Genomic DNA, 288,358 nt, shown 5'->3' with positions numbered 1-288,358 from the left:
TAATTGATTTAAAGTGACACGTGCATTCATTCAAAGGGCCTCATTGAGATAGGATTATTATCAATATCAAACTTGATGCAGGGAAAACAAATAAAGGGAAATCATCAATAGCCAACATAAAACAGTAAAAACAGGAAATAACACAACCAAGAAATTATGTTTCACATAGCCAACATAAAACAGGAAATAGCAATAGACCAAAATTAGCTAATAAGAGTCATCTCAAAGTAGCTCGAGCTAAGTATATGACTCCTATAAAGGAGAAATTCAAGCCATAGAACTTGTGTATACTTGCCCATTGAAAGAAAGATCTCTGGTGTTTCCTATGATTGCTTATGGGGAGGAAATCCTATCATTGAACACCCTCTCATAAGTCTCATTCCGTTCAGTACTCAAGGTCCAGCATATGACTATAGGAATCAACTTTCAAAGAATCAGTCCTCTCTTACTAAAAGCCTTACACCTCCAAACTGCAGTGAGAGTTTCAAGATCTTTTAGAAGGTCCATGTTCACACCAAATGATTTAAGTGCACCCAGATAAAGGAAATTGGCAATGTAAGGAGCATAATAAAATAAAATGGGTTTCACAGTTCACAAAGAATAATTAATTCAGCAAATTATAAGAAGTGTGTGTATATATATATATATATATATATCTTTTCTTTGAAAAGAAAAAGAGGTTTCTATAGATGATCAAATGTATAACTGAAAACTGTTGGATATCCAAGAATAATTCATCCAATTATAAACCTGACAACTTCATCTCAATATAACCAAGAGAATTATAGTACACCTAGAAAAAAAATGTTATTTTACATTAAATTGAAGTGAACAAATTGGGAAAAATAGAAAAAACTGGTTGCAACTGTCAATTTGGATAGTCCAATATTGCCTAATTCGATCCAATATAAAGACCTATTGAAGTTTTATAGACAAATGTATTCAAAGTCCAATCTAACAAAACACAAAATTAGAAAATACACCAAACCTAGTAGAAGTAACTGAAACTTACCAAACAAATGTATTCTCTTCAAACCCTGATCTGCAAAACAACTAAGGCTTAGTTTGCAAGGAGTACAAATATATATATAAAATACAAGGTTTTGCATTCAACAAATTTGTATTTGAATTAAGCTACTTTTGATATATTATCAGTTGAAATTTTCAAATATTCATACATAACCAAAGTGTACATGATAAAACGCATTAAATGACAAGAAATACAGAAAAGCTGACAAAAATTCAAATATTCATACATAACCAGAGTGTACAGGATAAAACATGTGGTTTATAGTGGATATACTTCGCTGACATGATGTATTTCTATGTATACATCCATATATGGTGGATATATTATAATCAGGTAAGCAAGTAAAAGATATGTTCTTAGTGTTGTAGACAGTAGACCAAGGTTCTAAATATCAACACAGTGTATCGGCCTGTGACAGTACATTTTTTTTACGTTTTTTTTTGTTTGAAACTGGTTCAGAGGGGTCGGTTTAAGGCCCGCCTACCCTTTAAACCGGTGGCTGACCCGATAACCCTTAGAGGGGCGTATCAGTAAGTCATTGGCATGATACGTATCAACCAGTACAGGCCGATACGTATTGATACTTTGAACCTACTTGTAGACAATAAGGTCATCACCCACTCTTGGGGCCTCGGCTCTTTGGGGTCTCAACAATCTAGGGTCTTGAGATGGATAAATTGGACATTTAGGCACAAAGTGGCTGCTCTTAGACTCCAACCAACATTTACACTTACCAATCTGAGATTTTACTACAAGTAATGGCCCCTTGTATTGTAGAACAAATGCCCTACAATTCCCCAAACAGGGATAAATGACAATGAAGGTAAGCAACACCCAACATTTAACTCAATTCAGACATTGCATTTGAATATCTATGCAACAGAACACGTCCTAAACACTCACCGTAATTCTGTAAAGGCATACCGGAGGGTCACCGATACGACAGCTATCGGCGGTTGCAAAATTTTAATCCTTGATTAAAATTATGATTTCATAGAGAAGCAAATAAAAAATGAAAAGAACCAACAAATAAACGCCTCATCCATGTGCTCTGCTTTCTTTTACTTTCTTACAATCAATGTGTTGTCTGCTTTTCATCATCAGCATCACAGTCAAGGTTTGGCATGGTTTAAAGCTTGAACCATGGTTTTCAAAATCAAACCGGACTAGATGATCGGAGTCATCAGACTGGAAAATCCAAAAACCAGTCAGATAATCGTAAAATCTCTTTTTAGCCATAAACCGTTGATTTGATCAGCGACCCACTTAAGGGAATTTTTAATCCTTTATTTTTTTGCGAAATCAACAACATGAAAACATAAAACAAAGCAAAATGTACCATATTCTTTTTTTTTATTGGAGAATAGTAACGAAATTTCATCTAACAAGATAATATTAAACATGCAGATATTGGGGGTATACAGGGTGGATGGGTGAATGTATACTTGCCAAATAAAGCAGACAAGCTAAGCTGTGGTTTCGTAGATGAACAACCAAGGGGCTTTCACACATCAAAGGCATGAATGCATGAAGAATGTCTCCAATTTCCCGGGGACTACTTCCCTCCATATTCACATTTCTTTCTACACCGCTCTCGGCACTTGCCCGGGCCCCGGGGAAAAGTGGAAAACAATTCACATAGAAAAAAATAAATAAACAAAATGATAACCATCAAGATATCCTTCTATTTTTCCTGGATCCCCAAAAAAACAAAAAAAAAATTGAAAGAGAGACATCGCCTCCACCCTTCTTCGTTCACTTCCTCCACAAGAAAAGGTTGGGTAATGGTAATGGGACTCAATTTGGCTGGCTGGGAAAAACTCTGATGTGAGCTTGCTGCTTTCCAAGTTTATATCAATCCTGGCAGGGTAATGGTAATGGGACTCAATTTGGCTTGCCAAGAAAAGGTTGCATGATGCCCCAGAACAATGTTGAACTAAGCTGGACCAGAACTACCACTTGGTTTAGGCTCTGTTCGAACATATGTGAGATTCCGACCAGTTGGAGAAGGTACATTGGTGGAGGGTGTCACTCCATTCTGAACATTAACAGCACCCTCACCAGCTGTAGTCACTGGAGCATCTCGCTTCCACTGCAAGCTCCGAGCACCTGTTTTAATTGGGAGGCGGGCCCTGAATGCACCTGGCATGCCTCTGGGAAATGGAACCCTGGCAAGCCTAGCAGCAAATGGTAAGGCTCGTGCCATTCGGGGCCAAGTCGTGGGAGCAGCTTCTTGATGAGCAGAGGTCCTCATCACAACCTACAACAAAAAACATTGGGGTTTGTTTTTTCAGTAAGAAGAATGTTTTAAGTATATAAAACGGCTATAAACATATCTGCACAGAACATCCATTAATTAAGTGGATAGAATAAATCCATGCATGCACCCATGTAGAATTTCTGCACGTACCTAATCATCTTTTTTCAATCGTGTCTACATGCTACCAGCTAGTTTGAGAATGTTATTACGTCTTTGACTATCCACATTCAAGAACCTTTCACATTTTACTTTTTAAACCATTTTACTACCAAGGAAATGAGTGAAAAACAATTGTCGTTGCAAGAACTTAAATTGAAACTTAAGTAAATAACTTATATCATTTGATTCAACATGGATCAAAGTAGAAAGAAATGATTTAAGCACTTATAATTTAATAATGGATACGGCGTTAAACTGAACTGAATGGCAAAACAGGATTCATGTAACCGGCCCCATAGAGTTCAGATAAAGCTCGGATGATGATGATGATTCAACATCCGCAACAGAAAGGGCAACCACCAAAATTTCTTAGGAAATTCATCATGGACTAAAACTGCACATGCATGTCCCAAAAAAATTCAATAAATTAACATTTTCCAAGGAGCTCCAGTAAATCGACTCCTTGCAACAAATAAAAGTCCAAAACTTTCATTTATACCTTCAGAATGCGTGACATAAAAGAGGTTCCATTTAGAGACAGTGCAAGCTCCGCTGCCTCCTTCCACATGAACTCCACATAGGCCGACCTGTTTATCAAACATTTTCAGTGGCATTTACATACACTTACAGACAGACGGAAACAAAGAAGCAAATTTAAAATGATACTGTGACAACTAACCCTATTGGTTGCCCTGTTGCTGCATCAGTCACTATAATAACCTTAAGAACTTCACCACACTTGTTGAAATGTCGAGAAAGGGTATCCTTGGTGGCAGCAAAATGAACCTACGAAAACCGACAACGATAAGATTGAAACCAACCAAACACACACTGCATTGGCAATTTGAAATACTTACATTGCTGACAAAGATGGTCCTAGAATCAGCATCCTCCGAAGGACGACTGGTAGAATATGAACCTGCAAAGGGGCAAGAAAAAATTCAACCACCCAATACAATGGCAAAGAAAGATATAAGAATGAAATAGCATACAAAAAAAGGCACATATTTAAGGACTCATAATTTAACAATGGAAAGGCACTGAACAAAAAGAAATGGCGGAACAGAACTAATGTAGCCAACCCAATATGGTTGTGACAAGACTTTGGTTGTGGTAGTGATGATAATGACGTATAAACTGGAAGTAAGGACCAAAGCAAAATTGAGAAGGCCATGTTGCCAGGGATTTGGTATACAAAAGAACCAATAACCCTATAATAATCTCGAATAAATGAGAAAAGCAAATATACCAAAAAAAAATCACAAGTTTTACACCACTTTCTTCTGGCAGGGGAATAGTAACTTACAAGTGGCAGGGGGCAGAGTCTTTTGAGATTCCTGAGGAGCCTGCATAGTAGGTGATTCCTGAGTCATAACAGAGTCGAAGGTGCAGTTCAGCAAACCCGTACAAAGAATAAAAAGAACAAGAGCAATGCCCCATAGGACAATCAATTTTAATTACAAATCAAGGAGTCGCTACTTACATTCTCAATACTAGCTGCAACATTGTTCTTCTCTTTCATTAACCGAATACCAGGCTTAACTTCACCCACCCCGCTGTCATGTGCTGTTTTCCTATACTCTGTGTCTCTAACCTCCCCTGGCGCCTCATAGTGTGGTGGTTTCCATGTATTTACATTCACCGAGATCTTCACAATCTTACGAGAAGTGTTTGCTGCCAAAGATGGATCCTGATCTTTCATCCGTGTTTTCCTCGCAGCTTCATCTGTATTTTTAGCTACTCTGTACTGCACCATCAGTGAATCTCCATCCTTGTCTCCAACAGATGTATCAGTCTGAGAAGCATTTATAACCCTGTGATCCACAACATCATCATAACCATCATTATCAGATACAGAATCAGATGTCAAGACAGCTCCCCTGTCCAACATTGCCATATTCCCTGTCAGTTCACCATAATCATGTCTTGGCATATAATCTGAGTCGGCCACTCCTCCAACTTGGTCAAGATCTCTATATTCTCTGTTCTCCAAAGTAGGTATTTCATACCCTGATGCTTGAGCTGTTGCCCCTGACACATTCGTACCCCGTCCCAATCGGTTGAATACATTTCCTGAACATTTAACCTTTGTTACATCTTCAGCAGCTTCTGCTGCTGCTTTAATTGCACTTTTCATTGTACTTGGTACTCTTGCAACCGATCTTATCCTCTGTGATCTATCACCCAAGGACGAATCTCCTGTGGATGTTGAAACTACAGAAAGAAAACGTTTTGATGCTGACTCTGTTCTTGCATTTGATGGCCTTAAAGTCCCAACTGCATCTCGCACAGCAAATTGAAGCAACCGGCGAGGGGCATCAATGGTTGGATGGGAGTTTAGCTCTCTCTGCCAATAAATACAATGATCAGAAAGATCAATAATAAAAGATAGCAGTGAATGGTCACTTTTAACCAAAAAAAGAAAAGCAATTATCAAGCTGGCAATCATACCGTCCCCCAACCACATCACAAGATGCTTGAACATGGAAGTAAAATCAATTTCTAATGCATGATCAGAAAAGAAATTATTGCACTTCTACCAATTCAAAAGTCTGTAGACCACAAAGATAGTGGATATGTGACAAATATAAATTGTTAAATCAGAAGTCAGAATGAACAACTATGTCATTGAATACAAAAAACCACAAGTCAGATACTTCTTTGGTACTTCTAATAAAGTACATTATAGCTTTCAGAAATGAAATATTATAGGATTAGAAACAAACAGAACAATAAATACTAAGAACGCATTTGGTTTCACATAACAGAAATAAAAAAACATAAGAAGAGATATATCAAGGACCAAGGCACAATACAGCAAAAGACCAAGAAGAAAGGAAAAAAGAAACGAAGGAAGCCAATAAAACCTAATCACCAACAAATTAACCCCAGATGCCCAATCTCAATGCCTTAGCAGGGCTACCTGCAACTTGGTCGGCAGGATTTTTTACATACTGTGTCAGTAGGACTTAGGTGCAAGGATGTCCAAGAAAGCATCCCTGCTTCTTCTCGGCCAATTCCCTGCACAAAGTTTAAAGAAAGAAAAAAATATATCATACTTTGCTAATGTCTCCATGGTTCTTTTACCATTAGCCAACAACATTAAGGATGGAATTCTTGCTGCACGGGAAAAAAAAAATCGTGAATCTATTGAAAATAGTCCACATGCTTCTTTTCTGGTGTGCTGGTCTCATGTCATCCAAAACATATGAAATTCTAACAGGAACAGACAGGGCCTTCAGTTCTGAAGTATCAAATGTCTAGTGGTTTTCAGAATATATAGATATAGATAATAGATAGGCCCTGCTGTGTGGTGCAATGGTAAAACCTTGGGCTGACAACTGACAGGAATCTGAGAGAAACCACCTTGTGCAAAAAAAATGCCAAAGGCTTGGCCTGTATCCTGTGAAACCGTCCCAAGACCCAAGAATAGCTGGAACCAATATTGGGTCCTTTTTGCTATTGACTTCCACACTCAGAAACAAATTCCTTTCTATAATTACCTTCAGTTTTTCTGAGAACAGGTAACGTAGTGAACTATATGAATAATTTGCCTTCAATTCCTCCCAAAGATCATCCAGAAGCTATCTTCATACAAAAGGACAAGAACTTGCTATAGCTTCTGACAGTGGAACTGGTTTTTATTTAAGGAGAAGACACAGGACTATCACAAAACAAGCAAGCATGTATTTGTATTAGAAGACAGATGTGAGTAGCGTGTACATCCAAACAATATTGGTAATAGTTTGGCATAAAATTATCCAGAATGCCAGTTTTAAGACATATTCCTACTATTTAAACCTTTTGCACATATCTATGGATTCTAAGATACCAGCAGAACGAGCAAACAAGATTTTCAGCTTCATGAGACATCTGGTATGCATCACATTTTTCATGCAAATATGCAAAATAAAGCTACTAACCTTTGTTGGCTGCCGATCATCTTGTCGATTCCGTTTTCTTGGGTGTGAAGGTCTGGGAGAGTGTGATCGTTTATTACGACCAGATCCTCCATGAGTCTTCTCGCCTGAGTGAAAATCACCAATCTCTGAGCTTCGAAGAGGAGGGGGCTCAGCTACATCTCTCACTAGTCCTTTCCATTCCCTATTCCGTCGGCTTCTAGGTTCCTTGGTTAAGTTCTCCCTTTCAGATTCAGAATCTAGATCCTTAGGATCATATCTTTCTGTCTGTTCAACCAATACAGGCTTTGTCTTAGTCACTTCATCTTGACAAGTTTCTCCAGGTTGCACATATAGATGTAAGTTTGAAGAGAGATGATCCCAGAGCCTGCACAAATATTAAGTTACAGGTGATAACAACCACATTGAAGTAAATGATTTCTATGACCTCAAATTAGATTAAAGGTAAAGTTGACCTACCAGGATACAAAAGAATCGCTATCATCCCCCAAAAATACATTCAGCTCATTCCTCGCCTCTCCTTTATGCCTGCCATTTCTGAGTAAAACAATGACATATTCCTGCATATGCAAATATGGAAGTGAAGTCACATAAATTTCCATCACGAATGTCAAAGCATTTTTCTTAATAAACTCCCAACTACAAGTGCAACTTGGCAGGCCTGGGTTGAGCATTTTGTAGCGGTTAGGGGCTTAGCACAAGGTCCTGGGCCTAATGCAGTGAAAATTCTTCAAATTGGGTTACCAATTTGCATCCCTATTCTCAACTTAATCTTGCAACTCCAGACACATGGCAACACTTTTGCAAGCACTTTCCAAATTCTACAATATAATCATCCTAAGGCATAAACTCAACACTCTTTACTGAATGTAAAAGGGGCAATCTGATGCCCAACAAGTTAAACTGCTGAAATGATGAACAAGAATTAAGACTGTAATTTTTACACAAAAAAAATAAGGAATGAAGACTGTAATTCTATTTACATAGTTATTACTTATCTTACATATTAAGGACCGCCAAAATTACTGAGTTATCAGATTTTGGCAATCCAACTCTAACCCATTCAGGTTCAAATCAGAAATATAGGTGCCAGGTTAACAGTTTGCCAAAGACAACCTACGCCTCAAAGTTCAGATAGGGGCTTAACCTGGGGCAGGCTTCGGTGAAACCACCCCACCCTAACTCACATACAACTCAAGATCACTATATCAATTTGAGCTTTACAATCCGTCATGTCCCTCCATAATATGCATCTCAACCTCCTGGATAAATGCAAAAATCTTCTCTAGTATCCACTTCACATTTATTGGTCACAACAATCGAGTTAAAAATGTTAGCACACTATGATATACCACAGCCACTCTCCAAGAAGAAAAAATCGGTTTCCTTGATCTATGAATTTCAACATCCCTAATATTGGTTAGTTATAATGTGCTCCAGCCAATCTTTGTAAATTTCAAGTCATTTTACTTCTAATTCCCATAAACATTGCATTTGTCAAAATAGATTGAGTCATTTTTTGTACATAGAGTTGCAGTGAGCTTGCATTGTATTGTTCTAATTCCCAAGTTCCTTTCTGAGCATCATCTTTTCCCAAGAACTATCACTAGTTGGATTATTTTTTCCACCAGGAAATCTATATATACAAAGAAATAGATGGTGAGACCTGAGGAAAGCCAAAAAGAATACTTTGAAAAGTTTACACAACCTTGACATACAAAGGAAATCCAAGGTGAATTTGTAGAAAATTAACCATGACTAAATCAGAACAATTGTAAGATGAGAAGCCATGCTGTCATCTGGCCCAATTCCAACCACAAATACACAATACTTGCCAAAATTGATGTCCAAACTCAACACAGCTTTCAAATAATAGAGTGTGCTTTAAGCACCTTCAACTTTTCAATTGAAGGATCATTAAGGGCAAGAATGTTGACCACAAATTCAAGACCACCACCCAAAAAAGAAGGATCTACTCTAAAGCATTCAATAAGGTCAACTTCCTGCATTCTCCACAGCCATCAACAAACCAATTGGACAATACACTTTCCTTTTATTGACAAGTAATTAAAAGTATTTCATTACACAAGAAAAACAGGTAAAAGGCCATACGCCTACAATCTCAATGACTACTGAATATTTAGATTTTTTTGACAGGCAAAGTGTAATATCTGTATTAATAAAAGATAGGGAAAACTCCCAATAAATATATACAAAGCTAGCCCCTTCAAGGTGAAAGGGGAGTGAAGGAAGACCATATAGACATCCGAAACTAAAAGTGAAGGATTTACAATCAAGAAACGTGACCAGCAGACCCATTCACCCAAAACAATTTGATCCCACTGATCACAGAAATCTTGGAATGAGAAGCCGGAGAAGTCCTTGATGCAAGCCCATCTAACTAATAGCCTCTCTGCTCTGCCTATCACCAATTCCTGGGAGGAGGACTTGCCTTTGGAGATGCAGTGATTCCTCTCTCCTAACAAGACCAAACAGATTGCTAAGGGAGAAGAGCACCACAGAGAGGCATCTCTTTTGCTGAAACCAGTTTCCGGCCAAGAAGAGAAAAGACTTCGGACTAGGAGGCACTCATGGCTTCCTGAATAATCTGATGAAATGCACCCATAAAGACTATAAAATACTTAGATAAAGAGCAAAAAAAGATTGACCCCCTTTTAGCAACAAACAACAAGCCAGACTTTATGAAAATATTAACTCAAATTTAAACATCGAGATATAAACGTTATCTAACTTCTCCCTCTACCTTTACATTGAAATGATGATCTGCAAGTGACATGAAAGGTAGTCATTAGAAGAACAACCTTTTTTTTAATAAATGAAAGAAATTGATATTAATAGTGAAACAGTGAGTATACAAACAGCCTATGAAGAGGCACGAGATGCAACCTCTTCTTTAAAGATGAAAGCACAAAACTCACACTAGACAGAAATAGGAATTTAATATTCTGCACAAAAGAGTGTTATCATAGCAATGTTCTATAAAAATGTGTGTATAGCAGAGGAATCAAAATGAGAGCATGAAATTGAAATAAAGCAATAAAGCGTGTACGTCCTGTTAATTACTTTTTAGCAACAAAATACATTTCTATGTTATAAGAAGTTACAATAGCATATTCATGTAACTACTATTAATTATTGAGTAAAACAGGCCAGTCACGCCAGTGGTCTAGTAGAGGTTAAAATTAAATGGGTATGACTTATAGGTGCATGTGTGAATTGACTATATGCCTGAGAAACTGAACTGCTCTAGGCATAACCTTGGATAAGCATATCCTAACATGAAACATATACAAATTTTCCAGCAGAAGCTCTTTCAAATACAACTTTTTACCAGGAATGGTGGCACCATGCCTTTCGTTATTAGCTTGGATTTATACTAACCCAACCAGCATTTTATGCTAGTAGATGATGTTTCCAAGTCCAAACTCCATGATTACATTGAACGAGCTTGACTACCCTGTAGAGACGTTGACCATAAGTCGACAATATCAACACCTTTCTGACAGGTTCTATTTTCACAAATCCACAGTAGGAATGCTTTACACCAAGTTCAAGCAGTGTTCGTATTTGAGGGAATGGAAATATTGAATAAAGCCCGCAGGGAAAAGTGTCTGCTAAAAATGAGGAAATTGTAGCAAAAAGAGCTGGCTAGTTTCAGGATTCTACTCAGCCCTATTTTTATCCAGAAAACGAATCTGGAAAATAGCAGAAAGGAGAAATCCTTTTCTGCTCCACATTTCCATCTCTGCTTCAATCAAACAACAGGCTAAGAGTTTGGTTGTAATGAGGAAAGACAAATCCAAGGTAAACTAGACATAACAAAAAATCAAATAAAATCATTGCCAAAATGGATTTTTTTTTTAATAAGTTGTGTGCCTGAAGAAAATCATAAGTAATAACGTATTACTTGTGCATATTCCTGCACCATTTGTTCCAAGTTATATGTAGTGCATATCAATTGTCAAATAAAAGCATTTAAAATGCAGAAATCAATAAGAGTTTTGAAATGTGAACTTAAACTTCTCGAATATGACAGGTGTGAACTAAAGTGCATGAAGTTTCTAAAGGTGTGCACGACTAATACATAGTTTGATTGCACCATAAGATACGATAGCATCAATCCGCCCTCCCCCCCCCCCCAAAAAAAAAAACCACCACACAACACACACACAGATTGATTGATTGATTGATTGATTGTTCAGTTTGTGTTTCTCCAGCTTGGACAGAGAGTGAGACGAAATTTATTGGTTGAGGTTTAGACTAATAAAACAGAATACCCTTGTGTCTCTTCTGTCATGAACTAATACTACAGTAATTGGAAATCGACGATTCTACCAAGTACACAAATTTCCAATTTGCAAAGAGAGAATATATATTTGTGCAAATCAAGAGAGAGAGTGAAAGCGATAGAATCATACCACGAGAGTGTCATCGGTGTAGTCCCCCATGAACTCTTTCAGCTTTTCCTTCACTCTCTCTCGCAGCTTTACCACTCCACCCCCACTGAAATTAACCCTAAATGTCTGTTCATCAGCTCGATCCAAATCTTCCATCACCAAATCCGTTTCTTCACATCCATCAACTTCCTTTTATTGACAAGTAATCAAAAGTATTTCATTACACACAAGAAAAGGATGCAACAGGTAAAAGGCCACACACCTACAATCTCAATGACTATAGAATATTTAGATTTTTTTGACAGGCAAAGTGTAATATCTGTATTAATAAAAAGATAGGGAAAACTCCCAATAAACATATACAAATCTAGCCCCTTCAAGGTGAAAGGGGAGTGATGGAAGACTGTATAGACATCAGAGACTAAAAGCAAATGCTTTACAATCAAGAACATGACCAGCAGACCCATTCACCCAAACAATTTCATCCCATTGATCACAGAAATCACAGAAAAGAGTGTCAGCTTATACCCAGCTGTGCACGCAACATGTGAAATTTTAGGCCATGTTTAGTTAAACTCCCATTCTTTCTCATTCTTACCCAAGATGAAATTCTAAGATGGAAAAGAATGGATAAAAATGGGAAGAATGAGAAAATATTGCTACAAACCAAATGCTTTTTTCCTAAAAAATGAATTCTTTTTGTAGCAAGAATGAGAGTAAAGTTTAACCTGTTTGGTTACAAATTTCATTCTCATTCTTTTTTAATTAATCAAAATAATAATATAGGTATACATACAGCACTCAAGGCAAATAGATATCATGAAATCATGTGGGCCCTGCATCAATCAAAATAATAACATTGTTCATAGCACTTTCTACATGAACACCTTCTATATGGACTTGTTCATAGTTTATACTCAGGGACTTTTTCATAGTTATAATCCTTAAATCTATATGACTTCATTGTTTCTTATCAATCCAAACCATCTAACATGTTCAAAATTCAATCCAAGTGGATGTTAAATTGTACAATTCTTGTGGACACAAATAGAAGGCAATAATCAACAAAAGATATTCTGCAAAAAGGATTTCTGAACTATCTGAATGATTATTAGCCAACAAATCTCATATTTGAGTTTCAGTACTGCATAGCCTGCACCCATGAACCTGAATGAATTCATAATTGATGCAAAGAGTCAGGAGTCAATCAGACAGAAATGTATTTATATATGATTTAAATCTAATTGCAACAATTTCCATGATTTTTGGCACAAAGTTTGAATTTTTAGTAAACTCAACATTCTTTTCTCTGCACCATCAGAAATCCAACTAAGATGTGTGCAATATATATGAAGCTAGCTACAGATTTGGTCTCATTAGGTTGGTTTTTTGGAGTCAAGAGATTAGAAATGAGGTTGTGCCCAATTTACCAAGCACGGATGATGTAATGTTGCAATGTTATACTGAAATTAGATAACCATCCAAAACAACTGGCCTCAAGCTAGCCCAAGTGATCTCTTCTGACCATGTCAAGTTATCAACACTGAACTTCAACAATTAATCAAGCCAAACCATGGGATAAAAGAGTCTAATGTTTATTTTAGAGAAAACAAACCAATTCATTCCATGTTTTGCTAATTGTCTAGAGATTCTATCTACCCTTTTTTATTCATAGATTCTATCTACTTTAATGCAACCAAATTTTCCAAATGGGTTAGCTTCTAGCTAGTTGGTTTCCTCTTTACTTAATTAAGATGGATATCCATGAGTTTGTCCAATTGGAATCATTAAATGGGAGACATAATTTAGGCAGTGGTTTCTCAAGCCTTTTTGTCTCCAGTGTCCTACAGAAATGCTCCAAAACTACATACATTTCTTCCACCAATCCAATCATGATGTTTTAATAATTTGGTTTCTTCATAAAAAACAAGGCAGCTGCTAGCTTACAGTCTTCTAATATACAACCCATTGAAAAGAAGCAAGGTCTCTGGAATTACACAGATGCTGGCAGCAACTTTTGTCAATGAAACAAAGTGAATCAACACTGAAATTCTGCACCCTTCAAGAAATGGGGATTCACATGCTGATTATTGAAGGGGATTCAAAAATTGTTGTGAATTGGCTGAAGAAGGGGGAAGGAGTAATATGGAAGCTAAGGAATGTGTCCAGGCCATCAGGCACTTCAAGCAGATATCTAAAGACATGTTGATTCAAATAAGGCAGATTAGGAGATCAGCTAACAGCATGGCTGATAGTCTAGCTAAACAAGGAATTCAAAGACAATCTATGTTCTGGGCTGTTTTGTAATTAGTGGGATAATTTCTTTTGGGCTTCTTGTTTTCTGCTCACAACTTCTTGTTGTATATGCTTTTTTAATCTAATGAATCGATTTTGTGTTGCTGATAAAAAACAAAAATCCTGCACCCTTCTCTTTAACCTCTAAGGTTTCACTTCTATAATATACTTGAGTTACTTAAAAATAAGAACAAGTGCAGTAGAATTTTTTGGTGATGAAGATGGTTATGACACCATTGTGAAAGGATCTGGATGGTGGGTTACTGCTGCCTGCCGGATGTCAGTGGCAGGGATTAAGGTATTCTGGATGCTATAAAATAGGAGATGATAAGAAGCTGGAGATTTTCCAACTAATTGTTTCAAGCTCGTGTCAGCTGTGAGGATGGAAGACATGGATACTCGTGTCAGTTTTGGTCCCAAAGATGTTTTGCTTCAAGTACATATACTAATTCACTTTGTCATTTTAGTCTGCCAGTTTGTTAACATGCATAATAAACTGGTGAGTAGAGATTTGCTAAGACTGTAATATTTACACGAAATTAAAATAATATCCATTGCTTTCCTCTAAATATTAAATAATCTCAAGAATATGTAGATATATGAACAATATTTTTTTTGAAAGATGATATATGAACAAGATGATTCCTGCCTTGCTGCAGAAGGGGTTAACCTTGATAAGTTCGATCTTCCATGCACTACCATAGAATGGGATAGCATTTTGGAGCAGTTTTACACACCTGGTAGTACACTCACTCCATTGCCCCCTGTTTCAATGAAGTATAAATTGCACATGACACCAGATGTTTACCAGTCTTTACCTATGTGCAGTTACAGTGCATTCCTTTTCATGCAAATGGGTAAGATCTTGTGCTCCCATGTCCTACTGATCCACAGACAATTTGGTCTCCTTTTTCTCTTCTAAAAGGGAAACTGGATTATCACAATATGGCATATATAGAAGTAAGATACAACTGGAACCATGCTACTTAAAACTTCTTTCATCCACATCTGTCTCTACTTCCTAAAATATTTTGCTCAATATCCTCTTTCTTATCAACCGACTATCTCCATCTCTCTCCCAATGTTCCCACTTCAATTATTTTTTATCCCCTTCATAAAAGCATCACTCAGTACTAAGTATTCCTCTAATACACTATGTTAATCCAGTTTCCTCAAAAAGGAATCCGGACAACCTTCCTCTAATATACTATCAACTCAGTTTCCTCAATAAGTGAAACCGATTCCTTACCTTCCCCAAACTTCTCCAAAAACCCTTTGTTTCAGCTCAAATGGCATCCCTCTATTGTACTGCTGGTTCTTTAATTTGCCCACATTTTTTTCACATTAAAGACAACATCTGATTATATTGATCTTTTACAATTAATGTATTGATTTCATATTTTCTAGCATATTTGCTTTAAATGTGTTATTATTATTATAGTTTTGTTTTAGTTGTTTTAGGGGTTGGTGGTAGGGACCTCTGTGATTTTTGTTGTGACATTTCTTATTGGATATGGGTTTGTTTCTTAAGGTGTGCCGGTATGTCTGTCGGGTTAATTCTCTGTTTTTAGGGGCTTTTGTTAGGCCGGGCCTGTCATATTTGGGGTCTGTTCTTGCTGGGTGATTTCCTTATCACCCTGCTGTAATCTCCTTTTCCTTTTTCTCTAATAAAGTTTATTTTTTATTTATCTTCAAAAAAAATAAAGAAAGATATAATCCCAGGTGATAAGATATCATCGAGACAAGTGAAAGTAAAAGAAGCCCCCAGAGACGCATCCATACCAATAAAACATCTCCACATATCAAGACAGCAATAAGCACAGAACTCCATGACATCCCTTTGTCTGCTTCTTACTGTAAATGTAGAACATATGTAGTTGTGCCTGTCAGAAATTGTAGGAGCTATCCCTTCTCAAAAAAAAAAATGAAAAAAAAAATCCACTTAATTAGATGAACATAGCCATACATCTATTTCACTATGTATACCTTACCTTATTAAAAAAAAAAATCACTATATTAGATGGTTGGATAATTGGATGGTGGAACTGTCAGATAAATGTCTATAGGTCAAATGGTCATGCTTATTTAGTTGGGATAATTCCTTTTAGGGTATACTTTATCTGGGGTGACAAAATGACTAGGGGTGGTAATGACAATGTGTTGGATTCAAGTTTGATACAACTAAATCCGAATTCAAACTAATTATTAATCTGATCAAATTCAAATATGACTAGTTTGATCCCTGAACTTTGTTCATTACTCATTACTACAACTATCTAGAAGACTGGCATTACAACCTTCTAGTTAAGAAGTTATGTTACTAATAGATGTATGTAAAATATAACGCATAGTAAATTATTAGATTTGAATCTTGACACAATTGGACAGGTTGGTCTGAATTCAATCTGTTTATATAAATCAATCAAAATATTGAGAGTTGTAAACTGCTTTATCTGGTCAAGTTTGGATTGGATCAGGATCTTGATTTGATCCATTGACAAGTCTATCTACTCAGTGGTTTACGTGTTTTGTGGTAGAATTTTTTCTAAAAAAGAAAAGAAAATTAGCTTTCAAGATGCAAAGGCTTTCTTGTTTTCTTGTTTCCCCGTTGTGCCATGGTTCTGATTCTTTGTTTTGTAGCTTCTGTGTAACAGTTAATTACCATTTTGCTTGCAGATTGCCCATTGGAAGAAAGACTACAAATTTGGGTTTGCCTTGACAGTAGGAGAATAAATAAGAAGGCATGGTCATCCATTAATAATAGGGTTTATTGTTTGTCAGCCTGCTGCTCTTTAGCCTGCATGGCCTTGTTCATCAGTTTTATTCTAGCCTCATTGTTTCTGGTAGTTTAACCATTTTCTGGTAGGAGCATTGTTTCTGCCTTCTGTTCAACATAGAACTAAAGAAATTTCAGTTTTTGCATTTTGAACTGAGTCGTCTGAATTACATCACAAATACGGCAGCTCCTAGAGCCTTGGTTATAGATGATTTGGGCATTACTGACTGATCAGATCAACTAGAATTTGCCTAACCATTGAGATCAACTAGAATTACAGATAGAGAAGACAAACCAGAGACTGTTATTTGACTGTGTCAATGCAGCCCTGGTCGATATGATGGGATATTCATCAGAAGTGAGCCCACCAAGTATATAAATATTTACGTTTACAATACATATTTGGTTAGGTTGCTTCCTGCACCGATTGCAACAAAACAGTTCTAACTTAGTTTTAAACTTCAAATCAACATTCTTGCAACAAAACAGTTAATATTAGATTTCAAGAAAACAGGGCTTGTGACCAAGTCAAAGCTCCAAATGATTTTGAACGGAGCAAGTTTGCTTGACAATCAACAGGGCAAAACAAAACCCTAAACAGAGTTTAACGGAACAGAATAAAATCTAACAAACCAAATGAGGTCGGCTGTACCTCAACTGTGTTTGTCTCCCTGCACCGATTAATGCCCTAAAATGGCAAATAAACACAAATGAATTGACCTTTAAAAGTGAAGAAGAAAAAGATAACGATGAGGAGGAGGAGGAAGAGGAAGAAGAAGATAAAGAATGAGAGAATCAAAGAGAGAGAGAGAGAGAGAGAGGTGATCGATCTTACCTGCTGGTGCTGAAGAATGCTGATACGTAGAAAGAGGAAGGGGGGAGAGAGAGTCGAGGGCCTCGAGGCCTTGAGGGTCGAAAGAAATAAGAAAAGTGAGGCACAAATATTTTTCGTGTCAAAAGCCATATACGTTTTTGTGCCAGAGTTGTTACCGATTCTTATTTTACGCTAAGTTTGCGAGTGATAAAAAATAGGGCAAATTTCTTAAATTACCCTTGGTTTAGTTAATTGATTAATTTCATTTTTATTATTTATATAATATCTTAAAGTATCTCAAGTTTTCTAACAATTGTTTTGAAACCTTCCTTATTATTTAACTTTTCGTCACATATGATATGACATCACGTAATTGATAATATTTTCTAAAAATTTATAAATTATTCTTTTTAACATGAGGGATAAAGGGCTTTAAATGATTACCAATGATGAAGCTGAAATCTGATGTTTAATGTTATATCATCATTGAGAGAGATCGGCCTTGAAGTGAAAAAGCATTATGGTTGGCCTAACACAACACAGATGTTGCGTTTGGTTGGAATGCAAGCAAAATTATGAAGTGCAAATGATTTGAGTATAAATTCTGAACTATTTTTGTTTTAAAGTTAAGTTTAGTTTGTTTTGATTGCAATAAAAATGAAGTAAATTAAGACATGAAACAGTAAAAAAGTAAAACTCAAAATAAAATTAAACAAGAATTTACATTTTTTTTCATTTGTACTTTCATGCATTTGTATTAGTACAAATAAAATTGCACCGCAACCAAACATAGCTTAGAGACAGAGAAAAGGGAGAGAGCATTTCAGTAAATGTCTAAATGGGATTTGTGAATAAATCTATACTAATTTAAAAAGTACCAATGGCCTCAATAATATTTCTGGAATTTTTTAAGTACAATATTTACCCCTCTATATTTAAATTTAATGATAAAAAATTAGAGCAAATAGGGTAATTGGTTTTTGATATTAAATGAGTTGAAAATAGGTAATTTAAAGATATTCGATGCATTCAATCCTTTCTCATTAAATCCAACATTTAAGTTATTAACATGCATTCATGTTCATTGAATCATTTATTTAAGCCATTTTTATTTCTTCTCATCATTAAGTTCCATTAATTAAATCCAAACTTAATAAATTAATAATTCCAATAACATAAAAGCTTATACCTTTAAAATCTACCTAGAAAAAATAGCGTTTCCATCTAAGTGGTGGTAAGAAATTAAATCATTTTGGGTCAGATGGGTTAATCCATGCAGCCATGATTAAATAATAAAATTAAAAAATAGATAAAATGAAAAAATATATATAAATTAAAAAAATTGGAAGCATTCTTAACATACATATTAAACAATAATAAGTATGTTAAATAAGAAATATTTTTATTAATGATGAAAATGGAATGTAAAATTTAAAACCAATTGGAAATAAAAATATTTTCCTATTCTCTCTCATTAAATTTTATATTTAAAATATATTTTTCTCATCATTAAAATCTTGTAATTAAATCCACAATATTAATTCTAATAGTATAAAAATAAATATTTTAAAATTTAATTTGAAAATAATACCATTTTCTTCCCTCCCGATCGTGGGCGAGCAATTTGACCATTTGGGGTCAAATGGATTAATAAATAATACCATAATTAAATAATAAAAATTAAAATAAATAACTATGAAATGTAGGAAATATTTTTATTAATGATGAAAATGGAAAGTCAATTTCAAAATCTACCTAGAAATTAAATGATGTCATAATAAAACAATACAATTTTTAATAATAGAAAATACAAAGAATCACAAAAATAAAAAATAATAATAAAAAAGATAAGAGAAAATTTTGGGTACATATCTAATGTTATATATTTATAAAAAAAATAAAATATTGGGTACATCTCTAATATTGTACATTCATTATATTAAACAAAAATAAGTTTTATACATAAGAAATAATTTTATCAATGATGGAAATGTAATACAAAATTTAATGTCAACCTAAAAATCAAACAAATTTTATTTTTAAATGGTGGGTTAGTGATTTAAGTAAAATGATGTCATAGACAAACAAAAATTAAGTGTGATAAGTAAAAAAATATTTTATATAATGTAAATGAAATAATAATTTAAAGGGAAAATTATAGTTAAAATCGGTTGTACATTTAAAATTAGGTTGCAAGTTGGTATAGAAATCAACCAAACTCTGAAATTCGGCTCTACATTTCAAATTATAAAAACCCCCACCATGTCATCATAATCTTATGTGGTTGTTACCAACACGGGACTCTTATTCCATGCTGGACACAACAGAAAACCTATATCGAAAATAGGTTTTCAGTTTTTCTCCCACTCCCTCTGTTTCTCAATCTCTCTCCCTTCTCTCTCAGTCTCACAGTCATCTCTCGACCTCCCGCTTCCTCTGTCTCTCCCACTATCTCTGCTTCGGTCTGTAACCAAATCAAAACCTCTCTCTCTATTGTTCTCCCTCACTCTCCCTCTCGGTCAAAATCCCGTTCTCCCTCAATCTCTATCGTTCTCCAATTGGTGTAAATTTCATAGCCAAGAGTTTCTTGTGAAATTTATCAAATTGGTGTAATAACTTTTGAACTATACCAAGTTGGTCTCATGTTCTTTTATACAATATGATTAATACCATATAAGTGTGTAAGAAAATAAATAAAAAAATGAGAGAGGGAGAGGGAGAAAAACTAAGGGAGAACAATAGAAATGAAGGGAGTATGAGAAATCGACCGAGAAAGAGAATGAGAGAGATTGAGGGAGAATGATAGGTAGAGAGAGAGAATGAGATAAATTGATATAGATAATGTAAATACAAAAACCAAAATCAATTCTTATTTATTTTCAAATCACGTAGTCGTTGAGCAGATAAAGATGATTATGAGTGAAAGAGTGTGAGGGAGATTGAGAGACAGAGACTAAAAACCCTTTTTTTTTATTTTCCAATCACCCAACATTAAAGGTGAATTTCAGTATAAGCTTTTTATTATGTCCAATATGGATTAAGAGTTCCATATTGGCAATAGCCACATAACCCTTCGATGACATGGTGAGAGCTTTTAAAACTTGAAATGTAAAGCCGTTTGTTAGAGTTTTGTTGGTTTATTGACCAACTTGTAACCAATTTTTAAATGTACAACCGACTTCGACTATAATTTTCCCTAATTTAAAACTAATCCAAAATCAATGTTATTTCTTATCTAGATGGTGGGTCAATGATTAAACTTTTCAAAAAAATGCATGATTTCATAATTAAATAATAAATATTTAAGTTTATTTTTAATCATATTGTTACTTTTTTAATTTTCAAATTCCATCTTAACTATGATATATCTAAAATTCAAGTAATTAATATGAAGAAATTTTTCTCGCGTGCAACACATGTGCTTAATTACTAGTAAAACCAAAAAATAAAATATGGGATTACGAGAAGGAAGGCAATAAGGTAACCCTTTGATGAATACCGCAAATGAAAAATCAATAAACAAAAATAACTAAATGCATTAAAGGAGAAGCTCATTGTAAGTTGGAAAACTGGAAAATAGTTGTTTGTTAGCAAACAAGATTCCTCTCTGACTAAGGTACCCATATGCATCAAGAAATTAACCAATTTTTCTACTAAAATGATAAAAATTTAGAAAAAAAAACTGCAAATTTTGTTCTCAATTCTGAATTTTGTATATAAGACTAGTAACTTTAGGTGAGTAATTAATGGAATAACTCATCTATCAATTGATTGTTAAAATAATAGATAATCAATCCAACTCTTGAAATCGAAGTTAATAGTAATTAATTCTATTGAAAACAATGAGTGAAGCATTGGTCGTGAAAACCATTAAAGCAAAGTAAATATTTTTTAGATAAGAACCAAATAATCTCTTGCTTTTGAGGGAAAACTAAAGTTTTAGTTCTCTGTAAGAACTTCTAGACTTAGTTAAATGAAATAACTCTTCAAAATTCCATTTTAGGCGGAAAATGGAGATCCAAAACTCGAAAATTGAAGGACGATTCACAAGCTGCAGTGTTCCCATCAAACCTCCAAGAATCTCTAAGGGGGTGTTCTTTTTTTGGATTTTGATGGGGGAAAGTTGGTCAATGGGATTTTGGTTCCCATTGACCAAGAATCACATGTTCTTTTTTCAAATTTATGTGGGAATCAGGGAAAGTTTATTTTATTGGGTATCACTTACCTACCCGGGTAAGTGATACCCATCTCCTAGGTGGGTAAATAACTTTCCCACATAGGGGGAAAGTTGCCAATACTTGAATGAGACAAAAATGTCCCTTTTAATAATGAAATTTTATGGCCAAAATGGACATTGCCTTATTTGCATGAGAAACAAAAGAACATGGGTAAATGCATTTACCTAAGTAAATGTTTCCTAGGAAAAACTTACCTAGGTAACTACATTTACCTGGGTAAGTAACTTACCGAAAAGTGAACGGTGCCTAAATCTTTGTGAGAGAGAGATGCATAAGATTTGCAAGATTTGGAACAATGAACTATAGAAATATGGAATTTAGCTGAAGAACTTGCAAGATCTGTCAAAAGAATAGTGTTAACGGTTCTTGAAATTTTTCATTTTGGGTTTTGTTTTGAAATTTTGAAGAATAGTGGAGGGCAAATGTGGCATTTTATATTTTATCTGTTAATACTTAGTGATGATGTCAATTGTTCGAAAACTTAGGGGTACTTTAAGACAATATCCAAATAGTAAGGGTAGAGTTAGTCAATTAGCTAAACTATAAGGATAGTTTAAGAAACTTGCCATTTTTAAATACTTATGGGACTACACCATTAAGCACTTATTGAGGTTTGGGAAATAAGTTTGGAATGTGTGCTTATTTTAAAAATAAATGCTTACTGAATGAGTCAAAAATTCTAGTTTTTTTTTACTTTTGTTCATCTCTTTCCGCGTAACCAATCCTATATTGTACAAGTATTTTCTTTGTATTTTCATCAAATTTGTTGTTTGATTTGCTATCATGTAAACATCTAAAAAAATTACTTCCAACTTGGGATGTAAAACTATCTTTGAGTAGTTGATTATTGCAATTTTACTATTTTACTAAGCTTGGAACCTCCTTTGTGAGTAATTGTTCATCCAAATTTGATATGTAGGCTCGATTTAGAAAGAGCACAAATATAAATATGTATCTTAAATATAAGGTTTACAAAAACCACTTACAAGATTTTGCATTGAACATATTTATATTTGCATTCTTCCCAATTTAAGCCATGATGCATTCTCATGTGGTTTGTTTGGGGGGAATCCATCTTATCATTTCACGAGTTTCACCTCATTGCCCAAGCCATTTGATGGTTCATGTTGCAATCTAGCAAAATCATGACATTTCTATAGTCATTGTTAAAGGGTATGAAATCATTGTTAAACACTATGACATACCATCATGCAAGTCACATTGTTAAAATACTGTGCCACACCTCTCATGGAACATGTAGCATGCAGGAAGGTATGGTATATAGTGTTTAATAATGATTCATACCCTCTAACGATGACTATGGTGCAGTTTGGCAAATCTTGTTTGAAAGATCTTCTGGAAAATCTGGCAGCTAAACAACATAGTGGGTTTTTACATAAAGATTTTGATAGTCCACAATCCATTTGGTTGGAGGTGCATCTTTTTTCACAATGACAAGACAAAAAAAAAGGGGAGAAACTCAATTTATAGTTTCTCTAAATAAGCTCGAATCGAGTTTCTCGCATCTTTTTGGGGCGGAGTCTTTGGGTGGCTGTATCTTTCCCCAATCAAATGAGAAAAGATGAAAACGCAGATCGTTGGGCTTCCAAGATGACAACTCGCATAGAAAGACACACCAAACGAGGGCTTATAGAAATGTCTCGCTTTTGTTAGATTTCAACACGAACCATCAAATGGCTTAGGCAATGAGGTGAAACTCATGAAATGATAAGATGGACTCCCCCCAAAACAAACCACATTGAAATGTATAATGGCTCGATTTGGGAAGAATGCAAAGATAAATATGTTCAATGTAAAATCTTTTAAGTGGTATTTGTAACCTTGTATGTACATTGTACATGTTTATATTTGTATTCTTTCCAAATTGAGTTTATTGCTGCGTTTGGAAATGATGCAAATGGAGTGTAAAACCTGATTCAGGGTAAATTTGCACTCTGGTTCACTTTTGCTTGTGTTTGGTAACATTACATTTATGCACCGACAAATTACAGAAAACACATTGTCCAATGCATATTTACATTGATAATAAAATGTAAAAGTACATCAATAAAAAAGAAGTAAATTTTCATTCAAGTGGGCTTTCGATAAAAAAGGCATGCTTGAAATGGCAGATGCGTAAATAAAAGAGTTTGATGAGACAAAAAAAAGGGTATGTCAAGCAATGTGGCTTGTATTTTAGCTTCACTGACTCAATGAAAGCGTTCATTGGCGGATATAGTCTTAAATAGATGAGGGAGAGAGAAAGAGAAGGAGAATGATCAAATGGCACAAACGCATTGCCTTTGTATCTCTTTCATTCGTTCCCTTTGCTTTTAAACCTCTTGCTCGTCTGCTTTGGGGTTTTCAGATCACTTCTTTGCTAGGGTGGGGTTTCGCTTTGTCCCTTTTCCAATGTCATTCATTTTGTTTTTTCTTTTCCTTTTTGTTATGTTTCATCTCTTCTTGGTTTTATTTTGGATTGAGTTTTGTTGTTCATTAAATTGAATTTTGTGGAAACAATAATCATCAGGTGTGGTTGAGATTTGTCATCGTCTGAAGAAATTGTGTCGATAAGTCTTTATCCCTAATGAACACATGAGAGTTTTCTCTTCATATTTGAAGATTTTAGTTAGGGTCTCATTTTTTCCTTTTTCCCAATTATCCGGCAAGATATATTATTGTACTTGAAATGTTTTGTTAGGGTTAGGGTTGGGTTTATTTTCATCTTGTATTTTTATTTGGGTGTTTTGTGGAATATGAAATTTCACATGTTGCGTGGACAACTAGGTATGAGTTGCCACCATTTTTTAGTGATTTTTGTGATAAATGGGATCAAATTGTATGGGTGGGTGGGTTTACTGGTCACATTTTTTTTATTACAAATCCTCACTTTTAGTCTCTGATGTCTATATAATCTTCCATTATGCCCCTTTCACATTGAAGGGGTTAGCTTTGTATATATTTATTGAGAGTTTTCCCTATCTAATATAACTATATTCTTAAAGCAAAATGCGTATTGTGGGGAGCATCTGCTTGCTTGACATGTGCCGCTTATAGTTGGAACACGTGTCCTTGCATTCTCTCTCTCTTCCCCTCCCTTTCCTTCTCCTCCATCCTTTTTCTCTTTTACTTTTAATTTATTACACATGTCCACTTTAGACGTCATCTATACCCTCACCTGCCTTGCATTCAACACTTGTCCTATTATCAAGTCCTTCACCGTCTTTTCCCCTTATCCACTTCTCTTTTCTTGCACATGTACCCTTTCCTATATATTTTTTTCAATGCTAGTCTTGTTATCCAAGCTTTTCCTCCAGTAAGGATACGTCTCACCCCTCGAGAAACAGTTCTTCCCCTTCTTCGCTTTCTCTCATTCTCTCTCTCGCCTCCACAACCTCCCTGACCTCTCTCACTACTTCGCCCCTCACTCTGAGGCCCTTCCTCTCGTTCTCCCTCTCTCTCTCTCTCACTCACTCTCTCGCTTGGGAATGGCAATGGGACAAGGCACCCCCTCCCCTCCTTACCCCATAGCCAAAATACCCTATTTCGTCCCCACCCCATCCCTGGTGGTGGGGTGGGCCACCCACTCTCCATTAGGGGTAAGAAATCCTTGAGTTTTCCCGCCCTGATGTTACATGAAAATTTGGGATGTTTTAAGAAATGGATTATGACAGTTTGGGAATATTATAAAAATGAAATTATGAGATCTTAAGATTTTAAAAGTTTGGGAATAATTTAGAAGTATGTTAGAAATTAATACTAAACCAAGAAATATTTTACTAGTTTGCCATCAATAAAGGTGTTAATGGTATTCAAAAATCTGATTTCGAATTCAAGATTCAACATAATTGAATTTAGATATCCTCGTATCTTATTCATATCGAATAGCTAATCCAATTCGAATTTGGATATGACTTGATTCGATTCGATAAATATAAGAATTAAAATAATTATTTAATTCTTATATATAAAATATAAAATATGTGATGATTTCATATATAAAATATAAAATATTTATATAATTTATAATACACAAATTATATAAATATTTATATATTTTATATAAATAAAATATTTATTTTATATATTTATTAATTATTTAAAATAGTTAATTAATAGAACTTAAATCGAATCAAATATCAAATATTTAATTGAATTTGAATCTTATATATCTACTAAAAGCAAAATGGTATATAGACGAACCCTCCAAGCTTCGAAATGAAATCTTTCGATTCCTTGATAAATGGAATCTTCACGTGCGAGCCCGTGTGAACTCTAACCGGGGGCACGGGAATAGCCTGTTGGTTAGGTCCATGGCCTGATAGCCTGATGGACAAAGCCCGTTGGACAAAGGTTGATGGATATAGCCCGAACCGATGCTTTGCTGGTGGACAAAGCCGGCCCTTGATGGACATAGCCTCTTGGGTCTATGCTTTGCCTGTGAACAAAGTGGTCAGCCCGCTGGACAAAGCCTGATGAACATAGTCCGATCCAATGGCCAGTCCGCTGGAGTAGAGCCCGATGGACAAAGCATTGCTTTATCATATAAATAATTTATATATTTATTAATTATTTAAAATAATTAATTAATAGAATTTGAATCGAATCAAATATCAAATATTTAATCGAATTCGAATATTAAATATCCGTCGCACATCGAATTTTCTAATCGAATTCGATCCGTTCACACCCGTATTATGCAAACGCCGTCCTCGTCCCGTCCCTGGTCGCGGAATGAATATTTTTCCGTCCCCGCCCCGTCCCATTTAAGATCGGGAAAACCCGCCCCGTTTGGACATGCGCCGCTTTTACGGGGAAATTGCCATCCCGCTCTCTCTCTCTCTGTTCTTTCTCCTTCACACGCGTTTCTTTGCGAGTGCCTAGAGGTTCTCCAGTGGCCAGGGTTTTCTCTCTCGCCTTTGCTCTGCAATACGATTTTCTACAGTCTTGGAGTGCCTGGGTTACTGGTTTCTCCAGTTACTCTGATGGCGGAGAATCCATTGCCAGGGCTTTGACGGTAGAGATGATCGCATGGTACACTTCGCACTGTCTCGGTTGAGTGCTCTCAAGATTCAGAAAGGAGATATCACTCGGTGGTTCGTCGATAGTACTTCCGACTCCATATCCAACAGAATACTGGTTTCTCCAGTTCCTCTGATGGCGGAGAGTCCATTGCTAGGGCTTTGATAACGTCCAACGGTGAAGATGATCGCATGGTTCACTTCGCACTGTCTCGGTTGAATGCTCTCAAGAACCAGAAAGGAGATACCACTCAGTGATTCGTCGATGGTACTTCCGACGCATGTTGTATTTTCAATCCTACCAGTTTTTGTCTTTATCTTCTGTTTCTCAGAACTAGGATAGGTTTTGCTTGAGGTCAACAGTTTGTTTCCAACTTCTGTTCTAGGTTATGCGTTTCTTGAATCCGTAGGGAAAAAGTAAAATGTAAATTCTATGGGCTTCTGGTCCATTACTTTGGCTGTACTGCAGCGGAAATTTTCATTTTCCTCGACCCCTCCCTAACCTCTAAATAAATAATAAATTATTATATACTATTTGTCAGGGTCTGCATCTGTCTTAGTACTGTGGAGTTTTACGGGCCTCTTGAGGATGTCTATTCTAATCCTGGACCTGGTTGTTCACCATGCTCGAAATCTCGTATTTGTTTGATAATAGCTGATATTTGCAAAATTCACATTGATTTGCTGGTGTGAAAATCATGCAACAATTCTAATTATTGAGGCATAAGATCTCTATAGTTTTACAATTTCTCCTTCCTGAACAGAACAAGCTGTGGTTTTACAATAATCCTCTTTTTACTGGAAAATGCAGCCAATGAGCAGATGCTTAGGGGTGGTGAAGTAGATGATGGTAATTATTCATGTTTTCTTTTACTAAAATTTTTATCACATGAACCTGCCATCATGTTGAAAATTGTTTGGTTGGTGTTAATTTAATTCCTCTTGGCTTTTGCTATGTTTATTTGATTAAGTGAAGTAATTTCTGACTTTAAGTGTTAGTTTATTTTGTTAATAATATCTGATTTTTCCTTTTTAAATCTCTCTATCCGTAGAGTTTTTGTAATTGAAATCCTCTTGCTTTTGCTATGTTTATTTGATTCGATTAATTAAACTATTTATATGTAGAGTTTTTAAATCTCTGTTTATGTTCCCGATTGAATTAAAATGCATGTCATCTTAGAATATGTGACGGCAAGAATCGATTGAGTACTGAGCATTTAATCTATGGAATCCATTGTATTTCTAGCTTGATGGGGTTCTACTGTGTTTGGGCAGGTGGATTGTGTGTTGGTGGCACTTGACCAAAAGTTCCCAAGGATTGGGCTCCATCAATGAAGGCAAGGCTTTTAATGATCTGCTCATGTCAACTATCAATCTATCATAGTTCTACCCTGTCTATGGTGGATTGAAGTCTGCTGCTATTTCAAGTAAACAAACACATGTAAGAGAGACAAACTTGAGTGGAATTATGACAGCATGTTTTACAAATATTTAGTTTTTTTGGAAGATAATAACTAAATATTTTTCTTTTAATTTATGAGCTTGGTTTTTCAATCATAAATTTTTAAACTACTCTAAACCGTCCATCAAGTACAAAATGAGAGGCAGTAACTTGATTATGTGTTGAATCGCATAGTCACAACATGTCAGCACATCCCAACTCTATTTACTTGATTAATTATAACCATCTATGCTTTTAATTAATTTAGTTTTTTTAGTTTTTAACTCCTAAAAAATTGTTTTCACAGGTGACATTTGGCATGGTCTTGTTAATTGGATTGGTTGGGATTTATCTCAATGAACACTAATTAACAAGCATGAATAGTTAAAATTTTTGAAAATTCAAATTTATATAGTTAGAGAGATGATCTTACGAATTCTCAGTTTTTCCTTTTCCTTATGTCTTTTGGCTAGGGGGTAGATTCGAGCCGAATAGTACGAGGCTCAAGCTCGGCTCGATACTGTTCTACAAGGCTCAAGCTCGGTTCGAGCCAGAACCTTGATCTTGAGCTCGGCTCGAGTAAAAAATTCATAAGCTCGAGCTCGATTTTGAGAAAAAATATTTTATAAAAAAAATATATGTAAAAATATTTTTTATTTGATATTTAAAAAATAAGAATTATAATAATTTTATTATATATATTATTTTCTATATATATATATATATATATATTCGAGCCGGCTTGCGAGCCTCACGAGCCGAGCTCTAGTAGGCTTGAGTTCGGCTCGTTTCATAATCGAGCCAATGACTTGGGTTGGAGCTCGAGCTCGGATGAAACCGAGCTGAGTCGAGCTTTTCACGAGCTGAGCTTGAGCAACTCGTGCAAAGCTCGGCTCGTTGCCACCCCTACTTTTGGCCCCCTCTGCTAGTCTTTTAGTAATACAAATATTACATTTGCCTATAAAAAAATCTAAATATTCGATAATCATTGAGATTGTAGGCATATGACCTTTTACATGTTGCATCCTATTCTTGTGTGTAATGAAATACTTTTGATTACTTGTCAATAAAAGGAAGAAAGTGTATTGTCCATTTGGTTTGTTGATGGATGTGGAGAAATGGATTCAGTGATGGAAGATTTGGATCGGGCTGATGAACGGACATTTAGGGTTAATTTCAGTGGGGATGGAGTGGTAAAGCTGCGAGAGATAGTGAAGGAAAAGTTGAAAGAGTTCATGGGGGACTACACCGATGACACTCTCGTGGTATGATTCTATCGCTTTCATTCTCTTTCTCTTGATTTGCATGAATATATATTCTCTTTGCAAATAGGAAATTTGTGTACTTGGTAGAGTCATTGATTTCCACTTACTGTAGTATTAGTTCATGACAGAAGAAACATAAGGGCATTCTGTATTACTAGTCTGAACCTCAACCAATAAATTTCTTCTATCTCCAATCTGGAGTAACACAGACAGAACCAATCAATCTGTGTGTGTAGTCGTTTGGGGGGGGGTGGAGGGCGGTTTGATGCTATCGTATCTTATGGTGCCTAGACAGTTCCCGGTCCGAACAGTGACCGTCCGGGTCAATGGCGGTTCGAAACGCTGGTTGGGTTAGTATAAATCTAAGCTAATAACAAAAGGCATGGTGCCTCCATTCCTGGTAAAAGTTACATTTGAAAGAGCTTCTGCTGGAAAATTGTATATGTTTCATGTTAGGATATGCTTATCCAAGGGTATGCGTAGAGCAGTTAAGTTTCTCAGGCATATAGTCAATTCACACATGCACCTATAAGTCATACTCGTTTAACTTTAACCTTTACTAGACCACTGGTGTGACAGGCCTGTTTTACTCAATAATTAATAGTAGTTACATGAATATGCTATTGTAACTTCTTATAACATAGAAATGTATTTTGTTGCTAAAAGTAATTAACAGGAGGTACACGCTTTATTGCTTTATTTCAATTTATGCTCTCATTTTGATCCCTCTGCTGTACACTCACATTTTTATAGAACACTGCTATGATAACACTCTTTGTGCAGAATATTAAATTCCTATTCCTTTTCCTTGAAGGTTGTTCTTCTAATGACTACCTTTCATGTCACTTGCAGATCATCGTTTCAGTGTAAAGGTAGATGGAGAAGTTAGATAACGTTTATATCTCAATGTTTTAAATTTGAGTAAATATTTTCATAAAGTCTGGCTTGTTGTTTGTTGCTAAAAGGGGGTCAATCTTTTTTTGCTCTTTATCTAAATATTCGGTAGTCCTTTTGGATGCATTTCATCAGATTATTCTGGAAGTCATGAGTGCCTCCTAGTCCGAAGTCTTTTCTCTTCTAGGCCGGAAACTGGTTTCACCAAAAGAGATGCCTTTTTGCGGTGCTCTTCTCCTTTAGCAATCTGTTTGGTCTTGTTAGGAGAGAGGAATCACTGCATCTCCAAAGGCAAGTCCTCCTCCCAGGAATTGGTGATAGGCAGAGCAGAGAGGCTATTAGTTGGATGGGCTTGCATCAAGAAGGACTTCTCCGGCTTCTCATTCCAAGATTTCTGTGATCAGTGGGATCAAATTGTTTTGGGTGAATGGGTCTGCTGGTCACGTTTCTTGATTGTAAATCCTTCACTTTTAGTTTCGGATGTCTATATGGTCTTCCTTCACTCCCCTTTCACCTTGAAGGGGCTAGCTTTGTACATATTTATTGGGAGTTTTCCCTATCTTTTATTAATACAGATATTACACTTTGCCTGTCAAAAAAATCTAAATATTCAATAGTCATTGAGTTTGTAGGCGTATGGCCTTTTACCTGTTTTTCTTGTGTAATGAAATACTTTTAATTACTTGTTAATAAAAGGAAAGTGTATTGTCCAATTGGTTTGTTGATGGCTGCGGAGAATGCAGGAAGTTGACTTTATTGAATGCTTTAGAGTAGATTCTTCTTTTTTGGGTGGTGGTCTTGAATTTGTGGTCAACATTCTTGCCCTTAATGATCCTTCAATTGAAAAGTTGAAGGTGCTTAAAGCACACTCTATTATTTGAAAGCTGTGTTGAGTTTGGACATCAATTTTGGCAAGTATTGTGTATTTGTGATTGGAATTGGGCCAGATGACAGCATGGCTTCTCATCTTACAATTGTTCTGATTTAGTCATGGTTAATTTTCTACAAATTCACCTTGGGTTTCCTTTGTATGTCAAGGCTGTGTAAACTTTTCAAAGTATTCTTTTTGGCTTTCCTCAGGCCTCACCATCTATTTCTTTGTATATATAGATTTCCTGGTGGAAAAAATAAACCAACTTTGTGATAGTTCTTGGGAAGAGATGATGCTCAGAAAGGAACTTGGGAATTAGAACAATACAATGCAAGCTCACTGCAACTCTATGTACAAAAGATGACTCAATCTATTTTGACAAATGCAATGTTTATGGGAATTAGAAGTAAAATGACTTGAAATTTACAAAGATTGGCTGGAACACATTATAACTAACCAATATTAGGGATGTTGAAATTCAAAGATCAAGGAAACTGATTCTTTCTTCATAGTGTGCTAACATTTTTAACTTGATTGTTGTGACCAATAAATGTGAAGTGGATACTACAGAAGATTTTTGCATTTATCCAGGAGGTTGAGATGCATATTATGGAGGGATATGATGAATTGTAAAGCTCAAATTGATATAGTGACCTTGAGCTGTATGTGAGTTAGGGTGGGGTGGTTTCACCGAAGCCTGCCCCAGGTTAAGCCCCTATCTGAACTTTGAGATGTAGGTTGTCTTTGTCAAACTGTTAACCTGGCACCTATATTTCTGATTTGAACCTGAATGGGCTAGAGTTGGATTGCCCAAATCTGATAACTCAGTAATTTTGGTGGTCCTTAATATGTAAGTAATAACTGTGTAAATAGAATTACAGTCTTCATTCCTTATTTTTTTGTGTAAAAATTAGTCTTAATTCTTGTTCATCATTTCAGCAGTTTAACTTGTTGGGCATCAGATTGCCCCTTTTACATTCATTTAAGAATGTTGAGTTTATGCCTTAGGATGATTATATTGTAGAATTTGGAAAGTGCTTGCAAAAGTGTTGCTATGTGTCTGGAGTTGCAAGATTAAGTTGAGAACAGGGATGCAAATTGGTAACCCAATTTGAAGAATTTTCACTGCATTAGGCCCAGGACCTTGTGCTAAGCCTCTAACCTCTTACAAAATGCTCAACCCTGGCCTGCCAAGTTGCACTTGTAGTTGGGAGTTTATTAAGAAAAATGCTTTGACATTTGTGATGGAAATTTATGTGACTTCACTTCCATATTTGCATATGCAGGAATATGCCATTGTTTTACTCAGAAATGGCAGGCATAAAGGAGAGGCGAGGAGTGAGCTGAATGTTTTTTTGGGGGATGATAGTGATTCTTTTGTATCCTGGTAGGTCAACTTTACCTTTAATCTAATTTGAGGTCATAGAAATCACTTACTTCGATGTGGTTGCTATCATCTGCAACTTAATATTTGCGCAGGCTCTGGGATCATCTCTCTTCAAATTTACATCTATATGTGCAACCTGGAGAAACTTATCAAGATGAAGTGACTAAGACAAAGCCTGTATTGATTGAACAGACAGAAAGATATGATCCCAAGGATCTAGATTCTGAATCTGAAAGGGAAATCTTAACCAAGGAACCTAGAAGCCGACGGAATAGGGAATGGAAAGGACTAGTGAGAGATGTAGCTGAGCCCCCTCCTCTTCGAAGCTCAGAGATTGGTGATTTGCACTCAGGCGAGAAGACTCATGGAGGATCTGGTCGTAATAAACGATCACACTCTCCCCGACCTTCACACCAAAGAAAACGGAATCGACAAGATGATCGGCAGCCAACAAAGGTTAGTAGCTTTATTTTGCATATTCGCATGAAAAATGTGATGCATACCAGATGTCTCATGAAGCTGAAAATCTTGTTTGCTCGTTCTGCTGGTATCTTAGAATCCCTGGATATGTGCAAAAGGTTTAAATAGTAGGAATATGTCTTAAAACTGGCATTCTGGATAATTTTATGCCAAACTATTACCAATATTGTTTGGATGTACACGCTACTCACATCTCTGTCTTCTAATACAAATACATGCTTGCTTGTTTTGTGATAGTCCTGTGTCTTCTCCTTGAATAAAAACCAGTTCTACTGTCAGAAGCTATAGCAAGTTCTTGTCCTTTTGTATGAAGATAGCTTCTGGATGATCTTTGGGAGGAATTGAAGGCAAATTATTCACATAGTTCACTACGTTACCTGTTCTCAGAAAAACTGAAGGTAATTATAGAAAGGAATTTGTTTCTGAGTGTGGAAGTCAATAGCAAAAAGGACCCAATATTGGTCCCAGCTATTCTGGCGCCTTGGGAGGGTTTCACGGGATACAGGCCAAGCCTTTGGCATTTTTTTGCACAAGGTGGTTTCTCTCAGACTCTTGTCAGTTATCTATATCTATATATTCTGAATAACACTAGACATTTGATACTTCAGAACTGAAGGCCCTGTCTCTTCCTGTTAGAATTTCATATGTTTTGGATGACATGAGACCAACACACCAGAAAAGAAGCATGTGGACTATTTTCGATAGATTCACTATTATTTTTTTCCCGTGCTGCTAATATTCCATCCTTAATGTTGTTGGCTAATGGTAAAAGAACCAGGGAGACATTAGCAAAGTATGATATATTTTTTTCTTTCTTTAAACCTTGTGCAGGGACTTGGCTGAAAAAAAGCCGGGATGCTTTCTTGGACATCCTTGCACCTAAGTCCTACTGACACATTATGTAAAAAATCCTGCTGGCCAAGTTGCAGGTAGCCCTAGGGCATTGAGATTGGGCATCTGGGGTTAATTTGTTGGTGATTAGGTTTTATTGGCTTCATTCGTTTCTTTTTTCCCTTCTTCTTGGTCTTTTGCTGTATTGTGCCTTGGTCCTTGATATATCTCTTCTTATGTCTTTTATTTCTGTTATGTGAAACCAGATGCGTTCTTAGTATTTTTTATTCTGTTTGTTTCTGTAGAGAACACTGATGTGGGCCCCACAACAGTGGTCCCCTCTGTGTTCGTAGGACAGTATGTGTAATTATTTGTTTCAGTCCTAGTAGTGTCAGTTGGGGTCAGTTTGTTATTTCAATTGTTATTTATTTCAGTTTTTATTACTTTATTTGTCATGTAAGTACTAAGGGCAGATCTGTCTTTTTCTCTATGTACTGAACATAACCTATAAATACTAAGAGAGTGGCGGCGGCAGATGTGTTAGAATCTGTCCCTTCTTTCAAACCCTTGTGTTCTCCAGTTTCTCTTCTCTTCTTCCTCTCACTTTTCTTATACTTTTCTTAACCTAAAATCTATTTGGGTTCAAGGCTGATTGCAGTCTTGATATTCTATTTGGTATCAGAGCCTATCTAGGGCTTCTCATGTGTGTCTTCTCCAGCCGACCACATGAGAACCAGCTAGGGCTAGAAGCTTATGAAGCAGTATTCGTCGGCTGATTCTTGGAGATTACCAAGAGAGTTTCGCAGCTGTTGAGGACTGGCAGCGAAGGTTAGGGTTCAGGTAACCCTGGAAGGCGACGAACAACATTCTTTGAATAAGTTTTATTTAGTTTCCAGAGACTGCTATCAGTCGAGATAGGTTGGACCTATCTAGAAGGAGAGGCCAAACTGCTTTAAGGTTTTTCTCTCTAATCTAGGGTTTGACTGTTGGGCCGAACCCTCTTTATCTTCTTGGAAAGTGATTGTTTTAGGGTTTTCTCTCAAAGGTGATAAGTTTTAGGGTTTCACATTGACCCTACGACAGGTCCTAACTATACGAACTGCTTGGAAATTGTGGCTGAGCACTTATTTAAGACCTATAATTAAAACCCTAATTCTGCTCCAGCATCCCAAATTGCTCTCTATGCTGGTTTTAGACCTATTTTTGGTTTTGAGCTCTTATAGGGGATGAAAAAACTTGCTAGACTGCTTGGTACTGTGATTGCCGATTGATTTCAGATCAGATTTGTATTGGTTTTACGCATATACTGTGATTGCCGATTGGTTTCAGATCAGACCTGCACTAGTTCATGCATATACTGTGATTATAGATTTGTTTCAGATCAGACCTGCATTGGTTCCCTATTGTTTTCTGACTGTGATTGACTGTCCAAGTGTTGTTTTCTGGTGTAGTGACTCTAACAGTTTGTAGTTACTGATTCTTGACCAAAGATGGAGTTTAAAAATCAAGGAGAGTAGTTTTGGGAACAACAATTATGGTAGTGTATCTGAAACTGGGTTTCAAATTACAACTGTGAGATTTGATGGGTTAAATTACTTGGAATGAGCTCAATCAGCCATGATGGCTATTGGAGGAAGGGGAAAACTGGGTTACCTCTTGGGAGATGTGAAAGAACCTTCCAAGGAGGACCCAACGTACACCAAGTGGGTTCAAGAGAACTATTTGGTTATGATATGGCTGTGTAATTCTATGCAGCCACATATCAACCGAAATTACTTGTGGGGAAAGACAACCAAGGGGATATTGGATGTTGTGAAAGAAACCTATTCCCAACCCCTTAATGTTGGCAGAGCCTATGAACTAAAGTGTGAGGTGAACGTTCTTAAACAAGGAGAGAAGCATGTTTCTGTCTACTTCTCTACCTTGAAATCCTTGTGCATGAGATTGACCATCTAGAGACCCTTGAGTGGGAGAGCCCCAAAGATGCTCAGACTCACAGAAAGCAAGTCGAGACAAATAGGGTGTTTGAGTTTCTGGCTGACCTGAATTCAGAATATGACATTGTGCGGCAACAGATACTGACCAGAGATAGTATGACCCTCTCTCAAGCATACTCCCTGGTGCATAGTGAAGAGACTAGGAGGAAAATCATGATGCAATCTCAGCCCCTTTCCCCAGCCCTGACAGCTGTTAAACCTAAGTCAGGGGGTGATCTAGAAAGGGATAGGAAGAAGGAAGATAAACGGGACTTGGTATGTGAACATTGCAAGAAACCCAAGCACAAAAGATACTTGTTGGAAGCTACATCCTCATTTGGTCCCAACAAAACTAAGAAATAAGAAGGGTCTCATGCGGCTGTGAACATTGATTCAACATCCCTAGAGACCTTAGCTGCGGTTCGGGCTGCCCTCATACAGTTGGAAAAGAAAGTTCGGAGTTCAGCTCAGCCATCTCAGTCACCATCAACTCCTGCCACATTTGTATTTGCACATTCAAATACTCGAGCCTCAGCTTACCATGCTTCAGCTCCAGGTAATACTGACCACTCCTGGGTAATAGATTCAGGTGCATCCGACCATATGACTAGCTTGCCATCATTGTTCACTACTTATCACTTGTCCTCTAGTAGAGATAGAGTATCCATTGCTGATGACTCTCTTGTTCCCATTTTGGGCAAGGGTGACATCAAGTTATCGGATACTATTTCTTTATCTTCTGTCTTGCATGTTCCTAAGCTTGATACTAACCTGCTTTCAGTCAGTAGTATTACAAAAAATATGAATTGTTCCGTAACCTTTTTCCTTGACTGATGTGTTTTTCAGGATTTGGAGACGAGGAAGGTGATTGGGACTGGCCGTGAGACGAATGGGATCTATCTGCTTGGAGAAAGTTCTCATTGGGAAGAGCCAGTGGATAAGAAGTCCTTTGTTTCTCAGTTTGTGAGTTCGGTTATGCTTTGGCATAATCGATTAGGTCATTTGTCTTTTCGGTCCTTGAAGATTCTGTTTCCTGCTTTATTTGAGTCTGTTGAGTTGTCAAAGTTGAGGTGTGAGAGTTGTGAGTTTGCGAAACATTGTAGAACTTCTTATTCTTTGAGAAATAAAAGGAGTAATTCTTCTTTTGATATTGTGCATACTGATGGTTGGGGTTCATATCACATCTCTTCTATGGGTGGGTACAGATATTTTCTATTGTTTGTTGATGACCATACCCGATTTTCTTGGGTCAACCTTATGCGTTCTCGGGATGAGGTTCCTGCTATGACCCAAAACTTCAATCAGATGATTCTCACTCAGTTTGGGGCCAAAATCAAAGTCCTTAGATCTGATAATGCAAATGAATACTTTGCTAAGCCATTGACCTCCTACCTCCTTAGCCATGGAGTTATTCACCAGAGCACTTGCCCTCATACACTGCAGCAGAACGGAGTTGCCGAAAGGAAGAATAAGCACATCTTGGAGGTGGCTAGAAGCATTATGTTTACCTCCAATGTACCTATTCGTTTATGGGGTGATGCTATCCTCACGGCAATATATCTCATTAATTGAGTTCTTTCCCGGGTTTTGATATGAAAACCCCTTTTTCCCTTCTATACCCAGACGGGGTGTTGTTCATCGTTCCCCTTAAAACCTTTGGTTGTACCTGTTTCATTCAGCTTCTTGGGCCTCATCATTCCAAGTTTGAACCTAAGGCCTCCAAATGCATTTTCCTCGGTTATGCACAAACTCAAAAGGGTTATTGCTGCTATGATCCTGTTTCAGGGAAAATGTTTGTCTCAATGGATGTCACCTTCTTCGAGGAGACACCCTATTATCCTAGGGTTTTTCCTCGGGGGGAGAGCAGTGAGAGTGGGATTTTGAGTCTCTTTCCTCAGGGGGAGCGCAGTGGGAGTGGGGCTGTTCCTTTACCTATTCCACTGGGTGATGAAGGCTGTAGTGGTGAAGGTGGTCAGAGGGATCAGGAGTTGAGAGTCTATCACAGGCGATGCAGGTAGGTTGATCCTAGTCATTGGCAGTCCAGGTCAACTCCAGTTCCTTTTGCGGCTCTAGATCCAGGTATTACAGTCTCAGAGCCCACTGAGACACCTTTCAATGTTGCCACTTCCCCTCCTGTGGATGACCTTGATCTCCCTATTGCCATCTGCAAAGGGAAACGTCATTGCACCACATCTACAGCTCACTGCATCTCTCGGTTTTTATCCTATGATCGCCTATCTCCCTCTTACCGGTCCTATTTCACTTTCATTGCTAATGTCCCTATTCCAAGAACAGTGCAAGAAGCCTTATCAGTTCCAGAATGGAAAGATGCAATGCAAGTCGAAATGGATGCCCTGTTGAAGAATAATACTTGGGCACTGGTTGACCTACCCAAAGGAAAGAAACCGGTTGAATGTAGATGGGTATTCACTGTGAAACATAATGCTGATGGCTCCATTGAAAGGTACAAAGCCCGGTTGGTCGCAAAGGGGTTCACCCAGACTTATGGTATAGACTACTTGGAGACCTTTGCCCCAGTAGCCAAGACGACCACCATCCGAGTTATGTTATCCCTTGCAGCAAATCATTCTTGGCCCTTGTTCCAGATGGATGTTAAAAATGCTTTTCTGAATGGAGACTTACAAGAAGAGGTCTACATGCAGTTGCCTCATGGATTCTATGTTATAGAGACAGGTAAGAAGGTTTGCCGACTGAACAAGGCATTGTATGGTTTGAAACAGTCACTCAGAGCTTGGTTTGATATGTTCAGATTAGCCCTTGGAAAGTTCGGTTATGTACAGGCCCAGTCAGATCATACACTGTTCATTAAGAGGGTGGATTCCTCTCTGACCCTACTTGTTGTATATGTGGATGATATTGTAGTGACAGGAAATGACAGTGGTGAGATTGAGTCTCTCAAATAGCTCATTCATCAAAAGTTTGAGGTGAAAGACCTTGGTACATTACGGTATTTTTTGGGTATTGAGGTTGCTAGATCTAAACAGGGGATCTTTATTTCTCAGAGAAAATATGCTCTAGATCTGTTGGCGGAAACTGGAAAGTTGGGTGTTAAGTTTGCTGATACACCCATTGAACAGAATCACAAGATTAGTGCAAAGGGCGGGGAGCCTCTTGAAGACAAAGTTATGTTCCGACGGTTGGTTGGAAAGCTCCTATATCTCTGCCTCACTCGGTCAGATATAAGTTGTGCAGTTAGTATTGTCAACCAGTACATGCATTCCCCTAGAGCTTCTCATCTTCTTGCATCAGATAGAATATTAGCATACTTGAAGAGATGCTCGGGTAGAGGTATACTGCTCAAGAACAATAATCACATGAAGGTGGATGTTTATACAAATGTGGATTGGGCTGGGAGTGCTGATGACAGGAGGTCTACCTCTAGATATTGTGCCCTTGTGGGAGGTAACCTTGTCTCTTGGATGAGTAAGAAGCATAGTGTTGTTTCCCACTCTAGTGCTGAAGCGGAATACATGTCAATGGCTAACGGAGTGGTTGAAATCCTATGGCTAAGATCATTATTTGAAGAGTTGGGTATTTACTATGAAAAAGCCTTGATGCTGTATTGTGATAATCAGGCGGCTATTAATATAGCCCACAATCCAGTGCAACATGACAGAACTAAACATATTGAAGTTGATCGACATTTGGTGCGAGAGAGGGTCTCATCACAAGAAGTGTGTCTCCCGAATATCACATCGAATATGCAGCTCGTGGATATCCTCACCAAGGTTGTACCAAGGAAAAAGTTAGAGGCAGACCTATCTAAGTTGGGAATGATAAATATATACTCCCAACTTGAGGGGGGATTGTAGAGAACACCGATGTGGGCCCCACAGCAGTGGTCCTCACTGTGTTCATAGGACAGCATGTGTAATTATTTGTTTCAGTCATAGTAGTGTCAGTTGGGGTCAGTTTGTTATTTCAGTTTTTATTTACTTTATTTGTCGTGTAAGTACTAAGGGCAAATCTTTCTTTTTTTCTATGTACTGAACATAACCCATAAGTACTAAGAGAGTGGCGGCAGCAGATGCGTTAGAATCTGTTCCTTCTTTCAAACCCTTGTGTTCTCCAGTTTCTCTTCTCTTCTTCCTAGTTCTTCTCACTTTTCTTCTACTTTTCTTAACCTAAAATCTATTAGAGTTCAAGGCTGATTGTAGTCTTGATCTTCTACTGTTTCTAATCCTATAATATTTCATTCCTGAAAACTATAATGTACTTCTATTAGAAGTACCAAAGAAGTATTTGACTTGTGGTTTTTTGCATTCAATGACATAGTTGTTCATTCTGACTTATGATTTAACAATTTCTTTTCTGATCATGCATTAGAAATTGATTTTACTTCCATGTTCAAGCATCTTGTGATGTGGTTGGGGGATGGTATGATTGCCAGCTTGATATTTGCTTTTCTTTTTTTGGTTAAAAGTGACCATTCAGTGCTATCTTTTATTATTGATCTTTCTGATCATTGTATTTATGGCAGAGAGAGTTAAACTCCCATTCAACCATTGATGCCCCTCGCCGGTTGCTTCAATTTGCTGTGCGAGATGCAGTTGGGACTTTAAGGCCATCAAATGCAAGAACAGAGCCAGCATCAAAACGTCTTCTTTCTGTGGTTTCAACATCCACAGGGGATTCGTCCTTGGGTGATAGATCACAGAGGATAAGATCGGTTGCAAGAGTACCAAGTACACTGAAAAGTGCAATTAAAGCAGCAGCAGAAGCTGCTGAAGATGTAACAAAGGTTAAATGTTCAGGAAATGTATTCAACCGATTGGGACGGGGTACGAATGTGTCAGGGGCAACAGCCCAAGCATCAGGTTATGAAATACCTACTATGGAAAACAGAGAATATAGAGATCTTGACCAAGTTGGAAGAGTAGCTGACTCAGATTATATGCAAAGACATGATTATGGTGAACTGACAGGGAATATGGCAATGTTGGACAGGGGAGCTGTCTTGACATCTGATTCTGTATCTGATAATGATGGTTATGATGATGTTGTGGATCACAGGGCTATAAATGCTTCTCAGACTTGTACATCTGTTGGAGACAAGGATGGAGATTCACTGATGGTGCAGTACAGAGTAGCTAAAAATACAGATGAAACTGCGAGGAAAGCATGGATGAAAGATCAGGATCCATCTTTGGCAGCAAACACTTCTCGTAAGATTGTGAAGATCTCGGTGAATGTAAATACATGGAAACCACCACACTATGAGGCGCCAGGGGAGGTTAGAGACACAGAGTATAGGAAAACAGCACATGACAGCGGGGTGGGTGAAGTTAAGCCTGGTATTCGGTTAATGAAAGAGAACAACAATGCTGCAGCTAGTATTGAGAATGTAAGTAGCTAGTCCTTGATTTGTAATTAAAATTGATTATCCTATGGGGCATTGCTCTTGTTCTTTTTATTCTTTGTATGGGTTTGCTGAACTGCACCTTCGAATCTTTTATGACTCAGGAATCACCTACTATGCAGGCTCCTCGGGAATCTCAAAAGACTGTGCCCCCTGCCACTTGTAAGTTACTATTCCCCTGCCAGAAGAAAGTGGTGTAAAACTTATGATTTATTTTTGGTATATTTGCTTTTCTCTTATTTATTTGAGATTATTATAGGGTTATTGGTTCTTTTGTATACCAAATCCCTGGCAACATGGCCTTCTCAATTTTGCTTTGGTCCTTACTTCCAGTTTATACGTCATTATCATCACTACGACAACCAAAGTCTTGTCACAACCATATCGGGTTGGCTACATTAGTTCTGTTCCGCTATTTCTTTTTGTTCAGTGCCTTTCCATTGTTAAATTATGAGTCCTTAAATATGTGCCTTTTTTTGTATGCTATTTCATTCTTATATCTTTCTTTGCCATTGTATTGGGTGGTTGAGTTTTTTCTTGCCCTTTTGCAGGTTCATATTCTACCAGTCGTCCTTCGGAGGATGATGATTCTAGGACCATCTTTGTCAGCAATGTAAGTATTTCAAATTGCCACTGCGTGTTTGGTTGGTTTCAATCTTATCGTTGTTGGTTTCCGTAGGTTCATTTTGCTGCCACCAAGGATACCCTTTCTCGACATTTCAACAAGTGTGGTGAAGTTCTCAAGGTTATTATAGTGACTGATGCAGCAACAGGGCAACCAATAGGGTTAGTTGTCACAGTATCATTTTAAATTTGCTTCTTTGTTTTCGTCTGTCTGTCGGTGTATGTAACTGTCACTGCAAATGTTTGATGAACAGATCGGCCTATGTGGAGTTCATGCGGAAGGAGGCAGCGAAGCTTGCACTGTCTCTAAATGGAACCTCTTTTATGTCACGTATTCTGAAGGTATAAATGAAAAATTTGGTTGTTTATTTGTTGCAAGGAATTGATTTACTGGAGCTCCTTGGAAAATGTTAATTTATTGAATTTTTCTGGGACATGCATGTGCAGTTTTAGTCCATGATGAATTTCCTAAGAAATTTTTGTGGTAGTCCTTTCTGTTGCGGATGTTGAATCATCATCATCATCCGAGCTTTATCTGAACTCTTATGGGGCCGGCTACATGATTCCTGTTTTGCCATTCAGTTCAGTTTAACGCCATATCCATTATTAAATTATAAGTGCTTAAATAATTTCTTTCTACTTTGATTCATGTTGAATCAAATGATAGAAGTTATTTACTTGAGTTTCATTTAAGTTCTTGCAACGACAATTGTTTTTCACTCATTTCCTTGGTGATAAAATGGTTTAAAAAGTAAAATGTGAAAGGTTCTTGAATGTGGATAGTCAAAGACATAATGAAATTCTCAAACTAGCTGGTAGCATGTAGACACGATTGAAAAAAGATAATTAGGTATGTGCAGAAATTCTACATGGGTGCATGCATGGATTTATTCTATCCACTTAATTAATGGATGTTTTTAGCAGATATGTTTATAGCCGTTTTATATACTTAAAACATCCTTCTTACTGATAAAAAACAAACCCCAATGTTTTTTGTTGTAGGTTGTGATGAGGACCTCTGCTCATCAAGAAGCTGCTCCCACGACTTGGCCCCGAATGGCACGAGCCTTACCATTTGCTGCTAGGCTTGCCAGGATTCCATTTCCCAGAGGCATGCCAGGTGCATTCAGGGCCCGCCTCCCAATTAAAACAGGTGCTCGGAGCTTGCAATGGAAGCGAGATGCTCCAGTGACTACAGCTGGTGAAGGTGCTGTTAATGTTCAGAATGGAGTGACACCTTCCAGCAATGTACCTTCTCCAACTGGTCGGAATCTCACATATGTTCGAACAGAGCCTAAACCAAGTGGTAGTTCGGGTCCGGCTTAGTTCAACATTGTTCTGGGGCATCATGCAACCTTTTCTTGGCAAGCCAAAATGAGTCCCATTACCATTACCCCGCCAGGATTGATATAAACTTGGAAGGCGGCAAGCTCACATCAGAGTTTTCCAGCCAAAATGAGTCCCATTACCATACCCAACCTTTTGTTCTGGAGGAAGTGAATGAAGAAGGTTGGAGGCGATGTCTCTCTTTCAATTTTTTGTTTTTTTGGGGATTCAGGAAAAATAGAAGGATGTCTTGATGGTTACCATTTTGTTTATTTATTTTTTTCTATGTGAATTGTTTTCCACTTTTCCCCGAGGCCCGGGCAAGTGCTGAGAGCGGTGTAGAAAGAAATGTGAATATGGAGGGAAGTAGTCCCCGGGAAATTGGAGACATTCTTCATGCATTCATGCCTTTGATGTGTGAAAGCCCCTTGGTTCATCTGCGAAACCTCAGCTTAGCTTGTGTCTGCTTTATTTGGCAAGGATACATTCACCCATCCACCCTGTATACCCCCAATATCAGCATGTTTAATGTTATCTTGTTAGATGAAATTTCGTTACTATTCTCCAATAAAAAAAAGAATATGGTACATTTGGATTATTTTTATGTTTTCATGTTGTTGACCTCGCATAAAAATAAAGGAATAAAAATTCCTTTAAGTGGGTTGCTTACTTGACTGGTTTCTGGATTTTCTATTCTGATTATCCAGCCCGGTCTGGTTTTGAAAACCATGGTTCAGACCTTGCTGAACCATGACTCTGATGCTGATGATGGAAAGGAGACAACACATTGCTTGTAAGAAAGTAAAAGAAAACAGTGCACATTGATGAGGGGTTTATTCGTTGGGTCTTTTTTTATTTGCTTCTCTCTGAATTCATAGTGATCCAAGGATTAAAATTTTGCAACCTCTGATAGCTATCGTATCGGTGACCCTCCGGTATGGCATCACCGTATTATAGTGAGTGTTTAGGACGTGTCCTGTTTCATAGATGGTCAAATGCAATGTCTGAATTGAGCTAATTGTTGTGTTTTGATTACCTTCATTGTCATTTATCCCAGTCTAGGAATTGTAGAGCATTTGTTCTACAACACAAGGGGCCATTACTTGGTGGAGTGGTAAAATCTCAAAGGGCAAGTGTGAGAATGTTGGTTCGACTTTCAATAAATAGAATATATAGTTTAGAACTTAAATTATCTTTACTGATTATATTGAATAACTTAATATGTAGGTTATCATTATATGGTTCAAAACTAATAATTGAAATTGAAATTTTATAAATATTACATTTTACATTATTTATTGTACACATTCAAATTTTAAAATGTAAACAAATGATCAAGTGAGTCCATGACCAGTGTAACTATGAGTGCTTAGGTTCAAATCTTCACATTCTCAAAAGTCTTTTGTGGTTTATTTCAAGGCAAGTTTGGTTCCAAGGCAGGTTCCACCAAGGCGGCAAGGTCAACCAATGTTTGTTCGGCTCGGGTAAACTCATAGACCCTGGAACCGGCTGAGTAAGGGTCGGTTTCAAGAAAAGATTGAGTAGGGCCAGTTCAAACACCAGTTCAATGTCAGTTCCATTTGGTTCTCGGTAGAACCTACCCATTTGCTCACCCCTACTCAAAAGTCAAAACATAGCTCACTGTGTACCAAAAAAATGAAAGGCAAAATAACCCTAGTAACTCGCTACATAAATTCCTAAAATTGGGTAGGGTAAAATCATTGGTCCAACCTACCAGCATGCTGTTTATCTTTCCGGTCCACATTACTCCCTGGTTTATTCTTCCTTTCTAAAATATACTAGCAGATGGTTCTCTCTTTGGATCGACATGGTTAAGAATTGGAACATATTGTCAACAAAAACGCACACCTTTATAAATCTTTATATTTTAATGAAACATTACTCCCTGAACTACTATAATCAGTTTTTTTTTTTTGACTTAGGCGCTGTTTGATAACAGCTGAATATGCTGAGGCTTTTTAATGACTGAGTTGGGTGGACCATTAAATCTGTGAAAATTTTCTTATTTAAATATTTTAACAACCACAACAAAATATTATAAAACATTTTTTACTTTCCTGCCTATACAGAAATTTACAAATGTTTGATGCTTCTTGGAGGCCTTTATCAATTTCTTTCTCTAGCCACACAACCTATCCCTTCCTAGTATGATGCCAAGTAACAGTCAGATGGCTACAATGGCCAATTAAGGCTTTGTTTGCTTATTTGTAGTATAAATCCAAACCAGATGCAAAATTTGCATGTCTCTGTATCTATAATTTACATCTCCCAGTTGATTGAAAATAATTTACATTTTTTTTTTATGTTTTATATACTCACTGGTAATGCAAATTTTACATCTTTACAACTGACGCAAAATTTGCACCAATTCTCGTCTACCAACATTCTCTCTTACACAAAATGGGTATTATATTTTTCCTCCCATTTCAATTCGCCCACAAATAAATAATCCTCCTTCCACTTTCATTATCTCAGGTACCACGTTATTTATCTATAATTCTACTAGCTCCTTCCAAATAAATAAAACAAAGTAAAGTTTGAAATAAAAAACAAACCAAAATATGCACTCAACTCATTTCCACTCCCATACATTTACACCAATGCAAATTTCATGAAGTTTCAACTGCAAATAAATGGAGCCTAAGAAAATAATTGTAGTTATGTCATCAATCATCATGACACCAACGTAACTTCAGGGCAAAACTTAATGTCCCACTAAAATGTTTAGGATCACTCTTTAATGCTCTTTGAATTCCTAAAATTAAAAAAAAAGAAATGTTTTTTCCCTCCAAAACTTCAATTTCCCTCCGAACCTTACCTCATCTACTCCCTATCTCATTCTCTTGTTCACTTAGCCCCCAAAAGATAATTTCTAGCTCCACCACTGCTTGGGATTTGCAACAGCAAGGTATAGGTAGGGGTGGGTTCGAGCCGAGATGAGCCAAATACTTGGCTATTTGAGCTTAGTTCATTGAAATTGTGTTAGGCTTGAGCTCAATTCGAACTAGAGATTTGAGCTCGAGTTAAGGTTGGTTCAAAGCTCGCATGTTTGAGCTCGGCTGCAAGTCAAGTTTTTTTCTAAAAAATAAAAATTATACGTATAAAATGTTTTTTATTTTACATACAAAAAATTAAGAATTATAAATATTATTTATTATTATACATATAAAAAATAAAAAATATACATATACAAATGTTTTTATTTGACATACAAAAAAACTATAAAATTATTTACTATTATACGTAAAAATAAAAATATTATTATATATTATAAAAATTATTTATTATATATATGTATTTATAAATTTATATGTATATATACATATATGTATGTATGTATATATTATAAAAAAATATTTATTTATTATACTAGACTCGTGAGCCTTACAAGTCGAGCTTCATTGAGCTTGAGCTTGGTTCAATTAACAAACAAGCCTATAGATCAGACTCGAACTTGATTTAAACTGAGCCGAACCAAAATTTTCATGAACCAAACTCGAATAGCTCATGATAAGCTTGGTTTGTAGCCACCCTTAGTATAGGACTATAGGTAATTAAGAACCACTAATCTGGGTAGGAATAGGTCATCTATTAATATGGCATGATGTTAAGAGATTGGTCGATGAGCAATAGTTAGAAACATACCTTCCCTGGTGCTTATTGCGTCCAACGACATGTTAAGCAACGGGACTATTGAAAAGATGCCTCAAATATATGTAGCCTATGCCAAGGTTCTGAATATTGCAGTATTGGTTTTTCGATCTGTTGGAAACATCAAAGAAGAAAGGCCGTTTTTGGTCGTTAATTACTATCCGAGAACATCTAGGTCATGAACTTTGATCAATCAATCCATCATTGGCTGCTGAGAGTGAAGTCAAGATGGAACCAATGAATGAGGATAAACGGAGGAATATTGAACAAGCTAAGAGAGATGGAGTAAAAACCGAAGGAAGATAGATTGAATTTTGGATGGCTATTTTAAGAGCCTAGCTTGTCGTTCCATGACCGTGGTCACAAGTGGGTTGTTTGACCATTAATTATATAACATTCACAACCATCTAGAACCCGGTTCACTGGTTTGACCATTTGGGTCAATCGAGAACATTGGTATGGTGTTGACTGCTAAGTCTGATATTTTAATAACTTTAATACACTACGTCAGGCTGGATGCATGGCACGGGTGTATCAAATTCAAAGGTGATAAGTTAAAGCATGGGGTCATGACAAATGACCCGACATGAATCGACCCATTTATAGGGCCCAATGAGAATTGGAAGTTTGAATATTGGATTGGGTCAGGGTCAAGTGAAATACATGCTTTATTAGGGGCCAAATTGATAGAATTTCTACGAGTTGAAGGTCAATTAGAGCACGGAGAGTACGCCATCGGAAGAAGGGTCCTCTGATTGATGATCACTTGTTTGTCATATATTAGTCGTAAACTCGTAATCGGCCAAAATTATTGGGATTTGGGCCAATATCTTTTCACCATATCACCGAGACTCTATCTGACATTTCGTGATGGAAGGGGCAACTGCTTAGCCCAGCCCAGGCTCCTCTCCCCCACCCCTAAAATGGGTTGCGAACCATGGTTTTTAAAACCGGACCGGAAAAACCAGTAACTGGTCAGAGTTAAAAAATCGTTTGACCCGGATGGTCGAACTGCTAAACTATTCGACCCGAACAACGGTTCGTGGGTTATAATTTTTTATTTTCGATGATTTAATAATAATAAAAAAAACAAAATAGGGTTAGAACGACCCCGTTTTCGTTCTAACCCTTCCCTTCTCTCGGCCCTCATGCCCAACCGGCCACCTGCGGCAGCCACACCTACGGCGTTCGACGGCGATGCACAACTAGTGGCGATTCACGGCGACTAGCGACGGCGGTGAACATCTACGGCAGCAGCGTTGATTTTATAGCAGGTCCGACCGTCCAACAGTAACAGATGCGGCAGTAACAGGTCCGATGACCGGTGATTTTACAACGACAATTTTGCGAGGGTTTCTACTTTCTAGCAGCAATAACAGTTGCAGGCTTGCAGCAGCACTTGCAGCAGCAATCACCTACAACCAATCCTAAGCCCACTGTCACACCACCATTAGCGGTAGTGAACCGGTGAAGGACCTGAAGCCTATCTTTCTTGTAATTGATAGATAAAGATAATAGAAAATAAAGCCTATTTCTCTTCAACTTGAGATATATACATAAAATGTTTTATGAGAATCATATCAGGATCTCATCTCCTCATTCTAGAAATTCACCCTAGGTAAAAAGAAAAGGAAAATGACATTGCTCCTCTAGCCTTGTTAAGAATCATCAATTCCCCCAAAAAGTTTGAGCTTGTCAATCTCATTCTAGAAATTCACCCTAGGTATAAAATGAAAAGGAAAATAGCATTGCTCCTTAGGCCTTGTTAAGAATCATCAACTAAAGTTATCAATTCCCCAAAAAGTTTGAACTTGTCAATCTCCTCATTCTAGAAATTCACCCTAGGTAAAATGAAAAGAAAAACGGCAATGCTCCTCTGGTCTTGTTAAGAATCATCAGAAGTTATCAATTCCCCAAAAAGTTTGAACTTGTCAATTCCCTCATTCTAGAAATTCACCCTAGGTAAAATGAAAAGGAAAACGGCATTACTCCTCTGCCCTTGTTAAGAATCATCAACAAAGTCATCAATTCCCCAAAATCATTAATTCTGTATTTTTTTTTTTCTGTTTTTATTTAATTTTATGGTATTTTTATTATTTATAAATATATTTATTATTTTTAATTTATTTATAATGTCATGGGTCGAACCATTCAACCCGAATGGTTGAACCGCTTAACTGGAAACCGGTCCCTTGACCGGTTCATTTTTAAAAACCTTGATTTTAACTCAATTAAATTGGATTTAGGTTTTGATTTTGGTTTTGGTTTTATACATTCAAAATTTAACAAACTTTCATTTCAATCTAACCCAAAGTGCACCATGCTCCTTGATAATTAATGCTGTGTTAAGTTTGATGAAAAAAATAAGAAAGAGTTGAAAAAAAAACATAAAGTTGAGAAAAAGTTCTAAGGCCTTATTTGGAAACAATGCAAACACAAGGTTTAGAAATGTAGGGCCCGTTTGGCATATTTTTCTTTACAAGCCGTGAAGACCGATTTTCAGTCTATTTCTGTTTGGTGCACAGAAGATCTAGCCGTCAAAAGACGGAACGACAAAAAGATGGGAGAAACCCATTTTGGGCTGATTTCAGAAAGCTCCAAATGAAACTTCTCGTGTCTTTTGCGTTTTAATTTTACCCAAAAAGACACATATCTGCTAAACATGCTTTGGACTGCTCAAATCTTCATTCAAAAGTTCAATGAGTTTTTTGCATGTCAAAACTATCAGAAGATCTTCTCAAAAAGATGCATCAAACGGCCCGTAATATACAAGTTCTTTTTTTTTTGAGAAAAAAAGCAGCTTTATTACTTAGTGCCAAGAATATGTACATGAGAGTCCTTGACAGAATTATAACATACTGGTAGCCCAGTTTTACATGCAAAGTAAGCCAAAATATGAGCAGGTTGGTTTTGAGATCTGTTTACATGTAACCAGAAAAAAAACTTTGAGATCTGTTTTGTCTAGTGTAGAGTGTACTTTGTTAGAAAGTATGGCAGTTGTCATTTGATATACTGGTATTGATTGCAAGACCGATTTGATCCGTGTGGTTCTCCCTACTTTCGAGAGAGAAAGATCGAGCTCCATGCCTTGAGCGGAGAGGAGATTTTTTCACGAAATGTGAGAAAAATTTTCTGTGGGATCTCGGCACATTGGAACTGAAAATTATTGTAGATTTGGATGGATTCGACCTTAGACCTGAGATGGCTTCTAATTGATGGGGGATTTTATTTAGCTCCCTGATCTGACTAGTTGCTACTTGGCAGAATAAAATGCAGTAAATAATAGATGAGTGATAGGAGTGCTATCTCTTGCCAGGGAGATTCCCTTAATGAGCTGTGAAGAAGAAGCTTTTAGGAGCATTTTAGAGAATACCTCCATTCCTCTCTCTTCAATTGTAAAAACTCTTGAAAAAAATGTGTAATTTGTTGATCTTCATTATACAAGGTACACCTTATATATATACAATTTCCTATGCTTGAATTTAAGAGATTCATTTCAGTAGGAAATTGATAATTACAAGTTCTACTAATTGCAAGTTTTTCAAGAAATCTAGGAAATTATTATCCAAATACATCTAGGAAATGTGGGGATTTGGTTACGTGGATATTTGGTTTCCCAATACTCCCCTTCAAATTGGTGCATGCAGATTCTGAATGCCCAATTTGCCAAGGAAATATGCGAATTTCTCTTTTCCCAAAGCCTTCATCAAAATATCAGCCAACTGCTCTGTGGTTCGAACATGGCAAGTGACAATGTTCCCACGCCGTATCTCATCGCGAACAAAATGACAGTTGACCTCAATATGCTTTGTCCGCTCGTGGAACACTGGATTCGCGGCTATGTGCAAAGCTGCTTGATTGTCACAGTACAATCGCGCTGGTTCATCATGCGCCACCCCAAAAGACAGAAGAAGTTTCTTCATCCACTTCAGCTCACAGCATGTCGCAGCCATCGAACGATATTCGGTTTTTGCAGAGGAGCGCGACATGGTATGTTGTTTTTTTCGTTTTTCAAGAAATCGACGATTGCCCAGCATAACAAAGTAGCTAGTCAACGACCGTCGAGCTAGTGGGCAGCTTACTCAATCAGAGTCGCAATAAGCATATAGACACAGATCGCTATCAGAACGGAACAATATGCCTTGTCTTGGATATCCTTTCATATAACGTACTACGCGCAGAGCTGCCTCCCAATGTTCTTGTCATGGGCTTTGCATGAACTGAGCTAGGATATGAACACAATAACATAGCTCAGGACGTGTAATGGTCAAGTAGATCAACCGTCCCACTAATCGCCGATATTGATTCAGATTTTCCATAAGAGTGTCCTTTGCCAGTGCAAGATGATGATTTTGTTCAATGGGTACGGATGTTGGTTTGGCTCCCAAGAGTCCACATTCCGAGATGATGTCTAGGGCATACTTCCATTGAGACAAAAAGATTCCCTCAGGGTCACGAGTTATTTCAATCCTTAGGAAATATTTGAGTGGACCCAGATCTTTCATATGGAAGCATCGATGGAGATACTTTTTGAATTTTACAATGGCAACAGTATCATTTCCCTCAACAATCAGGTCATCAACATATATCAGCACGTGCAAACGAATATTGTGTTTGTAATAGGTGAGCAGAGAATAGTTAGGATACGACTGGACAAACCCAAATTGTATCAAGGCCATTGTTAACTTCGAGAACCAACACCTGGGAGCTTGATGTAGTCCATAGGGAGATTTCTTCAGTTTGCACACCTTTGTTCGATCCTTAGATGCAAATCCTGGCGGCAACTGCATGTATACTTATTCATTCAAATCCCCATGTAAGAAGGCATTATGTACATTCATCTGATGCAACTCCTGCTTCCTAGCGGCTGCCACGACTAAGAAAGTGCGGACTGTCATCATTTTGGCAACAGGAGCGAAAGTCTCATTATAATCTAACCCCTCAACCTGTCTATTCCTGAGAATAACTAGCCGAGCCTTATGTCGTTCAATCGTCCCATCTGAATTATATTTGATCTTATAAACCCATTTACTCCCTATTTCCTTTTTCCCGGGAGGTAGAGTTTCCAATGTCCAAGTACCATTATCCTTCAAAGTTTGGATTTCCTTCCTCATAGCTTCCCTCCATTTCTCACTTTTCATTGCCTCAGAAAAGCTGGTGGGCTCGGCTCTTGCAGTGACTGTAGCTAAGAAAGCTTGATGTCTAGCAGAGAAGTTAGTACATGACAAAACATACGGCGTGCAATGCCAATGTCCCCTACCAAGTTGCTCTTCTGGTGTTGTTTATGGTGCTGGATCCACATTAATTCTGTCATCACTGCCATTAATTCCTACTTCTTGCTCACTCTCTTCTTCTTCGTGCTCCTCCTCTCTTCCATCATCATTATTCTCAAGGCTCCCTCTATCACAGATGTTGGCTGCATCACTCCCCTTGTCTTTATTCCCTCTGTGGTTGTGTACAATATCATCATCAACTGCGGCATCAACTGGTGCAATGGCTGGGCCAGGTTTGTTTCCTAGATTGGCTTCTGAACCAACGACATATGAAAATATATTTTCATGGAAGACTACATCACGGGAGACAAAATATTCACCTCTTTTAACATCATATACGCACTAACCTTTCTTTCCGTAGGGATAACCCACAAAAACACACTTCCTACTCCTTTCTCTAAACTTATCATTGTCTCGAGGACTTCAATGAGCATAGCAGAGATAACCAAATACTCTTATGTTGTGGTGACGTCCCGAATAGTACCTCATACGGAGTCTTCCTGCTAAGTACAGAAGAAGGTGTCTTGTTTATCAAGTATCCAGCGGTTAAGGCACACTCCCCTCAAAACCGAATAGGTAAACCTGCTTGAAACCTCAATATTTTGGCAACATTCAAAATATGCCTATGTTTTCTTTCTACTCGATCATTCTGTTGGGGTGTTCCAACACAGGAGGTCTGATGCAGAATGCCATAAGTCTCGAAGTATGACTTCAGGCCTTTAAACTCTGTTCCATTATCACTTCGAACAACTCTGACTTGCTTGCCAAATTAGTGTTCTGCCATGGCACAAAAATTCTCAACAATATGTGCTACTTCACTTTTTTCAAGTAGCAGGTAAACCCACACAACACGAAAATAATCATCCACAATGGTTAGAAAGTAAACGATACCACAAGAGGTCGGTACTTTATAAGCACCCCATGTATCACAATGAATTAGAAGAAACAATCATCGGCTTTATGTTTATTTTCAGGAAAAACTTCCCTAGTTTGTTTTGCTCTGTAACAAACATCACATGGCTTATCTCTTTCAGGTCTACTGTTTAATTTACCTACTTTAGGAAGTGAAGATAATATCTGTTCAGACGGATGTCCTAATCTACGATTCCACAACTCCCATTCACTCATTCTACTTGTTCTATTTGCCCGAACCGGTGCTGCTCCTCTAAAATGAAAGACCCCATCACACTGTTCACCCTCTCCAATCAGAGTCCTTAAGGTTTGATCCTGTATCACGCATAGCTTGTCGGTAAAAGTAATAATACAATTTATCTCTTGCAATAATTTAACTACAAAAATAAGGATGCAGTTCATTGTTGATACAAAAAGCACATGATGTAAATAAATATTTTCACCCAATTAGTTTACTTCCCATTGAAAAGTTCCGCCGGGTTAATATTAAAAACAACAATCAATAAATTAATTTCTCCCGTCAATGCCCAAAATTTTTCTTATTGAAAAGTCTTTCATATTTACGTGAATTTAGAATATTGAGAAGTGTTGTACTTTCATCTTCACTCAACCCCGAAAATCCGCTAAGGTCATGATCATTTGTAATTCCAACATTCCGTCCTCCGTTCTCACTTCCCTTGGGCAGCGTTTGCTCTTGCGTTGTTTCCTCGTCCTCGTCCGTCGAACATGGTGAAAAGTCTGTCGATACGCCTTCTGGTTCGCTGGTCGACGAGCAACGGTCACCTTCACGTAGTGTGTTTGGTGTGCTCTACGGGCGGTAATCAGAGATTACGACAGTCGCGCAAATCCTCCCAACTTCTGGGTTCGTCGAACTCCGAATGAGGTTTGCGAAAGAAGTGCGGCCACGGTACCTTGCAGAAGAATCCAAGAAAACCCAAGGGCCTACGCAACAGGATCAGATTCCAGAGGATATATCGATCGACCGACAGAATACACAACAGGAACCATCAACCGACCCGAACTAGTTTTCAGTTCATGAAAACCAAATCAAACACTCCGCTTCATGCTTCGGCATAGGATCTGTCAATCTCGATCATACTCCGTCGCACTGTGGAAACCAACGGTCTGGAAGGCAGGGTCGAAGAAGTCCTCCCGAAAACAGAGGAGAGAGAACAATCCGTGTTGAAGATGACGAAACTCTCTTTGGATTTCGTAGAATGCGAAGCCAAACTCTAGTCACTGTCTCAGAGATGGGGACGATGAATCAGTCGGCTTCGAGGGATTGGAAGAGGAAGAATGTTGCTGCTCATTGGAAGAGGGATTGGACGATGAATCAGTAGCTTTGCCGCCGCTCTTTTCTGCTCAGAAGTTTCGCTGCCGCTGCTCTGGTTCAGACGGAAAAGAGTCTAGTCTTTGCCGCCGCTGGTTCCGCTCGAACAGGGAGAGAAGAGGAACAGTAGCTTTGCCGTCGCTCTTTTCCGCTCAGAAGTTTCGTTGCCGCTAAGAGGGATTGGACGATGAATCAGTAGCTTTGCCGCCGCTCTTTTCCGCTCAAAAGTTTCACTGCCGCTGCTCTGGTTCAGACGGAAAAGAGTCCAGTCTTCGCCGCCGCTGGTTCCGCTCGAACAAGGAGAGAAGAGGAACAGTAGCTTTGCCGCCACTCTTCTGGGTTGGGTTCGAATGGAGGGGATGAGCTACAGTGACGCTTCTTGGAAACTGGAGTGTGACAGACTCAGCCGGCGAATGCGGTGTTGCTCTCAGCAACTTCGTTACCGCTGCTGATCTACAGATCGTAGAACACAGACCTCTCGCTCCCGTTTAGGAAAATGCTAATTGCAAGTTCTACTAATCGCAAATTCCCCAATAAATTTGGAAACTACTATCCAAATACATCGGAAACGTGGAGATTTGGTTTTCCAATAACTCTAATGATTCACCCCCAACTTAGCACTGAAGATGCATTGACAAATGAGGTTAAACGATTTGGTTGGAAAGTTCATGATTCGAAGCACTTCTATGTGGAAATTCCATCCCATCTGATCAAAATCTTTGGATATATCTAACTTTTAAGGCTATATATCCCCTTTCTTTATTTTGAGTCTTCATGTGGTGGGGAATTTCTTTGGTCAGAAGAACGTTGTTCGTGATTTGTCTGTTTTTGAGAAAACCCGATTGGAAGTATCACTTTTTGAAGAATAGGTTGCATTCTTGTTATTATCCATTTAGATATGATTTTGTAACTGACATTACATAAAATAAACCTCAGATCTCATTTGACGAGAGTGAAAATACAAATATATTTAGTATGGTTCATATGTGCCATTTATGTTTACACTAAACATATTTGTATTTGCATTCTTCACTAATGGGAAAACCTTGTATTTTGTATCTATTTGTATTGTATATATGTGCCTTTGTAATCTTTTCAAATTAAGGCTGCGTAGAATGTAAAAAGGTCTATATAAATTGCAAAGTTGGGTGGGTTAGTTTTACACTAACAAACTTATCTTCTTATCAAACAGGCTTTTAACCGTAATGGATGCAAGCACGAATTCCAATAAAACATGTCTTTTTTTTTATCAAAAACCCACTTGAATGCAAATTTACTTCTTTTTTACTCATGTACTTTTACATCTCATTGTCGATGTAAATATGTATTGGAAAATGTGTTTTCCATCATTTGTCAACGCATAATTACAATGCTGCCAAAAGGCAAGAGTGAACCAAAGTGCAAATTTACCGTGAACTGGGATTTACACTTCATTTGTATCATTTTCAATTGCAACATAAGGCTCAATTTGAAAAGAGTACAAATATAAAATATGTAGAGTGCAAAACAGAGCTTTTAGTAAAATTTACAAGAGACAGGGCATGTGTATGATGCAGATGAAAAATCTTAAATAATGCAATCCTTGCCAATAACAGGAAAAAAAACTCAATTTGTCCCAATGTTAAATGGAATTGTTTCTTTGGTTGGTGGATTAATAACCGTTTGGGTGAACAGGTCAATTGGTGATATCCTAAATTAAATAGTAAAAAAATAAAAAATAGACAAAATTATAGAAAAATACAAGAAATTTATAGAAAAATTCGGTATGAAATTGAGATTGTCTCTACTAATATGTATTCTTCAGACTAAACAAAAACGTGTGATAAATGAGAATTAATAATGAAAATAACTAAAAAAATGAATTAGTCATTGATTCATCTTAAACTTTTAAGTTGAATGGTTCTTTGAGATGATATCAGAATCTATTTGATCAAGTAGTCTAGTATTCGATCCTCTTTGCCCCTATTATAATTTAATTAAATTTCAATGCAAGGTATGTGTGAGCCTATTCTTTTCAGCACTTAAATTCACTCTTCAAGTTTGATGGATTTTTGTGTGAGGGGTGTGAGAGAGTAAAAAACCTATTTAGAGACTTCACCTAACAAATTAGGCTCAACTTGGATGGAATACAAATACAAATATACATAGTACAAAACCTTATATTTTATATTATTTTGTATATATTTATATTATACATATTTATACTTGTACTCCTTCAAACCAAGCCTTAAGATATTTAGGTCGAACGGATCTTAACATAGTTAACATGAGTACATGACAATCTGAGCAAAGTATTTACCCACTCACTAGTTGAACAGTAGAGTTTGTCATAACTCACAAGAATAGAAAGACCTGTGATGTACTATATTCTCCATACCCTAAAAAAGGTATAACAACAAAAACAGAGGTTATCATCAGCATCCAGAGAAAAACTAAAGCCATTTGGAGAATGGATAGATAGTCCAGACTCCGACTGTTATACAACCTTTTTGCTTTGTCGCATGCACCATCACGCTTTGCCACATAGACTATGGGTTTGTCTACCACATGTACCCACATCGGCTATTGTCTATGGATCCATTTGGAGGTGTAAATCCGCCGTGCTGTCTATGGCCTAGCATGACCCAATACGGCCTGGCATGATCGTGTAGGCTATGCTAGGCCTAGGGTTTTAGGTCCATGGGCTGCGCCAGCATGGCCCAACATGACTTATATATATTATTTATATAAAAATTATAATTATATAATGATATATAGTATATAATTTATTAATAAAGTAATTATATACATCAGAATTTTAATTTTTTTGTCAATTTTTTAAATAAATAGCTTTGGCCCGATATACAACCCGACCTGACCAACTCAGCCCATAACATGACACAGCACAAGCATGGGCCGGGGCCATGCCGAGCCAACCCCCAAATTATCGCAGGGGAGGGCGGCACAACCTAGGGACATGGTTAGAGGTAAATGTTAGACAATTTGTATGCCCTTAGCTTCAATCAAGATGATGTACTTTATGAGTTTATTGTAAATGAATAAAAATGCATATTTGATTCATGTTCCCTTGGTATGTTTCTATGTAATACCCTTCAATCGTTGAGATTTGTTTTGCAAAATATATTTTATATGAGATATAAAAGTATATATACTATGATTTCGAAATGATTTGCAAAAGGTTTTAATTCCCGGGATCCATAATTGAGAGAGTGCAACACTGTTCCTTGCAGCCGAGGGGGAGGTCCTCTCTTGTCGGGCAGTGTGTGATCATTATGGGCTGAGAGGTTAAGTGTAAGACCATTGAGGATAATACCTGATGGGCTAATCTTGCATCTGCCCACAGTCCCTGGGTGTTACAAGCTGGCTTGGCCCAGGGACCACTTAGGGTAAGTGTTGGGCCCATAGAGCCCAAAAGATGGGTTTCAAGGGGTGCAGTGTCCATAATAGTGTATTCGGCCAGGCCTTGTAATAAAGGCTGGGTTGAAACCATGTGGCTGATGTGTAGATCAATGTTTGGGTCCCACGCCATACAAGGAACCCCAATTGGGCAGTAGTTTGAAAGGCTAAGTGAGTACATAAACTTAAATGGGCCTTAATCCCATTTCGAACTGGGCTGGTTTGACCAGTCAATTAAAAGGGGCGAATTCTGAGATGGATCAGCTGATAGGATTGGGCCCAGACCCTATCCACTTAGAGAGTCCAAGATCTAAATAAGATTTAGATCTGGAAGCCTTCTAATTTGATTAGGAGATGGCTGATCTGATCTGCAGATAAGATAAAGGTTATCCCTTATCACTTAAAGAGACTTCTAATCCAAATATGATTTGGATCACCAACTCCTAATGGGATTAGGAGCTGATCCCTTTAAGTCTATAAAAGGAGGAGGGGGCGGCAACCTTTTGACATGCAACCAACAAACTCTTGTCTTCAGAGCTGAAATCACAAGTAGAGAGAATTCTACACCCTACAAATACTCTCTTGTCGCCTTCTTCCTGCCGCCGCCACCTCCAGCAGTTCGATCTCCTACTCTCTATAGGAGTGATCAAGATTTGATCTTGATACCAATCTTTTTGGGAAAAGATTGATTGGAGCTGTATTCACAAGCCATCCTGTTGATTCTTGCGAAGGGTCAAGTTCTTTTGGAAGAACATTCCTGAACCTGCTCCATCTTACACTACGCCATCTTCCGTGGGTGCAGATTTTGGATCATTCCTTGGGCGTGAACTCTCCATTGGGAGATACTGTTTCTCTGTATCAGGTACATCCTCCCTCTTACTCCTTTTGGTTCAGATCTGGTTTGGTTAATGGTTCAAGATTGATCATTGAAAAATATGTTTTTCTAAATAGGGAATTCGATTCCCTGCAAAGATGGGAGAAATTTTTGAAATTCGCCATGTCCATTCCGCAAGATTTGGACGTCCATGTGATGGATATCTTATCCCTTCAATAAATGGGTCGACGATGTAATTTTGTCAAATAGAACCAGAGAATATTCGAAGTCGTCACCTAGTACCAATGATAGGCTATTGTGCTGAACCTTCTTTCATTGATAATGGCTGTAAGAGGTATATGTGAGGCCCATATTATACTGTCACGTGGAAACTTCCCTGGAGTAATAGACTTCCCTTTTATTGGCCCAACTACAACTATAGTTATGTTGTGGTTGATTTGAAAACTTCTGGCCAGGAGTGTGGTAGGCCTCTTAGGTTGTTTTTCTTTCGTTTTTTCTTTCTTTTCTTATGTGATGATGGTGAAAAATGAAAATGAAGCAACTTATGTGTAGGTCCGGGTCTAGAAGAAAAAAAATCTGCCTGGCCCAGGAAATTTCCAGGAAGGCCCGAGTGGGCAGTATAGGGCCCAGGCAGAAATGATCAACCTTGGTTGTAAGATGAGATGCTCTCATTACAAATGGTGGCAAGAGATACGACTCTTCCTGCCCGGCCTAACAAGCTTAGTTTAGAGTTAAATCTGGGCTTAGACTAGAGTTTTGTATCAAGGCCCGAATGAGCCTTCTGAAACTTCAGCTGTAGGACAACTGTTCATGTTCGAACAGGGAAAGACCCATTCTAAGGTAGAGGTTTTATATATAGTGCTTCAAGGATTAAAATTTCGTCACGTATTGGCCCGTATTGTTCCATACATATTGTATCAGAGTCTTTCCAATACACTCCTACATAGGATGTTTCGGATCGGCGAGTGGTTCAGGGGGTAGATCGGATTTAAACCAGCCCCTCAGAACCAATTTCGAAAAAAATAAAAAAACATAAAAAAGAATACCAATACAGGCCGATACGCCTTACCGGTGTAGTGCTCTGTATCAATATTTTGAACCTTGTAGTGCTCTATCTATTATATTAGTATGTCTATATGTGTTTTGCACGTGATGAATTTTGTGATGATGATGATTATACATAATATGTTTCCAAAATTTGTTACAATTATTTACATGTCTTTATTGTTCTTATTTGTCACACTTATAATGATTCATTAACATAGAGATATGCCCAAATGTTTTCTACAAAATTTATATATTATTTGTATATTTTTGTGTCTTTATCTTTTTTAAAATTTTATTATTTAATTATAACTTCACGAGTTAACACATTTAACTTAAAATGTTGAATTGATCTACCACCAAATTGGAAAACAATTTCATTTTTGGGTTAATTTTGAATTATGTATTTTATTTATATCATCAATAGAATCTTAAAAACAATAAAATATTAGAGATGTTTCCAAATGTTTTTACAAAAAAATTATATTTTTCCATATACTTTATATTTTTATATTTTGTTTTAATTTTTATTATTTAATTATAAATTAAATGGTTGACACATATATCCCAAAAGGTTGAACTATTGACCCACCACAGGAAAACAATTTCATTTTTGTGTTGGTTTTAGATTTTATAGTTTAGTCCTAGCATCAATAAAGTAATTATTATTTATCACACTTTTTTTCTTTAATATGACTGATATAAAATATTACATAGGTGTGCAAAATGTTATTTACAAAAGTTTGTATTATTACATGTGAGGCAAAATGCAGTAGTTCAAATTATACTTTTTGCCCTTGCAATTAGAGAGGGACTAAATTCAAAAAAGTAAGGGCATTCTAGTTTAGAAAAGGATTCAATGAATGTAAATGGGAGTTAATACTTTAAACATGAGATGTAATGAGATGGATTTGAATGAGTAGAAAAGTGATTTTTCAAATTACATTACCGTCTATAAAATTAGACAAAGATCAAATTCAAAAATTGGGGTGATTTAGTCAAATAAAAGTTCCACACCATTATTCATACTTTTAATAGTAGCATTAAATGAAAAAAATGTAAAATGACATTTTTGCTATGTCTTGTTTTACAATTATTGAACAAAAATGTAAAATAAAAATTTTGCCTTTGCTTATTTTTCAATTCAAACTTTAAAGATGGGGCATTTGTTGTCCAATGAAAATTTCAAAAGCAAAAACATATTCACACTTTTATAAATAGTATAGATATAGATATATATATAAATAGATATAAGGTTTTATCAATGTAAGCAAGCTTGATGCATGACTTTTAGACATGGTGGCCCAACCTTATGGTCGAGTTGGGCTTTTTATGTCAAGCTTGGTGGCTAGGCAGGGACTCTATGACTATCTCAGTCTTTAAACGCCATGCTCAGACCATTCAAGGAAAGTCTGGCCTAGAAAATTACTAGTTGCTACCTATCAGTTACCACTAAGGCCTCATTCGCTTTCTGGTAAATTACTTACTTGGGTAAATGCATATTCTTTTATTTTTCATGTAAATAAGGCAATGACAATCATTTTAGCAATAAAAATCCATTATTAAAAGGGGAATTATAATCCCGTTCAAGTGTTGACAACTTTCCCTCCTATGGAAACATTATTTACCCACCTAGGAGATAGATATCACTTAGGCCTTGTTTGCTTTTTGGTAAATTACTTATCCAGGTAAATGCATTTATTTGGGTAAGGAAAGACTTACCCAAATAAGTGCATTTACCCACGTTCTTATATTTTCCATGCAAACAAGACAATAACCATTTTAGCATAAAAATCGATTATTACAAGGGGCATTTTTGTCCCATTCCCCCAAGGTGGAAAAGTTATTTACCCACCTAGGGTAAGTGATACTAGGAAAATAAACTTTCTCTGATCCCCACATAAATCTAAAAAAAGAACATGGGATTCTTAATATGTGGAAATCAAAACCCCATTGACCAACTTCCCCCTCTCAAAATCCAGAAAAATAAAGCACCTTTAATCATGAAAATAAACTTTCCCTCTTCCCCACATAAATCTAATAATATAATATGGTTTTTTTTTATCTTTCTCTCTCTCTCAAAAAAAAATAAAACGTCCCTTGTAAACTTTAATGGTTGCATGGTTGGGATTCTACAATCCTATGTAAAGAAACTTTGGGCCTATTATTGAATAAGCCCAACTTAAAAGATTCCCCGCATGTAGGATTGCCAAGCTCCGACACATACCAGACCAGTGACACCAGTCAGACCAGGTTGAAAGTTAAAACTCTCGTGGCGAGTAAGAGTTAAGAGGTTGACAACATGAACACTTGAAAAAGCCATTGGCGAGAATGGATCTCTAATTCTACTCGCGAGAGTATGATTTTAACGGCTTCTAACCTCTAAAGTTCTAACCCTTAAGATCTGGGTCCGTAGATACCTTCAGAAAAAAATAAATTAATAAAATAAAAAAAAATCGACTTGTATCTCCCAGTTATTAGGCCTTCTCCGAGAAGGCGAAGTCGCGAAGGTGGGATTCGAGGAAAAAGCAAAGTAAAGAGTTGGGTTCAGTTGCTCAGTCCTCTCTCCATCTCCTCTTCTTCTCTCTGTAACGCAATCGTAGAGCCTTTGGTAGCTTGAAAAAATGTCTAATTTCTCTTCTCAGCTCAGGCTCTCTTCGTCCCTGATCAAACGATTCAAGCAGAAAATGACAACAATGACGATGATGATGATGGAGAGGAGATCGTTCACGACTACTGAAGGTTCTCGTCCCACTATCGTCCAAAAACGCAGCCTTGATATACTCCATGATCCCTGGTTCAATAAGGTAAGTCTCTAGTTGTTCTTTGGTTGTTTGAATTTTAATGTGTCCATTGCTTTGTCGAACTGAAGTCCTGGTTATGAAGATAGCTTTTGTTTAGAAGATTGTACTTTTGTAATTGCTGATTGGTTTTGTTCTCACATTCTAAGTGCGGATTGTTTTTGACGAGCTATGTTTGATCTTCAACTTTGGGAAAATGAAAAAATGAGAGATGAATGTGAACATAATGGACCAAACTGAAGAGATTACGTGTAGTTGATTAGATGCTTTTATGTGGTTCAGAACTTGAGTTTCGTTTTAGAATTTTTACATTTGGTGGTTCTGTCCTGAATTTCCTGGTGAATTGCGAATTTGCTAATTGGGTAACCCAATGCCTTCGGGAAATCTGTTACCATTATGTGTTCACTTATCATATCATCTTATGGGTGACCTTGGTGTACTAGTTGTTTGATCAGTATTCAGTAATGTTTCTTTTTTCTTTTCCTTATTAAATTGTAGAAATGAATTCTGAGCTTCTTATCCGAAAAAAAAACAGGGAACAGCATTCTCCATGACAGAACGAGACCGCCTTGATCTTCGTGGTCTTCTCCCTCCCGGTGTTATGACTTCTCAACAGCAAATTGAGCGTTTCAGTAAGTTTCAAATCATTGCATTCTTGGTTGACATATGGGTTATCACTGCTACATTGATATAGTTTTATTAATAACACTTCTACTTATTGATAAAAATAAATAAATAAATAAATAAATAAATAACACTTCCACTTTTACATGGCTTAGGAAAGGAAGTAAGTACTTCCAAGCATAATAACATCCACAATGTATGTGTAACCAGATTTTCTAAGTTCATAACCTTCATTTCTTTCTAGTTCATGAAAATTACCAAGGGGAATTGTGAAAAGTTAACTAATTGATGTTTTTGAAGTTTTTAGAAGCTAGAATTAGCTTTTAGAAATAGTTAACGATTGGGTATGCAACCATGAATACTACTATTCTGAACTTTTCTCTCTTATTTTCTGCCACCAAATCTTAGTTAATCTTATTATTTTTCAGACCTTTTTCACTACTGGGTATTAGAGCAGGTCCTTTCTTCTCTTTTCTCTCCTTGATTCCATACACCTTTTATCAGCAGCGTATGGAAAGGTTGCTGATCACACCTGTTAGTTGCCACTTAGTTGGAACGAGGTTCTGGAGATTGTAGACTAGACTTTGGAAGCTTAAGAAGCCCTGTGAAGTTTTCCTGCCCAAAACCTAGGCTAGCTAGAGAGTGAAGACCTTGATTAAGTGTCAAGTGGTTATTTCAAGCTAGTTTAAGAAGTCCTGTTTAAAGCCTCTTTGAGATTGACTTGCATTGGAAAGAGTTATGGAGAGCCTGGTAGGAGTGGCTGCAAGTTTTCCCTTTTCTCCCAAGTTGCAGGGTTGGTAAAACTCTAGTTTTCTATACTTTGTTGACTGAAGGTCATTTGTTTTGGGTTTGTTATACCCTATTTCTGTTTACAGTTACATCCTTATTGAAGGGTTGGATCGGCGGAGCATCAGGAGCTGACCTGAAGCAGTACAGAGTTTGGGGTATTTGACAAGATGGTACAAATTATCTTGAATGACCTCATTTTGTACGCATCTATGTCTATAGTAGAGGGAAGTTGGGGTATTTGACAAGCAGTACCAAGAAACCTAAAAAGACCAATCCTACCTATGAGAAGTGGATGCAAGAAAATTACACTGTGATTGGATGGCTTATGAATTTTATGCTACCACACATTAGTAAACTCTACTTATGGATGGATTATGCTAAAGAAGTGTGGGATAGTGTAGTAGAAGCATACTCTTGGAAAATGAATGTGGTTAGAGCTTGTAAGTTGAAGAATGAGGTCATAAATCTTCAATCAGGAGAGAAATCATTGGGTCCATACTACTTGTAGACATGTGAATATTCAAAGCCAAATAAATGGGCTTAATTTACATGATAGCCTCTAAATTATTATGGGCCTCCATGGGCCCAATGCCCTAGTCTACATAAATATGACTTAGTGGCTCAAGGATCCAAGTGTACTAAGTCCAATATGGTCCATGTCCTATTTTAATTGGGTGGTCCCATTGGCAAGACCACTAACTCCTACATAATAGTGCATGCATGGGAGTTAACCCTAACCCAACACCCCGCTCTCATGGGATTGGCTAGCTAAGTGGGATGAGGTGGCAGCCTTAATCCTTGGCTATAAATAGCCTTGCCCAGGAAGAAATGGCTCCCTTTTTCTTTCAACAATCACATTGCAAGAATCTCTCACACACCAACACTTGAGGATTGCAAGCAACCACAAGCTCTTGCAATCTCCTACAACTGTAAGATCAAGAGAGAAGAAAGAAGAAAGAAGAGAAAAACTTCTTCATTCTCAACAACACACTTGGATTCAAGCTCTCCCAAGAAGATCAAGCCACCACTAAAGGGCCCTTCTTAGAGAAGCATCATTCATAGCCGATCAAGCGCGAAGCCCAGAGTGAAGAAATCTGTATCAAATCTCCCAGAGCACCAAAATCAAGGAATCTACATCAACACTTCAAGAAGTATGAGAAACATGCCAACGGCCCTCGTCTTCACCGAATTTGATCGTTAATCAGAGGTTGCTCACATCATCGAGTAGAAATCAAAGAGAGCTAATTCCCTTGTTCGTATTTTTTTATTACAAATTCATTTTTGTAATTTGTCTCCATATTTTGTGTTAATCAAATACACGAATTTGTGTCGACACTACTCTATGTTGAAATCTCTAAGGGGGGATATTAATTTATTGGAGATAGTTGTTTGGGCGAGTAACAAAGATGCAGAGACATACAGGAAGCTTTTAGAGACAAAGTCTTTTGAGTTCTTAATTGGGTATAACCTAGAATATGATATTATTTGACAGAATATATTTGTTAATGATGAAGTTACCTTGTCTCAGGCATACTCCATGGTAATGAGGAGAGCAGAAGGAAGGTGCATCTTCAAAATGCAACTACAGGTCATTATGCTCATTTTGAAGTAAGGTTAAGAGGGAGTGAGGACAGGAAAGAAGTGATTTGTTATTTTTATAAGAACCTAAGTGCACTAGGGAAGCATGCTAGAAATTATACCCTCAATTCAAGCCTTTTTGATTTAAGAACAATAAGAAGAGTGGAAATGCAAATGCGGCTACAATTCTAAAGGATGATAAGGGGTCTACAGAAGATAAGTCTACTATGGAGCAGTTGGTGGCAATCAAGGTAGAGTTTGAGAAGTATGGTAGACTTCTCAATCACATAGAGACTATAGTTGCATCTAATTCAGCACCCATAGGAAATCTTGCATCTACTGCCTTTTCCCACTCAGGTTTTAGTGCTTTTGCTAACTATGCAACCATCTCAGATTGCATAGTAGTTCTATCACAAAACTAGCATTTTTAACCTCTTTGCTACCTATCAGATTCTCCCTGGTTGTGATAGAATATCACTTGTAGATGGTTCTCTTGCTCCCATTATAGGAAACAGGAAAGAGAGATATTAGAGCCACTAAGACCCTTACTTTTCTCTCTATCCCTCGTGTCCCTAAATTGAATACAAACCTCCTTTCTATTAGTAGTTTGGCCAAGTCATTAAATTGTTATGTAGCCTTTTACCCTACGTATTGTGTGTTTCTGGATTTGAAGTCTTATAAGCGAAGGGATGAGAGATCCATCATATGGTTAGCCGAACCCTGCAGGTAGGTAGGGCGAAATTTCAAAAAAATTCTCTCTCCCATGTGGGAATCACATTCCCTTTTTTAGAAAATCTGCATTTTCAAGGATCAATCTTGAACATAAACTGGACCAGATCTGAAACCAAAAGGTAGGAGAGGGATATATCTGATACGGAGTAACAGTAACTCTCAACGAAGGTGTTCACGCCCAAGGAAAATGCCAAAGACTGCTCCCACTAAAGATGACACAACGTAGGGTGGAGCAGAATCAGCAGTTGGTTCTTCAGCAAGAATTCGATGGAGGGTGAGTGAGCACGACTTCATATCAGTTATTCACCAAAAGCTGATATCAAGAACGCTTCTTGATTGCTCCTACAGGTGGAGAACGAACTGGCAATGGCGGCAGTAGGAAGAGAAGGCAAGAGCAGAAGATGACGTCAGTCTCACTTGGGCTGTAACTGCCAACGAAGGTGTTCACGCCCAAGGAAAACGCCAAAGACTGCTCCCACTGAAGATGACACAGCGTAGGGTGGAGCAGAATCAGCAGTTGGTTCTTCAGCAAGAACCAAACTCTTCAGCAAGAATTCGATGGAGGGTGAGTGAGCACGACTTCAGATCAGTTATTCACCAAAAACTGATATCAAGAACGCTTCTTGATTGCTCTTACAGGTAGAGAATGAACTGGCAATGGCGGCAGTAGGAAGAGAAGGCAAGAGCAGAAGATGGCGTTAGTCTCACTGGGGCTGTCTTCTCTCTTGTATCTCAAATCAGAATTGAGTGAACTGGGGTTCGCCCTCCTCCTCCTTTTATAGCCTTAAAGAGAGCTCCTTCTAATCCTATTAGGAGTTTCCTAATCCAAATCTTGTATTTGGATCTGGACTTTCTTTAAGAAATAAGGATAATCCCTTATCTTATCTGTCAATCAAGATCAACCCTCCTAATCTCATTAGGAGTTTCCTGATCCAAATCTCTATTTGGATCTGGACTCTCTGAGTGGATAGGGATAACTCCCTATCTTATCTGCTGATCTAAATCCCAGAACCGCCCCTCTTTAATTAGTCAAATTAAACCAGTTTGAATTGGGCTTTAGGCCCATTAAGTCCATGTGCTCATTCAGCCTCCAAACTGCTTCCCAGTTGGGTATCCTTGTATGGCATGGGACCCAAACATTGATCTACACATCAGCCACATGGGTTTAGTCTAGCCTCTGTTACAAGGCCTGGCCAAATTCAATGTAAGGGACAGTGAACCCCTGATCCCATCACCATGGGCTCTTAATGGGCCCAACACTTACACTAAGTGGTCCTTGGGTCAAACCACCTTATAAAAACCGAAGGACTGTGGGCAGATGCAAGATTAGTCCATCAGGTATTACCCTCAATGGTCTTACACTTAACCTCTCAGCCCATAATGATCAAACACTGCCCGACAAGAGAGGACCTCTCCCTCAACTGCAAGGAACAGTGCTGCACTCTCTACTCACATGGATCCCGGGAATTAAAGCCTTTTGCAAACATTTTGAAACCATAATATATATATATATATATATATATATATATATATATATATATATATATGTATGTATATCTCTATATAAATATATTTTGCAAAAACAAATTTCAACGGTTGAAATCGGTTGCCGGAAGCTTTGGTTTCCATCGGAGAGAGTGCATCCCTGATCATTACCTTTGTCCGACAAAGGGGTTGATCTTGTCACTATGATCACCCACTTAGATAAATTCTTGGACTTTCCCAACATACCCAGGTTTTGACCCCCTCTAAGGATCTCACTGATTGGCATATCAAAGACAACCCAATCCGACACCTAGTGCAGTATCATAATCGAGTCTAGGGGTTAGGTGTAACATTCCAGTTTTGCCCATCAATCTCCAAGGTCCAAGGCAATACTGGAATTCTGGTCCGGTTCAGGGTTTCAAGAAAACCCACACTACATTAGTGTCAGCCTTGGCAGGATAAATCTTCCCAGATCTATCTAACGGCTGTGAACATTCTAAACTAACACGAGTCTCATATGTGTCCAGTTTAAGGGTATTACACAAAAACACACCACAATAACATGAATCAAATATGTACTTTATTCATTTACATTAAATGTCATAAGGTACATCGTTCTAATTGGAGGTAAGGGCATACACTATCTTATGGTGATTGGAGTATCCGTGAAGTGAATGGGATCTACTTGTTAGACGTGCTTAAAAAGATCATGGTATCATCTCAAAGGATGTCTTTGGAATCCACAATGTTAGAGTCTCTTAGTCGTGTTATGTTATGCCATTTTCAGTTGTTTAAGAGTATCAATTTGTCAAGTCTTCATTGTGAGTCATGCAAACTTTCAAAGCATTATAGAAATTCTTATTCTTCAAGTATTAAAAGATCTAAGTTTTCTTTTGACATTATGCATTCTGATATATAGGGGCCATATCATTCTCTATCTATGGGTGGTTATAAATATTTTCTCTTTTTTGTTGATATATATATATATATATATATATATATTTTAATTTGACATGTTCACCTGATGAAGCACCCAAATTAATGCAACAAGTCCATGAATTTATTATTCTGATATGATAATGTAAAGGAATATTTTGAGAAAGGTTTCTTTATCTATCTTGAAAATTTAGGGTCATTCATCAAATCTCTTGTACCTATACACCATAATAAAATAGGGTTTCTGAGCAGAAAAATCATCATATTATTGAGGTTGTTAGAAGCATTTTATTTGCCTCTCATGTTCTAGTTAAGTATTGGGGGGATTTTGTTCTCATTGCAACCTGCTTGAGTAATTGTATGCCATCACGAGTTCTTGGTCTCAAATCCCCTTTCAATCTTCTTTTTCTAGATGTAGACTTGTTTTCTATTTCTCTGTGTTTTTGATTTCATGTTCCTAGTTTCCAACGACACAAGTTTGAGTCCAAGGCTTGAAAAGTGCATTTTCCTTGATTATGCCTCCACATAAAAGGATTATTGTTAGGAATGGAAATTGGGTGTGTTGGGGCGGGGACCATACTCTTAATGGTGTTTCCCATTCTAGATAAAGTTTCACCCTTAAAGTTTGAAAGGGCAAAAATTTTAGGAACTTGATCTTTTAATGGTGTTTCCCCTATTCAAAGGTCTTCCTAGAAGTGGATTCTGTCACCCCTTCCCACATCATAATGGATGGAGATAAGAAAAAAAGGGTATCCCTCGTGAATTGCTTCCTGTGGAGAAGTTGATGTTGAGTGAGGAGCAATTTTAGCATCCCAGCCATTACCCTCCAGACCATGAATGCTTTTTATTACCTTGTGCCCCAGCCTATCTCTTTTAAAAGGAAATCTCCATAACCATTTTCCTAGTAAAGCAATGCTCCTAAGAGCAATGTTTCCTAATCCTAGGTCACCTTTCTCTTTTGGTTTACTAACCTGCTCCCGTTTAACTAAATGATCCTTTCTTTTCTCTCTTGGAGAGGGATGGTATGAGGGCTAAGATGGAAGCATTACACAGGAACAATACATGTTTCCTAATCCCAGGTCACCTTGTGGTGTAACAAAGGGATATACTCAAATGTACATGTAGAGAGACTGGGCCGAATGGGCCCTAGTATTTATCCTTTTATTCTTTGTAATGTGTTATCTATTTGTTTGTTATTGGGCCTGTTACTTCTTTTTGTAAGCTTACTTCAAGTTCTTGCTTAGCTGGCCACCCACTTAAGGGCGTACTTGTAATTTACTTAGTGAATGGAGATTAACAAAAGGATTAGAGAGGGGAGAGAGGAGATTATCAAACTCTTCTTCTTCTTCCTCTTCTTTTCTCCATCTTCTTCCTTTGTACTGCTGTCTTCTACCTTTCCTTCTACCTTTCTTCTACTTTTCTCTCTAAGTTTAACCAAGTTTATATCAGTTTTAGAGGACTGATTTACTTCTTGGTATCAGAGCAGGTTTTTCCCTTCTCTTTTTTCTTTTTTTTTTTTTTCTCTTCTCATATACACCCTTCGATTGGGAAAGTATATGGAGAGATAAGTTCCCTATAGTTCAGAGGATCTTTTGCCTAGTTGGTAGAGGGTTGGAGAGTTGAAGTCTGGCTGAAAACTGCCAAGAAGTGATGTATTTTTTCTGCCCAAAACTCTAGCCGATTTGAGAGTTTCAAATTTATAGGTAAAGGAAAAGTTTTTGGTGTGGTACTCAGTGCTTGGGAGGTGTGTTTTGACTTCTAGAAGGGTACGGTTAAGTCTTGAAAGAAGTTGGGAAGCTCTGGTAGGTGCGACTGCATCTTCTCTCTTTCTCCCCGACAACCGAGTGTAGTGAAACCCTATCTACCAAGTATTTGGGTACTGTTTTGATTTCAAGTAAGTTTATAAAGCCTAAAAATCTAGTTTTTTGATTTTCGTTTGATTAATGGAACAATACGGAAGTGAGTTCTAGATGATGCTGGCATTCGGGCTTGGCTCGGTAGATTCCGTTTTGAATGGTATGACCACAATTAAGTTGGATGGAACCAATTACCTAGTTTGGGTACAATCTATACGGATTTGTGTCTGTAGTAGAGGTAAATTAGGGTATCTCATAGGTAGTAAGGTGAAACCCGAAGAGATAGACCTTGCATTTGAGAAATGGATGAAGGAGAACCATATAGTAATCAGATGGTTGGTCAACTCTATGCAGCCTCATATAAGTTACCATTACCTTTGGATGTCTTCAGCCAAGGAGATCTGGGACAGTGTTACAGAGACCTATTCATTGAAGTTGAATGTGGCAAGAGCCTGTAAGCCAAAAAGTGATGTGAAGAATCTGAGACAAAGGGGAGAGAAGTGTGGCAATTTACTATTTTATGCTGAAATATCTATTGTAGGAAATTAATGTTATGGAGACAGTTGTATGGGAGAGTGCAAAGGATGCAGAGATTTTTAGGAAATTGGTGGAAAGAAACAGGGTGTTTGAGTTTCTTACAGGACTCAACCCTAAGTTTGACATTATTAGGCAGAATATTCTGGCCAAGGATGAGGTCACTCCTGCCTAGGCATATGCCATGGTAAGCAGTGAAGAGAGTATGCGGCAGGTTCAGTTACAGAGTCCACTTACAGAACACTTTGCACATGCTGGAATAAAGCCGAAGGGTCCAACTGAGAAGAAAGAGATGATATGTGAATACTGCAACAAACCGAGGCATACTAAAGACACTTGCTGGAAGCTTCATCTAGATCTTCTACCAAACAGGTTTAAGAATAACAATAGTTTTAAGAAGGTTGGTCAGATAGGAAAGCCTAAGATTGCTAACGTTGCCATAGTGCCTGATAGAGAGAATAAGGAAAGTGAAGAAAAGTTAGCCATGGAACAATTAGCAGCAATGAAGGCAGAGTTTGAAAAATATGGAAGGTTGTTGAATCACTTGGAAACCACCGTCTCTACATCTCACTCTTCAGGCAACACATCATTATCATCCGCATTTGCTTACTCAAGTATTCGTGCTTTTGCAAATCATGCTTCTATTTCAAGTAATCATAAAATCCCTTGGATCAGTGATTCTGGTGCATCAGACCATATGACCAGCTTGTCTAACCTTTTTTGTTCATATCATCTTTTTTCTGGTAAAGAGAAAATATCTCTTGCTGATGGGTCTCTTGCTCCCATCTTTGGCAAGGGGGATATTAAGATCTCTGACACCCTTGTTTTATCCTCTGTCCTTCATGTCCCTAAACTTAAGACCAATCTTTTATCTATTAGCAACTTAACTAAATCCATTAACTGTAGCATAACCTTCTTTCCTACCCATTGTGTTTTTAAGAATTGAAATCTCAGAGGACAATTGGGAGTGGCCATGAGGCGAATGGAATATACTTGTTGGACAAACCCGATAGGAATTTTGGACCACCTCATGGAGTAGCCTTGGAGTCAGTTGTGTTAGAGTCTGTTGATAGAGTCATGTTATGTCATTTCCGGTTTGGTCATTTGCCTTTTTTTTCTGCTTTGAGTCATTTGCTTCCCAATATGTTTAAGGGAGTGTCTTTATTGAGTCTTCATTATGAGTCTTGTGAAGTGTGAGGAAAGGGTTTTTTCTTCTATTCCTTTGCCAATGGGAAACTCACAGGGCTTTGTGGAGGCTAAAGACTTTATGTTTGAACAAATAAGAATCAAAGGGTGTCATAGCTTGAAGATAAGGGAGCTGAAGAAAGCTACAGTTCTGGTGGAAGGCTTGGAGATAGTTGAATGGCTGAAGGAATTTTTGCAAGAAGCAGCAACAAAAGGAAAGCAGACATGCTGGAAGGAAAATAACACAAAGTTTGGAAGGAAATATGTGGTGGAAAGTAAACAGAATGCAAGAGTTTTATTCATATCTCTCTCAGAGTTTTTTGAATACAACTTTTTCCCTAACCCTTCACCCCCAAATTACTAAAATACCCCTCATTCCCCAAATTACCTCTCATTCCCCAAAATTAGAAAAATACCCATAATTCCCCAAATTCATTCCCTAAATTACCAATTACCTTTCATTCCCACAAATTACTAAAATACTCCTCATTCCCCAAATTACTGAAAATAACCTTCACTCCCTATTTGTTGAAGTACCTTTCACTTCCCCAAATCACCAAAAGACCTCTCATTCCCTAAAATTACCAAAATACCCCTCATTCCCTAAAATTACCAAATTACTTCTCAATTTCTAAATTACCAAAACATCCTTCACTTCCCAAATTTCCATATTGCCCCTTTAATCCCAAATTACCCTACGCCTAAATTACCCAAGCACCCCCTTTTCCCTCTAACTATTAATGAGTTATTTGTATTTGAACCCAAATTGGCATAACACCTTTCCCCCAAACCTTTGCCCAAAAGTTTTAACCCCCTCTTTGCTTTGGGCCCTCTCATTTTTAGAGTTTACAAAGAACCCTCTAGATCTTCCCCACCTCTTTTGAGTTATTTGTATTTGAACCCAAATTGGCATAACACCTTTCCCCCAAACCTTTGCCCAAAAGTTTTAACCCCCTCTTTGCTTTGGGCCCTCTCATTTTTAGAGTTTACAAAGAACCCTCTAGATCTTCCCCACCTCTTTTAAACCCTCTTAAAGCCCTCAAATCAATCCCTGTCGTTTCTAACCCCTTCTCTCAAACCTAGTTCTCTTGGATGAGAATTTTCAGGTTCTCATAGTCTCCTTCCTTCCCATTATAAATGGGAAGCACTGTTCCCAAAAAAGTCGCTCTCAATTTGAAAAAAGGGGAGGGAAACCTTTGAACTAAAAAAAGATAGTGAAGGAGACGAGAGAAGAAAAAAAAGGTCGTGATAGGGGCTCTCAAACCAGAGGAGAAAAGGAGAGGAAGGCATTTTCTAATTCCTCCCTAGTTTCCATTCACATCACCTATCTCAGCTACCACTGCTGCCAACACTTTATGACCATACGGATTCTGGTGCTGCTGCTAGTGCCCTTGGCCTGCCCCTCTGTCACCACTGAGCTAAAGTTTCCATAGCATCAATCTAAGAGATTGATATCATCAAGTTATTCAAATCGTGTATTTCGAGTTCGCTAGTTCTCTAGGTTCCAACAACAACATCATTAATTTTTCCTCAAATGAAGGCTACATAGAGGTAAATCTTTTACCTCACTAGTAGGATTGTAGTTTTGATTTCAAAAAATAATTCTTTTACCTAGTATCTGGTGTTGTGCTTGTTTCTTACTTTGTTCTGTAAGTCTAAGAGTATCCGGACTCTCCTATATTGAAAGGCAGCAATTCTCCATTTCTCTCAACTCTTCTGGTCATTCAACCAAGTAAGAATGTGGGAAGCCTGATAGAAAAGTGAAAGGGAGTGCAGATGCTTAACTTGGTTTCGTAGATTACTATTGATTAAAATTAAGAAAGGGAAGCTAGCATTCACATTGACCAGAGAGAGGGGTGCCTAACCCTTTCCTCTCTCTCTCTCTCTCTCTACATACCCAGATTGGCCTTGTCTAGGCCGAGGAGCATGGAGTCACTATCGCTCAATTGATTTTACAGAATGCAAATCTGGTAGACCTATCATTCCCTGATACATATTTGTCTTGATGGGTGGCGACTCCATTTGCTCGACCATGAAGTGAATAGCCGGTTTTTGACATTCACACTAGAGAAGTAAGAAATAATTAGTAGTTGCAAGGTCCCAAGCAGAAGCAGAATACAGGTTGATGGCCTATGGAGTGTTAGAATTATTGTGGCTTAGATCACTTCTTGGAGAGCTAGGCATTGTTCATGATAAGCCAGTGATGCTATATTGTGATAATCAGGTAGCTATTATTATAGCTCATAATCCAGTCTAGCATGACAAAAGAAAACATATTGAAGTGGATAGGAACTTTATAAAGGAGAGAGTAGCTATTGGAAAAGAGTACCTTATTTTTCTTTCTCTACTCACCAGAACTCTATTTTCTTCCTTCTTCTTGTTACTGTTCTGAACTTTTCTTTCTTCTTTTCTGCCTTTAAATCTTAGTTAATTTTATTATTTTTCAGACCCGGTTCACCACCAATGTTTTAAAACACGGAGGTGTAGTGCGAGGCATTCCACTACGTAGAGGCATGAGGCATAGTTCAGAACATAGGAGGTGTAAGCCTCCTGAACACAAGGAGGCATAAGCTTCCTTAAGAGGAGGGGGATGAGGAGGAAAGAGGAGGAAGGGGAGGAGGAAGAAGAGGAAGAAGAGGAAGGAGGATCTCATTTTTCTTTATTTTTAATAAAAGTCTTTTATATTAAGAAGAATGACATAGCACTAGTTGAAAGAGGGGGGGATGGCTTTGGAGGTGGCCGATGGAAAGGGATAGACTGTGGCATGAAGTAATAGCCAGCATAAATGGAAGGTTGGAAAATGGTTGGGATGCAGGTGTGTCTACAAGAGCTACTCTGTAAGGCTACATGGGCCAAATCTGGACCTGGTTAACTGCCAGCCTGGTCCCTTCCTCTTTTGAAAATTGAACATTGCATGCCATCTTGTTGTTCATTAAACCATTTTTCAGGACCTGCATAAAAGACCTGCTAGTAAATTCCAGAATACTTCTAACTATCCCACAATGGCCACAACTGACCAATTAGTGCATTGTCTAGGAATATGGTTTTTGTAACATCATTTTTCCTGAATTATCACCTTATTCTTCTTATGTTTCTTAGAGTCATACCTGAAATTTATTCTTTGACAGTGGTTGATCTGAAAAGGCTTGAGCAAAATGCAAGAGATGGACCATCTGATCCATATGCTTTGGCCAAGTGGCGGATACTCAACCGGTTGCATGACAGAAATGAGACAATGTATTACAAGGTAAATCAGTGATGTTACTTTCTTTAATTGCATATATGCTTTGATGAAAGTTGAATTTTTTCTTTGCTATAACTTGTTGAGGTTTACTGTTTTATGACCGAGAAGATATATGCTGTTGCTAATTGTAATAGATCATCTTCCTACATCCCTTGGTTTAATAGTGTTTCTCTATATCTTACAGGTTTTAATTGATAATATTGAAGAATATGCACCTATAGTTTATACACCAACCGTTGGACTTGTGTGCCAGAACTACAGTGGCTTGTTTAGAAGGCCAAGAGGAATGTATTTTAGTGCTGCAGACCGTGGAGAAATGATGTCCATGGTTTATAATTGGCCAGCTGATCAGGTTGTTACGCTCTGCATATGACAGAAAATTGTTACTTTTTTTTTTATTTTGTCTTAATCGGTGAGCTTGGCATTATTTTCCTGTGAAAGTTTTAATGCTAGAATATTGTTTATGACTTTTTCATGTATGAAACTATCTTTTACCTATATTCACTAGGTAGTGGATGACTGATTTTTATTTTGGTACTTAGTTCAACCTGAATAGTTGTATTTTACTGAAATGTAGCCTGGATTTAGATGTTCAGTTGGCTGTTAAATAACTCTTGGACGGAACTGAAACAATATTAGCTGGTGTAAACATACCAAGCTTGAAGGAACCTTCAATATGGTTTGTCTTAAAATCTTCATACCTAAGCAATGAATTTTATATTGTTTTATAGTTTTAAAACAAAGCAATGAATTTTATATTGTTTTATATCTTATCTACAGCAAGGTTTTGAAGTTTAACCCATATGGTTGTTAACATCCAGAAATTTATCCTACATGTGTCCATGTGCAACTACATGTCTTTTTGTCACCAACAAGGATAAGGCTACCCAAAGTGTCATTCTTTATGGATAGTTTTTTTTCTTTTGATGGTGGGTAACCCAAAATATCATCTTCATCAAAGCTTTGTCCCATCCATATGGAGCCAGCTACATGAATCCTGTTTACCCCATTCTGTTATATTGAATATGATGTCAATTGTTAATTTATGGGCCCTTGAATCATTTCCAACTACTTCCACATATGTCCTTTTTGATCTGCTAGCTCTTCTAGCTCCTCCCACTTGAAACAGATCACCTCTTCTTACTATTGCTGTAGATGGTCCTCCAAAAAGTTGAGAGTAAGATGTTCAAGGAATTGAAACATTAGAGGATGAGTTGTTTTCATCAAAGAAGTTATGGAGAAGTATATTTAAAACCATCAAAATGTTAGACAGTGTATGCCCTTAGCTCCAATCAGAATGATGTACATTATGACATTTAATGTAAATGAATAAAGTACATATTTGATTCATGTTATTATGGTGTGTTTCTGTGTAGTACCTTTAAACCGGACACATATGAGACTCGTGTTAGTTTAGAATCTTCACAGCCCTTGGATAGATATGGGGAGATTCAATTCTAGTCAAATTTCATGTTGTTACCCATGGAAGTGAAAATTGAAATATGTTGTTAATATTATCTCTTGTTCTCCATGTAGGTCTAATAGTATTCATTGGGGAAATGTCGATTCCAGTAAAATTTCATGTCACTACCCATGGAAATGGAAATATGTCATGGAAATATTAGGGAAATTAAGGACATTTTAAACCATTAAGAACAAGAAGTTTGGTGAATTACCCCATGGTGCTCTAAGTATTGCTGAAATGGTGTTGAGGTGTACTCTTTTGCATTATCCGAGTGAAGAATTTTAATATGAACTCCAAATTGGGTACGGATTTCAGCATAAAATTTTTGAAAAATAGAGAACAACTCACTTCTGTATTTCATAAGATAGAGACATGTCATCAACAAAAATTACAAAATACTTATAACCATTGTATGACACTACTTTGCTTGGACCCCAAACATCTAAATGGACTAAAGAGAAAGGACTCAAAACACAACTATCAACTCTAGGACTAAAAGAGACTCTATGGTGTTTCCCGAGCTGACTAGACTCACAATCCAACGATGGAAGATGACTTAAAGACGGGACCAATGACTTCAGAGCCTTAAATGACGGATGACCAAGTTTATAGTGCCACTGGAGAGGAGTAAGAGAGGACTGAAGAGCTACTTTTGGACCACCACCATCAAGATAATACAATCCACCTCCCTCATGCCCTCCACCAATCTTCATCCCTGTCTTGAGATCTTGAAACACACAAGAAGAGGGATAAAAGGTTATGGAATAATTAAGTGACTTGGTTAATCTATTAACGGACATAAGATTAAAAGGGAATTTAAGTACATATAAGACAAAGGATAAAGATAAGGAGGTAAGATCAACATCACCAATACCACAAATGGGAGAGGTAGAATCATTAACAAGGGTAACTGTTTGGGATGTAGAAGATTGAGAAAGTGAAGAATACACATACGGAGTCCCAATCATATGATTAGAGGCTTTAGAGTCAATGATCTAGTGTGAGGGTTTGGAAGCCAAGCAAGCCATACTTGAATGTGCAAGAGTAGTTGTGTTCTACTGAGAGGGTGTCCTACGAAACTTCTCATATATCTCACATGGGACACACCATTTCCTTCCCAGAAGCACCAGTAGATGTGGAGGGGGTCTAATCAACTTGTTGGTTCTCACTAATTGTACCACCACCACCACTAGTCACAACGTGATTAGCCCAAGTGTTGGGTGGACCATGTAAGTCATAACAGAAGTTAACAGCTTGTCCTTCTACTCCTCAGTATGTGCATTTTCTAGTACCGGTACTTCTTCTGCCACAACCTTTCCCTCACTCTCGACTTCCAATATGGCCACCACTACGATTAAACATAGGACCACCTCGGGTCCTTGGAAATCCATGACCACCTCCGCCACCTCTTGTGACCACAAAACCAGACCTGTCCAAGAGAGAGGAAGACTCCGTAGGGTCCCTAAAAATCCTCTGAAGTTGTGTAAACACTTCCTCAAGAGAGGGGAGAGCATATCCACCCAATATTTGTGTCAAACAGGTTCACATTTAGGTTTTAAACCCACTAAAAACCTTGTCACATCAAGTTGCTCTTGTTGTTGCTGCCGAATTTGAACATCTGAAGTCAGGGGGTGATACACATTAAGCTCATTACGGAGGTTTCTCATGCTTGCATAGTACTCTTCTAAGCTTTGATTACCCTGCTTCAGGTTAAAGTACTCTTGGTAAAGTTGGTACACTCTAGTGGTATTATCTTGGCCAAAATAGAGTTTCTTAGCATGGTCCCAAATTTCCTTGGTTGTATCCAGGAACATAAAATTCACACTAATTTTAGGTTCTGTGCTATTCCACAACCAGTCATAATCTGTGCATCCTCCTGTTCCCACTCACTAAACCCTAGAGAATCAAAAGAGGGTTTCTCGTCTTTCACATGTTTCACCTTTTTCTTGGCTCTCAAAAACATTTCAACAAATTTAACCCATGGCACATAGTTCTCACCATTTAATTTGATAGAGGTCATTTGAACATTTAGGTAATCAGGGGAAATCATTACACTTTCCTTATTATCACTACCCTCTCCAGTTGTTACCATCATAACAAAATCACCCCACACCACAAAGGAATTCAACTATGATAGAAAAAGTCACCCTTTACTATTCAGCATTACACCACACACCACACAATAAAGTACTGCTATGACCACACTGCTGCTGTCATGGGTTCAGCACCCGAAAACCCTACTATCACCGCACATATCCAGTTATAAACAGAGAAAAAAGAGGTTCATATGCATACCTACCAATCAACACTGCCACATGGATGAAATCCAGCCCAAAAGAAAGAGAACACACTCCACGATTAGTCGATTAGAGATTTCTGTTCACACTTGTCCACAACCAGCCCCCTTTGTGTCATCGAGTAGAGGGTTTCTAGCAAACCACTACAACAGCCACCACCATGTCAACTGTAGGCATATTTACCTCCAAGAAGGAAATACGATCACTCCTTTTTGGTCCCTTATCGATCCTCCAATTCGTTTAGAAGTTACTTCAAAGAGAGGTTCTGATATGGTGTTCTCAGGAGGACGAAGGGAGAGAAAAGAAAACTGAGTTCTGAACTGATTTCCTAGGGCTCTTATACCATGTGAATAATTCGATTAGCCCTAGTTCAGTTCTAGGTCTGAAGTCAATAAGAAGAGAAGAGGAAGAAGAGAGAGAGAGAGAGAGAGAGAGAGAGAGAGAGAGAGAGAGAGAAGAAGGAGAAAGGGTTCGGTATGAGAAGAAGAAAAGTCACCTCTCTCAGCCGTTCCACTTTGTATTTATACTCTTTGTATTAGATTACAAAAGACAGAGTTGTCCCTCATTAAGTATGGGGCACACAACTTAAACCCAGACAAAATAGACAACTTAACCTTAATTAGATTGACAAAAGACTTAACTACCCTTGTATTGTCGATTCTTACAGAACTAAAGTTCAAGGGGTTTAACTTTCAAAGAGATGCAGGTAATACAAGCCAAGATCATAATTTTTTTCCTGAATTCTTCTAGGACAGAGCTCTTGCCTTTTGTTTTAGATAATGTGATATTTGATAAAAACTGATACTTTCTCATTTCTTATTGTTAGAATGTTAGAGTGATGTTTGGCTGATAAGAGTTCTTATTAGCCCATTCTTATGTTTAACTTATCTTGTAACTGGGCTTGTGTTAATGGGCCTGGGCCTAATCCTGTTTAATGATTTAAGTCATCTGGGTGTCCCATCACTAATCAGGGGCATCCCAGTAATTTCTTGTACCTTGTACCATATTCATCTATAAATAAAGGACTGGTCGACTGGATAGAACAGTTCGACATTCTCTTCAGTTCTGTGGTTCTCTTCTCCTCCTTGCTACTTCGAGTATAGCTCTTCAGATTACATGGTATCAGAGCATTAGCTCCTTCCTGGTTTCAGCAGGCGCACTCTTTTCTCTTGCTGTCCTTTCATCTTCTCTCTTCCTTTTCTGGGTTGCTGCAGTGAAGACCTAGGAGTGTAAGAGAGTAAAGCAAGTTCGAACCTAGGGTTTCTCTTGGTTGTAGGACTCAAGGGAAGTAAGACCCAGAAGTAGATGTCCTACTAGATTACACCAGCAAGTAGTAGCTATTGGGCTACTAAGAGAGGTCTGTATAGGACAGACCTGGTTGAGGGCTGATTCAGCAGTCCTAGCACTAGCCGAGAGGGGGAGAACTTCCTCTACAGTTGCAGCTTCGTGCTCCAGCAAGACTTGTGCAGAACAAGTGGTAAAGACTTAGCTCCTTCAACTTCAGTTGCAGTCTTGGTGCATAAGAACAAGTGGTAAAGACGCAGTTTCGGTGCATCAGCTTCTACAGTTGCAGTCTTAGTGCATCAGCAAGACTCTTACAGAACTGCGGCAACTTCAGTTACAGTTTTTCTTCAGGTCGGTTATCAACCCTACTCTTGGACTGAACTGGTTCAGTTACAGACCTTTACCTTTTACCAGAACTGCGGCAACTTTTGCACCACACAGTTGCAGCCTTAAACTTTTACCAACACTGTGAACTGGTTCAGTTACAGACCTCTACTTGCTACTGTACCCGTACTGTGAACACAGTGACCAATTTGGCCAGTCCTTAACAGAATCACCTATAGTACTGTGAACAACTCTTGGACTGAAGTCAGGATGTCCTCACTATCCGGTGAAGTTTCCTCTAGAGATAACAGACCTGTTACAAGGTCCTCAAACCTGGAAAACCCTAATCTGCATAGCTTGCAGATTACAAGTGTGCTGCTAGATGAGTATAACTTCAAAGAGTGGTCTGTCTCAGCAATGCTGTTCATTACCTCTCGTGACCTCACAGGCTATTTGGATGGAGACAAGAAACAACCAGAAATTGGCAGTCCTGAATACACCGTGTGGCGCAAGGAAAATGCCACAGTCATGTCTTGGTTGCTGGCCTCTATGACTCCTAGGGTGGCCAGAACTGTTCATCACTTCCCCACAGCTGCTAAAATTTGGGAGAAAGTATCTAAGACATATGGCCAGAAAAAGAACAATGCTAGAATCTACAGGCTGAACCAAGACATTGCAGCCCTAAGGCAAGGAGACATGTCCGTGGCAACCTACTTTGCAACACTGGAAGGCCTCTGGGAAGAGCTTGACCACCATTTGATCTCGGATTGGGAAAATGCTAATGATAAGGGGAGGCATGATAAGCAGATTGAGGAGGGCAGAGCCTTCAAGTTTCTGGCGGGTCTTGACCCTGTATATGAAGGTATAAGGTCACAAATTCTAGGGAGAGATGAATTACCTGAGCTTCACCATGTCTACTACCTGGTGAGGAATGAAGAAGTAAGGAGAAAGGAGATGCAAGTTGACTTCCAGACACAGTCAACAGAACTACCTGGAGAACATTCGGCCTTAGTCTCCACTAAGGGGAATAGATTTTCAGACAAGAAGTCCCTCAAGTGTACACATTGTGGTGGTGAGAAACACACAAAGGAGAAATGTTGGGTCCTGTACCCTCATCTGAAGCCAGTTGCTCTGAGAAAGGACAAAAGGCAACATAAGGGCCACACAACAAGTGGGAATCTTGCCACCAACAACAGTAGTGACAACTCACAGAGTATTCAAATAGTGTCATCTTCCACCGCAAGGTAGGCTGCCGACTCCTCTGGACCAAGTACTTTGGGCTTCACAGCTAGTGAGGTAGAGGTTCTCAGCAGGGCATTAGCCCGTCTGAAGAACAATTCTTTAGCTTCCACCTTTCTTGCCAAATCAGGTACAACCTCTGCATTTAGTGCATCTAGTTCCATTAATTCTACCTCTTGGGTGATTGATTCAGGAGCCACTGACCATATGACACATATGTCCTCCTTATTCTCCACATATCATCTGTTGTCTGGCCAGGATAAGATGAGAGTAGCTGATGGGTCCCTCTCCACCATCTCTGGAAAGGGGGTGGTTGACCTAAGCAAGGATCTCTCTCTTAAATCAGTCCTACATGTTCCTAGTCTTACCTCAAATCTGTTGTCTGTTTCAAAGCTTACAAAAAACTTGAACTGTAGTATAACTTTCTTTCCTTCTCGTTGTGTCTTCCAGGACAGATTGACGAGGAGAACGATTGGGAGTGGTCATGAGTATGGGGGCCTCTACTATTTTGATGAAGATGTCAGCTCAGCCTTGCAAGCTTCTACTACTAGTCCGGAAAGTGTGGAGTCAATAGCTAGGCTGCACTTGTGGCATGCTAGGCTAGGTCATTTGTCTTTTTCTTCCTTAGCAATGTTGTTTCCCGAATTATGTAAGGGCATTCTGAGTCAGAGTTTAATTTGTGATGTGTGTCAAATGTCAAAACAATGTAGATCAATGTATCCAATTTCTAGTAATGAAATTCAAGCCCCTTTTGATTTGGTTCATTCTGATGTTTGGGGTCCTTCACCCATTGTTTCCATTGATGGCTTCCGTTACTTTATCAGTTTTATTGACCATTATTCTCAGTGCACTTGGATTTATCTGTGGAAAGGACGTGAAGAAGTTCCCCGGATAACTATGATGTTTTGCAAGATGGTTGAAACACAATTTGATAAAAAGATCAAGCAATTCCGTTCAGACAATGCAGCTGAATACTTTGAAAGATCCCTGAACTCATTCATGGAAGATGCAGGCATGTTACATCAATCATCATGTGCTTACACCCCTCAGCAAAATGGGGTCGCTGAGCGCAAGAACAGGCATCTATTGGAGACAGCTCGAGCCCTTCTTTTCCAGCACAATGTGCCCAAGCAATATTGGTCTCAAGCTGTTCTTACTGCATCTTACCTGATAAATCGGATGCCATCTAAGGTACTGGGTATGAAGACCCCTTTCTCTGTTTTGTGTCCCACTCTTCCAGAATTTCCTCTTCCCCCGCGGGTTTTTGGTTGTACATGCTTCATACATGTGAAAGATCCAAAGAAGACCAAGCTGGATCCTAAGGCTACAAAGGGAATATTTTTGGGGTACTCTCCTACGCAGAAGGGGTATAAGTGTTATGATCTTGTCTCCAAGAAAAAATATGTCACTAGGGATGTAGTCTTTTTTGAGTCTCAACCCTATTTCAAGTCTTCTCAGAATCCTCTTCAGGGGGAGAGTAGTGGGTTGGAAGAGGATTCTCATTCTCCCTTCTTTTTTGTTCCCATTTCATCACCTTCCACTACTACTAGCTGTAACATTCTGGGTCAACCTAGTGAGACTTCCACTGTGCCAGTTGCTTCTCCAGATTCGGCTGATGCTCCTGAAGGTTCTAGTAAACAAGAAAAAGAGATACTTACATACAGTAGAAGGAAGAAGGCCCCTCAACCTCATGACTGCAACCAGTTGAACTCAGATCAATCTGTCTCTGCAATCCAAGGTAATTCTGATTCACTCAATTCAGATTTGGATCTTCCTATTGCTCTCCATAAGCCTGTTCGTTCTTGTACCACTCGGCATCCCATAGCCGATTATGTTTCTTACTCACACTTATCCCCTGCCTATCATTCCTTTGTGTCTGCCCTTTCCTCTGTATGTGTCCCTTCCAGGTATTCAGAGGCGGCATCTGATCCGAGGTGGAAAGAAGCCATGAATGAGGAGATGAAAGCCCTAATGAAAGCAAGGACATGGGAATTGGTGGACCTGCCAAAAGGGAAAGGCACTGTTGGGTGCAAGTGGGTATTCACAGTAAAGCACAGGGAAGATGAGTCAATTGAGAGGTACAAGGCCAGACTTGTGGCAAAGGGATTTACACAAAAGGAAGGAATTGACTACAAGGAAACCTTTGCCCCAGTAGCAAAGCTCAACACAATCAGGGTTCTACTGTCACTAGCAGCAAAATTCTCTTGGGAACTTCATCAGCTGGATGTGAAGAATGCCTTCCTAAATGGTGATCTTCATGAAGAGGTATTCATGGAATCCCCACCTGGATATGATGTTGGAAAGAAGGTATGTAAACTAAGGAAAGCATTATATGGTTTGAAGCAATCTCCCCGGGCATGGTTTGAGAGACTTTGTTTGGCCATGAAGAAAGTAGGGTACACTCAGAGCAGTGCAGATCATACATTGTTTACAAGGAGACAGGATGACAAACTTACAGCACTCATTGTGTATGTGGATGATATGGTGATTACTGGAAATGATGTGAAAGAGATGAAGAGGCTGAAGGAGTTCTTAGCTTCAGAATTTGAGATCAAAGACCTGGGAAATCTGAGATACTTTCTTGGAATTGAAGTTGCTAGATCAAGAGAAGGAATCTACATATGTCAAAGAAAGTATGTGCTAGATCTCCTAGAAGAAACAGGCATGATGGGGTGCAGGCCAACAGACACTCCAATAGAACCAAGCCATGGATTACAAGAATCAATGGGTGAGGAATGCTGTGATAAGGAAAGGTACCAAAAGTTGGTAGGAAAACTGATATACTTATCCCTTACTCGGCCAGATATTGCCTATGCAGTGCATGTTGTCAGTCAATTCATGCACTCACCAAAGGCCCCTCATATGAGAGCAGTGGAAAGAATCCTCAGATACTTGAAAACTTGCCCAGGGAAAGGAATTCTATTCAGAAAAAACAGCAGACTTGAAATTGAAGCCTACACTGATGTTGATTGGGCTGGGTCCGTTGGAGACAGAAAATCAACCTCAGGTTATTGTACATTCTTGAGAGGAAACCTAGTCACATGGCATAGTAAGAAGCAGAATGTTGTGGCTAGATCAAGTGCAGAAGCAGAATACCAGGCTATGGCACACGGGGTTGTTGAACTCTTATGGCTCAAGACTCTCCTTAATGAGCTTGGTATCAAGACTGAGGGTCCTCTCAAGCTGTATTGGGATAATAAAGCTGCTATCAACATTGCCAACAATCCTGTGCAGCATGACAGGACAAAACATATTGAAATTGATCGACACTTTGTCAGAGAGGGAATTATTTCAGGAGAACTTTGTGTGCCTTATACTCCATCAAAGATGCAGATTGCAGATGTATTAACTAAATGGTTGGCATCAACGAAGTTCAGGGACATACTTGGCAAGCTAAACATGATTGATATTCATGCTTAGCTTGAGGGGGAGTGTTAGAATGTTAGAGTGATATTCGGCTGATAAGAGTTCTTATTAGCCCATTCTTATGTTTAACTTATCTTGTAACTGGGCTTGTGTTAATGGGCCTGGGCCTAATCCTGTTTAATGATTTAAGTCATCTGGGTGTCCCATCACTAATCAGGGGCATCCCAGTAATTTCTTGTACCTTGTACCATATTCATCTATAAATAAAGGACTGGTCGACTGGATAGAACAGTTCGACATTCTCTTCAGTTCTGTGGTTCTCTTCTCCTCCTTGCTACTTTGAGTATAGCTCTTCAGATTACACTTATGGCAACCAAAACATTTTATTAAAATCGTATGAATCGTGTTGTACAAGGAATGGGCAGAAAAGTCCCTCAGAATGTTTTGAGAAAGTTGGTCTCTTATATCTAGAGCATTTTAGTCTTTTTGTTTTATTTTCAAAGGTATTGTTGTCTTTGTGTCTATGTTAATATTATGATAATTTCCAAGGGGACAAAATCCCAATAGGGACTTGTTTGGTACCTATTTTCCCCCTCCTCCTCCTCCTCTTCTCTTCTTCTCCCTCCTTCAGTTGAACACTATCCTTCTATTATTTATTTTTTGTCTGTGTTGAACAACTGTTCAATGTACCACCCCTACACCCAATATAACTTGCTAGTTAGTATTTGTTTTTTAATTGTTGATATTTTGGATCACTCAGAAAACATTGTGCTTTTTGATGAGAAAAAAATGCAACTTTAGCAATTTATGAATTACTTTTTTTTTTTTTTTATATTGTAGGTTGATATGATAGTGGTAACAGATGGAAGCAGAATATTGGGTCTTGGAGATCTTGGTGTTCAGGGCATTGGAATTGCAATTGGGAAGCTGGATTTATATGTTGCTGCTGCTGGGATAAATCCACAAAGGGTAAACTATAGATTTTCCAGTTTATTACAAATATCCTATGTGTTTTACATTTTCTGTAAATGTTCCCTATTTTTGTTTTCTTGATTCTTTACACCTGTCCACCACACTAAATACCCATGAAAACATCTACTGGAATATTGAGATGAAAAAAGTGTCCCAAGTTTACTTTACCATGCCACCATGTTTTCTCTCAACCAAAATCTTGACATACTATTTTTGTCCAGACAGTTGTTTGCTTATTCTCCATCCTCAACCTTTTTTTCCAATTGTTAATCCCAGTTTCCCCACTTAAGTTACAAATAGGTTGGCAGATCATCATTCCTACCTAATATTTCTTCCACATCCCACCTATGGTGTTTGCTTTTGTTAGAGTTGACTAAACAGGGGCATTTGAGTCTTTTCCATTTCAGTAATGTATGAGTTGTATGCCTCCTGTCTAGATAGGGGCATTTATGTCCTTGTACACTTATTTACTAAGTCTAAATATATGGTCGACTGGATTAGACTCTTGGTCTTCTCAGTTTGACACTTTTTATCCTTTCTTCTTCTCCTCTCTCTCTTCTTTCTCTCTCTTCTCAGTCCGGCTGAACACTAACATGGTATCAGAGCGCCAATAATAGAAGTTGACTGCAGCTTTCTTCTCTCCTTTCTTTTCAATTTTTTCTGGTGTAAGAAATCTGGGTTAGAGGACTGCGAAGAAACCCTGGTTTCTGTAGCAACATCTAGGGTTTCGGTGGGTTAACTTCTGGTGACAGTAGATGACTGCAGCAGTTCGAGCGAACAAGAATTTTTTTTTTGTGTGTGTGAACTGCTGTCACTTTGCGTGACAGCTGTGGTGGTCGAGTAGGTACAGTAGTGGTGGTCTGAACCCTCTAATGAGCAGTTTCAAGAGGGATTCTCTATGTTTTCAAATCTGCCTGTTCGCAGATCAGTGGTGTTCAAAGTGGCTGAATGCATGCCAGGGCAAGCTCGTGGTGACTGTAGGTGTGCTGGTGTGGAATTTGAAGAACAGTAGTGTAGTGGCTGAAACTTCTCTTTTGTGTGTGTGACGGGCAGAACCAGTTTCATAGATTGAGATGGCGTCGGTGGGTGATTCGAGTGATTACCAGAAATCGAGTGTGATGATCTCCTCTGATTTTTTTAAGTGTCCAAATGACATCCGTCAAACTCAATGGTGAAAACTATGTTCCATGGGCCAAGTCGGTGGAAGTGTTTCTGAAGGTTAAGAAGAAAGTGAAACATGTATAGGAGGAGAAACTGCGTGCTGATTCCCTGGGTTTTAGTGATTGGGAGCAAGAGGATGCTCAGATCATGACGTGGTTGTGGAACAGTATGGAGCCTAAAATCAGTGTTAACTTCATGTTTTTAGATACAACAAGGGATATATGGGAACATGCCAAGAAACTTTATTATGGACAAGACAACACTACAAGGGTTTATCAGCTTTATCAAGAATACCTTAGTTTGCAATAAGGAAATCGGATTCTTGAAGAATATTATGCCAATATGAAAAATCTTTGGAATGAACTTAATGTCTAGCATCCCTTAACACCGGACGTTAAAATTCAGCAACAACAAAGGGAACAACTAGATGTTACATGGTTCTTGGTGGGACTGAAAGCAGAGTATGAATCTGTCAGAGCACAGATATTGGGGGGGTCTGCTCTCCCTACTCCAGAAGAAGTTTTTTGCCCGTCTCCGTAGGATACCTCTTAGCCCCGCAGAGAGTAACATAACTTCTGACAGATCAGCAGTGGTTAGTACTCGAGGTGGTTCTTATGGGCACAGAGGAGGTGGCCGTACAGTTAAGGGAGGCCATGGTAATCCTATGGCTGGTCGTACCAGTGGAGGAGGCCGTGGCAGAGGAAAGGGGAACACAACAAGGAAGTTCACACTATGGGAGATGACACACAATTAACTTTTGTTATGATTTACATGACCCACAATCCACATGGGCTAATCATGCAACTGTTGGTGGTAGTGAAGTCAGGGATACTCAACCAGTTGATCCAACATCTTTTACAGCCACAACCTCTTTTGGGAAGGAGATGATGAGTATTCCCAAAGAGGAACATGAGAGATTTCTTCAGACCACTTCACATCAGAACACCACCACCCTTGCTCATTCAGGTATAGCTTGCCTAGCATCCAAACCTTCACCCTAGATAATTGACTCTGGAGCCTTTGATGACATGACCAGCACTCCAGGTATGTTTTCCTTCCTTTCTCCGACCTCTACATCAAATAATGTTACGCTTGCCAATGGATCTACTTCCCCCATCTATGGTGTTGGTAATGTTACCACTGCATCTCTATCTTTGTCTTCTATCTTATACGTTCCCAAGTTTCCTTTAATCTTATCTATTAGTAAACTAACCAAATCCCTCAATTGTTCTATCATATTTTACCCTTCCTCTTTTGTTTTTCAGGATCTAACGACGGGGAAGAAGATTGGTGGAGGGCATGAAGCTAGCGGATTGTATTATCTTGACAGTGGAGGCTCTACAGTTGCGCTTCAAACCTCCTTGACTCCTCTTCAATGGCATTGTAGACTCGACCATATATCTCTTAAAGCTCTCAAGCTTCTTGTTCCATCATTGAGTCATTTGTCGTTTTTGTAGTGTGAGTCATGTTAGTATGGGAAACACCATCGGGTTTCCTTCAGTCCTAGAGTTGATAGTCATATGCTGAGTCTTTTTGATTTAGTTCATTCAGATGTTTGGGGTCCAATTAGAATTGAGTCGTACAATGGTTATAGATATTTTGTTACCTTTGTTGATAACTGTTCAAGAATGACATGGCTTTATTTAATGGAAGAAAGAAGTGAATTATTTTTCATTTTCCAAAAATTTCATGCTAAAGTGCACACTTAAGTTGGTGTTTCACTTAAAATTCTTCGTTCTGACAATGGTAGAGAGTATTTTCTTTCTTCCTTTCAGCAATACTTGGAACAACATGGTATAATTCATCAGACATCTTGTGCCCACACTCCTTAGCAAAATGGGGTGGCTGAGAGAAAAAACCGACATCTACTTGAAACAGCTTGCTCTCTTCTTCATCATATGAATGTTCTTAAATGATTCTGGAGTGATGCGGTCCTTATTTCTTGTTTTCTCATTAATCACATGCATACATTCATTCTTGATGGTCGTTCTCCGTTCTCTACCTTGTTTCCTACTTTGTCTCCATACCCCCTGACCCCTAAGATCTTTGGGTGTGTGTGTTTTGTTTAGAATCTTGGTCCTGGTTTAGACAAGTTGGATGCTCACTCCATTAAATGTATCCTCCTTGGCTACTCTAAGACCCAGAAAGGGTATAAATGCTACAACCCTATTACTCGGAAATCCTTTGTTTGTCTTGATGTTACATTTTTTGAATTGGTGCCTTACTTCTTTGGTTTTGATATCCATCATTTGCCTACAGAGGTTTCTCTTCCTCTTTCGGTTGATAATTCCATTCCGGTGGTTCCCCTTGTGCCTGAGTCTCCCCCATTGCCATTGCCAGAGCGTACTGAAAGACCACCAATTTGTCAAGTGTATACTCATCGACAAAGACTAGCACCTCCACCACCTTCTACTTCGGCGGCAGATCCAACCCCTTCCACAACTGAATTGGCTTCTAATCTTGACCTTCTTATTGCTTTGCGGAAAGGTAAACGTAGTTGTACGCTACATCCCATATCCAATTATGTTTATGTATCTCACCTTTTTGCTTCCCATCACCAGTTTATTACCCTGTTCTCCTCTGTATCCATACCTAAGGATGTTCAGGAGGCTCTTACATTGCCAGGGTGGCGAAAAGCTATGGAAGAGGAACTCTCTACTCTTCATCACAATTAGACATGGGAGCTCACCACTCTTCTCTTAGGTAAGCATGTTGTTGGTTGTAAATGGGTATATGTTGTTAATATCTACTAGATGGGAGAGTGGAGCACCTGAAAGCTTGTTTAGTTGCAAAAGGGTACTCTCAATTTTATGGTGTAGACTATGTCGAAACCTTTTCTCCAGTGGCAAAGATTGACTCTGTACTTGTGTTGATTTCCTTAGCTGTCATGCATGATTGGCCTCTATTTCAGCTTGCTATTAAAAATGCATTTCTCCATGAGGATCTTCTAGAGGAGGTGTACATGGAGCAACCACTAGGGTTTGTTGCTCAGGGGGAGGATGGTAAGGTACGTAAGCTCAAGAAAGGGATTTATGGGCTCAAACAGTCTCCCTGTGCTTGGTTTAGCAAATTTAGTGAGGTGGTGAAGGAGTTTGGAATGAGACAATGTCAAGTTGATCATTCAGTATTTAGCTATGACTATGGCCGTGAAGATCTTGCTGGTAGCTTATGTGGATGACATAGTCATAACTGGCAGTGATAGAGTTGGGATTGATAGATTGAAGACTTTCCTACAAGATCACTTTCAGACAAAAGATCTTGCGAAGTTGAAGTATTTCCTGGGTATAGAATTTGCTAGATCAAAGCAAGGCATAAACCTATGTCAGTGGAAATATGTACTTGACCTGTTGGAAGAAATAGGGTTGCTAGGTGCTAAACTGGCTGAAACTCCCATGGAACTGAATGTGAAGTTGGGAAGTGACACAGGTGAATTGTTTGATAACCCTAGAAGGTATAGAAGGCTAGTGGGAAAACTGAATTATCTGACTATCACTAAGCCTGATATCTCATTTGTTGTCAGCATGTTAGCCAGTTTATGTAGAGTCCTCAGGTACCTTGCTGGGATGCAACTCTTAGGATTGTGTGGTATTTGAAGGGGGCTCTAGGTCATGGGTTACTGTACAAGCTAGGAGGTGATCTTGAAATAGTTGGATACACCGACACAGACTGGGCTGGATCTGTATCAGACAGAAGATCCACTACAGGTTATTGCACCTTTCTTGGAGGAAATCTTGTGATTTGGAAGAGCAAGAAGTAGATTGTGGTAGCAAGGTGCAGTGCATAAGTAGAATACAGGGCCATGGCACACATTGCATGTGAACTAGTGTGGTTGAAGAATCTATTGCAGGAAATCGGGTTCTCAATAAGCAAACCTGTGAAGCTATACTGTGATAATCAGGCTGCAATTCACATATCATCCAACCCAGTTTTCCATGAGAGAACTAAACACATAGAGGTAGATTGTCACTTTGTAAGGGAATAGGTCATCAATGGTGTGATAAGGACAGAGCATGTGAGAATAGGTTATCAATGGGCAGATCTGTTCACAAAAGGGTTGAGTTCAGGAAGAGTGAGCTACATATGTAACGAGCTAGGATTATATGATATATATTCTCCAGGTTGAGGGGGAGCGTTAGAGTTGACTAAACAGGGGCATTTCAGTCTTTTCCATGTCAGTAATATATGAGTTATATGCCTTCTGTCTAGACATGGGCATTTCTATCCTTGTACACTTATTTACTAAGTCTAAATATATGGTCGACTGGGTTAGACTCTTGGTCTAGACTCTTCTTCTTCTTCTTCTTCTTCTTCTTCTTCTTCTTCTCTCTCTCTTCTTTCTCTCTGTTCTCAGTCCGGCTGAACGCTAACAGCTTTCTTGACAGTCCTGCGATGCAACATGGTTGTGGTTTTGTTTGATGAATCTTTAGAACTGCCTTCCATGCTAATGTTTTTTTTTGTAGTAAATAAAAAATAAAAAAAGAAAAGAAAGTAAATTGCATACGTGGAAAAAAGGCATGCTTGAAATGCTTGGCAGCAAACTTTTCTACGGGCGGGAATACATGTATTGGTTCACTTGGAAAATCATTCTCTACTCTATATCAGTTGTCTCATGTTATACTGTTTTTCTGGAAACCATAGATGGTTTTATATTTGATTGATTACAAATTTATTAAAAAACAAAGAGGCAAAACATGCCAAGATATGTGAGAAGAAAAAGAAGAAAAATAGAGACAAGAGCAAAAAAAAAAATAATGAAAAAACTAACCCCATGACCAACATACACTTCTTCCCAAGTTCCACTGAACCAGAAAAGAACTTAGTTGAATCACCTCAAGTCACTGCCCCAAAAAAAAAGGAAAGAAAAATAAGCATGTTAACTGTAGAGAACACAGATGTGGGCCCCACGGCTGTGGTCCCCACTGTGTTTGTATGACAGCACATGTAACCTTTGATTAGTTTGTCAGTGTTAGTTGGTAGTTATCTTAGACAGCTTGTTATCTCAGTTATTTATTTGTTTTATTTGCCATGTAAGCATTAAGGGCAACTCTGTCCTTTCCTACATTTAGTGAACACAAACTATAAATATTGAGAGAGTGGCGGCGGAAGATTCATTCGATCTGTCTCTCCTTTCAAAACCCTTGTGTACTTTTGCTTCTTCTCCTTTCTTCTCCCTCTTTCTTCTACTTTTCTCAATCCGAAATCTGTTGGAATTCAAGATTGACTGTAGTCTTGATCGACTACTTGGTATCAGAGCCTATCTAGGGTTTCTCATGTGAGTCTAGTCCAGCCGACCACATGAGAACTGTCTAGGACTGGAAGCTTACAAAGGACTGTTCGTTGGCTGATTCTTGGAGGTTACCAGAAAAGTTTAGCAGTTGTTCGAAGACTTGTCGAGGCTTGCAGAGTGTGTTGGTAATCAGGAAGAATCAGAGGAGGTTAGGGTTCAGGCCACGATTGAAGGTAGCTATCAGAGTTCTTTGGGTAAGTCTTTATTTTTCCCTTGAGATTGCGGTCAGTCAAGATAGGTTGGACCTATCTAGGAGGAGCGGCCGAACTCTCCTATTTTCTCTCAGAGGTGATCAGTTTTTTTAGGGTTTGTCATTAACCCTATGGCTAGACTTGAAGACTTGACTGTGAATTCTTTTGGAAAGTGCGGCTGAGCACTGTTTATGTTCTCACAAAGGTCTTCCTAACCCTACGATTAAAACCCTAATTCTGCCTCAGCATTACAGATTGCTTTCTAAGTGGGTTTCAGACCTGTTTTTGGCTTCCGAGCCTGTTTTGGGGGTGAGAACTGTTATCGGACTGCATATATTCTGATTGCCGATTGGTTTCAGATCAGATCTGAACTGATTTCATACAGATTTCTGATTGTGATCGATTGTTTAAGTGTTGTTTTTTATTGCAGTAACCCTAATAGTTCTTAACTACTGATTCTTGACCAAGAATGGAGTTAAAAAATCAGGGAGGTGTTTTTGGGAACAGCAGTTCTGGTAGTATGTCTGAGACTGCGTTTCAGATTACAACTGTGAGATTTGACGGATCCAACTACTTGGAATGGGCCCAATCAGCCATGATGGCCATTGGGGGAAGGGGAAAACTTAGCTACCTATTGGGAGATGTGAAAGAACCTCCCAAGGAGGACCCAATGTATACCAAGTGGGTTCAAGAGAACTACTTGGTTATGACATGGCTGTGCAACTCTATGCAGCCACATATCAGCCGAAATTACTAGTGGGCAAAGACAACCAAGGAGATGTGGGATGTCATGAAAGAGACCTACTCCCAACCCCTTAATGTTGCTAGAGCCTATGAACTGAAGTGTGAGGTGAATAACCTTAAACAAGGAGAGAAACCAATCTCTGTTTATTTCTCTACCTTGAAATCCCTGTGGCATGAAATTGACCACCTGGAGACTTTTGAGTGGGAAAGTCCAAAAGATGCACAGACCCATAGAAAGCAAATCGAGGCCAATAGGGTGCTTGAGTTTCTGGCTGGCCTGAATTCAGATTATGACATTGTGAGACAGCAGATACTGACAAGAGACAGTGTGACCCTATCTCAAGTATACTCCTTGGTGCATAGTGAAGAGACCAGGAGAAAGGTTATGATGCAACATCAGCCCTTTCCCCCAGCCCTGGCAGCAGTTAAACCTAAGTCTGGGGGTGATACAGAAAGGGACATGAAGAAGGAAGGTAAACGGGATCTAGCATGTGAACATTGTAGGAAACCCAAGCATATGAAAGATACATGTTGGAACTCCACCCTCATTTAGTCCCAGCAAAACTGAGGAATAAAAAGGGTAATGCTCATATGGCTGTGAATACTGATTTTGCATCCTCGTCAGGCACAAAAGGCATGCCCCTAGATACCTTAGCTGCTGTTCGGGCTGCCCTAATATAGTTGGAAAAGGAGGTTGGGAATTCAGCTCAGTCATCTCAGTCACCATTAGCCCCTGCCACATCTGCGTTTGCTCATTCAAGTACTTGGGCCTCAACCTACCATGCTTCAGCTCCAAGTTACACTGAAAACTGTTGGGTAATAGACTCAGGTGCATCTGACCATATGACTAGCTTGCCATCATTGTTCACTACTTGTCACTTATCTTTTGGTAGAGATAAAGTATCCATTGCTGATGGCTCTCTTGTTCCCATTTCTAGCAAGGGTGACATCAAGTTATTTGATACTATCTGTTTATCCTCAGTCTTGCATGTTCCTAAATTTGATACTATTTTGCTTTCAGTCAGTAGTATTACCAAACATCAGAACTGTTCAGTAACCTTTTTCCCTGACCGATGTGTTTTTCAGGACTTGGAGACGAGGAAGGTGATTGGGACTGGCCGTGAGACGAATGTGATCTATCTGCTTGGAGAGAGTTCTCATTGGAAAGAGCCAGTGGATAAGAAGTCTTTTGTTTCTCAGTTTGTGAGTCCGGTTATGCTTTGGCATAATCGATTAGGTCATTTATCTTTTCAGTTTTTGAAGAGTCTGTTTCTTACTTTATTTGAGTCTGTTGAGATGTCAAATTTGAGATGTGAGAGTTGTGAGCTTGCCAAACATTGTAGAACATCTTATTCCTTGAGTAATAAAAGAAGTAATAATTCTTTTGATATTGTGCACACTGATGTTTGGGGGCCATATCACATCCCTTCTATGGGTGGGTACAAATATTTTCTGTTGTTTGTTAATGATCATACCCGTTTTTCTTGGGTCTACCTTATGCGTTCTCGAGATGAGGTTCCCGCTCTGACCCAAAACTTTCATCAGATGATTTTAACCCAGTTTGGGGTCAAAATCAAAGTCCTCAGATCTGATAATGCAAAAGGATACTTTGCTAAGCCACTGACCTCTTATCTACTTGATCATGGGGTTATTCACCAGAGCACTTGTCCTCATACACCACAGCAGAATGGGGTTGCTGAGAGGAAAAATAGGCACACTTTGGAGGTGGCTAGAAGCATTATGTTTACCTCCAATGTGCCTATTCGTTTCTGGGGTGATGCTATTCTCACGGCAGTGTATCTCATTAATCGGGTTACTTCACGGGTTCTTGATATGAAGCCTCTGTTTACCCTTCTATACCTAGACGAGGAGTTGTTTACTGTTCCTCTTAAAACCTTTGGTTGTACCTGTTTTGTTCAGCTTCTTGGTCCTCATCATTCCAAATTTGACCCTAAGGCCTCCAAATGCATTTTTCTCAGTTATGCACAAACTCAAAAGGGTTATTGCTGTTATGATCCTATTTCAGGGAGGAGATTTGTCTCGATGGATGTCACCTTCTTTGAGGAGGCACCCTATTATCCTAGGGTTTCTCCTCAGGGGGAGAGTAGTGAGAATTTAGGTCTTTTTCCTTAGGGGGAGCGCAACAGTGAGAGTGGGGTTAACTCATCTGAGGTTGTTCCTTTACCCATTCCATTGAGTGATGAAGGCTGTAATGGTGAGGGTTGTCAAAGGGATTAGGAGTTGAAAGTCTATCACAGACGATGCAGGCAGGTTGATCTTGGTCATCAGCAGTCCAGGCCAGCTCTAGTTCCTTCTGCAGATCCAGATCCAGGTACTACAGTCCCAGGGCCCACTGAGATACCTTCCACTGTTGCTACTTCCCCTCCTTCTTCGGATGACCTTGACCTCCCTATTGCGGTCCGTAAAGGGAAACAACGTTGCACCACATCCACAACTCACTGCATTTCCCAGTTTCTATCCTATGATCGCCTGTCTCCCTCTTACAGGTCCTATCTCACTTCCATTGCTAATATCCCTATCCCTAGAATAGTGCAAGAAGCCTTATCAAATCCAGAGTGGAAAGGTGCAATGAAAGTTGAAATGGATGCCCTTTTGAAAAATAATACTTGTGAGCTAGTTAACCTACCCAAAGGAAAGAAACCGGTTGGATGTAGATGGGTATTTACTGTGAAACATAATGCTGATGGCTCCATTGAAAGGTACAAAGCCCGGTTGGTTGCAAAAGGGTTTACTCAAACTTATGGTATAGACTGCTTGGAGACTTTTGCTCCAGTAGCCAAGATGACCACTATTCGAGTTCTATTAGCCTTTGCAGCAAGTTACTCTTGGCTCTTGTTCCATATGAATGTTAAAAATGCCTTTGGCCTTACTTGCTGTATATGTGGATGATATTGTTGTGACAGGGAATAATAATAGTGAGATTGAGTCCCTCAAACAGTTCCTTCATCAAGAGTTTGAGGTGAAAGATCTTGGTGCACTGCGGTATTTTTTGGATATTGAGGTTGCTAGATCTAAACAGGGGATCTTTATTTCGAAAAGGAAGTATGTTCTAAATCTATTGGAGGAAACTGGAAAGTTAGGTGTCAAGCCTGCCGATACACCCATTGAACAGAATCACAAGATCAGTGCAGAGGGTGGAGAGCCTCTTGAAGACAAAGTTATGTTCCAACGGTTGGTTGGAAAGCTTCTATATCTCTGCCTCACACAGCTAGACATCGGTTATGCAGTCAGTGTTGTTAGTCAGTACATGCATTCACCTAGAACTACACATCTTCTTGCAGCTGAGAGAATATTAGCATATTTGAAGAGATGCCCAGGTAGAGGTATACTGTTCAAGAACAATAATCACATGAAGGTGGAGGTCTATACAGATGCTGATTGGGCTGGGAGTGCTGATGATAGGAGGTCTACCTTTGGATATTGTGCCCTTGTAGGAGGTAACCTTGTCTCTTGGAGGAGTAAGAAACAAGTTGTTGTTTCCCGCTCTAAGGCCGAAGCTGAATACAGGTCAATGGCTAACGGAATGGCTGAAATCCTATGGCTGAAGCCACTACTTGAAGAGTTGGGTATTGATTATGAGAAGCCCTTGATGCTGTATTGTGATAATCAGGCGGCTATTAATATAGCTCACAATCCGGTGCAGCATGACAGAACTAAACATATCAAAGTTGATCGACACTTTGTCAGAAAAAGGGTTTCATCATAAGAAGTGTGTCTCCCGTATATTATCTCCAACATGCAGCTCGTAGATCTTCTCGCCAAGGCCGTTCCAAGGAAGAAGTTAGAGGCAGACCTATTCAAGTTGGGAATGACAAATATCTATTCCCAACTCGAGGGGGAGTATAGAGAACACTGATGTGGGCCCCATGGCTGTGGTCCCCACTGTGTTTGTATGACAGCACATGTAACCTTTGATTAGTTTGTCAGTGTTAGTTGGTAGTTATCTTAGACAACTTGTTATCTCAGTTATTTATTTGTTTTATTTGCCATGTAAGCATTAAGGGCAATTCTGTCCTTTCCTACATTTAGTGAACATAAACTATAAATATTGAGAGAGTGGTGGCGGCAGATTCATTCGATCTGTCTCTCCTTTCAAAACCCTTGTGTACTTCTGCTTCTTCTCCTTTCTTCTCCCTCTTTCTTCTGCTTTTCTCAATCCGAAATCTATTGGAATTCAAGACTGACTGTAGTCTTGATCGACTACTTTAACTAACCTAAGAACACTCACCCCATGGCCAACAAACCCAGCAACCACCTGCCTCTGGGGGAACAAAGCAACCCTCAACCATTAAGCAACAAGAATACCCAATGGTAACCATCACTTTTATATATTCTTAAATGATTACTGTTTTAAAGTCCAGCTTGTAATTTCTCTGCATATTCTTAATGTAACCATCAGATCCTTTAAGGACCTGAATTCAAATTACTTTTCTGGTGCTTAAACTAAAAATTTTAACAGATATTCAATTCCCAAGTGATTCATTCCATGAAGTTCTTGGTGCTTATGCTTTACTGGTTTTGTTTTTCTTTATCTTGTACTCTCTCGTGTCCATAGATTACTGGCTTCTATTAAGGAACAAAATGTGGGTCATAGCTGATATTTTTCTATTAAGTATAGTCAAATTTCAGATTTGTAATTCCTTATGTCAGTAGGTCTCTATCCAGGGAAGTTATTAAGTGTTTCTTTTTTTCCTTATAGGTACTTCCAGTGATGATTGATGTTGGAACTAACAATGAAAAGCTTCTTGAAGATCCCCTATGTAAGAGTTCTATGTACCATGTCTATAAAACCATACAAATATCATGCGTAACTAGATATTGAATTGATTTTAAATAAGTAACTTCCACATTTGGCACTAATTATTCCCATATGGAGTACTCAAAGGGTAATGCTATTCGCATTTTCTATATTCACTGTCAGAGAAAATAAAGTGTCTTGATTATTGTGTTAAAGTTAAAAGCTTTTATATGGTACTGAAACTCTTAGATTTATATTTGATTCTTGGAGCAGATCCAGAAAGTACTGTAGAAGCTACTTCTTTAATGGCTTGAAAATGGTATATAAGAAGTTGTCCTTGCCTATGCAAATAATATTCCTCAATATATTTCCTATCCAATTCCTTAGTTTCCACTTCCCATATTAGATTTCCTCTGCAAGTTACTTAAATATACAATTAAAAGATTTGAGCATATTTCCTAGATTTCCTGTATAATTAGAATGCACCCAAGTTTGTGCATGAGAGTTCCTTATGTCTAATGTTTAACCACATAATGCATTTTTCAGCCATTTACATCAACATTTATTTCTAACAATCCGATATTTCCTTTCATTTTTAAATTTCTAATTTCTTTTTTCGTAAATAGACCTGGGATTGCAACAACACCGCCTTGATGGTGAGGAATACCTTTCAGTTATTGATGAGTTTATGGAGGCTGTTTTTACTCGTTGGCCACATGTGATTGTGCAGGTAAGTTGATTAACATGCATGGTGGTTTTCAATTAAATGGGACTTCAAATTACTAACAGAACTTGGATACATGCAGTTTGAAGATTTCCAAAGTAAGTGGGCCTTCAAATTACTGCAGCGCTATAGGCATACCTACCGAATGTTTAATGATGATGTTCAGGTAGTCCATTGTATATAATAGCACTGTATGATTTATGCACTGGAATTCAATATATCTGTTTCACTTTTTTATCCTCAACTTCCAAGAAAAAATTTAATCACCTTCCGGTTACTAGTTGAACTACTTGCAATGATAACAAGAGGTTCATAATTCATACTGATAGAAGACAAGGTATTCATGGCCATTGTTCAAATCATTTATGATTTTTCTATTATCATGTTGTATTAAACTTGTAAAGGTGGGAAAATCAGGGATAAACTGTATTCTACTCCCAGGGGTCTGTAATCTTTTCTAGATAGAGAGAGACGAGAGAGAGGAGAAGAGAGAGGAGAGGAGAAGTGAAGGGAGAGAGAGATATTCGATTGGGAAACAAAAACTATAGCTGGCGGCACCCAGCTTATCTTTTATATTAACTTAATATAAAGAATGAGAAAATTACAATTATGCCCCTGGCTACACTCTACTAACAAACAAGTAAGAAGACAATAAAAGACACTGGCTGACAGCATGCTACTAACAACTGTAAAATAACAAAAAATAAACAACCCTCACAACTCTCCCCCTCAAGTTGGGCTGAATATGTCTATCATGCCCAGCTTGCCACATAACTCATTGTGTCTTGAGTATGGAAGTCCTTTTGTAAGGACATTAGCAAGTTGTTCCTCGGAGTTGACATAAAGGGTGCAAATTTCACTTTTTTCCAATTTTTCCCTTATGAAGTGTTTGTCCACTTCAATGTGCTTGGTCCTCTCATGTAGGATAGGATTGCTGGCGATGTTTATGGCTGCCTTGTTGTCACAGTAAAGAGACATAGGGTTATGAACAACAACTCCAATCTCCCCTAGAAGGTTTTTTAGCCAAAGAACTTCAGCCACCCCATGTGCCATAGCTCTATATTCTGCTTCAGCACTTGACCTTGTTACCACACTTTGTTTCTTGCTTTTCTAGGTCACTAGATTTCCTCCCACAAAGGTGCAATATCCACTTGTGGACTTTTTGTCATCCACAGACCTGCCCAATCAGCGTCTGTAAAGACTTCCACTTTTAGGTGATTATGTTTACTGAATAGTAGACCTGTCCCCGGATACTTTTTTAAGTATCTTAGGACTCTCTCTACTACCTCCATGTGTAGTTTCTTAGGAGAGTGCATGAATTGGTTTAGGACCCCAACTGAATAGGCAATGTCCAGATGGGTCATGGACAAATAAATCAACTTTCCCACTAATCTTTGGATCTATTTCACATCTTTCAGAAGTTTACCATCATAGTCACCCAATTTTTGATTGACATCCATAGGAGTATCTATTGGCCTTGCGCCTAACTTGCCTATGTCTTGTAACAGATCAAGGTTGTACTTCCTTTGAGAAATGAAGATGCCCCTTTTTGAGCGGGCAACTTCAATTCCAAGAAAATGCTTTGGAGGACCTAGATCTTTCACTTCAAATTTAGATGCAAGGAGTTGTTTCAACTTTTGTATTTTTGAACTCTAATTTCCTGTAAGGTTGATATCATCCACATACACTATCAATACAGTAACCTGTTCCCGACATCTCTTCACAAAGAGTGTGTGATCCGACTGACATTGCTTGAACCCTACTTGCTGAACTGCCATATTAAACTTACTTAACCAAGCACTGGGAGATTGTTTTAAACCATAAAGAGACTTTCTCAGCTTGCACACCTTATTTTCACTTTCCTTGGCACATAATCTATGGGGTTGAACCATGTACACCTCCTCCTCTAGGTCATCATTTAAAAAGGCATTCTTTATGTCTAGTTGATGCAATTCCCAGTCAAGGTTAGCAACTAATGATAGAAGAACTCAAATTGAGTTCATTTTAGCTATTGGAGCAAATGTCTCATCATAGTCAACCCCGTACACTTGAGTGTACCCCTTGGCTACTAATCTTGCTTTGTACCTTTCAATTATCCCGTACACTTAAGTGGGTGTTTAACTATAAACACCCACTTACACCCCATAGTAAGTGCAGGGGTATCAATAGGTGCAATAGGGTTTGAACTTACCTCCTGGGAGTCTGACGGTGTCGGTTGCTCAATGTTTGGAAGCTCCACATTTCTGTCACATTGCTGATCTCTAGGCATGTATGTTGGAAGAAACAAAAGGGGGCAAGGTTCGGAATAGAAGGAAGAGAGACTTGGTGGACCTAAACCTGCTTTTCCTCTTCCACACTACTCTCCTCCTAAGGAGAAGCAGGGAAGAACGGTTCAGACTCAAGAAAGCACACATCCATAGAGACAAAAGACTTATTTTGAGAGGAGGGATACCCCAAAGAGATACAAGGAATGGACCGAGGGTCTAACTTCCCACGAGACGGAGACAAATCATGGACAAAGGCACGGTAACCAAATACTCTCAAGGGAATGGAAAATAAAGGAGACTGAGGGAACAACAACTGATGAGGGGCCATGTAGTTCATCACTTTGGAGGGCATGCGGTTGATGACATAAGCAGTTGCAAGTATAGCATCCAACCAAAACCTTTTTGGAACATTCATGTGTAACATCACCCACAAGCTACCTCAAGGAGGTGTCTGTTCTTTCTTTCTACAACACCATTTTGTTGTGGTGTTCTTGCACATGAGCTCCTGTGAATAGATCCTTGGGAGGCAAAGAACTCATTGAGCTCACCATGAAAGTATTCCTTTGCATTATCTGATTGAAAGATCTATATTTCAACATGGAACTGCATGAACACCATCCTCTGGAAGTCTTTCACAATCTTTGGAACTTCATCTCTGCTACACATGGGAAATACCCATGTATAGCGAGAGAAGTCATTGATCAATGTGATAAAGTACTTATATCCTCCCTCGGAGATTATAGTAGTAGGCCCCCATACATCAGGATGCACAATATGAAAAGGAAAGCCGGATCATTTATTACTTGAATGAAAAGTCGTTCTACATTGTTTGCTCAATTGACATGTTTGGAACTGGAAATTTGACATTGAACATGACTTAAATAAACTAGAAACAAAGACTTTACTATTTCAAATGAAACATGACCTACCAAACTATGCCACATAAAAATTTGACTCTTATTCAACCTAAAAGCTTAAGCTGTTAAGTGAGGTCCTTGAATAGGTTTTATTCTCTAACATGCCCCTTCACACGAAAGCCCATTGGGCTTGAAGCGTGAATAGCACAGGCCCACTCATACCTTGTGCTAAAACTTAATTAATTATAATGGGGGTAATGAGAATCGAACACTAGACCACTTGGTCAAAAGTGGCTTTGATACCATGTAGTCTTTTTTGGATAGAGAGACGAGAGAGAAGAGAAGAGAGAGGAGAGGAGAAGAGAAGAGAAGGGGGAGAGAGAGGTATATTTGATTGGGAAACAAAAAACTATAGCTAGCGGCACCCAACTTATATTTTATATTAACTTAATATAGAGAATTAGAAAATTACAATTATGCCCCTGGATACACTCTCTACTAACAAATAAGTAAGAAGAAAATAAAAGATATTGGCTGACAACATGCTACTAACAACTGTAAAATAACAAAAAATTAACAACCCTCACAACAGGATCGAAGTGGGAAAACCTATGAAGCTTAGAGATAATCTTAGTGGAAGGTGACTTGAGCATTGGTTAAATGCCTTCTTGAGGCTAACTTTGCACATGATGCCAGCATGGCCTTCTCTTAGCTTGGAGTCGGTGACTTCGTTGGCAATGGGGACTCCATTGAGCAACTGTCTTCCTAGGACAAAAACTCCTTGGGATTTGAGGGTGATGAAGATGGAGTTTAGACTCTATCAAGGGAGGTAGTATTATGAAAATCTTTTAGTCCCTTAATGATGTCATCTTTAATAAAGTTCCAACATTCTTGTAGAAAGAGATGAGCAAGGTTTAAAATGTCGATGTCGATGGAAATGTCGCTTACCAAAATATAGGACATATGTCGAAAATGTCGAGGGGAAATATTATAAAAATTAGAGACATTGTGGAAATATTATGAAATATGTGGAAGCATTAATACATATTTCTAGGCTATTATCTTTATTCCTAACCATTATATAAAGCTAAGAAACTATGATCAATAACAAATTAGTAAATGACGATTTACTGATTTATTATGCATTTTGATGTTTTTACAAGGTTATCTGATATTTTCTTTTCTTATTTTTAATTCTGATTTATAATAAATTCTAATATATTTATTTCACACTAGTCAATAGAGATACAATTTATTCTGATTTTTTAAATAATAAAGTTATAATACATTACGTTTTATTATAAATTTAATAAACTGATTCTCGTTTTGGTAGTATTAACTATTAAGATTATGATAAATTCTGATTTCTTATAAAACTTAATGAATTTATTATGATTTTTAATACTAAATTTATAATAAATTATGATTTAGTATAAAATTTAATAAATTTATTCTCATTTTTATATTAAATTTATAATATGATTTATTATTAAATTTATAACAAATTTTTTTTATTTTAATTATGATTTAATATAAAATTAATTTATTCTTTTGTTTTTATTTTTTATAAATATTTTATTTGAAATATTAAATAGAATTTATTAATGGAAAAATTTATATTAATGTATTGTATTATATTAAGATAACATACTAACATATTATATTATTAATGTACATTAGTTGACATCCTATTGACATAATAGGAAAAACTGTTTTTTTTTTGTAATTTGGACCGATTTGGTTGACATTTCTGAAATATAGGAAATGTCGACTGAAATAATGTAATTTTTATATTACCATCCATTTTCATGTCGGTGAGCCTCGACATCGACATATATCGGGCGACATTAGCGAAATTTCATGACATTTGAAACAATGGAGATGAGGAGTCCCTCTTCTTTTGTCCTGGGACTAAAAGATTTCTTGTATAATTTGATTGCTGCTGATTTAATTCATTCCTCTCCAACCACCAAGTTTACCTTTACGCTCATAGTATTAATGGAGTTGATGGCGTTCATCAGCAATTGGTGCTTTAAGTCATTCACAAATCACAAGTTTGAGTTGAATGTATTATACTTTATGTTTAGGGCTTATAATAGTATATCTTTATGCTTGGCTAAATTCATGATTCAGTGTATTTAACCACAGGGAACAGCAGGAGTTGCAATAGCCGGTCTTTTGGGAGCTGTGAGAGCACAAGGAAGACCAATGATAGACTTTCCAAAGCAAAAGATTGTTGTTGCTGGTGCTGGAAGGTTTGATACACAATTCATTTTTGAAATGAGATCTTCTAGTAGTGTTACTTGGCATGTCCTAGATTCCAAGTGTCTAGTAAACCTCTTGAAATCACAATATGGGGACATGACCATATAAAATGTCAAAGCCATCATCATCATCATCCATTTCTTATCCCAACTAGATGGGGTTGGCTACATGAATCCTGTTTTGCTAATCCATTCTATGTATAAAATGTAAAAGTAACTAATACAATTTAAAAGCAATATATAAGAACAATAAAACAACTTTCAAAATTAAGGTTTTTAAAAGCCTTTTCACCTCTCTTTCACACGAGAAATTGGATCTGAAGAAACCTTCTTATTCAAATTATACCATTCATAAAATTCATAGATATGGGTACAGGTGGAAGATCAACAATAATATAAGGATCCAATTCGTCATTTACCAAAATTTTGATATGGATAACATTGATATTATGCTTTAAGTTCCATTTTATTAATATTAAGCGTAGTTCCTGTGTTTGAATCTTATCTATTTTAATCTAACTTATCTACTGTTGCCAATGTCCCTCACAACATTTGAATGTTGGAACACAGAGTTTCAGACCTGTAGAATGAGTACAGTTTCCTAGTTCCTCAGTTGGCAGATCTCATCTTACATGCTTTCTTGTGTTGGCAATTTATATGGTTTGTGTATTTTTGTGATATGTAATATTATCTTGTCTAGAAATTTGTGAAAGAAAAACAAAAACAGAAAGAAAGAAAGTTTTAATTTAGCATAAAATTGGAATAAGACTTTTTTACCATTACACCAAGTAATGGCCCCTAAGATTGGAAATATTATTCCAACTTCATATTGTAAAAATCTGCAAAAATAGTCATATGTTATATAGGTAATGGACAAAAATTGTTACTTTAAAAGTCCTATGCAATCTCAGGTGTCAATACCAATATCAGTACTCTTAAGGGACCATTAAACCTAAAAGTTTAAGCTGTTAGGTGAGGTCCCTGAATAGGTTTTTATTTTCTAGCACACCCCTTCATGCAAAAGCTCATTGTTCTTGAAGCGTGGACAAGCACAGGCCCACCCTGAAAATTGATCATCCAATGATCATACTATGCGAAAAATCCCAACAATGAGAGAGGTAGAATTTCAAAAATGAACACTAATGCTGAAATAGCACATATGAGAAAACCGGTTTTTCTCATTGGACCGATTGGGTTATTGGACCATGAAAGATCAAATCTTTTGAGCCAAGATTGGGTGTATTACCTGAATTTGATGTCCACAAGTGTAGAAATCGAAGTGGTGTTCACACCCAAGCCTGAATCTTCCTGGTACACTACAATGAGTTGAAGATGGTGCAACTCTATCCTTGCAGTCTTGGAATTCTTTCTCCAGAATTTACATTGGCAAAGGCCCGACTTTTCTCACATTTTGGGTGAAGTTTTTGACCCAAAACAGATCTAGAATAGTCCCAGAAACAATGGACAATAGGTCTAGTCCAATGGGGTTCAAAAACCCTAGTCAAAAGGTCTCACAATGGTGGGATTGAATTCAACTAGTAAGGGAGAACTTGCATGGTTCGATCCCTTCTAATTCCTCCCTATTTATAGACTTGGGAGGGCTGCAAGATCCCTCTCCTAATTATTTTCAACTCCTAACTTATTTAGGATAAGATTAGAAAGAGTCTAGTTCTCTTAAATCAACCATTAGTTTGGAATCCATCTAACTCGTCAAACTAGTTAAATCCTAGTCTTACTAGATTTATCTAGCACATATTTTGAGTAGGACTCATATGTAAGACTCTTAATTATCCATTATCACTCTATTAATTCCGGAAAATATTTATCCAATTAGGAGATTACAGTTTGTATGGTGTGGGACCCACAACTTGATGGGAGAGTCAACATGCCATATGCTTTATACAAGCTAGTGGGGTCGGCCACTTAAGTTTTAATTAGTCTTATAGGTTAATTCGACCATAGATATTTTGGGTTTAAGAGGTCAGTCCCATTAAGTTTCTAAACACTTAAAACCACTTGGAACCTTACCTTCCTAAAGGTCCAAGTCTATTGGTTCAGAGCCCATTATGTAATAATCAAGTCAAAACAGCCTAATTAATCACTTGCAATCAATCTCTCTGCTAGAAACACTTGACACCACAATGAGGGAAGGACATTTTCCCTCTTTGTCTTTATGACATGGTGTCGAACTCCCAACACCATTGGATCCTTCATTGAGCATAAATAATCCTATTGCTAGATGATTCAAGACTCTAAGGAGGAAGTTGTACAAAATGTTATCTATATCTTAACACAGTAGTAGATCCTATCACATTGATCATCAATCGGCATACTATCCTTGAATGTCCCAACATACCTAGATATTTAACCCCAGAAGGATCTCATTGGTTGGTGTATCAAAAATAGACAAGTCTAATACTCAATCTGATATCAACATCAAGTCTAGGGATTAAAAGCAACACCCAGTTGTTTCACCTGTCAAAAAGTCCAAGAACATGTTGGGTTTGGTCCAATTCTATGTTTCTTGTAAACACTCATCCTTACATCTTAGGTCACAACCCATGTAGCTAAGACCCATTGCTCCAATTCTATGTCAGGATAGACTTCCCTGCGTGTATCTACTAGTTTTAAAGTTTTAAGTCCATATTATAACAACATGTAGTCTCATACATAATGCTTATATGAACTGAGGGTATTATGTAGAACAACCCGATGACACATGAAATATGCATTCTTTTATTCATAACAAAAGTATGTACAGTACATTAGTTGGAGTTGAGGGCATACACACTGTCTAATAGCTCCCACCTGCACTCAGGTCCAATATGGCATAATTGTAGTCCCATACCATCTACATGTTTTTCAAACACTTCTTGTGTAAGTGGCTTTGTCAATGGGTCCACCACATTTTCCATTGATGATACTTTCTGAATCCATATATCTCTACGTTCTATGATCTCCTGAAAAATGTGGTATTTGAACTTTATATGCTTTGATTTCGAGTGTGCTTTAGGCTCCTTGGCTTGAGCAATAGCCCCTGTGTTGTCACACAACTAGGGGATGTGGGGTGATATGGTGGTGACAATTCGAAGCACTTGGATGATCTTCATCCAAACAGCTTCCTTAGGAGCTAGTAAAAAACTTAAAATATTGGATTCTGAATTTCACAAACTGGAGGGAAAAGGAAGGATAGGAAGATGGAGAAGGCAGCACACGAAGGATCAGGGGATTTTGCAGAGATAGGAAGATGGAGAAGATCGATCAAGGTGGAGTCAAAAGAACTGCTGTTGGAAGAGGTCTTCCACCAAAAAGAGTTAACAGTGAAGTTCAGGGAAGGTAGATGAGGAAAAGTTTACCATGTTGGGGCAGCGATTGCTTGGTTTCAATGTTTTCTTGATGGAGCAGCTAATGTAAGTTGGTTAGCAGAATGGAAACAATATTTCAGACTATCAAATAAAACCTACATGGTGAACAGAAAAAGAAACTCAAAGGGTTGGTTCATAACATTGGAAGAGAGGTTTGACAAAGGGAGAAAATAAATAGTTATCATACCAGAAGGCAAAAACCTGGAAGGATGGACTGGGATAGCCAATGAACTGTATCAAATGGTGACCAAGATTTGGATGACAGAGAGACAGAAACAACAGGAGTTTCAGAAACAAATTGAGGAAAGAAATGAAAGATTCGGTGACCCCTGGTCTGGTGGTCGCATGCTCCTCTAATCACTGGAGGATTTTGGTGGGAGCAGGGACAGATGAATGGAGGAAAAGGATGGTGCTAGTGGCTGATAAGGGAGTAAAAGACTGGAAGGAAGTTTTGAAGGCAGTTGCAGGGGAGATAGGCATTGATAAGGAGGCAAGTCTATTTCCGTTTGAAGAGACAAAATCCATTCTTGATACAGGCGACTAGGACATAAGAGCTTCAAAGCAGTGGTCGTTGATGGAAGCCTCACACAGGTCCAGAACTGGAGCCCGGTTTGTAATGAAGTCGCAGTCCAAGATGGGTGCACTCGGCTGAAACTTGTAGGGCTTCCTTTCAACCTCTGAATGGACTCTCTTCTTGAACAAATTGTTCAGAGTCTAGGAGGCGTGCTGGTGGAAGCAAACAAGAGTAACCTGGGTGCTGTTGAGATTCAGATTGCTGGAATCCAACATGAAAACTTGCCTAGATTTTTTGAAATCTGGTCAGATGGCGTTTGGTATAGGGTGTGGGTGGCATCAGAAGTTGAACAGGCGTGGTGGGGAAGAACTCTCAAGGTTGAAGACGATGGTGAGCTGGCAGGGTGGTGGACATGTGGAGGTATGAGAATGGGTTATGAAAAGGAGCTGCAGGAGGAAACCATGAAAGCATTTATTCTCTTGGATGGGGAATACCAAGCGACAAAGTTCGCCTTTAAGTAAGCTAATTCAAATTGTTTTGAATTAAACAAAGATAAGGCCGGCCTGGTCTGAACCGATTGAGTCTCTGGGTGGATAGACCACTAAATCAGGCCGCAGTTTAAGTGACCCACATGATAACTTAAAATATCACGTGGGCCGGGGCAAAGGGAAAGGAAAAAAAAAGCACTAATGTAGACAGACCATATGGTCTATCTTCTTCCACAGTCGCGAGATTTCAAAGGAAAAAGCTGCAGCGGCAGAGAGAAAGAGTGCAAGGTGACCTACAATGGGTGCTATGCCGAAGTCATGAGGACCTTAGCTCATTGTGACGTTCCTTGGAGAAACTGAACCCAAGGTATTTAAGAGAGAGAAAGGAAGAAAGGGAGGTGTTGGACGAAGGATGGGTGGACTGTGCAGTAAACGATGAAGACTCAGACGACAGTTCGGGTGAGGGTACCAGCAATGGAAGTGTGAATGATGATGGTGAGTGTGATGTAGGTGATTTGGGGTTGCTGAACATTGCAAGTCTATTCCAGGGGGACATAGAGGAGAAACGGAGATTTAATCCCAACGGCCAGAGAAGTCTGATAGATGTTGGAAGAAGTCCTAGGTCTGTCGAAGTAAATGAGGTTGAAGATGATAGTCGGAATAACCCTTCCCCAAGACTTTGGGTTGTGCAAGGCGCAAAAGAAGGGGTAAACCGGGAGAACTTGAGGTTGAGCTGGAATACACCAATAAGGGATAAACAAAGGGTAGAGAGGACAGATTGCCATGTTGCCCAAAGGACAAAAATGCTTACCAACCAACTCAGGGTAGAGAGGACAGACTGCCATGTTGCCCAAAGGACAAAAATGCTTACCAACCAACTCAGGGAGACAGATATTTACCAACCTTCTGAACAAGAAAGAGAGGCTGGGAACAGTTTCCCATGTCCTCTTCCATCTTTCCAGTCAAACCCAAGTAACCAAGTGAATCCAGTTTGTGCTACTAATTTGTTTTCTGTGTCCTACTCTCCATGTTCCGTTCCCATTCCAAGTCTTGCATCCCTTGCATGTGCATCCAACCAAGGTGGTGGGTCTTCAATGTTTAGGGAGAGGGGATTGAAGGACTGTGGGGAGGTGCTGGAAGGAAGGTATAGGAATGAGAAGGTGTGGGAAATTATTGAGAATTTTTAGTGAAGTTAAACAAAATATGATGTGGAGGAAGGATATAGAGGAGAGAAGAGGGGAGGGGTTAGTTGGAAGGGGAGAAGAAGAGGGGAGAAATGGAGGGGAATACTTAGAGAGGATAGGGGTGGAGGGATCTAATAGAGAGGACTTGATAGCAGAATTTGTGGGGAAGCTGGGATATAGAATGGAAGATGAATGTTTTGAAATGTGGTTTATAGAAGAAGAAGAAGAAGGTAATTAAAATAATGAAAAGGAAACTGAGCAAAGTTGAGAGACTGAAAAGAGATGTGGAAGGTGACAAGAAATTCGGGGTAAAGGGAGATAGAAGGAAAAGGGGGAAGTAGTAGTTTTTAAAAAAAGGGGAGTTAAAAAAGAAGTGACCATGAAGATAATGAGTTGGAATATGAGGGGTATAGGAAGTGTGAGGAAACAAGCAACCATCAAGGAGGTAATAAAGAGGTATGACCTAGACATTATACTAATGCAGGAGTCCAAGAGAATGGATTTTAATAACAGATGGGCAAGGAGTATTTGGAAAGCCAGGCTGGGTGGCTGCTCCCTCTTAGGGTGTTTCAGAGGGGATAGTGACAATGTGGAAGAGGGATGTGGTGGAAGGTTTGGAGGAACTGATTGGAAAGTACTCAATCTCAATGAAGTTTAAGCAACAAGAGGATAATTTTGTGTGGGTGCTCACAAATGTTTATGGACCAAATGATTACAGAGAAAGAAAGGAGTTGTGGAAGGAACTGGCAGGTGTTAGAGGGCTATGGGATGGGCCTTGGTGCGTAGGTGGGGACTTCAATGTGATTAGATTCACGGAGGAGACCAACAATGCTAATCAAAGGGTGGCATTTAGTATGAGGAAGTTTAACTAGTTTGTGGATGCCTTTGAACTCAAAGAGTTACCTTTAGCCCATAAGACATTCACTTGGTCAAATCTCTAATCGAGTCCCATATGTTCCAAGCTGGATAGGTTTTTGTTCTCTTTGGATTGGGAAGAACACTGGGTAAATTTAGATTCTAGGGCTCTTCCTAGATTGACCTTTGACCATTGGCCTATAGTGATTTGCAAGGAGGAAAGGAGGAGTGGTGGACCTACCCCCTTTAGGTTTGAAAATATGTGGTTGTTCCACCCTGGGTTCACTGAAAGAGTAAGGGAGTGGTGGAATGAGTGTAACCTAGTGGTGGAATGGGAGGGAATGAGGTTTCATAAGAAGCTACAATTTATGAAAGCAAAGATCAAGGAGTGGAATCAATTGGGGTTTGGATGGTTAGAAGAAAGAAAAAGAGCATTAATGGACCAAATTAAGAGCCTTGGCTTGAAAGAAGAAAGGGGAGATTTTGGAGAGGCAAACAAGGAACAAAGAAGAGGTTTGAGAAGTCGGCTTGAGGATTGCCTACATAAGGAGGAAATTAGTTGGAGGCAAAAATCTCCATGTAAATGGCTACAAGAGGGAGATAGGAATACCAACTTCGTTCACTCCTTGGCAAATGGGAGGAGAAGGAGAAATTTTATCTCCTAATTGGATGTGGATGGAGTTGAGTTAACACAACGAGATGAGATTGCAAGAGCATTTGTGAGACACTTCAAATCCATTCTTAGAAGGCCAATAAGTAAGGGGGTGTGGTTATAAGGCTTGGACTGGCTAGAAATAGGGTTTGGTAATAGAAGAAGGTTGGAAAGAAGGTTTGAGTTGGAAGAGATTAAGGAGGCTGTGTTCTCTATGGATAGAACAAAAGCTCCAGGTTTGGATGGCTTTGCAATGGCTTTCTACCAAGATTGTTGACATGGTGAAAGGTGACCTTCTGTTGCTGTTTGAGGAATTTCATAGGAGAGGAGTGGTTAACTCGGGTGTAAACTCCACCTTTTTAGCTTTGGTCCCAAAAAAGAATGATGCACTGCATCCCAAGGACTTCAGGCCAATCAGTCCAGTAAATAGCTTGTATAAGATCCTTGCAAATGTGTTGTCTCTGAGATTGAAGGAAGTATTGCCAGCTATCATTACACCAAATCAAGGAGCCTTTGTGAGTGGAAGACAAATTACAGATCAAATTCTAGTTGCTAATGAGAGAGTGGAGAATTTCAGGAAGGATAGGAAGAAGGGAGTGGTATGTAAGTTGGATCTGAAAGTCCACCCAACACCGAATCATGATAGAGTTCTAATAGGGTCTTTTGATGCATTGAAGTAGGAGAGAGGACAAATCTTCCTTTAAAAAATAAGTTTGGTCCCTTCATGATGTACCCTGGAGTGGAGGAGGGGTCTTGCAAATAGCTTTGCCGCACTTTTTTGAGGCTGGGGTCATTTCTGCCCTCCTCTCGCAGAGCTTCAAATTGAGGGTAATGGGGCTGAGGGTGTACTAACAGTGACAAATTGGCCTTCCGAGATAATGCATCCACAGCTCTGTTGGTGATTCCAAGTTTGTATTCAATTAAGAAAGCAAAGCCCATTAACTTCATTATCCATTTTTGCTGATATGGAGTGAGAGCCTTTTGGTCCAATATATACTTCAAGCTTTTCCAATCAGTCCGGATTGTGAACCTTCGACCCAACAAGTATGGTCGCTATTTATGGACTTCCATAACTATTGCCATCAGCTCCTTTGTGTATGTTGACTGATTCTGGGCTCTAGTGGAGAGGGCCTTGCTGAAATAAGATATGAGCTTTCCATTTTGCATGAGCACCGCTCCAACTCCCACACTTGATGCATGACATTCAACCACGAAGGTCTCTTCGAAGTTTGATAAGTGTTGAAACTGAAGAGAGGAGAGGAGACTTGTGTGTTTCGGCAATGAGGGTTTTGAGAAGAGTTTTCGAACAGTCTCTATCTCAGCCCTCTAACACTGTTTTATTAGATATTTTGAGTAATTACAAGGAGGCCCTTAGTTGGGCAGAATTTACAAAGAACTTAAAAAAATAACTTAACATTGACAGGATGGACCCAAAATAACAAGAAGAATAAAACAACCTATGGGCCATTCAGCCCATCTTCTCTACACTCCCCCTCGAGCTGAGCATAGATGTCAATCATGCCAAGCTTGCTGGTATCATGCTGAAGTTTTGCCTTGGGAATGCCTTTGGTAAGAAAATCTGCCAACTGTCCTTCAGATGTGATGAAAGGAAGACACACTTCACCCGAAGAGACCCTTTCCCTAATGAAGTGTCGATCAACTTCAATATGCTTGGTTCTATCATGTTGCACTGGGTTGTGAGCAATGTTGATGGCAGCCTGATTATCATAGTATAACATCATTGGCTTGTCATATTCAACTCCAAGTTCTTCCATCAAAGATTTTAGCCATAATAATTCAGAAACCCCATGTGCCATGGCCCTGTATTCTGCTTCAGCAGAAGACCAAGCAACAACAGATTGTTTCTTGCTTCTCCAAGAAACAACATTACCAGCTACCAAGCTGCAATACCCAGATGTAGATCTTCTGTCATCAATGTTCCCGGCCCAGTCAGCATCAGTGTAAGCTTCAAGTTTCATATGACCATGCTTGGTAAACAGAATACCCTTTCCTGGGGAGCCCTTCAAATAACTTAGGATTCTCTCTGCAGCTGCCAAATGAGTGTCTCGAGGAGCATGCGTGAATTGGCTAATGCAACTGACTGCATATGCAATATCTGGTCGAGTCATGCATAGATACAAAAGTTTCCCAAGAAGTCTCTGAAAGATTCCTTTGTCTTCTAACAATGTCCCTTCTGAGGCTGAGAGTTTATGACTCATATCAATAGGAGTAGCAGCTGGTCTAGCACCCATCTTTCCAGTTTCAGAGAGCAAGTCAAGAACATACTTTCTTTGGGAGATAAGGATCCCATCCTTGGATCGGGCCACTTCTATGCCAAGAAAGTATCTCAATTCCCCCAAATCTTTAATCTCAAACTCTGTATGGAGAAAAGATTTTAGATCTTGAATTCCTGAGGCATCATTACCCGTCACTACAATATCATCTACATACACAATGAGGCATACTACCAGAGGTCCACTCCTCTTCACAAAAAGAGTATGATCGGACTGTGTCTGCACATAACCAAAGTTAACAAGTGCTGTTCTAAATCTCTCAAACCATGCTCTAGGGGACTGTTTTAGTCCATAAAGAGATTTCTTCAGTCTGCATACCTTCCCTTTTATATCAGTTCCATACATCCCTGGAGGAAGAGACATGTAAACCTCCTCATGTAATTCACCATTCAGAAATGCATTCTTCACATCCAATTGATAAAGGGGCCAGTCAAAGTGAGCAGCTAAAGATAGAAGAACCCTCACAGATGTCATCTTGGCAACAGGTGCAAAAGTCTCTAAATAATCAATCCCATATGTCTGTGTATAGCCTTTTGCAACCAGCCTGGCCTTGTACCTTTCAATGGTACCATCAGCTCTGTATTTGATAGTAAAGACCCACTTGCAACCAACAGGATCCTTCCCTTCAGGCAAATCCATCACTTCCCATGTGTCATTCTTGTGTAGGGCATCTATTTCAGATTTCATAGCATCCCTCCATTCTAGAATCTTAAGAGCTTCTAACACAGACCTGGGAATAGGATGAGAAGCAACAGAAGAGAGATAGGCAAAATATGGAGGTGAAAGCAAACTGTAAGAAAGGTGCTTGGAAATGCAGTGTGCAGTGCACTCCTGTTTTCCTTTTCTAACAGCAATGGGAATATCAAGGTCAGGGAATGATGAATCCAAAGGTGCTGAATCAGTACCTGTTGTCTCTTCTGTGATTGGAAGTGTAGGAGGCTCATGTGTTGTAGGATAAACAACCTGCACATTTCTGGATCTTTGCCTTTGATACACCTTGGGATTGAGGACAGGACGAGGAGGTGGGGTACCAGGACAAGGAGAATGGAACAACTGATCCAACCTTGATTCATTTGAGGGAGAGGAAGACACATCAAGGGACTCAACAGGGATAGGAAGAGGAAGAGCAAACACCTGTGTCAAATTCTCCCCCTGTGGACAATGTCCTTCTGGAGAGGAACCATAAAAAGGGGAAGACTCATCAAAGGTGACATCCATTGAGACATACCGATTGCCAGACTTTGGATCAAAACAGCAATAACCCTTCTGCTTGGGGGAATAACCAAGGAAGATACACTTTTGGGCTTTGGGTTCAAATTTATGCCTTTGGACACTTGGAACATGTACATAACAGGTGCAGCCAAAGACACGAATAGGAATAGGAAAAAGATCTTTATCCGGATGAAGAAGAGTGAAGGGAGACTTAAAACCCAAAACCCTGGATGGCATGCGGTTTATGAGATAGGTAGCAGTAAGTACAGCATCACCCCAAAACCTGGTAGGAACATGTGAGGCAAATAAGATACTTCTTGCAACCTCAACAATTTGCCTGTTTTTCCTCTCAGCAACCCCATTCTGTTCTGGGGTCCTAGCACATGAGCTTTGATGAATAACCCCCATGTCAGAAAGATAGCAGGATAGGTTTTTCTCAAAGTATTCTTTTGCATTGTCTGATCTGAAGATTTTAATCCTGGTATCAAATTGGGTTAGAACAAATTCATGGAATTGTTTTACAAGTCTCGGGACTTCATCACGGGATTTCATCAGGAATATCCAAGTGAATCGTGAAAAATTATCAATAAATAGGATAAAATATTTGTAGCCACCCATGGAGGGTAAGTGGTAAGGCCCCCACACATCAGAATGCACAATATTAAAAGGAACAGAAGATCTTTTATTTCACAAAGGATACTTGCTTCTACAATGCTTTGACAATTCACAAGACTCACAATGAAGATTGGACAGACTAATTCCCTTAAACAGTTCAGGGAATAGATGACTCAAAGCCAAAAAAGACAGATGACCAAAACGACAATGACACAATATAATCTGACTAACAGACTCTGAAGAGACAAATCCAAGAGCAACATTCCCAAGATGATCAGTGCATTGTCCCGGAGTATCAAGCAGGTATATTCCGTTCGCCTCATGGCCACTCCCAATCACCTTCTGAGACTCCAGATCCTGAAAAACACAGTAGGAAGGAAAAAAGGTTACACAACAGTTTAGTGACTTGGTTAAACTACTCACAGACAACAAATTTGTATTTAGTTTAGGTACATGAAGGGCAGAAGGGAGGTACAAGGAATCTGTAGCCTTGATGGTTCCCTTACCAGAGATAGGGGCAAGTGAACCATCAGTTAAAGTGATTTTATCACGTCCAGGAAGTAAGTCATATGAAACAAATAAGGTAGACAAATTGGTCATATGATCAGAAGCACCTGAGTCAATAATCCAAGGTATCTTGAGATTACCTGAAGAAGTAGCATGATTAGCAGAAGCCCTTATACCTGAATGAGCAAATGCTGAAGTAGTAGATTTTCCTGAAGGGTCGGTAGCAGAGGTCACATCACTCAGTTGATTGATCATCTTCCCAAACTTTTCATATTCTGCTCTCATGGCTGCCAACTGTGCAGAAGCAGACATCTCTTCACTATCTGGCCCGACAGCTACATTTGCACTTCCTGATCTTTTACTATCATATTTTTTCTGAAACCTGATGGGAACAAGGTTAGGATGTAACTTCCAGCACTTGTCTTTGTTGTGCTTCGGCCTCTTGCAGTACTCACATACAACTTCTTTCTTTCCTGTGCCACTAGAAGTTCCAACATTCCCTTTAGGTTTAATCTCCATATTGGCGAAGTGATCATTAATATCAGCCCCTTGAACCTGTACAGCCCTTCTGCTCTCTTCACTACTCACCAATGCATAAGCTTGTGACAAAGATACACACTCCTTGGAAAGAATATTTTGTTTTGTGATATCATATTCCAGGTTAAGTCCGGTTAAGAACTCAAATACCCTATTTCTTTCAACCAGTTTCCTGTAGGTCTCTGCATCATTGGTGGTGTCCCAAGTTACAGCTTCTATCAAGTCTATTTCTTGCCACAAAGACTTCAAAGTTGAGAAGTATACAGATAATGGTTTCTCCCCCTGTCTCAGATTCTTCACATCACTTCTCAACTTATAGGCTTTAGCCACATTTAGTTTTTGGGAATAGGTTTCAGCAACACTATCCCATATTTCCTTTGCTGAATTCATCCATAGATAGTGCTGGCTGATCTGTGGCTGCATTGAGTTCACAAGCCACCCAATGACAGTGTAATTTTCTTGCATCCACTTCTCGTAGGATGGATCATCTTCTGGGGGAGCCTTCTTACTCCCGGAAATGAACCCTCACTTTCCTCTACTACAAACATGAATCTTTATTGATTGTGACCATGCCAGATAATTAGTTCCATCTAGCTTAACTGTGGTCACAGTCAATAAGGAATCACTTGGAGTCCCCTGACCCAATCCATATTCAACACCACTTTTGTTTTCAAACTCTGAGGAGTACATCATGTAAACACTCCAAATATGGTTTCAGATGACTTCTACAAGTATGCTGGATAAGAGCAAGCAATAACTGGGTTCAGCCGACCACAAGGAGACAACACACTGAGTTCAGCCGACCACAAGGAGGCAACACACTGAGTTTAGGCTTCAAGAAGAAATCAGAAACTCTTAGGCACTGTGCACTTAGCCAAAGTACCTTTTCAAGGTTGTACACTCAGCCAAGAAGAGTAAGTACCAATCGGTATTGCTGAATAGGCCTTTTCACAAACACAGTGTAGGCAATAGAGACAACCCCACTGTCAAAGAAGAGAAAAGACCCCAAAACCTGTTCGTACAGCCCTCTAAAAACAGCTGAACAAGAGTAACAATACACAGCCTTGTTACAAGGATGTTTCAGCAGATTTTAACAGTCCAAGAAGAAGAGAAAAAACAGCCCAGAAATTTCTGGGTTAAACCAGATTTAATGGAGTTGAAGGTAGTACAGAACAGCAAGGATTTTTGAACACTTCAACAGTCCAAACACAGTCGAAGGTAATGTAAAACAGAACCAGAAAACTGAGCACAACTTACAGTTCGAGCTTCAGCAGTCCAAACACAGTCGAGCTTCAAAAAAACAGAACCGAGCTGTTCCCCTTCCCTTTTTTTTCTTCTTCTCTGATTCTTCCTGGTCTCCGAACCCCTTCTCCAAGAGATTCTAGTCTTGGGCTTGTTCAATGACCTCCAAGAATCAGGCAGTACGTGACTAAGCCTCCAGCCCTAGGACGTTCAAGTTCAGATATGCTCTGATACCATGTTGAAACTGAAGAGAGGAGAGGAGACTTGTGTGTTTCGGCAATGAGGGTTCTGAGAAGAGTTTTCGAACAGTCTCTATCTCAGCCCTCTAACACTGTTTTATTAGATATTTTGAGTAATTACAAGGAGGCCCTTAGTTGGGCAGAATTTACAAAGAACTTAAAAAAATAACTTAACATTGACAGGATGGACCCAAAATAACAAGAAGAATAAAACAACCTATGGGCCATTCGGCCCATCTTCTCTACAGTAAGGTTAGGACTGGTGGGCTGATCATGGCCCGCTTTAGAGTATCAAAAGCCTTCTAGGCCTTTTCCATCCAAACGAAGTAGTCTTTTTTGAGAAGCCCAGTTAATGGGGCTGCTAGTGACCCATAGTTGCATATGAATCTCCGATAGTAGCCAGTAAGGCCCAAAAACCCACGTTGGGCTTTGATTGTTTTGGGCATGGGTCAGTCTTGTATACAATTTATTTTTTCTGGGTCAGCCATGACCCGCCCCGCTGTAACCACATGGCCCAAGTAATGGACTTCAGTCTGCCCAAAAACACATTTTGAAAGCTTGGCAAACAGTTGATGCTGTTCGAGCAAATTCAATGTTTGTTCCAAGTGTTGGAGGTGGGAATTCCAATCCTTGCTGTATACCAAAATGTCATCAAAGAAGGGGTGTTGGACAGCCCAAATGGAATAACCAGGAAGTCATAGTGTCCATCATGGGTTCTGAAGGCTGTCTTGTATACATCTTCAGAGTGGACCCAGACTTTGTGATAGCTGGATCGGAGGTCCATTTTGGAAAAATTATTGGCTTGCCCCAGCTGGATTCCTCGTTGTTGCTTTCTCGGCCAGTGGCAGGAGGAGTTTTCTCCTTCTGAGATACCATTACTGACATGGCTTCCTTGATCTCCTTAAGCCCCATGACCACCTGGTGGAGATCGACTTTGATCTTGTCCCCCCTCTCGTCCAATGTCACCAATCTGGTATTGGTCACCTTTGATCGTTCAAGCTAGTCGACGCAGCTTTGATACCAATTGATGAGCAGCTCACCTCCGGAGTCTCTTCGAGGGAGACCCTTCCTCCTAAGCAGAGATGAAGAGAAAAGAGAGGGAGAGAGAGAGGGGGGGGGGGGGAGAAGAGAGGATTTAATCTTGCATGCTTCATTCATTCGGCCAACCCATTCTTATATGGTTTCGGTTACAAAATATCTCAACAAACTCAGAGCTTTAACAACAGACTCTGAGCTCTAATGAATTCATGCAGAGGGACCAGCTGACATGTTGCTTGCTGCAGTTGGGGGCTGAAACTGCTTCCGTGCCTTCTTCCTCAGGTAGGTGCGAGTAACTGGAGGTCTGGGCCTCGGGTTTGGATCTGGGTCTTGGTTCCCAACAAGGTATCTCAGGCTTAGCACCTGATCAAAAGATGCATTATAGAAATAGCAACATGCTTTAAAACCCTGAAACCAGCCCAAATCATAAGCTCTCCCTGTTGTTTTGCTTAAACCCTCCGTCACTAAGAGAAATAGCAAAGGTGATAGAGGGTCACCTTGCCTCCGTTCACTAGAACTTTTGGAATGACCTCTAGATCAAAACAAAGAACATTGGTGTGGTGATACATATTTTCATCCAACTCCTCCATCTGGACCCAAAGTGCATCCTTGTCATCGTGTAGTCCAAGAAATCCCAATTAAAATGATCATAGGCTTTCTCTAGATCTATTTTGCATACCAGCCCTACCTTTCCACGCTTTTTCCTTTAGTCAATGAGTTCGCTAGCTATGGGGGCTCCTTCTTGTATGTGTTTGTTATGAAAAATATCTCCTTGGTCTCAAGGATGTCACCAAACCAATTCGAGGGAGAGGAGAGAAAGAGTTTCAGGGATGTCTAAATAGCTTCCTCGACCCTCACCCCAAGGACCCATGTATATTAAATAATATTAAGAATTACAGAGGAGTCCTTGAGGACTAAAAGATAAAAAAAGGAAAATACAAAAGAGACTTTAGAGGGGATGAAATAGAAATGCAAACAATATGAAAAGAACAAGACTACGCACAATAGGGACTATAGTCCTCTCAAAATGATGTTGCTTCACACTCCCCTCAAACTGATGCTGAAACATAAGCATCAGTTTGACCACAAGAAACATATGTCTAGATCTTGTCATGGGCTTCATAAATATATTAATGATCTACAAGTCTAAAGCAACATGAGGAAGAGAGATGGAACCGGCAAGAAACAAGTCTCTAATGAAGTGACCACTTCAATATGTTTAGTCCTCTCGTGGAACATTGGATTGGATGCAATCTTTATGGCATTAGTGTTGTCAGCATAGAGAGGAATAGTAATGGGAAGATAGAGACCAAGATCAGCAAGGAGAGACTGGAGCCAAACTATCTCATTGTAGACAAAAGACATAGCCCTATATTCAGCCTCTGTAGATGACTTAGAAATTATCTATTGTTTCTTGCATTCCCAAGAAATGAGGCAGTCTCCCATAAAGACACACCACCTTGAGGTAGATCATCTGGTGTCAGGACAACTTGCCTAATCTGCGATAGCATAGGCCCTCAACTTAATGGGAGAATAGGAAGAACATAATAGTCCTTGAGATAAGGTACCACAAACATATTGAATAACAAAATGATGTTGCTGAAAGAAAGAACTGACACCTTCTTGAAGTGGCCCAGGGGTTACTAATTAATATGAATGTCATGAAATGTTTTTGGCTTGAGGCTGTCCTTTGTGCTACTTATCTCATTTATCATATGCTCTCTTGCTGGTTAGAGTGCAAATCCCCACATCAACTTCTTTTTCCTTAGGCTCCTCTTCTTTCTATTCTTTGTGTGTTTGGTTGTCATTGTTTTGTTCAAAACCTGTCACCCACCTGTGGAAAATTGGATCCTCATTGTTTTGTTCAAAACCTGTCACCTTCCTATCGGGCCTTCCTTTCTTCCATTTACAGTGTTCCCATTCTTAAGAATGTGGCAAAAGCACTGTTGATGCCTAAATGGATAGATGCTATGGAACCAATTGGATGTAAATGGGTTTTTACAGTAAAATATAGGGTTGATGGCACATTGGAGCGGTATAAAGCTCGTTTAGTGGCAAAAGGGTTTACACGAGTGTATGGAGTGGATTATGCAGAAACTTTTGCACTTGTTGCTAAGATGAACTCCATTAGAGTCCTTTTCTCTTTAGCTACTGTGAATAAACCCTAGTTGATTCTAGGTCAAAGTAGAGAAGAAGAAAGAAAAGAGAAAGAAGAAGGAGAGAAGAAGAGTGTTTGGCCAGACTAGAAGAGAGAATGTGAAAAATCACTCTCCTAGCCGACCCACTTGAATTTTATTCATAAAACTTAGAGTTACAAGAAAGATGGTTTTCTCCCTCATAGAAGATGAGACACATAACTTAAACTCAGATACAATAGACCTTTCACTTTCAAGAAGATCCACCAGAATGACCAAAATACCCCTGACTCGAGCTTTCTAACACTCCCCCTCAAGCTGGAGAGTATATATCATATAGTCCCAGCTTGTTACAAATGTAATCTATTCTTCCCTGAGACAATCCTTTTGTGAAGAGATCTGCCCACTGGTTTCCTGAGCTCACATGAGATGTAGTTATTACCCCACTTATCACTTTCTCTCTCACAAAGTGACAATCCACCTCAATATGTTTAGTTCTTTCATGGAAGACGGGATTGGATGAGATGTGAACAGCAGCTTGGTTATCACAGTATAGTTTCATGGGTTTGTCAATTGAGAAACTCATCTCCTGTAGTAAGTTCTTTAGCCATACTAGTTCACATGTGATATGGGCCATAGCCCTGTTCTCGGCTTCTGCACTACTTCTTGCCACCACTGTTTGCTTCTTACTCTTCTAAGTTACAAGATTGCCACCTAGGAAGGTACAATTCCCTGTGGTTGACCTCCTGTCTGATATAGAGCCAACCCAGTTAGCATCTGTGTACCCTACTATCTCAAGAGTTCATACTTTTTGGTATAACAAACCACGACCTGGAGCACCCTTTAGGTACCTAACAATTCTCATAACAGCTTCCCAGTGAGGAACCCGAGGATGTTGCATAAATTGACTCACCACTCACAACAAATGATATATCTGGTCGGGTAATGGTCGGGTAATTCAACTTTCCCACCAACCTTCTGTATCTTCCAGGATCATCAAACTCTTCGCCTGCATCCACACTTAACTTGGCATTGAGTTCCATAAGAGTCCCTGATGCTTTAGCACCTAACAACCCTATTTCTTCAAGTAGATCAAGAACATATTTTCTCTGACATAGGTTGATCCCCTGTTTTGACCTCACAACCTCTATTCCTAGGAAATACTTTAGCTTCCCCAGATCTTTCGTATTGAAGTGGTCTTGTAAGAAAATTTTCAGCCTGTCAATTCCATTGTTGTCACTTCCAATTATGACAATATCATCCACATACACGACTAGCAAGATTTTCCCATCCTTTGAGTTATAGCTGAACACAAAATGATCAACCTGACATTGTTTCATCCCAAAGGCCTTCACCACTCCACTGAACCTGCCAAACCATGCACGTGGAGATTGTTTTAGTCCATAGATTGCCTTTTTGAGCCTACTGTTAGACAGTTTTGTATGCCCTTAGCTTCAATCAAAATGATGTACTTTATGAGTTTATTGTAAATGAATAAAAGTGCATATTTGATTCATGTTCCCTTGGTATGTTTCTGTGTAATACCCTTAAACTGGACACTTAATGAGACTCGTGTTAGTTTAGAATGTTCACAGCCAGTGGGTCGGTCTGGGGAGACCTATCCTGACAAGGCTGACATTGTGGCGCCACCAAGTCGGTTGGGGTGGCTTGTCTCAGCTACCGGGGTGAGACCCTAGGCACATATAGTGTGGGATTAATTGAATCTTTGAACTGGACCAGATTTCCAGTATTGCCCTGGACCTTGGAGATTGATGGGCAAAATTGGAAAGTTACACCTGACCCCTAGACTCGATTATGATACTGCACTAGGTGTCGGATCGGGCTGTCTTTGATGTACCAATCAGTGAGATCCTTAACGGGGGTCAAAACCTAGGTATGTTGGGACAATCCGAGAATTCATCTGAGTGGGTGATCATAGTGACAAGATCAGCCCCTTTGTCGGACAAAGGTAATGATCGGGGATGCACTCTCACTGTTGGAAACCAAGACTGCCGGCAGCCGATTTCAACCGTTGAAATTTGTTTTGCAAAATATATTTTATATGAGATATAAAAGTATATATATTATGGTTTCTAAAATGTTTGCAAAAGGATTTTAATTCCTGGGATCCATATAAGTGGAGAGTGCAACACTGTTCCTTGCAGCCAAGGGAGAGGTCCTCTCTTGTCGGGCAGTGTATGATCATTATGGGCTGAGAGGTTAAGTGTAAGACCATTGAGGATAATACCTGATGGGCTAATCTTGCATCTGCCCACAGTCCCTGGGTGTTACAAGGTGGCTTGGCCCAGGGACCACTTAGGGTAAGTGTTGGGCCCATAGAACCCATTTGATGGGTTTCAGGGGGTGCATTGTCTTTAACAGTGTATTCGACCAGGCCTTGTAACAAAGGCTGGGCCGAACCCATGTTGCTGATGTGTAGATCAATGCTTGGGTCCCACGCCATACAAGGAAGCTCAACTGGGCAGCAGTTAGGAAGGTTAAGTGAGCACATAAGCTTAATGGGCCTAAAGCCCATTTCGAACTGGGCTATTAATTTAGTTAATTAGAGGGGCGAATTCTGAGATGGATTAGCAGTTAGGATAGGGTCTTAATCCTATCCACTCAGAGAGTCCAGATCTGAATGTGATTCAGATCTAGAAACCTCCTAATAAGATTAGGATAAAGCTAATCTAATCTGCAGATAAGATAAGGGTTTATCCTTATCATTAGAAGAGAAGGCTGATCCAAATATGATTTGGATAAGCACCTCTTAATGGGATTAGGTGCTGATCTTTTCAAGTTAACAAAAGGAAGGAGGGGGCGGCAGCCTTGATAGAGACAAAGAAACACATCAGATCCTCTTTAGTGCTGAAATCAAGAAGAGAGAATTCTGCACCCTACGAATACTCTCTTGCCGCCTCCCTGCTCTTGCCGCCCTGTTTGCCAGTTCGATCTCCAGCTGTGGGAGAAGTCAAGATTGGATCTTGACATCAGTTCTTTGAGAAAGGATTGAAAAGGGAAGCTGTGCTCACGTTCCATCCTGTTGTTTCTTGTGAAGGACAGAGTTCTTGGGGAAGAACACTGCTGATTCTACTCCATCTTGCACTGCGCCATCTTCAGTGGGAGCAGTCTTTGGATCCTTACTTGGGTGTGAACACCTTCGTTGGGAGATATTGCTTCTCCGTATCAGGTATCTTTCTCTCCCATTCCTTTTGGTTCAGATCTGGTTCAGTTTAAAGGTTCAAGATTTATCCTTGAAAATATGATTTTCTAAATAGGGAATGTGATTCCCAGTTGAAGGGAGAGAAAAATTTTTGAAATTCGCCCCTTATTCCGCAATCTTTGGGCGTCCATGTGATGGATCTCTCAACCCTTCAGTGGTATTAGAGCCAGGTTCAAATCTTGAACCATTCTGTTTCAGATCTGAACCTACGCAATTAGGGAGAAGGCGTTCTACCCAATTTGCGCAGATTTGGTTTTGGGAAATTTGTTCCCAAAGGGGATTGACTTCCAAGGATTGACATGGGCATTCGATTTATCAGAAAACAGGATGTAAGAACAGCATCACTCCAAAAATGCTTTGGGACATGCATATTGATCATCAAGGACCGAGCAGTTTCAAGAAGATATCTATTTTTCCGTTCAGCTACACCGTTTTGGGACATGCATATTGATCATCAGAAAACAGGATGTAAGAATAACATCACTCCAAAAATGCTTTGGGACATGCATATTGATCATCAAGGACCGAGCAGTTTTAAGAAGATGTCTATTTTTCCGTTCAACTACACCGTTTTGTTGCGAGGTGTAGGCACAAGAAGTTTGATGAATTATTCCATGATGTTCTAGGTATTGCTAAAATGGTGAGGAGATGTATTCTTTGGCATTATTGGAGCAAAGTATTTTCATATGAAAACCAAATTGAGTGCGTATTTCAGCATGAAATTTCTGAAAAATAGAGAACAATTCGCTACGGTCTTTCATAAGATAGATCCATGTCATCCTTGAAAAGTCATCAACAAAGATTACAAAATACTTAAACCCATTGTATGACCACTTTAACTGGACCCCATACATCAGAATGAACTAAAGCAAAAGGACTTGAGACACGACTATCAATTCTTGGACTGAATGAGACGCGATGATGTTTTCTCAATTGACATGACTCACAATCTAATGATGAAAGATGACTTAAGGAAGGAACTAGCAGCTTCAAAGCCTTGAGAGAGGGATGACCAAGTCTGCAGTGCCATTGGAGAGGAGTAAGAGACGACTGAAATGCCACTGGGGGGCCACCACCATCAAGGTAATACAAACCACCTGCTTCATGCCCTCCACCAATCTTCTTCCCCGTCTTGAGATCCTGAAACACACAAGAAGAAGGATAGAAGGTTACAGAACAATTAAGGGACTTGGTTAATCTGCTAACAGACATAAGGTTAAAAGGGAACTTAGGAACATATAAAACAGATGCTAAAGACAAGGAGGAGAGATCAACATCACCAACACCACAAATAGGAGATGTAGAACCATTAGCAAGTGTAACTGTCTAAGATGTGGAGTGAGAAAGGGAAGAAAATACATCGAGTCCCAGACATATGGTCCGAGGCTCTGGAATCAATGATCCAGGGTGAGGCTTTAGAAGCTAAACAAGTCGTACCTGAATGGGCAAGTGTAGCTGTGTTCTGCTGAGATGTTTGAAGGAACTGCTCATATATTGCCCATGGTACACTCACCATTTCCTGCCTGGAAGCACAAGTGGGTGTGGAGGGGGTTGGGGCAGTTTGTTGGCTTTCAGTAATTGTGCTACTACTCTTAGATGTAGCATGGTTAGCTCAAGTGTTGGGTGGACCACGCAAATCATAGCAGAAATTAACTGTGTGCCCCTCTAAGCCACAATGTGTACATTTTCTCTGAGCATTACTCCTTCCTTTTCCACGGCCTCCCCCTGACTCTCGGCCTCCAGTCCGACAACCAGCCCGGTTAAACATGTGTCCACCACGGTTGCTTGGAGGGCCACTACTGCCACCACCACTTCTACTTCCACGGCCACTTCCTTTAGTCACTACCAAACCAGATCTATCAGGGAAGGAAGAATGTTCCACTGGCTCAATGGATGTCCTCTTAAGACGGGCAAAAACTTCTTCAAGTGAGGGGAGAGCTGATCCCCCCAATATCTGTGCTTTGACAGGCTCATACTCAGCCTTCAAGCCTACAAGAAACCTAGTCACATCAAGCTGTTCACGTTGCTGTTGTTGGATCTGGACATCTGATGTTAGAGGGTGATACACATTTAGCTCATTGCGGATGTTCCTCAAACTTGCATAATACTCTTCTAAGCTTTGACTTCCTTGCTTCAAAATGAAGTACTCTTGGTATAACTGATATACCCTAGTTGTGTTGTCTTGTCCAGAGTACAACTTTTTAGCATGACCCTAGATCTCTTTGGATGTATCTAGGAACATGAAGTTCACACTAATCTTTGGTTCCATGCTGTTCCAAAGCCATGCCATTATTTGTGCATCATCTTGTTCCCAATCACTGAACCCAGGGGAATCAGAGGGAGGTTTCTCCTCCCTCACATGTTTTACTTTCCTCTTGGCCTTCAAGAACACCTCCACAGATTTTGCCCATGGTACATAGTGAAGGGAAAAGAGATCCATCGTATGGACGCCCAAATCTTGCGGAATAAGGTGGGCAAATTTCAAAAAAAAAAAACTTCTCTCCCTTCAACTGGGAATTGCATTCCCTATTTTAGAAAATCATATTTTCAAGGATCAATCTTGAACCATAAACTGAATGAGATCTGAATAAAAGCAGTAGGAGAGGATTATACCTGATACAGAGAAATATTATCTCTCAATGGAGGTGTTCACGCCCAAGGAAAGATCCAAAGACTACTCCCATTGAAGATGGCGTAGTGTAGGATGGAGCAGAATCAGTAGTGTTCTCTCCAAGAACATAATCCTTTGCAAGAAGTAGCAGGATGGCATGTGAACACAACTTCCTATCAGTCCCTTCACAAGGAACTGATGTCAAGATCGGATCTTGATTTCTCCCACTGAACTGGAGATCGAACCGGTAGGGTAGGCGGCAAGGAAGAATTTCGCAAGGTTGCTTAATTCTTCCTTCTGTGATTTCAGCTCTAAAGAGGATGTGAAAGTGTGTCTTCTAAAGGCTGCCGCCCCCTCCTTCTTTTGTAGCCTTAAAGGGATTAGCTCCTAATCCTATTAGGAGTTGCTGATCCAAATCATATTTGGATCAGACATCCCTTTAGGTGATAAGGACAAACCCTTATCTTATCTGCAGATTGGATCAACCTTCTCCTAATCTCATTAGGAGGTTTCCAGATCTGAATCACATTCAGATCTGGACTCTCTGAGTGGATAAGGTTTAGACCCTATCCTATCTGCTAATCCATTCCCAGAATTCGCCCCATATTTAACTAATTAAATTAGCCCAGTTCGAAATGGGCTTTAGGCCCATTAAGGTTATGTGCTCACTTAGCCTTCCTAACTGCTGCCCTATTGGGCTTCCTTGTATGGCATGGGACCCAAACATTGATCTACACATCAGCCACATGGGTTCATCTCAGCCTTTATTACAAGGCCCGGCTGAATACACTGTTATGGACAGTGCTCCCCCTGAAACCCATCACTGTGGGCAGATGCAAGATTAGCCCATCAGGTATTACCTTCTATAATCTTACACTTAACCTCTCAGCCCATAATGATCAAACACTACCCGACAAGAGAAGACCTCTCCCTCGGCTGCAAGGAACAGTATTGCACTCTCTGCTTATATGGATCTTGGGAATTAAAACCTTTTTGCAAACATTTTGGAAACCATAATAATATATATATGTACTTTTATATCTCATATAAAATATATTTTGCAAAACAAATCTCAACGATTGAAATCGGTTGACAGCAGTCTTGGTTTCCATTAGTGAGAGTGCATCCCCGATCATTACCTTTGTTCGACAAAGGGGCTGATCTTGTCACTATGATCACCCACTCAGATGAATTCTTAGATTGCCCCAACATACCCAGGTTTTGACCCCCGCTAAGGATCTCACTGATTGGTACATCAAAGACAGCCCAATCCGACACCTAGTGTAGTATCATAATCGAGTCTAGGGGTCTGGTGTAACTTTCCAGTTTTGCACATTAATCTCCAAGGTCCAGGGCAATACTGGAAATCTGGTCCGGTTCAAAGATTCAATTAATTCTACACTGCATGTGCCTAGGGTCTCACCCTGGCGGCTGAGACAGGCCACCCCAACCGATTTGGTGGCACATCAGTGTCAGCCTTATCAGGATAGGTCTCTCGAGACCGATCCACTGGCTGTGAACATTCTAAACTAACACGAGTCTCATTAAGTGTCCGGTTTAAGGGGATTGCACAGAAACACACCATAGGAACATGAATCAAATATCTACTTTATTCGTTTACAATAAACTCATAATGTACATCTCATAGGCAGTATTCATTCTCCTCGTGGATACTGCAAGTTTGCAATATGAGATACTATCGAACTAAGTATCCAAGAGACTATTTTCCCATTATCAAGCTTCCATTGTGAATAGGCCTTCGCATCTGTCTGATCCAGTATAGTAACCTTTCCATTCAAATATCCCTCCAGACCTTTTACCTCAACAAATAAACCGAAATGGAACTTCCATATGCTGTAGTTAGTTCCATCAAACTTTACGGGAATGATGTCCGCCTTCTCAGCCATTTCAGATTACAACCACAGTTCAAAACAGAATTCAACAGTACTAAAATTGAAGCTAAAGGGAAGAAAAACTGATGATAAATCACCCGACAAAAATCAGATGAAGTTCAAATCAGCTGCTGAAGTAATACTTCACAAAAATAAATGGTATTATACTGCAGAAATCTCAGAACAATAGGTTTATATCAATGTCAGGCCCAAAAAGGAAGGTTTCAGGACTGTTGGCTACAAGGTGAGATCAAAACCCTATCAAGACCGAACTAGTCTTCAAAACTGTTACAGAATAGGAAGTAAATACTAGGGAGATATGATTTACCTTGATTGTAGGACTGATTTGTAGGAATTTAATTAGTCTTCTTTTCTAACATAGAATTTGTAACTTGTATATATACATACAAGATTGATGAATACATATAACAAATGATACTACAGGGATTTCATCCCTTAAATCCTTTCTCCACACTCAGTTTCATACCAAAGATTTGGGAATGTTGAAATACTTCTTGGGTGTTGAGGTAACAAGAAGCAAGAAGGGAATATTCTTATCTCAAAGGAAATATGTACTTGACTTGTTGTATGAGACAGGAAAGTTGGGAGCTAAGCCATGTAGCACTCCAATGGTTCCTAACTTGCAACTCACAAAAGATGGTGATTTATTTGAAGATCTTGAGAGATATAGAAGATTGGTTGGAAAGTTGAATTATCTTACTGTAACTCGTCAAGATATTGCATATTCAGTTAGTGTGGTGAGTCAGTACATGTCCTCTCCAACAGTTAATCATTGGGCGAGGAATTTCGTATGGCAATCATGGTCATACTAGAATCGAATGTTTTTCAGATGCTGACTGGGCAGGATCCAAGGAAGACCGAAGGTCTACTTCAGGCTATTGTGTTTTTGTTGGAGGGAATCTAGTTTCATGGAAAAGCAAGAAGCAGAATGTTGTCTCACGTTCGAGTGCAGAATCGGAATATAGAGCTATGGCCAAGTCTGTGTGTGAAATAATGTGGATATATCAGCTTCTGACTGAAGTAGGTCTTACTGAAGTTATGGTGTGATAACCAAGTTGCTCTTCACATTGCATCTAATCCTGTTTTTCATGAACAAACTAAGCATATCGAGATTGATTGCCATTTCGTTCGTGAAAGATTCAGCAAGGTTTGATTTCCACAGGTTATGTGAAAACAGGAGAACAACTGGGAGATATCTTTACGAAGGCTCTTAATGGTGTCCGGTTTGATTATCTTTGTAACAAGCTGGGCATGATTAATATCTATGCTCCAGCTTGAGGGGGAGTGTTAAAGAATAGGAAATACTAGGGAGATATGATGTTACAGAATAGGAAGTAAATACTAGGGAGATATGATTTACCTTGATTTTAGGACTGATTTGTAGGAATTTAATTAGTCTTCTTTCCGAACATAGAATTTCTAACTTGTATATATACATACAAGATTGATGAATACATATAACAAATTCTTCTTCTTCTTCCTCTGTTTACTCTTGTTTTACAAAAACAAATGAATAACCAGTTAAAGGAGGCCTGAGCAACACCAACTATAGAGTCTTGTGATGATTGAATCAGCCAATTTAAAGAAAACAAGAAAAAACTAACCTGTTGGGTGTCCTTTTCAGAAAAGATCTATCAGCTTTGGCTGATTGAGACAGCCTTCAAATAATCTCCAAGCAGAGGTCAATGGTAATCAAAATACTTCTCAAATAACCCCCTAATCATCCAAGAAAGAAATCGAATCAGCATTTGGTAGACATGACCTGCTCCGATACCATGTCACTAAACCAGTTCGAGGGAGAGGAGAGAAAGTTCCAGGGGGTGTCTAAACAGCTTCCTCAACCCCCACCCCAAAGAGCCATATGTACTAAATAATATTAAGAATTACAGAGGAGTCCTTGGAGGGCTAAAAGATAAAAAAGAAAATGCAAAAGAGCCCTTAGAGGGGCTGAAATAGAAATACAAAGAATATGAAAAGAACAAGACTATTTACAGCAGGGACTATAGTAATACAATACAACAGGTTGCTTCACAAAGGAACCATTCATCCTAAAAGCTTAAGCTGTTAGGTAAGGTCCCTAAATATTTTTTTCATTCTCTAACACTTGGCATGCTAAGATAGAGAGTCCATCACATTTCTAAGCCTTGTGGACAAAATTTTAAACAGAATCTTGTAAACACTTCCTATCAGACTGGTAAGTCTGAAGTCCATCACATTTCTAAATCTTGTAAACATTAGGTACATAATAAGTAGAGCATCATCAGTAAAAAGATAGTTGTTATGCAAGTCATGGGTTTCCAAGTTAGAATATGAGAAAACTGTTATTTTTTTTTTTAATATGAGTTATGTCTGTTAAAGATTTAATCTGTTAAAGAATTAATGGTAATAGAATAGCTAATCAGTGTTTTTCTCCTTTTATGAACAAGTATAGTCAATAAGGAAAGAGAATATAATAAGGTTTTAGGACAGCAAACTGTATATAAAAGGTGATTCCACAATACATACTGTATTATCCACAATCCCCAGTATATCTCAAAAACCAATCCTGAAAGATACCTATCAAATCCTTCAAAACATTTTAAACCCAAAATGAAATCTAGGACAAAAACCCCAGTCTGAACACAAGCAATTTATACAATGCTTCTTACCAGTCCGCACCCCTAAATGTAATGTTTCATATATCTGCATGAACCCGTGTTTTTTCTTTGATTGATAACAAGATCAAACATTCATTGATTTTAACAAAACTAAAAAAATTACATAAGACTTTCTCTCATTATCCATGGGAGGGAGCAGCAGCTTCTGTCACATAGTGCTTGTAAGAACAGAGTACAAAAATTATCCCAGCATACCTCATGGTTGTGATGCAGAGTGTCCTCTTATTTTCATATCCTGACTGTATTGGGATTGTATTTGTGCTCAAATCATTTGGGTTCCATTTGGAAAGTCGTTTTAGAAAGATCTTCCAGCAGCTCAGACTGCCAAAAGATCTTCTGTTTGGCAAGTGGCTTGGTTTGCCGGCCTTCTAAAATGCGCTTAGAGGCTATTTATTACACGGAAAGACCAGAAAGCTTCATTTGAAGCTTCACAAAATTTGGCATTTTTGGTCTTTTTGGGTTTTTCTGTGCTTGAAAAAAGACCGATTTTCAGTATTCCCAGCTTTCCAAAGCCCAGAAAACTGCGCACAATGACTTGTCAAACGTCGCCTTGGTATTAGGACATATATTTGCACCCAGTCTTAACAGCATTTTTTGTTCTTCATTTTGAAGAAAAGGCATGATTGTCAATATTATTTCTATCTATAGGTGTTTAGCCATCATAATCATTCTGGTAGGAAGAGCATAGATCCTTGAAGGGTTTTCCATCTTGTCAAAATCAAATTGCATTAAAGTGACAACTTTCTTCTCCTAGTGTAAGGTTTTGAGATATGTTTTTCCTTCATGTTGCAGTGCAGGAATAGGTGTTGTAAATGCCGCAAGGAATACTATGGCAAGGATGCTAGGAAATAACACCTCTGCTTTCGAAAGTGCAAGGAGTCAATTCTGGGTGGTTGATGCTATGGTGAGTGTTCACTCTCAATGGTGTCTAGAAATCTCCAGAAATTTTACAGTTTAACAAGGGAGGACTTGTTATTCAGGCACACCACACTGTTAATCATGATCCAAAGAGACAGATCCAAATATCTTGTGAATAAATGCAGATAAAGACTACATTGGGGATATGAACATACTTGTATCTTTCTACTGTTTCATTGTTAGCAGTATCAAAAACACGAATACTTCCTGCTTAAAAATTCTGAAAAACCAAAAGTTAATTTTACCAACTAAAGTATGGTATTGATTAATTGATGTTATTGTTTTGTGGACCTAGGTTTGGAGAATGCATCTTCCCGTAGTGCAGTTGAAGTTATTTAGTTGATGCATCTAAAGCTATTTTTTAATTATTTTACTAAATGGGGGTGGGATGGTAGGCAATTTACAAATCCATATACATCAAACACCTAGAAAGGTAATTTTGAGTTCCTTGAATAGCTTAAAAGAGGTCCCATTTGGATAGGGACACAAAGTAGGTTTATTGATGTTGTGATTTGCCTCTCAACAATGTTTTCTTGGAATTTTAATGTGCCTTCTTATGAGGAATTTTAGTTAGTTTTTTGCAAGGAGTTCGTAGAATATATTTGGAATGCTATAATGTGAGAGTGGACAGGGTGATGACCCTTTTTACATGGCTTGAAGAAGTCCCTACAAGACTTGGAAGTAGATTAGAGAAGGTTTAGGTGGGGTTCTTGGAAGGTTTTTCTAGTGATGTTTTTTTTCTTCTCTAGACTTATAAGTTATCTTGGAGGTGTTAATCTGTGAAAAAGTGAAGAGACAAGAGGAAAGCCAATAGTCCAGATATGTTAGGGTTTGTTTCTACTGTTGCTACAGTAGTCCGAACCAGTGAGGAGAAGAAGAAAGAGAAGGAGAAGAAGAAGAAGAAGAGAAGAAGAAGATGAAAGAACTGTTGAACCTGATAGCTAAACCCTATCAGTCGACCTCTTAATAGTGAATAGGCTTCTAATTAAATGTACAAGGACTAAACTGCCCCTACTTAAGTATGGGACAGAGAACCTCTAATAAGACTGCCACATAAGCTCATAACTTAACCAAGGTGAGTTGACTAATCTACCCTTATTCGGCTAATTCTAATACTCCCCCTCAAGCTGGAGAATATATGTCATATAATCCCAGCTTGTTACATGTATAGTTCACTCTTCCTGAGCTTAAGGCTTTTGTAAACAAATCTGCCCACTGATCACCTGATCTTACATGTTCTATGCTTATCTCTCCAGTAAGAACCTTCTCCCTCACAAAGTGGCAATTAATCTCAATGTGCTTTGTTCTATCATGAAAAACAGGGTTGGATGAGATATGGAGCGCAGCTTGATTGTCATAGTACAGCTTCATAGGTTTATCCATGTGGAACCCGTTTTCTTGTAGGAGATTCCTCAACCACACTAGTTCACATGTAGTGTGTGCCATGGCTCTGTACTCGGCTTCAGCACTGCTTCTAGCCACAACCGTCTGCTTTTTACTCTTCCACGTCACAAGATTTCCTCCAAGAAATGTGCAGTAACCTGTAGTAGATCTTCTATCAGACATAGAGCCTGCCCAATCTGCATCCGTGTACCCAACTACTTCAAGTTTTCCTCCTGGTTTATACAATAGCCCACGGCCCGGAGCTCCCTTCAAATATCTTACAATTCTAAGAACTGCATCCCAGTGAGATATACGAGGGTTCTGCATAAATTGGCTCACCACACTGACTGCAAAGGAGATGTCTGGTCTCGTGATAGTCAAATAGTTCAGCTTCCCCACTAGTCGTCTATACCTTCTAGGATCATCAAATATTTCCCCTGTATCACTGCTCAACTTAACATTTGGTTCCATAGGAGTCTCAGCCGGTTTTGCACCTAACAGCCCTGTTTCGTCCAATAGATCGAGAACATATTTTCTTTGGCACAGGTTTACTCCTTGTCTTGATCTAGCAACTTCTATACCCAAGAAATACTTCAATGTCCCAAGGTCTTTTGTTTGAAAATGATTTTGCAGAAAGACCTTGAGTTTGTCGATCCCCAATTTGTCAATGCCAGTTATGACATTATCATCCACATAGACCACTAATAAAATCTTTCCAGCTTCTGAGTCATAGCTGAACACTGAGTGATCAACCTGGCATTGTTTCATTCCAAAATTCTTCACCACTTCACTAAACTTCCCGAACCAAGCACGAGGCGATTGTCTCAACCCATAAATTGCCTTTTTCAGTCTGCACACCTTACCAGCCTCCCCCTGAGCAACAAACCCAGGTGGTTGCTCCATATATACCTCCTCTATAAGGTCACCATGAAGGAAGGCATTTTTTATGTCAAGTTGAAATAAGGGCCAATCATACATAACTGCCAGGGAAATTAACACACGGACAGATCTAATCTTAGCCACTGGAGAGAAGGTCTCCATATAGTCCACTCCATACAACTGTGAATACCCTTTAGCAACAAGTCTAGCTTTCATATGCTCCACACTACCATCTGGCAAGTATTTAACATTATACACCCATTTACAACCCACAACATGCTTACCAGGTGTAAGAGTAGTGAGCTCCCACATGTGAGTATGCTGAAGAGCAGAGAGCTCCTCCTCCATTGTCTGCCGCCACCCAGGTGAACTAAGAGCCTCTTGGACATTGTTAGGTATGGAAATGGATGACAATAGTGAAACAAACTGGCGATGTGAGGCGGAAAGGCGAGATACTGAAACAAAATTGGAAATGGGATGGAGAGTAGAACTACGTTTACCTTTCCGTAAGGCAATGGGTAGGTCAAGTCCTGAGGGTTCAGCAACAGGAGCAACGACAGGATCCGCAGACAAGGTAGAAGCTGGAGGAGGGGCCGGTGTCGTTCGACGTGTATATACTTGCCGAATTGGTGGTCGTTCAGTAGGGATCTGCACTGGATGAGGTGACGAGTCAACTCCAACAGGAACACCTGGAACAGGATCATTGACCGGAAGAGGAAGAGGAAGTAAAGGTGGAGATGAAGATGTTTCAGTTCCTGAGAAGAAGGGAACAAACTCAAAAAAGGTGACATCAGGACAGACATAGCACTTCCGAGTAATGGGATTGTAACACTTGTACCCTTTTTGAGTCCGAGAGTAGCCAAGAAAGACACACTTAATGGATTGTGCATCCAACTTGTCTATTCCAAGACTCAGATTGTGAACAAAGCACACACAGCTGAAGACACGAGGTGTTAATGGAAAGGGAGACAAGGTGGGGAACAAGATAGAGAAGGGAGACCGACCATGAAGAATAAAGGAGGGAATCCGATTAATGAGGAAACACGCAGTAAGTACAACATCACTCCAAAACCGTTTAGGAACACTCATATGATGAAGAATAGACCGAGCTGTTTCAAGGAGATGACGGTTCTTCCGTTCAGCCACCCCATTTTGTTGAGGAGTGGATGCACAAGAAGTTTGATGAATGATGCCATGCTGTTCTAAATACTATTGAAAGGAAGTTAGAAAATATTCACGACCATTATTTGAATGAAGAACTTTGATTGGAACACCAAATTGTGTACGTATTTCAGCATGGAATTTTTGAAAAATGGAAAATAATTCACTCATTTCTTTCATTAAATAAATCCATGTCATTCTTGAACAATCATCAATAAAAGTGACAAAATACTTGTAACCATTATAAGACTCTATTTTGATCGGGCCCCAAACATCTGAATGAACCAAAGCAAAATGACTCAACATACGACTTTCAACTCTAGGACTGAAGGAAACACGACGATGTTTCCCAAACTGACACGACTCACACTGTAACACTGACAAATGACTCAAAGACGGAACTAGTATCTTGAGTGCCTTGAGAGAAGGATGTCCCAGTCGACAATGCCACTGTAGAGGAGTGAGTGAAGTCTGAAGTGCAACTGACGATCCACCACCGTCAAGATAATACAATCCACCGGCTTCATGCCCCCCACCAATCTTCTTCCCCGTCCTGAGATCCTGAGAAACACAAGAGGAAGGGAAAAAAGTAACAGAACAGTTAAGAGTCTTGGTTAATTTACTAACAAACATAAGATTGAATGGAAACTTAGGGACATATAGAACAGATGATAAAGAAAGAGAAGCCATGTCAACATTGCCAACACCACAGATGGGAGAGGAGGAACCATTGGCAAGGGTAACCGTTTGAGATGTGGAAGTTTCAGAGAGAGAAGAGAACACACCTGGAGTCCCGGTCATGTGTTCAGAGGCTCTAGAGTCAATAATCCAAGGAGAGGTTTTTAGATGACAGGCAAGCTATACCTGAGTGGGCAAGAGTAGCAGTAGTGTGTTGTGAAGTGGACTGAAGGAACCGCTCATACTCATCACGCGGTACACTCACCATCTCCCTTCCGGAAACAGATGTAGACGTGGAAGGAGTTAGGTCTGCCTGTTGATTATCACTGACATCAACCCCACCAGCAACAGCATGATTGACCCATTTAGAGGGAGGGCGGCCATGAAGATCATAACAGAAATTTACAGAATGTCCTTCCCTACCACAGTGGGTACACTTCCTTGTAGAACTGCCTTTTTCTTTGCCACGGCCTCCCCCTGAGTCACGACCACCACCACGGCCAAATATGGAACCACCACGACCTCCTCGGGAGGCATGTCCTCCCCCTTTCGTACCACGTCCACCTCCTCTGGCTGTCACAAAAGCTGATCTATCAGACTGTGTAGGATTCTCTGCCTGTCCCAAAGAAATCCTGCGAAGCCGAGCAAACACTTCCTCAAGTGTAGTAAGGGTAGAGCCCCCCAATATTTGGGCCCTAACTGGTTCATACTCTGATTTCAACCCCACTAAGAACATTGTGACATCTAGTTGCTCCCTCTGTTGTTGTTGAACCTTAACATCTGGAGTGAGAGGATGATAGACATTGAGTTCATTTCTGAGGTTCTTCATACTGGCATAGTACTCTTCTAGGGTTTTATTTCCTTGTTGCAGACCAAAGTACTCCTGATAGAGCTGATATTACCCTTGTAGTATTATCTTTCCTAGAATACAGCTTCTTGTCATGTTCCCATATGTCCTTAGCTGTATCTAAGAACATGAAGTTGGCACTTATTTTGGGTTCCATACTGTTCCATAGCCATGTCATGATTTGAGCATCCTCCTGTTCCCAATCATCAAACCCTGGAGAGTCAGCCGGTGGTTTATCTTCTTTCACATGCTTCACTTTTCTCTTTGCCTTGAGAAAAACTTCCACCGACTTGGCCCATGGAACATAGTTCTCACCATTCAGTTTAATTGAGGTCATCTGTACACCTAGATAGTCAGAGGAAACCACCACACTAGGTTTCTGATCACTACAGCCATCTCCAATTGCTGCATTGATACTCTTTCAATGCTGCCTCTAATCTGAATTCCCAATCACCAACTAAGTGCTGCTGTCAAGAGTTTGATGTTCCAGAACCTACAGCAGTCCCTAAACACAATGATAGATACACACGCCTTTGTTCTTATCCACACCACTACTGATTTCACAAAAAAACACAGACTACACCGACTTTAATTCAGCACTTACTAACCACATGCAAGCTCTCTTACAACTACTCAACAGAGTTTGTGCATCACAAGCACCACCACACAGCCATAGCTGTCACACACAATACAGACCTGCTTTAACTCTTTTAAGAGGGCACCACAAGACCAACAAAAACTCAACTAGTACCATTGCATTACACCTTGCACCATTCGGCCACCTACAGTAGCAGCCCTTACACCATTTGGTCACTGTAAACACAACCTGTTCTTGGAATTTTTCCAAGAACCAGGGCAACAACCAACCTAGTTCTCTAGGTTCTGATGAGTCCTCTCAAGTTCTTGAAGATTTTCAATCCTGAAATACCAACAACACACAGAGGAGAGATAACCAACCTTAGTTTGAGAGCTTCAGCCAACCATTCACTGCTGAAGTTGTTTTCTTAGGAAAGGAGGTTCTGTGCACCAGAGAAAAGAAGAGCTGTGATGTTTTAGGCCTGGGACGAACCACTTTTCTCCATTGACAGCCCAGAGAAGAAAAGGAGAGAACTGAAGCACGAACTGAAGTTGTCACGAACTGAAACAGGTCACGAAATGAAGTTGTCATGCTCTGATACCATGTTTCTACTGTTGCTACAGTAGTCCGAACCAGTAAGGAGAAGAAGAAAGAGAAGGAGAAGAAGAAGAAGATGAAATAACTGTCGAACCTGATAGCTAAACCCTATCAGTCGACCTCTTCATAGTGATTTGGCTTCTAATTAAATGTACAAGGACTAAACTGCCCCTACTTAAGTATGGGACAGAGAACCTCTAATAAGACTGCCACATAAGCTCATAACTTAACCGAGGTGAGTTGACTAATCTACCCTTATTCGGCTAACTCTAACAGGGTTGATCAATCTGATCGAACCAACCCAAAAAGAGAGTATTTATATTAATAAAAAATGAATGGACAAGATTGTCCTTACAAAAGAATTAAAATTGCTATACGCTAATGTATGCACCCACTAAAGTACAAGAAAGAAAGGTTGTAGAGAAGATGGGCCGAATGGCCCATAGGCTGTTGTTCTTTCTTATTGTTTATGTTCCTTTCTGTAATGGGCCTTATTTTGGGCCCATCTTCTATGTTATGTTCTTGTAATTTCTTGCCCAACCAAGGGCCCCCCCTTGTAATTATTCAAAACTAACTTAATGAAATAGTGTTAGGGTGTTAGAGGGAGAGTGAAGTTCGAACCTCTCATACTCTAACCCGCTTTTCTGCCATCTCCCTCTTCATCTTCTACTCAATAGAAGCAATCTTCTCTGCAGTTTTTGATTCCTTTTGATTTCTACATCTATCCTAAATAGTCCCACACTCTCAAGGACTGTTTTTCTTCTTGGTATCAGAGCAGGCTTGAACTTGACTTGGCTCACATGTGGGTGTAGTCCAACCGACTGCATGAGGGTGTTCTAGGGCTGGAGGCTTCAGCTTGTTCGCCTAATTCTTGGAGGTCATTGGAGGTTGCCCAAGACTCTAATCTCTTGGAGAGTGGTTCAGTGACCGGGAAGAATCAGAGAAAAGGACTGTTCGGTTCCTGATTTGGAGCTCAAATCAGAGATTGATGAGATTGGAAGTTGCACTCAGTTATTCCTGAGTTATATTTCTGTTTTGAGGACTATCGAAGTGTTTGAAGTTCCCCTGAAACTGTACAGCTGTTTGGCTATGGTTAATCTGGTTTAACCCAGAGATTTCTGGGTTGGTTTTCTCCCTTTTTTGGACTGTCAAGCTGCCGTAACCTCTTTGGATTCAGTGGTGCGAGTTCTTGCTTCCGTTTGGTTGTTTTTTGACCTGTACGGACTGCTCCTGAGGTGTTTCTCACTTGTTGACAGTGGGGTCTTCTTTGCTGCCCACATAGTGTTTGTAAAAAGGCCCCTTAATACAGACTGTTTTTTGCTCTTTTTAGGGAACTTGTTGGTGAGTACCTAGAATCCCTGATTAGAAAAGGTTCTTGAATTGGGTGCACAGTGCTTGGAGGTCTGTTGATTACATCTTGAAGGCTGAGCCAAGCCATTTAGTGTCTCGTGTAGACTGTTAGACAGTTTTGTATGCCCTTAGCTTCAATCAAAATGATGTACTTTATGAGTTTATTGTAAATGAATAAAAGTGCATATTTGATTCATGTTCCCTTGGTATGTTTCTGTGTAATACCCTTAAACTGGACACTTAACGAGACTCGTGTTAGTTTAGAATGTTCACAGCCAGTGGGTCGGTCTGGGGAGACCTATCCTGACAAGTCTGACATTGTGGTGCCACCAAGTCGGTTGGGGTGGCTTGTCTCAGCTACCGGGGTGAGACCCTAGGCACATATAATGTGGGATTAATTGAATCTTTGAACTGGACCAGATTTCCAGTATTTGCCCTGGACCTTGGAGATTGTTGGGCAAAACTGGAAAGTTACACCCGACCCCTAGACTCGATTATGATACTGCACTAGGTGTCGGATTGGGCTGTCTTTGATGTACCAATTAGTGAGATCCTTAGCGGGGGTCAAAACCTGGGTATGTTGGGACAGTCTGAGAATTCATTTGAGTGGGTGATCATAGTGACAGGATCAACCCCTTTGTCGGACAAAGGTAATGATCGGGGATGCACTCTCACTGATGGAAACCAAGACTGCCGGCAGCCGATTTCAATCGTTGAGATATGTTTTGCAAAATATATTTTATATGAGATATAAAAGTATATAAATTATGGTTTCACTAGAAGTTCAGGACTGTTATCAGTCTTGAACCCTAATGAATCTCAGGATCGAAGATAAGCAGAAAGAAAGAGGAGAGAAGAGAAAGAGGGAGAAGAAGCAGTAGAACACAAGGGTTGAAAGGAGGAGCAGAAGCTTCATGTTCTGCCGCCGTCACTTTAATTAATATTTATAGGTTATGCTCATTACATGGAAAGGACAGATATGCCCTTAGTCTTTACATAACAAATAGAGTAAAACAAAGACTGAAATAAATAACAACTGAAACAACTAAATGACCAATAGCTAACCCTAGGCAGACTAGAATATCTTCTACCCTACGAACACAGTGGGACTGTAGCTGTGGGGCCCACTTCAGTGTTCTCTACACTCCCCCTCAAGTTGGGAATAAATGTTTATCATTCCCAACTTGGATAGATCTGCCTCTACCTTCTTCCGTGATACAGCTTTAGTGAGGATATCTGCCAGTTGCATATTGGAGGTGATGTATGGGAGACATACTTCTTGTGATGAGACCCTCTCTCGTACAAAGTGTCGATCAACTTCAATATGTTTAGTCCTGTCATGCTGCACTGGGTTGTGTGCTATATTAATAGCCACTTGATTATCACAATACAGCATCAGGGGCTTGGGCTTCTCATACTCAACACCCAACTCCTCAAGTAGTGATCTCAGCTAAAGAATTTCAGCCACTCCATTAGCCATTGACCTATACTTAGCTTCAGCACTGGGTCGAGAGACAACACTTTGTTTCTTACTCCGCCAAGAAACCAGGTTACCTCCCACAAGAGCACAATATCCAGAGGTAGACCTTCTGTCATCAACACTCCCAGCCCAATCGGCATCTGTATAGACTTCCACCTTCATATGGTCATTGTTCTTGAACAGTATACCTCTACCCGGGCATCTCTTCAAATATGCTAGTATTCTTTCTGCTACTAGAAGGTGTGTGGTTCTAGGAGAATGCATGTACTGACTGATAACACTAACGGCATAACTGATGTCTAGTCGGGTAAGGCATAGATATAGGAGCTTTCCCACTAACCGCTGGAACATAACTTTGTCTTCAAGCAGCTCCCCACTCTCTGCATTAATCATGTGGTTCTGTTCAATAGGTGTATCTGCAGGTTTGACACCTAGCTTTCCAGTTTCAGCCAAGAGATCTAACACATATTTCCTCTGAGACAAAGATCCCCTGCTTAGATCTAGCAACCTCAATACCCAAAAAATACCGTAGTGTACCCAGATCTTTCACCTCAAACTCTTGATGAAGAAGCTGTTTGAGGGACTCAATCTCATGGTTGTCGTTTCCTGTGACCACAATATCATCAACATAAACTGCAAGTAGTGTCAGTGATGACTCCACCCTCTTGATGAATAATGTATGATCTGACTGGGCCTGTACATAACCGAACTTCCCAAGGGCTAGTCTGAATCTGTCGAACCAAGCTCTAGGTGACTGCTTCAAACCATACAAAGCCTTATTGAGCCGACAAACTTTCTTACCTGCCTCTGTATCATAGAATCCAGGAGGCAACTGCATGTAGACCTCTTCCTACAAGTCCCCGTTCAGGAAACATTCTTAACATCCATTTGGTACAAAGGCCAAGTGTAGCTTGCTGCAAGAGATAATAGAACCCGAATGGTGGTCATCTTGGCTACCGGGGCAAATGTCTCCAAGTAATCTATACCATAAGTTTGAGTGAACCCCTTTGCAACTAGCCGAGCTTTGTACCTCTCAATGGAACCATCCGCATTATGCTTCACAGTAAATACCCACCTGCATCCAACTGGTTTCTTTCCTTTGGGCAAGTCAACTAGCTCCCAGGTATTATTTTTCAACAGGGCATCCATTTCAACTTGCATTGCACCTCTCCACTCCGGGACTGATAGGGCTTCTTGCACTGTTCTCGGAATAGGGACATCAGCAGCAGAGGTGAGATAGGACCTGTAGGAGGGAGATAGGCGATCATAGGACAAAAACTGGGAGATGCAGTGGGCTGTAGATGTGGTGCAATGTCGTTTTCCTTTATGGAGGGCAATGGGAAGGTCAAGGTCATCTGCAGAGGGTGAGGTAGCAACAATGGAAGGAGTCTCTGTGGGCCCTGGGACTGTAATATTTGGACTTGGAGCCGCAGAAGAGATTGTAGCTGTCTGGGACTACTGATGACCAGGATCAATCTGCCTGCATCGCCTATGATAGACTCTCAACTCCCGATCCCTTTGACCACCCTCGCTACTACAACCCTCATCATCAACTGGAATAGGTAAGGGAACAGCCCCAAAGGTATTAACCCTGTCCTCACTGCACTCCTCCTCCCCCTGAAGAAAAAGACCCAAATCTCCACGCTCACTACTCTCCCCCTGAGGAGAGACCCGAGAATAGTAGGGTGTCTCCTCAAAGAAAGTGACATCCATGGATACAAACTTCTTCCCTGAGACAGGATCATAACAACAATAACCCTTTTGAGTTTGTGCATAACCAAGAAAGATGCATTTGGAGGCCTTGGGTTGAAACTTGGAGTAATTGGGACCAAGAAGCTGAACAAAACAGGTACAACCAAATGTTTTGAGGGGAATAGTGAACAACTCCTCATTGGGGTATAGAAGGGAAAAAGGAGGTTTCATATCAAGAACCCGAGAAGGAATCCGATTAATAAGATATAGCGTCGTAAGGATATCATCACCCCAGAAGCGAATAGGGACATTGGAGGTAAACATAATACTTCTAGCCACCTCCAAGATGTGCCTATTCTTCCTCTCTGCAACCCCATTCTGCTGAGGTGTATGAGGACACGTGCTCTGGTGGATAACCCCATGATTAAGGAGGTACGATGCCAATGGCTTAGCAAAGTATTCCTTTGCATTATCAGATCTAAGTACTTTTATCCTGGCATCAAATTGTGTTAGAATCATTTGGTGGAAGTTTTGGGTCAGGACAGGCACCTCATCTCGTGATCGCATAAGATAAACCCATGAAAAACGGGTGTGGTCATCAACAAATAGCAAAAAATACCTGTACCCCCCCATAGAAGGAATGTGATATGGCCCCCAAACATCAGTATGCACAATATCAAAAGAACTATTACTCCTTTTATTACTTAATGAATAAGAGTTTCTACAATGTTTAGCCAACTCACAACTTTCACACTTCAACTGAGATGACTCAACAGACTCAAACAAAGTAGGAAACAGACTCTTCAAGGACCGAAAAGATAAATGACCAAATCGGTTATGCCACAACATAACCGGACTCACAACTTGAGAAACAAGTAACTTCTTATCCACTGACTCTTCCCGATGAGAACTCTCCCCGAGCAGATAGATCCCATTCGTCTCACAGCCAGTCCCAATCACCTTCTTCGTCTCCATGTCCTGAAAAACACATCGGTCAGGAAAGAAAGTTACTGAGCAGTTCAAATGTTTGGTAATGCTACTGACGGAAAGGAGGTTAGTATCCAGTTTAGGAACATGCAAGACAGAGGACAAGGATATAGTATCTGACAGTTTGATGTCACCCTTGCCAGAAATAGGGACAAGAAAGCCATCAGCTATAGATACTTTATCCCTACCAGAAGATAAGTGATAAGTAGTAAACAGAGAGGGCAAGCTGGTCATATGGTCAGATGCACCTGAATCTATTACCCAACACGGTTCAGTAGTACCTGGAGCGGAGGCATGGTAGGATGAGGCTCGAGTACCTGAGTGTGCAAAGGCCGATGTAGCTGGAGTTGATGATGACTGCGGTAACTGAGCTGAACTGCCAACTTCCCTCTCCAATTGTATTAGAGCTGCCCGAACTGCAGCTAAGGTCTCTAATGGTGTGCCTCTCGTGCCAGATGAGGATGCTGAATCAGTAGTCGTAGCCACATGAGCATTACTCCTTTTATTTCTCAACTTTGCTGGGACCAAATGTGGATGTAGCTTCCAACATGTTTCTTTTGTGTGTTTAGGTTTCTTGCAATGCTCACACACCACATCCCTTTTATCTTCCTTCTTTCTGTCCCTCTTTGAATCACCCTCTGTTTTGGGTTTGACAGCTACCAAGGCAGGTGTAAGCGGCTGAGGTTGCATCATGACTTTCCTCCTGGTCTCTTCATTGTGCACTAAGGAGTATGCCTGAGAGAGGGTCACACTATCTCTGGTCAAGATCTGTTGCCTCACAATATCATATTCTGAATTCAGTCCTGCCAGAAACTCAAACACTCTGTTTGTCTCAATGTGCTTTCTATGTATCTGAGCATCTTTGGGACTCTCCCACTCAAGAGTCTCTAAGTGATCAATCTCATGCCACAGGGACTGCAAGTTAGAGAAATAGACCGGGACCGGTTTCTCTCCTTGTTTAAGGGCATTCACCTCACATTTCAACTCATATGCTCTAGCAACATTAAGGGGTTGGGAGTAAGTCTCTTTCATCACATTCCATATTTCCTTGGCTGTCTTTGCCCATAAGTAATTTCGGCTGATATGGGGCTGCATTGAATTACAGAGCCATGTCATAACCAAGTAGTTTTCTTGGACCCACTTGGTATACGTAGGGTCTCCCTTGGATGGTTCTGCTACATCTCCCAAGAGATACCCTACTTTGCCCCTTCCCCCAATAGCCATCATGGCTGATTGGGCCCATTCCAAGTAGTTTGATCCATCAAACTTTACGGTTGTAATCTGAAAACCTGTCTCAGAACCACCACCATAACTGCTGTTCCCAAAACTGCATTCTGCCTGATTCTTAAGCTCCATTTCAGTCAAGAACCAGAAGTATCAAAGATTATGGTTACTACAGTCAAAACCAGCACTAGAAGTCCCAACAACAGTCACAAAATCAGTAGAGAACCAATCTGTACTCACGATAGATGTGCATGAAATATATATAAGACTGATCTGAAATCAATAACCACACACAACAGCAACAGTCCAAACTGTTTTCACCCCTTCAAAAGTGTTTGAAACCCCAAAAGAAGACTGAAACACAGTTTGAAGGGCAATCTGATATGCTGAAGCCAATTCGAGGTTTTAATCAGTCCTAAGAGCCTTACGGATAAGGTTTGTATTAGGGTTAATATGAAACCCTAAAACTGATCAATGTTGAGGAGAATTCTAGGGTTTGCCGCAGGAATAAGATCACAAGTTTTGGCCTAATACTAGGGTTTGCCGTAGGGATAAGACAAAACCCTAGAGAAACCCTAGAGAATAGAGAGATAAAACCCTAGAGTAGTTCGGCCATCCTTACTGGATAGGTCCAACCTATCTTTTCTGATGTTACTTCTCTCAGAAAGTAAAAAACTTACAGTAGAATGCAGTTCGCTGCCTACCAAGGTTACCCGAACCCTAGCCTTCTCTGATTCTTCCTGATCACCAACTTGCTACAATTGTGATACTTCTTCAAACAGCTGCTAATCCTCTGGAGATCTCCAAGAACTAGTCAACGAACTCTGCTTTCTCAGTCTTCCAGCCTTAGATGGTTCTCATGTGGTCGGCTGGACTAGACTCACATGAGAGAACTTGGCTCTGATACCAACTAGAAGTTCAGGACTGTTATCAGTCTTGAACCCTAGTGAATCTTAGGATCGAAGATAAGCAGAAAGAAAGAGGAGAGAAAAGAAAGAGGGAGAAGAAGCAGTAGAACACAAGGGTTGAAAGGAGGAGCAGAAGCTTCATGTTCTGTCGCCGCCACTTTAATTAATATTTATAGGTTATGCTCATTACATGGAAAGGACAGATCTGCCCTTAGTCTTTACATAACAAATAGAGTAAAACAAAGACTGAAATAAATAACAACTGAAACAACTAAATGACCAATAGCTAACCCTAGGCAGACTAGAATATCTTCTACCCTACGAACACAGTGGGACCGTAGCTGTGGGGCCCACTTCAGTGTTCTCTACAGTTTCGAAATGATTTGCAAAAGGTTTTAATTCCCGGGATCCATATTTGAGAGAGTGCAACACTGTTCCTTGCAGCCGAGGGAGAGGTCCTCTCTTGTCGGGCAGTGTATGATCATTATGGGTTGAGAGGTTAAGTGTAAGACCATTGAGGATAATACCTGATGGGCTAATCTTGCATCTGCCCACAGTCCCTGGGTGTTACAAGGTGGCTTGGCCCAGGGACCACTTAGGGTAAGTGTTGGGCCCATAGAGCCCATCTGATGGGTTTCAGGGGGTGCACTGTCCATAACAGTGTATTCGGCCAGGCCTTGTAACAAAGGCTGGGCTGAACCCATGTGGCTGGTGTGTAGATCAATGTTTGGGTCCCACGCCATACAAGGAAGCCCAACTGGGCAGCAGTTTGGAAGGCTTAATGAATACATAACCCTAAATGGGCCTTATGCCCATTTCGAACTGGGCTAATTTGATTAGTCATTAAGGGGCGAATTCTGAGATAAGGTCAGCTGATAGGATTGGGCCCACACCCTATCCACTTAGAGAGTCCAAGATCTAAATGAGATTTAGATCTAGAAACTTCCTAATTAGATTAGGAGATGGCTGATCTAATTTGCAGATAAGATAAGAGTTATCCCTTATCTTAAAGGGACTTCTAATCCAGATATGATTTGGGTTAGGAACTCCTAATGGGATTAGGAGCTGATCCCTTTAAGTCTATAAAAGGAAGAGGGGGCGGTAGCCTTTAGACACAACACAATCATCAGCAACAGATAGTCTTGTCTTCAGAGCTGAAATCACAGAAGAGAGAATTCTGCTTCCTGCAAATACTCTCTAGCTGCCTCCTTCCTGCAGCCGCCGCCTATAGCAGTTCGATCTCCATTCCTTGGGGAGAAATCAGGATTGGATCTTGATTCCAATCTTTTGGAGAAAAGATTGGTGGGGGTTGTATTCACAAGCCATCCAGGTGATCCTTGAGAAGGATCAAGTTCTTTTGGAAGAACACTACTGATTCTGCTCCACCCTGCACTGCCATCTTCAGTGGGAGCAGATTTTGGATCCTACCTTGGGCGTGAACACCTCCATTGAGAGATATTGTTTCTCTGTATCAGGTATTATCTCTCCCTACTCCTTTTTGGTTCAGATCTGGTTCAGTTTATGGTTCAAGAATGATCATTGAAAATATGATTTTCTAAATAGGGAATTCGATTCCAGTTGAAGGGAGAGAAAAAATTTTGAAATTCACCCCCTTTATTCCGCAATCTTGGGCGTCCATGTGATGGATTTCCTATCCCTTCAGTGCTTGGAGGTCTGTTGATTACTTCTTGAAGGTTGAACCAAGCCATTTAGTGTCTCGTGTAGATAACGAGGTGCCGCTGCCAGGCTTGGCTCTCACAGCTTCCTAGTGTGGTTTGGCCTTGTGTATTGCTGTGTTTGAAGCTGATTTAACATAGTCCTAGCTCATCCTCATTCAGTACACTAGTAGAAGTTGACTGGATCCCCATTTGAAGTGTTTACATGGTGGATTCCTTAGAGATTGAGAGTAAGAATGTTGCTGAATTTGGACAAGTTCAGGGAACTCCAGTTGATTCTTTATTGACTGTGACCACAGTTAAGATGGATGGAACCAACTATCTGGCATGGTCACAATCGGTAAAGATTTATATATGTAGTAGAGGAAAGTGGGGGTTTATCTCCGGGAGCAAGAAGGCTCCCCTAGAGGATGATTCATCCTATGAGAAGTGGATGCAAGAGAATTACACTGTTATTGGGTGGCTTGTGAACTCAATGCAGCCATAGATTAGCCAGCACTATCTATGTATGAATTCAGCAAAGGAAATCTGGGACAGTGTTGCAGAAACCTATTCCCAGAAACTAAATGTGGCTAGAGCCTATAAATTGAGAAGTGATGTGAAAAATTTAAGGCAGGGGGAAAAATCCCTTGCTGTATACTTCTCAACCCTGAAGTCTCTGTGGCAAGAAATTGATCTAATAGAAGCTGTAACTTGGGACACCACCAATGATGCAGAGACCTACATGAAACTAGTTGAAAGAAACATGGTGTTTGAGTTCTTAGCCAGACTAAACCCAGAATATGACATCACAAAACATAATATTTTATCCAAGGAAAGTGTCTCATTGTCACAAGCATATGCTTTGGTGGGCAGTGAAGAAAGCAGAATGATGGTTTAGGTTCAAGGGGTTGGTATTAGTGATCACTTTGCGAATATGGGGGTTAAACCCAAAGGAGTTGTTGGGGCTCCTAGTGGCTCTAGAAAGAAAGAGGTTGAATGTGAATACTGCAAGAAGCCAAAGCACACCAAAGACAAGTGTTGGAAATTACATCCCGATCTTGTTCCTATTTGGTTTCAGAAGTTGAGTCTGCAATGTGGCTGTTGGTCCAGATACTGAAGTTGAGTCTGCTTGTGCACAGTTGCCAGCCATGAAAGCAGAGTATGAAAAGTTTGGGAAGATGATCAGTCATCTCGAGGGTGTAACTTTTTCCAACCCTTCAGGAAATTCAGCTCCTTCTGCATTTGCTCATTCAGGTATAAGGGCTTCTGCTAATCATGCAACCACTTCAGGTAATCTTAAGATCCCTTGGATTATCGACTCAGGTGCTTCTGATCATATGACCAACCTTTCTACTTTGTTCGTTTCATATGATTTGCTTCCTGGACGTGATAAAATCACCTTAGCCGATGGTTCTCTTGCCTCAATTTCTGGCAAGGGAACCATTAAGGCTACAGATTCCTTCCTCCTATTTTTTTCCCTTCATGTACCTAGACTAAATACAAATTTGTTATCCGTAAGTAGTTTAACCAAGTCATTAAATTGTTGTGTAACATTCTTTCCTTCCTACTGTGTTTTTTAGGATCTGGAGTCTCAGAAGGTGATTGGGAGTGGCCATGAGGAGAACAAAATATACTTGCTTGATAATCTGCTACTATTTAATGAAGCCATGAGTGAGGAACTGTCCTGCCTACCTGGAATCTAAGAAGACCACCAAATCTAAGAAACAAAAGAAAGACAAGGCATCCGATGCCTATCACTTCTGCAAGCAGGTCGGCCACTGGAAGAGGAACTGTCCTGCCTACCTGGAATTTAAGATAGGTACTTTCGAAACTTGTGTCATGGAAACTAATTTATTAGTAACTTCTGTGTCCTAGTGTGTTGACTTCGGGGCTTCAACTCATGCGTGTAACTCACTGCAGGGGTTCAAAGTAAGCAGAAAGTTGAGTGAAGGAGAGGTGACACTTTACTTGGGGACTTCTGCAAGTGTTGCAGCTACGGCGATAGGAACCGTAGAATTAAATTTTAGAGAAGGGACTCTTGTACTGAAAGACTGTCTTTATGTACAAAATCTAAGAAGAAATTTGATTTCTGTTTCTAAACTGTGTGTGGATGGATATACTCTCTTTTAGTAATGTGATTACTATCAAAAGGAACAACAAATTCATCGCATGCGGGGAACTGGAGAACGGTCTCTATGTTCTACATCATTCTCTAGAAACTAACCTAACCGAAACTACGACGGTCGAAATCCCCAAGAAAAGGACTCGTGACATGGTTAGTCTCACGTGCCTGTGGCATTAACGATTTGGCCACATCGGTATTGACCGAACCACAAGATTGGTAAATGATGGTCCTTTGGGTTTTCTAACCGTAGAAAACCTTCCCACTTGTGAGCCTTGCCTTAGAGGCAAGATGACAAAGCGACCATTTAATGGTAAGCCTGAATGGTAAGCCTGAAAGATGTACAGGCACACTTGACCTTATACATAGTGATGTATGTGGTCCCCTGAGTGTTAGGACCCGCAACCAACACGTGTATTTCATCACCTTTACCGATGATTTCTCACGATATGGTTACGTGTACCTAATGAGACATAAATCTGAATCCTTTGAAAAGTTCAAGGAGTTCAAACAAGAAGTTGAGAAATAGTTAGGGAGAGAAATTAAGGCCCTTCGATCAGATCGAGGTGGCGAGTATCTCTCTGACGAATTCAGGGACTACTTGAAGGCCAATGGGATTATCTCACAGTTAACTCCTCCTGCAACACCCCTGCTTAATGGTGTTTCAGAGAGGAGGAATAGGACATTGTTAGACATGGTCCGGTCACTTCTCACACGCTTAGAATTACCCACATCCTTTCGGGGATATGTGTTAGAGACCGCAATTTACGTGCTGAATTGGGTTCCAACCAAATCGGTTCTGAAAACCCCATACAAACTATGGACCGGAAAGAAACCAAATGTCAGACACTTGAAGATTTGGGGTTGTCCTGCGCACGTTAAAAGAACGAATGCAGACAAGTTGGAATCCAAGACCAGTCGTTGCCTATTTATAGGATACCCAAAGGATTCAGTGGGTTATCTTTTCTATGACCCAAGTGAGCAGAAAGTGTTCTGCAGTCGAAATGCCATGTTCTTAGAGACGGATTATATCTTGGACACTCATCGTCAGGAAATAGTTCTTGATGAGGAGAGCTCAGGAGTAGTGGGAGATGTCCCGCAGGTTCCAGGTAGTGACCAACCTAGAAGATCCACCCAGGTATCCAGGCCATCGGTCCGTTATGGTTAGGACTGGGATAGTTACCTGGTGGAAGCCTTGACTAGTGAGGAAGATCCCGTGACTTACGTGGAAGCTATGTTGGACATAGATTCCCAGAAGTGGGTGGAGGCCATGAGAGCTGAGATGGACTCGATGGAGACCAATGGAGTCTGGACTCTAGTAGATCCGCCCTCCGGGGTAAAAGCAATTGGTTGCAAATGGATCTATAAGAGGAAGAAGGGCCCTGATGGCAGGACTGAGACCTACAAAGCTCGTTTGGTGGCGAAAGGGTATACTCAGAAAGAAGGTATCGACTATGAGGAAACCTTGTCGCCCGTGGCCATGCTTAAATCCATTAGGATCTTGCTAGCAGTAGCAACATACCATGACTACAAGATTTGGCAAATGGATGTCAAAATCGCGTTCCTGAATGGAGATCTTAGTGAAAATATCTACATGTAGCAGCCGCAAGGCTTCATTGCTGTTGGTTAGGAACACATGATATGTAAACTTAATAGATCCATATATGGACTTAAGCAGGCTTCTAGGAGTTGGAACATCCGTTTTGACTCTGCCGTCAAATCGTTTGACTTTGAGCAGAATCCAGATGAGCCCTGTGTTTACAGGAAGTCCAGTGGGGATAAGTCACCTTTTTGGTGTTGTATGTGGACGATATCCTACTCACTGGGAATGATGTAGGAATGTTGACTTCGGTCAAAGTGTGGCTTTCGCAGCAGTTCTCCATAAAAGATCTTGGAGATGCTTCCTATATACTGGGACTTCGACTCTATAGAGATAGATCAAAGCGGATAATTGGATTATCCCAAGCTGCTTACATTGACAAAATTGTCAAAAGGTATAACATGGAGAACTCCAAGAAAGGAAACGTTCCTTTCAGGCACAGAGTCACTCTCTCCAAGAAGATGTCTCCCAAGACTTCTAAGGAGATTGAGGGCATGAAAGACGTTCCCTATGCCTCAGCCGTAGGGAGCATCATGTATGCCATGCTGTGCACTCGCCCTGACATTGCTTAAGCGGTGAGTGTCGTAAGCAGGTTCCAGGCCAACCTAGGGCAAGAGCATTAGACAGCTGTAAAGAACATACTGAAATACCTTCGAAGGACAAAAGAGTTTTGTCTGGTATTCGAAGGTAGTTCAATGCAAATTCTCGGGTATACTGATGCCGATTTCCAGTCGGATCCAGATGATAGAAAGTCTACATCTGGGTATGTTTTCACGATAGGATCGTGTGCTGTTTGCTGGAAAAGCAGCAAACAGGGGTCCACGACAGACTCCACAACCGCAAGTGAAGCTGCCAAGGAAGCTGTGTGGATGAAGAAGTTCGTTCACGAATTAGGAGTGGTTCCGTCCAGCACATCACCCATCCTGTTGTTGTGTGACAACAATGGAGCGATCGCCCAGGCTAAGGAGCCTTGGGCCCATTCGAAGTCAAAGCACATCGAGAGGAAGTATCATGTACTGTGGGAGATCGTTGGTAGAGGGGACGTCCTGATTCAGAAGGTAACATCAGCGGATAATGTGGCAGACCCATTAACTAAGCCACTCACACAGAAGGTGTTTGAGAAACACGTGGAAAGTATGGGACTCCGGCTTGTACCAGATTGGACCTAAGTGCAAGTGGGAGCTGTTGGACAGTTTTTGTATGCCCTTAGCTTCAATCACTTCTGATGTACTTTTGATATTTAATGTAAAGAAATGAAGTACATGTTTGATTCATGTTGTGTGGTATACTTCTGTGTAAGACCCTAAAACTGGACACTTAATGAGACTTGTGTTGGTTTTAAATGTTCACAGCCGTTGAATAAGTCTGGGGAGATTTATCTTGCCAAGGCTGACATTGACGTGTTGCCAATTGTTGGGGTGGCTTGTCTCAACCACCAGGGTGAGACCCAAGGCACATGCAGTGTAGGATTACTTGAACCCTTGAACCGGACCAGATTTCTAGTATTGCCTTGGACCTTGGAGATTGATGGGCAAAACTGGAAAGTTACACCTAACCCCTAGACCTGATTATGGTACTGCACTAGGTGTCGGATTGGGCTATCTTTGATATGCCAATTAGTGAGATCCTTAGCGGGGATCAAAACCTAAGTATGTTGGGACAATCTGGGAATTCATCTAAGTGGGTGATCATAGTGATGGGATCAGCCCCTTTGTAGGACAAAGGTAATGATCGGGGATGCACTCTCTCTGATGGAAACCAAACTGCCGGCAGTTGATTTCAATCGTTGGATTTTTGGTTTTGCAAAATTTATATATATGACATATACCTAAGTATGGTTTCAAAAATATTTGCAAATGGTTTTAATTCTCGGGATCCATGTAAGTAGAGAGAGCAGCATTGTACCTTGCAGTTGAGGGAGTGGTCCTCTCTTGTCGGGCAGTGTTTGATCATTATGGGCTGAGAGGTTAAGTGTAAGGCCATTTGGGATAATGCATGATGGGCTAATCTTGCACCTGCCCACAGTCCCTGGGTTTTTATAAGATGGCTTGACCCAAGCTCCACCTAGTGTAAGTGTTGGGCCCATAGGGTCCATATGATGGGCTCAAGGGGTTCACTGGGCTCTCCAGTGAATTCGGCCAGGCCTTGTAATAGAGGCTGGGCCGAGCCCATGGCTGGTGTGTAGATCAATGCTTGGGTCCCACGCCATACAAAGAAGCCCAACTGGGCAGCAGTTTGGAAGACTTTTGAGCACTTGATTCTTATTGGGCCTAAAGCCCATTTCGAATTGGGCTGATTTGATCAGTCATTAACAAGGGGCGGATCTGAGATTAGGATGAGCCCAAAAGCTTATCTAATCTGCAGATAGGATTAAGAAGAGTCCTAATCCAAATACATATTTGGATAAGGGCAACTCCTGATATGATCGGGAGATTTTTTTTCTTAATCATTAAGTACCTGGAGGAAACCCTATTCGAACTACCAGAATTCAAACCCTAGGAAACACACAACACACCCTGCAGTTTTGAGATAGGATCTCAGAAACCCTAGAGAAGAAAAGCAGTTCGCCATCTTCTTCTCAAGCTTCCTCCCTTTGCAGCCGCCACCATCTACAACAGTTCGACTTCTCTGTCAGAGAAAGATCAAGAAAGAGTTCTTGATATCAGTCTTTACTGAAAGGCTGATTCAGTTTGGTGCTCATTGTCTCCCAAAGGATTCTTGTGAAGGATTCAGTGTGTGGTACGCATTCTGCTGGTTCTGTTCCATAGTTGCTGTGTCATCTTTAGTAGGAGCAGATCTTGGTGTCTTCTTTGGGCATGAACACCAACTTTGGGAGATATTATTTCTCTGGATCAGGTATAATCTCTCCCTTTTTCTTTTCGTTTAGATCTGGTTCAGTTCTGGTTCAAGAAGGATCCTTGAATCTTGATTCTAAAATAGGAAATGCGATTCCCAATTGGAAGGTAGGTAGAAAACTTTTGAAATTCGCCCACCCATTCCGCAACCTTTTGGCGTCCATACGATGGATTCTACCAACCCTTTCAGAGACAAGCCACCTCAACCAACTTGGCGGCACATCAGTGTCAGCCTTGCTAGGATAAATTTCTCTAGATCTATCCAATGGCTATGAAGATTCTAAACTAACACGAGTCTCATATGTGTCCAGTTTAAGGGTATTACATAGAAACACACCATAATAACATGAATCAAATATGTACTTTATTCACTTACATTAAATGTCATAATGCACATCATTCTGATTGGAGCTAAGGGCATACACTGTCTAACAAGGAAGAGAAAGAGAAGGGAAAGAGAAGAAAAGGGGAAGACTAGCAAGGAGAAATCTAATATTCTCTCCTTACTGTTGACCCAGGTTGTATTAGCATTCTACTAAAGTTGAAATGACTACAATACCCTTAGGTATGTTACAACAAACATAAGAGAGGAAAAAACATGAAAAAGACAATAATGCCCATGTTAACTAATTCTAACAATTCTAACAAGGAGAAAAAGAATAATTACAAAAACAGGCCCTTGGAGGGTTGAAGGATAAAAAGAAGACAAAGACTATAATTCAACAGGGGCTGAACCCATGTGGCTGATGTGTAGATTAATGCTACGGTCCCACGCCATACAAAGAGAACCAAACTAGCCAGCACTTAATGGGTTAAATAAGCAATATGACTTAATGGGCCTAAAGCCCATTTCGAACTGGGCTTAAATGGTTTAACTAAATTGGGCCATTCTGGGTTTATAACTTGACCGGGATTAGCAGTTGGATATGATAAGTCTTATCAACTTGAGAGTCTAGATCTAAATACAAGATTTATATTAGGAAATCTCATTCCTAATCAGATTAGGAAGCTGATCCTGAAGGGATTATAAATAAGGGGGGTGAATTCCACAAAAGGAACACAATTCTCTTTGTAGTAGTCTTTTCGCTCCCTCAGTTCTTGGCGCCATCCCAGTTTGATCTGCACTTGCTGGAGCAATCAAGAAGTGTTCTTGATATTGTTTCTTGGTGAAGAAACAATTAAAAGTCATGCTCACACCACCCTACTCGATTCTTGGTGAAGAATCCCAGGTTCTTGCTAAAGAACCATTCTTGCTGATCTTCCCTCAACATACACTGTGTTATCTTCAGTGGATGCGGATATTGTATCTTCTTTGGGCGTGAACACCTACATTGGGAGTTCCTTTTAATTCTGTATCAGGTATTTTCCTCTCCCTTCTTTTGGTTTCAGATCTGATCCAGTTTTGTTTTAAGAACGAGCCTTGAAAATGCAGTTTTCTAAATTGGGGAATACGATTCCCGAATGGGAGAGAGAAATTTTTGAAATTTCGCCCCACCTTCCTGCAGGGCTCGGCCATCCATATGATGAATCTCTCATCCCTTCAGGTAGAGTTACTTCTTCTCAGTGGTTCTTCTGCTACCTCACTCTCAACCTTCAAGAGGAACGATTGAAGATTGCCAGCAAAGGAGGCCCACCCTTGTTCCCTCAGTTCTTCAGGCACGCAGACATCTGCTTTTTGTTAAGGCCAAAGTGCTCTGAAACTGTGAAAAACCAGCCTCTCTTGTTCCTCTTCAGAATCTCTTCAAATCTTTTTCCAGTGCAACCAGAAGAATTCCTCCAACCTTCTGCCTTGATAGAATTAACTGTTCCATCTACGAAGCCTTTCAACCAGAAACAGGCTTCCTTTGGTAAAAGGATCGTAGCCCTACTACCTTCCATGACTTTCAGGTAATCTTTACCCATTGTTCATCCTTGCTCGAAAATGAAGCTCTTGGTTTCAATGCTCAGCTCCATTCTCCACTTCCCTGCCAGCCTAAATCTTTTCTCCACCGCCTTAACTTCCATCTTTTCTCCTCACATGCAGTAAATTGTTGCAATAAGCAAGTGTTTTTGCCCCTCAAGTTTTAGGTGAATGTAAACATGGCTTATGCTACAATTGCAACGAGCAATTTGGGCCCTCTTTTATCTAATAGATACCTGTTATTCATAAATTTCTATTTAAATATGGATTATTTTAGTCTAGCAATGGTTTAGAATGAATTCTACTGCTGTCCTGAAAACCCACTTTTCTGAAAACATATGTTTGAATATTAATACTTAATCATCATCACCCATGCCTTATCCCAACTATATGTGGTCAGCTACATGAATCCTGTTTTTCCATTCCGTTTTGTTTGCATATTGATACTTATTTTTCTTTTATGGAAATCCAGGGGCTAATTACAGAGGAGCGAGCAAATATCGATCCAAATGCTCTGCCATTTGCAAGAAAGATGAAAGAAGTTGGTCACCAAGGATTAAGGGAAGGGGCAAGCTTGGTTGAAGTGGTACTACATAGGCTATCCTTTATTAACTTATAAATGAAACATGATAGAATTGCACAGATTTTTCATTGGAAACTGTATTGTATTAACTATAGAGATTAAATATGTACAATGATACAGAAATCCCAGTTTTTCTGGAGGTGGCCTCAGCTACCTCTCCCATCTACATCCTTTTTAGCCAATCTGAAAACAATGTAGCATTTGTATCAAAAGTTACACCTTGAAACAGCCAGTGTTTAAAATGTCAGTGTCAATGGAAATATTGGTCACGCAAATAAATGGAACTTGTTGGAAATGTCAAAATTATCATATGGAAATATTGTAAAATTTTTGACAAGATGGAAACATTGTAAAGCATGCAAAAATGTAGGGTGATATTTTATGAAATGAAAAAGGAAGCATAGATTCACCTTTTTAAAATACTATTTGTTTCAAATCATCAAACAAAGCTAAAAAACTAAGGTTATAGTATGTTGTGAAGTTGTCCTTTAAACCTTAGGATTCAAAGCTACACAACAGAATTAGTTTTAACAAAATTTTAAACTTATAGAAAATGCAAATGATTCTTTTAGATCAACCAAATAATCTATGACACAAATAAAAACTAATATCTAACATTATGTTTGAAATGAATATCAAGTTGGCTCAAGTGGTAATCGTGTACATTAGGCAAGTAATAACATTGAGTAGAAAAGAAAATAACAATAATCTGATTTGATAACAGTGAGAAAGAAGAGAGAAAGAGAGAGATCTTAGTGAGAAGAGAAGAAGAGGAAGAGAAGAAGAGATGGGGAGAATCCAATAATGATCTGGCGACCCCACTCATTATCTTATATACTCATAAAATTGATTGATTACAAAGACTAAAATGCCCTTAATGGGGCGGCTATTGTTCATAACATAAAAACAGCTCAAAAAAAACAACATAAACTAATGGGCCTTGGGCCCAATAACACTAACTAATGACCCAATAATACTAACTAATGATTATAAACAATAAAATCATAAGAAACTACTGAATCTCAACACTCCCCCTCAAGTTGAGAGTAGATGTCACACATTCCCAACTTGCGTAGATCGCGTTCAAGCTTATTTCTTGCAACTCCTTTCTTGAGAACATCAACTAGCTGTAAACTAGATGCAACATATGGTAGGAACACTTTTTTCTCTAATGAAATGTTTGTTCACCTCTATATACTTTGTTTTGTCATGTTGAATTGGGTTATGAGCAATGCTAATTGCTGCTTGATTATCATAGTACAACATCATAGATTCTTCTACATCAACTCCAATCTCTCCTAGTAAGGAACAAACACAAAGAAGCTCTAAAACATCATATACCATAGCTCTACATTCAACTTCTACACTTGACATGGCTGCAATTGGTTGCTTCTTACTCTTCCATGAAATCAAATTACCTCCAACAAGAGTGCATACTCATAATGTAGATCTCTTGTCATCTAGGCACCTTGTTCAATCAGCATTTGTGTAAGCTTCCAGCTTCAAATGCCCATGGTTAGCAAACAATATCCCTTTGCCTAGATGTCCTTTCAAATAGGCAATAATCCTATCAATGGCTTCCTAGTGTTGAACTCGTGGGGCATGCGTGTACTGATTTACCACACTAACTATGTAGGAGATATCTAGTCTTGTCATGCACAAGTATAATAACTGGTCCACCAATCTTTGATACTTCCCAGCATCCTTTACTAGCTCACCATCTGAAGCATTAATTCATTGATTTTGGTTAATGAGTGTATCAACTAGTTTAACCCCAAGTTTTCTTGTCTTTTATAGTAGGTCCAACACATACTTCCTCTGGGAAATGAAGATCCAATGTTTAGACCTTGCCACCTCAATGCCTAGAAAATATTTCAACTTCCCAAGATCCCTAATCTCAAACTCCTGGTGTAAGTTTTCATTCAATGCATCAATCTCACTCAAGTCATTTCTATGACTACAATTCCATCCACATACACTATCAACACTGACACCAATGATCCCCCTCTCTTCACAAAGTATGACCAAACTAAGTTTGAGTATAACCAAACACAATCAATGCACTCCTAAACCTATCAAACCAAGCTTTGGGTGATTGTTTCAAACCATATAAGGACTTCTTCAATCTACATGCCTTTCCTTTGGTCACATCACTATAAAAGCCAGCTGGAAGGTTCATGCACACCTACTCCTGCAAATCTCCAAGAGTAAGCAACTACTAGAGATAAGAGGATCCGAACTGAACTCGTCTTGGCTATCGGTACAAAAGTCTCCAAGTAGCTTTCCCATAAGTCTAAGTGTACCCTTTTGCAACTAGCTTTGCTTTATACCTTTATATGCTTCCATTTAACCCAATACTTCATAGTATAAACTCATTTGCAGCCAACTATCTTCTTCCCATCAAGTAAATCCATAATTTCTCATGTTTGATTTTAGTCAAGGCTTCTATTTCTTCCTACATAGTTGTCATCCACTCAGGTTTGGAGAGAGAGCCTCACTAATAGTCTTGGGTATAGACATAGAGTCAAGAGAAGAAAGGAAGGCTCTGTAGGAGGGAGATAACCCATTGTAAGAAAGACGATGTGAGATACAATGGGCTATGCACTTTCTCTTCCCCTTCTAGAGTGCAATAGGAAGGTCTAGGTCATTTGCAATGGTTTTAGGAATAGGGGTGGTAGTATCAATAGGAATTGAAACATCAAATGGAGCAAAAGGCATACCTGGGTTTGTGTCATCTGAACCTAGAATCTCAGATGAGCTGATGGGAAGTGGCATGGGTTCCTCTATTGTGGAATCAACCTCCTTGTGTTGTTGTAGGTGCTGTCGTGTATAAAACTGAGAAGTAGGATGTAATGGAGCAAGCAAATTAGGTGGAACAGGTGGGTCAAACACTAGATCAGGCAAAGGAGCTAGAACAGGAAGTGGTGTGAGTTGCTCATTTCCTCCCCCAAAACATTACCCCTGAGAAAGACTTCCTGAAAAGAAAGGTGTGGACTCAAAGAAAGTGACATCCATTGTGACATATTGACTCCTTAACGTTGGATCATAACAACGATACCCCTTTTGATTTTCTACATACCTGAGGAAAACACACTTCTTTGCTTTAGGGTCCAGCTTTGAGCGGTGAGGACCAAGGATATGGACAAGGCATACACACCCAAACACCCACAATGGAACATGAAACATCTCCTCCTTAGATAAAAGAAGGCTGAATAAAACAGTATATCCATGAACACGGGAAGATACCCATTTAGTAAAGAAGACTGTTGTGAGAATTGCATCATCTCAAAAACCAAATTGGAACTGTGGAGCTCACCATCATACTTCTTGCTACTTCCACAATATATCCATTCTTCCTTTTTGCTACACTATTCTATTGTGGAGTATATGTGTAACTGCTCTAATGGACTACTTCATTCTCTAATAAATATGATTATGATGCCAGGTTTTTCTCAAAGTGTTATCTAGAATTATTTAATCTGAACACCTTCACTCATACTCCATTTGATGGTACTGTTGTACCAAAGAAGGTATCTCATCACGAGATCTCATCAAGTATACACAAGAATATCATGAATAGTTATCCACAAACAAGAAAATAATGGTAGTCGAAAGATCATGTGAATGCATTCACAGTATTCTTGTCTATTCAGTATGCCAGGTATTATTATTGTTGCTCCTGTATCTGAGGATTAAGGAATATTATTTTTGGTCATGAGGGTTAAGGAAGTTGACTTACTGAAATAAAAAAGGTCATTATCCAATGACTTACTGAATTGCATGCATTAAATAGTTACCACTAGCTTCCCCTTGGTAAAATCTGATGGGCTAATTTGCACTGAGCATATCCATCCATAATCTGTTCATTGTCACCTAAAGGCCTAAATAGCTATGTCACAATGAAGCAAGAAATTATGTGAGTCCATTCAAATGTGTCTCTTGTTTGGTCAATGTAGTTGCATTTTTAATATCATTAATCCGGTGTTTCTAAGGCCTAGATATTGATTTTGAATTTTTTGGATAAGGAAGCTGCAGCGAACCCAAAATGGTAGGGATAGTATCATTGAGTTAAGCACTTGAGATTTATGTTTTGGTATAAGTGTAGCTGTTAATTCTAATTTTATCAGGTGCTTTATTAACAGATTTTATTGCAAATTATATCATTCCAAAAAGCCACATATTACTTTTGTGATTTAAAAATTATAAACATTCTAGAATGCAGACAGAGAACTATTAGCTGAGATGAATGCCATATCTTTTGTCACATTGCAGACAGAGAACTATTAGCTGAGATGAATGCCATATCTTTTGTCACATTTACTAAATAACTCACATTTGTTGTTATTCTAACTCTATACTGACCAGGTTCGACAAGTAAAGCCTGATGTTCTTCTTGGCTTATCTGCAGTTGGGGGATTGTTTTCCAAAGAGGTACAATATGATTCACATAAAGTGATAAATTAAATGTTGTATTGAATTTTTATTTATTCTTATTACCATTTTTATGGTCCAGTTAGACCTTGTAGAGTAGGTTGATGGCCAAAGAATTTGTCATACTTATGACTTTTTAAACCCCAAAATTTACTCCTGTTGGTTAATGTTGACTAACATGCTGTTTAAACAATTAATAAATTGATTATAGATTTTCAATTGCTATAAGGCCTCTAGACAATTCTCTTCTTATACTAAATGTTAATTTGTGCAAAAGTTCTTAATGGTAACTCTCAAATGGTTTGAGGTAGTTTCAGGGCTTCATGTAAATTTATATGAAAGTGAGTTATTGGCGGTTGGAGAGGTCCAGGAGTTAATTCAGTGGGCAGAGGAATGGGGATGTAAAGTGGGAAAGTTGCCATCAAAGTATTTGGGAATGCCCTTGGATGCGAAGTGTACTTCTAAGGAAATCTGGGACCCTATTGTGGAAAATTGAAAAGAAACTAGCTTCTTGGAAAGCAAAATATCTGTCAAATGGTGGAAGGATAACCTTGTTAAGGAGTGAATTGGCATCAATGCCTATGTATTTGTTGTCTCTTTACCCTATACCAGATGGAATGGTGGCGAGCATTAGCAAGAAAATGAGACCTTTTGTAGAGGGTGTGGAGGGATGAGAAGTATCATATGGTTAATTGGAACGAGGTGGTATAGACCTAAGATTTGATTAAAAGATGTAAACTTTGCCCTACTAGGGAAATGGTTTGGGAGGTTGGGGAAGCAACAAGGAAGTCTATGGTGGAGAGTTATTCAAGCAAAATATGGGACAAGGAACTTTAGATGGTATCCAGGAGCATCTAATCAGTCCTATGACTGTTCAGTTTGGAAGGGAGTCAAGAAAGCTTGCAATCAATGTAGTAGAGGAATTTAAATAACTGGGAAGTTGGCACTATGACAGAAATGTTGCAAAGATTTTATGGCAGTCAGGTAAAGCCATCCATGTCAGAGAGCAGCTTATGGGTGTTGGAGACATCCGAGAAATTTTCAGTTAAATTGTTTTCTGATCAGTTGGTGACAGTAGAGGAAGTTGTGGTCCCCGTGAACACAATATGGTGCAAAAACATCCCATCTGTTAGAGTCGACTAAAGAGGGTTATGTTGGTCTTTTCCCCCAAGTGTTAGCTGTATGTCTCCTCATATGCAGGGGCATTTCCATCCTTGTAATTTTATTTTTTGTAATGTTTAGCTGTATGTCTCCTCAGTTCAACACTGTTCATCATCATCTTCTTCTCTTCTTTCTTCCTCTTTTCTCGGTTCGGCTGAACAACACAAACATGGTATCAGAGCGCCATTGACAACAGTCGATTACAGCTTCCTCAACTAATATTTCTCAGTTTTTCTTTTTTTCGTTTTTTTCTCTGGTGTGAGAAATCTGGGGGTAGAAGACTGCGGCACAACCCAGATTCCTGCGGCAACCTCTAGGGTTTCAGAGGTTTGACTTCTGGTGGCAGGGAAAGAGAGCAACAGTCAAGTGACAAGAAAAAAAGGGTTTTTTTTTTCGTGTAGACTGATGTCACCATGGGTGTGACAGCTGTGGTGGTCGAGTGGGTTCAGTCATGGTAGTCTGAACCCTCTAATGAGCAGTTTCAAGAGGGATTCTTTGTGGTTTTAAATCTGCATGTTAGCAGTACAGTGGTGGTTGAAGTGGTCAAATGTATGCTAAGGCCAGTACTTGGTGATTGCAACTGTGCTTGTGTGGTAGATAACGAACTGTAGTGCAGTGGTTGGAACTGTCTTTTTGTGTGATGGGCAGAACCAAGTTTGTAGATTGAAATGGCTTCGATGGGAGATGCAAGTGGTGACCAGAAATCGAGTGTCATGATTTCCTCTGATTTTTTAAATGTCCAGATGACCTCATCAAACTTAAGGGTGAAAACTATGTTCCATGGGCCAAATCGGTGGAGGTGTTTCTGAAGGCTAGAAGAAAGTGAAACATGTACGGGAGGAGAAGCCTAGTGCTGAATCCCCGGGTTTTAGTGATTGGGAGCAAGATGATGCTCAAATTATGACGTGGTTATAGAACAGCATGGAGCCTAGAATCTATGTTAATTTCATGTTTTTAGATACAGCAAAGGATATATGGGAACATGCCAAGAAACTTTACTATGGACAAGACAATACCACAAGGGTTTATCAGCTTTATTAGGAATACTTCATGTTGAAATAATTTAGTTGTTGATGTTAGGGTCTGTTTGGCTAGTTAAAGTGTCTTTTATTTATATTTTTTCCACTTCTGTTATGTCTGTTATTGTACTCACTTATAGCAGGGGCACAAGGGTCTTTTCCCTTTTTATTTCTGCCGCCCTATATATATTATAATAAAATTTGGCGCTGCCAGCACTATTACATTGCAAATCCCTTCTCTTCTCTTCTCTTCTCTCTTATTTCTTGGCAGTATGGAAGAAGAGAGAAATAAGAGAGAAGGGATTTGCAATGTATCAGTGCTGGCGGCGCCAGTTTTTATTATAATATATATATGGCGGCAGAAATAAAAAGGGAAAAGACCCTTGTGCCCCTGCTATAAGTGAGTACAATAACAAACATAACAAAGCTGGAAAAAATAGAAATAAGAAACACTTTAACTATCCAAACAGACCCTAACATCAACAACTAAATTATTTCAACACTCCCCCTCAAGTTGGAGCATAGATGTCAATCATGCCTAACTTGTCACACAAATCTTTGTGCCGCACATGATGAAGACCTTTGGTGAAGATATCTGCAAGTTGTTCTTCTGAGCTGATACATGGAGTACATAGTTCTCCATTTTCAAGTTTCTCTCTATCAAAATGCTTGTCCACTTCAGTGTGTTTCATCCTATCATGCAGGACTGAATTAGCAGCAATATTGATGGCAGCTTTATTGTCACAGTTGTTAGACAGTTTTGTATGCCCTTAGCTTCAATCAAGATGTACTTTATGAGTTTATTGTAAATGAATAAAAGTGCATATTTGATTCATGTTCCCTTTGTTAGACAGTTTTGTATGCCCTTAGCTTCAATCAAAATGGTGTACTTTATGAATTTATTGTAAATGAATAAAAGTGCATATTTGATTCATGTTCCCTTGGTATGTTTCTGTGTAATACCCTTAAACTGGACACTTAATGAGACTCGTGTTAGTTTAGAATGTTCACAGCCAGTGGGTCGGTCTGGGGAGGCATATCCTGACAAGGCTGACACTATGGTGCCACCAAGTCGGTTGGAGTGGCTTGTCTCAGCTACCGGGGTGAGACCCTAGGCACATACAGTGTGGGATTAATTGAATCTTTGAACTTAACCAGATTTCCAGTATTGCCCTGGACCTTGGAGATTGATGGGCAAAACTGGAAAGTTACACCCGACCCCTGGACTCGATTATGATACTGCACTAGGTGTCGGATTGGGCTGTCTTTGATGTACCAATCAGTGAGATCCTTAGCGAGGGTCAAAACCTGGGTATGTTGGGACAGTCTGAGAATTCATCTGAGTGGGTGATCATAGTGACAGGATCAGCCCCTTTGTCGGACAAAGGTAATGATCGGGGATGCACTCTCACTGATGGAAACCAAGACTGCCGGCAGCCGATTTCAATCGTTGAAATTTGTTTTGCAAAATATATTTTATATGAGATAAAAGTATATATATTATGGTTTCGAAATGTTTGCAAATAGGTTTTAATTCCCGGGATCCATAATTGAGAGAGTGCAACACTGTTCCTTGCAGCCGAGGGAGAGGTGTGGTAAGCAAATTCATGCAGAATCCACGGGTGCCTCATTGGGATGCAGTTCTTAGAATTGTGTGGTATTTGAAGGGGGCCCTAGGTCGTGGGTTACTAACAAGCCAAGAGGTGACCTTGAAGTAGTTGGAGACACAGACACAGACTGGGCTGTCTCTGTATCAGACAGGAGATCCACTACAAGTTACTGCACCTTTTTGGGAGGAAATCTAGTGACTTGGAAGAGCAGGAAGCAGGCTGTTGTAGCAAGGAGCAGTGCAAAAGCTGAATGCAGGGCCATGGCACATAGTACAAGTGAGCTAGTATAGTTGAAGAATCTGTTAGACGGTTGTATGCCCTTAGCTCCAATCAGAATGATACACATTATGAATTTATTGTAAATGAATAAAGTACATATTTGATTCATGTTCTTGTGGTGTGTTTCTGTGTAATACCCTTAAATTGGACACTTATGAGACTCGTGTTAGTTTAGAATATTTACAGCCGTTGGATAAGTCTGGGGAGATTTATCTTGCCAAGGCTGACACTGGTGTGCTACCAAATGTTGGGGTGGCCTGTCTCAGCCACCAGGGTGAGACCCAAGGCACATGTAGTGTAGGATTAATTGAATCTTTGAACCGGACCAGATTTCCAGTATTGCCCTGGACCTTGGAGATTGATGGGCAAAACTGGAAAGTTACACCTAACCCCTAGACTCGATTATGATACTACACTAGGTGTCAGATTGGGCCGTCTTTGATATGCCAATCAGTGAGATCCTTAGTGGGGGTCAAAACTTGGGTATGTTGGGACAGTTTGAGAATTCATTTGAGTGGGTGATCATAGTGATAGGATCAGCCACTTTGTCGGACAAAGGTAATGATCAGGGATGCACTCTCTCTGATGGAAACCAAGACTGCCGGCAGTCGATTTCAATCGTTGAGATTTGTTTTGCAAAATATATTTTATGTGAGATATAAAAGTATATATATTACGGTTTCTAATTGTTTGCAAAAGGTTTTAATTCCCAGGATCCATGTGAGTAGAGAGTGCAGCACTGTTCCTTGCAGCCGAGGGAGAGGTCCTCTCTTGTCGAGCAGTGTTTGATCATTATGGGCTGAGAGGTTAAGTGTAAGACCATTTTCAGTGGAAGCAATTTTTGGTTCCTTCCTTGGGCGTGAACACCTCCATTGGGAGATACTGTTTCTCCGTATTAGGTATATCCCTTTCCTACTGCTTTTGTTCAGATTTGGTTTGGTTCATGGTTCAAGATTGATCTTTGAAAAATATGATTTTTCTAAAATAGGGAATACGATTCCCAATAGGATGGAGAGAAATTTTTGAAATTGGCCCATTCTATTCCGCAAGATTCGGGCGTCCATACGATGGATATCTCATCCCTTCAGAATCTATTGTAGGAAATCGGGTTTTCAATAAGCAAACCCATGAAGCTATACTATGACAACCCGGCTGCAATTCACATCTCATCCAACCCAGTTTTTCATGAGAGAACTAAACACATAGAGGTAGATTGCCACTTTGTAAGGGAAAAGGTCATCAATTGTGAGATAAGTATGGAGCATGTGAGAACAAGTGATCAATGGGCAGATTTGTTCACAAAAGGGTTGAGTTCAGGAAGGGTGAGCTATATATGTAACAAGTTGGGATTATATGATATATACTCTCCAGCCTGAGGGGGAGTGTTAAAGTCGACTAAAGAGGGGTATTTTGGTCTTTTCCCCTAAGTAAAGTGTTATCTGTATGTCTCCTCATATGTAGGGGCATTTCCGTCCTTGTAATTTTATTTTTTGTAATGTTTAAGCTTGTTCGACTGGGTTAGACGATTGGTTTTCTCAGTTCAACAATGTCCATCTTCTTCTCCCTCTTCTCTTCTTCTTCTCTTCTTTCTTCCTCTTTTCTCAGTTCGGCTGAACAGCACAAACTCAAATGTGGCATTTTTTGTGGACTGCCTATCTGAATAGAATCCTCGCTAAAGACAATTTAGTAAGAAAGGATATGGCTGTTTCATCCATTGAATGTGTGATATGTAGGAAGACGGTGGAATCTGTGAACCACTTACCATTGCATTGCAGCTTTGGGTGAAAGATTTTGGACATGTTTGCTGTTTAGGGTGCCATCCATAATCAGTGATATAATTCTTAAAAGGATGGAGGCTAGAGATTTTGAGCAAGAGGGGAAAAAATTATTTGGCATGTGGTTCCAATAGTTGTATTTTGGGGTCTGTGGTAGGAAAGAAACTCTAGAGTCTTCAAGGACAAGGCATCTTCAGCAGATAAAGTTTTTCAAGTGACTGGGGGACAGACTACCCTCATGGTTGGCCATTCGCAAGTTGTTCAAAGAAAACAATCACAGTTCATTTTTTTTGTATATGAGAATCGTTTGGTAAATTGTAAGGGTATATCAGGCTAATACTGCTGGGGGCAGTTTTTGTAAGATCCCTTTCTACAATAGCTTGTTGTACAGGGATTTTTTGAGAATTAATGAAAGCTTTACTTTACCTTTTCTCAAAAAGAAAAATGAAGCCTGTAAAACAAGTTTTCAACACATTTCACTTACTATTCTCCAATTAAACACACAATCTATGACTATTGAGGGAATCTCTTCCTTCTTCTAAGTAATGAAATCACTTATTTATCAAAAAAAAAAAAAAAGAAGAAGAAAACACATAATCTATGACTTACACTTCTTGTAGCACAGAGCATCAAGTATGTGTGATAGAAAAGGATAATTTTATATTCCTAAGATGTTCTTTTCTTTCATTCCTTCTCTACTTTTCTTTTAATTTGTTTTATCCTGAAATTTTTTCAAAGAATTTTAAAATTTTCCCTTGTTTCTTTAGTTTTATTTGATTATTGAAGAACACTTGCAACTAACATCCCATTATTTTAAGCCCATTCAAAACTATAGCTACTGAGCTTCAACATTAAACTAGGTGGGCAATGCATTTCCTTCCTTTGATGTCAAAATCTTTCAATATTCAAAATTCAACAAGTGGAAAGCTCTCAACATCCATTGTTGTGTGTAAAACAAGAGTAAACAGAGGAAGAAGAAGAATTTGTTGTGTGTATTCATCAATCTCGTATGTATATATACAAGTTACAAATTCTATGTTAGGAAAGAAGACTAATTAAATTCCTACAAATTAGTCCTACAATCAAGGTAAATCATATCTCCCTAGTATTTACTTCCTATTTTGTAACATCATATCTCCCTAGTATTTACTTCCTATTCTGTAACACTCCCCCTCAAGCTGGAGCATAGATATTAATCATGCCCAGCTTGTTACAACGATAATCAACCCGGACCCCATTAAGAGCCTTCGTGAAGATATCTCCCAGTTGTTCTCCTATTTTCACATAACCTGTGGAAATCAAACCTTGCTGAATCTTTTCACGAACGAAATGGCAATCAATCTCGATATGCTTAGTTCGTTCATGAAAAACAGGATTAGATGCAATGTGAAGAGCAGCTTGGTTATCACACCATAACTTGGTTGGTACTGAAGTTTTAAGACCTACTTCAGTCAGAAGCCGATATATCCACATTATTTCACACATAGACTTGGCCATAGCTCTATATTCCGATTCTGCACTCGAACGTGAGACAACATTCTGTTTCTTGCTTTTCCATGAAAGTAGATTCCCTCCAACAAATACAAAATAGCCTGAAGTAGACCTTCAATCTTCCTTGGATCCTGCCCAGTCAGCATCTGAAAAACATTCAATTCTAGTATGACCATGATTGCCATACGAAATTCCTCGCCTAGGTGCTCCTTTTAAGTAGCACAAAATTTGTTCTACAGCTGTCTAGTGATTAACTGTTGGAGAGGACATGTACTGACTCACCACACTAACTGAATATGCAATATCTGGACGAGTTACAGTAAGATAATTCAACTTTCCAACCAATCTTCTATATCTCTCAGGATCTTCAAATAATTCACCATCTTTTGTGAGCTGCAAGTTAGGAACCATTGGAGTGCTACATGGCTTAGCTCCCAACTTTCCTGTCTCAGACAACAAGTCAAGTACATATTTCCTTTGAGATAAGAATATTCCCTTCTTGCTTCTTGTTACCTCAACACCCAAGAAGTATTTCAACATTCCCAAATCTTTGGTATGAAACTGAGTGTGGAGAAAGGATTTAAGGGATGAAATCACTGTAGTATCATTCCCAGTAATGACATTATCATCCACATACACAACTAACAAAATGATGCCGGCAGCAGAGTGCTTGAAGAAAACAGAATGATCAGACTTACTTTTCTTCATACCAAAATTCTCGACTGCCTGACTGAACTTTCCAAACCAGACGCGAGGACTCGGCTTCAACCTGTACAGAGACTTATTACCCTTAATGATCTTACACTTAACCTCTCAGCCCATAATGATCAAACATTGCCTGACTGTACAATTTCTTGGTTACTCTAGGCTGTCTTATCGTATATACACACACACACACAATATGCCCCAGATCAAGCATATCATATCGTATCAACAAGGTTCTGATACACCTATTTAAAGTATTTTCAGGAACCTATTTATTTTATCTATTAAATAATATAAAACTATTTATAAAAATAAAGTTTTGAAAAATCTAAAAAAAAAAAGCGCATTGTATAAAGCATTGATACACCTCTGCTGATGCATAGGTGCATCGATACTTTGAACCATGAGTGGTGGTAGTCTGGTAGATGTAAGGTGGTTTTGATGACAGAATTTGCTCTATAGCTATAAGGTTCAATATCTTGCTTATTGGGTTAAAAGAATAACTTTGGGAAAGACTGAAGGAAGGTGAAATCTATCATATGGATGGCCTAATCAGGCTTGATGGTTGGGCGAAATATCAAAAATTTCTTTCAGCCTTCCGGAAATTGTATTCCCTAATTTCGAAAAATTCCATTTTTCAATGATCTTTTTTGCATCGAAAATGGACCAAATCTGAAACCAAACTAGAGGGGGAAGTATACCTGATACGGATTCCACAAATGCATCTCCCAAAGTGGTAGTTCACGCCCAAACTGAATCCCAAAACCAGCCTCCACTGAAGATGGTGCAGCTTGGAATGAAGCCGGTTCAGCAATGCAGTTTTTAGCAAAACTGCAATCCAACTCTTTGGATCGTACAAGCGAGGTGAGCATGAAAATTTTCTAATATTTTCTTGCAAAAATCAGAAGCTAAAACCGATCAAGACCAGTCACCAAAGGGGAGAACGAATTAGGGTTTCTAGGGCAGCAAGAGCAGAGAGGAAGAGCTGATAGCATAGTGGACAAGACTTAAGGAGCACCACTCCTAATCGAATTAGGAGGTTCCTAATCCAAATATTTATTTGAATTTGGACTCTATTAGTGGACAAGACTTATCCTCTTATGAGAATGGGTGCTCCAGACCCATATCCAAACCCATATTCGCCCAAGTCAAGCAGACATGTGACCACTTGGTTAATCCAATTAATTTGTTAGACAGTTATGCCCTTAGCTCCAATCAGATTGATGTATCTTTTTGACATTTATTGCAAATGAATAAAGTACATAATTGATTCATGTCATTGTGGTGTGTTCTTGTATAATACCCTTAAACTGGACACTTATGAGACTCGTGTTAGTTTAGAATCTTCACTGCTGTTGGATAGATCTAGGGAGATTTATCCTGCCAAGGCTGACACTAATGTGTCGCTAAGTTGGTTGGGGTGGCTTGTCTCAGCTGCTAGGGTGAGACTTGAGGTACATGCAGTGTAGGTTTTCTTGAAACCCTGAACCGGACCAATATTCCAGTATTGCCCTAGACCTTGGAAGATAGATGGGAAAAACTGGAATGTTACACTGACCCCTAGACTCGATTATGATATTGCACTAGGTGTCGGATTGGGTTGTCTTTAATATGTCAATCAGTGAGATCCTTAGAGGGGGTCAAAACTTGGGTATGTTGGGACAGTCCGAGAATTCATCTAAGTGGGTGATCATAGTGACAGGATCAGCCCCTTTGTCGGACAAAGTGAATGATCGGGGATGCACTCTCACTGATGGAAACCTAAACTGTCGGTAGTTGATTTCAAACGTTGAAATTTGTTTTTGCAAAATATAATTGTATAAAGATATACATATATATATTATGTTTTCAAAATGTTTGCAAAAGGTTTTAATTCCCGGGATCCATGTGAGTAGAGAGTGCAGCACTGTTCCTTGCAACCGAGGGAGAGGTCTTCTCTTGTCCGGCAGTGTTTGATCATTATGGGCTGAGAGGTTAAGTGTAAGACCATTAAGGGTTGCATCTGCCCACAGTCCTTAGGTTTTCATAAGGTGGCTGGACCCAAGGACCATTTAGTGTAAATGTTGGGCCCATTAAGAACCCATGGTGATGGACTCAGGGGTTCACTGTTTCCTACAGTGAATTCGACCAGGCCTTATAACAAAGGCTGGGCTGAACCCATGTGGCTGATGTGTAGATCAATGTTTGGGTTCCACGCCATACAAAGATAGCCAACTGGGCAGCAAATTAAGAGGTTAAGTGAGCGCATAGATTTAATGGGCCTAAAGCCCAATTCAAACTGGCTTAATAAGATTAATTAAATAGGGGGCGGATCTAGGATTTGGATCAGAAGATAGGATAAGGGATTATCCCTATCCACTTAAAGCGTCTAGATCCAAATAAAGATTTGGATCAGGAAACTCCTAATTTGATTAGGAAGGCTGATCTTTATCTCCAAATAAGATAAGGGTTTATCCTTATCTCTTAAAGAGAGTCTAGATCCAAATAAAAGATTTTGGATTAGGAAACTCCTAATGGGATTAGGAGATCGCTCTTTAAGGCTATAAATAGGAGAGCAGGGTGGACCTCCAAACACACTCACAGTTTGTTGAATTAAGAGAGAAGACAACTCACAGTTTGACTGCCCCTGTCTTCTGCTCTTTTCTTCCTGTTCTTGTAGCCCCTACCCAGTTCGATCTCCACTTGTGGGAGTGATCAAGAATCGTTCTTGATATTGCTTCTTGGTACAAGAGGCAATCTGAAGTCGTGCTCACTAGCCCTCTACTACATTCTTGTTGAAGAATTCGGTTCTTGCTGAAGAGTCGTTCTGCTGATTCTACTTCACCTCACACTGTGTCATCTTCAATGGAAGCAGTTTTTGGTCTTCTCCTTGGGAGTGAACACCTTCATTAGGAGTTATTGTTACTCCGTATCAGATATATTCCTCTCCTCCCCTTTTTGATTTCAGATCTGGTATGGTTTGTTTTAAGATTGATCATTGAGAATGCAGTTTTCTAAAATAGGGAATGCGATTCCCAGATGGGAGAGAGAGAAATTTTTGAAATTTCGCCCAACCTTCCTGCAAGGTTCGGCCATCCATATGATGGATCTCTTATCCCTTCATAATCATGGGCTTTAGGCCCATTAAGTAAGTGGCTCACGTCCCTTGGTAGTTGCCCATTTAGGTTCACATTGCATGGTGCGGGACCCCAACAATGACCTTACATAAGCCCACATGGGTTCAGCCTAGCCTCTGTGAAAAGGCCTGGCTGAATTCACTGTCAAGTACAGTGAACCCCTAACTCCATCTATATGGGCTCTTAATGGGCCCAACATCTAGCCTCTGTGAAAAGGCCTGGCTGAATTCACTGTCAAGTACAGTGAACCCCTAACTCCATCTATATGGGCTCTTAATGGGCCCAACATTTACAGTTAAATGATCCTTGAGTCCAGTGATCCTATGGCAGCCCAAGGATAATGGACTTAAGTAAGATATAGCTGAAGGGATGGGAGATCCATCATATGGATGCCCGAACCCTATAGGAAGGTTGGGCGAAATTTCAAAAATTTCTTTACTCCCATCCGGAAATCCTATTCCTAATTTAGAAAACTGCATTTTCAAGGTTCGTTCTTATAACCAAACCGAACCAAATCTGAAAACAAGATTAGGGAGGGATATACCTGATATGGAATCCACGCAAAAAGCTCATTCCAACTAGGTGTTCATGCCCAAAGAGTGTACCAAATCCTCCCTCCACTGAAGACGACACAGCTTAGGATGAGGCAGGATCAACATGTATTCTTCACCAAGAACTTGTGATTCTTCAGCAAGAATCGAATGGGGTAGTGAGCACAGCTTCAGAATTGTTTCTTCTAGCAAGAAACAATATCAAGATCAAATATTGATCAGTTCCAAGAATTGGAGATCGAAAAGGATAGGGCGACAAGAGCAGGGAATAAAAGAATTGAAGGCAAAAATCAGTCAGACTGAGTTGTCTTTTGTAATGTCTGTGTGTCTTTTTCAGATCCGCCTTGCTTTCTATGTATAGTCTTAAAGAGACAACCTCCTAATCTGATTAGGAGTCTCTTGATCCAAATCTTTTTTGGATCTGAACTCTTTAAGTGATAAGGATATCCCTTATCTTATCTGCAGTTCAAGATCAACTTATTCCTAATCAAATTAGGAGTTCCCTGATCCAAATCTTTATTTGGATCTGGACTCTTTAAGTGGATAAGAGTTATCCTCTTATCCTTATTTGCTAATCCAAACCCAAATCTGCCCCTATTTAATTAACCCAGTTCGAAATGGGCTTTAGGCCCATTGAGCTTTCAGGCTCACTTCCTTTTAATCCCGGCTAGCTTTGCTCTCTTTGTATGGCGTGTGACCCTAGCATTGATCTACACATCAGCCACATGGGTTCAGCCTAGCCTCTGTTACAAGGCCTGGCCAAATTCACTCCTGAATTCAGTGAACCCCTGAGTCCATCACTATGGGCTCTTAATGGACCCAACACTTACACTAAATGGTCCTTGGGTCCAGCCATCTTATGAATGCCCAAGTACTGTGGGCAGATGCAAGATTATCCCATCAGGTATTACCCTCAATGGTCTTACACTTAACCTCTCAGCCCTTAATGATCAAACACTGCCCGACCAGAGAGGACCTCTCCCTCAACTGTAAGGTACAGTGTTGCACTCTCTACTCACATGGATCCCGGGAATTAAAACCTTTTGCAAACAATTTGTGAAACCATAATATATATGTATAACTCTATATAAATATATTTTGCAAAACCAAATTTCAAACACATTTGAAATCCACTGCCGATAGTTTAGGTTTCCATCAGAGAGAGTGCATTTTCCCGATCATTCACTTTGTCCGACAAAGGGGCTGATCCTATCACTATGATCATCCACTCAGATGAATTCTCGGATTGTCCCAACATACCTAGGTTTTGACCCCCTCTAAGGATCTGACTGATTGGGCACATCAAAGATAGTCCAATCCGACACCTAGTGTAGTGTCATAATTTAGTATAGGGTCCAGGTGTAACATTCCAGTTTTGCCATCTATCTCCAAGGTCCAGGGCAATACTAGAATTTTGGTCTGGTTCAGGGTTTCAAGATAAACCCACATTGCATGTACCTTAGGTCTCACCCTTGCAGTTGAGACAAACCACCCCAACCAACTTGGCGGTACATTAGTGTCAACCTTGGCAGGATAAATCTCCCCAGATCCATCCAATGGCTGTGAAGATTTTAAACTAACACGAGTCTCATATGTGTCCAGTTTAAGGGTATTACACAGAAACATACCATAATAACATGAATCAAATATGTACTTTATTCATTTACAATAAATGTCATAACGTACATCATGCTGATTGGAGCTAAGGGTATACACAGTCTAACAATAGCCCATTAGGTAAACAACCCTTAATGGTCTCTTACACTCAACTTCTCAACCCATAATGATCAATCACTGCCTGACAGGGAAGGACCTCTCCCTTGGCTGCAAGGTGCAATGTTGCACTCTCTGCTCGGATGGGTCCCGGGAATTAAAACCTTTTGCAAACCTTTTTTTAAAACATAATATATATTATTATATATGTTAGAGCTAGCCGAATAAGGGTAGATTATTCATTTTATTTCTGTTAAGTTATGTGCTTATGTGGCAGTCTTAATAGAGACTTCTTGTCCCATACTTAAGTGGGGGCAGTTTAGTCTTTGTACCACTAATTAGAGGCTAATCCATATTAAGGGTCGACTGATAGGGTTTAATCTATCAGGTTCGACTATTCTCTTCATCTTCTTCTTCTTCTTCTCTTCTCCTGGTTCGAACTACTGTAGCTACAGAACAAACATGGTATCAGAGCAGGACATTGCTCTCTAAATCTCCTCACAGATTTGTGACCTACTGTTCGTGACCTCATTGTTTTTGTTTGTGACCTCATTGTTTTTCTTCTTTCTGGGTTGTAGAATGGAGAACATAGATTCGACCTAGATCTGAGAACACCTTAGTTCTTCTTTGTCTGCACAGAACCTGACTGTGTTTTTTAAGAGAACAGCTTCAGAAGTGGATGGTCGACTGAAGTTCTCCATTGAAGGTTGGTTACCTTTTTTTTTTGGTGTTGTTGGTATTTCTGGGTTGAAAGCCTTCAAAATCTACGGGGACTGATCAGAACCTAGAGAACTAGGTTGTTTGTAGCCTTGGTTCTTGGAAAAAGGTCCAAGAACAGGCCGTGTTTACAGTGGCCGAATGGTGTAAGGGTATGTTTTACCCTTTTGTTTTGTTGGTCTATAGTTGTTTTGAAGTCCTTGTTGGTCACAAGTGACCTGAATCGAACGACAAGTTACTACAGTGGCAGTAGTGCTGTTTTTCTTTGGACTTGTAGTGTCCTCTGAAAAGGTCAGACAGATCTGTACCATGTGTGACAACTATGGTTGTGTGGTGGTGCTTGTGATGCTCAATCTCTATTGAGCAACTTCAAGAGGGCTTGTATGCAGTCAGTGAGTTGCTGAATTAATGTCAGTGTGATTCATGATTTTGTGAAATCAGTAGTGGTGTGAACAAGAACAAAAGTTTGTGTACCTATCAACTGTGATTGGGGACTACTGTAGTGTCTGAAACATCAAACTCCTGACAGCAGTACTTAGTTGGCTACTGGGAATTCAGATTAGAAGTAGCATTGGAAGAGCATCATGGCAGCAACTGGAGATGGTCGTAGTGATCAGAAACCTAGCGTGGTGATTCCCTCTGACTATCTGGGTGTGCAGATGACTTCAATTAAACTTAATGGTGAGAACTATGTACCATGGGCCAAGTCAGTGGAAGTTTTTCTCAAGGCAAAGAGGAAAGCGAAGCATGTAAAGGAAGATAAACCACCTGCTGACTCTTCAGGGTTTGATGACTGGGAACAAGAAGATGCCCAAATCATGACATGGTTATGGAATAGTATGGAACCCAAAATAAGTGCCAACTTTATGTTCTTAGATACAGCTAAGGACATATGGGAACATGCCAAGTAGCTTTATTCTAGGCAGGATAATACTACAAGGGTATATCAGCTCTATCAGGAGTATTTTGGTCTGCAGCAAGGGAATAAAACCCTAGAAGAGTACTATGCCAGTATGAAGAACCTCAGAAATGAACTCAATGTCTATCATCCCTTCACTCCAATGTTACGGTTCAGCAACAACAGAGGGAACAGCTAGATGTCACTAGGTTCTTAGTGGGGTTGAAATCAGAATACGAACCAGTTAGGGCCCAAATATTAGGGGGCTCTACTCTTCCTACACTTGAGGAAGTGTTTGCACGGCTTCGTAGGATTTCTTTGGGACCTACAGAGAATCCCACACAGTCTGACAAATCAGCATTTGTGATAGCCAGAGGAGGTGGACGTGGTACTAAAGGGGGAGGACATGCCTCCTGAGGTGGTCGTGGTGGTTCTGTATTTGGCCGTGGCTGTGGTTGTGACTCAGGGGGAGGCCGTGGTAAAGGAAAAAGTAACTCTACAAGGAAGTGTACCCATTGTGGTAGGGGCGGACATTCAGTGGATTTCTATTATGATCTCCATGACACTCCTACATGGGCCAATCATGCGGTAGCTGGTGGGGTTGATGTTAGTGATAACCAACAGGCAGATCTTACTCCTTCCACATCTACATCTGTTTCCAGGAAGGAGATGGTGAGTGTACCGTGTGATGAGTATGAGCGGTTCCTCCAGACTACTTCACAGCATACTACTGCCACCCTTGCCCACTCAGGTATAGCTTGTCTGTCATCCAAACCCTCTCCCTGGATTATTGACTCTGGAGCCTTTGATCACATGATCAGGACTCCAGGTGTATTCTCTTCCCTCTCTGAAACTTCCACATTTCAAACTGTTACCCTTGCCAACGGTTCCTCTTCTCCCATCTATCGTGTTGGTAATGTTGACACGGCTTCTCTTTCTTTATCATCTATTCTATATGTCCCTAAGTTTCCATTCAATCTTATGTTTGTTAGTAAATTAACCAAGACTCTTAATTGTTCTATTACTTTTTTCCCTTTCTTTTGTGTTTTTTAGGATCTGAAGACGGGGAAGAAGATTGGTGGGGGGCATGAGGCTGGTGGATTGTATTACCTTCACGGTGGTGGATCGTCAGTTGCACTTCAGACTTCACTCACTCCTCTACAATGGCATTCTCGACTAGGACATCCATCTCTCAAGGCACTCAAGATACTGGTTCCGTCTTTGAGTCATTTGTTGTCTTTAATAGTGTGAGCCATGTCAGTATGGGAAACATCATCGTGTTCCCTTCAGTCCTAGAGTTGAAAGTCGTATGTTGAGTCCTTTGGCTTTGGTTCATTCAGATGTTTGGGGCCCAATTAAATTAGAGTCTTATAATGGTTACAAGTATTTTGTCACTTTTATTGATGATTGCTCAAGGATGACATGGATTTATTTAATGAAAGAAAGGAGTGAATTATTTTCCATTTTTCAAAAATTTCATGCTGAAATACGTACACAATTTGGTGTTCCAATCAAAGTTCTTTGTTCAGATAACAGTCGTGAATACTTTCTTACTTCCTTTCAACAGTATTTAGAACAGCCTGGCATCATTCATCAAACTTCATGTGCATCCACTCCTCAACAAAATGGTGTGGCTGAACGAAAGAACCGTCATCTCCTTGAAACTGCTTGGTCTATTCTTCATCATATGAGTGTTCCTAAACGATTTTGGAGTGATGTTGTACTTACTGCGTGTTTCCTTATTAATCGGATGCCCTTTTTCATTCTTCATGGTCGGTCTTCCTTCTCTATCTTGTTCCCCACCTTGGCTGTGTGTGCTTTGTTCATAATCTGAGTCCTGGAATAGACAAGCTGGATGCACGCTCTATTAAGTGTGTCTTTCTTGGCTACTCTCGGACTCATAAAGGGTACAAGTGTTACAATCCCATTACTCGGAAGTGCTATGTCTGTCCTGATGTCACCTTTTTTGAGTCTGTCCCCTTCTTCAGGGGTCTTGGGAGACATACCCTTGGAGAGAGTGACTCTGTGTCTGAAATGAACAAATCCCTTCTTGGATTTCTCCATGTTGTACCTGTTGACAATCTTGTCAATATTAAGTAGATTAGGACAATCCTATTATCCGTTTCAATCTATTTCTATAGAGTCAAAGTCCCAAGATGTAGGAGGCTTCTCCAAGATCTTTCATGGAGAATTGCTATGAAAGCCATACCTTCACCGTAGTCAACATTCCTGCATCATTCCCAATGAGTAGAATGTCGTCTACATACAGAATTAGGAATGTAACTTTATCTCCCACTGTTTTCCTGTAAACACAAGGTTCATCCAAATTTTGCTCAAAGTCAAACTGTTTGACCATAGAGTTAAATCAGATGTTTCAACTTCTGGAAGCTTGCTTTAATCCATAGATGGATCTATTCAGTTTGTGCACCATGTGTTCCTAACCAAATGCAATAAAGCATTGCGGCTGTTGCATATAGATATCTTCAGTAAGATCTCTATTCAGGAACGCGGTTTTGACATCCATATGCCAAATCTCATAATCGTAGTGTGCTGCTATGGCTAACAAAATCCGAGTGGATTTAAGCATGGCCACAGGCGAAAAGGTTTCCTCATAATCAACTCCTTTCTGAGTGTACCCTTTCGCTACAAGACGAGCTTTATAGGTCTCAACCTTTCCATCAGGGCCCTTCTTCCCCTTGTAGATCCATTTGCAACCAATTGCTTTCACCCCAAGGGGTGGGTCTACGAGAATCCAGACTATTGGTTTTCATTGAATTCATCTTGACTTTCATGGAATCTACCCACTTCAAGGAATCTATGTCCAACATAGCTTCCATACAAGTCGTAGGATCTTCCTCACTATTCGTGGCTTCCATCAAGTAACTTTCTTGATCATAGCCATAACGAATTAGAGGCCTAGACACCCGAGTAGATCTTCTAAGTTAGGTGTTATCTGGAATCTGTGGGACATCTCCCACTACTCCTAAGCTCCCTTTATCAAGAACAATTTCTTGACAATGATCGTTCAAGATGTAATCCTCTTCCGAGGGCATTTTCACTAACAAACACCTTTTGTTCTCTTGTGTCATAGAAAAGGTACCCTACTGAGCCCTTGGGGTAGCCTATAAATAGGCAATAGCTGGTCTTAGATTCCAATTTATCTGCACTTGTTCTTTTAACATGTGCTGGACAACCCCAAATCTTCAAGTGTCTCACACTTGGTTTCTTACCGGTCCATTGCTCATAAGGAGTCTTAGGAACGGATTTGGTTGGAACCCGGTTCAACACGTATGTTGCAATCCCCAATACATGTCTCCAAAGGTGTGATTTGATCCTCATCTTCAGACCAATCTGGATCCAAGACCTGTTTGTAATTACTATTTGAAGTTTGATGGAAATTGTAGAGGTATAGATGATCACAGGGGTCCACATGGATTGGAGGCTCCATCAATGATATTAGAAGCAACCTGTTATGGGATTTCAGTGGGCCTATTGGCAAACTGATGCCTCCGAAGCAGAAACTAGATCCCTTCTAACCAGTCTGAGGCTGGAAAATTCCTTTCATGTGTGGCCTTTACTTGTTGAAAGTGAATTCAAGAAATGTGATTAGTCAGGCTTCTAGCAGTGGCTGCAGTCCTTGGAGACTTTCTCACTTCTTGAATGAGACCCCAGAGCTTTCTGGAGATCTTTTTTGCACCTATAGATGGATACCAAGGGAAATGAATTCTATAGCTGATTCCTTATCAAAATCTGGGGTGTGCAGATCTTTTCTGTAAAGTGATAATTCATTGATGATGTAATTTGTTTGAGGGTGCATTTGGTTTTCTTTTTTTTTCGTTGTACATCCTTCATGTACATTCTCCCCTCTCCCCTTGTGATCCATTTGGTTGAATGAAAGTTACCATTTAAAAAATATATATGGAAGAATAAACAAAGTCTTCCTAGTCAGATTGTGATGGTATAAATCACAGATGTAGAAGAAAACCCTACAACTTGGAGATGCCAATGTAGATTGTTCACTTATAGGTTCTTCCATCAATTACAACAATTTGGGGTAGCCTTGTAGCCCACGTGGTGAAAGAAATTTTGTTTGGAAGGTCGTCATATTTCACTAAGGATACTTCCAAAGAGGGTTTAAAATCACTAAATTTTCCAAGATTTGCTCTGAGCAATCAATATTGTCATTGAACTTAATTTCTGTAACAAAATATTTAGGGTTCATGGAACGTGTAATAAAATCTGGGTAGGTCCCCAAAATGAAGCAAAATAAGGTTTTAGAGGCATTCCTAGTTTATTGGCTGCACTAAAATGTAGATGCTGATAAACTATTTTGTTTCTATCATTGACAATATTCTATGCTTGGATATCTGAATGAGTTTCCACTTAAGCTTGCATGGAATTTGAGAAAAAAAAAGGGAAGTCTTAATTAACTTACTAAATTATATCAATGAGGGATTTCCTTTAGAGAGGTTGGAAAGAAGAGAAGTTTCATCTAGTTAACTGGAACAAAGTCTGCAGACCAAAAACCCAGGGTGGTTTAGGGGTGAGAAGAGTAAAGGATTTTAACACTGCCCTTCCAGGTAAATGGTTCTGGCATTTTGGGGAAAATCAAGGGGGTTTGTGGAGGAGAGTGATCCTTGTCAAGTATGGCAACAGAAATCTTGGGTGGGACCCAGGAGCTGCCTGCCAATCCTACAGATGCTCAGTCTGAAAAGGAATTGAGAAGGCTCATGGTGCTTTTGCAGAAGGGGTGAAGTTCAAGATTGGGTATGGGTTGAGGGTGAAGTTTTGGAAGGATGTTTTGTGTGGAGAAAGGCCACTGGGAGAAACTTTTCCTGATCTCTTTGAGATGGCGGTAGGTAAATAATCCAAAGTAGCAGACTGTATGCAGCTGCAAGATGGAAGTGTGGTGTTGCTTCCTCAATTTAGAAGAAATTTAAATTACTGGGAGATGGATGCAATGATGGAAATGATGCATTTGCTTTATAACACAGACGTAGAATTGGGAGGGATTACTGCAGAGTTTCGCAATGGACAAGGAAGGAAAGTTCACAGTCAAATCTTTTCACAGTGCTTTAACCAATAGAGAGAAGAACAGTTAGTTCCTACCAACATCATTTGGTGCAAGAATGTACCCCCAGAAATTGCCTTTTTGTCTGGACTGCTTATTTAAACAAAATCCAAACCACGGATAATCTCCTGCGGAAGAGAATGCTTTTGGACTCAACAGATTGTGTTCTTTGTGAAGCCACTAGAATCTGTGGACCATCTTCTGTTGCATTGTCATTTTTCTTTTGAGATATGGTCCAGAATAGCTCAACTTTTTAAGGTGCAAAGCTGTCCAGGATCAGTAGCGGAGTTTATAAAAGGTTGGAGGGTGGAAGGTCTAAGAAAAAGAGGAAAACTGATCTGGAACATAGTCCCAGCGGTGGTGTTTTGGTGCTTATGTATGGCAGGAGAGAAACAAAGGGTCTTCAAAAATAAGATTAGCTCTCCAAGTGCTGTTTTTCATAAAATTTTGGGAAAAATGTATTTAGGGCTTATGGGTCATTTGCACTTTAAGAATATAGGTTTCAGTTCCTTTTTTGTATATGAAAATCTTTTTGTAAAGCACAGTGGGGGTATAGTACTGCCAGGGAAGTTTTTTTTATCAGTCCCTGTCTATTTCATCTTGTTGTACATGTTTTGTTTTTCTTGATATATTCTCACTTTATCTTGTCTCAAAAAAACTTACTAAATTAGTTCATAAAAAAAAATTAACTGGCTAAATTAATATCTTGTGATTTCCCTTTTAGGTTTTAGAGGCTCTCAAGGATTCAACATCAACTAGACCAGCTATTTTTGCAATGTCAAACCCTACCAAAAATGGTAAGCAAATTCTGAGAAGTCTTGCGTATGAATTGAACATTGTCAATTGCTATAATTTCTAAATCCTTTCTTTTGCAGCTGAATGCACCCCTGAAGAGGCATTTTCCTATGTGGGTGACCATATCATATTTGCTAGTGGAAGCCCATTCAAAAATGTTGATCTTGGTACGTGACTTAATATGTACATTGTTCAGCCACTAATTCATTCATTCATAATTTCATTTCTAGAGTGTTTTAATGATTCACAACTAACTGTGGCAGAGAAGAAAAGCACAAGATGCTTGGCAAAACATTAGGAACACTGTACTCTATACTAGTATGCAACATTAGGGATATAAACAGATCGGATTGGATTCAAATCAGGGTATATTCGAATCTGATTCGATACTATTCATGTCGGATCTGATCCGATCTGATAGGACTCTATTGAATTTGAATCCTATCGGTAAATCAGATCTTTGGATCTGATCCAATCCTACATGTTTTCCTAAAAAATAATAAATTGTTAAAAGAAAAATAAAATGTACTAATTTAAATAAAGTAAAAACAGAAAATATAAGTATTTTTTAATTATTTTCATCATTTATATGCATGTTTTTTATAAAAAAAATAAATAATATAATAAATTTATAAAAATATAATGTAAAAAATATTTATAAATAAATAAATAACATATATATGTGTATTATATATTTATATTTATAAATATATAATATACATCGGATTGGATCTTCTCAGATCGGATAGGGGTGATCCGAATTTGAACAATAGGACCAGATCTCGGATTGAATAAGATCATGATCCGATCCATTTGCACCCCTATGCAACATTAGCAAAGTTGTGCAATGGAGCCTAAATATTTCAGAACCTGATATTGTAATGCATCGGCATAGAATTGACAGAGGATCATTGGAACATTGCATAAACTCAATGTGAGACTGTATTTTGATATGCATGTTGACTGAGTGGAACATGGGAAGAGCAGACATAGGGAATTGATAACCAAACTGTTGTTATAAATGCACAAGTAGATAGTGGGTGGGAAATTATGAAGCTTAAGAACTATCAATTGAGGAAACAATCTGTGAATTGGAGATAGACCTAAGAGAAAATTTTCTTGTACCATTTCAATCTGAATAACCTTATTTGTGGTACAAAATGGCCAATAAGCCTACCTAACAATCAAGAATATAATTCCATGAAAATTAACCATCTCTTTTTTGCTCAGGCAAGATGGTAAAGGTAGCCTATTAATCCCCTTTTTTCTATTCATTGTTATTTCTTCCTTCTTGGGAGGAAGGGGGTTATAAACCATACTAGAAGTGGCTCAATTATTGGAAAATCCTGATCAATAAGCACGCCTTATGCAAGGAGAGGAGCTTAGACTATTTATGAGTGTAGGAGAGTGAAACATATTATCGGAAGTGTAATATTGTAATTGTACCATCAGTTAGTATTTGAATAAAAGAAAAGATAATTGGTTGAATAGATCAATCCCACAATTGAACCTCAAATGCTCCCTCTTTCTTTCTTCTTTATGGATTTCTTCTTCTTTCTTCATCCCTCTCTTCCTCTATTAGATCCAAGGTTATAAGACAACTTGGTAATAGAGCATCTACAGAGAAAAACAAGGGGTGCTTGGATGCTTGCACAGTTCCTTGCTGATGTCATCATGGCCTCGGGAATCACTCAATAGTACCAGTCAATGGTAGATCTTTTGTGGATTCTGAAAACAATCTTTTGAGGAAATTTTGGAAAAAAAAAGCATGAATTTTTCTGATCAGGGGGCATCACTCAATAGTACCAGTCTATGGTATATCTTTTGTGGATTCAATAAAACAATTTTTAGGATTTTTGGAGGTACCTATATGATTCTTTTGAGGAAAACTCAAAAAACAAGCATGAATTTTTCTGATCAAACAATCCGATCAAATGTTTTTGGGGTTCAAGGAGATAAAAAACAATGTAAACAATGCATGTGTATGTTAAGTCAAAGAATAGAAGAAAATAAACATATGAAGGGATAGATCCCTTTCCATTTTGAATGTGATAGAGACTTAGAGGAGTGATGTGTGAGTGTGTTAACCATAGAGAGAATAGAAGAAAACAAACATATGAAGGGACAGAGTCCTTGTTATTTTGGATGTGATAGAGATGGGACGAGAGAATATGTAAATGTATTGATTGTAGAGAAAAGGGAAGAAAATGAGGGGTAGACCCTTAACCATTTTATAGTATTTGATGAGTCACCTGCAATGATTAAGTTCTGGATTCCCAATTTATGACTCAGTGACCCATATTTTGCTTACAATTAGAAAGATAGGAGTAATCGTAATAGATTTTTAGAAAAAACAAAACAAAGCAAAACAAAAGAGGTGGCAAAGCCCTCCCTAGGTTGAAAATTAGTGTTTATGAAATCCTTCTGCATTTATGTTATCAACCCATGATTGAGGTGGCCAATCGGACTTGTCAACCTGTCACTAGACCAAAGGTCCATTTCACCACTGGACCACTTATCACCATTGACTCAGTCAAAAACCCAATGACCTGTCTGGTTGAACTGCTGAACTGTTTGACCCAGTCATTGAGTCACAGGTTAGATATTAGTTCACTTTTTTACTGTTTTGTATTTTTATCCATTTTCATCATTTATAAAATAATTTTTATTTATCATATTTTTTTAATATGATGAATATATAATATTAGAGATATGCCCAATTTTTCTACATATTTTCTGTATTTTTCATTATTTAATTATAGGGAAAATTCCTGATCAGTACCCTGTACTTTAGGGGTTGTCTTGTCTCAAGTCAGTCCCCAAACTTCAAAACGTGTCTCTGCAGTACCTGAACTTTCAAAATGTGTCTAATAGGTCCCTGCCGTTAACAGTCTGTCAGTTAATTTTGGAAATGTCAAAATTGTCTTCTACCTTGAGACTGAAGACGGAAATGTTATAGATCGTTACCAATCTAACAAGTTCTATGGATTCTTTGTTTTCAGTTCTTAAAATAAAATGGCAAGAGGTAGCAGAACATCTTTCCCTGAGAATAACTTCAGAAACAGAGAATAACTCGTGATAGTTATAGCAAAAGGCTCTCCCTTGTGCCAAGGGTTTTAATAAAGCCAATAACATTACATATCATGTAAACTTACCGTGCATCTTTCCATATGAGAACAAAGCGAGAAAGACGCGAAAAACACTATTTGGAGCTTCCTGAAACCAGAACAAAATGAGCTTCTCGTGTCTTTTTGGCGCACCGACTTTTGATGGCTATATCTGTTACAAACCAAACAGAAAAAGACTGCGGCACAGTCTGCCCGGTCTGTAAACAACCAAAAGACCACGCAGAAAGACGCACCCAACAGTCTTTTCTTTCCAGAAGAGAGAGAAAAGAGAGAAGAGAGGAGAGAAGAGAGATACGAAGAGAAGAGGAGAAAAATTGTTTGAGAGTTAAAAACTGAAGCTGGCTCCCAGCTTCCTATTTGTATTAACATGATGTAAAATAAAAGAAACAGAAATTACAAGCATGCCCCTGGTGGCCCACCCTAATAATAAGAACTTACAAAGAAAAGAACATGCTGACAGCACCCTAACAGCAAAATAAAAAGACTAATTCTAACAACACTCCCCCTCAAGTTGGGCTGAATATATCTATCATGCCCAACTTGTCACACAACTCATTATGCCGCAAGTATGGAAGCCCTTTTGTGAGAACATCAGCTAGTTGCTCCTTGGAGTTGCATAAGGAGTACAAATTTCTCCCTTCTCCAGTTTTTCTCTTATGAAGTGCTTGTCCACTTCAATATGCTTGGTCCTATCATGTAGGATAGGATTGCTAGCAATATTTGTAGCTGCCTTGTTGTCATAGTAAAGAGACATAGGGTTGTGAATAGTTATCCCAAGTTCCCCTAGAAGGTTCTTTAGCCAAAGTACTTCAGCGACCCCATGTGCCATAGCCCTATACTTCGCTTCAGCACTTAACCTTGCAACTACACTTTGTTTTTTGCTTCTCCATGTCACTAGATTTTCTCCCACAAATGTGCAGTATCCACTTGTTAGCTTTCTATCATCCACAGCACCTGCCCAATTAGCATCTATATAGACTTCCACCTTCAGATAATTATGTTTATTGAATAGCAACCCTGTTCCTGGATACTTCTTCAAATACCTAAGAATCCTCTCTGTTGTCTCCATGTGTGGTCTCTTAGGGGAATGCATGAATTGGCTTAGGACCCTAACTGAATAAGCAATGTCTGGACATGTCAGGGACAAATAGAGCAACATTCCCACAGACCTTTGAAACTGTTTCACATCTTTTAGAGGTTCACCATCACAATCACCCAGTTTATGATCTACATCCATAGGAGTATCTGCTAGCTTTGCTCCTAACTTGCCTGTTTCTTGTAACAAATCAAGGGCATACTTCCTTTGAGAAATAAAAATGCCCCTTTTTGAGCGGGCAACTTCAATTCCAAGAAAGTACTTTAGTGGACCCAGATCTTTCACTTCAAATTTGGAGGCTAGTAATGTCTTCAACCTTTGTATTTCTAAGCTCCAGTTTCCTGTAATGATGACATCATCCACATACACTATTAGTACAACAACTTGTTCCTGACATCTCTTCATAAAGAGAGTGTGATCAAACTGACATTGTTTGAATCCTACTTGCTGGACCACCTTATGAAATTTACTGAACCATGCCCTGGGAGATTGTTTTAAACCATAGAAAGACTTTCTTAGCTTGCACACCTTATTTTCACTCCCTTTGGCACAGAACCCTGGGGGTTGAACCATGTACACCTCCTCCTCCAAGTCACCATTTAAGAAGGCATTCTTTATATCCAACTAATGAAATTCCCAATCAAGGTTTGCATCCAGTGATAGAAGAACCTGAATTGAGTTCATCTTAGCTACTAGAGCAAACGTCTCATCATAGTCAACATCATAGACTTGACTGTACCCTTTTGCTACCAACCTTGCTTTGTACCTTTCAACTGTCCCGTCCGCCTTGTGTTTCACTGTATACACCCACTTGCACCCTACTAGGTCTTTCCCCCTTGGAAGATCCACCAACTCCCAAGTCTGATTCTTATGGAGAGCATTAATCTCCTCCTCCATGGCATATGTCCATTTAGGGTATTTTAAAGCCTCTGCAACATTTCTAGGTATAGGTATGTTATCAACTACATATAAGAACGCATGATAAGAGGGGGAAATGTGGTCATAGGAGACATACCGGGTAGTGAGGTGTTTGGTAGTGCATGGCCTGACTCCCTTTCTTTGAGCAATAGGAATGTCAAGGTCATCCACAACTGAAGAGAGAGTTGGGGTATCAACAGGTGGGATAGTACCTAGTTCATTTGGACTTACCTCATGGGAGTCTGAAGGTGTCGGTTGCTCAGTATTTGGTGGCTCCACATCTTTGTCACATTGCTGATCTCTACAGCGTGTACGTTGGAAGACATGAAAAGGAGTAGGATCCGGAATAGAAGGAAGAGAGACTTGATGGACCTGGATTTGCTTCTCCTCTTCCACGCTACTCGCCCCCTGAGGGGAAGCAGGGAAGAATGGTTCAAACTCAAAAAAGGAGACATCCATAGAGACAAAGAACTTATGATCAATGGGATTAAAGCACCGATAACCCTTTTGAGTAGAGGGATACCCCAGAAAGATACATGGAATAGACCGAGGGTCTAACTTGCCACGAGACGGAGATAAATCATGGACAAAAGCATGACAACCAAAAACTCTCATGGGAACGGAAAACAAAGGAGATTGGGTAAACAACAACTGATGAGGGGCCTTGTAGTTCAACACTCTGGAAGGCATGCGATTGATGACATAAGCAGCAGTTAACACAACATCTATCCAAAAATGTTTTGGTGCATTCATGTGTAACATCATCCCTCGTGCAACCTCAAGGAGGTGTCTGTTCTTTCTCTTTGCAACACCATTTTGTTGCGGTGTTCTTGCACATGAGCTCCTATGAATGGATCCATGGGAAGAAAAGAACTCATTGAGCTCACCATGGAAATACTCCTTTGCATTATCTGATTGAAAATTTTGAATTTCAACATGAAATTGTGTAAACACCATCCTCTGGAAGTCCCGCACAACCTTTGGAACTTCGTCTCTACTACGCATGGGAAACACCCATGTATAACGGGAGAAATCATCAATCATTGTGATAAAGTACTTATACCCGCCCTTCGAAGTTATAGTAGTAGGTCCCCATACATCAGAATACACAATATGGAAAGGGAAATTTGATCTTTGTAAAATCCCTATTCGATTCTAGGTTAAAGTAGAGAAGAAGAAGAGAAGAAGAAGAAGAAGGAGGAGAAGAAGAAGGGTTCGGCCAGATTAGGAAAATCAGTCCACCTCTAGCCGACCCACTTGTATTTATCTCAAATAATATAGTTACAAGAAAGACCATATTGTCCCTCATAAGTGATGGGACACATAACTTAAACTTAAATAAAATAGACCTTTCACTCTCAAATAGATAAACCCAAATGACCAAAATACCCCTGATTTGTGTATTCTAACACTCCCCCTCAAGCTGGAGAGTATATGTCATATAGTCCCAGTTTGTCACAAATATAATCTTCTCTGCCCCGAGACAATCCCTTTGTAAAGAGATGTGAACAGCAGCTTGGTTATTGTTACGAGATTATAGGTTATAATTATAGGCTGTAATTATGGAGTATTAGCCCAATTAGGAATAGCTTGATTATGGGAATTATTCTTGGAGGAGGTAGTTGATTTTCTTCCTATTTTAGTATCTACAAGGCTGTATATATATGTATTATTTTCTCAGTTGAAAGAGACATCAATTTCTTCCAATTCTTGTTCTATCACAATTATCACAGTATAGTCTCATGGGTTTGTCAACCAAGAACCCCATCTCTTGTAGCAAGTTCTTCAACCATACTAGTTCACATGTGGTATGAGCCATAGCTCTGTACTCAGCTTCTGCACTACTCCTTGCCACCACTATTTGTTTCTTGTTCTTCCAAGTTACAAGATTGCCACCAAGGAAGGTACAATACCTTGTAGTTGATCTCTTATCTGATACAGAACCAGCCCAATCAGCATCTGTATACCCTACTATTTCAAGAGTCCCTCCACTTTGGTATAGCAAACCATGACCTGGAGCACCCTTTAGGTACCTAACAATCCTTAGAACTGCTTCCTAATGAGGAATCTGAGGATGTTGCATAAACTGACTCACCATACTCACAGCAAATGATATATCTAGTCGGGTAATAGTCAGATAATTCAACTTTCCCACCAACCTCCTGTATCTTCTAGGATCATCAAACTCTTCACATGCATCAACACTCAACTTGACATTAAGTTTCATAGGAGTCTCTGTTGGTTTAGCACCTAACAGTCATGTTTCTTCAAGTAGGTCAAGAACATATTTTCTTTGACATAAGTTAATTCCATGCCTTGACCTTGCAACTTCTATTCCTAGGAAGTACTTCAGCTTACTCAAATCTTTCATATTGAAGTGGTCCTGTAGGAATTTCTTCAACCTGTCAATCCCGTTACTGTCACTCCCAGTTATGACAATATCATCCACATACACCACTAGCAAGATTTTCCCACCTTTTGAGTCATGGCTGAACACAGAATGGTCTACCTGACACTGTTTCATTCCAAAGTCTTTCACTACTTCACTGAACCTACCAAACCATGCACGTAGAGATTGTTTCAGTCCATAAATTGCCTTTTTGAGTCTACAAACCTTACCATCCTCCCCCTGAGCAACAAACCCTGTCAGTTGCTCCATATACACTTCCTCAATGAGATCACCATGTAGGAAAGCATTTTTTATGTCAAGTTGCACAAGAGGCCAATCATGCATAGCAGCTAATGAAATCAACACACGAACTAAACCAGTTTTAGCCATAGGAGAAAATGTCTCCATATAGTCCACACCATACAGCTGAGAATAGCCCTTGGTCACTAACCTGGCCTTTAATCGCTCCACACTGCCATCTGGAAGATACTTCACTGTGTAGACCCACTTACACCCAACAGCATGCTTACCAGGAGGAAGAGTAGTGAATTCCCACGTGTGATTGTGTTGTAGAGCAGAGAGTTCCTCTTCCATGGCTTGCCGCCACCCTAGGGAGGTAAGGGCTTCCTGGACAGTCTTGGGAATGGAAATAGATGATAGCAATGATATAAAGTTGCGATGAGAAGCAGAAAGGTGAGCAGCTGAAACATAGTGTGAAATAGGATGAGAAATACAAGTGCGTTTACCTTTCCTCCAGGCAATAGGAAGATCAAGATCTAAGGGAGAAGAAGCAATGATAGGATCTATCGAGGAGGGCTGAATTGGAGGAGGGGCCGGTGCTCTTCTGTGAGTATACACTTGTTTGATTGGTGGCCTCTCAGTAGTAACTGGCATGGGAGGTGAATCTGCAACTGGAATGGGAGCCACGGGAAGGGGATCCGCAACAGGGACGGGAAGAGGAACTACGGAGGAAGGAGAAGAAACCACAGTATCTGAGAAAAAATGAACTGATTCAAAGAATGTGACATTGGAGCACACAAATGACTTATGGAATTTAGGGTTATAGCACTTATACCCTTTTTGAGTCCTTGAGTAGCCAAGGAAGATACACTTAGTAGCTCGTGCATCCAACTTGTCTAAACTAGGCCCCAAGTTTTGAACAAAACAAACACATCCAAAGACTCCTGGGGTGAGAGGGAACGGAGACAAGGTGGGAAACAACACCGAGAAGGGGGATTGACTTCCAATGATGGACATGGGCATCCAATTGATGAGAAAACAGGATGTGAGGACGGCATCACTCCAAAAATGCTTTGGGACATTCATATTAAGCATCAAGGACCGAGCAGTTTCAAGGAGATGTCGATTTTTCCGTTCAGCTACACCGTTCTGTTGTGGGGTGTAGGCACAAGAAGTTTGATGAATTATCCCATGGTGCTCTAAGTATTGCTGAAATGGTATTGAGATGTATTCTTTGGCATTATCGGAGCGAAGAATTTTAATATGAACACCAAATTGGGTACGTATTTCAGCATAAAATTTTTTTGAAAAATAGAAAGCAATTCACTACGATCTTTCATAAGATAAATCCATGTCATCCTTGAAAAGTCATCAACAAAAATTACAAAATACTTATAGCCATTGTATGACATCACTTTAATCGGACCCCAGACATCAGAATGAACTAAAGAAAAAGGACTCGAGACACGACTATCAACTCTTGGACTAAAAGAGACTCTATGATGTTTCCTAAGCTGACATGAATCACAATCCAAAATGAAAGATGACTCAAGGAAGGAACCAGCAACTTCAGAGCCTTGAGAGAAGGATGACCAAGTCTGTAGTGCCATTGAAGAGGAGTAAGAGACGACTGAAAAGCTGCTGGAGGGTCACCACCATCAAGGTAATACAATCCACCTGCCTCATGCCCTCCACCAATCTTCATCCCCGCCTTGAGATCCTGAAACACACAAGAAGAGGGATAAGAAGTTATGGAACAATTAAGTGACTTGGTTAATCTACTAACAGACATAAGGTTAAAGGGGAACTTGGGAACATATAAAACAGATGATAAAGGCAAGGAGGAGAGATCAACATCACCAACACCACAGATGGGAGATGTAGAACCATTAGCAAGAGTAACTGTTTGAGATGTGGAGGACCGAGAAAGAGAAGAAAATACATTAGGAGTCCCAGACATATGGTCCAAGGCTCCGGAGTCAATGATCCAGTGTGAAGGCTTGGAAGCCAAGCAAGCCATACCTGAATGGGCAACGGTAGTTGTGTTCTGCTTAGATGTCTGAAGGAATTGCTCATATACTGCACGGGGTACACTCACCATCTCCTTCCCAGAAGCATCAGTAGATGTGGAGGGGATCAGGTCAATTTGCTGACTTTCAGTAATTGTACCACTACCCTTAGTCACAACATGGTTAGCCCAAGTGTTGGGTGGACCATGTAAATCATAGCAGAAATTAACCGTGTGCCTCTCTAATCCACAGTGTGTACACTTCCTAGGGGCATTACTTCTTCCTTTACCATGATCTCTCCCTGAGTCCCGACCTCCACTTCAGCCACCAGCACGGTTAAACATGGGACCACCACGGTTACCTGGAAGTCCACGACCACCACCACCACCTCTATTTCCACGGCCTCCCCCTCTAGTCACCACAAAACCAGATCTGTCTGAGAGAGAAGAATGCTCTATAGACTCAATAGATGTCCTCCTAAGACGGGCAAAAACTTCTACAAGTGAGGGAAGAGTAGACCCCCCCAGTATTTGTGCTCGGACAGGCTCATATTCAGCCTTCAAACCCACCAGAAACCTTGTCACATCAAGTTGCTCACGTTGTTGTTGCTGAATCTGAACATCCTGTGTTAGAGGATGATACACATTGAGCTCATTTCGGATATTCCTCAAACTTGCATAGTATTCCTCCAAGCTTTGACTGCCTTGCTTCAGATTAAAGTACTCTTGGTACAACTGATACACCCTAGTTGTATTGTCTTGTCCGGAGTACAGTTTCTTATCATGATCCCAGATTTCTTTAGTTGTATCTAGGAACGTAAAGTTCACACTAATTTTTGGTTCCATGCTATTCCACAGCCATGTCATTATTTGTGCATCTTTCTATTCCCAGTCACTAAACCCTGAAGAATCAGAGGAGGGTTTCTCCTCTCTCACATGTTTTACCTTTTTCTTGGCCTTTAAAAACACCTCCACAGATTTTGCCCATGGCACATAGTTCTCACCATTCAACTTAATAGATGTCATTTGAACATTTAGGTAATCTGGAGAAATCATAACGCCTGTTTATTGTCATTCCCATCTCCAATCGATGCCATCTTAACTAATTCACCTTCGAAAATTCAGCACAACCTCATGCACTTCCACAAAACTTATCTCACTTTCAGCACTACCAACTTCTTCAAATACACATTGCACATCAAATACAAAAGCTGAAATCACTCAGTCATTAAATCAAACACCTGTACTGCACACTGCAGAACCATTCATACACCAAATACAAGGGCTGAAGTCACTCAGTCATTAAACTAAACACAGAAATCAGTATAGACACCACCACACGACACAAGGTTTCACTTTCAACCATTCAGAACCATCCACCACCATTCAACACAGTACAACTACCACTACACCACTGCTGTCATGAACTTCAGCAGTCGAAAAACCCTACTTTCAGCACACATATGAGATAAAAACAGAGAACAAGGCTGATATGCATACTAGTCACTCCAAACCTCCACAAAAAAATATTTTGAACCAAAACACAGCATTTACAGTCCACTATTTGGGCAAAAAACAGAACTGTTCATACCTGTCCACAAACAACCCTCTTCATATCACAGAATAGAGGGCATCTAGTACACAACCTCAACGACCACCACCACAGTAACTGGAGGCATACTCACCTCCAAAACCACAAAACGACCACTCCTTTTTGGCCTCTTGTCAAGCTTCCACTCAGGCTAGCAGAAAATCGAAGAAAGCTGAAATGGTTGGCAGCAAACCCAGGAAGAAGACAAACAGTAAGGAAAGAAAAAAAAAAGTGAAAAGAGAACTAGGTTTTATTGCTCTGATACCATGTAAAATCCCTATTCGATTATAGGTTAAAGTAGAGAAGAAGAAGAGAAAGAAGAAAAAGAGAAGAAGAAGGAGGAGGAGAAGAAGGGTTCGGCCAGATTAGGAAAATCAGTCCACCTCTAGCCAACCCACTTGTATTTATCTCAAATAATATAGTTACAAGAAAGACCATATTGTCCCTCATAAGTGATGGGACACGTAACTTAAACTTAAATAAAATAGACCTTTCACTCTCAAATAGATAAACCCAAATGGCCAAAATACCCCTGATTTGTGTATTCTAACAATCTTTTATTACTTGAATGAAATGTTGTTCTACATTGATCGCTCAACTGACATGTTTGACACTGGAAATCTAATATTGAACATGACTTAAATAAATGAGGAAGCTAAGACTTCATTATTTCAAAAGACACATGACCTAACCGATTATGCCACAAAAAAAAATTGACTCTTATTTAACTGACTAAGCAACTTTGAAGATGACACCAAGAAACCAACCTTGTTGTTGAGAGTGTAGAAACCATCCACTAAACTTCCTCTACCAATCGTCCTCCCAGAAGTTAGATCCTAAAAAACACATGAACCAGGAAAAAAGGTCACACTGCAGTTTAAAGAGTTTCTTATACTACTAATGGAAAGTAGATTGATGGGAAATTGAGGAACATGCAAAACATTAAAGTTAAGTCCATGAGGAAGGGATACATGGAAGGCAGAGGTTGCAATGGAGGAGAATGATCCATTTGCAAGTCTCACCTTATCCCTTCCTGACAAAAGGTTATAAGACTAGAAAAGGTTTGGCTTACCGTTCATGTGGTTGGAGGCCCCTGAGTCGATGATCTAGGGGGAATCAGGGGTAGTGGATACATGGAAGGCAGAGGTTGCATTACCTGATGTAGATGCAAATGAAGTAGAAGGGGTACCAATGACTAAACTATCCATTTGGTGCAAGCCCTACCATATGATTCCAAGTGATTACGGAAGGAATTCATGATATCTTCCTTGGGGTTAGAACCAGTGAAGTACTCCCGAGCAATACCAGTCAACACTCCACCATACTGAGTATCTTAGGTTGCCATATTGTGTGCTGTATTAGACTTCTTCTGGCCCTGCACCTTACCCTGTTCTTGGTTCTTTACAGCCCACTTTGGCCTCCCATGGAGCTCCCAACATGTGTCCCGTGTATGTCTTGAACGTCGGCAGTAGCTATAGAACAACTTGTCCTTATCATCAGTTTTCTTGGATTCATTTTTCTTTCCCATATTGTTACCACCCATTGCAACTAATGCCACCTGTTTCTCCCCCTCAGTTGTAACCATCACACTCCTACTTTCCTCAGAGAGCCTTCACAGAATCGGCCCCCTCCTACTAGGGTTACCTTGGTGCTATGACCAAGGAAGAACCCAGAAAAAAACAGCAACGGTTGATGGTTCTGATCAGTTCGATTAGGGTTTCTGCCTTCACTGTCCAAGAGTCAGAAAACTGGGTGGAAGGAATGTGATTCAGAGGAGAAAATAGATTCCTATCGTCTAGAGTTATGCTCTGATACCATCTTTTCTTTCCAGAAGAGAGAGAGGAGAGGAGAGATACGATGAAAAGAGAAGAGAAAAAATGTTTGAGTCAAAAACTGAAGCTGGTGGCTCCCAGCTTCCTATTTGTATTAACATGATGTAAAATAAAAGAAATTGAAATTACAAGCATGCCCCTAGTGGCCCACCCTAAAAATAAGAACTTAAACAAAGAAAAGAACATGCTGACAGCATCCTAGACTGACAGCACCCTAACAGCAGAAATAAAAAAACTAATTCTAACAACAATAGTTATAGCAAAAAGGTCTCCCTTGTGCCAAGGGTTTTAATAAAGCCAATAACATTGCATATCATGTAAACTTACCGTGTGTCTTTCCATGTCTTTCCGTGTGAGAATAAAGCGAGAAAGACATGAAAAACTCTATTTGGAGCTTCCTGAAATCAGAACAAAATGGGCTTCTCATGTCTTTTTGGCGCACCAACTTTTGACGGCTAGATCTGTTACAAACCAAACAGAAAAAGACCGCGGTGCGGTCTGCCCGGCTTGTAAACAACCGAAAGATCACACAGAGAGACGCACCAAACAGGGCCCTAGTTGGTCATGTTCCTGCATCCTAGTCAAGTTTTGGGTTTCTGAAGAAAAGAAGAAATACCCATCTTAGCATTTTGAAAGATCTGCACACAGTGAAGTTCTATGGTTTCTTTCATGTTTGTGGTTTTGGTCGGGTGGGTTATGAAACTGGGTTTAGTTTTGGGAATTTCCAATTGAATTAGCTCTTCTTCCCGATTCTCGTTCTTAGTTTTTTCTTGGTTAGTTTTGTTTGCAAAAAGAGTGATTAGAATTTCTAAGAAATTGGCAAAAGAAAGAAAAATCTGTAAAAAGTGTTTTCTTTTCCTTTTGCTTCTCTCAGTTACATTTTTACCCATACCAGTTACCAGATTCATTTTGTGCTCTTGATCTGGTGTTCCTGAACTGGGTTTTTACTCGTGGTAATCTGAGTTTTATTTTTAGATTTTGCTGCTGATTCCTGAAACTGGGATTGCTCTAGATTTGGGGGAGGTAAAGAAGAAACCCAACCTTAGGGAAAGCTTTTTGATTCTTAGTTTTCACCAAACAAATTTTTGTTAGCAGTTCTCTCTGAAACTATGTGAGGTTTCTTTTTTTTTTTTTCTTTTTTTCTGAAATAGTTCTCTGATTGCAGTTCCTAAAGATTTTTGTTGACAATGTTTCTGCAACTCGGACAAATTGAGATTTTGAAGGCTGAAGAAGCGAATACTTCCTGGAAGTTCCTGTATCTGTTTTATATATTTTACCTTCTTTTCTGTTTTGGATCCTGAAACTTCTGCAATTCAAATGCAATAAGCTGTTTTTTGACGGAGTTGTGAGGACAAACAAACATGGAAGATGGTGTTTTCCCACAGGCTACAACTCTGGGGACTCTTCCGGAAACCACTGGGGATTTTGATCTTATGGACTAACTCTTGTTAGAAGGGTGCTGGTTGGAGGCAATTGATGGATCTGATTTCCTGCAGCCTGGATCCTCTATTTCAACTGATTATTTTTTACTCTTCTTGTTTTTCTCCTACACCCAAGATTAACAGATCTTCATTGTCAACAGATCTCTTGCATACATACCAACCAAAACATCTTCTTTTCACTTATAGAATCTCTCTCTCTCTCTCTCTCTCTCTCTCTCTCTCTCTCTCTCTCTTGATTGCAGCCGAAAAATCTGTTTCTGCACGCTTGGGTTTCCTCATATTGGAAGAGTGATTGAGAAATCTGACAAGTTCTATGGGTTCTGGCGTCTTTCAAATCCAAATCAAATCTTGCATTTTCCTAATCTGATCTGGAGTACCCACTGAGTTTTCATGGCATGAAAACAATCTGTTTTGGTCCAGTCTCAATGTACAAGACAATGAACAGTGTCTTCTTTCAAAGGGTAGTTTTGACATTTAAAAGAGTCTTAAGTGGCACATATCATCACATGATACAGATAACTGATGGACTTCAACGATAGGGACCTATTAGACACATTTTGAAAGTTTTTTTTTCTTTTTGATAGATAAGCCACATTTTGAAAGTACAAGTACTGCAGAGACACATTTGGAGGTTTGGGGACTGACTTGAGACAACCCCAAAAGTACAGGGTACTGATCAGGAATTTTCCCTTAATTATAAAGTCATGGATTGACCCATTTCACCTAAACGGTTGAACTGCTGACCTGCCACCTGGACAGCAAAATGGTTCAATCTCATCAGTTTTAAAAATACTGATTTTCACTAGGAAATATATCAATTCCAGCAATATTTTGTATTGGTGCCGAGGGAAATGGAAATATGCTGTGGAGTATTAGGAAATATGTCAACTTTTTAAGCCATGATATTGCCACTAAATTCTACAAGAGAACAAACATTTTGGATATTCATTTCACAAGAGAAGATGATCAATGGTTCAAATCTTGTCCTAGTATGTAGTCCATACAAAGAAATACACCTTTGATGAGATATTAGGGGCCGAATACACCTGTTATCATGATCTAATCTTATGGGTATTCTCTGAATGCATGATAGTTCCATCAATAAATACACTTCAAAGTCATTCACATCATCAAAACTGAGGTGCTCACACCGCTTCGTTAGTTCATTTGCAACTATCTCAAACATTCTTTAATAGTAGCTCTGTTTATTGAAAAGAGAGGGGTGAGCTCTTTCCTTGAAACAAACCCTTCTCACCACCCATCCCTCCCAAAATTATACCCGATTACCTTTGCTAAAAAGCAATATATATTTCTTGCTAACTCCTTTAAATGGTTGAGAATATGTCAAAAACCACATCCATATGATTCCAACAGCTCAAAAGTTTGCCATCAAGTGGTTCACAACCATACTTGCTAGAAATAGCTATCTTCCAAGAACATTCAGTTCCCATACAGACCTTCAGTTCCACTAGAGTAGCAATGATCCCATCCAGACCTTATACATTGATCAAATAAGCTGCGAACTAAGATCCCATTTTCCTTGGCTTTACATACTTCTCCCTCTCCACCAAGTGGTATATTTTCTGGTCATCCAGACCATCCTATGGAAAATCTCTTTCGTTCTTATCCTGGTATAAAAATAAACTGGAATATTGAATAAAGTATTTTTTACCAATGTTAACTTGCCTCCTTTGGATAAATATCTTTTTTTTTTCTCAACTATTCATCTATATGCAAAACCAGTCATCTATTTGCAAATCTATTCCACCAACATTCTCACATTTCTTGTTAATTACTTTCCATGATTCCATATGTTTGAAAAGCATGGAATACTTCAATTAATTTTGAGATAGATAATGTCATTTCTTCTGAAATTTGAAATATGCATATATTTTATATGCTTTTGGAATTTGAAGTAGCCGCTTACAATTAACTATCAAGTTAGTAATGCATGTAAAATCCTTGTTTTATTCATTTGTCATGGTCTAGAACCTATTAATTATGTCAGGAAATGGTAAAGTTTTTTTTTTTATATAATAAACAGGAAGTGGTAAAGTTGGGCACTGCAATCAGGGAAACAACATGTACCTCTTCCCAGGGTGAGTTTTATCATTTGTACATAATAGGTATATAGTAAACTGCGCTTTTAACTTCTTAGGCATCATCTATTTGGTCGTGCAGGATAGGGCTTGGTACTCTTTTATCGGGCTCTCGTGTGATCTCAGATGGCATGCTGCAAGCTGCTGCAGAATGGTATGTTGTAAACTTGTAATTCATTTCCGAATTTTTTATTGAAGTAGACAGCATATTGATAATTTAATTTTTTGCTGCTTTCATTTTGTAAATCATAGTCTGGCTGCATATATGAACGAAGAGGAGGTTCTCAATGGAATAATATATCCATCAATATCAAGGTAAGTGTCATGCAACATGCTTCTACTTAGGCTAAGGGGCCATTGATAACAGTTTAAGTGTGATGAGTTGAACTGAAAAACTTAGTGCTTTGTCTTTTAGTGAATAAGTTTTTAAGGAGGCTGTGAGCTCCTTAATGGTTGAAGCTGAAATTTGGTAGATTACTATACCCTTGAATATTTCATTATTTAATCATTTTATCCAGGAGAAGACAAAACAATGAGTTGTTCAGTTAAGCAACTTTAACCATTATCAAATGGCCCCTAAGACTATTCTTCATGTTAGCTTATGCTTTAATCTATTTAATCCATGCAGCATTCGTGATATAACGAAAGAGGTAGCTGCAGCAGTGGTTAAAGAAGCTATAAAAGAGGATCTGGCAGAGGGATACCGTGATATGGACTCCCGAGAGCTTCGAAAACTAAATCAGGTGTGTATGCTATTAATAAGATACTGTAACTATTTGACATTTGTTAAAGACCTTCTGGTATAATTATCTATTATCTAATTCATATTACTTTACACAATCTATAAAGAACATGTTCATACACTTGAGAGGGCCATACTCAAAATTAGTGGTCCTAAATGCTATCTTGGTAGACAAGTGTACCATATTGGATGTTTATTTCTACCTGGACCTGTGGAATTGCAACTTTTCAGAAAGGGTAACTATATTGATTGTATTAAATAAGTGTAGGCAAAGAGGCTATCTAGCAGTTTATTGCCAGTGCATTTTGCTCTGGAGGTATCCATCTGACCTCAACAGACACTAGCTTATACTACCAGATTGCATTGCTTAATCTCCTTAGCTAGAAAGTGAGAAGAGAGTAGGGCTTGTTAGGCAAATCTGAGGCTCCATATGTGTAGCCATCAGTTCTTTGATAGAATCAGTATCCCCTGTGGTCATATTATGACCGTCTAATCAGGAAGAATTTTATCATGAGAGATATATCCATAAATGGATCCATTGGATGAATATTCCCCCTTGTGCATTACATTTATGGTTGAAGTTCTTAGCATGCACCAAAATTGGGTGAATGGCAAATTGAAGTTTGAACTGCATTAACATCTTCTATAGTTGGTACCCTGGACTGCATATTGAACTGATATTCATCTTCACTTATTATGTCAAAAACTGCACTTTTGACAATTAATAACCATTATTATTTTCACCTTCTCATGAATGCAGGAGGAAATCGTAACTTTTGTGAAGAACAACATGTGGAACCCAGAATACCCAACCTTGGTATACAACAGGGACTAAACTAACCCCAGCCATCCGTTAGGCTAAGCATTTCCATCAAGAAGCAGGAGGCAGGAAAAGTTTAGTTACATATATTGCCCTCAAGTTCTTGTAGAGAAGTACAATATTTATTCAGTGTCAAATTTTTAATTTGGCACTGAATAAATTGTAGTTGCTATGCCTATCATGGATTTTGTAGGAGGTTGTAATTGAGAAGAAGGTTCTTAAGTTTTCTTTTCTTATTTATATATAATAAATTATCAAACCACCTGTTTTCAGATAAAATGAAATCGTGGATAAAAGAGATCTACGAGGCCAACTTCTCACAGTCATCCATGTTGTAATGGTTATTATTGATTACAGAACAGCATATTTAATGATATTAATATATATAAAGCAATGAAGGAAAGAAGAACAATGTAACCAAGCCTCTGCTCATTATTGCTGATGGGTAAGGATCCACCCATTCCCCCCACCCCCTTACCCAAATTATTTTTCCATTCAAGACCTTAAGGTTCGGACATGCAATGTTTTTATCTTTTTTTCAGTTTTAGCTCGATGTCAGTTTCAACTTGTTTGGCATCATCACATGGTTTAAATGTCAGGTAAAAATGCCTGAATATATGGAATGTTGAAATTAATAAGCTCCAACGTTGTATTATATTCAGGGTTGTAGGTAGGGCAGAAAAGTTGTTCTAACCCCTAAGCTGTCAATGGACCGAATTCTGATTTGGTTCCATCCAATTCGATAAAGACCAATATGGATCAGACTCAACCCAAAATCAGAATATGGAAATACAATCCATACGTTATTAATAAAAACAATTTTAGTCCAATCCAATTGATCTGGTCCAACCCGAATTAATAAGATTATATTTGTCAAAAGTAATGTACCCAGTCCACCCCTTTTTATATATGTCCAAAGTAGTTTATCTTCCTGTACGTACAAATTGCTTTTTAGTAAGACCCATTTTAACAAAGAGAATTCATGCACAGAAGAAGGAAATTATACTGGTAGAATCCACTGTATTTGTCAAGTTTGTACAAACTGCAGAGAGAACACTTTTAATTGAAAATGGAGACTAACATGGAATGTGATCAAAAGATTCCTTGACTCATTTAAAATCCCCAGATAAAAGATGAAGGGTCAAAATGAGAAAGCACATCCTCAAGTTCTATCTATTTAGAACTATTCCAACTATAAGAAACAAGAAAATAAATATATATCCTCTTAGAAATAATAAAATAAAATGAGCTAGAAAGAATCCCAAATTGAATCAACTTACAAAGGACGTCCAGGTTTCGGGTTAGGATGCAGTTTATGCATTGCTGGACTCACGCATCCGAATATTGCTGATGGCTTAGGTTTTTTTGGCTTACTACCAAAAATGAAAGTGCGCAAAGGAACTTTAGGGCGATTGCTGCTTGAAGAATGCTTCATTTGTAGGGGATTGCTTTTTGATCCTGATTGGCCAAATTCCTCATTCTTTTTCTTGGGTAGATTGCCAAATTCCTCATTCATACTCGATAAAGTCTTCTCAATTTCAGACTGTAAGTGCCTCACATGAAGTAGAGCTCTTTGTAATTCATGTGCAACTTTGTTATTCTCTTGTTTCATGTTCAGAACCTCTCCTTGGAACTTGGCAGCCTGGTACTTGCTCAACTGGTCTTCACTTCCAGAACATGCTTGTGACATTCTTGATATTTCTTCTTGTATTTTGCACAGAGATGAGAATCTGTCCATTAATTCATCTTTTAACAATGTATTCTGTTCTAACCAGAGTGTCAGTTCAGCTAGTATTTCCCTTAGGTGTTTGTATATTGGTCGGGCATCTGATCTTACAGACTTCTCTGCATTCCCCTCTTTATTCTTGTTTTCCTTCAATTTTGAGAGCTCGTCTTGTAGATCCTGGATTTCGGTCTGGAATTTCTGTACCTGATGGAATGATGTGCAGAATCTAAACCAGAAATCTAGGTTTTCCTCCAATAGATCATCAATGGCCCTTCGGAACTTCTCTTCAATGGATGAAACAGTTTGAGGTTTATCAACTAATACAACCTTGATATCTTCATCAACATCATAACCTTCTTCTTTAGGCTGAGTTTCTGAGGTTGTGGTTGCAATGGATTTGTTGGTCATTTCTGCAGCTCCAACATTTAGATCTTCTAACAAATCTGATGCTGGCTGGTTGTCTGAAGGCATTGTCGGAAAATTAGTTGACTCAAAGTCGGCTCCTGCTTGCATACCATCATGGGGTTTTTCTTGCTGTGAATTATTAAAATCTTTAGAACCAACAATGGAAAATTGAGCAGAACTTCTCTGAAGAGAGCTAATTTTCTGACGTAAAGATTTAATCTCCTCGTCCTTCATGGCATTAGCACTTTTTAGTTCCCTCAGTTGCACCATTGTCTCATAGTGACTATCTCGGTTTTTTCTCGCTAATTCAGATAGTTTCCTCTTTAATTCCTTATAATTTTGAACAACAGAAGTGTACTCCTTCAATAGAACGTGTTCTCTATCTTCCGATCTAATTAAGAGCAATTCCTTCAAGTCTAGTAGATCATCCTGCTCAGTGGCCTCTTCCTCTGATTCAACATTTATAAGGTTATCTTCTGCTTGGGACGATTCCTGCTTCTCAACTGTGCTCTGCTCTTTTTTTACATGACTTTTTTCAGAAATATCATCAACACTATTGTTTCTCTTGGGTTGAATTACTTCTTCATCTTGATGACTGTAATTCTGAACCTCATCTGCCTTCTCTTTCATGTCTATCCTTCTATCCTGTACTTCCAACTCAGCATCCAATTCCCTGACTCCCAAATTGTTTGAACCATCGATCAGAGTGGTCTGATCTTCTTCGAAACTTTTGGGTGATTGGAAATCAGGACTCTCTACTTCTTGGAGTGAACTAGTTGTTTCAACCTCTTCATCAGGTTTCACATTATGCAGATTTTCAGAAAGATGATTGAGGTTGCGATGTGCTTCAGTAAATTTCATTTGGAGGTTGTTGTTTTGATCTTTCAGATTCCTCTCAAGATCCTGTATTTCTTTCAACTCAGCATCTAGTTTTCTGAGTCTGTCTCCCAACTTGTTTGATCCATCAATCAGAGTGGCCTTATCCTCTTCCAAGCTCCTAAGGTGTTCATGAAGTTCATCAGTTTCGAACTTTAATCTCTTCATTAAAGCAGTCTGACGTGAAACTGCAATTTCCAGGTTCATGACTTCATTAACTAATTCATCAATCTTCTCCACCATTTCTGACACTGTGAGAGATGTATCAGAGTTTATCACAGAGTGTTCCCTGACCTTATCACGTGTAGACTCCATTTCAAGTTCCTCTTTCTTCAGATTGCTATCTACTTGCTCTAAATTCTGGATTCGACTTGAACCCAATAATTCCTTTTCATAAGGAGGTGCTGACTGGTCAATCTGATCGCGGAGAAGTTCACATCTTAGGGTCTTCAATTTCGTACGGGCATCCTTAATTCGTTGATATTCTACCTTTGCCTCCTTAGCAGATAGCTTGTGTTTCTTTTTCAATTGAATCAAGGTTTCTTCGCATGATTTTAGAGCTGTGACAGCCATGAGATGTCGAGCTTCATCATCCTCAATAACAGTTTCAACACCGAAGTCATCTTGCAAGCTGCAAACTTTGTCTTGCATTTCAATCATACAGTCCTCAATTTCCCAATACTTAGCAAGACTGCTCTCATATGAACTCTTGAAGAACTCCTTCTCAGTTTGTAGAGCCAAGATTCCTTTTTGGAGTCTATCGATCTCTTCACGTGCCTCAACTTTGCTCGTCCGAGCACTACTAGAATGTGATTTCTCTTCAGTTGTCTTCTTGGATTGGGATTTCTTTCCATGTAATGTAGGTAGGGTCTTTGCTCCTTTCTTTGGAATCTTTGGAGTATTTGGTTTTGGGACTTTAGGAACATCTGTAATGGGGTTGACGGATTGGGTGGACATTTTCAGAGGAACAACCTCATCGTCTTCATCCATTGTAAACTGAAATTGCTCTGGACAAATAGTTGCAAGGGTTTTGTTAGCACTTTGCAGCTCTCCAGATATATGATCATACCTCTCAGCCAAGCCTCTATATGCCCGGTAAGTTTCTTCCACAAAGTTTACGAGTTCGGGTCTCTTTCTGTAATACATCTCTGCCCTCTTGGCAAAGGAGTCTCCATCCTCTTCAATGAGTTTAAGCGTGTACTTCACCTTCTCCTCCATATCTGCAAAAATTTTTGTAGTCAAAGAGTAGTGGTATAAACCGGTGCCACTTACAGTTACCATTGATGGTAACAAGTCATTTTTGTGCATTAATTTGTAAAATACAAAACCATTAGTCAAGTCATTTTCTGGGGTTCTTAGAGGTGAGTGAATAATAAAATCTAAATAGTTTTATGCAGGTGCCCAATAAAATATCTTTGTTTTTTCAGTTGAGCCGGAATTAAACAAGAAAAACTCAAGTAAATTCAATTACTACGATCTCCAAACTTGACATTCTATGACAAAACATATAGGAAGGTTTGTTGCTTTTGATGTCTCAGGCCGTTGTGCATTGGAAATTTGGAGAATAACAGAAACAGAGAAAACATCAAAATCGAAAACTGAAACCATACGTATTTCCTCTGGCGAGCAGAAGGAAAAGTTCAATTGACATTCGTCTAATGAGCTACATTTACAATGAAGGAAAAAAGAAAAAACAATAAAATTGACAAAGTGTGCAATACTGGGGAACTTTATAATACATAAAAACCTTGTTTGTAATTCTGAATATGATGTAAGCTGAATAACAGAAGGTTGTTCGACGAAATCAATATTGACAGAGCAGGATAATACCTTGAAGGCTTTGCTGGAGCCATTTCGACTGTTTTGTCCTGATGTGGCTTGCATACCACCAGGAACACGCATTGTTTGCGGCTCTCTGCAGCATCCCTCTCTCTCTCTCTCTCTCTCTCTCTCTCTCTCTCTGAGCCAAAACTGAAAGAGTGAAAAGCTCAATTACATGAGTCGTGATGAACACGAAGAAAAAAGAAAAGAGTCCCTGTCAAACCATCTTCATAGTTTTCTTCTGATATCTCTCCATCAACAAATCATTTGAGCTGTACATTTTTTTTTTTTTCTTTTGGGTATCATTTGGACTGTAGATTGAATGTCTGGAGAGACACTCGCGGCATATGGAGGGGAGGAGAAATCGCCCGAAATTCGTGGCGAACCCTCAGTTACATAGAGTTTCCTCCCTCTCTCTCTCTCTCTCTCTCTCTTCTTAAAGGTGATTTGGGCACATTCCCTTTTTATAGGGCACGCCAACTAAGAAAATTAATTGACAATAATGCCGTGGATTATTTCTTTAAATTTTAAAACAATCACTTGATTTTCTTGAACGGGGTGTTCGAAGAGATCTTTTACCAACAACAACGTTCCAACCCTCTAGTAGCTTGATCTAACACGCATATCTCATCATCATGTGCGGTATAAGATCATGTTGGTAAAAGGGTTGGAACGTGTTTTGTTGGTAGGTGATCTAGACTCCTATTCAAAAGTATGGTCATCTCGTGGATGGAGCATTTTGGTCCACAACACAGCATGAAATATATGTTTATTGTGGCATGGACAGGGCCGGTTTATGATACTAGTCCACAATATATTATGGATTGGCCTCGTCAATGAGCCAATTTCTCTTCAACAATTTTTTTTCATGGACACATTTGGTCCATGCCCATTTATGCTTTTTGTAAGTGCATGTTGTTCACCATGATTGTGACGGCAATGAAGATACCAAATTTGAACTACAGAAACACCTATGGTGACACACAAGCCAACAAAGACCCGCAACGAGTTAATAACTCGCCACGAATATGAGATCAACTTAAAATTACCACAAACCTACAATGAGCTCAAAGCCACCATGGATCTATAATGAGCTCAAAGCCACCACAAACCAACGATAAGCTCGAAGCCACCACGGATTGGCAATGGACGAAAATACCATCAACTAAAGTCACTTGTAGCAGGGCATCCAGTAGGAATAAGCAGGATACGTTAGACAAGTCCTAACGCCACCTACGTCATATTAATACAAGAGAACCGTGAAAGGAAGTAGCACATGTGTACTATGAGAATCCTCAGACAAAAGGAAATTTCATCTTGGAGAGATCTCATGAGACACGTGGCGAACCCCTACTAGTGTCTCCCTGACAACTAACACCGAATCAAAGACCCATTTTCTAAATAGGAGTCAAATCCTTTTTTGGCTCATTCCCTTCAGAGCCTCAGGATCTTCCCTTATAAAAGGGGGTGTGAATCATAACTAACACACGACTTTGTTGATAGAAGTTTATAACCTACCCTTGCTCCTAGCCTTCCTTCGTCCTTCAAGGAGACCACCACACTTAGCTTGACCACACTACTAACATTAGAATCTCTGGTTTATCCCTTGATCACAAAGGATGGCCACCCATAGAATCAACCTTTCCCCTATCCCAAAAGAACAACCCAACAACCACAAGAATGCCAACCAAGAAATCGGGGATTAGATTGGTCAGGAATTCACTGAACAGGCCGATATTGAAATCGTGGCCAATAAGGTGTACAATTTCGAAACTCATTTTGACTTATTGGAATAGATGCAGGCCAAGATGAGGAACACCCTACAACTACTATGACAGAAGACAACAACAGTTGAATACTTTCCGTTCACACCTGCTAGCCCTTCCACGTCCGCCCCTGCTAACCACCTTGGAAGCTTGAACTCTAGAATGGTTGATCATTCCTACAGAGCCAACCCTGCACCTGCACTAGACGCGACACAGAAAACACGCCTCTCCTCACATGGTCCCATGGGATAATATGACGACGGAGGCACCCATCAGTTGAACCGAGATAAAGGAATATGTCTAGGGCTTAATGAAAGAAAACCATAACAAAACCCAGTCCACACTTGTGCTCCAGAAGCCCTATTCCAATCGCATCTTGTACAAACTATATCCCTCCGACTACATCCCGAGATAGCAATGGCCATAGTATGATAGGTAGAAGGGAAGCCCGCAAGAGCACATCAATAAGTTCAAAGATGCACTGGGAATTGAATGGAGACTTGAAGGTTTGGGAGTTCTCCAAGTCCTTGATCAGATCAACATATTCATGGTTCGTCAACCTAGCGACAGGAAGCGTCGACTCATGGGTAAAATTAGCGAAGAAATTCTTGTCCAAATGGTTCACTCTTGAGCGAAGACTAACAATGGTGGATCTACGCAACACAGAACAACATACTGGAGAAGACCTTCTAGCCTATGTCATGCGAATTGAGAAATTGACACATTCCTTTTTCGACGAGCACACAACAAAAAAGAGTTTTGTGGAGTAGTGCATACAGGGGATGCACCCAACATACTGAATTAGAATTGAGAATGTCGAAGTCAAAAACTTTAGCCAACTTTGGAAGTGCGCAGAGAGAATGGCACGTATTGTCACCAATACAGCATCACAGCCAATCTCAATAAGGTTGTAGTATGTCATTGATCGTAGACCTTGAAACACTAGAGGGTCTAACCAAGGACCCTACTGATGTTGTCTGCTCCAAGGTGTTTTGAACCAAGATCGCAATCAGATAGTCCTACCAACTAGTGAAGCCAAGGTGGAAGGACGAAACTGTGCACCAAGATTCTAAAATCAAGAAAAAGATCATAGGCCCGAGGAGTTGGTCCCCGGGTAGGCACTCTGACACTCAAGTCAATGATATGAAAGGTAAGTGGTCGAGCCGAGCAGATGAGAATAATGTTGGTCCGAGCAAAGGAGGCAAAATGATAGTCTGAGGAGCCAAAAGTCCCTTACCCTGAGCACATGTTACCTATTTATAGCCAAAGATCCATGTCCAATCCGGATGAGGCTTCCAGGGTTGTAGGGATGAGGTTACCCACTGAGGTCTTTGGATAAGTCCTCTTCCCTGATGGAGTTGCCTTCTTGCGTGGTGCCAAAGTGGTTGGGGAGATAAGACGGCCACGGAGGCTGCCATGTGGCACCCAGGGCCAACTCAACCATAACCCAAACACCTAATGTCATGGCAGCAACCAAAACCAAAGAAACGGCCTATTGCCACCACTTCTCCCCCCCCCCCCCCCTTCGCCTATAGTAAAAGTGAGGTCATTATGATAATGAATAAACTTGTGGAAGATCGTGTGATCAACCTGCCACCACCACCGCTCATGGTTGACCCCAAGAAGGAAAGGCATGGGGGGAGGTGGTGTAACTATCATTAATCACCAAACCATGATCTAATGGATTGTTTCACTCTCTGATGGCTCTTTGTGCAGAAAGTAAAGCTAGATGATTTCATCAAGAGAAAGCCAACGCGGGTAGAGACTGATCCCCTCTCCACACTCGAAATGAGGCAATGTAAACACGGTCGGGTCGTCGGGAGGTGATCACGCGGATATGTTGATTCAATGGTTTGAGTAGAGTCTCGACTTACAACAGTTCTTCAGTAAACAGGGGCTAGTGCCATGACGTGATGACTTGCCATTAGAGCACTAGCGAAAGCTTTCAGAAGGCCGCTCGAACCTCATCGCATGTGATGCATCTTAGTGACACTAGCAAGTGCACTAACCACTCAAGTAATAGAGTAGTGAGTAGAGTATCGTTCCCACAAGGACTTATGTAGCAACTACTAGTAATAAATCAATTTACTATTATCTAATTAACCAAATTCTAAATCTAATTCAAATCTGAAAATCTAACTAACAAATTATCTACTAGGAGTTGGCTCAAACACCTTGTATTCAAGTTGAGAGGCTAAGCTAAAAATACTCAGAAATGATTCAGTAATTAACCCTCTAGATCATTCGAATAGAATTTGATTCAGCCTTGGTTTGGTGAAAATCCAAGGCAATGAGCAACCTCTTTCAAGTGTCTGTTCATCCTATGCACGAATGATGATTCTTATATCTTTATCAAGAATATAATCATTCATGCATGCATTAGATCAAACAATTTCAGGGCATCAATTCAGATTAAATGATCGCCAACTGAATTGTGCAAGTTATCTCTAATCTTGCATTCAATTCAAATCTTGAGTAGCAGATCTGAAATTCTAGTCTTTCTCAAGCACTCTAGAATTTCCAAGAGTCTAGAACAGATCAGCCAATACTGGATGATGAATGTCTGAATTCTCTCTCAAGCAATTTAGACATTACAAATTACAGATATGAAATTTTAGATCTGAATTTGCAAGATAGAAGTTCAGCTGATTAGTTCTATAATTAAAATTCAAAACAAAAAACTCAAAGTTGGATCTGATCTATTCAAATGATTCAAGAAAACTAATTACAGAATTGAATTTACAACAATCAAACTCCCATTACAACAAGAAAGAAAGATAGATGGAGAAATTACATAATCTCTACCTGAATTCGAACACAAAGTATGAAAAAATTAAGTAAAAATGTAACCTAAATCTCTCAAGAGTTTTTCCTCCTTTGAATTCACCTTCTTCTCTTCTTGGAATGCTTGAATCTCCTCAGCCCCTTCTCTCTTGCACCTAGCTATCTCTCTTCTCTTCTCCTTGAGTTTCAAACCCAAGAAACCAATGAGTCTTGAACTTAGGCAATTGAACACCATTCCTCTCCAAGAGACCTCCTTAAATAGGCTTTCAAGGAGTCTAGAAGCTGCCACCTCTAGCCTCTCTTGAAGCTTCAAGAATTTGCTGCCATTTTCTCCTCTTGAACCTTCTAGAAAATGCTGCCCTTTCTCTTGAACTCTCTAGAGGTTGCCGCCCCTAGCTCTTTTTGGGCTGCACTTTGGGCTGCACCTTGGCTGAAATTTGGGTTGTTTATGGCTGCAATTTTAGGCTGCTTTTGAGTTGAAATGGGCCTCCTCTTTGTTGGGCCGAATTGGCTTTCTTGCTAGGCTCTTTCTTTGGGTTCTCCCAAAGAGTGTAGCATGGGCTGCATGGGCCGAGTGAACCTCTCTTGCTCTCTCAGTTGGGCCATGGTTCTATCTGGGCTAAATTACATCAAATCTGGCTCTTTTCTTTTTGTTTTATGCCTTCTTTCTCCTGAGTTGGTTTCCCCTGAATTATTTCCTGAAATTAAGCTGAAATTGATGAAACTTAAACAAATCGTCATAAAAATCATGCATAAATCCTTATAAATTGTATGTAAATTATGTACTCATCAGCATGAACAGATCCTATGTGGAATTCACCCCCGGATGATATGTTGACCACGGACCCCCTCACAAGCGACCCCTGTACATTACAACCAAAATAGGGGGATACGAAATGCGACGTTCGTTAATTGACCAATGAAGCTCTGTGAATTTGATCTCCCTCCACACCCTAAAGCTTATGAATATACAAAAGGAGACTATTAGAGGGCTACCCATGGAGGTCACAGACTTTAATGGGAACGTGTTTTCTATAGAAGGGTCGATTGAGTTGCCAGTAGTTATCATACCATTCTTCATCAATCAAGAGTTTCAAGTGATTCTTGGGAGAATAGCATGCCATGGCTTACTGGGGCGGCCCCTTATAAATGGCTTGACGTTAGTCCTGTCCACCTACCATCGGTGCATAAAAGCTAAGCACAAGGGTCTCACCATTAGGATCCCAGCCACTCGCATCCAATTTGACAGAACAAAGGCCCACCTATAGGATGCCATATAATACATGGAGCTTGCTGAGGAAGGGAAAACCAAAGTGGCAAAAGTAGAAAGTGTTCAACTATCAAACCCAATGAGTGAGCCTCTAATGACCCCAAAGAGAAAGAAATAGTCCAAGTGCTTGCGAATGACTAACGAGAATGGAAAAAAACTACTATACCATCGTAGAAGAGTATAAGGATGCTAGTACCCCGGCCATGTAGAAAGTTGTTCTAGAGGTATGATTAGTATTGTTGCTTTATAATTTAGGTTTCAAAAGAAATTCATTAATCATTGTAACCGGCATGCTTTCACAATAAGAAAGGATAAGCACATGTATACATTCTAAATCTTGTCCCAATCAAAACTACTACACAACTATGAATTCACCATGCAAAGACATCGTGATGGTCTCATCGCAAGCATAACCTAAACAAGCACAACAAAACACAACAACTCTAAAGGTACATGAAATAATATCCTTAAATATCCATTAGCAATAAGAAAATACTGAGACTACGCCAGTAACAAGACCATCCTAAGGACATAATGGAATACTATGATGAGATCTACGTTGTCACAGAACTAGTCCCCTCTAGCATCTCATGTGGCACTTGGGCAGCAGTCTATCACTTTGCAAATTAGCCTTCCCTACTTAGAGCACTCTCCTGGGTCCTAAGACTAAGTAGCTTACCAACTCCTCTCTCACACTGAGGCACACACTTAGGCAATAAATGCACAAAGCACACAAGGAAAGAGAGATGGAGAACTCAAAGAAAGTCTTTGTATTGCTCAAGAGAGGGATACAACACTTGATTGCTTGGTTGCTTCCTCCTTGATGCAAATGAGGGAGGGGGTCCCCTTTTTATAGACACCTCCACCTCCTTAAGAGACTTCTCTAGAACATGAATGTTCTAAACTTACTTCTATACCTCTCCTTCTTCTAGACCTATCTTAGTTCCCTTAGATAGTGAATGCTCTAGAAAAGCTCTAGAAGTATGCATAAGTATGTACAAAGTTCAAGGGTGTTCATGAAGCTTCTGGAATCACCTTGAACTCTCTTAAAGTGTCTTGGGGCATCTGAAACCTTCTAGATCGTTCCTAAAACCCCTTCCATCATCCCCCCTCCTCAGTAGGGTTGAATCAATCTTGTCGCCTTGTGACATCCTCCCCCACCTAGTCTAGTGACGTCCTCATTGCTTCTTCCTCATGGTAGTGACGAATCGAGTCTTCGAATTGCCAAAGATCTTCTACGCATTTCCAACTTGTTTCACTATCTAAAAAGTTCTTCCACTTAATGATGTACTCCTTGTAGGGTGGCACACCATGCCTTCTCTTTGTCTAATCTGTTAGGATGCATTCAACTTCTTTGTCAAATGATGTGACTATGGCTGTGGATGCCCTCCTTGAGGTACTTCGGTTAGGGTCTTCCATGTCTTCATGGTATGGCTTGAGGTAGCTCACAAGGAAGACAGGATGTATCTTCAGCTTGGGGGTAGTTGGACTTGGTAGGACACCTTGCCCACCTTCTTAGCAATGGGGAATGGTCCTTCATATCTCCTGACCAACCCCTTGTGCACCTTTCTTAGGGACTTGAACTGTTGAGGGAGTAGCTTGACAAGCATCTCCATGTGCCGCCTTTTTTTTCAGCCCACTTCTTCACCTTTCTGGTGGCTTTGGCTAAGTAGGCCCGAGCCAAGTTTGCATGTTCCTCCCAACTTTGGGTAGCATGGTAGGCTGTTAGACTCTTCCCTATATAGCCAGCTACATGCTCCTATGGTGTCATCAATTGTTGTCTTGTGGGAAGCTCAAAGGGGCTTTGGTTGGTCGACTCATGTTTTTGTAAGTTATACAAGAACAGGGCCATGTTGAGCCTCTTAGCCTAATCCTTTTGGTTGGCACTCACATAGTGCCTCAAGTATAGATCCAGTAAGGCATTAACCCGCTCAGTCTGACCATATGTCTAAGAGCTAGTGGAGAAGCACAACTCCATGCCTAAGAGATTGAACAACTCCGTTCAAAACTTGCCTGTGAAACTGGGGTCCTGATCACTAATGATGCTCTTAGGAAAACCCCAATACTTCACTATATTCTAAATGAATAAGTAGGCAGCCTCTTTTGCTGTGCAATCAATCAAGACGGGTATGAATGTGGCATACTTGGAAAACCTGTCCACCACGACCATGATAGACCTACACCCTTCTGGCTTCTACGAGGATGAGATAAAGTCCATAGAGATACTCTCCCATGGGAACTCAGGTGTGGGTAAAGGCTCCAACAACCTGCCTAGTGCCTGTTGCTCTACCTTGTCCTATTGGCACACAAGGCATGCCCGAACATAGGCCTCCACATCATCTACCATGTGAGGCCAATAGTAGGCTGCTTCGACCAAGGCTAAGGTGCGGCATTGGCTTGGATGCCCATCCCATGGAGTTTCGTGACACTCTCACAATATCTCCTTCCGTACATTACCCCACTTTGGCACATAGGGCCTACTCCCCTTAGTATACAACAATCCGTCTTGCACCCAAAACTACCTTGTCTTGTCTTCTTGGGCTGCCTTGAGCAGCTCCTTAGCTAGCACATCTTGCTCCAACCCTTCTCGTATGCGTTCTAGGAGGGAACTCTTTGGACCACTTAGGGTCGTTATTCTTTGTAATGGGGCCAACTCAACCTTCTTGCTCAATGCATCAGCTACCTAGTTGGCTCGCCCAGGCTTATGGGCAAACTTCATGCCAAACTCGACCAAGAAGTCTTGCCAACAAGCTTGCTTGGGACTTAGATTCTTTTGTGTTTGGAAGTAGCTAGTGGCAACATTGTCTGTCCACACTATGAACTTAGCCCCAAGCAAGTAGTGTCACCATGTCCTGAGGCAATGGGCCACAACAGCCATCTCCTCTTGGACTGTGTACTGCCACTCGGCCTCATTCAGCTTTCGGCTCTTATATGTTATGGGATGCCCATCTTGGATGAGTACTCCACCTATGGCATAGTCAGAGGCATCCATATGTACTTCAAAACTCTTAGTAGGGTCGGGCAAGTGCAATACTAGTCCCTCCGTTACAACCTTCTTCAATTGGTCGAAAGCAATTTGGCACCGCTCTATCCAGTGCCACTTAGTATTCCTCTTCAACAAATTAGTTAGAGGGGTGACTACCCTCAAGTAACCTTGGATAAACTGCTTGTAGTAGTTCACTAAGCCAAGGAAAGACTGCAACTTTGTCACCATAGTTGGTGGATCCTAATCTAAGATGGCCTTGACCTTGGCTTGGTCCATACTTAGTTGCCCTTAGCTAATCTTGTGGCCAAGGAAAGTTGCTTCTGTTTGAGCAAAGGAGCATTGTTCTCTTTTCATATATAGTTGGTTTTCCCTCAACAACTAAAAAGCCTTTCTCAAGTGGCCCACATGCTCTTCCATGGTCCTACAATAGATTACAATGTCATCTAGATAGACCACCACAAACTGATCTAAGTAGGGGTGGAATATCCTATTCATTAGTCTACAAAATGTGGCAGGAGCATTTGTTAGGACGAATGGCATTACTAAGAATTCAAAGGAGCCATACCTAGTCACACAAGTGGTCTTTGGCTTGTCCCCTTTAGCTATGCAGACTTGTTGTACCCTAAACGAAGATCTAGCTTGGAGAAGTACTTGGCTCCACCAAGTTGATCGAATAGGTCAACAATTAGGGGAATAGGGTACTTGTTTTTTATTGTTACCTTGTCTAGTGCCTGATAATCTATGCATAGTCTGAGGGAACCATCGTACTTCTTCTAGAATAGCACAGGGGCTCCACAAGGGGCTTTAGAGGGTCGGATTTAACTTGCATCCAACAACTCCTTCAATTGTATCCTCAGTTCTTCTAGTTTTGGTGGTTTCATCCGGTATGGGGCCTTAGCTAGTGGGGTGGCCCCAGGCTCTAACTCAATCTTATGGTCCACCTCCCGCCTAGGTGGTAGCTTCTTAGGCAGCTTAGCTGGCATGACATCTTTGAATTCCTTCAGCACACTCTTAATTTCTTTAGGCAATTCCTCTCATGTTGCTTGGGCCTCTTCGTCTACCATGGCTGCTAGGTAAGTCTCCTCACCTTTCTTTAAGCCTTTTGCCAATTGTAATGATGACAACATTCTTGGACTGGTGTTTGTGCCACGTGTAGCAAGGACCATACATGGGGTGCTCTCTTCCATGATGCACACCAAATTGGCGTGTGGGGGAACAACCTTCACCTTATCAAGGAAGTCCAAGCCAAAGACAAGGTTGAAGTCATCCATAGGTACTACTGACATGTCGACCTTGCCTTTCCATGACCCCACTTGTAGGTCAACTCCTCGATCCACTATAGCTATGGCCTTGGCCTAGGAGTTAATGACCTTAAGCCAACCGTTCTCCTTAGTAACCTTTAGGCCAAGTCATTTTGCCTCCTCTACTGAGACAAAGTTGTGTGAGGCACCAATGTCCACCATCGCATGAGTGATTTTTCCATTGATAGCAGCTTCCACATACATGAGGCCAGCCTTACTAGGCTATGGGGCTGTCTCAAACTTCTTCACTGCGTTGAGGAGTTACATTGACCCCATTGATGCCTCCTCCCCTTGCTCATTCACCTTTGTTGTCAGGGAGTTGAACCTGTTTCTTGGGGCAACCCCTGATAATGTGTGCTCCATCACACAGGAAGCACTTGAGTGGCTTCTTCTCTATGCCCTTGACTTTGTCTCTCTAGCCACCACTCTTTCCATCCTTTTGGGCTTGAGAGAACTAGGGCTTAGACGACCCTTCTTTGGTATGGGCCTTATCTCCTCCACCTTTACCCTGACTCTGTTTGGTGGGTTGGCCTTTGGTCTCCTTCTTATACTCCATCAATTGCTCAATAGTGGCTATGGCACTGACCAAGTCTTGGACGCCACGACGCCTTAACTCTTTCTCTTCCCATGGCTAAAGGCCTTCCATGAAGTGAAATAAGAAGTCATTGTCTGTCATGTCGGGTACCTCCAACATGAACGTGGAGAATGCCTTCACATAGTCCCTTAGAGTACCTGTATGTTTGAGGTGCCTAAGGTTCTTCCTAACAAGATACTCAACATTCTTTGGGTAGAACTACTTATTGATTTCTCTCTTAAAATCCTCCCAAGTGTTCATGGTGCATGTTCCACATTCAACATCCATGCACTGCTAATGCCACCACAACATGGAAGTGTCTAATAAGTACATAGCTCTAGTACGTACCTTGGACCTCTCGTCCTCAAGGCCAATTGCTTCGAAGTACTACTGCATCTTCCATAGGAAGTTATCTAGCTCACGTGCATCTCGCATTCCCTTGAATGGTTTGGGCTTAGGGGTCTTCACCTTCACCATCTCACGAGTTGGGGCGGATAGTCCTCTATTGGCCATCGCCCTCTTCCACAAGGCATGATCTGTCTGCATCTCCTCCATCTTGGCTTGATGCTCGGCAATAGTCCGCTACAGGGCCTCTATTTGGCCTTGATGCTCTTTGTGCAAGGCCTAAATGATCCTAGTAATAGTACTATTCATGACCTCCTCGAACCTACCTAACTCATTCTTAAAGAAGTCTAGGCCGCCATTAAAATTCTCAATTTCCTCTTGGGCTTCACCAAGAGTCATTTCTACCTTGGTTAGTCGTTGGTCCAAGCTAGCAACCTTGTCCAAGGATGCCTCCCGGTTCTTGCTACCATGCTTACTCTTCTTGTTGGGCTCCATCTTGGTCGCATCAATCCTTGTGGTGTCCTCCACTTCAAAGGCAATGTCCTTATCTTCCCTAGCCATGTGCTTAGTGTTAAACTTGGCTCTGATACCACTTGTCATGGACCTAGTATCCTCTAGTGTCTCGTGCGGCACTTGGGCAGTAGTTCATCACTCCGCAAGTCAGCCTTCCCTACTTAGAGCAATCTCCTGGCTCTTAAGACTAAATAGCTTACCAACTTGTCCCTCACATTGAGGCACACACTTAGGAATCAAAGGCACAAAGCACACAAGGAAAGAGAGATGAAGAACTCAAAGGAACTTTTTATATTGCTCAAGAGAGGGATACAACACTTGATTGCTTGATTGCTTCTTGCTTGATGCAAATGAGGGAGGGGGTCCCCTTTTTATAGGCACCTCCACCTCCTTAAGGGATTTCTCTAGAACATGAATGTTCTAGACTTGCTTCTACACCTCTCATTCTTCTAAACCTATTTTAGTTCCCTTAGATACATGAATACTCTAGAAAAGCTCTAGAAGTATGTACAAGTATGTACATAGTTTAAGGGTGTTCATGAGGCTTCTAGAATGCTTATGGAATCTTCTTGAACTCTCTTAAAGTGTCTTGGGGCTTCTAAAAGCTTCTAGAGTGTTCTTGAAACATCTTTCATCAGCCCCCTCTTCAGTAGGGTCGAGTCAATCTTGTCACTAGGGAGCAAAAAAAATCGAAAAACCGAACCGACCAAACAAATGACCAAAACCGAACTGAAAAATCGGTTAATTGAACCAGTCCATTCGGTTTCGGTTAACCATTTAAAAAATCGATGGTTAACCGAATCGACCGATATATATAATAATATATATTTATATAGTATTATATATACTATATTAATATTATATATTATATTTGGTTTTATTTTTGAAAATCTAATAAATGCGAACTAAGACTTTTCAGGTTGCATTTAATGCTATTTATTTGATTTTCAGTTTGCCAATCTGGCAGTGGCAGACTGGTAGCCAGACTAGTGAAGCCGAACAACCATTTTCTTTCTTAATCTTTCTCTCTCTCTCTCTCTCTCTCTGAGCTCTCGTGACTCTCACTCTCTGTCTCTCTCAGACTCCCACTCTCTGGTCTCTCCTACTCCCAGTTCTTCCCCAACGGACTGATGGACGACGGCCTTCGGAATCAAGTCATCAACGGCCTCCGGTGATCCCTCCTTTGGCAACACTGGCGAATGGTGATCCTTCCTACTTCCACAATAGCCAGCTCTCTCTCTTTTGGATTCTCACTCTCTCAGACTCCCACTCTCCCAGTTCTCTTCGTTCTTCCCCAACAGACCGATGCTGACGGCCTTTGACGCTCCACCCTCTGACGTCGGAGGCAATCCCTCTTGCTTCAGTGACATTCTCTTAGACTTCCACTTTCCTTGTCTCGTAGTTTTTTTTTTTTTTTTGAGAGCATAAAAAAATCGAAAAACTGAACCGCGGTTAACCAGTCCACCGGTTAACCAATTGCATCGGTTCAGTTTTGGTTTCGATTAAATGTAAAAACCAAATAAATCGGTTCAGTCCAAAAAATACCCTACAGTTCGGTTAACCGAACCATGAGCACCCCTACTTGTCACCTTGTGACAATGCGCCCCCTAAACACATGTAAGACTCCAATGGCGTCTTAGAATAACCCTTAGAAGAAGTTGACATGGCTGTCGAAGGAATAAAATAAAAGTTGTTGAATGTGTCGGCCAAGTTAGACCTTAAAGAAAAGAGGAAGTTTGATCTTTTAAGAGGTATAAAACATTCCCCCAATCGCAAGACTAGAACACCCGTCGAACATAGCTATATCATTTTTTCCTCATATCAACAAAATTCTAGGATGTTTTTTCCTAGTCGTATGACCAGATGCCCAAACTAGACTTAGCATTAGTTAAGCATTTGCTCTACATCAATCCCAAGTTCAGACCTATGAAAAAACTATAGCGAGTCTTCAAACCAGAAATAGCTTTGAAGATCAAAGAGGAAGTTGAGCGACTCCTGAAAGTGGGCTTCATAAAGCCAATTGCTCACCCACAATGGTTAGCTTCCAGTTAAGAAGAAAAACGACCAGCTAAGGTTAGTATCCAGATCCTAACATACTAGCTCATGACCATTAATAAAAGATTAGTGCACTAACTTCCTCCCACTCTTACCCTAGGTGCCGCATAGACTTCAAGGACCTAAACAAGGCTTGCCCAAAGGATGAATTCTCGCTGCCGAACATGGAAATCCTCATTGATGCTATAGTTAGGAACCAACTATTCTCCTTCCTGGATGCATATAGTGGCTACAATCAAATCTATATGGATCTCATGGATGCACCTTATACAACGTTTAAAATGCCAAATGATTCCCTTTGGTTTAAAGAATGTTAGGGCCACGTACTAGAGGACAATGATAAGTGTCTTTCATGACATGATGCATAAAGAGATAGAATGTTATGTGGACAACATCGTAGTCAAGGCAAAGAAAAAGGAGGATCACTCTAAAGTGTTGAGGAAAGTGTTCACGTGATGTTAGGCCTTCAACCTAAGGCTCAACCCACTTAAGTGTGCATTTGGAGTACGATTAGGGAAATTCTTGGGATATTGAGTCAACCATACTAGAATTCACCTAGACGAGAATAAAGTAAAGGCAGTCCTGGACTTGCCACCCCAAGCACTAAGTCGTAGTTGAAAACTTTCTTGGAAAAAGTCTCCTACCTTAGAAGGTTCATCCCTGATTTAGCACATGTAGCAATACCTCTCCTTCAGCTGACAAAGAAGTCCACAAAGTATAAGTGGTCAACACAGCATCAACATGCTTTCGACCAATTGAAGCAGATGCTAGCTAAAGCCCCAATCATGTCCCCTCTGAAGAATGACCAAGAATTCAGGTTGTACATAGCGTCTAACTCGGAAGCTATAGGTTGTTTGCTAGCCCTGGAGAATGATAAGGGAGTCGAGTGCCCTATCTATTATGCTAGTAGGACTTTGAAACTAGTAGATAAGAACTACTCGCATATGGAATAAAAGTGTTTGGCGCTAGATTTTGGTGCACAAAAGACATTACATCCTAGGCCAGAAGGTAAAACTAATTGTAATAAGTGATCCAATCAAGTACTCCATCGATAAACCCCCATTCTTTGGAAGATTGGTCAAGTATGATGTAATTGAGTGAGTATATAGCATTGAGTACACCCAATTCAAGGCAAGTAGATGCCAAGCGGTCATAGATCTCCTAGCTGCCTTCCCCACTATTGACGACTTCCCCACCTCCGAAGAGATACCCAAAGACCACCCCCTCGTTACGATAGTAGAAGACACAAAGTGAGTCTTAACGTTTGATGGTGATAGTACCAACTCCTTCGTAGGAGCCGGAGTCACAAAAGACATTACATCCTAGGCCAAAAAGTGAAACTAATAGCAATAAGTGATCCAATCAAGTACTCATCGATAGACCCCCATTCTTTGGGAGATTGGTTAAGTAGATGATGCAATTGAGTGAGTATAGCATTGAGTACACCCAACTCAAGGCAATTAGATGCCAAGCGGTCGCAGATCTCCTTGTTGCCTTCCCCACTATTGTCGACTTCCCCATCTCCATAGAGATACCCGGAGAACTCCCCCTCATCACGATAGTAGAAGATGCAAAGTGGGTCTTAATGTTTGATGGCAGTAGTACCAACTCCTTCGTAGGATCTGGAGTCACATTGACTTTGCCTGCAAGACAAATTTTAGCTTATTCAAATTGCAATTCCCTTGCTTACACAACATCACAGAATATGAGGCACTTGTGCTAGGTCTGGCAGTAGCAAGAGATTCCGGGGCAAAGAAAGTAAAAATCATAGGGGACTCTAAATTAGTGATTGGACATATGAGAGGTAGCATGATGGTGAAGGAATTAACAATCTTGTTGGTGTGTCAGGAAGCGTGTCACTAACCGATTCGGAACACTGGTTTCAATATTTATAAATTTTTTGATTCTCAAAATAGCTACAAAATGCAATTAGTGGTGAGAAAAGGTCATATCCATAGGGAAGCAAGGGAAAAATTGTTACATACTTCAATCCAGACAAAATAGCAAGATTTGAAATTGCTAAAACACAAAATTTAATTAACAGAACTGGAATCCATTAAAATAAAATTCTAACAATGCAAAAAGTAAAAATTGCAGAAAAATAAATAAATAAATAACATAAATAAAAAAACTAAATAAAAAATCTACAACTTGGTCAAAGGTAGCAGTCTCCGGATTTATCCTTTGACCCCTGATCTCCTTGAGCTGGGCCTTCTGTCTTACCTGGCAGAATTTCAGATCTACAGAAAGGAAGACAAAAATTAAATTTGATAAAAATAAATTGCATAAATAAAATAAAATTTGGAAATTAAAGAATGAAAAATAAAAAATATGCGTAAAAAGTAAATCTAAAACTATGGGAAACTGGTTGGAATCCGGATCCAAAGCTGGCAGTAGTGGCTAGGTGAACTACAAGCAGGAACCCCTCCTCTTGCTTAGGCATTCTTCTCTTCCTCTACCCTTGAACTTCTCAAAAATAGCCTTCCATCTTATATGGGGCAGAATCCAACCTAAAAGAAAATAAAGATAACAAAAGAGATGGTTGATCAAATCCAGTGGCGGTAGTTGCAGATTGACTGGACTACTTGCAAAAACCCCTCCTAACAAGATCTGGGCATCCTTCCCTTCTACAGCCCTTGAATTCCTCAATAAACCTTAGCCTTATGAACTGGGTGAATTGACCAACCCCTTCTCCAGGGCCCTTGTGGTCATTTTTATAGAGAATGGTGGATTAAATTGGGATTAGAAAGAATGAGGGGGGTAGCAGTTGGGTTTTAGCTTAAATATGGGCGCCCTAGGGTTGAAAGGTGGAAATTAAAAGGAGTGGGTGGAACCTTAGGGTGAATGGCTGAGATAGAGAGTGAAATTGAGGGCTGAGATCTAGTGGCAAAAGGCTGAATGGTGAGGATTAGAAGTTAGGTGGCGCCCTAGGGTTAGAATGCACTCAAAAGAGGGTGCCCTAGAATGGAAGGTGGAGATTAGATGTTAGGAAGGGATGGAAGGTGAGGATTTAGCAGTTATGGGTGGCTAGGGTTTGTTAGAGATGAAAAGAATGAGTGGAGAGGTGCCCTAGGGTTTGCTATGGAGGGGGGAGTATGCTAATACAGTAGGAGGGGCACCATTCAAGGTTTAGCAGATAGGAGGCGCCCTCCTGTGTTCAGTTTTTTACACAAACACCCCCTTCTCTGCTGGACTTCACACCAACTTTCCAATAACTATAGGAAGGGATGGAAGGTGAGGATTTAGCAGTTATGGGTGACTAGGGTTTGTTAGAGATGAAAAGAATGAGTGGAGAGGTGCCTTAGGGTTTACTATGGAGGGGGGAGTATGCTAATATAGTAGGAGGGGCACCATTCAGGGTTTAGCAGATAGGAGGCGCCCTCCTGTGCTCAGTTTTTTACACAAACACCCCCTTCTCTGCTGGACTTCACACCAACTTCCCAATAACTATATTTCAACCTTGAAACTTCCCCAATTTTCCCAAGAATTTGCACAGAGGCCCTCAGAGGTCACAATATTGAATTTAACTGGGAAAATGAGACATTTTGACTATTCTAGGGCCTAAAATACCCCTGAAATGATGCCCTTAAGGCATCAAACTACAGAGTTGTCACACCCCCCAACTTAACCATTACTAGTTCCTTAGCAACGCAGCCTTAAAATTACACTGAGTAAAGAAAGCATTCCTATTGCAAGATCATCCTTGACAAAATTAGCCAAGTATCCTGATTTCAGAATTCTCAAACTTTGTATAGATCGGTATTGAGCTTAAGGGGTAAAACTTACTTGCTTTGCACATTACAGAAACTTGGCTTAAAAATCTTATATACCCTTCCATTTGCAAACTGTCTCAATAAGCGGAGATTGATTTTTAAAATCAGGCAGGTATTCTTTTTATCATTTTTGATAGTGGATTTCTACCCCTGAACTTGATATGCACACTTATTTTTATTACTACCCTCCACGTTTGACGCGATTCTTGACATTTAACCTAGGTGAAGAGACCCAGTTACTAAGTCTAGGGTGTCCATTGACCTTTTATTCTCTTCTTTTTCTTTTTTTCTTTTTAACACTGTTCAGGGTAATCCACTGTCTCTAACAATTTGAAGAAATGTTTGTCTAATTTTTCAATCTTTCTCTTCTTATCTTTATAGGGGCAAACTTGGAAGTATTTTCCAATTTCTAAACGGTTTCGACAACGCTTAAATAAGACCAATTTTGACGCCTATCACTTGTTACCAATTTCTACAAAATTCAGTATTCTTCTATCAGTTTCCTCAACTTTTTCTGTTTGGGAATATCTTTTGATGGAAAGAATTTTTTAAATTTTCAGTGAAATTTTTAGTTCTTCATTTCTAAAGGCTTAGCTTCAATTTTTTTTTTTTGATTTCTCTCTCTCTTTCCTCACCCCCCAACTTAAGTACCATTGTCCCCAATGGCATGACTAGATTGATGCAAAGGGACTTGGGCCAAAGGGAACAATCAAAAGGATTTTCCCAAGGGGTTCAAGGTCTGCCAACTAGTCTCGAATCAAGAAACCAAAACTCTAATCCTATAGACAACTACGTCGGGTTGCCTCCCAACTAGCGCTAAGTTTAACGTCTTCAACCATGCACATTCACACACTTCTCTCATATATACTCTCAAATTTGCCTTCTTCTTCCCATAAACAAGTTCAGATTGGGCTAACCAAGGGGTAGACAGGGCATCTAAAAGATTGTCCACTACATCTACCTTGAACTCATCTTCCCCTAGGTTTGGATACTTAGTGGCACTAAATACATTTAACTAGACTTTCTGCTCTCCAAATGAAATGTCTGTTTCTCCCGATTTACAATTGATGTTTGCATTGGTCGTTGCTAGAAAAGGACATCCTAAGATTATCGGGTTATGGTTCAGTTCCCCGGTTGGGGTCATTTCTAGGACGACAAAATCTACTGGGAAGTAACAATCCTCTATCCTGACAATGACGTCCTCAATAACACCTAGAGAAGTCTTGACTGACCAATCAGCGAATTGCAGAATTACTGGGGTAGGTTTTAACTTGCCGATCCTGAACCTTTCATAAATAATTGAGGGAAGCAGATTTACACTAGCCCTAAGATCCAATAGGGCCCGATCGAAAGTGATTTCAAAGATGACACAGCTTATGAGAGGAGCACCAGGGTCTTTCATTTTCTGGGGAAGTTACTTTAAGAGAACCGCACTAACATCTGCCGAGAGCATCACTTTTTGTGGGGCCAATCGTGGCTCCCTTTTTTGAGTGCATAGCTCTTTCAAGAACTTGGCGTATGTCGGGACATGTTGGATTGCATCGAAGAGAGAAATATTAATATGGACTTGCTTGAATAACTCCCTGATCTCCTCGTTGCGACTCTCTTACTTCTTTCACAATGGCCCGGCTATGAGTGCGGTTGGAAAGGGAACTATAGGTCGGTTCACTATAGGCTCTTTGACGGAAGCCTGAAAATGTATATCTAAAGTGTACTCAATAATTGACATTTATAAAATAAAGAGTTTAAAAGTAATATTTTTTCATAATAATTTTATTATTTGTACAATTTTTATGCTGAAATAATTAATAATTGAATGGAGGAAAGCCCAAGTGAATCTCGAAGCCTTGTTCATCACAAACTACTTTTCATCCTTTAATTATCATTTTTTTATTCAGATATTTTTGCTCTTCTTTTTATTTTTAGAAAATCATTTTTTCTAGGTTATTCACTCTTAGCGATAACTCCTTTTATTGGTTTAACCAGCTTCTTTGTGGATTCGACACCTAAAGCTACACTTCAACAACCGCTTAGCCAAGGGTAATAAATTTGGGTGAGACAAAATTTGGCACCGTTGCCGAGGAAGCCAAGCCAACAATTGAGTTTAAACATTCTTTACTTATCTTTTATTTCCTTTGTTTGTTTCATTTTCTTTAGTTGTATTTTATTTTCTTAATCTTATTTTCCTTTTCTTCTTTTTGTAATCCAAAAAAAAACAAAAAAAAAAGGAGTTGAGGGTGTATAAATAGACCAAGGGACAAAAGAAGGAGATTTGCTAGATAGATACAAATAGACCCACCACCACTCCCTTAATAAGAAGTAGCATCTACTTCATCTAGTTCATCCTCTGATTCTGAAACCATGAGTCAACACGAGGACAACCCTGTTAGGTCTTTGAAAGACTACCTGCACCCCACCCGAATAGCCACACTATCATGCATCATGTTCCCTACGAATACACCACAATTTGAGTTAAAACCTGGAATGATCCAACTCTTGCTTAATTTCCATGGTTTAGATAGAGAATCCATATGTGCACATTAGGGAATTTGAAGAGGTAGTGGCCACTTTTCATAACCGAGCTAATATTGCAGACATTGTTAGGCTGAAATTTTTCCCTTTTTCCCTGAAAGAGAGAGCTATGAGTTGGCTATACTCTTTGAGACTGAGATCCATAGGTACATGGACGGAGATGACCCAAACTTTCTTTAACAAGTACTTCCCGCACCATAAGACCAACAACCTTAAGAGACAGATCTCAACCTTTTCTCAAAAGGATAGTGAAACCTTATACCAAGCCTAGGAAAAATTCAAAGAGCTATAGAACCTGTTTCCACACCATGGGTATGAAAGTTGGAGGCTATTTAGTTACTTTTATGAGGGATTAACCAGCAAGGAGGGCCAATTCATAGAGATGATGTGTAATGGGGAGTTTTTGCAAAATGATCCTGAAGAAGCCATAGATTACCTGAATGAGTTAGCCGAGAAAAGCCCACACGTGGACTGGACCTAGTGCTACTGATAGTACTAATAGGTCATGTCCAACTGGGATTTACCATCTTAAGGAGGAAGACAACCTCAAAGCCCAATTAGAAGCTGTAACTAGGGAACTTAAGGCCTTAAAGATGAGAAATAATAAAGTCACCCACACGGTTGCTAGGGTAGAAACTCAAACTTCATGTTTTGTCTGTGGGGAATTGGATCACTTAGCTCAGGATTGCCCAACCTATGGTGAAATGAGAGAGGTTTATGAAGAACAATGTAATGCCTTAAGAATGTATAGGAAAACTTTCTCACCCTATTCAGAGACCTATAACCCTTGTTGGAGGAACCAACCCAATTTTAGTTGGAAGGATCAGAACCAACCCACATCATCCAACCACAATTGGGTGTAGAGGTGCAACCACCCAGATTTTATCCTGCACCTCAATACAATGCTCGACCGAATAGGAATCCTTTAGAGGAAACACTTCAAGCATTTATAGCAGTACAGAATAAGACTAACCAAAAGTTTGAATCTATTTTTGCGCAGGTGATTGAAGAGAACAAGGATATCAAGAGTCAGATAACTAAGCTTACCAATGCTCTTATTATACAAGAGAGAGGCAAAATTCCATCTCAGCCTCAAACCAATCTGAAAGGGTCACATATGGTACAGGGATTCACCTCTGATCTAGAAAACATTAAAGGGGTTCACACCATCACTACTCACAGTGGTAAGGTTTTAGATGGACCTTTGCCAAGCCCACCTCTCACAAATGTTACCACTTTAAGTAGAACTAAAGATGCCCTCTCAAAAGAGCTAGAAAAGGAGTCTACAATCCAAGTGCCCTTTCCCCAAGCTCTTAGATATGGAGGAAAAATTCCATACAACCAATGTGAGATTTTGGAACATTTGAAAGAAGTTAAGATTAATCTGCCTTTGTTGCATGTGATTAAGTAGGTACCAACTTATGCCAAGGTGATCAAGGATCTATGTACCATGAAAAAAAACACCATGTCAAGTTGCATTTCTAATAGAACAGGTAAGTGTGGTGATTGAGCAAAGAACGCCACAAAGTACAAAGATCCAGGGTGCCCCACAATTTCTTACCATATTGGGACACAAGAATTCGATCAAGCTCTCTTAGACCTAGGAGCAAGTGTAAATTTAATGCCTTATTCAGTTTACTTGCAGTTAGGTCTAGGAGAGATAAAACCCACGTCCGTGGTGTTACAGTTGGCTGACCATTCTATTCAGAAACCAAGGGGGATAGTGGAAGATGTTTTGCTTCAGATTGATAAATTTTATTATCCTGCTGATTTTTTGGCTTTAGATACCCAATCTGTAGTTGATAGAGAGTCGAAGATTCCACTTATTTTAGGAAAACCATTCCTTACTATAGCCAATACTCTTATTAATTGTAGGAATGGTTTGATGAAACTTTCATTTGGGAGAATATGACTCTTGAGGTGAACATTTTTCATGTTGGAAAGTAGCCCCGAGACGAGGATGAGTGCTATCATACCTACATAACAGACTCTCTCATTACAGAGGAAGTAGATGAAAGGGAAAATTCTAAATCTTTAGAATCTCCTTTGTAATTTTGATTTGAATTTTGAATTTTTGTTTTATCCTATTAATGATGTTTCTAATGTTTCCTCTATTTTTAATGATATGCAAGATAAGCAAAAGAAGTTTTGGCAACCACGCTTTGAGGAGTTGCCATGTGAGAGAGACCAGCCGAAGCCATCTTCTTTGGAGACACCCAAAGTGGAGTTATCCCCACTACCTGAAGGATTGAAACATGCATTTTTTGGACCAGGTGATATCTTTCATGTTATAATATCTTCTGAACTTAGTGCTGAGCAAGATGAGAAATTGATAAATTTGTTAAGAGAACATAAGGCTGCACTAGGTTGGACCATAGCTGACATTAAAGGTATAAACCCACTGATATGTTCCCATATGATTCATTTAGAAGAAGGAACTATCCTACATCGAGACCCCCAAAGAAGATTGAACCCAATAATGAAAGGAGTTGTTAAAAAGGAGGTCTTAAAACTGTTAGACGCAGGAATCATATATCCTATATCTGATAGTAAATGGGTTAGTCCTACACAGGTTGTGCCAAAGAAATCAGGGGTCATAGTAGTTGAAAACGATGAAGGAGTTCTTGTTCCCACTAAGGTAGTAACTGGGTGGCGCATGTGTATTGATTATAGGAAATTAAATGCAGGTACCCGAAAAGACCATTTTCCATTGCCATTTATTGACCAAATCTTAGAACATGTGGTTGGCCATCCTTTCTATTGCTTTCTTGATGGTTATTCAGGCTATTATTAAATTGAGATAGCTTTAGAAGATCAGGATAAGACTACTTTTACATGTCCTTTTGGTAATAATGCTTTTTGTAGGATGCCATTTGGTTTATGTAATGCTCCAGCTACTTTTCAATGTTGCATGCTTATTGTGTTTTCTGATAATGGTTGAAAAATGCATGAAAGTCTTTATGGATGATTTGACTATTTTTTGTGATTCTTTTTGTTCATGCTTACTTAATTTGAAATTGGTACTAGGTGTAAAGAAAAAGGACTTGTGCTTAACTAGGAAAAATGTCATTTCATGGTGTCTTCAGGTATAGTTTTGGGACACATCATGTCTGAAAGAGGAATAGAGGTTGACAAGGCCAAAATGGAGTTGATTTCTAAATTATCCACTCTCAAAACGGTAAGAGAAGTCCGGTCTTTTCTCAGACATGTTGGTTTTTACAGGAGGTTCATACAAAATTTTTCTGCTATAAAACGATCATTATGCAACCTCCTAGTCAAAGATGTTGAGTTCGATTGGACCCCAGAGTGTGAAACTTTTAGAACTCTCATCACTAAGCTAATCATTGCACCAACCATGCAATCACCAGATTGGAACCTTCCGTTTGAGATTATGTGTGATGCTAGTAACTATGCAGTGGGAGTTGTTTTAGGCCAATGAAGGGAGGGGAAGCCCTTTGTTATTTATTATGCTAGTAGAAGTCTTAATAGTGCTCAAAGGAATTATTCTACAACTGAAAATGAGCTACTAGATGTTGTTTTTGCTTTAGATAAATTCTGTGCTTATCTCATTGGTCCACCTATTACTATGTTTACTGACCATGCATCTCTTAAGCACCTTCTTTCTAAGAAGGATGCTAAGGCTCGCTTGATTAGGTGGATTTTGCTTTTGTAGGAATTTGATCTAATGATCAAGGATAAGAAGGGTGTTGAAAATGTGGTGGCTGATCATTTGTCCCAATTAGAGTTCAACAATTCTGCTGATGATGACCCACCCATTCAAGATGACTTCCCCGACGAGCATTTGTTCATCGTTAGCCAAGTGCCATGGTATGCCCACATCGCTAACTACTTGGTTTTAGGTGAAGTTTCATCGAACTGGAGTGCAAAAGATAAGCGTAAGTTCTTGGTTGTGGTAAGAATTTTTTTTTTGGATGATCCCTACTTGTTTAAGTATTGCCCTGACCAAATCATGAGGCATTGTATTCCAGAAAGTGAGATTAATAGTGTCCTTAATTTCTGTCATTCTGAAGCTTGTGGTGGTCATTTTTCTATGAAGAAGACAGCTGCAAAGGTTTTGCAAAGTGGTCTTTACTGGCCTACTTTGTTTAAGGATACTAATGCCTTTTGTCATTCTTGTGATAGGTGCCAAAGGTTAGGTACATTAATTCAGTGCCACATGATGCCCCATTAACCCCATCTTGGTTATTGAGATTTTTCACTGTTGGGTATTGATTTCATGGGGCCATTTTCGCCTTCTTTTGGTTATCTTTATATTCTGCTTGTTATTGACTATGTGTCTAAATGGGTTGAAGTTGTGTCGTATCGTACTAATGATAACAAAGTTGTTGTTAAGTTCTTAAAAGAAAATGTGTTATCTAGGTATGGTATGCCATGTGCGATCATTAGTGATTAAGGGGCACATTTTTGTAATCGTTCTTCTGAAGCTTTGATGCGTAGGTACGGCGTTATTCACAAGGTGTCAACTGTTTACCATCCACAGACCAATGGGCAAGTTGAGTTATCTAATAGGGAGGTCAAGGAAATTTTGGAAAAGACGGTCAACCCGAACTATAAAGATTGGCCTTTAAGCCTTTCTAATGCACTTTGGGCGTACCGTACTCTGTTTACAAAATTATCCTTGGGATGTCACCATACTGACTCATTTATGGGAAAGCATGTCATTTACTTGTAGAGCTTGAGCCTAAAGCTTATTAGGCTGTTAAAGCACTTAATTTTGATTTAAATGTTGCAGGTATTCAAAGGAAGTTACGGTTGTCAGAGATAGAAGAACTAAGGAATGATGCATATGATAATTCTATGATCTACAAGGCTAACACTACAAGAAAATAGGCCTATAGCTACGAATAAATCCATAGCTATAAAAGCAAAAAACTATAGCTATAGGCCTATAGCTATGGACGGGCTACGGTCAAGAAACAGTAGCTACAGTCGCGGTGGCTATAGCCAATAGCTACGGCTGAACGTATTCGTAGCTACAACTAACCTATAGCTACGGTTTGTGCCCGTGGCTAAAGCCGAATTTAGCTACGGATCCAAGTTGCCCGTAACAAAAGAACATCAATCTATAGCTACGGATATTAATTGGCCGTAGCTAGAGAAATAACTTATAACTACGGTTTATAATGACTATAGCGAAGAACTTATACTACGATTTATAATGACTGTTACTACGGTTTATAATGACTGTAGCTAAAAACTTATACTACGATTTACACTGGCTGTAGTTAAAACATAAACCTAATTCTGAAATTATTTTTTTTTTCATTATTTTTTGAAGCCTCCTTTCCTGTATTGAATACAAGCACAACTAGTTCATAATATAAGATGGAACTTAAATTTAAAATTCCATTAAAAGATTATATAATAAAAAAAATCAATTATATCTCAAGGTTCTTTAACATCCATGTGTTTGCTACAAATTCAAGGTTCTTGAATACATGAAACTCAATCCCTAAAGAAAAAAAAAACTTGGCGTGTAATATTTGATCAAATGTCTTCATCCACACGTGTGAAGTATCCTCCTTTACCATGTTTAACCTATAAGAAAATAATAGAAAATAAGTTAGTAATCACATTTTTGGAAATATAAAATCATGTATGAAAATTTAGTCAAGTATGCAATATAAACTTGCCTTCCGTATTGTGAAACCTAACCAAGCTTTAATGCTTGTTTACCAATAAAAGTGTTTGTACTTATTTTCCAACAATATTTCAGATTTAATACCTGTAATTTGTAATAAGTAAAGTGATATGGACTTGAATATAAGGCTGGAAACTCAGGATTTTGGTTCCTTCAATAAAAGGTTTTGTTGGTGATCTCTTTTCTCCTCTCTCCTCCAATCTTTCTTCTCTATTCCCAATTTTTTTTTCATTCCTCTCTCTCTCCTCATCATCTCTTCTCTCTTTCTCTCTCTTCCTAAGATAATTCCCTCTAAAATTCTTTAAATTGAGTCCCATTTTGTATATCAGGTTGAATTAACCTGATAATAGGAAGATGTCGGTAGTGTACTCAAGTATGTTAAACATAGTTACTTTTTATTCTGCAAATGGGACATTGCAACTCAAAGTGGAAGGAGGACTTGCAAACAATTATCAACTGGTTTAGAAATGGAGCTCTAGGTCCATGACATTTAAGACATCACATCAAGGGGGCTAGTGCAGCGACGACTGCTAGCTTAAAATCAAGCATCAAATGGGTCCCTAGATTAGCACTTAATGATGCTATTGCCAGAACGAGTCAATAGGAAGTTTTTGTATTGAGGGTATGTGCTACCTAGGTTAATTTGTTCATCTTTCTTGAGAAGATTGTATGTTTGGGGAGGGTAGAAGTGGACTAGCTCTCTTTGTGTACTACACTTTCTGTTTTTAACTAATTTGTATTTTTTATATTATTTCTGACTTAGTTAATTAAATATTGATTGTTTACCCAAAAAGGAGGTTCAATAGCAGTCATAATGAACTATAGGATACTTTCTAGAAGAGATTTTGTAGAGTACATAATCAGCATGGATGATTTTATTTTAGAAGTCAAGGCTACAAGCTAACTTTTTTTTTTTTTTTGGTGGGGGGACTTTATCCCAAGTCTCTTAATGTACAAGGAGAAAGGAAACATGCATCAATATCCTGAATTTACAAAAGCCATGTCAATCTCATTTACTCAAATAGCTTTGCATGATATTCGATTGGGAATGAAAGAAGGTGAGGGCTTCCTATGGGGTGAGTGTGTGGAAAGGGATCATGACCTTTAACAAGGAATTCAGGGACCTAACCAGATTTGTAGTAGGGGATGGATCTAAAATCAGGTTTTGGGAGGATGAGTGGTGTGGGGTGGGAACACTTTGTGACTTATGTCCAAGACTGTATAGATTAACAGAGGCCGAGGTCACTATCAGTGGCTGCTATGAAAGGAGGCGAGAGCAGCTGATCTGGAGTCCGAAATTCAAGAGGCCTTTATTGAACAGAGAGGTTGAAGAATGCATCTCTCTCTTAGAGAACCTGGAGGGTGTAAAGCCTACAATTCAGCTCAAAGCAAAGCATAACAGAATCTTTCAAATGTAGCTACAAGAAAGAATAAAACAAGGAAAGTCATGGCTATGACTGGGCAGCAGCTGAAAAGAACAATCTGTTTAAACTTAGTTATTCCAGGCAATATCCTTTGAGAAAAGATGTTATGGGTTCAAGGACCAATTTTTGTAAGTTGTTCTTGGTCTGTGACCAAACTTAAGTAGGACTGACCCAATGATCATGGCTGTAGATCCTAATCCTTACAAAAAGCTGGCCTCTAGAATGTCTTTTAAAGGAACCAGATGGGGGCATGGTCTCAAAATAAAGTTATTTCCTTTATGACCCAAGAGGCTGATAAAGAATCTCAAGCCATGTCATGTGGGAGAGTTAGAAACAAAAGTTGTTGTGTCATTTTACAAATGAATGTAAGGACAAAGCTCTTTTTTCTGCTTTCATGAGGTCATGGGAACACAGATGAATGTGCCTCCATGCAGTAAAGATGCAGCTTGCTTTACTGTCCAAGTGATTATTAGTTTTGTGAACAAATGATATTATATATATATATATATATATATATATATATATATATATATATAATACAATGCCAAAGGTATATCCACCAAATATGCTGGGATTGAAGAAATAAAATGCCTAACCCTTGTGATTTACTTGCCACAAAGTTTTATTAAACAAGAAACAATGTCAATCAAAGAACCTCCCATCCTTGTAAACCTCATTAGTTCCCCATAGATTATCCACCTACTTTCTTCACCAAGAAAGAAACTCAGACTATCTCACATATAATATCCGCAACCTTTGTCTTACATAAGCATAACCATTGAGTAATACTTATTTCATCAAATTGATCTTCCAAATCTAGGACATGCCAAGCAAAAAACAAGTTTCTCATGGTTTTGTAGCCATATAGGATGGTTACAGCAGAATTGTATACAATCAGGAGTGTTCCTACAAGCATCCAGCCTTGTAAGTCCTTTCCATAATGCAAATGAGTTCATAGTGTAAACATATAGTAACTAGACATCAATCTCATCCCACATATATTAATTGAAAAAAGGGCACCCCCAAAGTCATGTTTGACAATATTGTCCATTCAAGCCTTTCTTGGCACAGAAGCCTCAACCATCCACAGATTTATACCACAACCTCTAAGCCTTTGCAATCTCACAAGCCAATACCTTCTGGAACAAGGAAAAGGCAATGCCAACTGCTACAACTCTATCAAAACCATATCCAATTTTTTCATTTGGAAAGCCCTACCCACAATTTCCTAGAAATGCCAGCATGGAATGAGCTTTCAATACAAGAGCATTTTACCAGCTCTTCCTTTGTTTACATGAGAAACCTCAACTTACCTAGTTCTCCCAGAAACAAGCCCTCTATATATTACCATAAGCACCACTTTAATTCTACAAATATGATGGTTGAAAGTTGAAAATTAAGATTGCATCCTCCTCTAAACCAAAAGAAGATCATGACATTTAACACTGTGTTTGGTTTGAATGAAAATGAAGGGGAATCTATAAGCACCACTTTGTATAGATTCCCCTCCATCTTTACCTACATTTTTCTTCAAACCAAACACAGCCTTAAGTCTCTTGTTCAACAAGAAAATTCAAAATGAACAAGACAATAGCAAACATCATATTGAGATTATGCACCACAACATCAGCATATATCTTTTCTTGCCAACGACCAACCACAACTCCCCCACCACCAAACAATCTCTTGAGAAAACTCTAACTCCCATAATTCATAGAAAAAATCAATCATAGAAGAAACAACCCATATAGTAAATAAATTGGAAAAGGACAAAATAATTAGTTACCCAATGTTGGTTGTGGCTATCTAGGGATATAGGAGGTATGGACTGAATATGGATCTAATATTTGACATTTCTTGCACAATTTTCTGATTTTAGACTGAAACCCAGGTTCCCATGTTGGCCATCCAAACATTCTAATATTACACCAAACAATGACCACTAATCAATTAGAATAACCAATAAAGTAGAGATTGTCCCAAGAAATTCATAGTACCTCTTACAACCATTATATACTTCCAAGAATTTGAATGAGACAACTTTTCAAAATGTACCCCTCTCCAAAAGAACACAATGAAAAAGGACTAAAGGTTCAAAAGATAGAACATAAGGATCACAAACAGAACCGCTAGAAAAGCAATTTAATATCACCAACTTCAACAAAAGGGCCAGGTTCCCATGTTTGCTTTGGTATGGACTCATGGCTGCCTTGTACTGCAGATTAGCTTGTCAGAAATAAAATCAGTCACTCATGTAATGATACAACACAGGTATGCACATCCCTCTGAATATATTGTTGTTTTTTGTTTCTTTGGATGAAAGAAATTACTAATCTCTCATATAATAGGCTTTTCATATAAACAATTGTAAAACTTAATAGATGAATCATTCAAATGGAATTTAGTTGTAATAGTTTACAGTCATACCCCAAACACTGCCAGGTGATAACTGGCTGAATTGAAAAACTTATTGCTTTGACTTTTAGTAAAGAAGTTTTTGAGGAGATTGTGAGGTCTTTCATATAAACAAACTTTGGTACGGACAAATCATTTGAGATCCTGATAAATCTTTGGTAACTTGCAGGTTTTGCTTTGGGACAATGCAGGGGGTGAATTAGACAGACCTTGGAGCCAACATATAAGCTATGTTTTTTGAAAAATCCAGGGAACCCAAATCAGCTGTCAGTCAGTCATTTGAAGGGCTGTCTACTTCAGCCTTTTTTTATGGCTCGTTGGAGTGCTTTAAAGTAACTGAAGCAGTTTACCTAAATCTTCATCTCAGCCCTTCCAATGCAACTAATTCCTCTTTCAGAAGAAAAAGAAAATACATAGGAGAGGGGAGAAATGCAATTTTACATCAGGGGAGACAACACGTACCAGTAAGACAGAACCTAGGTAAAAAAAGTAAATACAGAATATCAAAGAGGTATGAACGTCCCTGAAATAGAACCATTTATAATAGATAAATCAACAGACATCTATTAGGCAACGTTAAAACAAAATTGTATTGAATAAAATTCATACCAAATGCTAGCAGTCCAACGACGTCCCCTGAATCAAATTCCCAAACTCTTCAGGATCTCTCTTTACCAATCGATTCTTGATGACAGATAGAGTGAGAGAGAAGGGGGAGTTACCAAACTCGTTGGAGCTCGTTCGAGTGAAAGCGGACGAGATGTTGCACGCTCAATCGATTCCTGATGACAAAGTGAGAGAGAAGGGGACAATGGAGAATATCCAAGTATTGGGCGTTCTTCGAGTGAGAGCGGGGGATCTTTCAATCGACTACTTCCAATCGATCTAAATCGTTCGCCGGAGGATCTTCCTGCGGTAGACTGCACTGGGGCGCAACACGAGGAAGCGCAACGCGGAGCAGAAATTGCTATAGAGGTTGTGCGCTTAGAGACTGCTCTTCTTAGATAGTTGAAACTGTCTGGATGAAGCAAACCGTCTGGATAAAGCAAATTTGCCAATTGCCACAGTGGGAACGATCAAGAACTTGATTCTTGAGAGTAACAGAGAAGGGGACTTTCGTTCGACTACAGGGAGTGAAAATTTCGCGCAGGCTGCTAACGGACCAGGCGCCAATGATTGCAATTAAGATGGTCTGATCACATTTTCTATTAATTATAAATTTATTTAAATAATTAAATTATTTTTTATGATAAGTTCTTAAATAGTTAATATTTATTTATTTATTTATGTTTTAGAGATTATTATTAATTTATTATTATTATGGAATTATTAATAAATTAATCATTAATTGTTATTATTACTCATTAATAAGGAACTAATTTATTAATTATTAGTCATATTTATTTATTTTAGTAATTTCTTAATTATTAATTTTCATGCATTACATGAATTTCTAATCATTTTAGTAAATATTTCAATATTTTTTCTTTATTACTTTTTAGTATATTTATTAGATTATGATCAATTTATAGCCTCCAATAACAATTTTTTTTTGCTATAATAAAGGATCAAAATTTTGATACGAGACAAACCATATCGGGTGTATATACACCTGTTTACAATCGTTTCAAGCATGGTTATCGAACTACCATTGACCCAAATGGTCAGACCGTTCGGCCCAAGAACCGTCCAAGAAACTGATTCCGTTTTATCCCAAACCTAGTCCTTGGCCAAAAGCCTTTGAATCGACCAATGAACTATTGACCCGAGCGGTCAAACCATTGATTGGTTGACCCATTCGACCCATTCAATAGTTTTGGCCATTTTTATTTTTAATTTATTTTTTCAAAATGGGTCATCTGTTTGGACCAGACGGTTGAACCATCGACCTAAAAACTGATGGCTCGAATGATTTCCGTTATGGGTAATTTTTTAAAACATTGGTTTTGGAAACCCCCCTCCCTTTTAATAAAAAGTATATATGCTTAAAATAAAATAGCCCCAAAAACCATGTTTTGAAAAAAAAAACTAAATAAAATGTATAAACCCACTATAATCTGTATCCATTGCAAAGAGATCTTTAGCCACCAACGAAATTATCGTGGCAATAGGTTAACATCTGATTTTCTAATATATAGTCACGGATATCTAAAAATCGTGATTATAAGTATCTTTTAGCCACATATCATTAATTTTTAACTACGACAAAAATGTCCATAGCTAATGTTCAATTTATAGGTACGGACATAAAATAATCCATAGCTATATCCCATGTTTTAGCTATGGTTTTTATTTCCGAAGCTACAGTTCAGTAGCTATAGCTTTGTTTCCTTGTAGTGTAAACTAAAAGCGGCTCATGATAAACAGATCTTAAGGGATAATTTTGAGTCAAACCAACAGGTGCATCTGTATGATTCCCATTTGCATCTCCACCCAAGAAAGCTAAGATCTAGATGGATGGGTCCATTTGTGGTGAAGCGAATCTTTCCTAACGGTGTTGTTGAGATTGAGGATCCAACCGATGGGAGAGTTTTTCGAGTTAATGGACAATGGTTGAAGCATTATGTGGAGAGGTTAGACCAACTTGAGGAGATCACTCTTGTAGCTCCGGTCTACAATTCTTAATCAGGTTCTATCTTTCTGCACTACCACTTTATTTTTCTTTTCTTTTATTAGTTTTTTTTATGTTTCCTTTTTCTAGTTGATAAATTTGCAGGCCCGGTCTCAGTCCATCGCTTAGGTGTCCCCTACCCTTTGCTTTATTATTTCTTTTATTTTTTTACGCCAATGAAGACATTGTCTCGTTCAGGTTGGGGGTGGTAGCATTGCATGCACATAATATGCACACTTTTCATATATACATTCTTCTTGTGTGAAAGAAAGACAACTAACACTCTACTTATTGTTTTTATTCTGGTAGTTTTTGTGTGAATAAGTTTGCACTGCATGCTTGAGAAGTTTAGATTGGACTTTCTGCTTTTCTATCTAGGTATGATTTCAAAATTGTTTGGTTTAAATCACTTTTTCTATCTTGATTATCAAAGAATAACTTCTAAAAACTTTTTGCACACAATACTAAGCTTTGTGGTTTGACGGATGTTCAATATATATAGCTAAGAGAATTGTCATGTTTAAGCGCACATTTTTCTAGACTCACACATCTTTTGTGAATGAGTGGAGAGTTGAGGAAACAACTTATGATCTTTCATTATCTGTTGAATTGGTTAATTGCTGTTTAGAATGACGTTACTTGGTTTGATGAATGTTTGGATGATAAGCTAAATGATGATATTAGTCAATTTTCAAAAAAAGAAAAAGAAGAGGAGATAGTTCATGTTATGTTATGTAAAGCCTTTGGAATAATATGTGTAATAATAGTTATCTGAGAAACTCTGCACTTTCCCTACTTTGCGTTATTAAAAAAAAATTGAAGAAGAAGACTCAATACAATAAAGTTTTCCGTCAATTCAAAAGACAAACTTCTTTTCTTGGAAATCAGTCTTTCTCACTATGCTCGATTTCTATTTGTATTGCTCTCGTATTTGATTGATCAAAATCCTGAAACTGGTTTGTGATAAGAATGGTGGAGTTCTAAACAACTAACTTTCCTATCTTCTGATCAATGATCGTTTGTTTGTTTGTCCATAAATTTGGCATTTTCTTTGAGTGATTATCTGATTTCCAACTCCATGAGAGAAATCATTTTCTTAAAACAGCTTACCAGTGAGGATATGGAGTTGAGGCTTTTACTTTGATTAATTCTCAAGGCTATATGTGTTGCATTTTGTGGTATGAAGGTTTTGCTTAATTCACACACATTCACTTTTGGAAGTTATAATTAAAGTAATCTTGATAGCATTTGTGATATTTTTCTGACCTTTTTGTTTGAAATGCTTAAGTGGTTTTGCTGGATTTTTTGTTTAAGCTAATCATCACGCTTTGTCTTTTTATTTGTGCTTAAATTGCTAGGGACTAGCAATAAGCTAGTTGGGGGTTGTGATAGAAGCATGAAAATGTATATCTAAAGTGTACTCAACAATTGGCATTTGTAAAATAAAGAGTTTAAAAGTAATATTTTTCATAATAATTTTATAAATATTAATTTTATTATTTGTGCAATTTTTATGCTAAAATAATTAATAATTGAATGGAGGAAAGCCCAAACATAGGTCAAAGAAACCCAAACCCAAGTTCCATGGCCCAAGTATGAGTGTTGATTCGTTTCCCGTTTTACTCTAAATAGAGTCCATTATTTTGGGCATTTATTTCTTTACAAATGTCAAAAATTAGTAATTCTTGAGGCTATGGATAGCTAAGAGATAGATCTACAATTCATCTGTTGATAGCTTTCTCTAAATCAATCTCTATCTAGGCGAAAATTGGGGGATAAGATGCGGATCCGGACTGAGCAGATTGAGGAGCCTGACAACACAATAAAAAGGAAAAATCTAACCAAAAAGGGAGAGGACTTTCAGAGGTTATTTTGACATTATTTTCCCAATCTTTCACAGAGGAGAAGAGGGGAGAATGACGTCTGATGATGGTGGATTTGGCCCTCCAATGACATTGTGACACCTGGCAGCCTCTTGACGACTAGGTAGCTCGCTATAGGCAGCTTGCCACAAGCAACTCACCACAGGCAGCTCACCCCCTTATAGCCTAACACCTCAGAACAACTAGGTGACACCCAGGACCACTTTGACAACAACTTGCCTTTGCTAAATTGATGGTGTCCCACTAGGCGGCCTGGCCCTGGCACGAGCTAGCAGCCTGGCCCTAGCACGACCTATCCATGGCATGAGCTAGCAGCCTGGCCCTGGCATGACCTGGCCATGGCACGATCTGGCAGCCTGGCCCTAGCGAGACCTAGCCCTGGCATGACCTGGCACCCTACCCCTGGCGCGACCTATCCCTAGCACGAGTTGGCAGCCTGGCCCTGGCGCGACCTGGCCCAGGCACCAACCTGGCGGCTTGACAGGCGCCAGCCTGACAACCTTGAGGAGCTCACCACCATACCCCGCATTTTACAGGATTGTGACTTGTAACGGCTATATTACCTCACCCACTCCCCAATTCTGACGGAAGGGACAATATTACCATTTGACGGCGTTTCACCCACCTAGCACGGAAATAGGTCCCATCACAGCAGAAATCCAAGAACTGCTCCACCTAACCCACGAGGACTCCAGTATATAAAGACCTCACCCCCCAAGGGCAAAGGTATGCGAAAGAGGTTGAAGGAAGAAGTGGTAACCCCTGCTCTCTAGCTCTCTCATTCTCTAATGTCATTCTTCAAGCTCTCTTTACTAAGTGCTAACTTAGTTGTCGGAGTGACCTCACCGGGTAAACACCCCCGGGTTCTCTAACATTTGGTTCCTTGCGGGCCTCTAAGAGAGCAACAACTCTTCAAGGTAGCTCACCTCCAAGTAACTCATCAAGGTAGTTCGCCACTAGGTAGCCCACCACTAGGCAGCTCGACACCAGGCAGTTCGCCACTAGGTATCTTGCCACATGCAGCTCGCCACCAGGGAGCTCCACTTCAGCCTTTGAGTCACAGGCCACTTGGGAGCAGACGAAATGACGAGGTACTTAGCCAAAAAGTTGATACATCACCAAAAAATGATACGTGACCCGAAAACAGTTACATCAACATCCAAGCGCCACTAAAGCTTCAACAAGGCTAGGGAGGATCTTGATCGATGAGTTTTACTTGTTATTTTACTTTGATTCCTTGAGAAATTTTAATGTTTAATTTTGTTCTTGAGAGATTTATTTTATTATTTTGATAAACCCTGAAGTTATATTCTTCAATTTCCATATAAGATTAGTCATGCTCTTTTTATGTGCAATTGTTAGAAAATAATTGATTGGGTAGATTTATTTTATGAGTTGATCATTGATTGCAATACTGTCAATCTGATACGTTGTCGCTCTTGGGTAGCTTGTAAGAATAGATCATTATGTTCTTCATCAAAAATTAATTCTCTCAGAACAAATACTTTTGTTTTTGTCGTTGGTTTCAATGTTATATTTTCCGATTGTTTGTTTGGTATGTGAACTTGCAATTGAGTAATAAATAGGAATCAAAGTCGAAGCCAGTTAAGCAAATCGATCAAGTGAATCTCGAAGCCTTGTTCATCACAAACTACTTTTCATCATTTAATCATCATTTTTTTATTCAAATATTTTTGCTCTTCTTTTTATTTTTAGAAAATCGTTTTTTCTAGGTTATTCACTCTTAGCGGTAACTCATTTGGTTGGTTTAATAAGCTTCTCTATGGATTCGACACCTAAAGCTATGCTTCAACGACCGCTTAGCCAAGGGTAATAATTTTGGGTGAGACAAAATTTGGCGTTGTTGCTGGGGAAGCCAAACCAACAACTGAGTTTGAACATTCTTTACTTCTCTTTTATTTCCTTTGTTTGTTTCATTTTCTTTAGTTGTATTTTATTTTCTTAATCTTATTTTCCTTTTTCTTATTTTTGTAAGCAAAAAAAAGACAAAAAAAAAAAGGAGCTGATGGTGCATGAATAGACCAAGGGACAAAAGAGGGAGATTTTGAAATCATATTTGAAATTTAAACTCAAATTTGAAAATTTGAATAATTTCCTATTAACAATTAAATAACTAATTAAAGGGCAATTAAATAAAGCAATAAATAATTATAGCAAACAAAAAATAAAAAGATTAACTATGCTAAAAAAAATAACAACCACAAAGATAAATTCTAACAAGAAAAATTGCTACTCAAAGGATTAAACATAAAAAAAGAATATGCGACAATAAAAGAAAATAAAATAAAATAAACGAAGTAAGTTTCTAATCTGAAAATAAAAAAATAGAACCTAATAATCCTAAATAGAAATTCACTCAATAAATTAAAAGAAAAAAAATAGATCTAAGAACTAAATGAAAAAGAAATAGTACTAAAAAAATAAATCGGATCTAGAAAAAAAGAAAGAAAAAAATTAATTAACTAAGAATTTGAAAATCACTATTTTACCAAAAAAAAGGAGAAAATAAATATAAAAAAAAAAGACTAAATTAAGATGACTACACCTAAAATGCAATCCAATTTCTCTTATATTCTCTTTTCTTCGGTAGTTCGGCAATGCTCTAGTACTCCACCTTTCTCTATTATGTTATGCAAAATCAAAGAGAAACAAGAATTAAAATGAGATTACAGATCAAGTAATTAGACGAAAATAAAAAAAAATAATGAAACATATCCAGACAAAGCAAATAAAAATTTTCTCGTTACTTCCCCGACAATAGTGCCAAAATTTTGGTGTAGTCGGAAGCGTGTCGTTAACCACTTCGGAACACCAATTTTAATATTTATAAATTTTCTTATTCTCAAAATAACTATAATGTGCAGTTAGTGGTGAGAAAGGGGTCATATCCACAGGGAAGCGAGGGAAAATTTGTTACGTACTTCAATCTGGACAATATAACAAGATTTGAGATTCCAAAAACACAAAATTTAATTAACTGAACTAGAGTCAATTAAAATAAAATTATAACAATGTTGAAAGTAAAAATTGTATGAAAAATAAATAAATAACAAAAATAAAAAAAACTAAATAAAAAATCTGCAACTTGGTCAGAGGTAGGAGTCTCCGGATCTATCCTTTGACCCTCGAACTCCTCAAGCTGGGCCTTTCATCTTACCGTGCAGAATTTCAAATCTATAGAAAGGAAGACAAAAATTAAATTTGATAAAAATAAATTGCAGAAATAAAATAAAAACGGGAAATTAAAGAACGAAAAATAAAAATGCATAAAAAGTAAATCTAAAACTATGGGAAATTGGTTGGGATCCGGATCCAAAGGTGGCATTAGTGGCTAGGTGAACTGCAAGCACGAACCCCTCCTCTTGCCTAGGCGTTCTCCTCTTCTTCTACCCTTGAACTTCTCAAGAACAACCTTCCGTCTTATTTGGGGGTAGAATCCAACCTAAAAGAAAATAAAGAAAACAAAAGGGATGGTTGATCAAATCCAATGGCGGTAGTTGCAGATTGACTGGACTGCTTGCAAGAACCCCTCCTGACAAGATTTGGGCATCCTTCCCTTCTACAACCCTTGAATTCCTCAATAAACCTTAACCTTATGAAGTGGGTCAATTGACCAACCCCTTCTCCAGGGCCCTTGGGGTCCTTTTTATAGAGAATGGTGGATAAAACTGGGATTAGAGAGAAAGAGGGGGGCAACAGTTGGGTTTTAGCAGAAATATGGGCACCCTTGGTTTGAAAAATGGAGATTAAAAGGAGTGGGTGGCGCCCTAGGGTGAATGGCTGAGATAGAGAGTGAACTAGAGGGTTGAGATCTGGTGGCTAAAGGCTAAATGGTGAGGATTAGAAGTTAGGTGGCACCCTAGGGTTAGAATGCACTCAAAAGAGGGTGCCCTAGAATGGAGGGTGGATATTAGATGTTAGGAAGGGATGGAATGTGAGGATTTAGCAGTTAGGGGCGGCTAAGGTTTGTTAGAGATGAAAAGAATGAGTGGAGAGGCGCCCTAGGGTTTGCTAGGGAGAGGGGAGTATGCTAATACAGTAGGAGGGGCACCATTCTGGGTTTAACCGATAGGAGGTGCCCTCTTGTGCTCAGTTTTTCACAAAAACACCCATCTCTCTGCTAGACTTCACAAAAACTTCCCAAAAGCTGCATTTCAGCTTTGAAACTTTTCTAGTTTTCCCAAAGATTTGCACAGAGACCCTCAGAGGTCACATATTGAATTTAACTGGGAAAATGAGACATTTTGACTATTCTAAGGCTTAAAATACCCCTGAAATGATGCCCTTAAGGCATTAAACTACAGAATTATCACTTGCCGTATAAGACATTAGTCCAAAATCTGACTAGAGACATGGAAGTAACTTACAAGTATCAACACAGGGCCAAGAATAGGTATGCCAACACCCTAGCCACTTTGGGATCTAAGATACAACCGAGTGACATACCGATAACCATAACAATTCAAATGCAGTGCGAGCCATCAACAAAGAAATTGGGGCACTGGGTTGAGACAAAGGATGATGTTAAGGAAGATGACTAGAGATATGGCATAATAGAAAAATTTAGTAACTTGATGGCAGCAATGCAGGATGGCGAGATACTTTTGCGGTTCCAATTGGTGATTGGTGAACAAAGTACTATATCATAGTAGATGGAATATGGGCGAGGTGCCTAGGACCCATAGAAGCATCAGTAGTGGTTAAAGAAACCCATGAAGCCTATTGCGGAGATATAACTGTGACATTGTACCAAAGAATCACCCTTGTCCCAAAAGAACAACCCAATGACCATGAGAATGCCAACCTAGAAGTCGGGATTAGATTGGTTAGGAATTTGTTGAACAGGCTGATATTGGAATCCTAGCCAATAAGGTGTACGATTCGAAACTCGTTTCGACCGATTGGAACAGATGTAGGCCGAGATGAGGAGCACCCTACAACTACTCTTACAAAAGACGACAACAGCTGAATACTCTCCGTTCACACCTACTGGCCCTTTTGTGTCCACCCTTGCTAACCACCCTAGAAGCTTGGACCCCTAAACAACTGAGAAACCCTCTAGAGCCAACCCCACACCTACACTAGAAACGGAGGCACCCATTAGTTGAACAGCCTCGTTAAGCCTCTCCAAGCACTCCAAGCCCTTGGCCAATTCAGTGGCATGGGACCTCCCCTCTCCCCCAAATGATTCTCATGCTAATACATTGATGCAGGTGCCAGTGTCCGTGCTGGAGATAACCTTTTTCGAGCATAAAAGGGTAAATTGGCTATTTGGAAGTTATAAGAGTTACATGATGGCACACTTGAATGGTTTATGATGAAACGTTAACAATAAGAGAAGTATTAGTCAATTGTCAACAACAATAAGGATAGCATTAGTCAATTTTCAAATAGTAAAGATACATTTATTACTATTTCCGGTCCCCTAAACGATTCCATTTCTGGTCTAATTTTTAAAACTTGCGTCAATCCATAACCCCCAACCCATCTGAGGTATATGCAAAATTTGATCCCAAATCTCCGCTACAACGAGCAGGATACCACGTGCTTCAAAGGTAAGACTTCACTCCAAATGAACATGTCCTAAATCGGTTTTAAACTATACCATAGCTGTAATGGGTTTTAATAAATATATGAGAAACTACAGTGGGTGTCTTTTACCCATTTTGATGATGGGAATATAAAACCATCAATGATGCCAAATGCCACGTTTATTTTCTGATATTGCCTGTAGGAAGTAGGAGATTCCATTTCAATGATGCAAATTTTCTGCGTCAAGAATGAAAATATAATCTGTCAAGGAGTTGAAGCACAGCACCTGAAATTTCTTTGATACCAACCCAACGGTTAAAGAAATCCCATCGTGTGGGTCCACCGTGGATCGCCAAACAAGGACACCGCCAACCAATAAAGCTTCTGAGTTCTGTCTTCTGATCTTTCAAAATTTCGAATTCGACCTCTAAGTGAAATTGTGGAAACTGGAAACTGGAAACACTAAAGAGAGAGAGAGAGGCAGTCGGAACACTGCTCGCGTGGCGCATTATAGCCAACCGACATTTTACCAAAAGAAACGGGTGATACGTAATAGCGATTAGCGAACCTTCCAACTGCAAAAGGTTAGCTTTCGTCTTAAGCCCTCTCTCTCTCTCTCTCTACTCTCTTTCTCTTCCTTGGTCTACCATTGTCTATCGATCTTCCGCTCGAATTCTTCTAGGTTTTGTAGATCGGAGGTTAGGGCTAAGGTTTTAAAGATGACGACCATGGAGAGCTTGATTGGCTTGGTGAACAGAATTCAGAGGGCTTGTACAGTCCTCGGCGACCATGGTGGTGATAACGCGCTTCCTACACTTTGGGAAGCTCTTCCTTCAGTCACTGTTGTTGGAGGACAGGTTTTCTTCTCGGCTGATCTTTGTTTCTATCTGGATCTATTCACTCCCTATCTTGGTTTTATCCGTCTGTTCTGAGTTTCATTTTGATTATGATTTGATCTGAGGGCAGAGTTCTGGGAAATCTTCGGTTCTGGAGAGCATTGTTGGGCGTGATTTTCTTCCCAGGGGATCTGGTTAGACTTTTGAAACTTTGACTTCGTTTCTTAATATTTTTATTTTGTTCTATTTCAAGTTTTTGATCTTATGTGTTATTTGATTTGACGGTTTTGTGGTGTTTGCAGGAATCGTAACGAGGCGACCTCTGGTCTTGCAGTTGCACAAAACAGAAGAGGGTCAGCCGGAGTATGCAGAATTTCTTCATTTGCCAAGAAGGAGATTTTCAGATTTTTGTATGTTATTCTGCTCGTAATTTTACTTGTTATTGTCGTGTTATTTTCTAAAATAGTAATCTTTATCTCGTTCTGTGTCGTATGTTTATGAGCCTTTTGTTTTAGCTGCGATCACGTTTTGCTGATGATTCAACATTTACTAATGGATTCATTTAATAGGAATAGGGTTTAGGAGATTTTGCTCTCAAAATTTTAAAATTATTTGTTAGAACAGAAGTAGGAAAAGGGATGATGGAAATAGCAATTGCTAAGGAATATGAGTTAATTCGAGTAGATGAACATCTTATCTACTGGCAGCACACTATATGTTAAAAGTTCTGTGAACTGCCTCCGAGCAAGTTCATCAAAGCAGTTTTAATACTTAAGCTATTTACAAGTGTCTTGAAAGCAGTAGCTAGATTTACCAAAAAAAAGCAGTCGCTACTTTTGGGTTCGGTATTTCTTTTCATCTAGGGGATCTGATCAAGCTTATCATATTCAGGCTTCTATTTGAAAATCCTGAAATCTGCTTCAATTTCTATAAAGATTGTACCACATGGTTTATAAACATATTTTAGATATTAAATAATTTTAAAGCAAGTTTTTGGAGTACATTTTTTTCTGTATTTTTAACCTCAGGAACTAAAGCTTTTGTTTGTATAATAACTATATATAATTTTAAAACTGACATGATTTAATGGAACTTGACTTCAGGAGGGGATGGTAGCAACCTCCTTCAGAATTTAATGCCATACACAGGGTCTAGCATGAAAAGTTTGATTTTCCCTGGCTGAGCAAGGATGTACTTGCATCCTCCTTTAATATCTTCCTTGTTGATGTCAAGAAGACAAGAATTATTGTTTGATCATCTGTTAAAAACCACTTAACCTTCATGTGAATCCCGAACATTTATCAGCTCAAGGGCTGCAAAATTGTGCTGGAAAAGAGAGAATTATGAGAGGGTAGGAATGAAGATGAATCCAGAAATTGCCTTTTATTTGTTCAGGAAGAGATGGTGAAGCTGCATGACTGAAGGGTGTGGTCTTTAGCTGAGGTTTTAGCATATCTTTATGGGTAGATATAGGAAGCCCAAGAATGGAGAGCTGTGCATGAGTTTCTGTTACTGTATGATGTATGCGAATTGCATGTGTTGCATAGAATCCTAAACAGAAGATGTGTTTATGTTGGACATATTGGATTCTAGAATATAAAGAAAAGCACATTAAATTCTGAAATTTTATGCATTCTGAGGGGTACTTGCAGTTTCCTTTTTATGTCCTTGCTTTCATGTCACATGTTTCACTTCATTGCTTTGATGAGCAATTAAGAAACCTTATAAGATCTAAAAAATGCAGGTATTAAATTGACTTTTGACAGCCCATTTTCTTTTGCAGCTATGGTTCGCAAGGAAATTCAGGATGAAACTGATAGAATGACAGGAAAAAATAAGCAGATTTCATCGGTTCCTATTCATCTGAGTATTTATTCTCCAAATGGTATTATACCATATATATACTATTTTCTTGATTACTGATTAGATGCTATGAATTATATTTCTTGTGTTTGTTTTTTTCATTTTATTGTCTAATACAATGTAGTTCTAATAGTCTTTTCCTTTTCTTTTTCTGCAAATTGTATTGCTTTGAGGTTCAAAAGTAGTTTAGGGAGGTGAATGCTGTACCAATTTCTGTATGACATACTGTTAAGACAAGAGGAGGGTGCTTCTTTTTACCTTTCCATCTTTCATCCTCTCCTGCACCCCAAAATTTTTCTCCTTCTTCCTCAACCAAAGATCTCATCTTTGGGTTTACCATCACCCAATTACCAAAGATTATGAGCAGGCCACAAGATCAGTCATCATTGTTTGTGACTGACCAGAACATTGGCATCTGGCTGTTCTTCCATATAAATTTGTCCACCACCTTTTTTTTCAATGGTCTGTTTTTCTCAGCATTGTTGTTCTGTCAGAACTTGTTAATGCTTTTTAAAGTTTGTTCACGTCCACATGGCAGTCAGAGAGTTTTATTACTTTGTTTATTAGTATGATGCCCTTAAAAATTTCCAACTTGCGGTTGCAAATCTAGCATGTTTCATTTTCTATGTTTTGCTTAGTATGTAAGGTTCCACTTGCTTTCTTTGACATTTTTGTGGTTAACCTTGTTTGGCAGTGGTCAATTTAACATTGATAGATTTACCAGGATTGACAAAGGTTGCTGTAGGTATGTTCTTTTCCTCTCTTAATTAAATTTTCTTTACAAGCGGATTCTTCATGATATTAAGCTTCATCTTTTAAATTTACAAATTAAACAAGTCTGCTCTTCACAGAGGGCCAACCTGAAAGTATTGTTCAAGACATTGAAAACATGGTTCGCTCTTATGTTGAGAAGGTAATAATCAAATATGCTTGTGAAATTGCATTTTTTTAGTTGAAGGTATTGCTTCTATGTTTCTGCCTCTTTGTTGAAGAAAAATGGAAAAAACAATCCTTGTGTACTCGTATTCTTTGTATAACATCACTGATTATATTGTTCCATTGTGTTTGTATGTATTGAACTATTTATATTGTCATTGTGGGATGTAAAGCAAAGTAAATTGTTTTGGTTAGGTAAGGTAGGTTGCTTATGCCTTTTACACTAATTAATGCACTTAAGAATGTTGTAAGAGATCACACAAATATGCATATAGAAAAGAATATTTTGGGTGGAAACCTTCGCCTATTGCCACTTTTTTGACATACTGGCAAAAGTTCATTTGTAGATACCGAATACTTAAAAAAGGGATTTTAAACTAGATCCTCCTAAGTTCTTTTTAATCTCATCATAGTTTCAAATGCTTTCATGTAGATCTTGGCATTTATACCAAGTATGAGGATTGGGTGTTTTTTTTTTTTATGGGAAATGATAACTTTCATTAATTCTTTAAAAGACTTAGTACAACTGTCACCTTCAAAAGCAATTTGTGCTGATAAAATTATAATTGTTCCTTGATAATACAAGAGCTTGTGTCTATGATTGTGGGCTCTCATACAGGTGCTTCTGTTGTTCTCTTTTATATTGTTTGAGCTGTGTTTGGTTTGGGAGGATGGAAGAAGAAATGCAGGATCTTATGACAAAATAAATGAATAGGCCTAGCCCTTTCTTTATGGATTCAGAAGTCTGCTAAAATGAATTTCTGTGAAGTTTCTGCAACTTTATAATGTAGTCAATTCCATAATTGTTGTATACTGGAAATCTTCCCTTGTGGCTAAGTTTTATACCATATTGAATATGAATTTTCATTAAATATTGAGGCTGAAATTGATCCTGAAAGTGAAATTTAAGATCTTGATCCATATGGGTGTTAGATATCTTTACTTCTTCCATAAATGTTTGTGTTGTGCCTCCCTACTTATTGAGATATTTTTTTGTAGCCTAACTGCATTATACTAGCAATATCTCCTGCCAATCAAGATATTGCAACATCTGATGCTATCAAACTTGCTAGAGAAGTTGATCCAACAGGTATTTCTTCTATCTATTTTAAATGGGTGCTGTCTAAACTTTTTTTTTTTTTTTTTATGTTTCTTTTCTATCAATCATTCTGGTTTCATCTTTCTGATTAGGTGAAAGGACATTTGGGGTTTTGACAAAGCTGGACCTAATGGACAAGGGAACAAATGCACTTGATGTAAGTTCCCATACTTTATAAGCTTATTTAACATTAATGACAGCAGTAGCTAGAAGTTATTTTCACTTTGCTCCCCTTCACTAGTTGGTGGGAACTGGCATGCACATTGAAATGTCATTTAGTTGAAATTTGCATTTTGTTGGTCCATGTTGAGTCTGAGGAATTTACTTTCTGTTTCATCCTCTTTTTTTTTTTTTGTTTTTTTTTCTCTTTCGAAGGTTCTTGAAGGAAGATCCTATCGCCTGCAACATCCTTGGGTTGGAATTGTAAATCGTTCACAAGCTGACATTAATAAAAATGTGGACATGATTGTTGCCCGGCGGAAGGAGCGCGAGTACTTTGCATCTAGTCCTGATTACTCCCACTTGGCTAGTAAGATGGGTTCAGAATATCTTGCAAAGCTTCTCTCAAGGGTACAACTTTCTTGATCTTATTTGCATTTGCAATGTTGATTGCTTCCAATAATGGTTTGTTTTGATGAGTAATTATGGTTTCAGCACTTGGAGGCTGCAATTAGGGCACGCATACCAAGTATCACATCCTTGATAAACAAGACCATTGATGAACTTGAAGGAGAGATGGATCACCTTGGTAGGCCTATTGCCGTTGATGCAGGGGTAAGGAACTTTATCTTATGCAAGAAACTGAATTCATAAATAGCCTACAACCTGGCACAAGTTCATAACAAGAATCTGTATATGTACTTCAGGCTCAGTTGTATACTATCTTAGAACTTTGTCGTGCATTTGACCGGATATTCAAGGAGCATTTGGATGGAGGGTAAAGACTTGTACCTGGTCTCTGTTTTCATTTCCAATAGGCTTAATTTCTTTTGCCTTCACAAATATGAAATGTAATGCATTTTGGTATTTCAGTTTGAACGTTTCACAGCTGGTTATCAGAAATAACATTTCACTGGCTTTACTTTCTTTTTAGGATGTCAGTCGGTCAGGTTCAGTGGAACCTGTCTTGATCTGACCCTATGGAGTCATTTTTGGGTCAGTCTTAATCATGTAAAGACCGACGCATACCAAACCCACCTGTTGACATCGTGATGTTGGAAAATCGGAAATATCACTAAGAATAGGGTTACAACTGTTCACAAGATGGGGTAGGTTGGGTTTGGGTTGAGCCAAGCTGCCCCAAGCTTGTGCAAAACCCAACCCATTGACATCCCTAAACATGTACATGCTTCATTTAGAGGCATTGTGGAACTATAATTAATATTTGCCCATCAAATGTAATATTGCTCATAACTTACTAAATGTTCTTGCCCTTCTATCTGGACTTGTTCTTTCATAAATGAGCCTGTATAGGGCCCAGAAATGTACTGCCTTTGGTGGTATTCTCTTGATCCATAAACTGATCTGCATCTGCATTATTACATGAATTCTTGGGTCATTTCTTATAGTCTGCTGAATGCTATAAAGCAATATCTGCAATAGTGATTGGATGCATTCTGATAAAATACTGCTGATGTTGATGCCTTTTCAAATTTCCTTTTACAAATCTCAGGCGACCTGGTGGTGACCGAATATATGGAGTTTTTGACAACCAGCTCCCTGCTGCTTTGCGGAAGCTTCCATTTGATCGACACTTGTCTTTGCAGAATGTTAGAAAAATTGTTTCAGAAGCAGATGGTTACCAACCCCATTTAATTGCTCCTGAGCAAGGTTACCGCCGCCTTATTGAGGGGTCCTTAAATTATTTTAAAGGTCCAGCTGAAGCAACAGTGGATGCTGTAAGTATTTTTTTTATGTCTTATATGTTAATTACATTGTCTAATTATGATTGTTACCTCTAGTTTGTTCTTCTGGTTTTCTTATGGTTTGAAGCCTGTAATCAGCTAAAGGAAAAAGATAGCATCCTTGGAACTTATTTCAATATAAATTCTATTTCATTTTCCTACATGATTTCATTTTTAGATTCAATGATGAGGAAATAATCAGAGAACTTGTATGGCAGGTCCACTTTGTCTTGAAGGAGCTTGTGAGAAAGTCAATAGGAGAAACACAAGTGAGATATTTTAGGACTTGTGTAGTTAGTTAGTAGCTGCTCAGTGATAATGAATGGGAAATGTTGCTTAATATTTTCTGAATGTAGCAGGAGTTGAAGCGCTTTCCAACACTTCAAGCTGAAATAGCACATGCTGCCAATGAAGCTCTTGAAAGGTTTCGTGAAGAGAGTAAGAAGACAACACTTAGATCGGTGGATATGGAGTCATCGTACCTAACTGTGGATTTCTTCCGGAAACTCCCCCAAGAGGTGGAGAAAGGGGGGAACCCTGCTGCTTCAACTGCAGACCGGTATTCAGAGGGTCACTTCAGGAGAATTGGGTCAAATGTGTCCTCTTATGTGAATATGGTGTCTGATACGCTCAGGAACACCATTCCAAAGGCAGTTGTTCATTGTCAGGTTCGGGAGGCCAAGAGATCTTTACTCGATTACTTCTATGCACAAGTTGGGAAGAAAGAGGTACCATTTAATGACTCATATTCCTGCACTCCGTCTCTTTCTCATCTTATATACAATTTTTCTACATGATTTTTTAGAGGTGGAAGCCTAATGCATCTGCATGGTTCTTCAATTTTCCTCTCTTAGTCTGAGAATGTCTTGACATGTAGTCTCTTTGGAGTCATCTGAAAAAATTGGAACGATACAGAATGTCATTATCATGTGGCGGCAGACAACCATGGTGTGTTAAGATGGTTAATGCCTTAATGGTCTAAATTTCTGTCATTATCATGCAGCAGACATCCATACGACCTTGAGAAGCTATGGTATCGGATTTAGATGTCGGTTTTGCGGCTTAGACAGAATACTTTTCTAATGCACATAGCAATCTAAAGGATGATCCTGGGTGAACATGAAACTATTCTTTTTTACCATAGAGCCCATATAAGAAAAGTTGGATGGGCCATCTAGGATTCTGAATAGACTATTCTTTTGACCACTTGGAGCTTGATTCTCCAATCCATCCATTCAGGTTTGCAATCTTTGACTTGTTCAGGATGGGGGACCTCTCCCCTCCTTGCAAATGCCTGGCATACACTTTTTGTTAATAAAATTTTCTGCTATCCATCTAAAAAAGTTATTGACTTGACTGAACCTGCCTGGATTTTTTTTCCAGTGTGTTGGTCTTACCCAATTGCATTGGGGACCTTTTAAGGCATTTTTAAGGGAAACCTACCCTGCTTGGGTGCAGGGGATAAGTTGGGAATTTCAGTTAACTTTTCATTCTTCTGTATCAAATTGGGATTGACCCAAACCCAACCCATGCTTGGGTATTCCTCCTAGGTGGAGATTGCATAACAAGTAATTATTTTGTGATCATTTTTGGTACGTCGCTTCTGCAGGGCAAGCAGCTTTCACAGTTGTTGGATGAGGATCCAGCATTGATGGAGCGGAGACAACAATGTGCCAAGAGGCTTGAGTTGTACAAGTCAGCAAGGGACGAAATTGATTCTGTTTCCTGGGCTCGATGAGATATATGGATGTTTATAGAGGCCTTGTATCATAGTTTAACAAATGTTGCAGTTTCTTTACCGAGGAAACAATGTTAAGGCTTGCTGGTTATGTTGGATTGAATGACCAGTTCATATTCTTTTTTTCTTTGTGCGATTTTATATAATATTTTGTTTTGACATTGTTATTGCTGTTCTTTTGTATTCTATTGTATTCTATTCCATTCCATTTGTAGGTTTGTATATTCTTGGAGTATATAGCCAGTATCAACGTTGAATATTTGGGTTTTCAACCTGCGTTGGATATGAAATTTTACCTTATTTACGTTTATTTTTTGTTCTTAGCTCAATGTTGTGTAGAGTGCAAAACCTTATATTTTGTATTATTTTGTATGTATTTGCAGTGTATATATTTGCATTTGTACTCGTTCCAAACTAAGCCTTGGAAGGAGTACAAATGCAAATATGTAGAGTGCAAAACCTTATGTTTTGTATTATTTTGAATGTATTTATACTGTATATATTTGCATTTGTACTCTTTCCAAACTGAGAAATTTGAGCTTCAAGGGGGTGTATATCAATGGAAAGTTAATGTGCAATGATGTAGATTTCTGGTTTGCGTTCACATTCCTAGCCTTATAGGTTTGGGACGAGTTAGGATCTACTTTAGGGTATTTGATACCTGATACCTGGTTTTATTTGACATGGATATTCGTTCCTAATATCTAATTATAAATCCAGTTATATATAATTATAAGAAATAAAGTATGTCGTATGTTGTAATATAATATAATATAATATAATATATAGTATGAAATAATATATAATTATAATATATTAAGCGAAATTAAGCCAGGAAGGAGCTCTATGGCCTGACATTCTTAATTGGTTAATTTGCAAGTTTGAGGCATTTGGTTAGGTTCAACTCCAATCCAAGCAATACTTTTAGGTGAGTTGCTTGTTTATGAAATTTAAATTTTTATTAATTAATTTAAAATGGTTACATGCTAACATGTGTTTGGGGTGTAGCCGTGGAGAGGCAATAAGACTTGTATAAGCTAAGCTTTTGATTTTGAGCTTGGGGCTGTGAAGAACAAAATTGAACCAAAGCCTCGTTTGTTTCCCAAATTTTAGTGGGGGGGGGGGGGGGATCGGTCAATGGGATTATGATCTCATTGACCAACTAGATGTTTTCATTTACCCGGGGAAGTGTTACCCTTGGATCGGTCAATGGGATTAAGATCTCATTGACCAACTAAAGATGTTTTCATTTACCCGGGGAAGTGTTACCCTTCTCCAACTTGGAAAAGTTGAGTTTCCCAAGTGGAGAGTAAATGTTCAAAATACAATATATCAAAAATACCCATTTAAATAGTATAATCCAATAAACATGGATTTGGGCCCAAGGTTAAAAATGACAAAAGATGAAAAAATTAACTACTTATTTGAGAAAGTGGGTGAGGCAAAAGAACATGGGAAAATTGAGAGGCCTCATTTAATTGGGTAAATTTAACTAAATTTAACAAAAAGAACATGGATAAGTGCACTTACCCAGGTAAATGACCTTTTGATAAACGAACAAGGCCCAAGCGTTTTTTAGTGTTTGGTAAGAGTTCATCTCAAAATCATTACAATTCAGTTCCTATTTGGGAGGGGTTTCATTATGTGGCTTCTAGCTTTGTAATTTTATTGAGTTGAAGTCTCCCTCAGTTGGAGAGAGTGACATTCTTGTAATTTATAAGGGGAGAGAGAGAGCCGCCGCTGCTGCAACTTGTAGTGGCGGTGGCAGGAAGACAAGGCAGAGAGAGAGAGAGAGAGAGGGAGGGAGGTTAAATGGGGAGGGGTATTTTTGACTTTTGGTCACGTCTGAAACGCGTCTGAGCGCATTAAGTGATGAGCCTAAGTCTAAAAAATTCAAATATGAAAAAACTTTTCAGACCCATGCAATACCAAACAAAAGGTGGCGTCTGAAAAGCAATATTTTTAGATTCAAATGTCTAAAAAGTGCAATCAAACACTACTTTAGTGTTATTTATTTTTTTTGACTTATACTATTTTGTTTTGTTCTTTTATATGAAAGCATTCTATGTAATGTTGGTTCTTGTTGAATGTTGTTGGTTGATAATGAACTTTGAAGAACTTTCTTTTTTTTGTATGCTTAATATTGAAATTGAAGAAAAGTTTAACTTGATCATTTAATAATCGGGTGAGATGGGTCGGGATGGGTTTAAAGGGTTTGGGAAATTGAGACGAAATGTTAAAAGGTTTGGGGTCAAGGCTGCTTAGGCAGGTTTAGGAATGGATGGGGCAAGTTGCACAGGTACCCTACCCGTTACCATATGTCCAAAGTTGATCAATGAGCTAAGCTTATATCAACTAATGATGAGGTTACATGCTAACATGTGTTTGGGGTGTAGCCGTGGAGAGGCAATAAGACTTTGTATAAGCTAAGCTTTTGATTTTGAGCTTGGGGCTATGAAAAACAAAATTGAACGAAGGCCTCGTTTGTTTCCCAAATTTTATTGGGGGGGATCGGTCAATGGGGTTGTGATCTCATTGACCGACTAAAGATGTTTTCATTTACCAGGGGAAGTGTTACCCTTCTCCAACATGGGAAAGTTGAGTTTCCCAAGTGGAGAGTAAATGCTCAAAATACAATATATAAAAAAATACCCATTTAAACAATATAATCCAATAAACATGGACTTAGGCCCAAGGTTAAAAATGACAAAAGATGAAAAAATTAACCACTTACTTGAGAAAGTGGGTGAGGCAAAAGAACATGGGAAAATTGAGAGGCCTCATTTACTTGGGTAAATTTAACTAAATTTAACAAAAAAGAATATGGATAAATGCACTTACCAAGGTAAATGACCTGTTGATAAAGGAACAAGGCCCAAGTGTTTTTGAGTGCTTGGTGAGAGTTCATCTCAAAATCATTACAATTCGGTTCCTATTCGGGAGGGGTTTCATTCTGTGGCTTCTGGCTTTGTAAGGTTGGTTGCACCAGGACAGCCCATAGGCCATGTTTGGTAACCCTGTAAAGCCCAAAATGACTGAAAGCTAAAAACATGGCTTTCTGCTTAAGCTTCTTTTAGTAACTTCTTCAAAGCAGCTCAATCATTTGGGAGGGCTTTTGGGACATGGCTTCTGGCATTCCAAGCTGGGCCCTGCATGGAACTCACACAAGTTTGGTGAAAATTCAGAATACTGGCATTCCTAATGTGAGAAACACAACTGTAACTTGAAGCTACTCCAGTCTCCAGGTAGCTTGTCTGGAACACAAGTGTTCAATTATCATGGTTTAATCCACACAGCTTGCCTCCATGTAGAAGCCATCCCAAAGGGCTTTAAGGCCATGTTTGGGAGTGCTTAAAAATAAGTGCTTATCTAGGTGGAGACCACACCATTAAGCACATATTGTTGTTTGGGAAATAAGCCCGAAATAAGTGCTTATTTTAAAAATAAGGGCTTATTTTTTAAGCCCAAATTTCTAGCTATTTTTAAGTGCTCATACATTAAGTATTTATTCAATTTTTTTCTTTTAGAATTGTTCCCAACAAATTTTTAGAATACCAATTATACCCTTTTATGGAAGCAATTTACAAAAAGCATTTTTATAGAAGTACTTTTATGATAACATTTTTATGAAAGCACTTTTATAAAAGTACTTTTAGGAAAGCACTTTTGTAAAAAACATTTTTACAAAATAACTTTTATGAAAGTGGTTTTGTAAAAATATTTTTACAAAAACACTTTTATAAAAGTACTTTTAGGAAAGCACTTTTATAAAACTATATTAAAAAATACATTTATCAAAGCAATTTTATGAAAGCACTTCTATCAAAGTACTTTCATTCATTCACTTTAAATTGGATATTTTGAAAATTTGAAAGAAAATGGACAAAAAAGTCACAAGTGCTCATTTAAGTGCTTATTGAAGAAAAAAACCACCAAACGCCCAATATGAACTTGAAAAAGCTGAGTGCCAAATGCAATAAGCACTTATTTTTTGAAATTTATTCAATAAGCACTTATTTTTAACATAAGTGCTCCCAAACATGGTCCTAAACTTTATCCAACACAACGTAAATTATATGCAGACCTGAACATCTATAGCTTATAGCTTTTATGACTAAAGTCCAGGCTTTCTTATCTTTACCATTCTAATAGCTTCCCAGAAGACCACCCTTTTTTTTGTGGCAAAAGCTTTTTTCTCCTTCACATCTAGTTGACTACACTCAGTTTCATCATGTTGAACAATATTAGACTATTAGAACAGGATACTTTTGCAGAGGACTTTGATCAGTCTGGTTGACCAGGGAATTGGTCAGGCAATCAGTTCCATTTCACCCTAAAATCATTGACTTGGTCAGTGACCCGCTGGCACAGGCTGTCAAACCATCGATCCATCAACCCAAATAATGATTTTTGATCATTTTTTATTTTAATTATTTATTTTTAAAATCAAAACGAGTTGTCCATTCGAACTATACGGTTGAACGACTGTTCGACCCAGGAATTACTGCAAAAGACTGTGAGGAAGAAAACACCCTTCGGTGTACTTCATCCCCACCCGGCCTCAGGAAGAGAAAAAAAGTCCCTCCTCTATCTTATGGTTGTAAGACAGAAGTTTCTCTACATAAACCGGTTGCATCAATGGCCACGCTCCACCTTGACTAAGTTTTTAATAACTAGAAAAGGAGCATTAGTTGTATCAATGACCGCCCGAGTTAGTTTGCAACTAGAAAAGAAAAAAAAAGATGGATCTAAGTCGATTTCATATATAAGATGATCCAGTTTCATTTTTACTGTAAACAGTATACTGTGGAGTGTTGAGACTTGAGAGGGGTTTTTAAGAAGAAAGATAGATTGGTAGCGTTTTCTATCAAAAAAAAAAAAAAAGGATTGATAACATTGGCTGAGAGAAGATAGGATATTAAAATCAAAGAGAGACAAGATATGACGTGTTGCTGGTAACTATTCCAGCTGCAGCAAGCCAGCAACATTCTAAGCCGATGTTAGAGCAGAACTTGTCTTTTTATTCATTCTCTTCTTTTGTCTTTCATTAGAAGAAAGATGATTGGGTTTTCTCTTGGCTTTTATAGTAGGATGCAAGGATATGAAAAGAGACCATAAAGGGGCAAAATTGGGCTTTTAGAAAAATTCCAAGCACATGTGATGGTCATATATAAATGGATTTTGAGGGATAGTTAACCGAGGGGAGGTTATTGTGTGATGACATCAGCCGACAAGGGAGGTCTTAGTATTTTACATAAGCCTAGGGGTTTTAAGCCTTTTTAGCCTGAAAATTAGGACAGAATGATGCCTATTCTAGGTGCATATTTTAAGAAAACTGTTCCATTAAAGGACAGATATAGTTTTTTTATTAAAATTGCAGAGAAAAAAATGGTGGAAATCTTCTCAATTTTTGGTAGATTATAGTGACTATCTAGTCATCTGGACTGTTTAATAACAGCTGAAATGACTGAACTGAAAAGCTGATTGCTTTGTCTTTTAGTGAATAAGTTTTTAAGGAGGTTGTTTGCTCCTTAATTGCTGAAGCTGAAGTTGGGTGGATTACTATACCCTTGAATGTTTTATTATTTAATTATTTTATCTACTAAAAACAAAACCAAGTCTTTCAGTTCAGCAACTTTAGCCATTATCAAACAGCTCGTTAGACTGATTAAATTAATTATTTGTATCAATTTCTCCGATTTAATACCTAAGAAATTTTGTTGTCAAATTTCAGGTTTTCGTGGTGGTACTTGAGTACTTCCTAGAGCCCATTTTCTACCTTCTATCTTGATTTTAACCTTTAGGAATGGAGCCAATAAGACCAACTCCATCGTGGCCAAGCACAGCTAATTGAGACTATTCTGTTATTCCTGATTTCCTGTTATAACATGTTTCCTACTAACAGTGCAACATTCTTACTAAAATTATCATTAGAAAGCTGACTCCAATTAGATTTTCAACATGTCTTTATAAGAGCATCTTCCATCTACCATACCTTATACAATACACAGGAAATTTAGTTAGTCTGTGGCATGACCTCTATTCTAACATTAGTATTTGAAGGTTTAATGGATAACTTCAGAATGATTCTTTTTTTCTAAGCTGACACTTCAGCTATGCACAATCATTTCAGAGGATAAGGTATAAGCTGAAAACAAAAACAAGAAAAGAAGTCTTGGTAATTCTCATATACCCAAATTTGAATCTCATTTTTGGCTCTCACAAGCACAAAAATCAGTAAAATTGGTTCTCTTGAAGTATGCCAAACACTGGCCAAATTATTGAGATGTGAAAGCTTTTGCTACTTATATCTTGGCTAGAATCAAACAAATTATAGTGGATGACAATATTTTCCCATGTCTATTACAAATGATATGGGGATACATAAGGTCGGTTTTAAAAAGGCAGCCATCATGAATCTGAAACTTAGAAAATGGTATATGCAAGTCTTGGAGAAAAACCTCACCACATTCAGATTGCATTCTATTTTCCCCTGTTTAATGTGCCACATTTGTTTTTGTCATTGGCATCATTATAGTCATATAACTACTGTTGTTGATATTACTATGATTTCTATAATCAAACACAAGATTTTACATTGTATTCAGTCAAGTATCAATATAATCAAAGCACAAAATCTCTTATTTTCAGCATCCAAGAGAAAAGTAATATTTTCAGGTTTGATCAACTTTTCTGTATAACTAATGTTTTAGAATTAGTTGGAGTAGAAGGAAAGTAGATCTAATCTCCAATTCAATTATCTACTTAAACTAATAAAATTTTCTAAAATATCTGTCACCATTGTTTTAAACTGGCCAGTATGACCCTTTCATGCAGTAACAGTGGCTCCTATTGGTTCTCTCTCCAGCTCTTCCAATGCAGTCCACAATTTTGGGTCCTCAAAATCCTTAATAAGGAAAGTAGCCCCTGCTTTGCTAAGTAGATCTTCTGGATTTCTGGTAGTTATACCCACAACTGGCATCCCTGCTGCCACCCCAGCTTTTATCCCTGAGACAGAATCCTTGACAAGAGAGAAAAAAAAAAAAAAACACGAGAAACATAAAAGGTTAACCTTAGTAATAAGAGACAACAAGAGTTGAAAGTTTATTAATTGGAGGCAGGATGAACCTCGAACACAAAAGTGTGGTTGGGTGAAGCTTTCAGTGCTTGGAGAGCCTTCAGGTAAGGATCAGGATACGGTTTTGCCTTTTCACATTCACTCCCTATGACAAGAACTTCAAAGAAATCAGACAGGCCTAGAATTGAGATCATGAGCTCAGCATTTGGTCTAGGAGCATTAGTTACTGCAGCCCGCTTCAAGCCATGATCTTTAATCCATTTGCATAGTTTTCCTAAGCCATTTACAGGCTTGACTTGTTCTGATGCCAATCTGCCATTTATGAACCATGAGCATATGATGCAGAATTACAAACAGATATGAGTAAAATTTGTAATTGTATAGTAAAAATGAGGTTACTTGCGAAACATGGCTTCCTTATCATCCATGAATTTTAGGCCCTTCTTGATGTCCCAGTCAGGGAAGAGAATATGACAGATATCCTCATTATGCCTGCCACTTATATTCTCAATGAAGAATTCTTCAGTGATGGGAACGCCACCATTAAAACCAACCTGTAAGACACTGCCGTATCAATTGGTACTGGGAGGGAAAAAATATGAAATTTACATTCATGGCTCATGAAAGAATCTATACCTCTTGCAGCATTTCACGAAAAGCGAAGTAATGAAGAGGATCTGAATCACATAATGTTCCATCAATATCAAATAATATTGCTTCAAGAGGAGCTAGACTGGAGAGAGAGCATCTGCTTCTTACACAAAAATGAAGACCACATGATTAATAACAGAATAAAACCTCATATTTCACAAATAATCTATTCTACTTTTTAGAATTCATCAGACAATAACATTTGAAAGTTTAGCTGATAGCTTTGACAGATGCAAATATCTACATCAGAACCATAGAAACGTGCAACAGAATGGGGCAGGATAAAGAGTCCATGCTGATGCCATACATCATATAATCGTGAAATGGTTGTTAAAACCATCATCTGAGTTAATCCGAAAGATCAATCCAGCCTAAAGTCCTTGTCCAATCTAAGGCTGGTAAGGCTGGTAGCTATCATGAGTTTTTCCGAGAAAATCCTGAAATGAAATGGTTGAGACCAAGCGGGGTGCACGGACCTCTATCCCTTCCCCTGATGGGAAATCAAACTTTGAATGCTTTAAATGGATTGGACAGAAATACAATATAAAACAAATGGTTAATCCAGAGGAATTCGAATCGATCGAACTGGATCTCAATCGTTCACCAATCCAAGTAGAATCCAATTCTAAAAAAAGAACCTAATAAAACTCGTATCAAGAAAACAAAATGTCTCAGAATCCAAAGTTGCCGTAACCAAATGTTCCAATCCTTTCACAATTGAATTGGAATAACATACCCAAAATGACTGGACGACTTATGGTTGCAATCTTTATAAACATAGCACCACTAACAAAAACTAATAAACTATTTGAACCGGAAAATAAAATTAATAAAGAACTAGACAAAAAAATGATAAGAAAGAGCTGCCAAAGACAATATCACAATTCCTCTACGGACTAGGAGAACACAAATCTTTTCACTTCATCCAGAAGGAAGTACAGGATTTTGGTTTCGTTTGCAGACAGACTACAGAAGAAACCCAACATTTTCCGTTTTTTTTTTTTTTTCATGAATGGCACACAGAGAAGCATTTAAGACAAATTAAGAGAAACGGAAAAGAGAAACATGTTCAAAGATAAGCCTAATGATCAAAACTCAAAAGAATTCTGTCAAGAAATATAGGAGTCCTAAATCTATCTTGTTTCAACAATTAGCCCAAGTCAGCATTAGTAAAACTGTCGTCTTCCCATCGATGGTAGAAAAGAAAATCAAATTGAATAGCAAGAACCCAGATCGAGTTTGCAATCCAACTACTAGTTAAGAGCTAAAGAAAACAAAACAAGGGAGGAAGGAAATACCTTTCTACCATATTAGAGTTTGTCGAAATCGTCATTCTAGGGGACGCAGTTACGACTCCAGGGAGATTTTCTCTACAAATCTTTGTTCCCTGGAGATGGGTTCTTGAAAGGAAGTCAGGAGGAAGGCGATAGTGACAAAGCTGCAGAGAATCCAGAGAGTGCATAGCAAGGCAAAAGGAATAAAATAATAGATATCGAAGCTGTCGGGGAAGTGATTGAGAAAAGTAAAAAGTGAGGGAGAGAAATCAGTGGGATTCCTGCAAAAAGTCACACACTTTGACACTTGTCTCTCTATTTGCAAAATAATATTCTGCATGAGATTCGGTTCTTTTGGTACTGAAATTTTGAAAAGATTGAATGGTGGTAGACGTTCCTGAAATTTTGGGCTCGTAAACACTCGTCGTCATATCATCATATCATTCATCAGCAAAGCTCCACCTTTCTACCTCTCAACCAAACAAAACCAACCATTTGTAATTTGTTTGCCATCACGCGTCAAACATTACCTGGCTCTTTCTCCTTCATGTACGTCCATGGTGGAAAGTAGGAAGGAAGAAAACGCAAGAACAAATAAAAACTAATTTGTTCTCTCTCTCTCTTTTTAACACGTTTTGTTCGATGGGAGCTTCATTGAAATTTCCAAGTCCTATTGGTGAGTTAAAACATTATTGAATCATTTATTACCGCTTTATCTTAGGGTAAATTAAAGATTACCTCGTTCACGTTGTACTGTTAAGGATGCAACTTGCGCCGGGTTGGCTAGAACCCAATCCTAAAATTGGGTTGGTTTGGGTTGGGTTGATGTTCGGGATAGGGTTAGGGTTGAAATTCATGAATCAAATTTTATTTCGGGTTGGGTTAGGATTGACCCCTTAGCCAATTCGGCCCAACCCGAATCCGACTCTACAGTACGTCATATAATTATATGTTATATGTAATATATAAAATACATTGATTTGTTTAGATGCACGATATTTGTATAACCCCCACCACATGGTATCATGTATTTTGTTTTAAGATAATCACTTCACTTAAATCAAAATCAGAAAGACTAAAACCTTAATAATAATATTTTTTTTTGAAAATTTTATTCTTCATCTCCTTTATGTTGTTTGCCGCCCAAGAAAGATCTATCGTAAGCCATAAAGGGATGGGAAGAAGGTACAAGTTGGGCCCAACCTGAGCCCAACCCAACCCAAAATTGACTTCGGGTTGGGCTAGGGTTGAAGGAATTTAGTTAGAGTTAAGGTTAGGGTTGGGTTGAAGGTTGGGTTAGGGTTTAGAATTTAGGGTTGGGCTAGGGTTGGCTTCAACCCGACCTAACCCGGCCCGACTTGCAACCCTATGACTGAACAATACGATGGAGCTCAGATTTGTGAGGGTGGACTTAACAGTAAAAGCCCCTTATAGTTTTGGAATGGCACTTGCCCCATTTGCAAATTGCAACAAATACCCTTCAACTTTTTAGATTCCAACATTTTATCCCTCAATATTCCCATATCACTGTTTATGTGCTTGTTAAAACATTTCTAAATTTCCAAGGCTCAATTTGGAAAGAGTACAAATTCTTGTATTTTGTATTATTTTATACAAAGTACAAATAGGCTCAATACAAATTTATGATTTCCACTGCAAAGCTATAAACATTCAAAAGGTCAAAAACCCCCACTCTATACACCAATGCCCACCCGTGAATTGTCATCAATTCCAAGCTGGCATCCACCCCAACTGTACTTTGGGGCTACAAATTCTGACCTTGGGCTGATCGGTCATTCTCCCTATTCTATATCTATTTATATAAATTACCTATTTCCTTTTCATTGTTGGGATCATTGAGTAAAGTCTTATATTTATTTTTCTTCTTTTTCATCCACAGTGGGCAAAAGACATTGTATATGTTTGGTTCCATTTTACATTTATTGAGTAAACGTTTATTGATGGTGTCACATAGGCACCCTATCAGCAAATGCCTCGTTAATTGCATTTGTGTGTATCAAAGTTTGCTTTTTTGCTCTATGTGCCTCTCCCATTTTAGGATGCTTCATTTTGGAGCTTCCTGAAACGGGTAGGCGCTTATTGGCATTTTGCCAATGTGGTGCCTAATGGCGCCTATTTGTCATAACCCTCATTAATTGCTTTTCTCGGTCTTGTAGTCACACAAGTATAAAACATTTACTGAATAAACGTAAATGGAACCAAACACCCTCAGGCTTTGCCCCGTTTGTTCTTATCAGTTTAAAATGTCATCTTTTCACTCAAATTTCAAAAGGGCATTTTAGTAAATTAATTTCATCAATTTATTAAAGGGAGAATGACTGTTCAACCAACCATAGAATTCTTAGCCCCACCATATAGGTGGAATGAATCCTGATCATGGATCAATGCCAAATCCACGGGCAATATGCAGTTTATAGGGGAGGCTACTAATAGATTATGGGGGGCTATGATTTCAGAATTCTGCAGTGGGCTGCAGTGTACTTTTCCATTTATAAAATTAGTGGAAAGGGGAAGTGTTGAAAGTTCAAAGAGATCTTTGTGAGAAAAAAAAAGGGGGTTAAGGGGTTAAATGTCACTACCTCCAAAGTACAAGATGATTTGTAATTTACCCATTTCGGCTCAGTTTGGGAGGAATACAAATACAAATATGTACAGTGCAAATACATAAAAAATAATACAAAATACAAGGTTTTGTACTCTACAAATTTGAGTCTGTACTCCTTCCAAACTGAGCACTTATGATTTTATATCTCTTACAAGTCACAAGTGAACTTGCATCAACGTATAAGTTAAGGTGGAAAAGATGAATTTATATGCGCTCCCCCCATAGAGCATGTGCTACCCGTGCCCCATAGAACATCCTGACCGTGCAGTGGGAACATCTCTCCATGTGGTGTGTGTGGGATGCATTCTATGCCTCAGTGGGGAGCCTATCTAAACTTGGAAAATATGGTCGGGGTTGATGGTAGAGGCTACTTTTATACGGTGAATTGCGAGGGAAGGAGAACCGTAGATGCCACCTCTAAGTGCATATGTTGGGGCCATTCCAGTTGAAGGTTGGAGAATGAGTAATAATCAAACTAATTCAAGCTCTCATCAACTAGAATCCGCTCGCATAGCCGATAATTGGTGGCGTTTGGCAAGTCTTTCTGTATGGCCTTTTGGGCTTCGGTAAGTTCGAAAGGTCGAAAATCAATCTTTTCCATTTGGTAACTAAAAGTTGGAAACATGAGAAGACATGTGCACGGAAAGACCAAAGAAGACCGAAAATGCCAAATTTTGGGAAGCTTCAAATGAAGTTTTTTGGTCTTTCTGTGTGATGGATAACCTCTAAATGGGTTTTTAAAAGCCCAGTAAACCGAGCCACCTACCAAATGGTCTTTGTCTTTAAAGATAAGACCCCAAAACCTCAATATGTCTTTTGGCCATCTGGGCTGCTGAAAGATCTTTCTAAAAAGACTTGGAAAATGACACCTAGTCAAGTTCCTACAACATTTGTAATCCTGTGATCTCTTTAAGGTGGTGTTCAATTGTGTGGTCATCTCGTGTCTGAGAATTTCAACTAGCTTGTAGAGTCTTTTGATTTTAGCACTAGGCATGACCCTCGTACTTAGTACAGGGCCATTAGTATGAACTATTTTAAATTTTAAAATTTTAAATCATTTATATTAAAAATTTATGTTAGGTTTTTCATTTGATTTTTTGATAGATTTTTATTTGATTTAAGAGACTTACTATATTTTATCTAGTGTGTGACATCGTTACGAGGCAGTCATACATATGTATCATATTGGTTTTTACTTTTTTTTGTTTTCATAGTAATATTATTTTATTTGAGTTTCATTGTTTACCTAAAAATTATATTTATATTTGAATTAAGAAATCGAATTACAAAGGTTTAGCTAGTAAATGACCCCATATTAAGTATGCCACTCAAGTTTTGATTTCCAACTTTTGTATTAATTGTTTAGTCATTTTTATTAATTTTTATTTAATTTTTTATTGTTTTTATTCATTTATTTATTTTAATCATTTTAAGCTAATTCACTATTTAATAAAATTTTAATGGTTTAAGCACAATTATGAATTTTTAATCTATTTTAGTAATTGATTAATATTTTTGTTATTTAATAATATCATTAACTATTTTAGTAATTAATTAAATATTTATTTAAAGATGAATCCTTTTTAAATGATGACTTAATTAAATGTTTAAAGAATATTATTATTTTTTAATTATTGATTGTTATTAAATTTTAAAATTTTAAATCATTTATATTAAAAATTTATGTTAGATTTTTCATTGATTTTTTTGATAGATTTTTATTTGATTTAAGAGACTTACTATACTTTATCTAGCGTGTGACACCGTTACGAGGCAATCATACGTATGTATCATTTTGGCTTTTACCTTTTTTTTTGTTTTTATAGTAATATTATTTTATTTGAGTTTCACTATTTACCTAAACATTATATTTATATTTGAATTAAGAAATCGAATTACAAAGATTTAGCCAGTAAATGACCCCATATTAAGTATGCCATCAAGTTTTGATTTCCAACTTTTGTATTAATTGTTTAGTCGTTTTTATTAAAATTTTTATTGTTTTTATTCATTTATTAATTTTAATCATTTAAGCTAATTCACTATTTAATAAATTTTTAATGTTTAAGCACAATTATGAAAATTTAATCTATTTTAGTAATTAATTAATATTTTTTATTTAATAATATTATTAACTATTTTAGTAATTAATTAAATATTTATTTGAAGATGAATCCTTTTTAAATACTGACTTAATTAATAGTGATTATTATTGTGTCATAGTAACAATTATTATTATTATTATTATTATTATTATTATTATTATAATAACAATTATAATCCAAGGCAAATTGATTTCCAAATTCTAGTATAATTATTAATTCTTTTATTTGTTAATTATTATTTTGCATTTATTAATAATCATTAATGATTATTATTAATATTATTGGTTACTATTTGATGAAGGAGAATTTGGCCGGACCTCATGACAGGGGGACACGTGGACGTGACCCTGCATAAGCGACAACTCGACATGGTCAGATCGGCACGTGGACGTGACTCAACACGAGTGACAACTCAACATAAATCAGTTCGCTACCAAGCGAGCTCAGGTAAGCTGGTACCCCGAACTGAAGTCACTTCGAGCTAAGATCGTCTCGGTCCCAGATCGCGACAAAACGAAACCAAGTTCGCTACAGATCGTACCCGGATCGATGGATCACCTCAGTCCAAGGGCACTTGCATTCGTGTCAGGACAAACCTAAGGAGCACAACCTCAAGGAGCTCGCTACCAATTAGCTCGCCATCGAACAACTCGATATCCTACAGGCGACTCGCCTACCATTAAGACCTTCGAATGGCAACCTCGAGGAGCACACCATAGTACTCTATATCCTATAGGGCCGTACCTCATAACGATCACATTAGTTCACCAACTCCTCGGTTCTGATAGGAAGGGACTATTACCGTTTGATGGCATTTCACCCACCTAACACACAAGCAAGTCCCGTCACAACAGGGATCCGGTAACTATTCCACCAACCTACATGGACCCCAGTATATAAAGACTTCGTCCCCCAGGGGTGAAGTAGGTTCTATCATTATTGTTGTGTGTGTAATCTCCACTCTCTAGCTCTCTCCCTGTTATCGTCTTTAAGCTCTCTATTATTAGTGTGCTCTAACTTAGTCATCGGAGAATCCTCGCCGGGTGACCCACCCCGGGATCTCTGACTCATTTCTTTCAGGAACCCAGTTCTCATTGTTGCTGGCAGCCAGATCATATCCAATAGAGAGCAGCCAGATTATGCCACATCAATTGGTGCCGTCTATGGGAATCTTGTTACTAAAAGCCTTGTTATCTCCATTTCAAAATCCCCAAACTTAAAATCAAACCTATGGCTTCTTCCAGCAACGCCGGACAACACAGAGGAGCAAACGTCTTCGGGGGGCAACCTCAATTCCCAACTGTCTGTGTAGGCCAGTTCACCATACCGCTCCCCGCAGGTGGGATCCCAGCACCTGTCGTACCTCAACCAATTGAGCCTATGAATGCCGCACTTAACCCTGTAATGGGTACAACCTCCGTTGAACCATCCATAGTTCCCCTTGGAGTAGGACAAAACTAACTAAACGACTTGGTATACCGCGTACGAGCTATTCAAGCCCAAATGCAGCAGTTCCAACAGTACCAACAATAAGTTCTGCATCACATGTACCAGCAGCAATTCCCACCACTGCAGCAGAACCAGCAACCTACCCCACCTCAGTGTCCAATCACCCCGAGCAAGCCTCGTCGCCAAAGGAATCGTCCTGGCCGGGGAGAGACTTCCCAGGTCTCATCTCGCGGCAGGAGAGAAAGACAAGTCCCTCCCATTTCTCAACAAGTAAGTAGGTCAAGAGATACTCGGCCCACCAGAATAGTTTGCCCTGACCTTCGAGACCTGAAGGCACTCTCACAAGAAACCGGTTCAAGGTCTTAGCTGAGGACTCCAGCCAAGACGTTTCGGTCTATAGTAGCCGACAGTCTGAATCACTTCCGACCAAAGCACCATCTGACAGTGTGGAGGTCAGCAGCACCACTGCGGAACCAGTTGAGCAGCGACCAAGGAGACATGTTGGAGCACCCTGGGTGGTAAATCCAAGCCAGCTCGCACGACCTAGCCAACCCGATCAGCCTAAAGGTAAAATGGAGGTAAGCTCAGGAGTCACAAAAACTGCTCCCCTCCTCTCTGTACCCTCTCCACTATCCCCCGAGCTCCTGGCCTCTCCTATGCCGACGAACTTCAGGGTCCCCCCTGGACAAGTATGATGGGTCTTTCGACCCAGACGACCATGTAGATTCCTTTCAGTCCTAGATGCACCTCGCTGGGCCTAACGAAGCCTGCATGTGTGTCGCCTTCTCCACAACTTTCAAAGGGGTAGCCCAAACTTGGTATAGAAACATTGCGCCCGGGATAGTAAAAAGTTGGTCGCAACTCGTACAGTTGTTCACCACGCACTTCATCACTAGTAAGAAGTGCCCGAGGTCACAAGAAAACTTTCTCAGTATAGTCCAGAGGGAAGGGGAGTCGATCCAAAGACATCACAGAGATCCTGAAGCTCGCCAATCAGTTCATCGGGACTAAGGAATAGATGAACCAATGGAATGAAGCCCCAACAGATAAAAGAAAAAGGGAAGACCACAACTCGAACAATGGTGGCAGCAAGAGAAAGAAAAGCAAGTCCCCCACCAGAGGAGGGAACAGGTCAGATTTTCATCCCCGAGCTCCCTCGATTGAAAGAACGAGCTTCACACCCCTCAACGCGAAGCGAGGGGAAATTCTCATGGCAATCAAGGACGCTTCCTTTGTGAAGTGGCCACCTCGATTGAGAAGTGACCCGATCCATAGAAATAAAAATGTATATTGTCATTTTCATAGAGGCCACGATCATAGCACCGAAAACTATAAAAACCTCTGCAACGAGATTGAAGAGTGAAGGAATGAGAGATCCATCGTATGGATGCCCAAATCTTGCGGAATAAGGTGGGCGAATTTCAAAAAAAAATTTCTCTCCCCTCAACTGGGAATCGCATTCCCTATTTTAGAAAAATCTTATTTTCAATGATCAATCTTGAACCATGAATCAAACCAAATCTAAACAAAAAGTAGTAGGAGAGGATTATACCTGATACGGAGAAATAATATCTCCCAATGAAGAAGTTCACACCCAAGGAAGGATCCAAAGACTGCTCCCACTGAAGATGGTGCAGTGTAGGATGGAGCAGAATCAGCAGTGTTCTCTCCAATAACCTAATCTTTCGCAAGAAATAGCAGGATGACACGGGAGCACAGCTTTCTATCAGTCCCTTTACAAGGAACTGATGTCAAGATCGAATCTTAATGTCTCCCACAAATCTAGAGGTCGAACTGGAAGGTGAGGCGGCAACAGGAAGGAGGCGACAAGAAAGAATTTCACAGGGTTGCTGAATTCTTCCTTCTATGATTTAAGCTCTGAAGAGGATGTGAATGTATATCTTCTAAAGGCTGCCACCCCTCCTCCTTTTATAACCTTAAAGGGATCAACTCCTAATCCCATTAGGAGTTGCTGATCCAAATCATATTTGGATCAGAATTCCTTTTAAGTGATAAGGGTAAACCCTTATCTTATCTGCAGATTAGATCAGCCTACTCCTAATCTCATTAAGAGGTTTTCAGATTTGAATCACATTTAGATCTGGACTCTTTGAGTGGATAGGGTTAAGACCCAATCGAATTCCTTTTAAGTGATAAGGGTAAACCCTTATCTTATCTACAGATTAGATTAGCCTACTCCTAATCTCATTAGGAGGTTTCTAGATCTGAATCACATTTAGATTTGGACTCTCTGAGTGGATAGGGTTAAGACCCAATCCTATCAGTTAATCCAATATCAGAATTCGCCCCTTATTTAACTACTTAAATTAGCCCAGTTCGAAATGGGCTTTAGGCTCATTAAGGTTATGTGCTCACTTAGCCTTCCTAACTGCTACCCAGCTGGGCTTCCTTGTATGGCGTGAGACCTAAACATTGATCTACACATCAACCACATGGGTTCAGCCCAGCCTTTGTTATAAGGCATGGTCGAATACACTGTTATGGACAGTGCACTCCTTGAAACCCATCACATGAGCTCTATGGGCCCAACATTTACTCTAAGTGGTCCTTGGGCCAAGCCACCTTCTAACACTCAAGGACTGTGGGCAGATGCAAGATTAGCCCACCAGGTATTACCCTCAATGGTCTTACACTTAACCTCTCAGCCCATAATGATCAAACACTGCTCGACAAGAGAGGACCTCTTCCTCGGATGCAAGGAACCGTGTTGCACTCTCTTGTTATATAGATCATAGGAATTAAAACCTTTTGCAAACATTTTGGAAACCATAATATATATATACTTTTATATCTCATATAAAATATATTTTTCAATACAAATCTCAATGATTGAAATCGGTTGCCGGCAGTCTTGGTTTCCATCAGAGAGAGTGCATCCCCAATCATTACCTTTGTCCGACAAAGGGGCTGATCCTGTCACTATGATCACCCACTCAGATGAATTCTCAAACTGTCCCAACATACCCAGGTTTTGACCCCCGCTAAGGATCTCATTGATTAGTACATCAAAGACAACCCAATCCGACACCTAGTGCAGTATCATAATCGAGTCTAGGGGTCGGGTGTAACTTTTCATTTTTGCCCATTAATCTCCAAGGTCCAGGGCAATACTGGAAATCTGGTCCGGTTCAAAGATTCAATTAATCCTACACTGCATGTGCCTTGTGTCTCACCCTGACGACTGAGATAGGCCACCCCAACCAACTTGGTGGCACATCAGTGTCAGCCTTATCAGGATAGGTCTCCCCAGACCGACCCACTGGCTGAGAACATTCTAAACTAACATGAGTCTCATTAAGTGTCCAGTTTAATGGTATTACATAGAAACACACCACAGGAACATGAATCAAATATGTACTTTATTCATTTACAATAAACTCATAATGTACATCATTCTGATTGAAGCTAAGGGCATACAAAAACTGTCTAACAGCTCCCACTTGCACTTAGGTCCAATCTGGTACAAGCCAGATCCCATGCTTTCCACATGTTTCTCAAACACTTTCTGTGATAGTGGCTTCGTCAATGGGTTTGCTACATTTTCCGCTGACGCTACCTTCTGAATCAGGACGATCCCTCTACCAACAATCTCCCGCAGTACGTGGTACTTCCTCTCGATGTGCTTTGACTTCGAGTGGGCTCGTGGCTCCTTAGCCTGAGCAATTGCTCCATTGTTGTCACACAATAATGGGATGGGTGATGTGTTGGATGCAACTACTCCCAACTCATGAACAAACTTCTTCATCCATACGGCTTCTTTGGCAGCCTCGCTTGCGGCAATGTATTCGACTTCGGTCGTGGAATCTGCAATGGACCCCTATTTGCTGCTTTTCCAGCAAACAACACACGATCTTATCGTGAAAACATATCCAGATGTAGACTTTCTATCATCTGGATCCGACTGGAAATCGGCATCAGTATACTCTTAGATCTATAGTGAGCTACCATCGAATACCCGACAAAGCTCTTTTGTCCTTCGAAGGTATTTAAGTATGTTTTTCACAGTAGTCCAGTGCTCCTGCCCTGGGTTGGCTTGGAATTTGCTTACCACACTCACTACCTGAGCATTGTCTGGACGAGTGCACAAAATGGCATACATGATGCTCCCTACGGCTGAGGCATAGGGAACGTCTTTCATGCCCTCAATCTCCTCAGAGGTCTTGGGAGACATCTTCTTGGAGAGAGTGACTCCATGCCTGAAAGGAACATTTCCTTTCTTGGAGTTCTCCATGTCTGTATCTTTTGACTATTTTGTCAATGTAAGTAGATTGGGATAATCCTATTATCCATTTCGATCTATTTCTATAGAGTCGAAGACCTAATATATAGGAGGCTTCTCCAAGATCTTTCATGGAGAATTGCTGTGAAAGCCATACTTTCACCATAGTTAATATTCCTACATCATTCCCAATGAGTAGAATGTCATCTACATACAGAACCAAGAAAGTAACCTTATTTTCACTGGTCTTCCTATAAACATATGACTCATCCGGATTCTGCTTGAAGTCAAACAATTTGACAACAGAGTCAAAACGGATGTTCCAACTCCTAGAAGCTTACCTAAGTCCATAAATGGATCTGTTAAGTTTACATACCATTTGTTCCTGACCTGTAGCAATGAAGCCTTGCGGCTGCTGCATATAGATATCTTCAGTAAGATCTCCATTCAGGAATGCAATTTAGACATCCATTTGCCAAATCTCATAATCATAGTATGCTACAAAATCTAGCAGGATCCTAAAGGATTTAAGCATAGCCACAGGCAAAAAGGTTTCCTCATAATCGATGCCCTCTTTCTGAGTGTACCCTTTCGCCACTAGACAAGCTTTGAAGTTCTCAACCCTACCACCGGGGCCCTTCTTCCTCTTGTAAATCCACTTGCAACCAATTGCTTTTACCTTGGAGGGCGGATCTACTAGAGTCCAGACTCCATTGGTCTCCATTGAGTCCATCTTAGCTCTCATGGCCTCCACCCACTTTTGGGAATCTATGTCCAACATAGCTTCCGCATAAGTCACGAGATCCTCCTCACTAGTCAAGGTTTCCACTAAGTAACTATCCTGGTCATAACCATAATGGACTGGCAGCTTGGATACCCAAGTGGATTTTCTAGGTTGGTCACTACTTGGAACTTGTGGGACATCTCCCACTGCTCCTGTGCTCTCTTCATCAAGAACTACTTCATGACGATGGGTGCCTAGGATGTAATCGGTTTCCAAGAATTGTGCATTTTGACTGTAGAACACCTTCTGCTCACTTGGGTCATAGAAAAGGTAACCCACAGAGCCTTTTGGGTAGCCTACAAATAGGCAACGACTGGTCTTGGATTCCAATTTGTCCTGACTCGTTCTTTTAACGTGTGTCGGATAACCCCAAGCCTTCAAGTGTCGTACATTTGGTTTCTTTCCTTTCCAAAGCTCATAGGAAGTCTTTGGAACTTATTTGGTTGGAACCCAGTTCAACACATATATCGTAGTCTCTAATACGTATCCCCAAAAGGATAGGGGTAATTCTGAATGGACGAGAAGTGACTGGACCATATCCAATAAGGTCTTATTCCTTCTCTCTGAAACACCATTAAGTTGTGGTGTAGCAGAAGGAGCCAACTGTGATATTATTCCGTTGACCTTCAAGTAGTCCCTGAATTCATCAAAGAGATACTCGCCACCTCGATCCGATCGAAGGGCCTTATTTTCTCTCCCTAATTGCTTCTCGACCTCTTGTCTGAAGTCTTTGAACTTTTCAAAGGATTCAGGCTTATGTCTCATTAGGTACACGTAACCATACCGAGAATAATCATCGATAAATGTAATAAAGTACACATGCTGGTTATGGGTGCTAACATTAAGGGGACCAAATACATCAGTATGTATAAGGTCAAGTGTGCCTGTACATCTTTTAGGCTTACCGTTAAATGGCCTCTTTGTCATCTTACCCTGAAGGCAAGGCTCACAAGTGGGAAGATCTTCTACAGTTAGAAAATCCAAAGGACCATCCTTTACCAGTCTTGTGATTCGGTCAATACCGATATGGCCTAAAAGAATGGTAGGATCCATCGTATGGACGCCAAAAAGGTTGCAGAATGGGTGGGCGAATTTCAAAATTTTCCTACCTTCTTCCAACTGGGAATCATATTCCCTAAATTTAGAATACAATATTCAAGGATCCTACTTGAACCATAATCAAACCAGATCTGAACCAAAAGACAATGGAGGAATTATACCTGATCCAGAGAAGCAGTATCTCCCAAAATTGGTATTCACGCCCAAAGAGGACACCAAGATCCGCTCCTGCTGAAGATGACACAGCAATATGTGGAACGGAACCATTTGCAAACATTTTAAAACCATACTTAAATATATCATATATATAAATTTTGCAAAAAAAAAATTCCAACCATTGAAATCTATTGCCGGCAATTTGGTTTCCATCAGAAAGAGTGCATTCCCGATCATTACCTTTGTCCGACAAAGGGGTTGATCCTGTCACTATGATCACCCACTCAGATGAATTCCCAGACTGCCCCAACATGCCCATGTTTTGACCCCCACGAAGGATCTCACTGATTGGCATATCAAAGATAGCCCGATCCGACACCTAGTGAAGTATAATAATCGAGTCTAGGGGTCAGGTGTAACTTTCCAGTTTTGCCCATCTGTCTCCAAGGTCTAGGGCAATACTGGAAATTTGGTCTGGTTAAAGGATTCGAGTAATCCCATACTGCATGTTCCTTGGGTCTTACCCTGGTGGCCGAGACAAGCCATCCCAACACTTGGCGGCACACCAGTATTGGCCTTGGTAGGATAAATCTCCCCAGACTTATCCAATGGCTGTGAGCATTTAAAACTAACACGAGTCTCAATAAGTGTCCAGTTTTAGGGTCTTACATAGAATTATGCCAAACAACATGAATCAAACATGCACTTTATTTATTTACACTAAATATCAAAAGTATATCAAATCAAATTGAAGCTAAGGGCATACAAAACTGTCCAATAGCTCCCACTTGCACTTAGGTCCAATCTGTTACAAACCGGAGTCCCATACTTTCCATGTGTTTCTCAAACACCTTCTGTGTCAGTGGCTTAGTCAATGGGTCTACCACATTATCCACTGATGCTACCTTCTGAATTAGGACATCCTTTCTACCAATGATCTCCTATAGTACGTGGTACTTCCTCTCGATGTGCTTTGACTTCGAGTGGGCCCGAAGCTCTTTAGCTTGGGTGATCACTCCATTTTTGTCACACAACAACGGGATGGGTGATGTGCTGGATGGAATCACTCCCAATTCATGTATGAATTTCTTCATCCACACGGCTTCCCTGGCAGCTTCACTTGTAGCAATGTACTCAGCCTCGGTTGTGGAATCTGCAATGGACCCCTGCTTGCTGCTTTTCTAGCAAATAGCACACGATCCTATCGTGAAAATATACCCAGATGTAGACTTTCTATCATCTGGATCTGACTGGAAATCGGCATCAGTTTACCCAGAACTTATAGTGAACTACCATCGAATATCAGACAAAACTCTTTTGTCATTTGAAGGTATTTGAGTATGTTCTTCACAGCAATCCAATGCTCCTGCTCTAGGTTGGCCTGGAATCTGCTTACCACACTCACCGCTTGAGCAATGTCCGGGCGAGTGCACAACATGGCATACATGATGCTCCCTACGACTGAGGCATAGGAATGCCTCTCATGCCCTCAATCTCCTCAGAAGTCTTGGGAGACATCTTCTTGGAGAGAGTGACTCCGTGCCCGAAAGGAACGTTTCCTTTCTTGGAGTTCTCCATGCTGTATCTTTTGACGATTTTGTCAATGTAAGTAGTCTGGGATAACCCAATTATCCGCTTCGATCTATCTCTATAGAATCGAAGACCCAATATATAGGAAGCTTCTCCAAGATTTTTCATGGAGAACTACCGTGATAGCCATACCTTAACCGAATTCAACATTCCTACATCATTCCCAATGAGTAGGATATCGTCCACATGCAATACCAAAAAGGTGGTCTTACCCCCATTGGACTTCCTGTGAACACAGGGCTCATCCAGATTCTGCTCAAAATCAAACATTTTAATGGTAGAATCAAAATGGATGTTCCAACTCCTAGAAGCCTGCTTAAGTCCATATATGGATCTATTAAGTTTACATACCATGTGTTCCTGACCAGTAGCAATGAAGCCTTGCGGCTACTGCATGTAGATATCTTCACTAAGATCTCCATTTAGGAACGTGGTTTTGACATCCATCTGCCAAATCTCGTAGTCATGGTATGCTGCTACAGCTAGCAGGATCCTAATGGATTTAAGCATGGCCACGGGTGAAAAGGTCTCCTCATAATTGATGCCTTCTTTCTGAGTATACCATTTCTCCACCAAACGACCTTTGTAGGTCTCAATCCTGCCATTGGGGCCCTCTTCCTCGTGTAGATCCATTTGTAACCAATTGCTTTTACCCCGGAGGGCGGATCTACTAGAGTCTAGACTTCATTGGCCTCCATCAAGTCCATCTCAGCTCTCATGGCCTCCACCCACTTCAGGGAATCTATGTCTAACATAGCTTCCGCATAAAGTTACGAGATCCTCCTCATTAGTCAAGGCTTCCACTAGGTAACTATCCTGGTCATAACCATATCGGATTGGTCGTCTGGATACTGAGTGGATCTTTTAGGTTGGCCACTACCTGGAATTTGTGGGACATCTCCCATTGCTCCTGAGCTCTCCTCATCAAGAACTATTTCTTGACAATGGGTGTCCTGGATGTATTCGGTTTCTAAGAATTAGGCATTTCGACTGCAGAACACTATCTGCTCACTTGGGTCATAGAATAGATAACCCATCGAATCTTTTGGGTAGCCTATAAATAGGCAACAGCTGGTTTTGGATTCCAACTTGTCCGCACTCATTCTTTTAACGTGAGCAGGACAACCCCAAATCTTCAAGTGTCTTACACTTGGCTTCCTTCCGGTCCATAGTTCATATGGACTTTTCGGAACCGATTTGGTTGGAACCCAATTCAGCACATAGATAGCAATGTCTAATGCATATCCCCAAAAAGATATGGGTAATTCTAAGCGTATGAGAAGTGACCGAACCATGTCCAACAAGGTCCTATTCCTCCTCTCTAAAACACCGTTGAGTTGAGGTGTAGCAGGAGGAGCTAATTGTGACACTATCCCGTTGACCTTCAAGTAGTCCCTGAATTCGTTAAAGAGATACTCACCACCTCGATTTAATCGAAGGGCCTTAATTTCTCTCCCTAACTGTTTCTTGACTTCCTGTCTGAAGTCTTTGAACTTTTCAAAGGATTCAGACTTGTGTCTCATTAGGTACACGTAACCATATCGTGAAAAATCATCTGTAAAGGTGATGAAATACACATGTTGATTCCATGTCCTAACACTCAGGGGACCACATACATCAGTATGTATTAGGTCAAGTGTGCCTACACATCTTTCAGGCTTACCATTAAATGGCCGCTTAGTGATCTTGCCTTGGAGACAAGGCTCACAAGTGGGAAGATTTTCTACGGTAAGAAAATCCAAAGGACCATCCTTTACCAGTCTTGTGATTTGGTCAACACTGATATGGCCAAGTCAGTAATGCCATAGGCACGTGGGACTTACTGTATCACGAGTCGTTTTCTTGAGATTTTCAATCGACGTAGTTTTGGTTAAGTTAGTTTCCAGAGAAGGATGTAGAACATAGAGACCATTCTCCAGTTCCCCGCATGCGATGAATTTGTTATTCCGTTTAACAATAATTATATTACTAAAATAAACAGTATATCCATCAACACACAGTTTAGAAACATAAATTAAATTTCTTCTCAAGTTTTGTACATAAAGACAATTTTTAAGTACAAGCACTCCTTCTCTAAAGACTAATTCTATGGTTCCTATTTCCGTAGCTGCAATACTTGCAGTCGTTCCCAAGAATAGTGTCACTTTGCCTCCACTCAATCTTCTGCTAACTTTGAACCCCTGCAGTGAGTTACACGCATGAGTTGAAGCCCCAGAGTCAACACACCAGGACATAGAAGTAACTAACATATTAGTCTCTATGACACAAGTTTCGATGTTACCTTTCTTAGATTCCAGGTAGGCAGGACAGTTCCTCTTCCAGTGGCTGGTCTACTTGTAGAAGTGACAAATATCAGATGCCTTGTTCTTCTTCTGCTTCTTGGGTTTGGTAGCTTTCTTTTGGGGCTTCTTTGCCTTTCTCTTTTTCTTGCCTGATTTGTTAGCTTCAACAAGCATAACCATAGGCTCATCCTTCTTAAGTAGATCCTCGGCCCTCTACAACATATTGCTGAGTTCCTGGACGTTGACATTCAGCTTATTCATATTGTAGTTCATTGTGAACGCATTGAAGGAAGAGGGCAAAGAATTTAGGATGGCATCTACTTGTGTGCCAAGATCTAGCTCGGATCCAGGGGCTTCGAGTTCATTACTGTAGCCCATCATTTGAAGACAATGGTAATGAACTTTCTGCCCTTTGGACATCTACGCGGTCATGAACAGTTTCAAGACCTTCTGTCAAGTAGAACGATTCTGTTCTTCATGCACTATCTTTAGATTGTCCAATATGTCCTTGGCTAGTTCAATCTGATCAAACTGCCTCTGTATTGAGTTGTCTAATTAGGCAATGACAAAGCAGCGGGCTAGAGATTTCTTATCCTCCCAATCTTGGTACTCCCTCCTACGGGCCTCAGAAGCCCTATCACTCAGACGCTCTGGGGCAGGGTTTTTCACCACCTTATCTAACTTTTCGGAAGTTAGGACCAGCATAAGATTTCTGTACCAGTAGGCATAGTTTGGGCCCTTAAGCTTGTTATCGTCTAAAAGCTTTGCGAATTGACCGTTTGCCATTTTCTGATAAAACAACAAAGACGTTAGTCCACAACCTTAGTTTGATTCATTTACCTACATAGATATGGTTTTTAATCTATGTTCCATTCTTATTTGTTCATCTCTGAGATTTTCCTCCTTTCTCAGTGACGAAGACGGCGAAAATATCTCTGGAAATGTGGGAAATCACATAAGGTGCATGAAGCCAATTATTTCAGCTACAAAACCCCACCACCTTTCTGTGACGGATCATTACCACTCATCGTATGAGTTTCCCTTTGGCCTCTGTCAGACAAGGTTCAAAGCCGTTTTTAGGTAAACCTTTCTGTCCAGTAAGTGCTCACCCATCATATTCAGGCTACGCCAATGTACCACGAGAGAGTTCCCATTTTCTGGTGAAGCCCCTCCCACATCGGTCTATGACGCCCCTATCATCTTATGAAACACTCTGACATATCTAATAGCAAATGGATAGCCCAATTTTATGGTGTGTTTCCTCATTATTGAAGGACCCATCATTGTGCTAATAACGGAAGGCTTTTAGAGAGTCCATCATATGGATCTCCCTATCACATGAACTCATATTTGGTGGAGGGAACAAAATTACGCTCTAGTTCTAGTTTAGGTCAAACCAGAGTGGCCCCCACTGACTTTCATAAAGTCAGATTTCTGGTGGACTTAGATCGGCTAGGATTTCCGCACGTGTCCATTTTCTGGGTTATGGGGCCCACCAAGTAAGGAGGGGTCCTTGAACCATAATCGAACCAGATCTGAACCAAAAGACAAGGGAGGAATTATACATGATCCAGAGAAGCAGTATCTCCCAAAGTTGGTGTTCATGCCCAAAGAGGACACCAAGATCCTCTCCTGCTGAAGATGACACAGCAATATGTGGAACGGATCCAGCAGAGTGCATCCTACACACTGAATCCTTCGCAAGAATTCTCTAGAAACTTTGAGCACCAAATCTTTTCAGTTCTTTCTACAAATTGATATCAAGAACTGATTTCTTGATTTCTTTCCTTCAAAGATCCAATATTTTTATAGAATGGCGACGACTGGAGGAGAATTCCTGAGATGAAGATGGCGTATATTGCTTCTCTTCTCTCTGGAATGTTATGAAATCCTATCTCAATTCGTAGCAAACTTTCTTGCCAAAAACCCTAGGTTTGAATTCTGTTGCTTTTCTCTTAGGGTTTCTCTTCTTTTCTTCTTGATTAAGAAACCTCCTAATGAGGAGTTATCCCAATCCAAATCAGTATCTGGATAGGGGATGATCTTAATCCTATCTACAGATTAGGTTAGCTTACTCCTGATCTTATCAGGAGGTTACCAGATTCAAATCTGATTTGAATTTGGTCTACTAGAGTGGATTAGGTTAAAGGCCCAATCCTTTTGCTAACTTTAATCCCAGATCCGCCCCATAAGTGGGTGATCGTATCTGCCCAGATCGAAATGGGCTTTTGGCCCATTAAGTCTTCAATGCTTAACTAGTTTCCAATCTGCTACCCAATTGGGCTTCTTTGTATGGCGTGGGACCCAAGCATTGATCTACACACCAGCCACATGGGTTCGGCCCAGCCTTTATTACAAGGCCTAACCGAATTCACTGAGAAGCCCAGTGAACCCCCTGAGCCCATCATATGGACCCTATGGGCCCAACACTTACATTAAGTGGTCTCTGGGCCAAGCCATCTTATAAAAACCCAGGGACTGCGGGCAAGTGCAAGATTAGCCCATCAGGTATTATCCTAAATGGCCTTACACTTAACCTCTCAGCCCATAATGATTAAGCACTGCCCAACAAGAGAGGACATCTTCCTCGACTACAAGGAACAGTGTTGCACTCTCTACTCACATGGATCCCGGGAATGAAAACCATTTGCAAATATTTTGAAACCATACTTAAATATATCATATATATAAATTTTGCAAAAACAAAATTTCAACGATTGAAATCAACTACCAGTAGTTTGGTTTCCATCAGAGAGAGTGCATTCCCTGTCACTACCTTTGTCTGACAAAGGGGCTGATCCTGTCACTATGATCACCCACTCAGATGAATTCTCAGACTGCCCCAACATGCCCAGGTTTTGACACCAGCTAAGTATCTCACTTATTGGCATATCAAAGACAGCCCGATCTCTAGGGGTCAGGTGTAACTTTCCAGTTTTTTCCATCTGTCTCCAAGGTCCAGGGCAATACTGAAAATCTGGTATGGTTCAAAGATTCGAGTAATCCCATATTGCATGTGCCTTGGGTCTTACCCTAGTGGCCTAGACAGGCCATCCCAACACTTGGCGGCACACCAGTAACAGCCTTGGCAGGATAAATCTCCCCAGACTTATCCAATGGCTGTGAACATTTCAAACTAACATGAGTCTCAATAAGTGTCTAGTTTTAGGGTCTTATACAAAATTATACCAAACAACATGAATCAGACATGCACTTTATTTATTTACACTAAATATCAAAAGTACATCAAATTAGATTGAAGCTAAGGGCATACAACATGGCCAAGTCGGTAATGCCACAGGCATGTGGGATTAACTGTATCACGTACTCTTTTATTGGGGATTTCAGCCAACGTAGTTTCGGTTCTGTTAGTTTCTAGAGAAGGATGTAGAACATAAAGACCGTCTCTAGTTCCCCGTATGCGATGAATTTGTTGTTTCTTTTAATAGTAATCGTATTACTAAAGAATACAGAATAACCATCTGCACACAGTTTTGAGACAGAAATCAAGTTTCTTCTTAAATTTTGTACATAAAGGCAATCTCTCAGTACAATTGTTCATTCTCTAAAAATTAACTCCACGGTTCCTATGGCCGTGACTGCAACACTTGCAGAAGTCCCCAAGTAGAGCGTAACTTCTCCTTCACTCAGCCTTCTACTTACCTTGAACCCTTGCAGTGAGTTACACGCATGAGTTGAAGCCCAAGAGTCAATACACCAGGATGTAGAAGCTTCCAATAAATTGGTTTCTATAACACAAGACTCAAAACTACCTTTCTTGGATTCCAGGTAGGTAGGACAATTCTTTTTCCAGTGGCCGGTCTTCTTGCAGAAGTGACAGGCATCTGATGCTTTGTCTTTTTTCTGCTTCTTATCCTTAGTGGCTTTCTTCTGAGGCTTCTTTACCTCCCTCTTTCTCTTACCTGTCTTGCTAGATTCAACAAGCATAGCTACAAACTCATCCTTTTTAATCAGTTTTTCTACTTGTTGCAATATGTTGCTGAGCTCTTGTAAGCTGACATTCAGTTTGTTCATGTTATAATTCATGATGAATGGATTAAAGGAAGGAGGCAAAGAATTAAGGATGGCGTCTATCTAGGTTGCAAGGTCCAGCCCGTATCCAAGAGCTTCAAACTCATTGATGTAGCCCATCATCCGAAGACAATGGTCATGAACTTGTTGCCCTTTGGACATTTGAGTAGTCATGAACTGTTTCAAGACCTTTTGTCGAGTAGAACGATTATGCTCTTCATACATCATCTTGAGACTATCCAATATGTCCTTGGCAAGTTCAATCTGATCGAACTGCCTCTGTATTGGATTGTCCAAGGAGGCAATGATGTAACACTGGGCAATGGAGTTTTTCTCCTCCCAATCTTGATAGTCTCTCCTTCGGGCCTCAGAAGCCCTATCACTCGGACGCTCTAGGGCAGGATTTTTAGCCACTTTGTCTAACCTTTTAGAAGTTAGGACCAACATAAGGTTCCTATACAAGTCAGCATAGTTAAGGCCCTTCATCTTATTGTCATCAAGAAGCTTTGAAAATTGTCCGTTTGCCATTTTTTGATAAAAGAGCAAACATCAGTCTACAACTTAATTTGATTCATGTTCATTACATAGATATGGCTTTTAATCTACATTCCATTCCCATTTATTCATCTCTGAGATTTCCCCCCATCTCAGTGACGGAGACTACGAGTTGTCTCTGGAAATGTGGGAAATCACATAGGGTGCATGGAGCCAACTGTTTCAGTGGCATAACCTCACCACCTTTCTGTGAATGATCATATCCACTCATCATATGAGCTTTCCCTTTGGCCTCTATCAGACAAGGTTCAGAGTCATTTTCAGATAAACATTTTTGTCCAGTGAGTGCTTACCCATCATATTCGTGAACGCCAAGGTACCGTGAGAGAGTTCCCATTTTCTGGTGAAGCCTCTCCCACATCGGTCTATGACGCCCCTATCATCTTATGAAACACTCAAACAAGCCCAACAGCAAATGGATAGCCTATTTTATGGTGTGTTTCCTCATTACTGAAGGACCCATCCTCATGCTAATGATGGAAGGCCTTTAGAGAGTTCATCATATGAACTCTCATGCTAATGATGGAAGGCCTTCAGAGAGTTCATCAAATGAATCTCCCTATCACATGCACTCATATTAACAGGAGGAAATAGTAATTACGCCCTAGTTTGATCTAAGTCAAACCAAAGTGGCTCCCACTGACTTTCATAAAGCCAGATTTCGGTAGGCCCAAATCAGCCAGGGTTCCACACGTAATCTCTCCGTGAGGTGTGGGACCCACCACTGAAGAAGGTCATCCAATGACCAAAAGGGACACCATGGCAATGATGTGCATTCAGCCATGGGTGCACAAGAGCCACTGTCGAAATTGCATGGACCGAGTTCTTATGGTTCATGCTCGAAGCACATCACACATCCATACATGACATGCAAGGATAAATTGATCCAATCAATTAAATGTTTGTAAAGCCCGTTTGAAGCCCATTTTAATCCATAATATTAACCATTAATATTATCTAGGTATATGGGCTGAATTAGGGTTGATCAGTTTGGCCCATATAGCTTGATCCGCGAAGTGGGCTTTAGTAGTTTTAACAACTTAAAACTGGGCCTTTATAGGTTGGGGCGAATTAAACATTTAATTAATTATCAATCCTCAGGTCCATTAGTGGGAAAAATAGGGCTAGCATTCAGCCTTGATCGAACCCTAGATTCGGTCCAACCAGTTTGGATCAATCTGGTTCGAATGGGTCTAGGGTTTGATCTTTAATTAAAGATTTAATTCAAAAATTAATCAGAAATTAATTACTAATAAAAGAACAGGCAAGAATCAGTCAAATAGGGCTGTTCACATAATCCATCCTGCAAAACAAAGGTTAGATCACAGGTTGCAGTTTCATAAACTGCAAATCGCAGATAGCGATTCTCCCATCTGCGAAATCTCCTTTGTGCCGCCATCTTCGATCCAAAATAAAATAAATAGAAAACCTAATTTCCATTAATAATTACATCAGATCGAATACCTATACATTTAGTCTAAAAAATAAAAAAAAAATTTTTTTACAGATCAAATGTAATAAAATAATCAAGAAACTGCAAAATCGCAAGTTCCCTGCCAAACAAGATTTCGATCTCCATGTGTACGAACAGCCCATAAATCAAGAATTTTATAAAGAATAGTTCTAAATAATAATCAAATTTATAAAAATTAATTTCAGATTAATCTCCTATTAACTGGAAACAAATTTTCCAGAAAAACATCAAATCTGCACAAATCAGGTAGAACACCTTCTGCCCATTTGCGCAGGTTCAGATTTGATCTAATTTGTTCAAGACTTGAACGTTGCTCTGATACCACTGAAGGAATGAGAGATCCATCGTATGGACACCCAAATCTTGTAGAATAAGGTGGGTGAATTTCAAAAAATTTTCTCTCCCCTTAACTGGGAATCGCATTCCCTATTTTAGAAAAATCAAATTTTCAAATATCAATCTTGAACCATGAATCGAACCATATCTGAACAAAAAGCAGTAGGAGAGGCTTATACTTGATACAGAGAAATAATATCTCCCAACGAAGGTGTTCTCGCCCAAGGAAGGATCCAAAGACTGCTCCCACTAAAGATGGTGTAGTGTAGGATGGAGCAGAATCGGTAGTGTTTTCTCCAAGAACCTAATCCTTTGCAAGAAATAGCAGGATGGCACATGAGCACAACTTCCTATCAGTCCCTTCACAAGGAATTGATGTCAAGATCGAATCTTGATGTCCCCACTGAAGTGGAGGTCGAACTGGCAGGTGAGGCGGAGGCAGGAAGGAGGCGGAAAGAAAGAATTTCGCAGGGTTGCTGAATTCTTCCTTCTGTGATTTCAGCTCTGAAGAGGATGTGAATGTATATCTTCTAAATGATGTCGTCCCCTCCTCCTTTTATAATCTTAAAGGGATCAGCTCCTAATCCCATTAGGAGTTTCTGATCCAAATCATATTTGGATCAGAATTCCCTTTAAGTGATAAGGGTAAACCCTTATCTTGTCTGCAGATTAGATCAGCCTACTTCTAATCTCATTAGGAGGTTTCTAGATCTGAATCACATTTAGATCTGGACTCTCTAAGTGGATAGGGTTAAGACCCAATCCTATCAATTAATCCAATCTCAGAATTTGCCCCGTATTTAACTGCTTAAATTAGCCCAGTTCAAAATGGGCTTTAGGCCCATTAAGGTTATGTGCTCACTTAGCCTTCCTAACTATTGCCCAGTTGGGCTTCCTTGTATGGCGTTGGACCCAAACTTTGATCTACACATCAGCCACTTGGGTTCAGCCCAGCCTTTGTTATAAGGCTTGGCCGAATACACTGTTATGGACAGTGCACCCCTTGAAACCCATCACATGGGCTCTATGGGCCCAATACTTACCCTAAGTGATCCCTGGGCCAAACCACCTTGTAAGACCCAAGGACTATGGGCAGATGCAAGATTAGTCCATCAAGTCTTACTCTCAATGGTCTTACAATTAACCTCTCAGCCCATAATGATCAAACACTGCTCAACAAGAGAGGACCTCTCCCTCGGTTGCAAGGAACAATGTTGCACTCTCTTCTTATATGGATCCCGGGAATTAAAACCTTTTGCAAACATTTTGGAAACCATAATATATATACTTTTATATCTCATATAAAATATATTTTGCAAAACAAATCTCAATGATTGAAATCGACTGCCGGCAGTCTTGGTTTCCATTAGAGAGAGTGCATTCCCGATCATTACCTTTGTCCGACAAAGGGGCTGATCCTGTCACTATGATCACCCACTCAGATGAATTCTCAGACTGTCCCAACATACCCAAGTTTTGCCCCCCGCTAAGGATCTCACTGATTGGTACATCAAAGATAGCCCAATCCGACACCTAGTGTAGTATCATAATCGAGTCTAGGGGTCGGGTGTAACTTTCCAGTTTTGCCCATTAATCTCCAAGGTCCAGGGCAATACTGGAAATCTGATCCATTTCAATGATTCAATTAATCCTACACTGCACGTTCCTTGGGTCTCACCCTGGCGGCTGAGACAGGCCACCCGAATCGATTTGGTGGCACATCAATGTCAGCCTTATCAGGATAGGTCTCTCCAGACCGACCCACTGGCTGAGAACATTCTAAACTAACACGAGTCTTATTAAGTATCCAGTTTAAGGGTATTACACAGAAACACACCACATGAAAATGAATCAAATATGTACTTTATTCATTTACAATAAACTCATAATGTACATCATTTTGATTGAAGCTAAGGGCATACCAAAACTGTCTAACAAAGAGCTCATCCGTCGCGGGTACCTGAGAAACTTTGTATAGAAAAATAATAAAGGCCAAACAGATCAGCGAGGGGAGCAAAAGAAAGACGCTCCCGAGTCCAGCAACAGGCTGGATGAACAGAGACAACTGCCTGAAGAAAGACCAGTTCATGGGATAATCAATACGATCACCGATGGGTCGGTTGTCGTGGGATGTTCCGCAACAACAGGCAATACTTCAGTCCTTGAGCTAGAGTGCGAAGAGCAGAACCCTCCAAAGCAACCGTGGCTTGAGGACCCTATATTCTTCATCGAGGACAACGCATGTGGGATTCAGTACCCCCACGATGACGCGCCGGCCATAAGAATGAAGATCAACGACTTCGAAGTCAGGCGCATCTTGGTAGATTCGGGGAGCTAGATCGATATCCTATTCAAGACACCTTCGACAAGCTGCAACTCCGGGGAAATGACCTCCAGCCTGCAAGTACTCCCTTAGTGGGCTTCAATGGAGAAGAAGTCAGGCCTCTCAAGCGAATCTATTTACCCGTGGAGGTCAATACGTGGCCCAACATCGTGAGGTTTGAGCATGCATTCCTAGTAGTCGCAACACCTTCCCCGTACATTGCCATTGTGGGACGACCCGTCACTCACGCACTTTGCGCGGTGGTATCTACTTACTACCTGGCCATGAAGTTCCCCATGGACTTCGGGGTAGGGGTAGCTCGAGGCGACCAACTCGAGTCCCAGAAGTGTTATGTTGCCGCTCTCAAAGGGAAAGCCAAGCTGGCGAATGACCTCTAGATCGGAGCTGCGATCGAAGAGCCTCTCCGCTCTTGGTTGGTAAGTTTTCTACTCAAGAAGTTAGATGTGTTTGCCTGGTCCGCGGCAGAAATGCACGATATTGATCCTAAGGTTATAACTCACAGGTTGAACACTGATCCTTTAG

At 39.4% G+C, this 288,358-nt stretch overlaps 6 protein-coding genes, 1 long non-coding RNA gene and 1 other non-coding gene across 34 annotated transcripts; 3 read left to right on the top strand and 5 right to left on the bottom strand.

The window, feature by feature from the left end:
* Positions 1-2,470: 2,470 nt before the first annotated feature.
* On the bottom strand, positions 2,471-17,833 carry LOC148880711 (uncharacterized). Of its 12 annotated transcripts, XM_088962706.1 has the most exons (13): positions 17,694-17,795; positions 17,511-17,546; positions 17,154-17,276; positions 15,865-15,936; positions 11,809-11,976; positions 7,829-7,929; positions 7,373-7,736; positions 4,933-5,796; positions 4,756-4,813; positions 4,307-4,368; positions 4,129-4,235; positions 3,949-4,036; positions 2,471-3,290 (listed from the first exon to the last, which is right to left on the bottom strand). In XM_088962706.1, exons 4-13 carry the CDS (start codon positions 15,916-15,918, stop codon positions 2,967-2,969), a joined length of 2,190 nt encoding a protein of 729 aa, XP_088818832.1. In that variant the 5' UTR covers positions 15,919-15,936; positions 17,154-17,276; positions 17,511-17,546; positions 17,694-17,795; the 3' UTR covers positions 2,471-2,966. The 12 variants fall into 12 exon arrangements, with proteins under 12 accessions (XP_088818832.1, XP_088818830.1, XP_088818836.1 ...); XM_088962704.1 differs by lacking the exon at positions 17,154-17,276 and having other exon boundaries at positions 17,694-17,825; XM_088962710.1 differs by lacking the exon at positions 17,154-17,276 and having other exon boundaries at positions 4,756-4,795; positions 17,694-17,825.
* Positions 17,834-26,581: 8,748 nt separating this feature from the next.
* On the top strand, positions 26,582-44,004 carry LOC148880710 (uncharacterized). 13 transcript variants are annotated; one of them, XM_088962692.1, is made up of 13 exons: positions 26,704-27,199; positions 27,474-27,544; positions 27,743-27,781; positions 28,207-28,372; positions 29,501-29,637; positions 32,689-32,789; positions 32,882-33,245; positions 40,578-41,441; positions 41,561-41,618; positions 42,008-42,069; positions 42,136-42,242; positions 42,335-42,422; positions 43,083-44,004. In XM_088962692.1, the coding sequence occupies exons 5-13, from the start codon at positions 29,503-29,505 to the stop codon at positions 43,404-43,406; spliced, it is 2,103 nt and encodes a 700-aa protein (XP_088818818.1). In that variant the 5' UTR covers positions 26,704-27,199; positions 27,474-27,544; positions 27,743-27,781; positions 28,207-28,372; positions 29,501-29,502; the 3' UTR covers positions 43,407-44,004. The 13 variants fall into 13 exon arrangements, with proteins under 13 accessions (XP_088818816.1, XP_088818822.1, XP_088818815.1 ...); XM_088962701.1 differs by lacking the exon at positions 27,474-27,544 and adding an exon at positions 30,452-30,509 and having other exon boundaries at positions 27,006-27,199; positions 27,696-27,781; XM_088962690.1 differs by lacking the exon at positions 27,474-27,544 and having other exon boundaries at positions 26,582-27,199.
* A 17,982-nt stretch (positions 44,005-61,986) lies between these two features.
* On the top strand, positions 61,987-201,571 carry LOC148880709 (NAD-dependent malic enzyme, mitochondrial-like). Of its 2 annotated transcripts, XM_088962683.1 has the most exons (19): positions 61,987-62,675; positions 63,205-63,301; positions 75,517-75,635; positions 75,817-75,984; positions 86,448-86,576; positions 98,683-98,743; positions 99,348-99,451; positions 99,528-99,611; positions 104,718-104,824; positions 132,907-133,018; positions 157,403-157,516; positions 161,879-161,944; positions 182,775-182,847; positions 182,926-183,012; positions 199,534-199,588; positions 199,671-199,742; positions 199,841-199,903; positions 200,217-200,331; positions 201,091-201,571. In XM_088962683.1, the coding sequence occupies exons 1-19, from the start codon at positions 62,493-62,495 to the stop codon at positions 201,163-201,165; spliced, it is 1,884 nt and encodes a 627-aa protein (XP_088818809.1). In that variant the 5' UTR covers positions 61,987-62,492; the 3' UTR covers positions 201,166-201,571. The 2 variants fall into 2 exon arrangements, with proteins under 2 accessions (XP_088818809.1, XP_088818810.1); XM_088962684.1 differs by lacking the exon at positions 86,448-86,576 and having other exon boundaries at positions 62,087-62,675.
* Positions 201,572-202,132: 561 nt separating this feature from the next.
* Positions 202,133-206,404, bottom strand: LOC148880708 (kinase-interacting protein 1-like). The gene is made up of 2 exons (XM_088962682.1): positions 205,988-206,404; positions 202,133-205,377 (listed from the first exon to the last, which is right to left on the bottom strand). Exons 1-2 carry the CDS (start codon positions 206,079-206,081, stop codon positions 202,427-202,429), a joined length of 3,045 nt encoding a protein of 1,014 aa, XP_088818808.1. The 5' UTR covers positions 206,082-206,404; the 3' UTR covers positions 202,133-202,426.
* Positions 206,405-226,085: 19,681 nt separating this feature from the next.
* Positions 226,086-226,192, bottom strand: LOC148880707 (small nucleolar RNA R71). The gene has a single exon (XR_016106078.1). It is a non-coding gene; the product is annotated as a small nucleolar RNA R71 (small nucleolar RNA).
* Positions 226,193-231,219: 5,027 nt separating this feature from the next.
* On the bottom strand, positions 231,220-236,490 carry LOC148880706 (uncharacterized). The gene is made up of 3 exons (XR_016104636.1): positions 236,101-236,490; positions 235,988-236,014; positions 231,220-231,436 (listed from the first exon to the last, which is right to left on the bottom strand). It is a non-coding gene; the product is annotated as an uncharacterized LOC148880706 (long non-coding RNA).
* Positions 236,491-245,833: 9,343 nt separating this feature from the next.
* Positions 245,834-254,111, top strand: LOC148880705 (phragmoplastin DRP1E-like). Of its 2 annotated transcripts, XM_088962681.1 has the most exons (16): positions 245,834-246,009; positions 246,108-246,282; positions 246,392-246,455; positions 246,564-246,671; positions 248,045-248,146; positions 248,819-248,869; positions 248,976-249,037; positions 250,060-250,150; positions 250,252-250,316; positions 250,535-250,729; positions 250,814-250,933; positions 251,026-251,096; positions 251,832-252,057; positions 252,282-252,332; positions 252,423-252,791; positions 253,673-254,111. In XM_088962681.1, the coding sequence occupies exons 2-16, from the start codon at positions 246,145-246,147 to the stop codon at positions 253,799-253,801; spliced, it is 1,842 nt and encodes a 613-aa protein (XP_088818807.1). In that variant the 5' UTR covers positions 245,834-246,009; positions 246,108-246,144; the 3' UTR covers positions 253,802-254,111. The 2 variants fall into 2 exon arrangements, with proteins under 2 accessions (XP_088818807.1, XP_088818806.1); XM_088962680.1 differs by having other exon boundaries at positions 245,834-246,282.
* A 6,311-nt stretch (positions 254,112-260,422) lies between these two features.
* On the bottom strand, positions 260,423-263,460 carry LOC148880704 (2-deoxyglucose-6-phosphatase-like). 2 transcript variants are annotated; one of them, XM_088962679.1, is made up of 5 exons: positions 262,829-263,460; positions 261,516-261,627; positions 261,279-261,433; positions 260,930-261,191; positions 260,423-260,822 (listed from the first exon to the last, which is right to left on the bottom strand). In XM_088962679.1, the coding sequence occupies exons 1-5, from the start codon at positions 262,990-262,992 to the stop codon at positions 260,631-260,633; spliced, it is 885 nt and encodes a 294-aa protein (XP_088818805.1). In that variant the 5' UTR covers positions 262,993-263,460; the 3' UTR covers positions 260,423-260,630. The 2 variants fall into 2 exon arrangements, with proteins under 2 accessions (XP_088818805.1, XP_088818804.1); XM_088962678.1 differs by having other exon boundaries at positions 261,516-261,630; positions 262,829-263,144.
* Between the last annotated feature and the right edge of the window lie 24,898 nt (positions 263,461-288,358).

The sequence above is a fragment of the Nelumbo lutea genome, chromosome 1 (assembly GCF_056320005.1).
Source record: "Nelumbo lutea isolate HS-2025 chromosome 1, American lotus-T2T, whole genome shotgun sequence".
Lineage (NCBI taxonomy): Eukaryota > Viridiplantae > Streptophyta > Magnoliopsida > Proteales > Nelumbonaceae > Nelumbo > Nelumbo lutea.
Note: the sequence above shows the minus strand (reverse complement) of the source record. Positions and strands in the feature narration are given on the sequence as shown.

Coding starts and splice junctions, on each gene's coding strand:
- LOC148880704 (XM_088962678.1), bottom strand. CDS start 262,992: ATGCACTCTCTGGATTCTCTGCAGCTTTGTCACTATCGCCTTCCTCCT. Junction 261,631..262,828: donor AACTCTAATATGGTAGAAAG/GTATTTCCTTCC, acceptor TTGTGTAAGAAG/CAGATGCTCTCTCTCCAGTC. Junction 261,434..261,515: donor TTCGTGAAATGCTGCAAGAG/GTATAGATTCTT, acceptor AGTGTCTTACAG/GTTGGTTTTAATGGTGGCGT.
- LOC148880705 (XM_088962681.1), top strand. CDS start 246,145: ATGACGACCATGGAGAGCTTGATTGGCTTGGTGAACAGAATTCAGAGG. Junction 248,870..248,975: donor ATTGACAAAGGTTGCTGTAG/GTATGTTCTTTT, acceptor TGCTCTTCACAG/AGGGCCAACCTGAAAGTATT. Junction 252,058..252,281: donor CTGAAGCAACAGTGGATGCT/GTAAGTATTTTT, acceptor CTTGTATGGCAG/GTCCACTTTGTCTTGAAGGA.
- LOC148880708 (XM_088962682.1), bottom strand. CDS start 206,081: ATGCTGCAGAGAGCCGCAAACAATGCGTGTTCCTGGTGGTATGCAAGC. Junction 205,378..205,987: donor GCTCCAGCAAAGCCTTCAAG/GTATTATCCTGC, acceptor AAATTTTTGCAG/ATATGGAGGAGAAGGTGAAG.
- LOC148880711 (XM_088962702.1), bottom strand. CDS start 17,822: ATGGCTTTTGACACGAAAAATATTTGTGCCTCACTTTTCTTATTTCTT. Junction 7,930..11,808: donor ACACCGATGACACTCTCGTG/GTATGATTCTAT, acceptor TTGCATATGCAG/GAATATGTCATTGTTTTACT. Junction 3,291..3,948: donor TTATGTCACGCATTCTGAAG/GTATAAATGAAA, acceptor TTTTTGTTGTAG/GTTGTGATGAGGACCTCTGC.
- LOC148880709 (XM_088962683.1), top strand. CDS start 62,493: ATGTCTAATTTCTCTTCTCAGCTCAGGCTCTCTTCGTCCCTGATCAAA. Junction 86,577..98,682: donor CTGGGATAAATCCACAAAGG/GTAAACTATAGA, acceptor TTTTCCTTATAG/GTACTTCCAGTGATGATTGA. Junction 199,589..199,670: donor AACATGTACCTCTTCCCAGG/GTGAGTTTTATC, acceptor TTGGTCGTGCAG/GATAGGGCTTGGTACTCTTT.
- LOC148880710 (XM_088962688.1), top strand. CDS start 29,491: ATGGATTCAGTGATGGAAGATTTGGATCGGGCTGATGAACGGACATTT. Junction 41,619..42,007: donor GACTGTGCCCCCTGCCACTT/GTAAGTTACTAT, acceptor GCCCTTTTGCAG/GTTCATATTCTACCAGTCGT. Junction 42,243..42,334: donor GCAACAGGGCAACCAATAGG/GTTAGTTGTCAC, acceptor TTTGATGAACAG/ATCGGCCTATGTGGAGTTCA.